Below are 262,542 nucleotides of genomic sequence, written 5' to 3'. Positions count from 1 at the left end.
ACGACAGGATAAGAGGGATGAAACCAGCCTTTGTGGAGCCATGGGTCAATCTAGGCCCGTTCCCCTCCTCCCGCTTCTCCCTGTCTCTCAACACACAGACGCCTCGTCCCAGCTCTCTGAACTGGATGGCACACTCCTATTCTGAGCAGGTGTTGAGACTGGCTACTCTCCAGGTCTTTATCACCTGAAGGAGATAGAGCCAAAAGACAATTACCCAGGACCCTGGGGGGCAGTCTGTTACACACACACACACACACACTCACACACGGAATGAAAAGCCAGTGGGAAGGGGGTGGAGGGTTAGCTAAGGTCTAGCTTGGACTGGATAATAAATTAAATACAAGTTGGGCTCCAGTGTACGAGTAGCTTGTGCCTTCCAGCGCTGAAGAAAGATAAGGCAACATCAGCAAGTGCTGTTGTCCTCATGCCAGAGGGGACCAAAGGTGCTTTCTCAATCGCTCGTTTGAGCTGACCTTTAGAGAGGCCCTATAAGCAGGTCTTGGATGCTCAGCACAGGAGACGCAGAAAAGGGCGAGGAGGAGAAGGCTAGATGAACAGTGTTCTGTGTGTTGCACTGTGGTATTACTGTAGAATAATTGTAGTATTGTAGTCCATAGGATTATTGTAGTATAATTGTAGTATTATAGTACACTAGAATTATTGTAGTATAATTGTAGCATTATAGCACACTACAATTATTGTAGTATAATTGTAGTATTATAGTACACTAGAATTATTGTAGTGTTATTGTAGTATTCTAGTACACTGTAGTATAATTGTAGTATCATGGTACACTGTAGAATTATTGTAGTGTTATTGAGGCATTGTAGTACACTATAGTAGTATTGTAGTGTTATTGAGGCATTGTAGTACACTGTAGTAGTATTCCAGTATTGTATTACACTGTAGTGTTTTTGTAGTATTGTAGTAGCATTGTAGTAGACTGTAGTATCTATTTTGCTCACCGTGCCTGCTAATGTAACAGAGATGTAACTCTGACCACTGAAATACTGTAGCACTATGCACTACTGTCCTTGATCATCTTTATGTGCTCTCTACAGTATATGCTTTTGAGTTTCTTGCTGTTTAATTGTTTGATTGTAACTTGTCGAACTACATGCTCGTATTGTGTTTCCCTTTGGGACTTATTTGGCTTCACAATGTATGCTTCATGTTTGGCCACCCGCAATGTTTGGGGCTATTTTGTTGTTAAGATCGGTGACCTATGCACTTTTGTAAAACTCTCTCTTGGACGTCGCTGTGGATAAAAGCGTCTGCTAAATGACGATGTGGGGGTATGCGAGGCATCCTGGTGTGCAGGGAGTATACCAACCTGCAAACAAGACAGCCATTCAATATGCCAGCCAGCCAGCTAGCCAACCTGCCAGCCAACCTGCCAGCCAGACAGCTAGCCAACCTGCCAGCCAGCCAGCCTGCCTGAAGTGTAGTCTGCGAGGCTGCCTGCCTGTCTCTGGGCTGGTAACCTGTCACAGCTGGTCACACCCTAAGGACGCGCCAACGAACAGCTCACAATATCTGGAGCTGTTTAGCTGAGTCCGTCACCACCGTCTCTATCTGCCATCGCATATCCCATCCTTGGGAGAGGGGCCGCTCTCAGAGAGCGTACTGCTGCCCAGCGATCTGCTCAGGTAGTCGAAACAAGGTGTCATGCTGTGAGACACAGATGGGAGACAGGAAAGAAACTGTCGTCTGAAATGAGCTCCATGTTATTAATGGCGCTTCCCATTAAAATGTCAGCGCGACTGCATCTTCAGGAGGCAAATGGGGAAACTCGGTGGGGAGGAGTCTCATCTTTGCATTACATCCTGGTAGGTCACTGATTGGTCGTCTTTCTCAACAGGAAGCTGATGAGCTGGGCACATGGGAGTCAGCGTCAGGTGGGATACGCCGACATTGCAGCATGTGAAAGTGCTTTCTCAAGCACTTACGAAGAATTATTTATTCTAGAAAACATAATTGTCACACTACATGCACTTTAAAGATATTTGTGGTCTCTAAGGCTCCATTGAAAATCACTGTTGCGACAATTTAATCGCTTGGCTTTAGGCAGATATCCCTGGATATTGAAATCAATAGTGATAAATCAGCATAATTAGCCACTCAACTCACTCTCCATCTTTGTTTCTTTCTGTCTCTCACTTCCCCCTTCTCCCTATTTTTCTCTCTCGCCCAGCTTTGACCATAAAAATCTATAATCCCTCCCGCTTTTCTCTCTCTCTCTCTCTCTCTCTCTCTCTCTCTCTCTCTCTCTCTCTTCTCTCTCTCTCTCTTTCTCTCTCTCAAGAAAGGCCAGCTTGAGCAGTGCCAAAGCAAAGGATTAATAAACGGCAAACTTTTAATAGTACCAAAAAAACACTGTTTTTCGTCTGTAATCAGTGTACAATTTTTGTTCTTAAAAGCCTGTTCAGCACCTTCAACCACAAAGTTGTCCGCCCACGCTATAATCTCCTCGCTCACAAATCCACTCCTACTCTCCTCTGCCCTGGGGAAGACGTTCACCTCTTTCCCTCGTTTGACGGGTATGTGATAAGGTAAGTCTTTGGTTTCTGCGGTTGGGGCTTTGAGAGCTGTGTGTGTGCGCACAGTACAAAGTGCACTGGGGAGGCAGACAGCTGCTGTTCCCTGCGTCAGAGAGGGTTTTTTACCGCCTGACGGATGGGTGGGTGCCAGGCCAGACCTGGGACGAGGCCACAGACACGGTGACATAAATCTGAGGCAGACGTTGATAGGCCTTAGACCTGTCCGAGTGACAGGCAGGGAGGCAAGCTGCCAGGTAGGCAAACGGGCAGGCAGGGAGGTGGCTAAGCAGGCAGACAGTTAGGGAGACAGACAGGCAGGCAAACAGACAGACAGTTAGGGAGTCAGACAGGCAGGCAAACAGACAGACAGTTAGGGAGACAGACAGGCAGGCAAACAGACAGACAGTTAGGGAGACAGGCAGGCAAACAGACAGACAGTAAGGGAGATAGACAGGCAGACAGCCAGGTGGACATGCAGGCAGTAAGGGAGACAGACAGACAGACAGGCAGGGAGACAGGCAGGAGGGGAGACCTACAGAGCTGGAACCAGACGCAAAGAGAGACAGGAGGCAGCAATTTTGCTAGACCAGGGGTTGTAATGTGTCTGTGATTAACTGTCAATCTTCCAACCGGAGAACGGTGCTCTGTCTCAATTAGACTCTCTCATCATCACTGTGACAGCTACTGTAGCCTTGCGACCTTGGCCACAGCCTGAACAGGAAGGGAGATGGGCCCACAAGCCAAAAGGGACAATGATTAATCAATTGGATGGACACCAGTACTGTCGGTACATACAGCTACCTGTAGTATGAACATAGGCCTACAGGAGGATGACCAAATAAAACCCGATGAAGAGAGATACTAGAACATCACAGACACAGCACATGCTATATGTTGGTGCAAATTACACTCGCTGTAAGGACAAGGGGACTTTAACTTTGTCTGTTTTCACAATTCTTTTTTTTCCTAGGGGAGACAAAAGCCAACCTGATCCAATTGAAGTGCTGTGTAGCCTAAAGTAGGTGTTTTTCACCACGAAGGGTGACAGGTTTCCAGCTCTCGGCAGAAACAGTGCTTTTCCGACTTTGTTTTTGTTTAACCTCCCATCGATCGCTGCTTCTGCCGGCTGTGAGAAGAGTGAATTATTTCTGGCCTTCTCGAAGGTGCCTCTCCTTGGTGTGACATCCCAGCCATGACACACGGCCTGGCTGGGAAGGAGGAACAAATACTTAAGCAGCCAGGCAGCAGGCAGGCAGGCAGGCAGGCAGGCAGGCAGGCAGGCAGGCAGGCAGGCAGGCAAACATGCTAGCAGGTAGCCAAGCTAGGCAGCCAGCCAGGTTGCCAAGCAGGCAGGCAGGTAGGTAAACAGCCAGCCAGGTAGCCAGGCAGATAAGGCAAATAGGACGACAGGCAGGTACCAAGCCAGCCAGTCAACTAATAAGGTAGGCAGGCAGTCAGCCAGCAAGCAACATAGATAAGTTGTTAGTAGTCAGGCAGTTCAGGCAGGAAGCCAGTCACCCAGACAGACAGACAGATAGGTACAGGTAGGAAGGTAGGTAGATAGGCAGGAGGGCAGACTTATCTTTGCTTCCTCACACAGCCGTGGGCACAAGGTCTACTACTAAAGTATTTACAAGAGGCAAAGAGAAGACAGACTTTCTGAACCCATTCTCCCGCCTTCTCCCTCTAAACCACAGGCGGCCCTCTGCTTCCTCGCTCTCTTTATATTTCACTCGACTTATTCCACTCTATCTCTCTCAAACACACACACACACGCGCACACTTCTGTTGTGCGACTGTGCCTCGGGGGAATTCATTAGAGGCGGTCACAAATGAGGGACCAGACCAGGTCCTGTTTTAGTGTGCCTGTGGTAGAAGCTTACCCAGGCCTGGTGCAATTGCTAATGCATGACAGAGGAAGCGAAAGCTGTTAAACCCATGCCCGATCAACAAACCTCAGTCCAATAGTGTTTTAATTCCTTTCAAATACAAGAATGAGCTTGAATTGTAGTTACTCAGTCAACTCGAGTTAATGCTCACACAGAATCGGCATTAAAACAGCTTGTTCTCCTCCTTGGAGATTGGTTGCGTCCAACTATGCAGAACCGCTACTTTTGGCGTGGCGCACCGTTAGGAATTACCACTGAGCTTAAAAGTCATATATTTGAACTTTGACCTCGGTTTCCGCTGACCTTTCCAAGCGCTGCCTATGAGCTGTATGTGACAAAGTCAAGTTTGCTTAGTTGTTTATGGACGTTATGCATACCGAGCAAGTGTCTGCGCTGCCCTCCCCGCCCCTACCTCGCAGTGAGCACATTTCTTATCGTGTGTTCCCGGCTTTACATGGTGGATAGAGTGAAAAAACACCTCCACGCGCTTAACACCATTGTCTCGTTCCCGCGTATTTCATTGCTGTCTGTGAACCAAGGGGTTGTTAACACGGCTTAGGGAACAGGAATAGGCTAAACCTGTTCAATGTCAACGGAGCTTCTTCCCGTTCTTATTGAGGTGGCACAGCGCTTTCAAGCCGGGAACACTTCAACACAATCGATAAATCCCAGCTTGCAAAATCTTTTTTGGACCACCCACTTTTTGCTTTTCGTTTTGCTTTTGTTCATTGCCCTTGGACATCCCAGAGTCTGCCTCCACTTTGCGCCGCCTTGCTGCCCCTCTTTGTCTGCCTGCGCTTTCATCTGCGCCTCGAGAAAAAGAAAGGATCAGAAACTGTCAGCTGCCAAACCCCGACGAGTATCGACAAGGCCATTAGCTCTTTGCGACCAACGCTACGCTCCCTTTTCAGAGGGTTGGAGACTGAAAAGGAGCGGTTCTACCAAGCACCACCCTCGGGGCTGTTCGCACCGGAGCCCGGAACCAGACTCCAGACCACCAAGCTGCTCTCATCAGGAAAAGCACCAGCAATAGAGACAGATGGACAGAGACGGCTTGCTCCACACAGGATTAAAAAAAAAGCCAAAAGGTAGCCTAGGCCGTTATGAAAGACCAAACTTTTTGAACAGAACTCTCTTCACAGGCTCTCGTTCTGTTCATGTATAAAAATGAGGAAATTTAGCAGGGGGATTATTTGGTTATAAGGGTGTGTTCAGGACTATGTTTGACCATTCACATTCCTAGCCTGAGGGGGAGTGCGTATGAGTTTGTGAGAAAGCTCATCTACATAAAATGACAGTGATATTAAAGCACGGTTTATTTCCGTTTAAAACAATCAGGTTTAATACGGGTTTAACAGAAGCCTACCTTAGGAGACATCAACAGTTGGCTTTCATTGTTAGCCCGTGGACCCAGTAAAGGATGCATCTCTCTAACTCCTCCACCTCCATCTCTACCTCCTCCTCTTTTTCCCACCCCTTCCACACGTCTGGCCTTCACAACATCTTTCTCGTTTCTTTGTTATATTTGTTTGTTGATTTTTTTGCTGTTGCAGTTTACCGGCCTTGGACAGGTTTGTGAGAGTAAGCCCTGCTCCACTTCTCTTCTGGTCAGTAAGCCACAGAGAGATGTCCATTCTGCCAGGAGAGCCACATTAATGGACTTGCCTTGGAGAATCACAAGGGCAGGTCGAGGATTTGCTCAGGTTCCTCTCCGGGTATCTGTCAGTGGCTGGACTGTACGAGAGCAACACACTCAACCGAGCCAGAACAGTGTTTTCATGCTGCCTAAAGCTTGTCCATGTCGCATGCAGCTGGCAAAATACACAGTAAGTGTTTTTAGCGAAAACTAACATACACCCCCCCACACACAAACACACACACACATTCTCATCTCCCTGAGAGAACACATGGAAACAAACAAGTGTGCATAATTAGCAGCTTGCTTGATGAGGACAGGATAGATTTGCCAGAATCTTCTGTGAGTTTGCTGCTCGCTACTCCGTACCCAATCAGCGCATGTTCGTTTTAGTCGTGTTGATTACTCGCTGAAAGCCCATTTGGCAGCGGTCTGAGCCTAGGCATTGTCCCCAAGCTGGCAAAACCAGAAAGGAGAGACTGGCCTTGGTAGTCCGTCGCACACCTGAACCCGTTGTCACGGTGTTTGCGGGGGAGTGACGAGGGATGGAATATAGATGCCGGGGAACCGTAGAGTGAGAGGTTCCGTTTGTCCACACACAATGCTCCAGCACATTGGAGAACGGACGTGTTGACGGGCGAGAAATGTTTGCCATGTCTGATGAAGGACTCATCGCACGGGCGAGAAAAAACCAAAGTTTGAAGCGGTTCCAGCTGCAACTCACCTTTGAGATACAGGTGCCGCATACGGCCCTTTTGTCCTGATGTCGCGTAAAAACAATGTGGCGAGAGCAAAAATGTGTTACATAATAAAGAATCTACTGTAAATCCAAATCTCTCGTGTGGGATGAGAAAGAGAAAATCATTTCCCGAGCTCTTTTGTTGAATCGGTGATCAACGCCGATTCTTCAAGCCTGTCCGTCTGACAATGTGGTTGCAAATGTAGGCCTAAATCAAACTCAAATTTGAAGGCTTTCCTAATCAGTGTTGGGATATAGTTACTCAAAAAAGTAATAGATTACACATTACTAGTTACTTTTTTTTATTTTAAGTAATGCTTTACTTTACTAGATTACTCACATGCTGACACTACTAGTTACGTTACTTTTGGATTACTCCGTAACATCACCTGAGATGCACTTGCCAAATAACAGTATATGTAGGGGAGACTGGGTATGGTTGTAACACTTTTTTCTTCAGCACCTAAAACTACCTTTCTTTTTTAGCTACACGTCTGAAACTTTTAGGCAAAGCACCCATACTTGTCTACTACAAATGGCAACAATGTAAATGTCTTCAACTATATCACCAGGACATTGGTTTGGCTATCGAAGCATGTAGCAAATAGTAGTACTTTATGCAAAAGCATAAATTGCGTGTTAAACATAAAAATCGATAGCCAAACAACTATCCTGGTCCATGTAACTCTGTCATTGAAGCATTTTGTTCTTCTGTCGTGGAATATTAGTTTTAATATTAGTTTTTTCTTAAAAGATGCTGGTCTGCAGTCGAGGCTCAGATGACACCGCGAGGCAGATGCGACTGCTGTGATTCTCCGGCAGCCTTCGAACCCTGGTGGTTCTGTGGCCCTCCGGGGCCCCCGGATCCCTGCCAAACGGAGCCGCCGGAGGCAGAGACAGGAGGATCCAGCAGCCGGCAGCTTACCACGCAAGTCTTTGAACTGGGGAGCCTGTTAAGCCCTCGCGCTTAAGTCGTCAGGAGAGATGCCTCGGAACCGCGCCCTGACTAGACTGTAAACAACACTTCCTCGTCTCCGTATCCTGTCATACTCGCGCTCGTACACACGCATCTTAATGACACACACACACTCATTCTCAAACCCACACTTTCTCTAACACGCACATCCTAAAGACACACACTCTCTGACCCTAACCCTTGCACACACACACACACAAGTCTTACAGACACACGTACACATTTCTATTCCAGACATACACACACATTGTCTAACAAACACATCTTAAGGAGATCACACTCTTAACATTCTCTTAACATGCACAGACAAACACACGCAGGCCCCTTACAGAGACACGCACACATTCTCTAACACACACACATACACACATTCCTAAATAATGGAAATGCTTTAAAGCCTTGCTTCTACTTTGAAGTGCTTTTCTGTTGCTGGCGATGGTGTGGTGGGTCTAGGCCCAGTAAAGCCCGTGGAAACAAGATTAGTCCAGCACTTGCTTTTTAATTAATTGTCGGGGTGTTTGCCTAATAAATCTTGGTTATCTTCCCCTCTCATCGTAGCGGGAGATAGCATTGCTCAGACCCCGGCACCGGAATGTTAAACAGGCCACCATTTTGGTAATCAACCTCCTCGCAATGTCTCCAATATCTGCTTCATTTCACTCATTGGTTAATTCAATTACCGAGATAGGCCACCGCGTCTCATTTCAGAAAGTCTTGAGCAGCATGACTCCGTTTACAGCTAACGGGCCCACTGTATACTGCAGCAAGTTCGGGAGGTTCAAAAACAAGAGAATCGCCCAGGCGAGACGTTTGAGATTTTCAGTAGTGTCTGGGGTGTTTGAGTGCCGGAGGATGGCAGTGGGGCTTGGGAGCTGCTTGGGTTCATCATTGTGTTGGGGAAGCGTGGTAGAGGCAGGCTGGCAGACTGCTCTGGGACCAGTGAGACCCCCTCGAGGGGCCTCCCAGTCGTGGGTACAGACGGGCGAACGATTCAGAGCAGGTCTGGAGCTCCCATGCCCCGCTCAGACAGAGCCTGTCTCTCTGCAGGGGGGGGGGGGGTCTCTGGGGTGGCTGGCTGGGTGGAGGGGAGGGGAGGGGAGGGGGGGGGGGACTGGGAGGGGGGGATGACAGAGTCTGGAACCTTCCTTCCTCTTGCTGGGAAAGTGGCAGCGAGAGAGAGAGAAAGAGAGAGAGAGAGAGAGAGAGAGAGAGAGGGAGAGGGAGAGGGAGAGGGAGAGGGAGAGGGAGAGGGAGAGGGAGAGGGAGAGGGAGAGGGAGAGGGAGAGAGAGAGAAAGAGAGAGAGAGAGAGAGAGAGAGAGAGAGAGAGAGAGAGAGAGAGAGAGAGAGAGAGAGAGGCAGCAACAGATACAATGGTGTTGAGAGGTGTGTTCCGTCTCCCACTCAGGGTCTGCAGAGACTGGGATTAGGTGCGTGTGTGTGTGAGTGAGCGTGTAGTGTGTGTGAGTGAGTGAGTGAGTACACGTGTGGTGTGTGTGTATGTGTGTGGCATGTGTGTGTACGTGTGAGTGTGTGTGTAGTATGTGTGTAGTTTGTGTGTAGTATGGGTGTAGTATGTGTGTAGTGTGTGTGTGTGTGTGTTCCTATTCCTGGACTGGGATGGTTCTGTGACTGTTCCCGGCCGGCACTAAGCAAATTACGAGTTTAGCGACGTGCAAATCCAGCAGCTGTCGGTGGGGCCGTGTGAGAGGCTGCCAGATGCACATCACAGACTGTCCCCGCCACCTCAAAGACAGGACGGCTGAAGATGAGGAGAAGCACAGGGCGGCTTCTCTGAGACACGGCCTCCTTCAGGCTCAACTCAACTACTCATCTAGTGTCATTAAAAAAAAGATATGAATCCATGGTTCTCGTCTTCCCTCTTCCCTATTTTTCTCTCTCTCTCTTTCGGCCCATCTTTCTGTGGCTCCCCTTTTCCAATCTCGCCCTCTCCCTCCCGCCCGCCCCTCTCTCTCTCCCTCCCGCCCCTCTCTCTCTCCGTGGTTAATGCCCCACACAAGAAGGATATAGAAAAGAACATTTTTCACTGTGAAGAAAGCAGTTCTAAGGGTATAAAAGGATATAGGTTTCCTCCCAGAAGTTATGATAATGGAATTTGCTACAGCTCCCTTCTGAAAGACTGGCCCCCAGCAACGAGACACAAGGCAGGGGTCTGGAGGTAAGGGGCCCTGGCTTCATTATTGGACTGTCATCATAAAACTGATGGAGGTTGTCCGACGTTCTTTTCTCCCTCTGGCATCGCTCAAACACCTATGGACTGTCACACAAGAGCAACACCGGATTCTCACCTGACATGTCCTCCTCCTGCCCAGCCTCAGACGGGCGAAGAACGTAGAGTGCACAACAGTGAGTGTGTGGGTGAGCGAGTGTTTCTGGGTGCGGGGGGCGAGTGCCATTATTCGAACGCATCAGCAGAATTCCCGTCCTCCCAGATCAACAGTGCTTACGCCTGAGCAAACGACTCGAGTCCCAGCCTCGTGGAGGATCCCCAGCAGTCATTAGTAGCAGCGGTCTGGGAGGCGTCCTCAGAGACCACGCACACCACGCAGGGGGGAGGGAAACAGGGACCCTCCCCAGAGCCTTCAACACCTTCACCCACGTTGTTTCCTCCTGCTGGGATTTGTAGTTTTTCAAAGGGGGCCGATTTGTAGTTTTACAAAAGAGGGGCAAAGGGGACCCCCGCGCTGTGTCCAGCGCTGCTACTTTGACACAGACGCAGAGCGCAAATGTTGGCATCGCCTGGTTGTGATCACCATGAACGTCACTCTAATGGGGGATACTGAGGGATGTGAGTGAACTGGGGGAGGAAGAGGGGGGGGGGAGATATGAAAATAAAGAGCAGAACAACCAGAATAATTAATTGAGAAGGCTGCACACAGCTCTGCACGCGCTCCCATGCTCTCCAGCGACCGACGCTGGTCCATAAAAGCGAATGTCTGAATCTCGTTATCTACGCTTAGCCGGGACTCCTTTCTCTCATCCTCTCTCTCTCTCTCTCCCTCTCTCTCTCTCTCTCTCTCTCTCATTCTCTCTCTCTCTCTCTCTATCTTTCTGTCTCTCGGCCTCGACATTTACAGCCACGTCGCCTCGTGTCTGCGGGCTGCATGGCTGCCTCTTCCTCATGTTGTCTCACGCCACCTCGTTATGGGACTGCGCTGGGCTCCGACAACTCTGGATGCTTCCAATGCTACGACCCCCCCCCCCCCCCCACACACACACACACACACACACCACTCTCCCTTATACCCCAGTCCAGCTTTGTTGTTAGAAGAGAGAAAAACGGACGGACGGACGGACGGTAAGGGGGGGGGGATTGGGAAGGCGTGGGTAGAGGGGGGGGTGGGCGTGGGGGGGCTTCTGAGGGATGGATTGTCAAAACGTGGCGGAGAGAGAGAAGGCACAGAGGAAGCCAATTACGTGAGGAGTGAGGAAGACTTGTGTGCTTGTTCTTAGCCGAGGAGAAGAGGAGAGCTTTCTCCTCTGCTGCAACACTCCCCTCCCTGAGTCAACATCCACCATGCGCTCTCTCTCTCTCTTTCTCTCTCGTGTTATGCCACCGCCATGCTGAGAGAGTCAGACATCTGGAAACTGGGGACCGAGGGGAAGGATATAGCTAGCTTTACTGTAGCCCAACAAGACACAGACTAGTTAAACTGTGTGTGAAGTGCTGCCCAGAACTGGAGAACGCTGCAGGTGTCGAATACTAAATTCAGGTCTCCCACTGGTGTACAGATTCCTAGCTCCTTACAGGTGAATTAGAAACCTGTAAAACTGAAGTTGAGGTAATGGTGGGAAAGCTGAACGCCTTTTAAAACGTGTTATAGCTCCATTCAAGCTTTCCATTTGCGAAGCAAAAAGTATAAAGGCGTTAAGTAGCAACAACAGAAACCTGCTGTGATGGTTCACTGGCTCACTGGATGAGTGTGCATACAAAACTATGCAAACCTTACTGCAGAGATCTAGGTTTGAATCTGCCTATGGCCCTTTACTGCATATCATATCAAAATAATAAAGGCAGAAAGGCCCCGAAAATATATATTTAAAGGCGTCGGCAGAAGCACTAAATAAGTCGACAAAAGATGGAGCAGCCATTTTGTGAAACGCCTCATTTAGCAGCCTGAAATACAATGAATTGTTCTTAAACATAAACACTGAGCGATTCATGGTCGGCGACGGCTGAGGGCAGTAAATGTCCATGCTCTGCAGTTTGTTCGCTTAATTAAAAGCAGGTGCATTATTTTTCCTCGGTTTCTTCTCTTCATCTGTCGAGGCCTGTCACCATCCTGCTAATTATCAGCTATTAAAGGTAAAATAGGAGACGGATAATCTGCTACAAACAAGAAACGCCAGGCTGGTGTCGCACGAACGAGATGTCACTGAACACATCCGCCGAGGAGAGGAAGGCGAAGGCGCAGAAAAGGAGGGAAAAAAAGATATTTCTCCACCAACGAGACGACATCCGTCGAGGTTCTGGAGTGTATACGATTCATCCGTCGGCTGAGTGGAGGTAAACAGTGACCCCGGACAAGAATTAAGACTCAAGAATCACAAATACATCAAAGGCAAGGAGACGGTCGGCTGCAAAGAGTCTCGGAGGCATGAAGGTCAGTGAATACATTTCCATGGTGAACACAGAGAAGACAGAGCGATGAGAAACAGCAACAACAGCTGGCATACAGAAAGGCCGGGTGGACAAATACAATCGTCTGTTCTTGAAAAAGAAGTCATATGTGGTTGTGACAGCTTTCTTCCTGGTCTACGCTCAGGACATGGGGAAAGGACACGGGGTAAAAGGGGGACCTACTTGCAAGAGTGATAAGGGTGAATAATCCATCCATCACTATCTTTCTTGTAGGTACTATGTTAGCTTACAGTAATCAGGGAAGACTTGATCTTGATGAGGAATCCATATATGCCAATGGTGGTTCCCACAAGAGGAGGGTAGAAGATCAGAGGAGAGTCAAAAGGAGGAGACAGGTGTGATGTAGTGCGTTTTAGCTGTGTGATCTCACCTTTCCCAGGTAGAAGTCAGCTATGGGAATCAGCCTTGTCGACCACATGATTTAATATATGGCTTATTGCGTATAATTCAAATTGCCATGCATCGCCCGTGGGCTATTGTGCTTGCATAAGCCCTTCCACATTCATTATCATATCAGTTAACGCGATTATATGCAAATGACTCCGCCCAGTCCCAGCGCCAACATATCAATTACGATGACAGTGAGTTGTGTGCGACAGGAGTTATTATGGTAATACCTCAGGAATAGATTGCACCTGAGAGCCAGTGAGAGAATGAGAAAGTGAGTGAGAGCAGGCGAGTGAAAGCAGAGAGATTCTACATTATCTTTCCTCTTCTCTTCAGCTCAAGGACACTCCAGGCAATCGGTGTCTCTCCGGCCAGATGCGGACTTAAGTGGATCTAAGCAGCAAAACAAGGTAATGCTGACAAAAACACAAGATGTTCCCTCAAATAACACCTCTTGATTTAAATGGGATTCTTGCTTCACTGCAAGAGGAAACACAAAACTAAAATACTATTATCTGGTCATCTCAAATGTGTGAGAAATATCGTTATCCTGGGATTATGAATGAGTAGTGCCGTGTGAATCATTGTGTGTGTGTGGTTGTGTGTGTGTGTATGTGTGTGTGTGTGTGTGTGTTAGAGAGAGAGAGGAGTGTGTGTACCACCATTTTGAAAGTGCAAGAGAAACATATTCAGATAGAACCAGCCCTGGAGACCTATGAAGTATGGAAGCAGTCCTCCAGTTTCTGAAGCCACAGGGGATTCAGCATTGCATTGACAAGCAGATGGTGGTGGCTTCTATCCTGGGAGAACTGCAAAATGCTTTTTATTTCCCCCCAAAGCTAGTCAGTCAACCTCACAATGAGAAGGGGAAAAAAAGGAAAATAATCCCACACTGTTACAGAAATGCCATTCTGCTGTCCAGTCAGCAAGTAAATAATGTATTCAACATTTTCACCTGCAGCAAAAACAAAAAAAAAACAAGTTCAATGTTTTAAGGCCCCGGTTTCCTGTTTGGAATCTCAATATAATGAGAGCTTCTGAGGCCCGTTCTCGCTGAAAGCTGCTGTGGGGCACGTGACTCGGCAAACTGCCAAAGTAGGACATGTACAGCAGAGAGACTTTTGCCCCCAACACAAAAGCAACTCGTTACATCCAAACAGCTTCCCCCCCTGACTGAACCTTCACATCTGGCCGGCATGCACACCACCGCTCACGCTCTGCGCTTTTTCATCAAGAGTGACACGACTCTAGAATGTTCTGCCATTGATTACATGCTCTGTTCTCATTCAACTTTACATGTTCCAAATTCCATGCTCCGGATTCCGTCTTGCGATACATCTGATGTTGTGCCATGGTGCATGCCGTCGTATAGTCATGATTCAAATCCTTGCATGTTAACATATTGTAATACTTAGCCCCATGCCCTGTATGCCCTGCGGGGGGAAACGTGAAGCTTAATCTAAGTACGCCACAGGGGGTCTCATCTTTCTTTGACTTGTTTGAGGAGAAACAAGCCGCAGGAAGTCACTGTTCTCCGCTGCACAAGCGCTCACAGCTTCTCAGAACACGGAAACCGGCAAAAAGGGGCGGTGTTTAGGAACCAAGGTGTCTTGTTTCTGCTTCATTTCTACCTTGCAGCGTGAGGTAAGAGCTCTGTGATAAGGACGTGTTGCTTCAAGGTGAAGCACCTTGTCTGTCTGGGCCAGCTTCAGCTGTGTGTTCCGCTGCATGTGTCTCAATTACGCTGTTAAACCCACAACCTCTCTGATAAAGGTCCTCTTGTTGTCCCAGTAAAGTGACACTAATTACAAAGTCACCCCCACAAGAAGAGCACCACATTCCCATATCAAGCTGGCCTGTGTGTGTTGTGTGTGTGTGTGTATTTGGATGTGTGTGTGTGTATTTGGATGTGTGTGTGTGTGTATTTGGATGTGTGCTGTATGCATCAGTGTGTATTCGGGTCCTTTCCAATTTGTATGGAAAAAAACTTGGATGATGTTCTTCACATCAACATGTGAGACAATGCGAGCTGGACTTTTTGGCGGGGCCCTCAGTAAATACTGGGCTCAGTATCCGCTTATTTGGCTGAAGATAATGAGGCTCAAGTCCCAATGGCCGCTTAAAGAACCCTCTCAAACACATAAAAGCTTTTTAATACCTTTCAAGGGGCAGGCTTTCATGACACACGACACTGCCCTTTATCTCCCTGCTTCTGTACTTTATCAGCGTGGCGTTTTAAATATTGGGATCGATCTTTTTCCTCTGCAGTTTAAGTGCTTCCAGGTAGAACCCCATGACTGACACACCCAATCCCTTATCATCCTTTCCCAGCAGAAGACGAACAGTGGGTTCTGAGAGAAGTGTTGTTCTACCAGATGGCGGAGTTCCTCTCCCAGCAGCCAAGGAGGAGTGAGGGGATGGAGGGAGAGGGGGTGGAGGGAGAGGGGGTGGAGGGAGAGGGGATGGAAGGAGAGGGGGTGGAGAGAGAGGGGGTGGAGGGAGAGGGGGTGGAGGGAGAGGGGGTGGAGGGAGAGGGGGTGGAGGGAGAGGGGATGGAGGCAGAGGGGATGGAGGGAGAGGGGATGGAGGGAGAGGGGGTGGAGGCAGAGGGGATGGAAGGAGAGGGGATGGAAGGAGAGGGGATGGAGGCAGAGGGGATGGAGGGAGAGGGGATGGAGGGAGAGGGGATGGAAGGAGAGGGGATGGAGGGAGAGGGGGTGGAGGGAGAGGGGGTGGAGGGAGAGGGGTTGGAGGGAGCGGAAGATAGATTCTCCAGCTTTACAAAAAAGTCACCGAACACCAAAATGTCTTTTTGACTTCAACCCCTATGATTCATACTCTTGCACAGCTAAACTCAATCAACTGAATCAATCCCGGTCTTATATTCAGATTTTGTTATGCCAAAGCGTTATTTCAGGTTATTTAGAGGTACATCCTGATGAGATTTTCCTGTAAAAAAAAGGAAAGTACAAATCTCAGGGGTGCTGCATAGAACGATTGGCGTTTTGGCATATAACATAGCCCCAAAATGAATATTATGAAGATCACCTGTCCCCAAATTTCAACCAGAAATCTTTCGTTTCCAATATAAAGGGTCAGGCAGAGACTGAAGAGGGATGTGTAGTTACTCTTTAAGGGACCAACAAAAAAGTTCAGCCAACTTGTCTTAAGTTCTACTCCAAAAGGTGACATTGCTTGTGTTGTTTATCTAAACTCTGAAATGTTATTTCTGTTCTGTGCCGTTCATTCCGGTCTTTTGAAAGCTGGCATGATGGCATGTCATTTCCCATTCCGACAGACATTGTGAAAGCATTGATCGGCATGCAGCATTATGCAAAGCAGAGCAGCAATTTGAGCAATTTCATGCAGACGTCGCCGCTGTCTTGTTTTCTTATGTGATGCAAATAATTTACCCCCCATAGACATTAGTGTTCTTTCTGCCGATGTTGACTTCAGATGAGGACATGAATGTAGAATGTGTCTGCTGAATGCATGTGCTGACATCTACATCGAACCGAAATGTCCGTTATTATACACAATGCATGTCCACTGAACAGCATCACCCATTAGCAACCCGGAGAAAACATCTCAACGAAAAAAACGTTTTTTGGGGCACGGCGGAACAGCCTGCCGTCCTCCAGATCTCCATCAGCCTCTGCCTCTCTCTCCTCAAGCCCAGTCATCCCTTCACAAATGCCGCGAAACAAACAAATAAACAAATCCCCCCCCCCTCCCAAATGAATTGGCAAACAAACACGATGGAAGGGGGGGGTTTGGGGCCGCCAGAGAGATCGATGCACGTGGACACGAGGAGGACGGGTAGCGGATGTCCACCCCGACAGGGTGTCTCGGGGGGCGGGGTGCGGCAGTGAGGAGACGGAGTGGAGCCCAATGTAATGGGGTATTAAACCCGGAGCCTGGCTGGGCCTGATAAGAACAGCACACACGCACACACACACCTGCAGCAGATGTACGTGTCACCTTGGCCTCTCCTGTCCCTTTCATGGAGAGAGATGAATCTGGGGACGTCGCCAATGACACGCTGGCGGGCTGCCGGGCCGGAAGAGGACCGGGGCGAGGACGGGGGAGGGGTGAGAGGTGACGGAGAGCGCCGTCGAGACGAGGTGCCTGTTCTCCGTAGCAGACGGACAAAGGCTGTGAGTAACAAGGTGACATGGGACGGAAGACGGTTGACTGTATGCATTATCCTCCTAAGGTCTGACTGGGCTCTGACCCAGAGGCAACGTACACGACTACGGGTCATTTCATTAGAGTGTTTGGACCTACGGCGCTCTCCTCTTTTCTGTTTCCAGCTCCCTCTCTCTGTCTCTCTCTCTCTCCTCTCTCTCTCTCTGCTACCCCCCTCTCTCTGTCTTTTTCTTTGTCTTTGTTTCTATTCATCGTTCTGTCTCTCTTAATTGTTCACTCTTTCTGACATCTCCAATATAAATGTGTGTTTGAATACTCTATGCTTACCTTTATTAAGTCACTATGTCGAAAACAAACAAACCAGTCGACCATTTTCTTTGTGTTTTCGATAAATAAAAGCCAACATCGCTATAAACGGCATGTTAAGACATCCGAGGTAGTCTGTCCCGTTTCCAGTCAAACAGTTGTTTGTGGAGATGCCATACCATACGGGACTAACCCCAATCGTCCTCATCTGTTTCCTGCATTTTCCCTCTCTGTGGAAAATCCACATTTCTCCTGGGAAAAGAGCAAGCGACCGCTATCTTAGCTGTGCTGGCTCATCTTCCCTGGACACCAATTTTTCAGCCCAGGAAGTTAATACCAGCCCTGTGTAAATAGCCTTATCTCGTAAACACGTTATCCTCCACCTAGGCTGCCCTGATGGTGGATAGTTCAGCCCCAGCCCAGACATACTTACAGAAGACGAAACACGCCCTGGGAGCAAGGTGAAGAACATATCTACAAGCCCGAGTCTACCTGGTACTGGCTCCACTACCTCCTCTCCTCTTTCCCCCTCTCTCTCTCTCTCTCTTTCTCTCTCTCTCTCTCTATTCTCTCTCTCTCTCGCTCTCTCGCTCTCTCGCTCTCTCGCTCTCTCGCTCTCTCGCTCTCTCTCTCTCTGAATCTCTCTCTCTGTCTATCTGAATCTCTCTTTTTTCGCCCATTCTCTTTCTCCCCCTTTCTCTTCCTACTATATTCTACTATATTCTCGTAAATCTGTCTCTCTGTCTTTCTCTCTTTTTCTCTGTCTTTCTCCCTCATTAGCAGAGCACGTTACCTCTGGATCTGGGAGATCAGTAATGCTTCTAAACCCCTCCTGCCATCCACCTGAGGCAGTGTGAGAAGGAGTCACGGCCCCGCGTTTCCACGCCCTCCCCGCCCGCCCCACCCGCTCTCCCGCCCCCTCCTTCTCCCTCGCCCCCCCCAACCCTCTCCCCCACAACTCCCCTCCTCCCCTCCTCCGACACACCACGGAGCGACTCTGCTAGGAGTCGTAACACACCACAGACGACGCAACGCGGATGACAAACAACGCGACTGGACGCAGCACAGACCATGTGTTCCACTGGCCATGAGGGTGAGGCCATGTTTCTTTTTGCCCTCCCAGGCCTGGTCCACGGTGAGGGGTGTGTCTGGAGACGCATCAGTACCAGCCACCAGTCGGGTGTCACCTGGGCTTCACCCCCATATGTGAAGGACCCGGATCTTTTCAAATGTCATCCCCGACGTGGCGGTAAGTTTTAATTAAACCCGAAGGGAAAAGTATTAATTATCGCATGCCCTGAATTAGTTGGTGGCTCAAGGCAGCTTCTGACTGGAATGCTGATTATGGCAGTGAAAGGGGGGGGGGGGAGAGGGGAGGAGAGGGGAACAGTTTGGGATGTAGAGTTCTGAATTATATTTGTATGTTGCCTGGGGATACGAGGTGATTGTAGTCATATAAATCAAAATTTCAGGTGCTATGCTATAAAAACACCTTCACTTTATCTCCCCTCAGGAAGTTTTTGACCTTCTCCAAAGGCAGTTTGGACTGATTGTAGTCCTTCCCATCAAAATGGCTGAGGTATTCCCCCTGGGCCCCTTGATTCCCTGGTTCCCCTAAATGATATGTCTAATTATCCCTCCTCTTGATTGTAGTTCATCTTATCATTCTTGTCTGTCCCTCTCCAGTTTTATCTTATCTTTCCTCCCATCTATTTTTGCATCAACCAGTCATTTGTTCTGCCATATTATCTGTCTCTTCTATTATCTAATTATGGGACCTCCAGGGGCTTTCAACTTAGTTAGTTTAAAGTCTTTTTTCCCCCCACAATCATTAAAATATCCTTAACCCATGTTTTTCTCCAATTTCTCTCGCTTTCTCTCTGTCTTTTCTTCTCTCTCAAATTTTCTCTCCCTCCTATCTCCCTCGATTCTTCGCCCTCTCTCTCTCTCTCTCTCTCTCTCCTCTCTCTCTCTCTCTCTCTCTCTCTCTCTCTCTCTCTCTCTCTCTCTCTCTCTCTCTCTCTCTCTCTCTCTCTCTGCTCTCTGCCTCTGCTCTCTCTCTCTCTCTCTCTCTCTCTCTCTCTCTCTGTCTCTCTCTCTCTCTCTCTCTCTGCCTCTCTCTCTCTCTCTCTCTCTCTCTCTCTCTCTCTCTCTCTCTCTCTCTGTCTCTCTCTCTCTCTCTCTGTCTCTCTCTCTCTCTCTCTCACATCTCTCTCAGTAAGGCCTCTCTCCACAGTACGACATCATTGATTGACTGATTGATTAACCCCGACAGAGGTCAGTGTCCTAATCACTTCTTCCCAACGGGCGGCTGCATGACGACCATCGATTGTTCTTCCGCGGCGGCTGTGCCTCGCTCTCTCCTCCTCGGCCCCCCAAAGGTGTTTGTTAACGTGGGTGAGGAGGAGCGCCTTATAAACTATGCATGCCTCCTCCCTCTTGGCTACGGCGGAACAGGAAGGAAATCATGTGCGTTTCCTCCTCAACTCTGGGTGCCTGCTTAACAAGAGAGTGTTATCCCTGGGGTTAGCATGGAACAGACACTCAACCAGGAGGATAGCAGCCTAATTACAGCTGATGAATTATGCACGCTGGACTTCTCAACGCTGATTTGTACGCAGTCGCATGCGTCGAGGCCAGCTGAATAGCGCTCATTCTGCCAGGCATCTGTGCTGTGGAAAGGGCTAGGCATTCATGCAAAGCTTCCAGAACCTTCCGCGGGCAAACAGGCTGGCTTGAGCAGCTGATCACAACCAGGGGGAATGATTGTACACGTTCCAAACGCCCGCGGAGACTCACTGCAAGGCAGATCATGTCTCTGCCCCACCTGTGACCTCAGTGGGAACTCAGTGGTCTCGAAAGTCCACTAGGTGATGCAAATCCACCGGTGCGACCACACAACACGGACCTTTCTCAACCCTTTCACCTAATCGTTTAACATATTCATTTCTTCCCCGTTAGCAGATGCTTTAATCCAAAGCGACGTACGGGCTCGGGATTTGAACCTGCGACCTCCTGGTCTGCGGTCGAGGGTTTAAACAGACATCTGGGCGTGGTGTGAGGGCGGAGACTCACCCCGCAGGAGGTCGGAGCTGGCGTGGGGAGAGTTGTGGGTGCGGAACAGCTGCCAGTCAAAGTCGTCCTCCTCGCCCTGGGTGAAGTCACACAGGCTGGGGTCGGAGTCCTCGTCGAAGGTGCAGCCCGCCGCTGAACAGAGAGAGACATCGAGAGAAGGGAGAGAGAGACATAGAGAGAGAGGAGAGAGACAGAAAGAGAGAGGAGAGAGACATAGATAGAGAGGAGAGAGACATAGAGAGAGAGGAAAGAGACATAGAGAGAGAGGAGAGAGACATAGAGAGGAGAGAGACACAGAGAGAGAGGAGAGAGAGAGAAACACAGAGAGAGGAGACAGAGAGAAAAGAGAGAAAAAGAGAGCGAGACAGAGACAAAGTGGAGAGAGATTTACAGTTGGTTAGGGATCAAACAAACCGTGTTGCATAGAACAGGATTTCGACATGCTGAAAGGGTATTAAAGTAAGTAGCAAAAAAATCCTCCTTTCTTTCCCTTACATATGCTAACAATTACTTTCCGAAAGGTGAAGGTCACTACATCAATCCAAGACTGCACGCTCCCTCCCTCTTCAGAAACTTTGGCTCTGTTGTTGTGTAGCTGTGGTTTGTTTGGGCTGCATTTCATCATCATATCCCTTCTGATCGTCTTTCCATTACAGAGATGGGACAGATGCCAGACAACCAACCGGCATTCATTTCCCACTCCACCCTTCACCCAGACACCAATTAATAATAGCCAGCCGCAATGCAATCTGCACTCCAGCCCCCTGACACTGCTTCACCAGATCACACACACACACAGACACACACACATGGCAGACACACACACATGTACGCACTCACAGACCACAAAGGCTGTCTGATGCACATGAATTCACACGGCAACAAATTTTGATTTAATAGTGCTATGAGTGACATGAACCATCACACTGTTCTAGCAGGCGTGATGATGGCTACAGCTTTGAGGGAGCAATTCCCGGCTTCCATAAAACGTGTACTAGACCCTATGCAAATACACATTTACACCAACACTAATAGGTTTGTTTGGGTTGGGGGTGCACCCAAGGGATAGTGATTATTATTGTAATACATCACAACCTGCTGGATTCGGAGCGCCAAAAAGCTAATGTTTCCAAATGATATTTAATAGCTACGACTTTTGCGCCCCTTGGGACCTCCGTAATGTCCTTCCGTCTTCACGCCCTGCATCTGCTGCCATCTCACACATTAGCTCAGTGGTGTGAAAACAACCGTGGCAGGAGCCAGCCGGAGGACTTCGCGCCATGCGGCCTGGGCTTGCGCCAGTCCCACGTTAGGGGGAGAGAGAACGGCGCGCTAACGACACAACAACACACAAACACACACATAAACACACACATGCCCAAGTTCTCAAGGTGACTCTTGTGGCCGGCAGGTTTATTACAGCTACTTCCGAGCTGCGGGGTGTTGTTCAACTAACGGGGCAAACCAAAAATTTAGACGCAGGTCGCATGGCTATTCTCCAGTTTACTACGCCGGGAAACCAGGAAGCCACAACCTCCTCCTCCAATGACAGCTCGCCCTCGCGTCTCCAGGAAGAGGGCAATCGCCCCGGTCTCTGAGAAGCGGGAGGTTCGGAGGAGACACGTTCTCCGCCGGCTGAAAGAAGCCGCAGAAGCGGGCCGCCAGACAGGCCCGTCTCCTGGCGGAGTGCACACCGAGCGGTTCCTCTCTCTCAGCGTTCATGTGGGTCCGTCCGATGTGTTCGGTGGAGCGTGAACGTGCAGGGGATCTCGATCGGCTTCCCGCTCCAAACGCCCCCTTCTCCTCTTGTTCTGCCTCTGGGGTGATATGGAGGGGGAAGGAGAGCCCTAACGCAGAGGGGAGACGGAGATGGGGAGGGGGGGGGGGGGGGGGCAGGCAGGCAGGCGGGGGGGGGGGGGGGGGGGGGGGGGATCTGGAGACGGAGGTTCTCTCCCCCTCTTGGGGTTGATTTACGGCCCCGTGCTGGTCCGTTACGGCTAGGCGCCGAGGTAAGGGTCAAGGGTTAATTGTGCTGAGCAGGGATCTATTTCTAATAGAGCAGCCAGCGATATGAGGCCTGGCACATCTGAAAGCTGCAGCTGCATTACTCCCCGCTGCTGCTTCAAGTGAAGCCTGCCAACTGCTCCCTGCGGACACTTCACAACCTGAGGGGCTGGGATGGTGAGGCCGGGGCTGGGGTGGGGTTGACAGGCTAGGGTTGGGAATGGGAGGCATGGAGGGTGAGGCTGGGGCTAAAGCTGAGGCTGGGGTTGATAGACTATGGCTGGGACTGGGGCTGAGGCTGGGGTTGCGAGGCTAGGGCTGGGGCTAAGGTTGGGGGAGGGGTTGAGAGGCTGGGGCTGGGGCTGAGGCTGGGGTTGTAAGCACAGAAAGGGAATGGAAAAGACATCTCCTCCCCTAACCAGGTCAAGAAAAGCTCCATCAATCACATCAAAGACATGAGTGCAGAGCCCTGCCTGGGCCCTGCTTCTGTTCTGCCCTGCCTCTGTTCTGCCCTGCCTCTGTTCTGCCCTGCTTGTTCTCCCAGGCCCAGGTGTCGGCGTGTCTGTAGAGTCTGGGAGCTTTGAGTAATTACATTATAATTTGGCAGAGACACAGCATGCATCTAAACATCAGGTCTGAGGGGCTGCCAAGGTTAAAAGCCTCCTGGCGCAAAAGAGGAGATGTTTGCTCAGCATGTTGATATGACAACCCCACAAAAGCATCTTTTGTGGGTATACTTGTCCGGCCAATTACACGGCTTTGTTGATAAAAATTTGCGAGAGCTGCCTCCTTAATTAATAATCTATGGGGACAACATTAATATTTAATCACAGAGAACTCTTTAAAAGCTCAAAGAAATGCATGTTTGGTTGGTTTGGTTCAGATCAAAAGGTTTCCATTTGTTGTTGCTGTCTCTGCTTCTGACCTGCTCGTGCAACACCCAAAGCGCCTGTCTCCGTTCAGGTGAAATACTCACTCAACTTCATCTTGAGAGAACAAAAACTAACCAGCATTTTCTTCATATAAAGACGTGACCTCGTCCAACGTCCTCATAACAAAAATAACTTCAGACGTTCACTGTACCGGCAAAGTAGTCTCTCCTCTAGGGGTAGATGTGATGAGAGAAAGAGCAAGACACAAACAAAACCAAAATGGCCACAAGAAGATAACAAGGACGAATTGTCACTGAACAAAGCCGTTGAAGGGGGGAAATTTGTTTAACAACCCTTCCAGGTTGCTGCGATGCTGCTGGGGGATATGCAAAAATCTGTCCTACTTTAAATTGTGCATTCAATAAGACTCTTGACAGTCTCCAAGCCTCTGTCAATTCTCTGGGACATGTGTGGCACTGCACAAATTACATTTAATATGGCCGCTTTCTCCTTTGTTTGCCCGATGCAGCTTTGCCATCTAATTGGGGTTTTAGCTGTGAGGAGATACTATTGTCAGTGTATCTCTGCTTATCCCCTTTTATTTACATGTGCCTTATTTAGGGGGGGGCATGTCTCCCCTCATTTTGGGGTGACACTACTTTGGGTGTCTTTCCACTTGGGTGTGCTTCTGTGAAGGATGTCGCAAACAACAAGCCGGGTGCTTTGAAATCAAACTCAAGCACACAGATGCACTGCAAACATACTGTACAAGATGCAAACATCCTGTAAATCCACAGTCACCCACACATATCAACACACACACACACAAAGGGAACAGGGCTGAAAGATACAGAGAGACGGTGGGGAATACAGAGAAATGGAAATATATAGAGAGCAAAATTGAAAGAGAGAGAACAATTGAGTGAGACGTAGAGAGAGGGGGAAGAGCAGAGAGAGAGAGAGAGAGAGAGAGAGAGAGAGAGAGAGAGAGAGAGAGAGAGAGAGAGAGAGAGATAGATAATGATTTGTCTAGCCTTTGGTGTGTGCATGTGGCTATATCCTGGTGGGATCTGGTGAGTAATTCCAGAGGCAGTTCCAGGAGAGGAGAGGGGAGTGCCTGATCTGCATTACAGGGAGTGGGGCCTCATGCATCAGGAACCAGACAGGTATATTTATTCTCCACTGAAACTCTCCCTTCTAGCACTCCCCTGGCTGTCTCTGAAAGCCATCCATCCCCACAGCTGAATATGCAATGAAATCATTCCTGCGACTCCCCAGGCATTAATAACTCCAGCATGAGGGGACTCAAACCTGGTCACAGAGACAGGGGGTTGGGGGTGGAGGGCTGAAGTGGGAGCACAGCGATGTAAGGTGCATGACGGAAGGTTCCAGGCTGGCCTGGGCATGAAAAACAATGTTTGACTGCAGGTTTGGATGACGGGGTTGAGGGCATGGCCACACGGCGATTAAGAGGAAGACCGGGCAGGAAGATGAGATAGAGAGCTAGGCCAGGGGATAATGAGAGACAGCAACACAGGTTATACTACTAACTCATAACCCCTACTATCTATTTTAGGATACACCTGCTTGTCTTTTAATTCGTATAGTTAAGAGTCATCGAGGATGACGGCCCGCGGTATTTGTGGAGGCGTTGCGACGGCGGGGATGAAGGTTTGGTTCAAGCTAGCGATTTGAAAGACTGTTCCACTACTTTCTGGCCAGTGGGGATGTTTCAAAAGAAAAAAAGAGGTGAAGAAAAGTTGAACTTTATCAGGTGCAGCGTAAAATGTTTTGTGTGTGTGTGTTTCTGTGTGTTTTTTTGTGTTATTACCGGGGCAATTGAAAGGAAAGAGAGACACAAACAACGCAATCAAACCAAACTTTGGAAAAAGTACCTTGAGACAGGAAAATCATTGGAATGTATCAATTATTTCTCCTCTCAGTTCCTGTGGGCGGGTGTTGGAGGTGGGGGAAGAGAGGAGATCTCAGCTGACAGTGTCGATAAGAAGCTAGTTTGAATTATCCTACTTCCTCCTCATCCCCTATTCATTCATGTCTATTTTCAGTTAATGTCTTCTTTTTTCTCCCCTCCAACGAGGGCCTGCGTTGCGATGCTGCCTCTCATCAGCACCGCATGACATCCATTTCCAGAGTGAGAGCCAGACACTTCGCATCTCTTCACATCCCGAGGAGATAAGATGAGCCATAAGTGGATCCTGACGGTGAAGCAAATCTTAAAGAGCATAAAACAAATCAGGCTAATTAGCAGGCTGAGACGGGTGTCGCCCTGCTCTCACTTCAACACCTGTTTCCTTCCGACACGAATGTGGAACGAACAAAGTTTCTTTTGATAAAACTTTGTCAAACAGACACCTGCCGAGCCTATTTCATGTAAAACAATTGCTACTTTATACACAAACGAGAGCGTGCAAATCCACACTTAATGGGCTATTATTGCAAGACCTGTGGCAGAGCCGGTGAAGGACCCCGCAGGCTGGACCACCTGATGCCTGACTAAAATGTCTGGATCAGTGGTTTCCAAACCTGTTCCTGGTAAACGAGATTTTCGCTCCGACACGAATCTAACACACCACATTCTAATAATTAACCGGCTGATGTGTTGAATCACGTTAGTTACAACTGGGGTTTCTAACAAGGAATATGGTTGGAGACCCCCAGACCACTAGAGATCCTCCAGAGAGAGAGAGAGTGAAGCACAACTGGAACGGCATGGTTCTTGGAATATTAAAAAGCTTGGGGATGGTTTTGGAATAATAAGCACAGGGATATCAGGCCAGTCTCTCAGTTCTGGCTCGGCTCCTCTGGTTGCTGGGACAGATAACAGGGTTCTATTGATGCTGCTCCAGTATTTGTCCCCTGGTCTATTAACCATGCAGACTTTGTTTTATGAAAGAGATCCCCAAATACATCAGAATTGACTACAAGCATCTCAACAGAACCATAACAGACACACTCCTGCATCGTGTCGTAGAGAATGAATAATATCCGCCCCAGCACTCTGCCATTATCTCTCTCTCTATCACTCTTTTTGTCTCGTTCTCTCTTTCTCTGTCTCTCTCTCCGTGGCTCACTCTGTTTCTTGTTGTCCCTCTCACTCTTTCTGTTTATAAGTATACACAGCATGCCCTGACCTCCTCCTGTAGCAGAGAGCACCAGGTCAACAGAGCTCACTCCTGTTGACTCTGCATGCTAATCCAACTGGCAGCAGCTTGCTCACATGCCTAAGCAACCTGCTACCTACACACACACATACACATGCACACACACACACGCATACACACAGGCACACACACACAGCCTCTCTCTCAATCTTCTAGTTAAATAGATGGTCACGTAACCCTAAACAATGTATGAAAGGTATTTGGTACTTATCTTTCTGTTTTTACACTTTCATTCAGATTCTAATTCTCAGTGCCTTGGGACCAGTTCTACAAATGCAAACAGAGTCGTGTATGGTCATGTCATTGGAAACATTGTAAAAACAAAGCAAGAACTTCTGTTCTCGGCCAAAACAAATGTTCTGTATGCTAGGGCAGACCTCAAAAACGCAACACAGTTTCAAAAACAACATGCATTTTTCATATTCTCATCCTAACGCGGTTTCTTTGCCAGCAGGAACATTTAGCATTCCTCACGCCTCACCTGAATGCATTAAAAAAAAACATTTAACAGTTAGTGGAGATGCATGCCTCAAAGCTGGTGGGGCACATTGTCCCTGCCAACCGGCCCTCGGCACAACAGTCAAATTTCCCGTTTAGCAAATGACTCATGAAGAGAGCACCTGCAGAAGAAACAGAGAGACCCCTCAGCACTGATCACAGCTCTACGTTTATTTTTGGCCCTTAAACTGGTAGCCGGTTGAGGCAGGTGAAACCGGTAGGTGACCTCATCCCGGGTCAGTGCTTTGGGGGAGCGCTCAGCTTCCTGAAGGTGAGGGAAGTCAGCCGTGAAGGGGACACCCACAGCAGCGCCCCCCGCTCCCCTAACGCGCGCCGCGCGCCGTGCGCAGGGCAGCAAGTCCTGAGGGGGGCACCAAAAAATGGCCCACTGAAAAATCATCATAGTTGTAATAATGATACTGCCGATATTATTCCTATGATACTTTTAAATTCGATTGATCAAATCGTTAAATGAGTCATAAAGGTGGAGAGCTCCTTGGCTGCATGCTTTCAGTTTGAAATGTTTAGAATTTGGAAAGCCAGGCTAAGAAACGTAAGGGTGGGGCTGAAAAATGGAGACAAAAAGACATCACCTTTACTAGACAAGGTTTTACCAATTGAAAAACGGCTATGTTTATTTTACATCAAGCTCAAAAAACTATTTTGCGCTCAAATAAAGGCAAAAAATCTGAAAGTGCATGCATTGGCAGGGCAGCTGAGGTGTCGCATACGGTGGCCGGTTCTGGTGGGCCAGTCTGGATCAAACTCCAAGGCCTATTTTTACTCCCAGTCCATCCCTGCCAAGCCCTGATCAACCACCCTAAAAACCAGCTGTTCAGGGACAAATACACAGCAGAGAACCACCAACTCTGAATAGGTGCTACATTGTGATGCTGCTGTTGCATCATTGGCATTGAGTTATGTGTGTGTGTGTGGGGGGGGGGTATCATAAAGGATTTATGCTTAGGGCACCAAAATGGCTAGCAGCGGCACTGACCCACAGGTTTTCTGCACGGTTACAGAAGTGGAGGCTGATGAGTCATCAGTGATGACTTACAGGGGGCATGGCCTCCACCTTCCTTGAAGAAACCACAGAAGAAAACAGGAGGAACTCAAAACAACTTGTTTGTTGGGTCGGCAGCCTACTGGGAGAAATGTTCTGACAGCCTCCATGAAATGTTTGAAGGCCTGCTTTTTGAATGTGTTGAAAACCCATTAGGAGCATGAAATTATGAATCGGTACATAAAAACACCTGCCAGTGATGGCTCAAACACGGTGCTATAATTGACAAAGCCTGACCTACTCAGTTTCAAAAAGCTCCATGTGAACTAAACAGAAATGCAAATGAATAGCCTTCCAACCTTTTTATTCCAGTTGTAGATTTCTTTTGTTTACTGAGTCGAGCCAACTGCCACTTAGGAGCTGTGTAATTCCGCATGACGCTGTTGTCATTTGAAAACTCCTCATACAAAAGGCATGATGAAAATAGAATGAAGCTCTATGAGGCTTCATTGGGACTGAACACGCCGTGAAGATTGAATCCAAAGTGTTTATGAAACAAAAACAAGAACAAACCATTCAATTGATGGAATGTGTTCCTCTCAGATTTGTCTCGTTGACGATCCACTCCGTCCGGTTTTCTCTCTCTCTCCCCTCAAACCTCCCACTGTGCCAATCCAAGCTGGCATCCATCCATCCAGCCTACCCCCTCTGGCTGGGCCTGTTCACCTCCTAGCATCCGGCCAGCTCTGACCAGGCCCCTGGCCCTCCCTGGCCCTCCAGCCAACCTGGCCCCCGGCCCCCCCCCCGGTCCCCCCCCCGGCCCCCACACACTGCTGCTTCCTGCTGCAGCTGCCACCTGCCCGCTCCCTCTGTGTTCAGCATCCATCACGCGGCTGCCGAGGCCCAACAGCCAGCCCCGGAAACCACAGAAGCGGTGGGAGTCGCCGTGACCTGTCTGTATGTCTCGTAGCTAGTCTGTCTGTCTCACTGTCTCTCTGTCTATCTGCCTCTATCTGTCTGTATGTCTCTCTGTCTATCTATTTCATACTCAGTATGACTTTATTTCTGTCTCTCTCTCTATCTGTCTGTCTGTCTGTTTCTCTCTTTCTCTATCTATCTATCTGTCTGTCTGTCTGTCTGTCTGTCTGTCTGTCTGTCTGTCTGTTTCTCTCTCTCTTTCTCTATCTGTCTGTCTGTCTGTCTGTCTGTCTGTCTGTTTCTCTCTCTCTCTATCTGTCTGTCTGTCTGTCTGTCTGTCTGTTTCTCTATCTGTCTGTCTGTCTGTCTGTCTGTCTGTCTGTCTGTCTGGAGGCAGTGGGGGGGGGGGGGTGTAGCGTGGTGTGGGTGTTGCTGTGTGCCCCAGTAAGTACAAGAAGTGCAGAGGGCAGAGGGCTCAATACGACAAGTGTGTTTTGTGGCTGTGGAAGTGCGAGCAGTCAGAGATGGACAGATGGAGATATGAGAACAGACTCTCAGGAATCACACATGAACGTCTGTTTACACGCTGCATCGCTCGAGAAACAGCCGCACCGACACCAAACAAGGAGCCCAGAGTCGCAAAGCTTCCAGACAAATAAATCTCTGCTCAAATCTCCCCATCCCTCACCTCCTCCATTCATGCTTGCCTTTGCTGATACTGTGGGCGATATACTGTAATTTAAGCAGATCAGAAGATCTGAGATAGAGAGGGGGGGGGGGGTAGAGAAAACGAGAACAGAAGAGAGTGTGAGGGGGAAAAAAATAGAGAAAATAAAGAAAACGAGAGCGGAGAGGAAGAGAGAGAGAAGGGAGAAATTAGAGATGGGAAGTGGTGAGGCTGACCTGAAACGTTAGCAGGCTTCAGGTAAATGTCACTGCTTGCATATGTGGCCAGCCTGCTATTGACCTGAATTAGTTCTAGTCACACACAATCTCCTGCTGAGGACACCAAGTCAGGCGGTAACTCGACACCCAGTCTCCTCAGCTGCGCTTCGTTGCAGATGGAAATGGAAAAGAATAACTCTGTCTTTAAAAACAAGCTCACTACTAGCGTCCTGTTTTGTTATTAGGACTTCAAAACGGCACCTAGAAGACAGCTGATGTTCCACAATCACCAGGCTGAGCTCCATTCTTGGAGGAGATGAGAGGAACACAAACACCAACTGGGATTGGAGTCTTGTTTATTTGGTTTAGGGTACTGCAGTTTCAAATGCAGTAAGGAAGCGAGCGAGCCTGTTCGCCGCCTGTCTCCAGGGGACCAATCAACCAGGTTCTGACGTAGTGTCAGCTGCTGTTGGTTTCGTTTGAATTAGGGTGGGCGAGGGTGTAGGGTGGATGAGGGGGAGGTGGGGGTAGAGGGGGGTGGTGGTGGGTGAGGTTGCGGCGTGGGTGACGGGAGTGGAAGGGGGGAGAGGGGGATGGAAGTGGGTTGGGGTGTGGGGTGGGTGAGGGGGATTGGGGAGTAGAGGGGGTTGGAGGTGGGTTTGGGTGCGGTTTGAGTGAGGGCGAAGTGACACGGCTGAAGTGACACTGAAAGACAGGAGAAGAGGACGAGGCCTTGTTCCAGCCGTGTGAGGCACAGCAGAGATGTTCCAGCCGTGTGAGGCTCAGCAGAGATGTTCCAGCCGTGCGAGGCACAGCAGAGATGTTCCAGCCGTGCGAGGCTCAGCAGAGATGTTCCAGCCGTGTGAGGCTCAGCAGAGATGGCAGGAAGGTCTGTTTTAGCCGCGCTCTAGTCCCAGGCAGCTCAAAGACAAACTCACTGCTGCAACCTGTAAGGAAAACACCCTCCCTTTCCCCTCATCTCACATTCCAGTCAACCCATTGTGAGGGAACGTCATCATTTTAAGTGCCTTGACTAGCTAATTGTACCCTACTGATAGCCCTATCACTATTCAATCCACACAGATCGATAGCTTTGCAAAGACGTGCTTCAGCTACATCTCATTTAAAATACAAGGAGGCTAGCAGTGGAGGGAAAGACATGCTAGTTAAGCGAGGCCATCTGCCAGCACTATCAAAGAGCTGAAGGCTGATTTTAATGTTATTTTTTGTACTGGAATTAGAGGCACCTATTAAGACAGTTACTCTATGCTGTTGTAAAAGTGTCTTGACTGAATTTGATTCAACCAAAGTTGTCTAATCACGTCGACCACATGAAGAGACGGGAAGACAAAGAGAGAAACAAAACAGAGCAAACAGGAGAGGAAGACAGATCGAGAGAGAGAGAGAGAGAGAGAGAGAGAGAGAGAGAGAGAGAGAGAGAGAGCGGCCCTGCAGACCCCAGCAGGTCAGTAGGGGGACAGTGTTTGAAGTGGGACTTCCTGGGGAGTCGGGAGGGAAGGAGATGGAGAGGGCCGCTGCCGGGGCCTGCTGTTCGGGAGTTAATTAGACGGCAGGCCTGGTGCGAGGGAGGTGAGGGCTCAGGGAACGGGCCCACGTTCACCCCGTGAAGCCCTCTCCTCTCCAAAGGGACCACACTCGCTGTTAACAATTTTTCCACTGACTCTGACAAGCAGGCCCGCAAATCCTTCCATCTCCCCCCTCCTTCCCCTGGCGCTTCCCTGCTCTTCCTCCCTCTCTCAACTCTTGTCAGAGTCACAGTGCGCTCGGGTCTCGCCCCTGTCGTCGGCTTCAGAGGGTTTGAACCTTTCCGCGACCGTCCCGTCGAGCTGCGCGGCCGAGGAGCTCCGCCGCAGGTGCCGACGGCAAACACCGATCAGATGAACGCAAGCACATCCAAGAAAGGTTGAAATCAACATGAATGAGCGATCATTAGTTGAAATGGCTTCAGCAGTGACTCAAGTACAGACACAGCTGTAATTGCAGGCGAGGTTTTAGAGCGTTGTTAAACAAACTCAGACTCCACAGCGCTGCCTGAGTGGCAGGAACCAGCTGCCTTGTTACACAACCGAGACAGCAGGCAGTTCACAAAGGTCACCAGGCACAACCCCCTGTTCCTTCCCCAGTCGTAGTCAAGACGACTACAAAACATATTTTCATACTTCAATGTGTTTTGGCATATTACTGATAAGAAAGTTCACCGCCACACTGTTGTCGTAGACTTCAAAGACTCAAACACCAATATCTGAAAAATCTCCTTGGGGTGTTGACATCTACACAACATATAAAGGAGAAATGTCAGGCTTTGAGAAGAACACGGGAATAAAGGCTGCAGAGAAAATAAAATACCTTTCCGTACCTCTGTGTATACCTCCCCCCTCTCCTTGCACCAAACGCAGAAGAGGAACAGAGAGAGAGAGAGAGAGAGAGAGACAGAGAGAGAGAGAGAGAGAGAGAGAGAGAGAGACAGAGAGAGACAGAGAGAGACAGAGAGAGAGAGAGAGAGACAGAGAGACAGAGAGAGAGAGAGAGACAGAGAGAGAGACAGAGAGAGACAGAGAGAGAGACAGAGAGAGAGACAGAGAGAGAGACAGAGAGGAAGGAGGGTTTATTTGATTCCTGGGTGTCTGAGCTGCAGGGATGCTGAGGATGCAGCAGAGGAGCAAACTTTCCATGTGCTGTGTTTCATACACACCTCTCAACTCATCTCCCATGTTGTCGAAGCCTCATCAAAACACTGGCCCCATTCCACTCCCTTTGCTCAGAGGAAAACTTTGAGTTCTTCTCCTGAAGGTGGAGCGTGAGAGATCCAGGGAGGCTCCAGGGATCTGGAGGGCCTGGATATACCCTCAATAAATCTCCAAGATGGCCACCGGCCAGCAAGATGAGGACCATAAAATCGGAGTCACCTACGCCCATACCGACCCTTCCATAAAATAGATAATGATGATGTATCAATTCTATTTAACTAATATTTGATACCGTTTTTAAGTGTCATTATTGAGATGCTTAAATTATTATTTTCATAAAATGTATTACCAAACTCCGGTGATTACAGTTTTTCTCGATTGCTTTGGCTCAATTCTTGAAACAGAAATGACATTCTCAAAGCTCCACGTGCATTTAGCAAAATAGCCTATATGGTTCAGCACAACTACATAGATCACCTTCAAAAGGTCATATCTCACCCAAAACAGTTAACTCATGCTTCAAAACCAAATCATTTTCTCATATAAATAGTCAGTGCCCTCAAAATGAAAAGTTCCTTCTCGATTGCTTTGGCTCATCGCTCGAAAAAATTGAACATTCTCAAACCTTTAAATACATTTGCCAAAATAACCCAGATGGTTCAGCAAAACACCATGGAACACCTGCAAAGGGTCATCTCTTTCCTAAAACAGACAACTTATCACTCAAAACTAAATCCTTCTCTCATACAAATAGTCAGTGCCCCCAAAAAGAAAAGTCCCTTTGGCATTGTGTAAACACTGCAGGTCAAAATGTTTAGATGTTTTGTCAGTATGGCAGTGGACCTTAGAAATATCCCTCATGTGCACTGTGCTACAGTTACTGTAGTAGATGTTTTCTTTCCAGAATACAATGTGTCTCAATCTGCATTTACAGTGTAAATTTATTCATTTAGCAGATGCTTTCATCCAAAGCGACTTCCAAGAGAGCTTTACAAGAGTGCATAGGTCACTGATCATACAGTAACAACGCGATAGCCCCAAACATTTCGGGTAGCCAAAACATGAAGCATACATTGTGAAAAACCCAAATACAGAAAGTGCCAAAGAGAAGAACCATAAGAGCATGTAGCCAAACAAGTTACAACTAAACAAAATGAACCTCAAAAGTGCAAGAGTGCACCTGTAGAAAAGCAAGCAACAATACTGTAATGTATGCTTCATGTTTTGGCTAACCACAATGTTTTTGTGGCTATCTCATTGTTTAGGACCATTGACCTATGCACTTTTGTAAAGCAGACAGCTTGGAAGTCGCTTTGGATAAAAGCGTCTGCTAAATGAATACATGTAAAATGTAAATGTGTATCAAACAGAAAAAAGATTACAGTAATTCAAGAGTAACCTACAAGGTTTCACATCACATATTGCACTTACACTGCCATGGAAATTGTTACTGTAATTGCCATACATCATGGTTACTGTTACAGGAAATGTGTACAGCACAATATACTTTCATACAATAAGCACATCAAAACTAACATTATGTATAACCTACACTAGTAGTATGAGTAACCACAGTAAGTTTCAGGCAAGTGACCCCCTCCTAGTCAGAGTTGCAGAGGGTGCATTTCATGGCAAGAAGGAAACAAATACAGTAAGAAAGTAAAGCAAAGCTGGAGTTTCACTAGTTGTCGTCCTCACTGTCTGTCTGGCCACAGATTTCATTGACATCACATCTGATGTTCTCCCTTACGATGCAACAGGGGAAGAATTGTTGTTCATGCCGCAACAATCCCCTACACTGATCTGCTGTGACATCATCACAAGCAGCATCCATTGCCTGGAGCAGGGACCTCTGGTTTTGAGCCCGATGCTCATAACCCTCCACCTTCATGCAGAAAAAACCTCCTGGATAGGTTTACTAAGGAATGGGGAGTTAGGTGATATGAGCACCATTAGCATTCTTTGATGGGCAGTGAATCCTGATGAGCGGGTGACGGTGGAAGCTTACATTGTCCCACACAATGACAAATGTAAGAAAGTGGTCTCATGTAGAGGGATAAGATCAGAGTGCAGGCAGTCCAAGGACACCAGGAGTGTCTGGGTATTGTATGGGCCAAGACTGGGAATGTGGGTGACTACATCATTCTCTGAAATGGCAGCAAAAACAGTGATGTTTCCCCCGAGCTGGCCTGGGACAAGCTCTAAATATTTGATGGAAGGATTTATACTCCTGGATAGCTCCTGTCAGCTAACTAAACTTACTGTGTGATTGGTGATCGGATGTGTCCCCTTGTTTAGTAAAGTTCTAGTTGCACCTGACAATGACTGTAAGTAGATGATCCAAGAGATCCATATTACAGTATATACCATTATGTTTTTCATGGTATTATGTGCCTGAAAGATTTTGACAGTGAAGTGAACTATTGTGCAGCTGATGATGTACACAAGGAAATTATGCCAATATGTTTTGCAGAGAACAACCACTTGACTGAGAAATAACAGTCAGTTTAGACCAGCAAGATATTTTCAATTGATAGTTGGCCTAATTGAAGGCAATTATACCTAACCATTTCAAAGATGTGCAAAATCATTTGAAATGTGTGCAAACTGTAGGCAATTGCACTTGTCATTTACAAGGATGTGCTAATACAATTGCAATTTGATTAAAGGAATGAACAATTCCAATCTGTTGTGAACAAGTGCCCAGCGGTTTGGAGGTTTGCACGTGTTGTTTTGAGAATGTCATTTCTGTTTCGTGAAATGAGCCAAACCAATTGAGAAAAACTGTAAATGTTCCTAGTAGCCTGCCGCTAATTCTCTAAAGCTCCAAGCCCCCACCCTGTCTGAGGCTGAGGCTGTGAACCCAGCCCCCACCCTGTCTGAGGCTGAGGCTGTGAACCCAGCCCCCACCCGGTCTGAGGCTGAGGCTGTGAACCCAGCACCCACCCTGTCGGAGGCTGAGGCTGTGAACCCAGCCCCCACCCTGTCTGAGGCTGAGGCTGTGAACCCAGCCCCCACCCTGTCGGAGGCTGAGGCTGTGAACCCAGCCCCCACCCTGTCTGAGGCTGAGGCTGTGAACCCAGCCCCCACCCTGTCGGAGGCTGTAAACCCAGCTGGATCCTGTGTCCGGATCCATGGAGGAGAAACAAAGAGATGACTCTGTCACATCACATCCCGACTGCCTCACAAACCTCAGGCTCTTTAAACCACTTCCCTGCTTATGGGAACGAAAAATGTATACACACACGAATGTACGTGCACCAGAGAACAGATTACAGGCAACACTGAATATTTGATGTGATTGGCTTTGTGTGATTACTTTTTCCCCCCGTCTGTAATGAAATCAGGGATGTAACTGAGCTTAAACAGGACGAAGACCTGATTACTAAGATTGAACTGTTACCCGACTGTGTGTTGGGATCAGGAAGAGCTATTCCAAATCGCATCCTGAGGGATCATTTACAATTATTGGTGCGGCCATAGGTATGATAACACATTTCACTTACAAAACTGCCCACTAAAGCATGAAAAATGTGGGATAACTCAGGATTATTGGTGCATCCATCCAGAGAGATGATAGCATCACTCAGGCAGAATATTAAGATCCTAGCCATCATTAGTATGGGCAGAGCGGGATCAGCCGTGAGGGGGGCCTTCAAAGATGGCCTCCCTGAGGCGCCCCGGTAGATCCCCGTATCGCGTACCATGTTCGCTGAGGCCTTCCTGCAGCAATCTAGGTTCGCATCCGGCCTGGGCACTTTGTCACAGCACTTAAAATAAAAAAGGTACAATAAAAGCATTAAAAGTGACGAAATATATGTTTATCTAAAATAGTTCTGATACAAAAATATTAAAAAGAAATTGACTTTAGTGGGGGTAAGGCTTTGGGCATTCAGCTTTGCTTCAGCAGCTGCCGGAACGTTCCTTCCATCATTTATTAGATACTGAAACACAGGGGAGGAACTGGAGGAGTGCTGGACACAGACAGTCTACACTCAAGATTATCAGCCAATTGTCTACTACCTATGGTGGTGTGTGTGTGTGAGGGGGAAACTCAACATACACAGTAGTAAGGAATGACAGTGATTCCTCTGGCCAAACTTGATCTAGTTGTTTGTATGCTGTTACGGACCAGGGCTAACAACAGATGGATGGACTCAGGGAAAACAATGAAAAAATTGTGTTTACCTGAACGACAAAGTCTTAGATAAGAGACAGACACACAATAGATAGGATAATGGTTTTACAAGAACAAAGACTTGCTTTTCCAGTGAGATCTAATCAACTCCATTATACTGTATATTTATGCAGACACTTGCAGTGGCATTTGAACACTGTGTACCTGTGAAATGTAATTGAGCAGGCTGAAGCATTGAACCTGTGAGGACGTTGCAAAGAAATAAAACATGCTAAAGACTATTTCGAAATCTGCTGTCGTCTATTACAGATCTCAATACTCGGTTTTTGTTTTCGCCAAGCGAAAATATGAGTTTCCCACAGTGACAGGCAATAATGCTAAAAAGGGTTTCATGTTGTGTCTTCCAGACATGTGTGAAACACAGTGTGCTTAAGGGAACACTGGGAGGCAGATGAGCTAGGGAGAGGACGTTAGCCTGCAGCTTTTCACGCAAGATTTTCAGTTGAATAATTCAGCCTCACACAGAAGAATAATTATGTATTAGTGTTATGTAGTCTACCAGAGTGTACTGAGATGTAGGTTACAAAGTTCTTGTTTTTATCAAGTAAGGTATTAATTTCATCATTACTTTGTTGATCGTCTGTATTGGTTCACAATGGTTAACATGGACGTATACACTTAGCTGTCTACAAACAATCCATTTACTCAACACGGTCCAGTTAGAAAAGTAACTGGTTTACTGTTACGAGTCAGCCTATATTTAACACTGTTTACAATTTAGCTCAAGTCTGCCTACAATATTTTCAGAATTAACAGTTGCATTAGCATTAGCCACTGAACATTAATCAAAGGATATTTTACTCTCTTTTATCCTGTTGCACAGTAGTCCTACCTTTCCACCTACTCAGGCTCCATAAACAATGAACTGACATAAACCACAACATAATGACATGGTCTCTAATGAGCTATTTTCCCCTCAGTCATCAAATTGAGTCGTTAACAGCTTCATTACACAGGTAGAGTAAGAACAGAGGAAGAAGGTAGTGAAGCTCTTGGGCAGGGCCACTGGGGGCAGGGAACCTGGGGGCAGGGCCACTGGGGGCAGGGCCACTGGGGGCAGGGCCACTGGGGGCAGGGAACCTGAAGACAGGGGACATGAGAGGCGGAGGGCTCGGGGACATCTGTTGCTGATTATGGAGGTGGAGATTTATTTCCTTTCTTTTTTTTTTCTTCTTTTTTTCGCGGAGCGAGTGCTTGTCCAGTTTTTTTTTCAGAAAATGTCACATAAAAAAGTCTGTATTAAGATTTTTTTTAGGCCATTAAATGTCTGAAAGAAAATGTCATGCAAAATCCATTCCGGTGCCAATTAGACAAGTGCCCTTATGACATTGTTTGATTGCCTATTCTAGCTCATTCGGAGCAGATCAATAAAATACTTTCTGACCTAAATCACTACATCAAGCTTTAAAAGGCTGACTATTATTGCATTGCATTGTTGACTAGCATTGCCTCATTGCAGTAGGGCAGGCTATAGGTTACTTTTGTTTTATTATTATTATTAGGCCGAAATAAGCATTGCTATGGTCATTCTGTAGTATTGTTTGCAGTTTCATATACCCTACAAGAATGAGTGGCGTGTTTGATTCAGTGTTGAATACTAAGCCACTCCTTCCTGTTGTTTGTCGGCTGTCTCTGCGTCCTACCCATCCTTCCTAATCAGATGTGCTCTAGTCTCAGAAGGAAAACAATTTGTTCTCATTAGGTTCAAGGTGGAGTATGAGAACATTGGTGGCGCTGACGGCTTGGGAGACTTCGCCTACGACCAAAAATAGAAAAGCACACATCGGTGGCCTTAAACAGACTGTAAAGACGTAGGCTACTGTAGCACACCGCCGACACAGAGATAACATCCAGTAACTTCACTTCTCTGAAGGTTAATCATGAACAGTGGAGCATTAATGTCTTGACAGCAAGGCAAGGGCACAATCTTTGTTCTCTCTAATATATATTTACTATTGGGTGTGCTTTGCCTTCGATAAGGGAACAACCTTTGATCTCTCTCATATATATGTATTATTATGCTCCCACCCCAAAGGATCCGTAAATGATTGCACTACATAGACAACGTTGCCGTCAAAATGTTTTTGAAGGGTATCTCCCATAGAGTTAATATAACGTATCTCCCTTAAGTTCCACCTTCTTGCGCGAGCTCTGACCGTAGAGAGAACTGTCATTGGTCAACCGCCTTTTCAGTGTTGCCAGATGCACGATAATTATCCTCCAAATACGATGATTGTGAGCCTTTGGTATGATACCATTTCCAATCTGGCAACAATGAGCACCTTGCCGCCTTTGTTGAATATATGAGCAGGACTGAAAAGTGTCTTAATTTTCTTATGTTAATATGTGACCATAAACAATTTATTATTTAGAATGTTGTATTTGTTATCATTATTGCTTTAATATAACAAGCATTAAACAACGACTGACAGCCACAGAAGCACTGGACTAAATGCCCCCCCCGCGACAGTGTCCTCCTTTTTCACAAACTCAAATCTGGTCACCCTAGCAGTGACTGACCTTAGTGACAGGTGGGGGGAGTTGGTGCTTATTAGTTGTACGCTATATATCTTGCTTCCAATTTTGTTGTTCACAACCCAGTCATTTGGAGCAGATAAACATCTAAAAACCTGCAGGGCTACTAGTAGACCCAGGGACCAGGATCAAAGACCAGGATGGAGATAGGCTGATATAAAGGGGGTATAAGAGAAGCTAGAAGAGGACCATTTTTACAATGGATCGCCCAATTTCTTTGTTTTGATGCAACTTTTCAACCTAGCCTGCTATAGCCTATCACCATTCCCTCTTGCAGGGGACAACCGTTTCATTCTACACTTCACTCTCAGTATTTTTATTGTAAATGAGCAGCAACAAATGTATGCTTTTAAATATTTGCAATCTTCATAAATAATAGGTATGCATTTTTATATAAAATATACAGAAATATCAGTTGTAAAATTTAAGTAAAAAACGGACCCTTCTGCAACCGACACAAGCACACCCCACAATTTCACCAGAAATGGGGCCTACCATCTCTAGTTACATTAGAATTAGATAATACACTTGTTTAATATTGGATGATTGCACCAATATGCACATCTAAAGCAGTGCAAACCATCGGCTATAAGCAATAGTTTTATCGTAAACATCGGTAACAGACAATAATTTCTCAATCGATGCATCCCTTGATTGGGGTCATGTGCACTCCATCTGAAAATTTTTCTAGTTGTTACTTCTTCAATCTAACCTAAAACCGTCTTCAACAAATGTTTACTGTCGGCACTGAACACTCCTGCCACAGCCTGAACGTTCTCCCCTCTTCTCTCTGCCGCCACCACCCTGCATCTCGGCAGCGTACCGGAGCAGTGCTTGGCTACTGCCAGGCAATTGATGGGGATGCAAGCTGATGGGACTCCTCCCCCCCCCCTCCTCCCCCCCCCCCCCTCCTCCCCCCCCCCTCCTCCCCCCCCCCCCCCCCCCCCCCCCCCCCCCCCCTCCTCCCCCCCTCCACCCCTCCGGCCTCCGCCATCTCTTTCCTCTTCTACACCCAAAAGGCATGGCATTCTCTTGCAACCTATCCCTTTATCTTCTTAGCCTAACCCCCCTCCCTCCTTCTCCAGCCCCCACACACACCACTCTGCTGGCGCCGACCCCGAATCATGTTCTGATGTGATCGGATGAACATCTTTCAGGATGGATGGGAAAAACAAGACATCATTACTGTATTAAGGCCGGAGAGAGAGAAAGAGAGAGAAAGAGAGAGAAAGAGAGAGAGAAAGAGAGAGAGAAAATTGTATATAATAAGAATGAGGGAGATGTGAACGAGGAGAGAAGGAAGGAGGGAGAGCGCACATGACAATAGAGACATCTCTGACTCTAAACTGCATCATCCTCTCACTGCCACACACTTCACGTCCCCTGGTGAACCATTAGTCAAATCAGGCAAGGCACTGTCGCTGAAGCACTGACTCCACACGACGAGAGCGACTGGAGAGTTGTCCAGTCGGAGCTGTTCCCTCTCAAATGAGCTTGTTAAGAGTCGACGAGATGTCGATGTTGACAAGCGTTTTCTACTCTCCGTCTCGCACCGAATATTTATTTCGGTCAGGGTTGTTTTGCACGTTGTGCTGGAAGTCTTAATTAATTTTTCGGTTTCCTGGTCTGTCCTTTCTGGCCGATGTTGTGTGTTTCCTTGTCACCCTAGCAGTTTGGTGTTTGTTTTTTTTTGTGACATTTTCTCACCTTGTGACTAGGCTACATTGTTGATTGTCTTACCAGCAGCGATACATTCATTAATAGTAGCGGCTATTTAAAATGTGTTTAGTGAAACATATATTTGTCTTTGTTTATGTGTGATGGCTTGAGTAAAACATGGCAGAATTGGCAAACCTATAACCGAGAAAGCCTGATTCTAATTAAACTCAACTCCCGTCACACGCCAAACCTAGACAAAAAAACGCCTTAACAAGCCAAATTTTCTGACAAATGATGAGTATTCAGTCATCCTAAAAATGTTGTTGATTGTATTGAATGACTTCTTCAACACTTTAACTTTCGTAATACGAAAAAAAATGAAAGTGGTCAAATTAATAATAATAGATTCCTACCACATTTGGAGATTGCCAACGGGAAGTTGACCTTTTTAACAGCACAGATAAATGAGGTTTTATCTTATCCTTGAAAGATCAAGACACAAATTGAAACATGTCCAACCACACATGCACACGTCACCCGTGGCCATTGGTGAGTTACCATCGGTGAATGTCATCTTATTTGCCGATAGGCCGATGGCAGTCAACAAGTTAAATATCGGCCAATACCGACGGATCCTAGTATCCCTACCACAGTCCTATCCACTAGCCTATGAAACAGAATCCCAACTGAGCGATTCATGTTAAAATTATAACGTATTTTTCCCTAGAAACCGGGGTTATGGGACGTGTCAAGGCAGGCAAGGTGTCAGCAAGGCGAAGGAGGCGAGGCAGGGGCAGAGGCAGGGAGCCTGCTGGTCAGTACGACTCAGAACTCTCCGGAACCTGATGGGCCCCTGGGTGTGTGACACAGTGGTGGAGAGACACAGGCCTAGCTTATGCAAACTCAGCCTGGTTGGGGTGCTTATATAAACAAGCTCCGGAAGGTCTGGCCAAACTAGCAGAGAAGTAACACTGTCACGTGTGGAGTTAGATTAGTTTCATAATTCAAACAAACAAACGCAACACGATTCAAACAAATTTAACACGATCCAAACAAACGTAACACGATTCATACAAACATAACACGATTCAAACAAACAAACGTAACACGATTCAAACAAACGTAACACGATTCACAAATGTATTTCGTGATTCACAATTGTAACGCGATTCACAAATAAATGACCCTATTACATTCGTTTGCAACCTGACAAACACAAGTTACAAATCCCTGCATTCGTTGGTGTGAATCCTTGCATTCGTTCGTGTGGATTTTTGGAACTTTCCTGACGCGCTTTGATCCACAAATGCATTTTTTCTAAAAGATATCCTCAGCAGCCTATCAGATCGTCTCTTCCAATTTTAGCCAATCATATTAACGTGTCTATGTGGACTTCAACAACCTGCCATAATGACGGACATCGTCTCCTTCAGATAATGAGCAATGTCGTCTGGTAGCATGTAGGTGAAATATTGCTTGTTAATCTTATTAAACCGATGATCATACCTGATTAAATATTGTTGAGAATGGCAGGATTCATGTTTAGTCATTTTCCGTGTTTCCTAGGCTAACGCAGAGCCCGTCTACCCATATTAGACATTCTCCGGTGATTGGCTAAAATTGGAAGAGACGATCTGATAGGCTGCTGAGGATATCTTTTAGAAAAAATGCATTTGTGGATCAAAGCGCGTCAGGAAAGTTCCAAAAATCCACACGAACGAATGCAAGGATTCACACCAACGAATGCAGGGATTTGTAACTTGTGTTTGTCAGGTTGCAAACGAATGTAATAGGGTCATTTATTTGTGAATCGCGTTACAATTGTGAATCACGAAATACATTTGTGAATCGTGTTACGTTTGTTTGAATCGTGTTACGTTTGTTTGTTTGAATCGTGTTATGTTTGTATGAATCGTGTTACGTTTGTTTGGATCGTGTTAAATTAGTTTGAATCGTGTTGCGTTTGTTTGTTTGAATTATGAAACTAATCTAACTCCATAGTCACGCACCCTCGTGGAGATAATACACGGTGACAAATCGCCTGACTGCAGCTTAATTGGTGACAGGAGCGCTTGCCAGGGGCGGAGATGAAACGTGTCAATAGATTTCGTCCGTTGACTGAACGATGAGACCGTCAGGGTGTCAGTGGATGCCGCCCAGACGACACAACAGGCGAGTTGCCCTTGAAGCACAACCGCGCACCTCAACGATTCATCTTGATTTCACAAACCCCTGGTGTTGGCATTGCTCTTCTTGGCATCCATTTTTCAACGAGCAATCTGGAGTGGACCAGCCAGAGTGAGCCTGTCCTCTGGCCAGAGGAGAGGCCCTCTGAGGGGGGCTGGGTGGCTCGGCCTCCCCTGGACCAGCCCAGCCTGCCAGGGCCACTCCCTGGTGCAAATCAAACGCCCCTGATCCACCTGGCCAGCTCTTCCAGGTCACTGTCCCAGGGGATGCTGGGTAAAGGGGCGGGGACTGGAGCGTGGCTCCTCAAATCTGCGAGTCCATTAATCACACTTTGCACCCCCGCGGGTCCGCCGAGCACTGTGACAGTGACAGCGCTGAGAATGATTAATACTTAATGTGGCGTTTAAGAGAATGATTTATGCCATCTGTTAGTGCATGACACGGCACAGAAGCCAGCTCCAGCACTCACACACACATGCCTTGTCGGCCAGGATTAAGGGGGCGATTCATAACTTAATCTGGGGACCAGTGGGTCACCTCCAAAATGAGGGGGGGGTTTCACTCCATAACCACGGCGTGTGGGGGAGGTAGTGAATGGAGGATGCGAGGGGAGCAATTTGGGTGCAATCTCAAGACTGCTGTGAGTGAAGGAAGTGACATAGGTCACGGTCCCCTCCATGATCTGTGCTCCATATTCTATCCCAGTGTTCTATTCAATACCGTTATTTTGTTCCATTCTATCCCAGTATTCTAAAACTGGTTGTTCCCATCCTTGATTGTGATTGGCTATATCGCGTTCCATGCCATTGTAAAATCCAGCATAACCTCACAGGTTGTCCTCATAACATTCTTTAACACTCCATATTACTGCGCATCGATTATTTCAAATGGAAAAAGACGGCAAAGATGTCCATCTGGCTGTTGCGTGGCAACGATTTATATAGGAACTATACTTTGTAGTAGCGGAAGAATGACGGTTTATTATTAAACTATTTTGTTTCTAATTGTTTTTATTGATGAAACCATATCAAATATTTGTAGTAACAGTTTTAGAAAAGCAATAAGCCCCGCGAGTCCGTGGTTTACGCTGATTTTAGAACAGGTAAGGGGGTTTTCGGCACTCCGCTTCGCGTCGTGCCTAACTACTCCCCTTACCTGTTCTAAAATCAGCGTAAACCACGGCCTCTTGGGGCTTATTGCTTATTCTATGACATGCCATTCTCCTCAGAAAATGTTCCAACCTGGAATCTAAAGTCTGGTAGTAAACAAACAATATTGTTCCATCTCTCCCTCCCTCTCCCCCTCCCTCCCTTGTGCATCTCTCCTCCCTTCCATTTCCATATTCAAACAGTGTCAAAGCCCCAAAACAAACCATTTATTATCCAGCAGAGTGTGCACAGTTAAAAATACTCGGCTTCAAATCAGCATGGAAATCTGACTGTTTTCCTTGCTGTGACGTTATCGCTGCTCTCTCCCTCTCCACAAGAAGCTGTCACAGTCCAAGGTGAACACAAGGACGCTGGCTAGGGCCGGCAATGGCAATCTCTCTGCACACCGCCGGGTCACTTCCTGTTCTGTTTGGTGTACTGGAGGACTTCACACTACTGTCATGGATATCATGGATTTCCAGGACAATATTCATCCAAACAAAGAAACATAGTAAAGTAAGTTAATTGTTACATAAATTCCCCCTGTATCAAGTTTAGTATCTATGATCTTGTTATTGCTTGTCGGTCCTGGTGCCGGTGTGTCTATGAGGGGAGTAGCAGTCCTAGTGGAGAGAGATGCGGTGAGGGGTGGGAAGGGGGTGAAGGAGGGAGGGAGGCATTGAAGGGGGAGTGAAATGTCCTAGGAACAGGTAAGGGGGTTTTCGGCACTCCGCTTCGCGTCGTGTCTAACAACTCCCCTTACCTGTTCTAAAATCATCGTAAACCACGGCCTCTTGGGGCTTATTGCTTAAATATCCTGTTCCAGGGAGTAGCATCTTCATCTGCTTTCTTACATTGTTACCAGAAAAATAAGAATCACAAAAAGCCTCAATGTCTGGGTTGTTAGGAAACAGAAATCATCGACGGTTTGAAACAAGCAATTGAATTCCTCTTGAATGCGGTACACTGGATCTAAAGCGGGACTATGACAACTAATACTATGACAACTAATACCCCAAGAATCTAGACAGCCAGAGGAACATCAAAGAACCAAGCCAGGGTACTCTTATTACTGTCAGAATCTAGACAGATGTCTATTCTTATTTGGTCCCCCAGGGATGCTTTATAAGGTACACATTTATACATCACCTTGAAAGGTGTTGTATTAGTATCATCACTATTACTGATGAGCAACTCTACACGTCGGGGAAACATTCCAGGCCAGGCCAAAAGAACAGTGAGTAAACAGATGTAGTCATCAAGATGTCTTTGTATACCCTTACGTAAGAAAGTTACATACTGTAATTCATTTATCACTCCATTTGAAGCCTCAGCAACAATTTATAACAGCCAGTGTTTTAAATAGATGCAATTATGCAAGCACTGTTTTACATCTAATGGAAGTTATCAGCAAGTGCTAAAAGCAATTACAGAAAACCTATACACTTCGGTGAGGTATTTCTGTCCATACAAATAAAACAGACTAAGAGAGAGTAAAAGTTCAACTGTTATTAGCTGTACTTTATTTCTTTCTTTCATTTTTCAAAGGGTTAGATAAATTGTGTGGATAAAATCAGGATTGACCAGGCTGGAAATGAGGCAATGTAGCATGAGGTCCCTGGAGCAGAGAGCAACCCTATCCAGTTATACAAGGCATGTTTCAACAGGTAGCTTTCTGCCTGTGAAGGCAAGCCCTATGGAGGCTGAACCACTGTGGTGGTGGTGGGGGGAAGTGTGTGTGTGGGGGGGGGGGGAAGAGTGTGTGTGTGTAGGGGGGGGGGGGGAGTGTGTGTGTGTAGGGGGGGGGGGTGGTCAGTACATAGGAGCTCCAGGAGTCTACATCAGAGCAGATGTCTTGATGTAAATAACTGTACCACAGTTTGCCCCCAGCAGTACAGAGGTGCTGTTAACACCCCACCCCACCACCTTAACTAACACATTTTTGGCAGGAAACTGCACAAGCCTTCAGCATTCTGGCTGTTAGGTCAGATAGAGAAAATGAGTGCGAGAGAGAGAGACAAAATGAGAGAGAAAGGGGAAAACAAGAAAGACAGACAAAAAGAGAGATCTAGAGAGCGAAAGAGAGAGGGATAGTGAATGAGAGGGAGAGAGAGAAAGAGAAAAAAAAGGCATTAAGAGTGTGCAAGTGAGAGAGAGAGAGAGAGAGAGAGAGAGAGAGAGAGAGAGAGAGAGAGAGAAAGAAAGAGAGAGGGAGAAGAAGAGAGAGGGAGAGAGAGAGAGAGAGAGAGAGAGAGAGAGAGAGAGAGAGAGAGAGAGAGAGAGAGAGAGAGAGAGAGAGAGAGAGACGGAAGGATCATTTCTCACAAACGTAAATTTATGTACACCCCTCTGACACTCTGTGCTCTTGGTTGGTTTGTGTCTGTCTCTCCTTCTCTCCTTATTACCGCTGTTAATTAGCTGTGTCTGGGACGCCCAGCACGACGGCACAGGGCTGGAGACATAATAAGCGAAACAGGCCTCCACAATTACCCTCCTCCTGACTCAGGCAGAACTAAACAATTCCACCTTGCACCTTTCTCCTTCCACTTAAGAGGCCTAACTGCCAGTCACCCGAGACAGCCAATCAGAAGGCGGGAGAGAAAACAACAGCCCCACTGGTTGGTTAAACCAGAAAGAGGTAACAACAGCCCTCGTAATTGGTTCAACAACAACAGATTTTTCTTTGGGAGGTTATTAGGAGTAGGGAGCAGGGAGGTGACGTCTGTGGAGGACAGAGTCTGGCAGTCCGGGCTATTTTAGGAGCGCAGATGCCTTTAAACAAATAACACCCAACCCCTGGAGGACAGGATCAGACACACGCAGGGGATGAGGGCGAGTCAGCCCCTCTATTCAGACGGTGTCGTTCCACGTTCTGACTGAGAGCGGCTCCAGTGGCCGTTCCGCAGAACGGCCAGGTGCTCCGCCTCTCGCTCCAGACGAAGGGAAGGGTCGGAACCCGCTCCTGAGAGGACGACGGGGATGCAGGGCGAGCCAGGCCTGGTCTCTCACTGGCAGGCGCCGCTCTCCTCCGAAAGGGCTTGGAGGAGGAGATGGACGAGGAAAGCGTAGCCGACACCCTCCCTCTTCCCCCCTTCCTCCTCCCCATCCCCCTCCAATCCCCCCTCCCAGCGACCGCACCGCCTTTTCCTGCCTGTTCACCACCCTCCGCCCCCGACGGCGGGCATCTCTCTCCTGTCAGTCAAGTGTCGGAGGGGCTCAGAGTGACAGGTCCCCCCCCTGTCACATCCAGTCAGCTCCCTGCTTCCAGACGGGTCAGCCTGGCCAGGAGACAGGGCTGCTCCAGGGGGGTGGGTTGGTTGTGAGAGTGACTGGGACTACAGGCCTAGCCCCTGGCACTGCAGCTGTGTCCACACCCCCCGTACACGAGCCACCCAGGACTCCCTGACAGAGTAGGAGCGTGTCGTTGTGCTGGTTGAGCGAGAGATACGGTACGTTTACGCTACTGTGTTTTCGGTCGTTTTTTTTTTTATGGACAATGCGTAACTTTTCAGTGCGATCCTTGTGTACGACTACGGTTGACGCTGTTCCTTTTCAAAATGGCCGTGGGCGGGTTTCCCCCACTTATAACGTCATGTGGACCAAAAGTGAGAGCCTAAGACCAAAGTCATCAGTATGCGGCACCAACATTCCCACCCTCTGCAGACATACCCGTAAAAAATAGGCAATGACGCAAACCAGGCGATACCCAGCGAGAGAGGCTGACTGACAGGCTGTCTGAGTGAGGTGATGTGGCGGCCATGTTGCTGTTTACACGCCACAGAGTTCATGGTGAGACGTTGAATCCCCTGCTGCCGCCTTTTTCATCCCCCTCCCGAAACATGTCACATGACGGATCCCTTTTCACCTCCGACTCGCGGCGTCACCTTCCTTGGACACGTTTAGAATCGTTCGGAAGTGTCTGTCACCTCCTGCCGCACGTTCGTATTTTAATAGCCGCCTGTCAGCAAAAAAGACTAAGACATTTTATAAAGACTAAGAGAGACTGAGAGAGGGAGAGGGAGAGACTTACCAGAGAGAGACAAAGACAGAAAAACAGAGAGAGGGACAGAATAGCTCTGGATTCAAGCCATGTTGTTGGAAGGGGATTGAAATTGATTGAGAATGATTAGCCAGTCCACTCCACCAAGACCGAAGCATGATAAAGCACCTCTAATCATTGACAGGTTATGATTCACACTGATAACAGTTCAAACCAAGCAAACCCTCAGCATGTCTGGCATGCCTCACCAGTTCACCTGCTTGTAAAACGGAGTAATTGAAAAGACAGTTGCAGTGCAGAACTTAGTTCAGGTCTGACCTTAACAGCAACAACTACAGTCATTTCCTAGTATAAGATACAGGAGTGGCAATATTCTGCTGAAACAAGAGTGATATAAGAAGGATTTGTGGGCGTACAGAAAGAAAAACTGCTGTAGAGATGAGCACTAGCCTATGAATAGCTTCATGCTAACCACGCTAGCACGGGTGCAGCTGTGTCGGTGTTCTGCTGTGCCAGTCATCCTCAGACAGAGGGACCAAGCTGGCCATGAGGTAAACTGTGGATATTAATCATTGTGACGCAGTGTATTACTGTAACTAGTGCCCCGGGTTGGAGTCCAGAGTTAGCGATATGACTTATGGGGCTTTGAGGCTGAGGTACACTTATCCTCATGAGTCAGAGTGCAGTGTTCAACATCAGATTTGTGTGTGTGTGGGTTTCAGTGTTCGATTCTGTTTCTGTGTGTGTGTTTTGGTGTGTTTCTGTTTGTGTGGTGGGTGGGTGTTGTGTACGTGTGTGTTTCCGTCTGTGTGTGTGTAGTGTGTGTGTGTTTTCTTTTTGTGTGTGTGTTTATTTTAGTGTGTGTGTGTTTCTGTGTGTTTCTGTCTGTATGTATGTCTGTGTTTGTGTGTGTGAGTATTTGTGGTGTATTTCTCTGTGTGTGTGTGTATGTGTGTGTGTGTGAGTATGTGTGTGTGTGGTGTATTTCTGTGTGTGTGTGTGTGTGTGTGTGTGTGGCTGAGTACAGTGTGATAAATGTCCAGCATGGTGATGACAGGACAGGACCTAGGGAGCTAATGTCATGTGTGGGTTGTCATCAAAGAGAAATACAAACTTTCTTCATCACCCAGTGTAGCCCAGCCCTGTTGAGGAAGTACTTGATTCATTGGTAGATTCATTTATTCATTTCATTTCACCTCGGGGGACAATGGTAAACACAGCATTGTTAAACAAAATGTGTAGGCCTTTTGAGAAATGCAATTAGTGTTTCTCATTAACTTTTGTTTAAAATATACACACACATTATGATTGTTCAGGAGAGCCTCATTTAAATTGTGCTCAGTGTATTTTGAGATCTACCAACTCTTATCCTCTGGATAATATTTCAGTGTGAATGGGCCTGATGCTGATGGGTACCCAGTACCGCTAAACAAAACATGAATTATGCAAGCTCAACAACATTCAAATCCGTTTTTCCACACATTCAATCTCACTCCCCCATTCCTCTCTCTGTTGCTTTTTCTCTCTCTCTGTCTCCTCACCCCCTATTCTGTCCCTCTGCCTCTCTTCCTCTCTCACACACACACACACACACAAGCACACACACACCGTGCACTGAGGCGTGAAACACCCCACATGTCCCCTCAATCTTTGTCTGAGTGTGGTGTGGCCTTGCTGGGGGAATGAAGTAACTCTGCCTGGGCTTGCTGCTTTGCACAGACACCCCCTCCCCGTCCCCCTACCCCAGGGGGGGCAGCACCGGATATGAACTGGGAAAGGGGGAGGGAACTGGAGGATGGGGAGAGTAATAGAGAGATGGGACTGGGTGGGTTCAGAGGGAGGAAGGGAGGGAGGGAGGTAAACAGCAAAGAGTTCTTTTTATGAGTCACGTTGACATTACCCCTATCATTGCTCCACTGCATATCCCTCCTCCAGGTCTAAGTGACTTTTCCAGAGCGCCTGGGAGGTAGGAGAGAGCTGCCAGGCAGCTGTGCTGCAAGCTGCAGCCGACCCTCTGTGATAGCTGACAGACTGATCCTCCCGGCTCCACTCCTCCACACACGGTCTGCCTCAGCTCCACACACACACACACCAACTTCACTGTCTGAGAAGCTGGGCTTAGTTTTCGAGAGACTATAATCCAGATTCATAGCAAGTACTGAGAATCTATAACACAGCAGTGCTGTTGAGTAAATATGTACACTTTAGTACATGAGTGAGTGTGTTTGAACAGGACGGTGGAGGGATGGTCGATTTGACCTCTGACCTTCTCAAACTCCCTCCATGACCTCACATCGTGGCAACCTCTCCTCTGGGCCTAATGTGTGCTATGAGAGGCCAGAGGTGAACTTTCTATGGTTCGATCTGCTGCCCATCCCAGGCCAACTCCTCCTGTGTGACCTCATTTCTGCACAGTCTCGGAAACTGGGCATCCCCTACCAGCCCCGGGGCTGCAAATGAAGCGGTCTTCCCGGTCTGGAGTTTTTTGTTGCTTGAAGGCGGTGCTCATCGTCCAGTGTGTTTGGATTCTGAGTGCAGGTGGAGCAGAGAAAGGCCTGGATCCAGTCCCTTAGAGAGGGAGGGAGAGGATCACAACCAGGAAGTTCTCCACCCCTCCGGCAGAGCCAGCTAAAACACAGGGCGGTAGGTACCACAACAGGAGTTGAGTACACAGCAACGCCTGTCTCAGGGCCACGCTGTTGATACAGCTGGTTGTGAAAAGGGGACTGGCGTTGATTCTCTTACTCTGAGGTCAGGGTCAGTGAACCGACTGGGGTCATGGAATGTTTGACAAAGCTACTCCAACACCCCTCGAAAACAATAGACACGGATGACACTGGAATAAGGACGAGAACCGAAAGTCAAATATTGCACGTCACAAAGCGGGAAAAAAGCCTTCCATGCGGTTGCTCTCGTTTCAGTTCAAAGGAAGCCACTTGGCAGCAGTCGCTGATGTATTCGAACCGTGATATGAGTTCCTGTCTACCCAGGGAGCAGAAGACAAGCGTGCAGGCCACACCCCGAGTCTTCAAACAAACGTTGCCAGGGCAACTTCATTCTCATTACCACGGTATCGTGTTGTGTCTCCTTTAAGCTGGAGATAAGAGGCGCCCCGCTCCGCCTCATTTCCTGGAGATTCTTCATCTCGGCTCCCCAGGAACGAGTCTGTCTGCTGGAGACAACGCAGCGTCTGTCAGGAGGACCGGAGTGAGCCGGCACGCTCCACGCCCTCCCTTCCTCTCCCCTCTCCTCTCAGCTGTCTGCACTCAACGCCCCTCTCACCTCGCCTTCACGGACAGGAAGGCCTGGCCGTCGGAAGGCAAATTGTGAACGTGCGTGTGTGTGTGTGTGTGATAGAGAGAGATTTTGTAGTTCTGATATAATGCTCCGTTGGCAGTCTGAGGGGAACTCAGTCTGAGGAGAAATATGTCTCGCTTTCGTATGCGGAATAAAACTATTCTGACACACTTAGACAGACACACTCACAGACACACACTCACAGACAGACACACACACAGACACACAGACACACACACAGACGCACACACACATCGTTAGCAGTCTGAGGAAGGACAGTGTTTCCTTTCACTGGCTTCCTTTCACCAGGTGAGAGCAGGCACCATTTTAAGCTCCATTATCATACATTACAGGGTAACAGACATGCTTGCTCATAAAAGTGGCTTTCACAGTGACTCCAGTCAGACCTTCAACCCTCCGAGAAGGGTTACTCTTCATGTAGCTTTACAGCAATAAACAAACCGTATTGTAATAACATTGTAGTTACATACAGCCTGAACAGCAATGTATAATCAAAGTTTACGTTGTTGTACATGACTACATGTATAAAAATGCCAAAGAGGGAGTCTAATGAGTAAGTCGATCTGGCAAAAGGGCAGATGAAGGTTGTGATACTAAAACAAGCTCAATGAGCTTGAACAACCCTCCACCCTTCTAGTTCCACTAATGTACCTACACAACAGTGTGGTTACTGTGGTGTCTCGCTGTGTGCTTAACATGGGTGGTAAACCATGTACTCTCGAGGTAAAGTGTTACCAGAACAAGTTTGCCAGTTCTGCGGTACAAGGTCTTTGAACGTGCCGTAGAACTCATGAAACTCTCTTTCTTTCTCTCTCGCTCTCTCTCTTTCTTTCTCTCTCTGGCTGGAGAGCTGCATACCATGAACATCTCTCTCCTCCTTTCTCTCTCTGAATAAAATGGATTCAAATAGGGCACCACTCTTTCCTTCTCTCTGGCTGAAGGAATCCATCAAACGCACCTCTCTCTCTCTCTCTCTCTCTCTCTCTCTCTCTCTCTCTCTCTGAATAAAAATAACCCATACAGTGCACCTCTTTCTGTCTGTCTCTCTCTCTCTCTTTGACTGAATGAGGAGGGGGGTGATTGGGGTTGGGGGCTGAGAGAAAGAGAGAGATAGGGAGAGAAAGAGAGAAAGAGAGAGAGAGAGAGACACAGGTCCAATTCCTTCCCGTTGTTTGAGGAACCCTCCTGGAGGTCAACAGAGGTGACAGGAGAAGCAGTTTAACCTCTGATTACACGACCTTTGACAGGTCTTGTCGTGGGGGTGTGTGTTTGCATAGAAGCACATTAGATGATTTGCGTTGGAGCATGCATATGTCAGCATAACTAATCTAATGCTGGGGTTGTTGAAGGCGTGCGTATTGATTGTTCATGGTGTGTATGCGTGTATGTGTGTGTGAGTGTATCATCCATGTGTTTTTTGTGTGTGTGTGTGTGTGTGGGTGGATGGGTGTGTGTGTGAGCGATACATTGCTTTGGATGAAAGCAACTGATGAACGACTCCAAAAAAAAAAACCGTTAAACCCCCAAAAATGTGTGTGCGTGTACACGTTGGTGTGTGTGTGGCTGGAATGTGACTCTGATCAATCTCAGTGTAATTACAGTTGGGAGTTTCCCGTCTTGTAACTGCTCATTACCTGGAGAGATCACAACCTCACTGATTACAGAGCGATTGACGTCCCACCTGTGTCAACTGGCCCTCTCGCTCTCTCTCTCTATTCTCTCTCTCTCTCACAGGCACACACACACGCACACACCCTGTGTTCTTGTGGCTCCAGGTGGTGTACCCCTCAGTACCAATAACACCACCCAGACACTGTCATTTACAAAGTAAATGTGCAGCCTGAGCTGACTAATAAAGTTTCCCCCGCCCGCGCATCCACAGCCCCAGGGAGAGGAGTTCTGATGGAGCTGCACGCGTGCGTGTGCATGCCTGGCCTCCCCTGGTGCCTCAGGAAACACCTACTTAATCTCGCCACTAATGACTGCCTGCTGAAGCTTAAACACACACACACACACCTCAACACAGAACGCTGCGTTCAGTTCGTACACGATCCTTCCAGGTGGTTCTGGAAGGTTGCACTTTCCCAGTTCCCAGGGCAACCCAGGCGGGGGGGGGGGGGGGTAAAGGTCACAGATGAAAATATCGTTAAAGACAAAGCCCTGTGTGGCGCTCTGTGGAGATGTGGGCGGAGTCTGAGCCGAATCTTTGTCCACGTCCACAAGCTCTCCATACCACTAAACAGCTTGCCAGCGTGGCTGTGTGCGCCAAGCGGCCCGACAAACTGCCTCGCACTCATCCACCTCTGCCAACACGTGCCCAGACAGGTGAACAGAGAGGTGTGTTCATCACCTCACTACAGAAGACAGTCGCTTTCGCTCTCTCCATCTGTTTGGCAGATCCACAAGTTTGGCAGATCCACAACTCCAGTCAGACCAAGGCTTAATTCCCATTGGCTGGCCCAGTCGGAGATTACTGGACCAGGCTAAATCCTCAGAACCATCCCTGAATGAACCCACTCCCCTGGAGAAACCATCCCGAGCTAGCCAATACAGGGTCAGCAGAGCGAGGAGTTCTGGTCTGTGGGGTAAAAACCCTGCTAATGCACCTTTTGTAATGACAATCTCAACCCAAACCCCCCCTAATCTCCACTTCCAATCCCATCTCCCTCTTTCCTCCACCCCACCCAGCTGCACACTCGATCAAAAGTCTCTCTCCGCTCTCCTCTGACATGTGAAATTAAATCCTGCTATCCCCACAGCAAATGCAGAAAGGAATTTGAAAAGCGTTAGCAGTCTTGGGAGACTCCTTGGTCCTGTTTGCAGGCCGCTCTCCGAAGCCAAGCCAGGCAGACAAACACATTCCTGGTCGTCTCGCGCTCCGGAAGCTCTACCTCCGAGGTGCCTGCGAGCCGGCCTCCTCAAATGGGATTAGACAGACTGGAGCTTTAAAACAGATCAGCTGTGGAAAAACAACTTCCACGACGCGAACCACCGACTCTTATTCTCTCGCTCTTTCTCTCCCTCTCCCTCTATTTCCTCTCCCTCTCCCCCTCCCCCTTTTGTCTCTCTCTCTTTATCTCTCCCAGGAGTCAACATTACACAACGTCGGGTTAAGTCACGTGTTACGAGGTCAAGCGATTGGCTCGTTACCGTTTGTACGTGACGGTTCTCCCTCACATGAGCCTGCACAGCGTCAGGAGAAAGTGGAAGTCCACACAGCGCTGCAGCAGAACACGGTGAATGCGTGAGATGCAGGGGCTCGTTAAAACAAGCTCTCTCCGCGTTCCTCTGCAAGCCACCGCCTCGGGCCATTCTTATTAAGATTGGTCGTGTTCCATATCAGGGTTAAAGGTCCAGGCATGGCTTTACTTAAGTAGAGGCGCTTTTAAGGCAACGGAGGATCACGTTGGACCAGTGTGTGCGGACAAGGAGAAGATGCTGGGGAAGGAAACTCGAAACGAAACCACGTGACATGTTTCGTAAAGAGGGCGTTGGTGGGTACTGTAGTTGGACATGACAGAACGGTCCTCTGTGTGTGGATATCAGACAGAACATAGATCCGTATCAGCGTATGGCGTGTGTGTACCGGGCTGACAGATGGGCGGAGACGCACGCTCCCTGGATGGAAGCCCTTGGGGATCAGCTTTTTAGCTCCGTCTTCAGCTCATTCCCTCAACTAACGAGAACATTAATTACATCCCGCCGAAAGACCCTCAAAAATAACAAGTGTGTGCCTTTCTCCGCGTGTGTCTCTGTATTGGGTGCGTATGCAGACAGAGTGGGTTTGTTTCGTTTCAAAGGTGTGTGTGTGTGTGAGGCTTACAACCACTGTTAAATACCTTAGGGAGGGGGGGTGGGTACACCCCTGTTCCCATTAGGTTCAAATCAAATTAACCCTCCAAAAATGGAAAGAGGGAAGGACTGCGAAGGAATGAGCACACGAACAAAGCAGGCCGTCGGGGGTACAGTGAATCTCACTTGGAAACTGCTCCAGATCTTGGCGTCAACAAGGGTCTATTGTCAGCTCTCTGACTGTCACATGATAGTGCAGCTAAGCAGAGTAATACCCCTATTAAGCCCCATTCTCCTCCCTAATGCCTTTTCTTCCATCTCTGTGATCCGCCTACTTCCACCCCACAATCCCTGCCTAAGCTGATTGTTAATTACCCCAGCTGACCGAAAGGAGAAAGACCAAAACGCAGTGGTTCTCTGGCATCCCTCCTAGGATGACTACCATCACTGTCAAACGTTCTGGATGCGGTCAGCCTAACATTACAGCAACATTACGGCAACCAAAGGTGTTTCCGCCTCTGTACGACACGTTTCGGTCTACAAGGGCCTGTTCTTTGAACTAGACCATGGGCTCGATTCATCATCGCAGGATGCATCTGGCATGGCTATGTCTGCAATATGCTAATTAAAGCATTAACATATTTTTCTCTGCAGACAAATAAAGCTAATTCGAACGTGTAATTTACTTGGCTGTAATTGATGTGATTTTCTCAGCACCCCGCCATGGTTTCCACCAAATTCCCATAAACACAGGTGGGAATAATTCCCCTTCCACGCGGACACAATCAAACATGCAGCGAGGGGAGGTCCCGGTGGCGCTCCTAATCCTCTGTTGTTGCTCTCTGCGGAAGACGCCCGCGCGCTCTGTGGGTGTGCTAGCGTGCTTGTGGCTCCACGCTAATATCAGAACACAGACGCAGCACAGCCTCCGTTCTGTTCCTGCCTTGTCATTGTGACTGTCACATGCGGAGATTGAGGATTGTTGTGAGGTATGGTCTCTGAGGCACCTCTGAATCCTACACGTGAAGAACCGCACCCCCCACATGCGCACACACACACACACCAACATGCACACACACACACACATCTATAAGCACACGTCTTGTAAGCCAGTCGCCTGTTCCTCCGCCCTCGATCACTCAGTGAGTCCCAGAAGCCGGGCTGAGGCAGAACAAACAAACTCTCTCAGTCTGTTTGACGAGGTGTCTCTCTGGAACGCCAGGAAGCTGAACCATCTCTCATCCCTGAAGGGCAGCTGTATCGCAGCAGAAGAAAAGAAGGAAAAAGAGAAGAAAAAAAAATAGTTTCCTGGAGGCCACAAATCTGTCTCCTCATCGCCGCAGCACCTGGGTTTAGGATGACGGGACCTTCGCGACCTCACGTCCCCGCGCGGATCCTTCAGACGGCGAGCAGCCCCGGAGCTATGGAAGTGTTGGCGCAGGAGGCTCGGATTAGCCAGCTCTGAAGGAGCGCCACGAAGCCGACAGCCTCCGTGTCTGAGCCACGCCAGGGCGCTCTCCGAGCGTCAGATGAAAGGACCCAGATGCTGCCAGTCAGGGTCTTTGACGCCTCGTTAGCGTCTCGCGTTCGAAACGAGCCTCGGCGAATCACGGCGTGTTAATGCGGCGCGGGTGTGGAGCAGCGTGCACGTACCCCGAGGCCTCAGGACAATAACACAAGCCTCGTCGGAGGATAAATACACTGCCGTCTCTAACAAATACCGGCGCGTGAAGACACGCTGGAAGTGGGTCGCTCGGAAGAATACTCCCAAGCTTTTTGGGGAGGTTGTTGGGGTTCTTTAACCTTCAACCAGAGAGCCTGAAGTTAAGCTTGATCTTCAGACCGAACCCACTCGGCTGTTGTGACAAGTTGGAGCTCTGTGAGGAGGGGATGGAATGGAAGGGGGTTGCTTTGTAAGTGTGTGTGTGCGGTGGGGGGGGGGGGGGGCCTCAGGTGAGTGACTGCTAAAATGGATAGACGTCAGGGTGAAGGGGATCGCGGGTGGAAGCAAGAGACAAGAAGCTGACTCTGACAAGCTGGAGGTTGGTGAAATCGATCCGCTCGGCTTTCCCTCCAGAAGACTTCCAACTCCAGGAGCAAAACAAAGATGTCTGGCTCTTCTTTCCTCCAACACAGCCTTGACTTATTTACCTCTAACAGGGCACAGAAGGTCTGGGACGAATTCTCAAGCTGAGAGAAGACAGCACTGTGAGGGTGGGGCAACATGCTGTAAATGTTCTGCTGCATTGAGAAAGAAGTCCTGTTGTTTCAAACCAGAACACACAATGTGACTGAGGTAAAGTGACACTCACACATAAACAGACACTGTTACATCCAGCTCAAACATACTCCTTTCTAGACGGTGTTGGCTCTACTAAAGTCTAACCTGACAAGCAATTCCCTGTGGTAATGTAATTCCCTCAACTAATATTTACCATGGAATTAAGAGAAACGTCCTACTACGAATCAATACTCATTTGCAATGTAAACATCAACCCAGCTGGAACTACAAAGGACACTGCCATTCGTTTCTCCCCTCCCACTGTGTGTGTAAACAGGCTGGAGATAGAGGTGGAGACAGAGGTGGAGACAGGTGACACTGATTTAGACCTGGCTGGCACGCAGGTGTCATTGTGGCTGGTATGACCTGAGAGCGACCCGGCTCTGCAAGCTGTCTCCCTGGGTTACACCCCGTCCTACTGCTGCCTCCCACTCCGAACGGGGATCTCCATGGGAACCCAAAATGGGATGAATATGTGGGGTTAGGGTGGGTGGGAGGGAGGGAGGGAGATTACCTTCAGGTACAGTACATGGAGATGAAAATCATAAAAAAACAGCCATTAATTGTAAAACGCCGTGGCAGTAAAAGGACAGAGTGTCCGCTAGGGAGAATCCTTCCCTCACATTCCTTCCACTGTCGCTCTTTTTTTTTAACGGAGGTCATGCTCTGTGTACACTGATGCATTTTAATAAAGTTATTAAGTTACAAAAGAGAGGGGCCTCATCTGGGTCTAAGATGTTTACCTCTGCCCAGAGGGACTGGCTGAGCCAGAAATACCACAAGCCCTGACAGGGGACCTATCATCCATCATGCCAAAACAACTTAAGCCAGCATCAATTACAAGGAAGAGAGAGAAAGAAAAGGACTGAAGAAGCTGTTTTGACTCCCCAGGGAGAGAATGGGTTTCACATTTCAGGAGAGCTGTTCTGTACAGCATTCCACGGGCAGACCCACAACATGATAGAACTAGATACCGCAATGCTGACCTGCCCGACCTGGTCTCAACTGACCCATACTCAAGGTCACACCTCAGGGAGTGGTAAACAAGCAGGTCCATTCAGTATTTGTTGATATAGACGGTGAGGAGGAATGGGGGGGGGGGGTGTGCGGGGAAGCTACCTCAGAAGTTTGAAAATCGGCCAACGGGCTAAATATAACCCATGCAGGAGAGTGTGTTTTCTCTAGGTAGGTGTGTGGAGGAGCAGTTGAAGCATCTGTCTTGCGGACCCAATTTCAGCACGGCGTAGCTTCCTCGGGGAGGGGAACAGAGAGAAGCTCTAGCATCTGAGAGTTCCTTCCTGGTTTCGATGGTAATGATGTGTGTGTGTGCGCGCACGCGCGTGTGTGTGTGTGTGTGTTTGGGCCAAGCTCCAGACATCAGTCACCTCAGGCAGTAGAAGCTCGGCCAAACTACCAAACATGAGCAACCGTTTTGATTTCCTCGTTGGTTTCCAGCTTCACAGGGACACACAAGAAAAGTATGCAGTCTAGTTTTCCTGAATAGTCTGCTTCGAACTCCTCAAACTATGACATGACACAGTATAGACCTGTGTGGAGATTGGCTGCTCATGTCTAGACATCTCAAACCTTGTTTCACTTCACGACGTACACATAGAAGCGACCGAGCTCAGTTCATATTCAGAGGGCGTGGAATCAAAAGAAGGGTTCGCAAAGCCCCTGCCGGTCTTGGCGGCCAATTCACACCCCTACATCAAGCTGGTGGGACCCATTGTGAGCGGCACTTTGATGAAATCTAAGTGGAATGGACTTGCCGGAGCCAGAGAATCAATAGCACATTAACACAACCTGGATGGTCGAGCTGAGAGCCTGCCTCCAAGGCTGTGAGAGGAGGAGGGCAGGGGGGGGGGACGGCTGTAAATCTCTGCCAGGGATGGCAGCTCTTGCGGGGGTCTGCAATGAGGCGTGGTGGCCCCGGACAGCCAGTCGCCCTGGGTCTCCAGCGCCTGTCAGCGTCAGGCCGGAATCACCCAGCACCACGGAGGCCTCCAGCGCTATCCCATCATTCCCTTGGTGTCCTCCACGTGGTTTGTCCGCATGCAGAGGCGCTCGCAGACAAAGACGCTTGATTAACACCCACGTCGAGTTGACAAAGCGTGCTGGCGCACCGCACAGTGTGCTAATAGGCTCTGGCGTGCCAGTCATGAGGTCACAAAACCAGAAAAACGGATCAATCATTTATGGAGAGGTATGCAAAAATCAATCAAAGACAGAGAAAAGAAGCGTTACCATAGGAGCAGCACAAATACTGTAGTTAAATGAATAGAAATAGAAAAGCCATCCCTCTAGAATATATTACAAACACGCCTGTGAACTACAGGATGGTGTAGATGACTGATGAAACAAGAATATCGGATGAGAGAAGTTGAATAACAAATATTTCCCCCTTGAGGCAAGACAAACACACTTATGGAAATAAAAAGTGTAGGTTACAGTGAATCTACATTCTCATGCTACACATGCTAATTCTGGGGTGCCTTTGCAGATAACATTTCACGCTCATTTAACTCTTTAGCGACGAGGAAAATTGGTTTTCTGTCTCTCTGCTTACTGGTCCCAACCTCACAGAACGGTCGTGATTCCTGACCTCATGCATGATAGGCTCACAATGGAAGACACCATGGAAGGATAATGGGTGTCACGTTTAATTATCTCCCCCATGACTCCCTGGCCCTCTCTCACAGCGGTTCATTCAGGGTCGCTTTGTAGGCTTGCGGGATCACCCACGGGGCTTTGATACGAGCAGGCACAAGCACAAAGAGAGCTTCTGAGGTGAAGGGTGGAGAGGACATTGGCAGATATGATCCCTGCTCATTCGGACTAGCTCACACAGGGAGGTGTCGGACCCGGCAGCAGCGTCTTTGTCTACCCCCGCAGCATGGAGCTTGTGTTTGACCCGTCGGAAGAAAAAGGCATCTTCCAAGAAACACAAGGTCATCGCCAAGACGAGAACCAGACACACTCTACTGCATGGCAAATATGTTTGAAGAGAGTGGGGAAATAGACATCGCCGAGTTTGTACAACGAGTACACCGTGTACTTAATCTAAATATTTGTTATTCAAATGCTAGGCTATGTTAGGCTGAATACCTGTTGCAGAAAAAGGCAAATAGGTTAAGCTTATTTCAGGCTAAAGGAGCTGGTTATATACACTGTACTCGGGCCAAGAGACGTGCTCACAGCGCTATGAAATACAAATCACGGAACTTGGCGCCTGGTAGGATTCCTCAGATACACACACTCTCACACTCCCTCCCCCCCCCCCCCACACACACACACACATGGATACATTTGATTCTCTCTGGTTTTGTTTGATGAGTAAGCCAGTTGAGGGCTGGCTCTCCTCCACAAGGCAGCACATTAGCATACATCAGGGGGGAGAGGAGACGGGCTGTAGAACGAGGCCCTCCGCTCGTAAGCACCCTGCTTAATCACACGCAGCCTCCGAGTGGAAGGAGGGGGGAGCACAGGAGCAGCTGTGACGAGACCCGGGTACCTACGGAGGCCAAGCGCGCAGTCCATCAGAGGCTAAACGTCCAGTCAATCTGTGGGGGCGAATCACCGAATCGCTCCCTCTCGTGTGTCGTTTCCACGGGGGCCTCTCCATAACGCCGGCCTGGCTCACGCGCCAGGTTTCTTCCCAGCGGGACGTTCTCCAAAAACAACATTTTGAACGCAATGGCTCATTTCTCCTCCGTGATGATTTGCGAGCGCCTCTCAAACCTTTTTCCAGCGACTGATAATTCACTCTCTGACTGCCCTCTCTCAATCACCGGGTTCAAGACTATTACAGCCCACAGGAAGAGACGTAATGGGCTCTCATACGTAATAGCCTTGCTACAAATATTGTCCACAACGTATCATAATACACTCAATCATTTTACTTCGTGGAGAGTGCATTTTTTTTGGCTTCTCTCATCTTTATAGCAGACTGCTTTAGATTAATGAACGGGATTTATGTATGAGTATTACAGTAACTCTGTATTCCTTGATCTCATAGCTTAGGTTGTCTGTCCGGGTTTCTAACTATCTGATCAGCCTGGTTGGCAGGCTACCAGGCTGGCTACGTGGTTGCTTGGCTAACTTGCTGGTTGGCGACCTGGCTAGTTGGCTAACTGGTTGGCCGGCTTGACAATGCAGTGTGGATGTTCCAGTATGCACTGCCAGACTCCACATCTGCTTCTGCCTACGGCGTTGTGGACGATGGTGAATCTGCTCAAGAAAAGTCTCACTTTTCTTCTTCTTACTTCACTGACTTCCCATCACCAGGATTCATATGTCTTCTCATCTCGACATCATTGTAAAAGATGATCTTCTGTCTTACAGTGACTTCAGATGGAACGGAGAAATGAGATATGTGACACAGGACAACGGCCCCCCGATTATGCTGGCGTAGTAGCCAACAGTGCTTGGTAGTGAGGGGACAGATGGTTAGGTGAGGAGAGGATAGGTGAGGTGAGGAAAGAAGAGAAGAGGATAGGATTGGAGAGGAGACGAGAGGTGAGGTGAGGCAAGGAGGGGAATGGCAGGCGAGAAGAGGTGAGGTGAGGGTAAGAGAGGTGAGGAGAGGAGAGGTGAGGTGAGGGTAAGAGAGGTGAGGAGAGGAGAGGTGAGGGTAAGAGAGGTGAGGAGAGGTGAGGTGAGGGTAAGAAAGGTGAGGAGAGGAGAGGTGAGGTGAGGGTAAGAGAGGCGAGGAGAGGAGAGGTGAGAAACCACTCGATCAGGCACTGCATCATTGAAATTGGGATAGAAATACATCCTGAAAACAGTGGTCTTTCATGTCCTTGACCCACTCTGCTGCAGGCGCAAATGGAATTTTTGTTTCACTCATAAACCATGATGGGGTCTGTCCAGTTTGGCAGAGCAGATATTTCATTTCCTCCCCTGGACTTAATGTCCAGGCAACCATGAGTCTAGGCAGCCAGGACTACCCGGAATAAAAAATGGATTTGAAAAAATAATAATAATGGATTTGATTGTATTATGATGGTATTGATCAAAAGCAGAGTCGTTCTGGCCCTTTGAGTGAGGGATAGTTAACCCATGCACATTCCTTAATGCCTTGACTGCTGATCATAAAGACCAAAAGCCTGCACACTGACCAGACAGCGTTGCAGAAAAGCAGATGAATGGAATTCAAGGCCACCTGTCCAACACATCTCTTGACGTCATGTTCCACTAATGATTGTTCCGGCAACCATGAACAAGCGAGAGGGGAGTCTTAAAAGGGTTCCAGTCACCCAGATGAAAACACACAGGGCAACAACACAAATGTAATTGGTTAATGGGAAGATAATGACACAGATGCTGCGGCTGCCACACCTCAGTTAACAAACTAAATAATCAACACAGTGTGATTCTCCAATGACACATTTTCTAGTCAATCTTCAATGTTCCATGTGAGTTCTTTTAATTAACTGCCTGGGATTTGATGATTGCCATGATTGACCCATTCTTCTTGATGATAGGGTTGATTCCCCTCGTGACAATAAGGTACATATCACACCGCGAGATTTGGCAACGTGGATCTGGCATGACACACAGCAACATTTGTCAGGGGCAAGAATACGGTTTGGCTTTCAATTGTACTGATAAGCTAAGTAGTAAGGTGAGAGAGAAAGAGAGAGAGAGAGAGAGAGAGAGAGAGAGAGAGAGAGAGAGAGAGAGAGAGAGAGAGAGAGAGAGAGAGAGAGAAAATCCTGCATCCTGTCTTAGTCACACAAACAGCCTTCTCTCAACTGCACTCTGAGTCCCACTCCATCAAGGCAACAGATGCAAGGACTCTTGCTAGGTACACCTTGAGAGGACTGACTCAAGGTAAGTAGAGGACACTCCTACTAAACAGGGCATGTGCAACTAAGCTCCATATTTTAAAGCCACTAGCAGGGAAGAGGTGAGATGCACTCAGGCTTGATAGAGGAGAGGGGACAATATGGTGTGCTGTGTGTGTGCGTGTGTGTGTGGGGGGGGGGCAACAGTGGGCGAGAATCAAATGGAATGAGTGGGTGAGTAGTTTGTTCACTTGGAACATCCTTATACCACACAAATGTGGTATAGTATGAATCTGGTCGCAAATAAAACCTTTTTATCAATCGACAGCTTTGAAAAATGTAGTGTGTTTATGTAATAAAATAATATGAGAAAATGACCCATGATTTATACATTAACAAAAGCATCAAAGGCATTACTATAAAGAAATGTACCCTCGTGTCTCTATCTCTCTCTTTCCCGGGCTGCCTTTCACGGAGCGTGCCCGAATGATCTCAGGTTTAACTTATTTTGATAGAAACTGCAGTGTCCTTGTTTCTGTCAGTGTTTAATTCTTCTCCGATCTGCTTATGTCTATTAGCCAGAAGGCATTCAAATGGTGCTCTAAACCGTCGCAAAAGCTAATATCCGCATTTACGCACTGCTCAGGGACTTGGCAACACTAAATTCAGAATGTATAAACCCGAATGTTCCATCTTGAATTTAAATAGGCCATTAATGTCAACGTAATACGATATTAATAACAACATATTTTCACAACAAATTAATATAAATGATTCCCTATTATTCTACTTCCAGACGATTATTTGTTCAATAATATGTTCTAACTGAACAAATATGCTTTGTTCAGTGAAATACCTAATAACATCTCCTTAAACGGATTACTCCAATAACCACAACACAAAAACAAATTGGCAACTTAAAGAAGACTAGGGTGGATTCCGTTGTTACGAGAAAAAAACGGGTTTTATTTACCACACACGAATTGTATCTACCCTACCGGTAACACCCGCTTCCATCCAATTTGGACAAAGACACAAAAAGAAACAAAACTTCAAGCAATTTAGAAGATGATCTATTTCTTCTTTATGCGAAAGATGACTCTAGGCTACCGCATAAAGTCATGAACTTGAAATACAGAAGAGAAATACGTCAGTGACAGTATTGCGACACCCAGATTGCAGCAGACTCGGGGCATCGTGGGACTCTCTCCTGGATGCAGAACTTCCCAACTCAGCCATTTAAAAGCGAAAGAAGATTATTTTTACCTGTTGGTCCCTCATTGCCATCGGCGTAGATCTGAACGGCCAGGATCAGTAGAAAAGCACAGGTGTTCATTTTTCTGTTAAAGTCCACTTTGAAAAACCCGCAGAAATCATTTCAGTGACTCCGCATAGGACCGATTTGCAAGTTGTGGACTCGAGACCATCGATTCCACGAATTCTTGCTGAAACGTAGTTGAGACTGAGCGAGACAGGGGCAGCGCGAGTTCTGGTAACTGACGTCAGGATAAACATTGAAAGGGGCAGACAAGAGTTCTTTCCCAGGCATAGGCTACTTTCCCAACCCGACATGACCGTTCAAAAACATGCGACGGACGCCTCCAAGTGGCACTGTCAAGCAACAGATTTGCGCTCAAGGGAGTTTCATCTTTCTATTTGCTGATGGGGTGTTGGCTATTTAAACTGCGTTTTTTTCCCATCCATATTCCTAACAGACATATATCTATCGTTTCTTATACGTGTCACTTTCGCGCCAACTCCTATAACATCTACAAGTAATATCAATGCCCTCACCTCGCCTTGTATTCACCGGCATGATCGTGGGGAGCTCTTCCAGAACAATGAACAAAGCCTGGAGATTAGAAGACAGAGGCATTAACGAGGCGCTCTCAGGTTGACTTGATGTAGGCTAATCTTTTGTGCACACAAGCAACTACCAGGCACCTGAATCGACGTGTAGCTCTGCCATGATAGGGCAGAGGAAATTCAAACATAATACATCCCCAACAAACAATTGTTTTTTCACTTTGTCCATGAGAACAATAATTATTTATTGATTCGCAAATGTAACACCCTTTGACCAAGAGTAAAGCCATCTACCAGACAAAGCTTCCTTACCTTTAAAGGACATGGGCTGCCTGATAGCCCAAAACGTGTTTTTACACAATCTACACAAGGGATATTGTCACTGATGAAAATCTTGCAAATCGTGTCTCTGATAATGCTGCAGATCTTAAAATGTTATATGCTTCGTAGGCTATAACATGGACTCTGGTGCTGACAGGTTTTGCTACAGAGCTGCTGTTTTACCACCTCCCTGACATGTGATTGCCCACAGCAACACCCCATAAAGACATGGCAAGATAATTGATCTGAGTCTGAACTGCGGGACACTGTTACAAATGGAAGGTGTCCTCTTATATTTACAACGACATTACATGAACCCAGTGACTCATAATTCAAATTGAGCATCTTGTAAAAGTGCTGACGATGCTGCAGGCCCCACCCCTAGAATGATACAAGGTAGCTTTGCAACAGTAAAGTCAGCTTCTGTCATCAAGGGCCCATGGCCCCAAAGAGCCCAATTGGATCAAAGCACCATTTGCAGGGGCTGTTTATCATTAATTCTGTTGTCCCGCGTGGACATTAAGGTGCAGGATTGAATTAAACGGGGGGAACAGATGCAGACCCCAACAGAGAAACGTTTCAGGCCTGTGAGGAGAGCTCGCATCCCAGCCTCTAATGGAGTTAGCGGGACGACAGACGATCTACAGGTTACATAACAAATTATTCAATTTGAGTGAAGGAGCTGAAGCATGTTTCACGTTAACGCCTGTAATCATGCCTTTGTGATGCATGGTGGACATTTGGCACCTTTAAAGTTTACCGGTAAAAATTGATTTAGCAACTTAAAACTGGAGGCTAATTTGCCTGAGGTTACATGTGCATAGTGCTGTTAAGATTCAATTCGGGGACAGGTGGTGGCAGGGATGCTAACAGCTGCATGGTGGCAGATAAAACTCTTTGTTATCATTAGCAGTGATCATGGCAGTAGCTTCAGCAGATGCTACGCTCAACCTTCAACAAACAAACACATCTGGATAGGAAAAAGAATATTAGCTGCACTGCAAAGAGCCGTCGTTATATTTAACCTACCTGGTAACGGCAGAATATTTGTATCCATCAAAGCCGTCTCAGACTGCATTTATTTTATTTGCCTTATGAAGAAACTAAGATGTAGGCCTACTTTTCATATTGACCACCCCCACCAACGTTTTTTATTCCCCCATATGCTAACACTGCTCCTGCTTTACTGATACTTGGAGGGGAAGTTTCAATGGTCTGTTGATATTGGTAAGGACATGTCCCTACCACCCGCCCCGAAGTTTATGTCTTTGATCACACCGCACCGGGAGCCTGTGGGCTCCACTGGACTCTGCTGGGCAGTGAAAGGATGTGAGGACAGCACACGCTCGCCAGGAAACCAACAGAACTTTCAGAGAAGCGGCAAACCTCAAAGAGAGGCTTTAATCTTGTTATTGAATGACATTGAAGACCCGCAACCCGTGTTGTATAGTCCTTTAAACCTCAGATCCGTGTCCCTTGACTCCATACACATGGACTGTGGGCCTATCTCCCAGAACTCAAACAGAAACATAATATACCTTGCAGTTTTTTGGAGGGTGTTTATTTAAAAAAATTACAAAACAAACGTGTGCAATCTTGCTCATTGGGCAAGCAGTGTTAAGTTACAATTAAAGGTGCTCCAAAGTTCCAGTACAGAACCTTTTTTCTCAACTGTTGTTCCTCAGTCAAAAGGATAGAAATGTCAAGTGACAAATAGAAAGAAAAGACCTGAACTGCACCATCAGTCTTGGCTTCTCTGTTTTATAAACCAGTGGTCAAAATATATTTTTCAAGAGCATCTCACATGAGACAAGTCACATCGTTGATACAGCATTTAAAATGTTGATATAATAATGAATATAACATTAGTATAAACATGGGATACATGGGGTGCATAGGTGATTGAACATCAGTTCTGTATCTCTGGTATCTTTGCAAGATATATATGCTGACCTGAGTTCCATTATGTTTGCCTTTATCAAATGAAATACAGTGATCACATGTGCAGTCCAATATTCAGCCTGCAAATCCAAGTTTTGTATTTGCGCTGTCCAACCATGAACACTGAAACATGATTTCGACATTTTGAAAAAGAACATAAATAGAAAAGGATGTTGTACAAACACATCGACAAGAATCCATTTTGCACAAACTGGCTACATAGAAAAATATCAAATACTTAACCCACACAAACTGTTACAACAACAGACGTCTTTTTTTCCTTGAATGCTCCAGCGTGGAGCTCACATTTTAAGACAGATGAGCCTTGTAATAGGACATCAGTATGTCTAGGAAAGGATGGATTGACAAGTCGCTCACTCAAAATAGACAGGGACTAGAGCTGTATCCAAAATAAAACAATTAAATATGTGACAGCATACATTTGGAAGCAACTGTTTGCTATTAAGTTCATTTAGGAATTAATGAGAACAAAACTGCAATTATATTTGTAGATGAAACATTTTGTTGACATATGCTGTACACCTTGGATGGGCCTCATGAGTAATTTCCACATAACCCAGTTCGTATCAACATCCTGTAGACATGATCTCTTCCAATTTACCTGTAATAACAGAACTCGGACTGACAAAAAGAAAATACAAAAACAGCCAGCAGGTTTCATTTCAAATCTTACATTAGATAGAACAGCTCTACTGCAATTGTGCAGGCGACACACCGTAGTGAACTGCAAAATGTCTGAATGGCTTTGATCTTCAAGGTTGTAGTAAATCAGTCTGAGAAATATTAATATTATGCAATTACACAGTAGAGAGCAGTTTCAATTTTCCTCTCTACCCTTCTCCCTCTCTACCTCCCCCCTCTCCCTCTCTCCACCCCTCTCCCTTTCTCTCTCCCCCCCTCTCCCTCTCTCCACCCCTCTCCCTCTCTCCACCCCTCTCCCACATATCTCAGTGATTCAGTCCTCTCACTTGACGTCACGTTCTTTCGTTGGCTCTTCCTCAACGAGCACAACCTCCACATCACACGACTTTTCTCTCAACATCTTGTCCTCGGCCCCTCTGTCCTCGGCCCCTCTGTCCTCGGCCCCACTGTCCTCGGCCACACTGTCCTCGGCCCCCCTCTGTTCTTCTCTCCTGAGGTGAGAGTCCTTCTTCCGCGCCACGACAGTTCCCCGGATGCTCTCAGCCTTTATCCAGGACCTGTCCTTATTCGTCCCCCTGTGCTGCTCCTTCTCCTGACTCTCCGGCTGACTGAGGACCCCCACGCCTGACTCTGTGGCTGGGCTGAACAGAGTCCCTTTGAGGCCTGCATGGAAGGTTCCCTCCCTGCCCTGCTGGCTGGCTAGGGAGATGGCGTGGTGGGTAAAGTGCTGAGAGCCAGTGGGGAGCTGGGCAAGGGTGGCTACCGGTAGGCCAGCGACGGAGACAATCTGGCCCGTCGGGGAAGTGGTGATGGGGGATAGGACGGTCTGGATCCTTGTCTGGGTGGTGGATGACGAGGTCCGGTGTAGACGTGGGCGCTTGGAGGATGCAGGCCTGAAGGAGCAACCTGCATGGGGTGGATGAAGTCCATCCTGACCCTGTCTTCTCTGGTCCTCAAACCTGTCTTCCAGCCCTGGGGGTAAGATAGAGAAGATGCAGCTGGGTCCGGGATTTTACCACCATCACATGACTTAAATGGGTTTATAGACCTAACTACAGTGCCCCAAAAATGGCCACACTATACCCCTGCACTATCACAATCAAAGTAAGAGGCTAACAAAAGTAAACACAGTAAGCCTGACAGATGTGGTAGTGAAGCCAGTGCTGAGGGAATGTCTACTTGTGTCTACGTGATTCTATGTCAGCTGACTTGGCAAATACACGTTCCTGGTTCCTGGTATGTTCTTGGATGTCTACCGTCAACCTGTTCCTGTCCTCTCACCGTATAGTGGGCTGTGAGCCAGCTGCTGATTCTCATCTGTCTGGCTACGCCTCTGATCAAGAGCTTTCCTAACTGTGTCCAGCAGACCAAACATCTCACACAGAGAGTTCAGAACCTGGCCATCTGAAAAACCAAAACAGGAAGTACAATGACTGGGTGAAAACGAAAAAAGCCAAGGAAACTACTCAACGTAACATTTAAAACACTTCTATGTACTGACTACATTCATTTGTATGCAGTCCAACATGCATGTGTTTCCCTGAAATAGATGATCTCTAATCGAGTTCTGAAGGTGTTCAATGCGGATATTTATTCAAGGATGAGATTCGAACACATCCGGTGGACGTATAACAGCTGTTTCTCATGGTTTCCCCCGTCATGGCAGTTGGGAGGGCTCACCGGCCTCCAGCAGACTGGCCTCGTCGCTGCGGACCTCCACTCCTCTGAGCGTGGACAACAGCTCTGTGCGAATGCTGGACAGAACATCCCCCATCAGGCCTATATCTGACACGCCCCTCCAGAACCCCAGGGTCTCGTCTAGAGAAGGTCAAAAGTGATATTGTGGTTAGAATCTTTTTGTTAAGATATGTTCTGGGCCTTTTTGCAGCTATATTTAGGTGTAGAACAGTTGAAATGAGACAGGAAAGCAGGAAGAGAGAGAGGGGGGAAGACATGCAGGAAATAGCCTCAGTTGGATTTGAACCCAGGCCCCTGGTTTGGCATTATTTGCCCAGTAAGCTACCGGAACTCCCCCGGAATGTCATTTAGTAGGGAGGTGACAATGAAAACCTTACATCATGATCGAGACAAACACAGAGGAGGAGAAACAAAAACGCACTCACCAGGGAATTCGACTCGCCTTCTCTTGAAATGGCCGTTGGCTTTTGTTGTGTTGTTGGGCGGGCCTCGTCCAGAGCTCCAGTTTACAATAGTACATGGCTTTTCCTCCAGGCTCTCCTCTACCTCCAAGGCCTGTCGATCTCCTGGGCCAACAGGATGCAGCAAAGTCATAACCAAACACACTCCATATCTCATCCAATCCCTCATTTCACTGATTCAATTCAGGTCATAATAATCAGGTCATAATATATTCTGGCTTATCTACAACTGTGACTCAGCATAAAACGTTCTTGGGGGACTATTTCCCATTATCGGGATTGTGTCTGATTTCCCGCTTCTATAAGAGCACTACCAAGTTCTCTTTCGGTTTTCTTATCTCTATATTTCACATATTCACTGTGCACTCATTGAACTGTGAAAAAATAGCTGCCACATCAAAATCAGCTCTGTTCAGAAAAAGGACAATCGTTCTATTACTTTAAGTTTCTAGATTTCCAAAATGTCCAAAATCCTATTTCTACCATGGATATACTATTTTATTACTAGAGGTTATCTCTGTTCTGCCATTTCTCCCGAAGCTATCCCATCAGCTTGATACAAGTAACAGCCTTAGCAAGTAGAGGATACTTAAGTAGGTCTACTTATACAAGACTTAGTTATTAAGTATCCAAGAGCAGGCCTACAGATCTGGGATCAGCTCTAAGCCACTCTTAATCTCATTCAAAATAACACAACTGGTCCCTGGCCAGCATTCCTGCTCTGCACAATAAGTAACTCTATGCTGGTATGTCACCTGACTCCTGAGAGGGGTCAAGGTCAGGGTCAGGGGGTGAGGCTCACCGGGCAGAGGCGAGGGGGTAGGGGCGATCTGCAGGGCTGACCCAGGGGGGATTCGTGTGTTGTTGACCAGCAGGTCGAACTTGGTGCTGCGACAGGTGTTGGTGCAAACGATCTCATGCTGGTAGAAATCTATCTGGCCGGAGTCCATCATTTTCCTGTGGGACACACAGTAGCAGTGGAGATGGAGAATCATAAAAGGAGTGTTGTGTGGGTAGACTCAGGTGGAGTCAGGTGGCTGAGTGGTTAGGGAATTGGGCTAGTAATCTGAAGGTTGCTAGTTCGACGTGCTAGTTCCACTCCCAGCTGTGCCAAATGACGTTGTGTCCTTGGGCAAGGCACTTCACCCTACTTGCCTCGGGGAGAATGTCCCTGTACTTACTGTAAGTCACTCTGGATAAGAGCGTCTGCTAAATGACTAAATGTAATGTAATGTAGACTGACCACAGCAGAACTGTGAGCACGGTGCAGGTAGCTCCTGTGTGCGCTGTGTGTTTGCCGTTTGAGATAAAAGCCTCTGCTAAATGAATAAATGTAAATAGATTCAAAACACAGTAGGCTGCTGCCATAATGTGCATCGCAAAAATTCCCCTTCAGTCAGAGAGCCTGTTAGATCAGCAAACTGTTTTTCGAAAGGCCACTGATATGACATAGCCTACAGACAAACAGAGAGGAACTGGCGGGTGGGAGGCAGACAAGTGGAAACTTGTAGCTCAAGGTGAGAGACGTGTCACTCGGCAGCATGACAGGGTGCGATGATATTCCACCGCCGCAAGCACGCTGACAACCCTTGAATGACTGCTTTCAAACTCCACTGGAAAGCCGTACCCCACTGACACAGTGACCGTGCAGCAGTCACAGCAATCAAAGCCCAAGGTACATACTGGTGATTTTCGAATCTATTTTTCTCCTTGCGTCAGATTTTTTTTTTTTTTTGACGTGGCCGTTAAACGTTTCTGTGTGTACATTGTCACCACTTCTTCATGTGACGTTTTGTTGGTAAAACCCAAAACCTTACAGATGGTAGAAGGGTGCCAAGGGAAGGTTCCAGAACGGGGCCTACCTGAGCATCACCCCTCCGAGACGGATGGCTCGCTTCCAGTCCTTCAGCGTGGCTTTCCCTGCCAGGTGAACAAACTGCTTGGGGCTGATCAGCTGGTCGTTGAACTGCAGAAGGGAACAAAACGAGATTGAGGATTCCCGAATTGTTTTGATGTCATCCATCTGAAAATCTTGAGGGGGTTGGACAGGCTCCGACGTGGCTACTCTGCTGCAACACAGTGAAGCTACTTGTGAACGTCCGTTGTTGATTGACTGGAATTACCTTCACACATCTGACGTTGATCCCGGGGCAAACAAACTTCTTGAACAGGAGGACGCCCCTGCTGTCTCCGCAGGTGATGGGATATCCGTACTCCACCTCCTCCCCATCGGTGCCACTCTCCTCTGATGGGGGAGAGGATGGTAAATACAGACCGCTCCTTGACTCTGACCACTGGAACACTGTTACAACTCTGCACTTCTGATCCTTGATCTTCTGCTGGACTTTCTAAGTGCACCACATGTTCTTGCTTTAGATAAAAGCATCTGCTCAATGAATACAATGTTGGCACACATAGTAAACATCATATATTACAAAACAAACACAATAGGTTTCATAAATGTAGGTCATTTGCTCAGAGGCCTGTGAAGTCTTACCATGGTGAGTCTCTATCGCCAAAACAGTAGTGCGTGTTTCAGCATTGTCTTCTTTTGCCCTGCAGGGGGCGACAATGTCATGCCCTTTACATAACATTTCTCCTGTAGAATATGCTCCAAACTAAACACTTTAAATCAAATACAACACTGTTGTAGTTTCTCCTTGCTTCATATTTTAATATCTACTTTGTTTCTTGGGTAACTGTTTCAGATACTTTTACATTATGACAGACACAAAGAGTTTTCTATCTAAAGATAACTCAAATGTTTACGTTTTAAGGTTAGAACTCCCCCCCCTCCCCCCTCCCCATACCCAGGACCCAGTCTGTGAACCTCTTACCCCTGTAGGATGGGTTGCAGGTGCAGGATGACCCTCCTCCGGTGACTGTCACTGGCCACCCCCTCCTCCTCCTCCTCTTCCTTCACCCTCACCACACCCCCCGGGGTCACCGTGACCTCAGTACCCGCCATCACTGCTCCCTGGAGGCCCGGAGGGGAAAGCGGCACGCACGTTACCATCGGCGCCCAGCTCACTCACACGGATGTGCATCACGGCTTACACAGGTCAATGTCAGCTGGCCCTCATAGTGGGTCCTAACATGCACAGGCACGGATGATAAATCCATCCTCCTTGTTGAACGTGCGTTGTTATGACCGTTAACAATGTGTTTCTCTCAATAATCCAAAAGAGCATCCAATCATACACACATTCTGAATGAGCTGAAGTGACATCATTTACACAAGCAACAGACTTGACAACCAGTCATGAATTATCAGTGGCCACACCAGTAATTCTAGGTTCAGCAACAGTAATAATTGATGGTCTTGCATAACAAGGTTTCTCCAAATTGATCAAATTGTGTTGTACGCATTGTTTTGCCCACACTGTTGCATAGAGGCTGTTGCAACAGTGATGCATTAAACACAAATCAACAGTCAGGCCTTGTAACTTCTCCAAACCTTCTCCAGAGATGCAGCCTGTAGGCCTATCTTAATATCCATATTAAGATCAAGCCTATCAGAGTAACTCCATAAGAGTTAGGGTAAGGGTTGCATTGTACAATCGGCTACTGTTTTGTACTGTATGGTACAAGAACACAAGAACTGTAAGTGCACACTGCAATCATACTCTATCAGCCATTCTTCTATTATCATTCACACATGGCTGTTTTCAGAGAGTAGCACAGGGCGTAACATAACATCGTCCATCCAGAAGTCCTATTCAAAGGTCAATCCGTCGAAAAGGATTTGTATCTAGCTGTTGTAACAGGTGAAAGGGGATGACTGAGGAGAAAGGTGGGTTACTGGGACAACTACTCCAAAGCATGCAACCAGTTATATATCTGATTAAACAGATTCAGTTACTTCGACTCTCATACAATATACATGTTCATTATCCAGAACAGAACCTAATTTAATTTAACCTATATGAATGAAGTTACAAAGTAAAATAGTCCCACGTAGCCTTTGTAAATACTTGAGATAATGAATCGTTAAGCTTGAGAATGGATGATGTGGTAGACAAACACGTCCATTTGAGCCAAGCAAGAAGCCCTACAGAGCACGAACTCCAGGCATTTGCGTGCCTCTCTCTCTCCCTCCTTTTCTCACCTATACTGACGCCTGTTGGTGCGAGCGCACGCACACCACCACCAACATAACAGCGCGACGGCGCACGCAACCCATGCCAAGGGAAGCGACAGAAAACATCAACAAATCTCCACACTTCAGCTTGACATCAACGCAAAACCACAATGCACCATTTAAACTCATTATTCGGCGTTTTACTTACGGTTTTACTGGAGAGAATAACGCATCCTTCGCTTGTGGAGAGCTTCCAGAGCATGCGCCGTACTGCTTCCTTACACTTCCTGCAATGAAGGCAGCATTTGCCTGAGAAGCATCTGTCCCGCTGTCACGAGAAGCGGTTTGTTCGCACGCGATGTGTAAATCGGTCAAACTGCTCTTATGTGAGAGCGCACGGCTTGTTTGACTGCCAGTGCAGTACATTCTACAACAGATATAGAAAAATGCTCGGCCTCAAGCACATTGCAATGGTCTAAAATCAATACACGGAGAATGGACCCCGTTCTTTTAATGGGGTGCATAACGTTGAGGGGTACTTGTGTGTTTTAGTATTTACCACAATATGCTTTTATTTGGTTTTACATACAAACATATTTGACCTGACCAGTCGTTATTAAACAGACTACAGCACCACGCATTCAACGCTTGGTTATTACTGTGTTGCACATATTTTTACCAGGAGGTGGCGGTCTTCTAAAGTTATTATAGGCCAGGGTTGCCTATTCGTGCAAAGACAAATGAGGCGCTAAGAAACGTAGGACAGTCAAGTTAAACTACTCTGAGGAATCATGTCTAGGCATTTAGCCTGAGTCCCAAAATGTAGGCAGGTATTATTTATGTTTTCTATTGTTAAGAGAATCACCAACAACAGGTCCAGTGTTCTCGGTCCTTAGTGAAACTTGAAAATCGATTACGACTGATCTTAGATCTGCGGTCAAAGATAAAAACGTAAACACAACCCGAGTACAACCGACCCTTATATGGGAAAGGAATTCTTAAAGTTCAGTTAAATGACATATGAGTGGACCAATGAGCGATAACTTCAATGGATTGTGGCCAATCACAAGTACCCAAAGCTAAGTAACACTGTAGCTTAAGCAAGTAACTCTGTAGCTTGTGTAGAGCTGAAAACCTCGGGCTTCCCAGCTCAGAAGTTGCACCTTACCTTCCTTGTGGAGCGCTACGAGATCATGTTCGCTCAGTCCCAATATATCAAGGATGCTGTGAAGTTTGTTTTAGGCAGTTTGTGGATCTGTATTAGTCTAAGAACAGTCAACGGTCAAGAGGGTAAGATTTGCATCTAACTTAATTATGTCCTTTTGTGGAATAATCGATCAAAAAACATGCCCAGTATAACGCACTGGCACCAATATGTTTTGAGTCAATTGTAAGAGCTTTGTTATCATATCAATAGCTTGATTTACATTTTATAATGTAAAAATGCGTGGAAATGTAGGTTATATATACTGTACTTAAATGAGCCTTTCATTAATATGTGCAATTTAATACACATGTACCACACTGCAAGGTGTGTGAACATATTTATATTGATTCCAGATAGTTTTGAATAACGATATACGAATAACCCGCAGTAGCCTACATTTTCAGTCAATATACATTTTTCTTAAAGATTTAAACTAACAATTCTTTTTTGAACCGGTGGTTCAACACCCAACATATTGTATCCTACAGTGTCTACATAAAGACTTAACAATGTGAAAATAACATTTCTGAACAAAGACAGACTGGGAGGAAAATTGTAATTGTATACAGTTCAAGCACTTAAAGCTTAATATTGCTTTGACATCACTAATCTCGACCATCTAACCATCCTCCAAATCTAGGGGTTAATTAACCATACTTGGTTAGGTGGACAAAAATGTCACAGATAAATGTTGCTAAAGTCTGAGGCACCGGTAGCACACAGTCCAGATTCAAACTGAGTTCAAAAGTCAAACGTGATGTCATGGTAGCTTTCCACAGAGGATACCAGTCTATCATCTGTGTTGACCTACAGATGAGAGTCGAGCCATACACCCACCCTTCCAGGAAGGAAGACCACAGCGACAGTCTGCATGCTGTTGTTGACACAACGTTTCACAATTCAGACGAGGCAAGGGGTCAATATGAATCACTGTGACCACATTCACAAACACTACCGACACAGTTTCCCACAGAACACGTTAAACTCAGGGCCTCGTTGAGTGTCTTTAAAGAGGAACATGACTAACATCCCAGTCGTGATTAGTTGAACTATTGAATGACTTGGCGATGAAGCAACGGCTGAAGACTACAATAAAAAACACATCTTCGGGTCCAAGCACAGAAGTGTTGCCTTGCTGTGATTGACACGGCGGAGTTAGGCATTGACAGGTCACACCACTGAGCATCCTGTTTGCTAGGCCAGGCCTGTAAAGACCTGCCAAGAACAGGGGGGCCTCAATACAGTTATGTTACAGTTTCTTTCCGGAAGAAGCCATGGAGAAGCCTAGGCTTAGCACCCTAGTTCTCCCTCGAAGAACCTTTACTGGCTGGAAGAAAATCCTGTTTGTTTTCAGCGGCTGGTTTCTTTTCCTCTGACATTTAAGCCTTCCAGACAGATCAGGAAGTGTAGAGTTGGGGTTTAATCTCTGGAGTGGCAGGGTGTCTTCATCATGGAACAAAGCTCACACAGGGCCCCCGCTAAGGGGCCAGGCTCAGAGAGAGTCCCCGTACAAGAGGACAGGGCCGCTGGCTGGCTGTCACACAGACCAGGTCAGTGCCTGTGGGGTGATGGTGGGGTTGGTGATTCCAGGCCTGGCCAGGCTAGACCAGGAGGAACACTGCCAACCTCCAAACCACCCCCACAATGCCAGGAATGCTGCTCTTGTGCCCTCCGACCGGATGGTGACACAGATCCACGCTCTGTTGCCCACGGCTACGGCGTGTCGCTCTGGCATTTCCAGGGAATCCTGGGGGACAAGAGGGTGAGGGGCAGGGGGGGGGGGGGGGGGCAGAGGGGGGCAGGCCGGCAATGGTGGGGTCGGGGCTGGGAGGGGGTCAGAGAGAGAGGCCCGGAGGAGGCGATTGGAGCAGGACAGGAGACGCTTGCTAATGAAATGTCGAAGCGGACGGGAACGTCGCCCGGTGATTTGTCACTCACCTTATATGGAAACATATAAGTTCCACAGTTGTAGGAACCCTTTTCTAACCGGAATGGTAAGGGTCATCGACTTCGGGGCATGCTGTCGACCCAACACCCCCACAGCATCCTGAATCATTATAAACAACAACGGCCATCCACCGACTTTCAAATATTCGTTTTTCCATTCCACTTTGAGTGTTACTCATGATGACAACCGCAGGCAGACAGATGATGCATTTAGTCATGCTACGCAACATGTTACTTGAAACAGTCACCCAATTAAAACAGCTAAATAGTTTAGAAGTCTGTTGAGCTTCTGTACAATGGTGTCAACTTTGAGTCATGTCTCAGCCTTTGAGAGACCCTTTCAAACGTCTGTTTACCCTATTATTCAGTAAGAAGTGCACTTCAGTCAGGTATCGTAGTCCTGTACATAGATGGTAAGGCTTAGCTCTCAGGAGTACCTTGGGTTAGTTGTACCGAAGCTCAGTTGTTTTGGGTCAGCTCGCGGTTGTGATCTCAGGACTGTAAACACCTCTTGCTCCACTGAGCACGCTCTTCTCAGATGACTCAGCCCTGTTATTAACGTCCGCGTAAATACTCTCCTCCTTGTCTAATGAACATGATCAGTAGTGCGCCCACTCTGACGTGCGCTGGCCAACTTAGCTGCTGACACGCTCCTGGGAATCCATGACCAGTCATGGAGTCATTCTCTTCTCACGCCTACACACCAGACACAGCTTACCCTGCTCCAGTATTTGTTGACAACAGACTGTCTGTATGTGTGTGTGTGTGTGTGTGTGTTTGTGTGTGAGTGAGTTACTGCGTGTTTGAGTGTATGTAAAGTTGACGTCATTAAGCCTTTGTATTCTATCAAAGCAAAACATTCACTGCACAACTTCTTCAAGGTTCCAATCATACCAAAACTACTTTGTTGCATATTTCAGTGACACTGAGGTACCATTTAGACACCATATACAACATGTGATTGCACATAACTCTATATACAATATCTGGTGTGAGTTTATAACTCAACTCAAATGTGATAACTCTGCGTGCTATTTGTACGTCGCTTTAGACAAAATTAGCAGCCAAAGGAATAAAACGTAAACAACCAAATCTTCCCATTGCTGTTAATGACCCAAATCTCTGTGTTCATTCACCCTATCTGTCTCCCCCGGTGCAGGTAATGGTTGTGGGCACACGGTTCTTGGCACAGAGAGTGGCACCCTGGCCTCCCAGCACTACCCAGGCACCTACCCTGTGGACACCTGCTGCAGATGGAGGATCCGGGCTCCACAGGGGCACACCTTGCGCTTCCTGTTTGGGGACTTTGACGTGGAGCAGAGCCCCGGCTGCAGGAACGGCTCTCTCACCATCACTGCCGTCGACGGGACGCACAGCATAGGTAAGGGGAGGGGGGGTGGGACCTGGCTGACTAAGCTGCTTCTACTTTTGAAAGGGATTTGTATCTGTGACTACATTGGATGCATCATAAGTTGTCGCAATGGTTGGATGGTAGAGGTTATCTGTAGAGTAAAGGTATTCATTAATCCAAAGGCATAGCCAGAATTTAATTTGGGGGGTCCCATCTTAAAACGAGAGGGATACCAAGAATGTATAATTATAATAATTGTATACAATTCCTTAATTTTTTATTATAAGAAATCTGAAATCTGGGGGGGCCGGACATGTGCATGAGGGGGGCATGGCCCCCCCAGGTCCCCCTTGTGCCCTCACCAGGTCCCCCTTGTGGCCCCTCAGGTCTCGCTTGTGGCTATGCTACTGTGATAATCACTGCATTCAAACCAAATTCAACCACCGAACAGTTGCTGCACACTTTCCCCTGACTCGAGGCGCACCACTTAAACTCGTCTCTCGCTTGCTAGCTACTTTGCCATTAGCGAAAAGCTAACATCGGTCGTTCCTCTGCAGGAGTTGCACAAATCCGCACGTGAACTTACATCGCATGCATCTCTGCCAGGCCAGCGTATCCAGTCACACCTTACGGGCACGGGGGTGTGACGGCTCTCTGAGGTATTGGATGACGGTTGTCGAGGCAGGGACGATTCCGTTACCCCGCTTATTATGCCGTTTTATGATCGGATTCCACACATCCTACCTCATGATGCAGTGGAGTTCTGTGTCCGTACAAGCAAGCGCCTGCAGTCTGCCTCCTGCATTCCTCGGGGCTCTACCTGGGCTGTCGTGTGGTTTCTTTCTTAACCAGAGCGCCACCAGAAACATGACATGAAACTACATTAGACGAGCATGTTATAAACAACCCCCATAAGGCCTGTGAGCTGTTTTTAAGGAGGAAGGGTATGGAAGCAAATCGTGACCAAAATTCAAATGAAAATGCATTTCCAGAAATGCATTTTCATTTTAAGAATGTGGCTGCATTATTTGACTCATAAATCAAATTAGTATTCAATCATCCTATTTGCATTTTCATTTTCTTCTTTAAGACTGCTCATTCTTTCCCTTAATTAAAATGAAAACGAAAAAGACATTTGAAATTTAATTTTCAAAATATGCCCCAGCAAATAGATACCAAAAGTCAATTTGAAATGTAAAATTTGAAAATGAAAATGCATTTCCAGAAATGCATTTTCATTTTAAGAACGTGGCTGCAAAATCGTGACCACAATTCAAATTCAAATGCATTTCCAGAATTGCATTTTCATTTTCAAGAACGTGGCTGCAAAATCGTGACCACAATTCAAATTCAAATGCATTTCCAGAAATGCATTTTCAATTTAAGAACGTGGCTGCAAAATCGTGACCACAATTCAAATTCAAATGTATTTCCAGAAATGCATTTTCATTTTAAGAATGTGGCTGCATTATTTGACTCATAAATCAAATTAGTACTGATTAGTACTGAGCGGACATTGCATTTTCATTTTCATGTTCTGCCCGCAAAGAACTGCCCAGTGGCTGCAAAATCGTGACCACAATTCAAATTCAAATGCATTTCCAGAAATGCATTTTCAATTTAAGAACGTGGCTGCAAAATCGTGACCACAATTCAAATTCAAATGTATTTCCAGAAATGCATTTTCATTTTAAGAATGTGGCTGCATTATTTGACTCATAAATCAAATTAGTACTGATTAGTACTGAGCGGACATTGCATTTTCATTTTCATGTTCTGCCCGCAAAGAACTGCCCATAATTCGAAAACGAAAATGCATTCTGAGCGGCGCAGTAGAGTGACGTCAGTAGCCGCTCTTCTTCAGCTCCCTGCTGACCGAGCTACCCATCTTGTTCGGTAGGGGGCGGTGTGCACATACGCATTGCATTACATGACAAATGTGCCGGGAAATTGATTGAATTGCCGGGTCTTTAGAGGACGCATCACAGATCATGGCGCTCCCTCAAATTGTGCAGACACTGATAGAATTAGCTGAGCTGGTAGAAACTAATAATATATCTGAGTCTGATGCCCGTGACCGAGTAGAACAAGTCACAGAGAGCTTGGCTGCATACTCTGCCGTCACAGACGTACACATTAATGAGGTTGCCATAGTAAACCTCTCTTCAGTCCTGGAACGGCTGGATGCTGTGGAGCCTCAAATGGGACGGGGACGACCAACCATCCACATCCCGTTCGAGTCCATCGAAAACTATTTATTAAATGGTTTAAAAATAAAGGATATAGCGGAGCTGTTGTCGGCCACCAGACCATCCGTCGGAGGATGCAAAGCAACGGATTTACGGAGCTAGAAAGCTGACAAAAGTATCTGAATTTGAATATGAAAGATCTGAAATATTTGTGTCTCGAATTTCATAAAACTGAAATATATTGCTGTTGAATATATAATATCTGAATTATTTGTATGCCAAATTTAATACAACTGAATTATTTTGATCCAAAAATAAAACATTCTAAAATTCAGATTGCAGGAATTCAGATTCTTGAAATTCAGATTGCGGAAATTCAAATTCAGATTGCGGAAATTCAGATTTTGTCTGAACCAGGCCAAGGGTGAAACAGCTTGCTTTCAGAGGAAAAAGTAGACCATTTAATAAATAGTTTTCGATGGACTCGAACGGGATGTGGATGGTTGGTCGTCCCCGTCCCATTTGAGGCTCCACAGCATCCAGCCGTTCCAGGACTGAAGAGAGGTTTACTATGGCAACCTCATTAATGTGTACGTCTGTGACGGCAGAGTATGCAGCCAAGCTCTCTGTGACTTGTTCTACTCGGTCACGGGCATCAGACTCAGATATATTATTAGTTTCTACCAGCTCAGCTAATTCTATCAGTGTCTGCACAATTTGAGGGAGCGCCATGATCTGTGATGCGTCCTCTAAAGACCCGGCAATTCAATCAATTTCCCGGCACATTTGTCATGTAATGCAATGCGTATGTGCACACCGCCCCCTACCGAACAAGATGGGTAGCTCGGTCAGCAGGGAGCTGAAGAAGAGCGGCTACTGACGTCACTCTACTGCGCCGCTCAGAATGCATTTTCGTTTTCGAATTATGGGCAGTTCTTTTCGGGCAGAACATGAAAATGAAAATGCAATGTCCGCTCAGTACTAATCAGTACTAATTTGATTTATGAGTCAAATAATGCAGCCACATTCTTAAAATGAAAATGCATTTCTGGAAATACATTTGAATTTGAATTGTGGTCACGATTTTGCAGCCACGTTCTTAAATTGAAAATGCATTTCTGGAAATGCATTTGAATTTGAATTGTGGTCACGATTTTGCAGGCACGTTCTTGAAAATGAAAATGCAATTCTGGAAATGCATTTGAATTTGAATTGTGGTCACGATTTTGCAGCCACGTTCTTAAAATGAAAATGCATTTCTGGAAATGCATTTTCATTTTCAAATTTTACATTTCAAATTGAATTTTGGTATCTATTTGCTGGGGCATATTTTGAAAATTAAATTTCAAATGTCTTTTTCGTTTTCATTTTAATTAAGGGAAAGAATGAGCAGTCTTAAAGAAGAAAATGAAAATGCAAATAGGATGATTGAATACTAATTTGATTTATGAGTCAAATAATGCAGCCACATTCTTAAAATGAAAATGCATTTCTGGAAATGCATTTTCATTTGAATTTTGGTCACGATTTGCTTCCATAGAAGGGGGGAGGGATGTGGTTTGTGTTTTACGTGTTTGGCAAGATTCTCTCTCTAAATCTGTCACTTGATTCTGTCCTGCAGAGACAAGTTTTGGTGTTTGTGTGCGCAGAACAAGCCTGTTTAGGCTTATGAGTGTGTGTGTGAGAATATGTGCATGTTTTTGTGTGCGTGTGTAGAGTATGTGCATGCGTGTCTATTTTTGTGTGTGTGTACTTATATCTGTATATATTTACATATGTGTGAATGTGTTCGGTCACTTAAAGTACCAGTCAAAGGTTTGGAATGGGATAATATGTCTAAACTTTTGACTGATACTGTATGTGTGTGTGTGTGTGTGTGTGTGTGAACGTCATTGCCAGGGCCCCTATGTGGGAAGCTGGGAGGCACCGAGAAGAACGTGAGCGTGACCAGTAATGAGGTGACGATCGTCTTCAACTCTGGTCCCCATCGTTCGGGCAGGGGCTTCCTGCTGTCCTACAGCACCGATCAGCACCCAGGTACCCTCCTGCTCACCAACAACACTTCAGCAACAATCAATCAACATCGGCTCCAAATGTGTCCTTCTGCTGAGTCAGGGATTACACGATTGATTCACTTCCTAATCTCTCAAATAGTCTCTTTAAGAAGTCTCTCAAGAAGTCTCTCGAGATGAATGATGATACCTGTTGTTTATATACAGTAATTCAATATATAACATTTATACCCTTATATATTACATTATATATTACATTTAAAAAGTGTGCAAATGATCTTACTGGTCTCGTTCTGTCGTGGCATTGAGTGCCAGTGGCTCTCATAACTCCTGGTTGTAAACAGTGTTTTACGATGAACACTCTATGGGGTGCAAATGACTGTTTGTAGGCTCATTGACATGTTAGTGGCATTACAGTGTAATCCTTAGAGTTCTGCTCAGCAAATACAGTCATAAACAAGCATTGTGGAGGTGTCACAGTGACAGTAAACATGGTGTTATTTCACAGTCTGCTGCATTAAGTTCAGAGGTGGAATCTATCATGCTGCCTCCAGTGTTGTGCTTAGTACTGTTATCCCTCCACATGTTTACACACATGTTACTTCAGTTTGGTTTCCATGTGTTGCAGTGTTCTTGTGGTTGTACACTCAAGTGTTTGTGGGTATGTTAGTGTGTGTTTGTGGGTGTCTTTGTGTGTGGGCGTGCGCATGTGTGAATTCACGCTCCCGTGTGTGCTCACACTGTGTGCGTTCACGTGTGTGCGTGTTCACATGTGTGTGTGTGTGTCCGTGCTGATTGGAATGCAGCTCCCATCCCTATCTCCCCTCCTGAGTGTTTGCTCAGCAGCCAGGAGAGCAGACTCCGTCGCCCAGGCTGAATGCAAGGAGGCCTGGGGCCCCTCACTGCATCTCTGAGTGGGTGGAGAGCTATGCACTCCCTCTGTCTCCCTTCACTTCAGCTAAGGCTCCAGAGGCACGGCAGCATGAAACCGACAGCCCACTCTCTCAAACCTTCAGTACATATCTGGGGGTGTCTCATGACGCAGAGTAAATCCACACATCCACAGGGGCTTAGCGCTGTATCGTAGCATTGCACGGTGCACTGTGTACGGTTTTTGGTAAGGGATCTAAGCAAACATTGGCGTTACCGTTTGGAGATGCTGACAAAGCTTGGCCGTTTTTCCCCCGCCTTTAGTTGCATGGGGCTCGCTTATTTTCAAGTTTGATATAACCCCCCCGGGTTATGGTGTGAGGGTTTGTTTTTATTTTCAAACGGCTGCACACACATAAATGAGCTCTGTGGCTTCCAAACAGTGGGGGTCAGCTGAAGTGTGGAACACTTTTAGAACATTTCAGACCGTTCCTGTATGTATTACAGTTTCCTGTTGTTTACTGGGTTGTTTATGAAGCCCTGCTGCAATACGTCCGAGCCAGGGACGAGTTCACAGTCGGACGCACAAACTGCTCTCTGTTCCATGTGATCACACAAGGGCCCTCCTCTCTACTCTGCGGACAGGGAAAGACACAACAACCAAAGCCTTAGTCACATCTACGCAGTGGGCCACCCTTTCGCCGACCAGAGGACTGTGTGTCTGCGCTTGTGTGCGTTTGTGTGTGTATGTGTTTTACTCTCAAACCCTCGCGCTGTCTGATTTCAATCCCAGATCTAATTTCGTGTGTGAAGCGAGGATCGCATTTCGCCTCTCCGCGGTTCAGGTAAGTGAACTGCTTTGGGTGCTTCAGTCCCGTCCTTTCTTTGTGAAGCGCTCGCAACCTCTGACGTGACGTCTCCTGTTTCAGCGTGTACTGCCCCGCTGGGTGTGGAGACGTGACGGGAGACATCCATGGCCACTCTCGACAGGGCTACAGAGACGTGAGTATACAGGATGGCTTCAGCCCAGGTTGTTTAGGACCCTGTGCTGACTTGATGAACAGACCGGCCTGCAAAGGCTTCTGGGAATAATTCCACTGGGAGATGTTTGGGAGCGCATACGGGTTCCATCTGATTCCGAACACTCCCCCCACCACACACACACGCACACGCACACACAACTTCTGCCCCTCAATCTATACTAGAAATATTGACAATTGTAACGTCATAGTGATATAGGTTGAACTGTGTGTGAGTGGGGAACGGAGGGTGGGAGAGGAGGGAGGGGGGCTTGGAGAGGGGGGATTCTGGATGGATCGGGAGGGGAGGAGAGAGGGGTTAAGAGGGCTACAGAAGGGAAAGAGAGAGATGGGTCGGACAGACTTGGGGTTACACTGTGTGTGTTCTCTCTCCCTCACGCTCTCCCCTGCGGACCCAGACCTCGGTGCTGTGCAAGGCCGCGGTCCACGCCGGCGTCGTGTCCGACAGCCTCGGAGGCCGGGTGTCTGTGAGCCGCGAGCGGAGCCTCACTCTGTACGACTCCAGCTTTGCCAATGGAATCCTTTCCAAGATGTGCGTTGATCTGGTACCATTGAGAAGGACCTGGTAGATGTAGGAATATCATTGTTTGTACTGTAGAAACACAGGGCACCTAGAAGACTGGGGGCATTGTCTAAGTATCTGTGTCGGGATCTGTCTGCCTTGTGGAGTCAGGGAGACTGCTTACAGACTGCTTACAGACTGCTTACACACTGTGGAGTCTGCTTACAGACTGCTTACACACTGTGGAGATGTTTGACCACAAACCCGGTTGTTTCCACAGGGGGTCATTGTCTGAGAAGAAACTGCTCTTCAGCCAAGGTAAACACTGAATGATTACTTTGATGTGTTATTAAGAATCATTTTTACTCGCAGAAATCGATCTCATCTAAAACAATCTTTAATTTCAATGGTTTACTTTGTTGCACATACCTTAACAAGTGACCCATGCTTCCTTTTTATTCCAACAGTGTGTAACAGTGATCTGACTGTGTCTGATTTCAATGCGTCTTCGTTCTGGGAGACAGTGGATGGTTTGGGTCAACGAGTTATCTGGTCCCCAAGAAACATGGATTCTGCAGGTCGGTTCCTACCCTGGGCAGCAGACAGCAATGACCCAGAGCCCTGGCTGGAGCTGGAGCTGGCTGAGAGAAGCACTGTCAGAGGTCAGTCAGCAGTATCTGATAACCTTTTCTGTTTTGGACGGTAAAAGAGACAGCTATTTTTCACACTTACCAAACGGCATGAGAAAGTGTTTTAGAATGTTGACAGTATCCTTTCTCCTCAGGAATAATAACCGGCGGTACGCCAGACTCCTACATAGAATCCTACACTCTCCTTTTCAGCAAAGACAGAAAGACCTGGAAGGTCTTTCTGCAGAGCAGAGAGAAAAAGGTGCGCGTTTTGCACGTCGCAGCCTATTTACTAGACCAAGCCTGTAGGTGGCAGTAGAACAGGGATGTGAATTTCAGTCAACCTAGAGCAGTGGTTCCCAACCCTGGTCCTCAGGGCACCCTGTCCTGCCTGTTTCCCTGCTCCAACACACCTGATTCAAATGATAGGTCGTTAACAGGCTTCCGCAGAGCTGGATAACGACCCATTCATTTGAAACAGGTGTGTTGGAGCAGGGAAACATCTAAAACATGCCGGACAGGGGTACCCTGAGGACCAGGGTTGGGAACCACTGCCCTAGAGATTCCCCCGTCTGTATGCTGTTACGATTAGCGTGGCCTCGTTGCTCGACAGGTGTTCGAGGCCCACACGGACGGTCATCTAAGCGTGCTCAACAGCCTGTTTCCTCCAGTGGTGGCCCGGTATCTCCGGCTGCAACCCAGCGGCTGGCACAGGCGTGCCTCGACCCACGTCCAGGTCCTGGGCTGCCCTGTCTCCCGCCAGTCTCCCAAGCATCGCTCCGCTGGGGGTGAGCCTCAGGCCCAGTGAGCCTCAGCCTATGACCTGGTGTAGCATGGCTAGTCCGTTAGCCTGGCAAGAGCTTGGCGTCTGAAGGACTAGCAAGAAGCACAAACCTTAGCGTGAAATGTTGTTGAGCCTTTAGCTCCCTGTGTTTGTGTGTCGGAGGGCCATAGGGATGATATTGAGAGGTGTCCTCTGCTCCCTCTCCAGCCTCCCCGACCTTGAAAGGGGCTGTAGGGACCACGTCGCCCCCCCAACCAGCTCCGACTGACGGGCCGGTCATCGTGAAGGGTAAAAGTATGTGTGTCTGTACTCTGATGGACAGCTTATACTTTCGTTATACAGAGCTCATGTGCTAAAGAGCACTTGGTCTCAGGATGACTGAACAGTATCTCTAAAGAAAGGTTCGATATTCACTGCATGGTAAAATACCTTTTACTGTGCTGCATTGTGTTATGTCCCACTTTTAGAATGTCAGAAGAAGCCCTTTTAATACTTATCTAGCAATGCTGTAGCATAAAGCTATTGTTGTAGCTTAGTTTTTTGTTAATACACCAGATAGAATTACATATTTATAACTGTTGTTTGGTGTTTTGGCACCAACACCATGCCTAGCATTCTGATTGGCCCTCGTGCCCCTGCAGGTTCCAGTCAGCCAGTGATCGTGGCTGTGGGCGTGGTCCTGGGGTTGATCCTGTGTGTGAGCTGTCTGTTGGCAGGAGTCTGGTGGAAGAGAAGGTACAGTCCAGCTATAGTGCCTCTCTGCAATACTGCCCTCTTCATCAACCTGCTCTGGTCCACACACGTACTGTAAATACAGTCTGACCTGGAGCTGATGATATGCTATAGTTATAGACAGTAGTTATTCTAATGTCACTTGGACAGAATAGATCTGTATATATATGTTTGTTTATTTTCTATTTTCAGAAGAAAAGCAGCACATATGAAGAAGTACTCTCTAGCCAAAGGTCATTTGGGGGGTATTTTTAAAGCTTTCCTTTGCTGTTTCCTCTCCTTTTGCTGTTTTGTCAGTCACTTAACTGTGTGTGTGTGTGTGTGTACTGTAGGCTGCCCGAGTTTCCAGGGAAAGAGTCTGCCCAGCCCGGAGTCAGAGCTTATCTCTTACCCTCTGGAGCGAAACGTCCATGACGCTCTCCCGAACCCCCCTCTCAACGGTAGGACCACACACAAACACCACCTTCTCCAACGAGCTGCCCAGACCTTCTCACAGACAGACCCCACGCAACCCCAGCTTTTCATCGACGTGTCTTCATGAGTTTCCTTTTAGCTGTTTGCCAGACAGGATTATTAGCAGTCCCCGGGCCGTGGAGAGACCGCGGCTACTTCTCCACGCTCCAAAACTCGCCCGTGTTCCTCCATCCCTCTCTCCCTCACATCCTCCGGCTTGGCCGGACAGTTTGAGGAGCCCCGACCACGGTTGACAGGCAAACAGCTCTCTCTCCGGGTCGTCCATTCTTCCCCCGGGCTTAGCCCGTCGCCCAGTTGCAGTATAAACATTCCTTTCTTTGGTCCGCAGAACCGCTCTGAAAGAGACCCTTTAATTGGAGCCTGATAAAGGGCACTCAGCCCCCCCCTCCTCCTCATTGCCGAACCCCCTCCCCACCCCCCCCCCCCCCCCAGATGAGGAGGCCCTCCACTGAGAAGTTCAGTGATAACCAGGACAGAGGGTCAGTGGCTAAGACAATCCCAGCTCTCTCTAAAGCCGGCCTAATTAAAATAGCTCCCGCTCCGAAGGCTCTCCGCGGGTTAAGGGGTAGGCATTGAGGCCCAGCTGTATTGGGTGCGGGCTGGAGGCTGAGGCCTCGCTCTGCTCCCCCTCCAAACCAGTCACCAGAGAGGGCTTTGTTGGTGTCCAGTCAGTTCAGCAGTGCCCTGATAGGGGGCCCTGCTGGGTGGAAGGGAGGACTGTTCCAAGATTCATCCCCAAAAAGATTCAAAGGAACACTTGAATTTGAATGGCTTTTTTTTCCCCCACCCCACACATTGGTGAAGGGGTTTCTCACAGAATGTACTGTGGGTCTCCTCCCTATTTTTTTGTGCTATATGATTTTCACATCATTAGAATCATGGACTGTGGAGTAGTTTGAATTGTGTGATTCAAGCGTGGTGGTATTTTCACTTTAAAAAAAAGACACTTATAGGGTGCCTTGTGGCAGCACATGTTATAAGTGGGGGTACCATGAAGGCTAAGTTCTTACCGCAGCGGCAAAGGTTTCAATCCGACCAGGGTCCTTTGCTGCATGTCATCCCCTATCTTTCTCCCCAACATCTCCTGCCAAAAAATCCCCCCCCCCATCTGTTTCTATATATAGAAAAATACCCTAATGTATCCTTGTTGTTGTGTGTGTGTGTGTGCACTCCTCAGACTATGCCGAGCCTGATTTGACGGCTGGGGGACAGATGCTCGGCTCCACGTTTCGGCCCAGCATCGAGGAGGGCTACACCACGCCCTTCACCTTCAACCACTACGATACCCCTGGCAAGCTGCCCGAGTACACCGAACCCCTGCCCCCAGAGCCAGAGTACGCCACTCCGTTCGGTGATCAGCCCCCAGAGCCAAACCTGGCAACCTCACAGGGGGTCGTACACAACACCCCTCACGGGTTTCATGTGAGGGCTCCCTCTAGTGGTTTGTCTCGAGCAAGCCAAGCTGTGTATGACTGTCCCTCTCACAGACAGCTGCCCAACGGTTACTGCACCCCGTCCCTCCACGCCGGCGGGCCCTGTCAGGACAGTGAGCTGTACGCTGAGCCCCAGCTCTCTGACCCCTCGCTGCAGCACACCTACGAGGAGCCGTTTTGACCACAGCAGCCTGGTAGAAAACAGACTCACACAAGACTGCCTTCTGATTGGCTGCGTACCAGACGGGGGACTCTTATAGGTCAGCCGTCAGCAGGCCCCGGCCAACCAGGTTCCAGAATCCTTCTGAGTTCTTTGCACTGGTGCTGTGAAAGAGGATGATCATTGGGCCACCATGCCGTAGGATTATTATAGTCTAGGAGCCAACATGGCTATAAACATAAACTTTCAGGTGCTTTTTCCAGGTGCTATAGCACAACATATTGAATGAAAAGGCAGGGACAACTTCTTGTTGTCTCACTGACAAAAGTTTATTATTAAATCACAAAATGTGTGTCAGAGAATGTTTTAGGTATGTACTGAAATGTTGGATGGACCGAAGAGAAACAATATAAAAATGAAATAAATAAATACTTTTTATGTATCTTCAGTTTCAATTACAGGTCTTTTTTAAACTTAAGAATTGTGCTTGATGCAAACAATAAAAATGTAATCGCTGTGATAACATTTGCCCACTAGATGGCACATAAAGTCTATAGAAAAACAAGGTTTCTTAAAGGTCTCATGGCATGCTGTTTTTGGATGCTTTTATATAGGCCTTAGTGGTCCCCTAATACTGTATCTGAAGTCTCTTTTCCAAAAATTCAGCCTCGGTGCAGAATTACAGCCACTACGAGCAGTCCCACAATGAGCTTTCCTTAGGACGTGCCATTTCTGTGTCTGTAGCTTTAAATGCTATGAGGAGGAGAGAGGCAGTTTGCAAGCCATGTCTCTCGAGGAAAAACCAATATCGCGCTAGTACGGTCATAGCTCATTTTCTCATTGGCGAGCCAAATTCTCTGGGTGGGGCAGAGAAAGGGGAAGTATCTTTTCCTCTTATGACGACATAAGAGGAACATTTTGAAATCGGAGCGCTTGAGCTTTCATTTTCTCAAAGGCGGAGAAAAATACCCAGGGCTTGTTTTACACCTATCAAAATGTCTAGCCACTGGGGGACCAAAGGCAGGCTACGGGAACTCATTAATGTTAAATGACCTCTTAAAGTGAAGTTTTCATGTCATGGGACCTTTAACATAAACCGGAATTGCTTCTCTTTGTTCTGCACTACAGCAATATGTGGTACAGTATAGATACAGAAACAGTAGAAGACAGGCCTTTACATTACATGAATACTGTTCCCCCAAGAAATAAAGGCACAACAAGCTGTAATAACATGACGGTACTTCATAATAAATCTACTAAACAGCTTTCCACTGAAAGTAAGCCTGTGAGCATCCAATCAGGATTTGAAAAAGCAGTTTATTGTCCAGAAACAGTTTTTACAATGCTCTCCTCCCTCCACCTTTCATACCCTCACTCCCTCCGAGCGTCTCCCTCATGCTCCCTCGTGCCCCCTCCACCCCCTCCTCCACCCCCTCCTCCACCCCCTCCTCCACCCCCTCCTCCCCCTCCTCCCTCCTCGGTCGAGTAATGCTCCTGACTCTGGTGGCGGTTCCTGGATGGGGCGTCGGCGAAGCGAAGGCCGCAGTCCTCACAGGCGTACATCAACGCCCTCCCGGTCGCCTCCTTCCCACTGTACGGCTCCGCCCTCCTGGACAGGCTCCTCACGTAGGCTGAGTGGGGCGGAGGTTTGGAAGCGGAGCTGGAGGAAAGCCCAGACCCAGGAGGATCCAGCCTTGTGGCGTGGAGACCTCGGGGGTTTGTGTCCGTACTGGAGCCCGTGCACGTGTTCAGCCCAAAAGTGACGGCCAGGCTGGCGCTCGGACGCCCGGAGACCGCCGGCAAAGTGCCCAGTCTGGGGGAGCCGCCGTTGGGACTCCCAGGTCCCCTCCCGGCCCCCGGCTCCGGGACCAGGCCGTGGACGGTGCGGTGGTGGAAGCGGATCCCAGAGCGGTTGGAGAAGCCCTTCCCACAGAGGCTGCAGACAAACGGCCGCTCCCCTGTGTGGATCCTGGTGTGGATCTTCAGAGCCCCAGACTGGGTGAAGCACTTCCCACACTGGGTGCAGCGGTACGGCTTCTCCCCTGTGTGGGTCCTCTGGTGGGCACGGACCCCTGCCAGGTGGGGGAACCCCCTGCCACAGTAGGCGCAGGTGTAAGGCCTCTCCCCGGTGTGGATCCGTCTGTGGATCTTCAGAGCCCCTGATTGGCTGAAGCTTTTGCCGCAGTCGGGGCAGGAGTAGGGCCGGGCGCCGGTGTGCACGTTGAGGTGGATGCGGAGGTTGCTGTGAGAGTTGAAGGCCCTGCCGCACTCGGTGCAGAGGAAGCCAGCCGGCTTGTGGGCGTGCTGGGAGCGCTGGTGTTGCAGGAGCTGAGAGGGCCTGGGGAAGGAGGCGGCGCAATGCATGCAGGGATGCAGCGACGAGCCGGAGGAGGCCCCGCCCTCGTCTTCCTGCTGCTGCTGCGTGTGGCAGTGCTGGTGACGGAGCAGCTGGGCACAGGTGGGGAAGGAGCGCTGGCAGGACAGGCAGGGGAAGGGGGCCGGAGCCTGGTCAGAGGGGGAGTGTGGGCGGGCCAGGGAGGGGCAAGGCAGGCAGGAGGTGAAGGGGCAGTGGTGGTGGTGGAAATGGTGATGGGCGTGGGTTTGTGAGAAGGCAGAGTCCGCCCCCTGCTGGTGTTGGAGCAGCTGGGCGCAGGTCTGGAAGCCACGGTGACAGCAGAGACAGGGGTAGGTGGGCAGGCGGCACTCGGGGCCCGTCGAGCCCTTGGCTGCGGGGGTGTCGGGGCCGTCGCTGTCGCTCTGAGCTCCGACCTCCTGCCTCTGGAGATGGTTGGGATCGGCCCGGGAGGAGGTGGTGCTGCTGGGCTCACCGGCATCCTCCTCCCCTGACTCACGCTGGGCCCGCCTCACCGGAGGACAGCTGAGGTCCTTGGGGAGGCACGTTGAGTCAGAGTGTGGCCGGGTGGACAGGGTGTCTCTGGGTTTCGGGGGATGGGCGGAGGGAAGGCAGGAAGGGGGAGAGGGGTAGGGGCAGCCAGGGCAGGTGCAGGCATGATGTTGGACTGCGAGATGGAGAACAACAGGAATTAGAGATTGTTGTAAAGCTCCGGCATCAAACCTGAGATTCTCTGATTACATAATGACTCACCCCGTGTTCCTATACTGTCTCTGGCCTCTCCAGCTGTTTCTCCAGACTCGGGCTGGAGCTGGCGACTGAAGCTAGCTGGTTTATCCTGGACTTTCCTGGGTTGTGGTAGATGTGCACCTGCTGGAGGGGTGTCTCTCAGCCTCGGGGCCTCGCTCCCTGTCGTCTCCCAGGCAACACGAAGAAACTCCTGCTGGCTCAAGTCCTTCATTGATTGGCTGGATCCGCTACCTGACAAAATCAGGTCGCCAATGAACTGTTGCATCTCCAACCAGGAGGTGCAGGGAGCTGGCTAGAAGAAGGTGACATAGCAATTATTATATTACAGAATATAAGGTATCTGACAGATGTGTGTAACGGTGTTTACTATGCAAGTACCCCTTACGCACAAGCTGTCTGCACTTCTCCCGGTTACAACCTCTAATAATACACTTTCCCTGCTTTTTTTCTTATATGCACTTTATGTTTTGAAAAATATAACAATATTTGAAATCAATGTATACGGTTTCGATTAATGTTAAATGGGAATATGGGTATACCTACGTTTACAGCGAACTTGTCTTTGTCCATAGTAGGCTTCATAAGAATGTGGTATGTAGCCAACAGTAAAGCGATCTCACGAACGTTTCTAAATATAAATGGAGCATTCAGATTATATAGTCTTTTTCAGAGAAACATGTGTATAAGACGTCAAAATACATGCATTACGATTATGTTTACCATTGTCCCGCACCCACTTTAGCTTATATTATAAAACGACAACGTCAAAGGCTGGGCTTGCGAATCATTTCCGGGCCTCCTTAACCATGTGACAGCATTCGTAGTTTTTTATTCGCCCGATGTGGAAGAATGTACATTTACATTTACGATATGTACAAATTGTAAACGGAGTTTAGATACTGTGTCTGGTATAACAATTTGTAACTGTCAACTACTACTAGTTTGGTAAGTATGAAGTCCCCACCACTGGTATTGACCTTAGCTTTGTGGAACGGTAAAAATAAATAAATGAACCAGCTGTTTTCAACTATATTTTATTAAAGTTACAGTACATTCATCACTGACTCGCCTTCATCGTAACATGTCATCTTTATCATCAAGTCAGAATACATACATACACATACAGTGCAAAAAATACTCAACCTCAATGGACATTCATAATGAGCAACATTTTTAAGAAAACTAACAGTCTTGAATAACACCTACACTTACAGCATACACTGAATCCTCCAAACCGTAACACTTTCTAAACAAAAAGAGATCAAATGTCCTGTACAGCAGTTGACTGGATGGAATTAAACAGAATATTATTTTTTTCACAGAGGATTGGCTAAACAAGAAACATTCATTAAAAACAAAGTTATCTGATCACACAAGACAATGTAAACAGTAGGCCAAGCACACTGTATGGAACGTGTTGTTCCATGTGCTGGTCGTTATTGCTGTCATGTAGGATCCCAGCTACAGTGTGATAGTCAAGTTGCATTGAAATACTAATGTTTTGGAATGCAGGGTTGCGACATTGAGTGCAGGACACTGTTGACAGCACATGCGTCCCATATTAGCTTCAGCATCTCCTCCACAATTCCTCTTGCGACAACCATAGTTAGATGGTGTCAACTCCCATAGCGAGGCACACTGATTGTTATTGAGTCTATATTTACAGTGTTCAAAGTCAGAATATTATGCAAGACAAAAGGAGGTACACTAATGGAGTTTTCAATAATACGAATAATAATAATAGTAAGAAAAAGATCAGTATAAACCCTTGGGTCAAAGTTTTTACTTGCATAAGTTGTGTCAACTACAATAGCGCTATACGCAGTATATAGTGTTTTCTTTCGCAGGAGTGTCTAGGGTGATTTGTGTCCCTCAGCAGCTAAAAGCAGTCTTATACAAATGTGAGGAGATTTATTCAGATTTCTCTTGACTTTCCTCTAACTTGATTCTTTTTGTCGGCGGCGAGGGAGTAGAGCGTAATGCGAAGGGGACGTGCTCTGCTGTGCGGCCGAGTGAGAGGAGAGGGGAGGGGGAGACTGTGGGCCGTGTCGTGGGCGAAGGTCCTCCCACTGGCTGCAAGTTGCTCTGTAGCGCCAGCTCGAAAGGCCGGGGTTCACCCTTACACAGAGTTGATTCACCCACCCCTCCCTCTTCACCTGTCGGATGCCCGTCTTCTTCGAACTTTGGGTCCGCCGTTTTCACCGCGGCCAGACGACGGACGGGGCTCCTACCGTTCCGTGCTTCCGTATCACATGTCCCCTTCTCCGACTGCTCCTCCGTCCCCGCGTTCGAGGCCCTCGTGTCGGGGTTCTGCTCTCCACTGCTGGGCCTCGGACACTGAGGCTCCTTCTTCACCAGCACCAGGTCCAGAGCAGAACCAGTGGGCTCCACTGAAGACCCCGGGTCTCTGCTTTCACTCTTAATGGGTGGGAGGAGGGTGAAAGGAGGAGGCCCGGGGAGTGTGGCCTTGGGTGAGGAGGACATGGACAGATCGAGAGGTTGAATATCACTGGGCTCCTGTTTGTTCCCCCCGGGCTTTTTGACCAAATCGAGAGGGACGTCCGGGTGCTGATATGCACCGGGTGATGGACTCGGCACAGGGTCGAAGGTGTGCTCCACCCCCAGCCCAGTTCTAGGAGCAGGTGGGAGCACCATAACAGGAGGCTTGGGCAGACAGACCGAAGAGGCTGGGGTCTCGGGACCGGTGGATGAGCCAGACAGCCCGGAAGCCAGACGGCTGTTGGTGGGGACAAACACCACTAACTTCACCCCAGGAGGAGGATTCTTATCCAGGGAGAGCTTCCACAACCCATCCCCTTTCTGCCCCGGGGTAGGGACACTGTTTAAGACTCCAGCTGGGATGGTGATTGGGGTTCCCACAACGGTTGGCATTGCTTTGATTGGCTTGTAAACGTGAACTGGGGCCGGTGACGCAGGAACGTTCTGCACAGGCTTATGAACTGCAGTTGGGGCACGTTTGTACACAGGGATGGGAACCTGCGGGCCAGGTTTGTGGACAGGGATGGCGATCTTTAGGGCATGCTGGGGAGGGGACACAGTAGCAGCAGCTTGGGTAGTCGTCTGAGGTTTCTTTGGAGCCATCTACAAACGGGGAGAAAATAAATACTCAGAACAACTGCCCCCCCCCTCCCTCCCCCAACTGTGCCTCTCCACAAGAATAAGCATTGAACAGCTGCCCTCCATACACAAATACACTGTGTAAATTCCCCGTAACGAGGAAAACGCTTAGCAACAGAAGACCTGACCTGTACTTATGACACGTATTTGAAAAAAACATCCCTATTGAAAAACTCACCATTGGAAGGACTATGCTTCCGCAGTTCTTGAGGTGGCAGTCGTAGTCTTGTTGGTGGGGAAATCCCACGCCACACTTCTGGCACAGGTATGGCCTCTGGCTCGCGTGACCGCCCATGTGCGACATCAAAAGCAGAGACGATCGGAAGCCCTTGCCACAAACGAAGCAGGTCAGGACCCTCTGATGAGCCCCCGCATGATTCTTCAGCTCCTCCATGCTGGCGAAGCTCTCGCCGCACTCCATACAGCGGATCTCGCTCCCCTTAGAGCCCTGGTGGCCCCAGCAGCCAGTGTCCTTCTTGTGCCTTTCGAAGTCGTTCTGGCTGGTGAAGACTCCCAGACAGGCCACGCACTGGATGCGGTCGGGCTCGCACTTGTGCTGGTTGTAGTGCCGCGCCAGGCGGAAGTGCCGGCGACACTGGACGCAGGTGTACGGCAGCAGGCCCAGGTGGGTGAAGCTGTGCTTCAGGAGAGCATTCTTGCTCTTGAACACCAAGGGGCAGTCGCAGCAGACGTAGCTCCATTTGCGACACTTCCTCTGCATGTGCCGCTTGAGCGAGCGGCCGAGGTGGAAGTGGCGTCCGCAGGTCGGACACACGTGGCTGCCCATCACCGCCTTGTGCCATTTGATGTGGTCCTCACAACCGGACCTGTTGGTGAAGATGCGCTTGCACACGTCGCACTCGTAGAACTCGGGTTCGAAATGGGAGTTGCTCAGGTGCTGCTTGAGGGCCTTTACCGATTCGAAGGTCTTGCGGCAGATGCGGCAACAGTCGGCGGCCAGGGCTTTGGGCTGGGCATGTGTTCGCAGGTGAGAGCGGTAGTTTACCAGTTGGCAGAAGCGCTTGCCACATTCGGCACAGCAGTACGGGCGTTCTCCTGTGTGCAGGTTCATGTGTTCCCGGAGCTGGAAGTCCGAGGACAGGACCTGGTCACAGACTCCACAGTGGTGTTCAGAAGAACCACCTGACTCTGTCACTGCAATGAACATGGGGAGTGTTCAAATGGCTAATAAATAAATGGGCCCAATGGGTAGCTGGTGTCTAAGCATCAAATGTACACGTTTAAATTTGAGCGAGGACATGCAAGAGAAAATGTATATGCCGTAAGCCTACCTGAGGGAGGCCCATCATCCTCATCATCATCTTCGTCCTCCTCTTCCCTTTCGGAGACCCCACTGTCATCAGTGTCCTCCGTTTCCACACCACTTTCCTCTTCTTGTCCATTTACAGCATTAAATGTACCTGTCTCTATATGTTGAGCTTCTCTGACAATTCCCTGTCCGTCATCTCCCTCTCCCCCATCGTCTTTCTCTGCTTCTTCTTCGCTGATCGTTTGACTCGGCTCAGGTGTTCGAGGAGGAGATGGACTGGGTGTTGGAAGGTTTTCTACTGGAGGCTCCGGTGAGGTAGAGGCATTAATCGACGATGTAGCATCGTGTGTTTCTTTGACAGGTGTCTCTTCCGCTTCAAATATGTCAGGAAACCCTAGCTCTGTCAGTTGGATGTCGATGGTGTACTCTAAAGACATTGTGGCTGCGGCAAAACAGTGCTTGCGTTAGCTGACTAGGGAGGGGTCCATAAAAACCAGCGTGGCATAAAAATGTCTGTAGGTTAGTCTGTGGGCTTAAATCAATGCTTAGCTAGCTGTTCAACGAACCGTGTTAACTAGATACAATCAGCCATTTCTCACCTCTCATGCAAAAAACACGGTACTGTTCCAAACGCCCAGCTAATATATAGCCACCAAGCTTGCATTTGGTGGGCACACATGGAAAATCAGAAGTGCATGCGTCCGATAAACGATGATGGTTAGCCTACATTGTATATTATTACGATATTTACACTGTCGATTCACAGACAATTCAACATATGTTTCTCGTTTGATGGTTATCTGAATAAAACTTTGTGTTCGAACCAGGCAACAATAAAAAATCAAGCGCTTGTTTGGTAACACTATCGTTGCTCTCCACTGCCACTGGATACCTCTGGATCGAACTTCCGCGGTAAAAAGGCAACAAAAGCCATCGTTGCAGCAGCAGTGCAAACGCTAGAGCACATAGCGATCTGGAGTAGTACTGCACATTAGAGCTGTTGAAATCATCAAAATTCTCGCGACTTCAAATTTGGTTGAGCTTGCCGTATTGCGAACACAGGTTTTGAGGCTGCTACACACTAGCCTCAATGTATTTATTAATTGATCAGCAAGTAATATCGACTGCACATTGCAGTCATTGAGTGCAAAACATTTGTTAAATACAGATTAAACAGGATAAAACTGTCAACCAAATAACATTTCAGTTTCAGAAATGGCAGGTGGTTTACTTTAAGGCTGATATGGCCCCTAATAGTTTCACATCCTCTTTCAAATCAACTCAGTCTCACTTATGGACTGAACACTACATGGAGACAATTAATAGGCTTTAGCTAAAGTTCTCTCAACACGTGTCGATACTACTTATATGATTGACCATCACAATGTATTATACATCATATTTAAAATAGACAGCCAACGACTCCTGAGGCAGTAATTATTAAGGAAAAACTACAGGTCCCACTCCCCCATGAGTTGTGCGGGGCCTACGTCATCATGTCTGTAGCCAGCCTCCTAGGTGGCTTTGTGCAAGCAGACAGAGTGGAAGCGACGTAAATATATGTAGATGGACTGACGAATCCCACAGAGGTAATGTTGTTAAACTTGCTCGTTTATAACTTAAGTTAAACGCATGATAATTCAAGTGGCTAAACGGCCGGCCATAAAGTATTAGCATTTCAACTGGCCCTTCGGGTGTTGTGCAATCTACGCATTATAATCATCAATTGTTGACTGTTTCGCGAGAGCTAGTAAAGCACTATTACCATTGGATTCATTCATTCATTCTGGATTCATTCAATTCCTGGTTCATTATAGCATGGAAAAAGCATTCTGATAGTGATACATTATTGTTTTTTTTATGATCGGCGAGTAATTGTATCGTCCACTTCGTCTTTTGTTACACAAAAGCCATTCACTGGCGACAGCTGGGTACAGATTTAACATCGGCGCCTGCAAGGCTTTGAAAGGTCCTGTTGTGCTTACTGCTGTCTTCTTGAGCCGACCGTGTGATCGCAAGGCATTGCATTGATCACATGAGGATGAAGCTCACTACCGAGCCTAATGCATACATTTGATTAAACCCTCACAGTATTTTAAAATTCGATTCTGTTTTATTTGGTAGCCTACAGTGTTTCACTTTCTGTGTTTCCATGCAGGGTTGCCACACCCAGGTCAAGTAACGGAATCAGGGAGAATGAACTGGACCATGGAGAGGCTAGAACAACCAGCTAAGAGTGAGACAGCGACACAGCCAATGGAGAGCGAGACAGAAGCCCAATCTATAGACCCTCAACCAGTAGACAGTGAGACAGGGGCCCCATCTATAGACCCTCAACCAGTAGACAGTGAGACAGGGGCCCGATCTATAGACCCTCAACCAGTAGACAGTGAGACAGGGACCAGATCTATAGACCCTCAACCAGTAGACAGTGAGACAGGGACCAGATCTATAAACCCTCAACCAATGCTGGAGCTTTTATCTACCACTAGGGAGGTAGATTTGGAGAGCGCACCAGAGTTGACTTGTCCCACTAAGATGGTTTCTGATCTGTCCGATGTCTCTATAGAGTCTAATGATCGTGAAGAGGGGGCTCTAGATTCTTCTATGGATGTAGAGGAGGTGAAAGTGTGTAACATAATGCCTCGCAAACTATTCATCCCTCCCAAGAAGGACAGACTGGAGCCTCTGAAGATGGACATGTCTAAGTCCGTGGTGATGCCTCTAACATGTAAGGATTGTTTTTCTGATTCCTCTGATTCCTGTGAAAGCCCTGAACTTGTACCTTAGTAACAAACTTGACAGTGTCACACAGAGTTGCGATGCCTTGATGTGACGTCCTTGTAACTCATCCACCTGTTCCTCATTCAGCTTCCCAGCTCTCCTTGGAGTGCCTGGAGTGCCACATCATCTTCAGCGATCACAAGAGCAGGGAGCGCCACCTCAAGCTGAGTCACCCAGCGCAGTACGAGCAATGCATCCTGGGGGATGCCATGTTCGCCTGCTACGTCTGTGACCGTCACTTCACCAACTCCACTGACCTTATGACCCACCAGCGGGCCCACACCGAGAAGCAGCCGTTCAAGTGTCCCATCTGTGGCGACGCCTTCTCCAGATCCTCAGAGCTCACCCTCCATAAGAAAATCCACATAGGTCAGCATGGCTACACCTGCTCAGTCTGCGGAAAGCCCTGCAAGACTCTGACCCTGCTGAAATATCACAGCCGCACACACACAGGGGAGAGGCCGTATGTGTGCAAGGACTGTGGCAAGCGTTTTAGCATGACCAAGGCTCTCCAGAAACACCAGCAGACACACTCGGTGGAAGGGTCGGAAGGAAACGAGGAAATCCAGACTTCCTCTGCAAAGGCACTTCAGAAGAAAAATGGTGAGGAGTGTTGATAATATAATAATAACAATAATATTACTTTATTTATATAGCACATTTCATACAAGAATTGCAGCTCAAAATGCTTTACATAAAATCAATAAAAACAATATTATAAGTAAATAAAAGTAATAAAAACCGTTCTGAACACAGGCCGCAGTCTTTGCGGTAATCCAGAACAATCTCAGACATTTTGCAGAGCAGTCCAGAACCTATGTTGCTCAAGCCTTTTGATTACAAGCCGCAGTCTTTGCGGTATCTCGAGCCACAGTCTTTGCGGTATCTCGAGCCACAGTCTTTGTGGGTATCTCGAGCCACAGTCTTCTTATGACTGCTTCTGATGGTCATAAACAAACTATCTTGATTCAACTCAGCTTCAGTTAGCTCTAGCTATCTTGCTGAAAAATAGATCTGGACAAACATGCATCTTGAATTGTAGATTTACATAAAAACACACAGTATTTATTTGAATGAAACACAGTCAGGAACATGAAATAACGTTAGCCCCATTGCCACTAAACTAAATCATCACACATTCTACCGATGCTAGATACAGGCAGGATACGTTAGCATTGCTAATAACTGTTAGCGACAACATCATACTACAGCTTGCGGCTGTGATGAACATAAGGTCGGAACAGCACCTCTTTTCAGCAACAGCTTCATAGAAAATTCTGCTTTACATTGTCATAGGTTTTCAAAACTGTCCTCGGTGAAATAGTTCAAGCAAATGTAATGTAATTGAGGGTCGAACTGCACAGGAATCTTCAGATCATTAACTAGAAATATTTTGTTATTTAGTGATCTAACATTTAGAAGCGCCAGTTTCATCCGTGGTGTTTTAACAGATAAAACAGGGAGAGATAGATTTGATGGAACTGTTAACTTGATGACGCTTTGCCATGTTATCTAATCACAACAATGTAATCCCTTAGTCATTGTTTGTAAATGCCTTTCCTTGAATAGTTGAAAATCAGTCTTATCATTTAAAAGGTTGCAATGTGTTTTGAATGGCCATGCCTTATGTTGTACTATAATAATTGACTTCTTCTATTTTTTCACCTTAGGTTTGTCTGCAGTGAAATACCCCTGCTCAATATGCAAGGCCACCTTTAAGACCGACAAAACACGAATGCACCACATGAAACGCAAGCATCCGACTGAGCCATTGGCTGGACAACAGGTGAAACTGGGAATGCCTATTATAACCCCGGCCCCCATGTTCTTCCCACACTTGGAACCCCTTGGACCCCTTCAACAAGTAGACAACATAGACACTGAACAAATCCGCAAACTCATCGAGTCTTTGGGAAACGTACAGAGAGTCAACCAGGTGGTTGTACTGGGGCAGGTACCACCTCATGCCCAGCCTCTGGACCTGCAGCGGTTCCAGTGCATTGGAGAACCATTGCAACTACATCTTACTCCTCCACAGTTGGAGCTAGTGGAGTTGAAAGAGACTGGGTCATTAGAACTGGGATTGACGGTCATGCCTTGTGAGGGGACAGCGATAACGAATACAATACAGCCAGTCGTACTAGACGAACAAATGGAGCACCCGTCACTTTCACTCACACGGGCAGATGAATGCGCTTTCCCGGTGGAAAAAGCAGGGCCAACAATAGTTGAGGCTGAGGAGGTGCTGACACACAGAGGGGAGATGAGGCCTGAGCAGCTTCTTGAACCGGCAGAGACCGGACAGAGAGCAGAAGGTCATTCTGCGGATCCAAACGTCTCTCAGAGTGAGGGGGTTGAACTGGAACAAGTCCAAGAGCAAACAGTCGTATTGGAACTCACGCCATTGGTACCGACTCTGGATATGGAACTGCCTCCAACCGTACAGGAAGGGCTAATGTCTGAATCCTCTCTGGTGCCAATCACTGAACTGGAGCAGACCTCTGGCCAATCTCTAATAGGTCAGTGTGAATTGATGCCTGTCCCAACTCTTACCCCAACGGTTGAGTTAGAGTTGACAACTTCCTCTTTGGTACAGACAGTGACATTTACTCAAACTTCAGAACATGAAAGTAATCAGGGACAAGGGGAAACCGCACATACAGAAACGAGTAGTGGAGTTGAAGTAATTTCCAATCTGGAAATTGACTCGGCTAAGCAGAAGGTGGACGAAGTTGTACAGGACTCCACTGAGAAACATCCATTGGAAGATGGAGAGAGGGAGAAGGGCCTTGGCATGCCCGATAATGCAGAGGAACAGGGGTTTCATTCTAAAGTAAACAGCATAAAACATAATGTGTCACAGACATCTCTTCCTCCACCAGAGACTAAACAGCTTAAAACGGTTTCACAACTACCAATAAATATGTCAGTTCAAGAATTTGTAAAAGTACGGAAAAGAAAACAGGCTACGTTGCAGCATAGTTTGGAGGCAATGCAGAATGTTGAAAAACCTGTCAAACGGCGAAAAACAAAAAAAGCTCGATTAGTTGTCAAATTTGGCCCCAAAGAGAAAAAAGAGAAAAAGAGAAAGTCCAAGAAGCCAAAACCTTCCAGGCCTGTCAAGCTGCTTCAGAGAGAAGTGCAAACACAACACCAAAATGAAATGTTTGTCTCAACGCCAACAAATGAAGACAAAAAAGTGCCTTCAAAACAAAAGTTGGTGAAAGAAAAAAATGACAAACAAAGGAAGATGATATCCAAATCTGAAATCAAATCCACCAATACGGTCAATAATTTGCAAGTGCAACAAATGCAAGTAACATCTAAGAAAAAGAAAATGAAAAGGAATAAAGATGCAATTCACGAGGGTTCAGAGCAGTCAACTGAGCACGACACCATCATCTCGCCAAAGCCACCAAACAAAAACACACAGACACATCTACAGGAAGGCCAGCCTAAGAAAACAAAGGATGGCAAACAGCCCAGGAAGGAGAAAAAGAGAAAGCTAGAAGAGGCTAATCTGGAAAAGATGAGCCTTCTCTCATTAGAGATACCAGACCCCAAATTAGCACAACAGTCCTTACTTTTACTTAAAGGCCATAAACAACCCCAGTTAAAAGTTTACAAATTAGATGCCTCGCAGGCCTCAGATGAACCTCCGGAGCCTCAGTCCCAATCCTCTCCGAGTAAAGGCAACACACTCCGACAGAGGAGGAACGGCCCAGGTGGTAAATCCCTTAACATGCTAAGTGTTGGAATGCAGAAAAAAGTGGGGAGGCCCAAGAAAAACCAGAAAGGACTTTCACTGTTGACGTCTCTCTTCACCACCTTGCCCTCTGACTCACAACCCACCAAGCCAAAGAAAGCTCCCAGAAAGCGCAGTGGCACCTCCAAGGTGGAGACCGAGGGAGTCATCTCCTCGTCTCATTCCGGCCGAGCCCTTGAGTGTAACGACTGTGGGGCAAATTTCAATGAGGTCTCCTCCCTCCAGGGACACAAGGCAGCCATGCATGCTGTTGAAAGCCCCGAGCTGACTTACACCAACGGCAACATCTTTGAGGGCGTTACGGGTTCCAACCTAGGCAAGGCTCCAAACGTGAGTACAAAATCGATTGAAATTCCAGTGAATCCAAACCCATTTGGCATGCACGTCGCTTCAGACTGGGACGTGGAAGCAGAGGTGGGAGAAACAGCCTCAAGTGACAAAGAGGGGCAAGGGCTTTCTTTCCCAGCCCTGAACCCCTCCCCCTCACTGGCTCTTGCTGAAGGTGATGGATGTGAAGACAGAAACCTTCAGGGCCATGGTGATCCTCCAGAGCACTCAACTCCATCTCACTCTCCTCCACCGATTGTCTCCCCGGGTCCTCTCATATCTGACCAGGCAAAACCCCTCGTGTCGGGCCAGTCCCCTCCTCACCTCACGTCCATAGAAACCCTCGACACCTCTCTCCACGCCGAGGCTGGCGGGCATGTGGCTGGGGAGGGTGTCCCAGAGAGTCAGAGCCATGTGCAGGAGAGCCGTAAGATTTCCCTAACTCCAGATTATACTTCTGAACACCAAGCTCCAGTAGAGGATGATATTAAGGAGGAGTTACTTTTGGAGGTGGATTTAGTCACTGTAGGGGAACAAAATGAAAGAGAAGGCCAGAGCTTGTGTCAAAAGAGTACCACAGGTCAGACTGTAAAAGGATTGAGTCAAAGCGAAGTAGAGAACACCCATGAACCCCTTACACATGAGGATCTGAATGAAAATGTTGAGATAGCTGAAACGAGGCCAAGCACACAGTCGTCCTCCAGCTCCACAGAGCATCCAGAGATCAAGCAAGAGGAGGAGGAGATACTCGTCCAAAGAAAAGAAGAGGAGAAGAAGGGAGTTGCTCCAAAGAATGTGGCTAGGCGCAGAAGGAGAGGATCCGGGCGTGGAAGGAGAACACCAAGGGGACGTTTAGACGGAGACAGCCAGAGACGGGTACGTTCAGACAAAGATACAGATGAATGTCAGGTTGTCTGTGAGCAGCCCTCGCTCCCTGTCGATTCAGAGATGAAAGATGACGTACAAATTGGTGCTCCGCAACCTTGTCGTGTGGCAGCTTCAAGTGTTGAGCCAGAGATCGATTCTAGACCGGAGCCCCACAGAGACATTGTTCCTGCTGCATCTGCACCAAACGTGCCGTCTTCCCTTGAGGAGTCACCGGAGGAGCAGGTCGTTTTTGAGCTGGAGTCGGTCACCACCAGTGTGGAGGAAGTGCTGAAGTCAGAGGAAGGTTTGGGAATTGGAGTGGGGGAGCAGGACAGAAACACTGTCCAGTCTCCAGGCATCATACTGGAGAGGTTCCTTACCTCGAGACGCAGAGAGGGGGAAGACGAGGAGCAGCGCTCTGATTCACCTTCTATATTGCACAGCTTTCAGACCAAACCACATTCAGAGCCACAGCTCCAACAGGGTATTAAGTCTGTTCTGGTGAAGCAGGAGATGACCGTTTCACAGAATGATCCTCCGGACGCAGTGGGGCAGAAGCAGATCAGATGGAGTGTGGAGCAGGTGGACATTCATAGCGGCCCAGGTTTACGTAAGTACAGGAGGAACGTTTTGAAACAGAAAGGCCCAATCTCTTACTGAAGTACTCAGTACTGATGTCTTGTGTGTACTGTGTGCTGTGGTTTTACAGAGCCAGACATGGGTGAGCGGATCCAAGCCTCTTCTGTTGACTCCAGTGTCAGGCAGTGCATCTTCTACCCAGTGAAGCAGGAGGAGAGAGAAGTTCTTCTGGAGCCTTCTCAGAGTCACCCTGGGGTCTCCTCCTCAGGGGAGCAGGAAGATCAGTTTGTAAAACACCAGGCCATGCCAACCTTTGGTAGACTGCGTAAGCATTGTTTCCCTATCCGTGATAAACATTCTAAGTGCTAGCGTCAAGAGCCTAACTGAAAACTATTTTTTAAACTTTTGCCTGACAGATGACAGAAGCTCAGGAGAAGAGCGTGAAGGGATTGACACAGCAGAGGGTACGTTCTGATGTTTTACAGTGACCCACATATCTGATGAGAATGATTTGCGGGATGTTTTCAACATTCACTTGAGTAAAACCACATGGGCAACATAACTTTGTTATGTCCGCTGTACTTGTCCTCAGACATTCTCTTTTTTCCAGGTGAACTCGACTTTGAACAGCAGGACACTTCTGAGCTTCTAGAATTTCTCCTGAATAGTTCTGATGATGAAGATTCTGTTGATATGGAATTATGTAATCCACAACCTGACTCAGAAGCCCTGCTTATGGCGGGTTTTCAAAATCAACATGGACAACATCATCCAAATGAAACAACAACAATCAAGTAATGGATTTTTATTTCATAGACATTTGTTATACAATGCATAGTCTTTATGAAAATAATGTATACATTGATGGTTATGTTTTGGTCCAATTTTCCTCTGCACTTGTGCTGCACATCACATCGTAATATATTTAAGTCAGGCTTTCAAGTAACTTCTATTATACTTTGATCATCTTCCTGCCTTGTGTCATATAGTCCATGTCTGGTTTTCTTTTAGAATGTCGACCTGTGAGCCTCAGGCTCATTCCAGATCCACAACTGGATCATCCTGCGCACAAAGAGATGGAGAAAGAAATAGCTGTGGAAAGCCCATCGATTACTTCCTCAGGTATCTCGGCTGGGATACCTGGGCAGATATTGCCAACTGTACAAATAAAATGTCCAAACTGACAAACCCAGTCACAGCCAAAGAAGTCTGTCAGTTTGTTGGTATCCACATTGCAATGGGCACTTTAAAGGTTAGTGCCCACTGAGTCACATCATGCATGTTATCAATCACTAAAATGAACAAGACCAATGGGAGGAAATGAAATAATTGTTTATTTTGTACACTAAACTACCTAATAAACTTGTTTCTTTCAGTTTCCCAGTTTACAACTCTACTGGCAGGACTTCACCAAGGTTCCACTGATTGCTGAGGCCATGTCGGCCTCCCGGTTTTCACAGATTTCCTGCAAGCTAAAGCTAGCATCTCCACCCATTGACAACGTTAGGGACATAAGATATGACGAAGGTGCAAGCCGAGCTGGTAACAATAGTAACACTGACATGCCTAGGGACACGGGAAGAGATGAGGACAGAGCCCAAGACACTCCAACTCATCTCATCGCTGGCCCAGTTACAACTGGGTCAGACAGGAGTGGCCAAAGTCATACAAGTCAAATGCATGACCAAAGTGCTAAGTTTACGACATGTAGAAACTCAATCCCTTCTAGAAATGTACAAAGGTGTGCAGATCAACAAAACTGCTGTGCGACGAAAATGGATCCCCTTTGGAGGGTCCGACCCATACTGAACCGCATCCAGGCAGGATGTGAGATGCTTAGGCGAGAGGGGGACCATGGAATTGACCAATATACCATTCCTTTGACAGCTAGGGCAGTCAACCACAATGACAACCAGCCCTCCCTGAACAGCACTGTCTTACTAGGATCCTCTGGTATGATCCTACATTTGGATCTAAGTTTGGATCTGTCTGACAAAGAGGGCACGGTTGAGAAAATGGTTCCCAGAGATGGGATGGTGTATCTCTGTAAGCAAGAGCTCTCAACCCCAGCCATGCTAGAGCGCCTCCTTGAGTCGGGTGTTCATAGTGCAGGCAAAGTGGGTGGAGCTCGGGGGCAGATTGGGGATGAGTTTGTCAGTTCAGATGGGAAATTGATGCTCCGCAGATCCCATCATGGCTTCATCCTGTCCACCGTAGGTAAGAAGCAGCCATATGTAGCATCTTTGGTCGACAATTTTGAAATAGCAGAAAAGGCTGCCCATCTTAACAAAGACTTGAGAGAACTTTACCGCACCCCGTGGTCAGCATCGGCCGCATCCCGCTGGCCCCAAGTAGTCCTTTGGTACCTTACAGATGTGGCTCTGGTCAACTCATGGCTGCATTACCGGCAGGACCGCCATCCTGGGCCGAAGCCGGAGGCTTTGAACCTCATGGCATTCCGGTTGGAGGTTTCCAAGGCCCTCATCCTATCCAGTGGCTCCGACACCCAGGACTCGATTCCTCCACAACCACCAGCTCAGACAGTGCATACCCAAGGTGTGCTTCCGAATCCTGGTCTGATGCAGGTAGGGCCTCTGCCAGATGCAGCCACCCGGTACGACGGTTCGGGCCACTGGCCTGAGCAGGTTGGGGAGGGAGAAGAGAGCAGGTGTCGCTTCGGAGGATGTGAGCGAACATCTCGGGTGCGGTGCCTCAAGTGTTGTGTGTTTCTCTGTATCTCTCGCAACCACAACTGCTTCTTGAATTTCCACAGTCATGGGTTTTTCTGATTGTTAACCAGTATTGTTTATCTCTATTGTTTATCTCTATGAACCAGATTGAATCATGTGTTATTTAAATGGTTTTAATTATTTCTCCTCTGTCAAACAGTATTTCTCTTTGCACGCTTTCACCATCTTGCCTTTTCGGTGTCAGTTTCTGTCATTTTATTGCCGCTGTACAATATTTGTTTTGGTTGTTATGGTTCCCAATAAGAGTTTCCTTCTCCTGTGGTATTTATTAGAAGATGCTTTTCAGCTAGTTCTTCTCCCTTTTATCAGAGGTCAGCAGGTTTTTGAGTGTAGCCTATCATTGTCTTGTGTATGTTTGAGAGAAATTTTAGATTTGCATTGATGATGTAAATACCTTGAACAGTAGTAATTATCAGGAGACTATTCACTCCTGAAAGGTTTCCAAAATAGTGCAAGAAACATTTAGATGATTGTGTGTGTGCGTGGCCTCTTGACTTCTATGAACCTTATTTCATACACGAAATACTGTGTAATTTAATTGACCATAACTTCAAAAGATTAAAAACAATATGCCTGAAACTTAACAAGTTAAGGTTGTTCTTGCTTATTGGTTAAAAGCCACTTCGTTCACATATTTAAATATGCTACGGCCGGAGGTGGTATTTTTGTGATATAGGCTCAGCCATAATTGAAATATGGAGGCGTTTACTTTTTACATAAAACGCGAATTTAAGCGTTTGTCTAAAATGCCTCTTGCATGGCTTCCGACCTAAAAAGTCCGCCAGCCTCTTTTTTGTCTGTGCTGACGTCACGCTACTTGGCAAAACTGACACAAAACGATTGAGGTTGGTGGTGGCTAACTGGTTAGCTAACTTTATTTCAACAATTTAAATGTTAGCAAACTACGCTCGAGAACACGCTATCCTTAAGTGTGGGTATCTATTGCTATTTTGCTATTTAATTAAGTTTGTTAGTGTTAACTAATTATATTTTGTTAAATGCAAATGAAAGTCTGAAAGAACTGTAGCTAGCCCTAGTTAGCCGTCTTCAGCACATACAAAACGTTTGCCACACAAAGTAGCTACAAACTTATTGCTAACAAACTTGCTGTAGCGTTAGCTAGCTTACTGCTTGATAGTGATGCTAATTGGGAATGGCTACTCCCACTGCCCTGTCTTATTATTTTTGTAAAGTCTGTAACTGTTAATGTTCAAACTTGATAGATAGCCAAATAAGTTAGCCAGATAGCGCTACATAACAGGGCCTTATTCCGTGTCGGTCCTGACTGTACCAGTAGGATCTAGCCTAGCCGCATCTGGCGGAAACTCTTGTCTGTTGCTACAGTAGCAACGAGTGTAATTAGTTACCCCTAACTGTCGATACAAAAGTAAGCTATGCGATAGCTAGCTGGCTAGCTAGCTTGATTGTTTTTAGTGGCTGCTTAAATCCAGTGGGCTTATCACATAAAATAAATGTGGCACAAGTGAGCTTAGCCTAGCTTGTCACAATCAGTGTGCAGCTTTACAGTCAGCATGCTTCCAGACATGTTCATCTTCCTGTGAAGCTAGCTAGCTAGTTAGCTATTCAAGTTAAACTAGCTAGCAAATCATTGCTTGATTGCTACTTGTCATTTATGTCATCAGCAGAGGGTGTTTGTATCATCTCAAGATGGATTCGGGCATTTTGAACGTAGAGGAAATAGTAATGGGACGGGGAGCTCCGGACCCCCCTGCGAAGGACCCTCCATCTAAACCTGAGAAACCGTACCCGGCCATCACCACCAAGCCTCCACTTCCAACTGTCATTCAACCTTGTGAGTTATTAAGTGGATATTTTGATCAACTAAATGTGCAAACTTAGTTTGAAGGGTATTGGGTCAGTCTTTAATTCAAGTTATTTAGGACTACTTCAATTACTTACCCAGGCTTGTAACAAAAATCATGTTCTTACAGCTGTATTACATTTATTCATTTAGCAGACGCTTTATCCAAAGCGACTTACAAGGAAGAGCTTTACAAAAAGTGCATAGGTCAATGATCATAAACAACGAGATAGTCCCCAAAACATTGTGGGTAGCCAACACATAAAGCATACATTGTGAAAAGCAAATAAGTCCCAATAGGTAGAACCAGAAGAGCATGTAGTTCAACAAATTACAACTAAACAACATGATCCTCGTATTACCCACTCCTTGCAAAGCAGTGCTGTTAAAATGCTTACTAGCATTTCCCTCATTTACACAGTAGAGAGACAACACATTTTCAATGTCCACAGTGAATTGTCATAACTTAATAGCATACTCCGTTTCCAGACCAACATGAGAACCTGCAGTGTTTCCAGTGCTTCATCACCTTCTGCAACTCCAAAGCCAAGGAGAGGCACATGAAGAAGAGCCATCGGGAGGAGTATAAGCAGCAGCTTCAGCAGGTATCCTATACTTATGTGTTTATATATACTTATATAAAGTTGTATAGATAGTGTGTATGTATGTGTGTATATATGTGTGTGTGTTACTACATACTATTACTACATAGTAGAGGTGGGCATAGATACATTTTTTAAATCTAGATTAATCTCACTGTAATCTTGGAATTAATCTAGATTAAAATGGCTCATTTGAATTCCGGCAAAGGCATTCAGAATATGTTTGCTACCGAAAAATTATGACTAAAAGTAAGTCTTTGAGAACGGGTTTTTCGAGCCAGGTGAGCGAGGAGATTAGTTAGCTTGGCTGATAGAGCTGTGCTGACGGGCTTGCCTCAGTTGCACTCAAACAGTAGTTTGACGACGATTTCCCCATGCGCAACATCAGGGCTTGGCCCAACATCTTCCACATTAGCTAAGGGATGCTTTGCGTTTAGGTGGTATTTGAGACTGGAAGAACTCGTACAGTAAACTAATTCTGCATCGCGGGTGCAAAAAACCTTAGTCTTGTTGAGGTTTCCATTGGGAAGCTTCTTAAAAATACATTTTCCCTGAAGGAAACCCGGCGGCTTCATAGCTGCATCTATGTTAGCACGTCACGTTTGATCTGGTAATTTCATACACACAGGTTCGAAGACTCGTTCTCGCCTACACTGCAATTCGGCTAGGTCTACATCTGCGCTAAAATATCAAGGTGAAAGTCATCATAGCTTGCGTAGTATAGACCCAGCTACCAACCAAACTTTGAAAATAGATTAACTGCGATATTTTTTTTATCGCCCGATAAGAGTCTCACGTTAACGCCGATAACGGCCCACCACTACTACATACATATATTTTACATAAACCTGTCTTTGGCTGTACAACTAACTAATACAAGAAATGTGAGTACATGTTTAGGCAATGTTTTGTTTGTGTTTTTCTGTGACGCACCACATGCCATGTCTGTTTGTGCCCCACAGGGAGATACGCTGTTCACCTGCTACGTGTGCGACCGCACCTTTTCATCCTCTGAAGAGCTGACAGAGCACCAGCCCACCCACAGCAAGGAAGACAAGCCCTTCAAGTGCCCTTACTGTCACGAGTGCTTTCGTACCTTTTCCGAGGTTGGTGCAAAATGAGGATGTGGACGCCGATGGCCTTGTGTTGAAATGGAAAAGATGTGACGTTTAGCTTGTTTAAACTTTGGTCACGTCCCTTTGTTCCCCATTCTATTCTCTTTTTTTGTGCTTTTCAGTTAACAGCCCACAGGAGACAGATATGTCCGGAGCGTCAGTTTGTGTGTAAGGACTGCAACGAGACCTTCCGGAACCCTGCACAGCTGCGTGCCCACCGCCTGGCCCAGCACCCTCGTCCCGAAGCGGAGGAAGGAACGGACGCCGATGACAGCACCAAGACCCATCGCTGCGGGAAGTGTGCCCGGGGCTTCGAGAATGAAGCGGAGCTCGTGCTGCACCAGGAAAACCACGCGGGAGACCAGCAATGCAACGGCAGCGACGCCTCCAAGAAGCGCGCGCGGGCCCTGAAACCAGAAGACGCCGCGGGCGTTGAGAAGAAGGGGAAGTGGAAGAAGAAGAAGGAAGACGAGGAGGTGAAGGAAGAGGTGGAAAGTAGCAACCACATGGAAGACGCTGGAGCTGCTGTAGCTGAGCCGAAAGCCAAACCAGGTCGAGGGCGTCCACCCAAAGCAGCTGCAGGCAAGGAGGCCGCTGCTGCGGGTGACGGCAAAACCTCAGCGCAGGAGAAGAAACCCAAAGCAGCTCCATCCCGCCAGCAACGCTGCCCAGAGTGCGACCTCACCTTCCCAGGCTTGGTCCAGCTCCGTGCCCACAAGAAAGAGAAGCACGCAGCAAGTAAAGAGACGGGACAGCAGCCCGCTACTGCAGGCGACGGCCAAGGCCCTGCAGAGGAGGAGGAGGAGGAAGAGGAGAAGAAGAAGAAGCCCAAGGCTGATGCATCCCGCCTCCACCGCTGCCCTGAGTGTGAGCTCACCTTCCCTGCCTTGGCCGAGCTCCGTGCCCACAAGAAGGAGAAGCACACCCCCAGGAAGGCCCACCCCTGCGGGGAGTGTGAGGAGAGCTTTGCTCGCCCTGAGCAGCTGGAGGCCCATAAGGCCCGGGTGCACACCACTGGCCGCTACTCCTGCCCAACCTGCGGCAAAAGCTTTGGTCGGGAGAGCAACATGAAGGCCCACCAGAAGAGCCACCCGGAGGAGGAGGAGGAGAAGAAGAAGCCAGCCGGACGTAGCAAGAGATAATTCATGGAGGGAGGGAGAGGGAGTGTTTTTTCAAAATCATCAATCAATTCATGTAAGGGGGGGGGGGGGTGTTTAGTGGAAAGGGGTTTGAGTTTTGTTTTTACCGTGGGAGTTTTAACTGATCAGGAGTTGACAGGAAGACCTAGAGTTTGGAGTGGTTTTTGGTAAATGTGAGGTTTACAAGGCATGTTGTCGATCCACTATCCACTCAGTTAGACTAACCAAAATATGTTAATTTTGTCGTAAACCTGTCTTACTGGGCATCATGTTGATTTCAGCATTTTATAATTGATTTATTTTAAACCATAATTGTGTTGTGTTTTATGTTTCTTTTAGAAGTGCTTGTGTGAACTGTGTGTTGAGTGACGAGGCCCCTCTCTAAAATTATTTTTTGTCATGCTTTCTTTCATCTTTTCGTCTTGGTTGAAAATGAAATCTTAACATTTTTAATAACTATTTAAAAAAGGGCCCAATAAAATGTCTAATTCACAATGTTGTGAATGTCTGAATGGCCAATTGTTTTTAAAGGAATAATGTATTTATTAACTTTGGGAGTCATTTGAAGTGATGAATTATCAAACAAAGTACTGCAATTATTGATTAAGATCTCAATTATATTACTGAATGATTATAGAATTATGTAGAGATTTAATTGTAACTTCTTTTTTTTTTAGGCCTGTTGGTAAAATGTTTTAATTTCATTTATCTGCAAAAGCAGACAAATTAATCCTGCCACACTCATAATTTGATCACTGTGTTTTTATATTGAAGTGTTAAAACGAACCTGACAGGGTTTAAAGACAAGCAGGCAGGAGTGACAGCGGTGGCCTGAATTCAATGGTTTCTACGGATTTTCTTTCACTCCACAATAATCCATCATGACTGGACACTGCCAATAAGTAATAAAGAGAGCTGCCTTGAGGGCTGCAACAAATCTGTCAATTATGTATCTAATGGATATAAATGTATTTTATATGGGATTTAGACTATTATTAGTCTATAATCTGTTTCAGCATTATGATCATAAACCATTAAGACGTTCTAAACACGGCGTTACCGCGAAATTACACGAAGCTTTCAAATGCCTATGTCGAATTGCAAAATAACGCCTAGCAACTACAAATACAAACTATTTAAATTAAAATGTTGACAAAGGAATATTCTTTATACTACTGCCCGCTCGTCAACTTAATTTGAGGCCACGCTTTCTCATATCAACTCATTAAATCGCTCACTTGCAGGTACAGTAGTCAAATTTGGTAATATTTGGACACAACTAGATCTTTACTGTGTCGTATTAGAGCTACGTCAATCTTTTTTGCTGCTATTGCTTGCAGAGCAAAGGCGAATACTTACATGCGACGGTATGCATTATTAATATACACACTAACAGTACAGTATGAGTCAAATTAGTATCCTACACCACTCATGTTTTGGAATTGATTTGGCTAGAGCTAGTGTTTTCGGTTAAATACAGTTGTCAAGTACCAAACCATTTCCGTCAGATCTAGATCATTGTACTGAATGATATAGCTCTAGGGTTCTATGCAAACACAAAAGCAAAAACATAATGTGAGGTTTTGAGAAATGCATTTTGTGTGATTTGCATTTTACATTTTTATTTCGCATAGCTTCAACTATAATCTTACCTAAATACTGGATACTTGGGCTACATCAAGGAATGTCGGTTCCAAGTAGACCACCAAAAAGCCTAGAACATTGTATGTATTGAACATAAAACATATCCCATCACCACTCAAGTTTGTAAAGCAGCTATCCCTTCTCAATCTCCAAAACAGGGTAGCCTAATTTCAGGGCTGTAAATTATGACTGAATACATCTAATACAAATATTTCTTAACGTTTTTGGTCAACAGGATATGCTGCTTCCTCCTGCTCAACAATACATTCTGTGTCTTTAGCCCTAGATCCTATGATCTTTTGCCAGTACTGTGGCTGGATGGCAAGAAAGAGCCCAACCAGATGTGCCCATTGCCCTGCGACTACGGATTCTGTCTCAAAACAGCAAAATCTCCAGATTTCCCTCAAAATGGAACCAGTGAGCCATGCAACGTCTGAGTCTTTCCAGGAAATGTTGACGGTTTCCCCTTCTTCTGACAATCCAGATCCTAACTCACGCCCAGCCTCACTAGAAAATGACCCCACTGGCTCCAAGTTGCTACCGCAGAGCCCAAATTCTCCTGTATCCTCCAACTCTGTCTCTCTTCAGCAAGCAGACAGATGCCCGGCAGCTTTCCCCTATTTAACATTGGAGAAAACTCCCCACTCCAAGACGTCATCTCTACCCTCACAGCGACATGGGTCTGACCAGGAAATTCAGATCCTACATCCATGTCGCTTCTGTAAACTCACATTTACAGCATCTTACCTACTGCATCATCACATTAAAGCTAGACACAAACACCGCTGCAACATGTGCCCCCGGACATTCCATGGAGGACTTAAGCTTGCCCAGCACCAGGCTTATGCCCACTTAGTATCTCGTCCTTGCAACCTAATCGGTGCTACCTCTTCCAACCCTGGTCCTCCTCCGACAACCAATAGTAATAGTATTTGCAAAACAAGGAAACCATACATCAGCAACAAACAATCTCTCGTGTGCCAGGCTTGCTCTCGTAATTTCCATTCGCCTGGCACGCTCCAGAAACACAGGTAAAACCCGTTTGTTAACATAGATTATGGATTTTTCTGTTGTAGGCCATGTGTTTATTGTAGTTTGACTACTGTGGAGATTTGTCCAGAGATTGTTTAGTGTATTTGTTTCTACTCCATTTAGGTGCAACCCTCAACACGTGCAATGTACTTCTTGTGGGAAATACTTTGGCAGCAAAATCTTACTCCGCCAACACAGTAACCAGAACAACTGCAACAGTGCCTGGAGGAAAAGCGAGGAGACAGAGACTAAAGATGTCTTGCCCCTGGTCAACTTGGTCAGCCCACAGAGACACAATCCGGTCTCAGACTCCCAGAACTCGGACTCCAGCAACCTACTCCCTCAGAAAGATTCTTCACACCACTCCAGCGGTGACACAAAAACTCAAATCTGCACTGCCAATTCAAAAGGAGTTTAATTACTTTATTATATAAACAATGGAAAGTCGGCTATAAGAATGGTGTGGTTTTCATTTGTAAGCATGCAAAAATCTTTCAAAAAATATTCAATGCAAATCATATAAAACAACCTGAGAATATTACTGTATATATAACCAATGACACACTGCAATAAGAGCTTCAAATGAATTTCCTTTTATTTCACAATGACAAAAAAACACAATAAAAAGAAAGCAGAAAGAAAGAAGGCTAACAGCAGTAAAATATTTAGGATTAGGGATCAAAGTTAAGTAACAGATATGCTGTAGATTAACATTATGCTGATAGAAAAATTAAATGTGTCTCTCAAAGCACACTACACAAAATGATATAGGAAACCAAAACTGTATCTAGAATATGACTCAATCTTTTATTGAAATACATAACTAAAATGAATACTAAAAAACGTAACTTTTCACAGCATTCCACTACCTGAATATATATGACAGTTCAACCTAGAATTAATTGGCATTGCTACAATAATAAAATAAAAAAACAACTATGAATTGAACCTATTCTCATATTGGCACAGTGTGGCAGAAGAATATCTGCGCTCCAAACTGCTTCTCACACAACAGTTAATAAACCGGCACTTCTCCCCTGGCGTGCCTCATATAGTGCTGGTGTAATTCATCTTCCAGATCAAACGCCATGCTGCATTCAAAACACTCCCAGTCCTTCTGTTCGCGATCGATGTTTGACTTCTCCAACACCATTGTTGTCGCTTCCTCTTTAGAACAATTAGACCCGTTTTCAGAAGATTTTGCAGACTTCAACCCAGATTCGTCAGAGCTGTATTCTGGTAACCATGACTGTACAGAGGCATCATTTTCGCTCCCATCCTCCTCCTCTACAACATTCTTTGGTGATTTAGACACCCCACTGAAAATCAGCTTCGTCAATTTAGATACTTTTTTCTTTTTGTTCATACTGTTGCTCCCCAGGGGCATTTTGTTGGATCCAACGTAAAAGTGCCTCTTCCGATGTGTGATAAGGTTGCCAAGTTGGGAGAACCTCTTCTTGCATAACGCACATTTGTAAGGTTTCGCACCCGTGTGTGTGTTATAGTGGGAACGCAACTCTGCGGGCACACGGAAGCTTTTGAAGCATATGTCACACCTGTGACGCTTCAGGTCATGGCCTTGCAGGTGTTTGTTCAGTAAGCGCTCATCCCTAAAGCCTTTCGAACAGGAGAGGCACCAGTATGGCTTCTTCTTGTGGAGTTCAAGATGGACCAGCCATGTCTGCTCGGAGCTAAATTCTTTCTTACACAGGCCACAATTGGGTATGGGGTCATCATCTTGTTTGGGTGGCTTGTGCACTTTCAGATGGGCCAGCAGGAGTGATGGACGAACAAAAGATTTTCCACAATATGGACATTTATGATCGTGGTTTCTTGAGGATTGCTGTTCATGCATGGTCTGGTGGTTTCTAAATGACTCCAGGTAGGAGTACACCTTTCCACAGATGGAACAAGCGTAAACCTTGCGGGAGCTGGTGAATACTGATGGGTTATCCTCTCCTTCCATGGTAAACACGGGATGGACCTTCCCTGATGGTCTCACTTTCCAGGGACTTTCCAAACGGTCCTCTTCATTTTCAACACCATCGACGTCTACGTCACTGCACTCTGAGGGTTGCTCGGCATCACCTTCCAGGGAAGAAGCTTCCTGTTCCTTCTTCGGAACAGGCTCTTCCACGTCACTCTGAGATTTGGCTTTCCCTGGTCTTTTAGTGACCGGCCGTCTGCTCTTCTCCTCCTCCAGGACATGCATGCGCAGGTGAGTCTTGAAGGTCTCCCAGCGGGTAAACTGCTCACCGCAGTCATGACATCTCATGCTGCTCAGGTTCACTGAAGAAGAGAAAATACAGAACATTACACATTACTCCAGTTCCAAACATAAAACAACAGTACTTTTCCACCCCCATTCCTGTGTTGTGCAAGGCACTCATTTTGGATCTTGGTCACCTAAATGGTTTACTGTATAAGGTGTAAATTTTAATCATGCAACATTAGCATCTTACAGAACGCACTTCAGCACCCTCTACTGATACAAGACTAATGTTGCAACAGAAAACCCAAACTTACAGAGCTGTGGTTGTTCTCTTCACTGATGGGACCAACACGCCCAGCTTCAAACACTGTCCCCTCAAAATCCCTACACTTGATTTAAGTCATTTCTGAAGACACTAACATTCAATGTTATATGCTTGATTAGGGATATGGTTACCACTCTAATCACATGTATTTCATCTACAGTTACATTCAATATGGCGTTCCAGTTCTCTTTCCCTTCCATCCCCCAATTGTAATATTTTCTCAGCATAGACCTCTGCATCTTAACCAACATAACATATTGGCCATAGAAGTACACTAAATTGCAAACTGAAAGCATATTGAGACTTATTTCACGCAACCCTAACCTACTTTCAACCAATAAATGACTTAACACAATAAAAACACAGAGGCACAAATAACTACAGTTAAGTTATTTACTTAAGGATGTTTTTCATTCCGTATGTATGTATGTATGACAGTATGTATAGAAAAGGATTAGACCAATATCATGTGATTATTAATCAAAATATGTTCATATTGAAGACGGGGAAATAAAACAACATTAAAATTTACTGATTTAATCTGAACAAACAGTACAGGTAGCAACCTACAGTAACACAAATATATAAACTAATGCTATATTAATACTGGATGGGATGCCCATCGAACGCTTTTAGCGAAATAACATTGAAAGTAAGACTGGGTAGTGACATCATGAAAACGTTACATCTTATCAACATAAGTACAATTTTAGTTTCAATACTACACAAAAGAAAAAGGAAGGCAAAGAAGTAGTAATAACAAAACTATAACCAACTATATAATTACATAGGCTATATGGGTTAAAGCCAGACCTTGAATTATTTACAAAAAAGTCAAGTACTATTGAAACTGGGAATCTTTGAACTTTCCCCTATTGCATACTCAGTCAAGCTAAATCTGCTAATTTTGTTTCTCTCAAAAACAAACAACTTTACTTTAAGAGGTAATAGAATCTCAGCATGAAGAAAAATAAAGCACCATTTAAAAAACTAAGTAGGTGTTAGTATGCTTAATGATCCTTCATCATAATCTATGTATTTGCACACTAAGAGGACACCTATCAAGTCAGAATTTATATTACATATTCATAAGTCCAGTGTTTGAGAGTACGTGATGGGGCTTTAGGTCTGAGCTAAGTGTAATATTTGTAGCAATAAACCCAGAACTTAATAACCTGTATGGAATATCCAAATCCACCAGAATATTAGTTTTGTCCCAAAATGTCTCATGTGCTGGAAGTCTGCCTTTTCTAATAGGTCCCGTTAGCATGCTCAATATAATGATGATGCAACTCAATTTCTTGACTGAAAGAAATTCCACATTCAAGACAAGTAAGGCCATCTGTGTCTCTTAAAGAGACAGCAGCATGGGCATCCATCTGCCCTTTGTCATCACCCATACATTCCTGGTGATGGTCTATGAGATCCCGGATCTCACTGAAGGTCCGGGGACATAGGGAGCAATGGTAGGAGTCATTGCTATTGTGCTGAGCTTCATGGTTGTGCAGTGCAGCGGGTGAGAGGAAAGCTTTGCCACAGTGCTGGCACTTATGGCTATTCTGTGACCGGGGGACAGGTGTCTGCATAGGAGATTGTTTGAGGGAAGGCTTCTTATCATTGAGCGGGCTGCTTAGCTGGGAGGAGCCTGATGTCAGAGTGGTACTAAGTCGGTATCGAAGCTCAGTTGGGAGGCGTCGGCGAACCTCGTCGTGCCAGGCAAGATGCTGTTGTAGCTGGGTCTCTGTCCAATAGCCACGACAGCAGAGGGCACAACAGAACGGTCGGCTCTTGGCCAGGTCCTTATGAGCACCTAGTCGCTCTTCAGTTGGGAACGCTTTGCCACACTTGTGACACTTAAAGAGGCATTTGACAGTAGGCTCGGGCAAGCGAGTCAGTGGTGACGGGTCCTCAGTCACAGTCTTCACTGGTTTTATATCCTGCTTCAGCACTAGACATGTCTTCCTGTGATTATAGAGTGCCCCAGTCGAGCTGTAACGCTTTCCACAATCCAGGCATGGGATTGATTTTAGAGGTGGGAGACTGGCCCTACCCCTCCTTCTTCTTTTGCCTCCAACTTTTCTTTTCTTGGCAGAAACTTGTTTGGGCGTTACAACTGTGTTGCCACTTGTGACCACCTCCATGTCAGTATTCTTGGCATGTACATTTTTTCTTTTAGAAACAGTTTGTGTGGACTCCAAAGGACGCTTCCTGTTCCTCAAGCGCTTGGAGTGGGCTTGCCATTTGTGGGCACGCAAGCCTCGTATCTTCATGAAGCTTTGGTCGCAATGAGGACATTGGTGAGCTTTCGCTTTGAGTATTTGGGATGGAGTATCCTCAGATTTGATGGGTTTCTCAGCTGGTTGCTTTGGGACCTGCTTTTTTGACCTGCCTTGAGACTGGTGTCCTTGAAGATCTGCATGGTCAGAGGATATACTATGCTCACTTTCATAGTGAGCAGCTAAAAGTGAGCCTCGCACAAATGTTTTGTTACATTCTGGGCATGCAAATTCGGAAAAGGAGGTCTTACTGTTGCCTTCTACACTCACGTCAGCTTGTGGCTCTGGTTTTGCTTTGGTTTGACATGGGGGGTAGTATATCTGGTGACGACGAAGCACACACAGGTAGAAGAATCCCTTTCCACACTTGTTGCAATGAAATGGGCCATCATCAAGTGATTTGTGTGAATTTGTCGTTTCATCTTTAACCAGTGACCCGGCAAACTTCTTATCCGTGTGCCATCTTTTGTGAGTGCCAAGGGCTGCATTGGAAACAAAGCGTCTACCACATTCTGAACAGACAAACTGTCCTTTTGATTGCTCCCCTTGGTTAAGTTTCTTATGGACGGCGTACGATTGCAACTTTATCTTTGATTTAGACTTGTGACCCTTGAGATGAATTCTCTTGTGGAAATTCAACGCTCCTACAACTGCAAAGCTTCTTTCACAGTCTTTACATTTGTATTTCAAATCAGATATGTTGGATGAGGCAGATTTATCCAAATGTTGGGGCTTGATTTTTTCCTTAACGTCCACGAGTTCATCATTTCCATCATGAGGCTCGTTTTGGAGCCCTTGCTGCTTTTCATCCATACCCTCATCACTTGCCTTCTTGTACTGCCTGCTGCATTGTTTACGGTGATATTGCAATGAGAGAATACTTTTGAAAGAAGACAAACAGGTGGGGCATTTCAGGGTCTTGTCCTTGGAAGTATTTTTAGGCGAGGATGAAGGAAGAATAGTATCACTAGCCCGGCTCTGATTAAGTTCCTTCTTCCGGCACAGCTTCTGGTGAGATTGCAGTAAGGACTTTTTGCTGAAATGGGCATGGCATGTTGAGCATTGTAGCTCTCCTATCTCGAGAGCCGACTTGGGTGATGAGGGGGAGTAACTCGTCTCATAACCATGACTTTTCATATGGAACTGAAGTGCCTTAGCACGAGAGAAGAGTTTTCCACAGTCTGGGCAGCTGTATGTGTTCTTCTTCACTTGTTCTACTTGATGTTGAAAGGACTTGATGGGAGGAGGAAGGAGTTTGTCATAATGCACAACCTGATGCCTGAGAAGGCTGGAGAAGACACGGAAAGACCTGCCACAAAGCTCGCATTTGTGATTTCCGTTTTCGTGTTTCCGCATGTGAGATTTCATTATTCCTCGATGACGAAACTTCCTTCCACACACAGGACAGGCAACTTGAACACGTGGACGACCATTGACAGGATGCAGGGATGGAGTTGACGGAACCCTCCTCTCCTTCAAATCAGCACACTGAGTTTGTTGCTGCTTGTGGTGGGAATAGGCACCTAAAGACCAGAACCCCTTTCCACACTGTTCACAATGATAAACCTTCGGGCCTAAGAGAGTCTTCTTTGGGTTGAACACTTCCTTTTTTGTTTCAGAAGAGTAATCTTGGGTTTTCCGTTTAGCCTGACAGCTTTTACGGTGGGTGTACAATCCACTTGAATGTGTATAAGACATTTTACAATCGGGGCACTGGTGAGGTTTGGTTTTCGGATGGTGTTGTTGATGAGAGTTTAGGGCAGACAAACGAGAGAAACATTTCCCACACTCTTCACATTTGAAGGTGTTTTTCTCCAGTCCTGCAAGCTGGTACAATACATTCTTATAGGGTTTTCGATCTTCATGTTTTCTCACATGATTGTAGTGTGTTGCCTGATGTTTTGTTTCATGCCCACATATGTCACAAATGAACATTTTAACAGCCATAGGCAGGATGGGATTCTTCTCTTTATCATTTTCCACATTAAATGATATTTGATCCTCCTGCTCATCTTGGTCCTCTACTCTGTGGTCCTGAAATGATTCAAAGTCAATCTGGACAATTTTAAGATCAATGCCCTCTTTGGACTGATGTGCCATTGTTGACATATCTGTCTGGCAAATGCCAGTCTCCATCTCTTCTTTCCCTTCCTGGTCTGATTCACACAGTAATTCAAGATCAGGATTCAGGTCTTCAAGGGTCTCATCTTCATCCTCGACTGAACCATCAGATGCACTTATACTGATCACTTCTACATTGAAATCCCCAGTATCGTAATATTCCATGTCCTCATCAGTTTCATTGACATACATATCATCTCTCTCAGTTACAGGGCTGTGAATGGTGTCCTGTGAAATGACCATGTGATCGGTTTCTTCCTTGTTGCGTAATAAAAGCTCACGTTGAGGTAGTGGGGAGGTTGGCTTTGTGGATAACGTTTCAGTCTCCCTGAAGACGTCATTGTGACAAAGTTGATGAGACTGGAGAGCAGAGGCCCTGGAAAACCTAAGCCCACAATCCTGACACTCAAACGCCTTCTTCTGAAGCTGGCAAACCTGATGGAGGAATGACTTTGCTGGGGTCTCTTCTTCACTATGAGCCAAACGCTGGTGCTTGTAGTAAAATGTCAGAGTCATGAACACTTTTCCACACTCCTCACACGGGAATTTTTTGCCTGCGTTGCGTGAACGGTTGCTGTGCCAACGCTGATGGCTAACTAGGGCGACGCGGCTACTGTAGGTCTTTTCACATTCACTGCAGTGGAACTGCCTCTTTGGTTCTTTTTTTTTATTTGGGGGGGTACATTTATCATTATGGCTGAACCGCTGATGAGTCCTCAGACCAGACGGGGCAATAAAGGTTTTGCCACATGGGCATTCATAAAGATTGTGTGTATTGTCTGACTGACCTGGTTCGTCTTTGTCTTCACTTTCTACCACGGTCCCACTGGTGGGCGTTCTCTTCTCTCCACTTCTGTTGCGAGACTTGATCAGTTTCACCTCGTGGCAACGGCGGTGAGCATCGAGAGCCGACGCACGGGAATAACTGCGACCACAGGTGGGACATTGAAAGGACTTCTTTTTCAGGTGTGCCAGCAGATGGACTACAGATTTAGAGGCTTGCTTGTGTGAGCGCTGATGGTTAAGGAAATGGCCAATTGCAGCATAGGATTTACCACAGTCCTGACATTTATAGATGTTTTGCTTAGTCACCGGCGAGCTTTGCTCTGGAGTGACAGAGTCGCCCTTGGAACGTTGAGTACGATGCTTCATCATGTGAGAGTAGAAACCCCTTGAATCTAAAAATACGCGACCACACAAGGAACAACATAATGTCTGTTGGCCGTCATCCTTTGAGACAAGCAAGCCATCTAAATGGGAACCAGTGTCCGGACAGACTACAGGGCTGTCATGGGGATGCAAATGTTGATGCTCCAGGTAGCCTGCTTCCTCCTCAAAGACTTCTCCACAATGAAGACAGCGGAATAGCCCATCCCCTAGAAATAGAAAGGGGAAAATAGGAGGTCAGGTCGACTCCTGTTGCCCAAAAAAAAAAAAAAAACACATCATATTTATTTAAATGGTCGTTTCAGTACAGAGGATAAAAGTGATCAGAACAATTGTTGTGTTTGACTGTTTGACACAGATGACTGATTTTGTTTACCCATAGGCTATCTATTTTTTATGACATTTCATAATTACTAACTTTAAAAGAGACATCACCATAATCTTTCTGCACTCCATTCCATATGTATTAAAAAATCCTCTCCAATATCTCATGGACAAATTATCATCAACCAATATCAACATTGTATTCTACTCCCATTCAAACCTAGTGAAAATTAGTAGACGTAGAAATGTATTGTAAATTATATTTGGTTAACTTGTCAGTGTAATTGTGATAAACAATGTTGTTACTTGCAGTGCAATGTTTCAAGATAAACATACCTTCATCTAGGCTACATGTTGCAAAACGCAGCCCTGTGCATGGATGGTGTGGTATTTTCGGTTGAGTGCACTGACCCCACAGATGCACAGCTAAAACCAAATTCCCTGTTGTTCAATTGGCATTTTAATGAGCGTTGTGATGCAACCATATGTATATAAGGATTAAAGCTTAAGTCATGTATAGGCCTACCTCTTCTGCGAGGCAGACCACTGCACATTCGGTGAGAAGGTTTGAACGTATACCCTTCCAGGGTATTGGATATTAATCCAAAAGTTGTCCTCACATGACAGCTTCATTCTAGGCTCTTATTTACCTCCCACTTGAGACTAGTGCATTCAGGCTACTAGAGCAAGCTGTCGTTCGGCAATTAAACGCATATTTGAGAAGCCGATAGTAGCTGTCACAGCATTTGTTGTTTGTCACAGCGCTTAACTGCAAGCTAGGTTGAATATCACAGTGAACACAAACTTGTGTGCATTAACGTGTGACGATCCACCACCACTGTAGTTTAACGTTATTGTATATTAACTTGATTATAGCAACTGTCAATGTACAGTAGGTGCTAGGCCTCAATACAACCCGATAATAGCTTGAAATGCATTAGCTTGATTGTTAGCTAGCTAGGCTAGCCGCTAAACACTCCAGTCAGTTAACCCACCACGTTAGAGGTAACGCGCTAGCAACGAGGTGAATACATGTAGCTAGCGCTACTGCTAGTCTAGCTAACACAGCTAAATTAGGTTTCTATAACAGACACATTTCCAGTCGTAATTATACTTACAGTCAGTACTATCTTCATTGGAACCCGCAACTCCGCAGTCTTCAGCCATTTTCTTGGAATGTTCTTCCCTGCTCGAATTATCACCCGCAATTCCGTCTTCTTTAATCTCGATGGCTGTGACATCGTCCATCCCTGCAGCCTCAGCGTGGCACTCCTCGTCTTAACTAAACCAGTTCAGTGGTGGTCTTGTTTAGGCCACAACGCTTGAATCGGCGTTGGCAATTTATTCAGTTTAGCTAGTTACTTATTTTAATTTCCACATGTATATGGTAAAACCACATAATAACGTCTGCGTATTACTTCCAAATGGCTCTCACCTACCTAAACAATGTATGTTCTTGTAAACAAGCTAGATACATATCTGGTTTGCTATTTAGCCTCTCTAGCCTAGCTAACAACATGGCTAGCAACGACTGATGAGAAAGTCTGTATTGTCGCGTGCATACTAGACGCAGAACAGGGTGCGTCTCATATCAGAATGTTCCTTCCTTTAACGAGTAGGGTAGTAACTCAATTCTAACCCCTACATCATCATTGTGATTGTATGGGTAAAATGTGGCAGCAGTTCCTTGATTAGAGTATGCTTATTTTTAGATATGTGGAGTAGGTTACAGTGGGCGAGGATACACAGTAATTATTTCAGAATTAGAACGTATCCCCAAACTTTCTCCTTAAGTGAGATAAAATAGGAATCAGAACTACACAAGACAGGATATTTTAGCTTGGCTTTCCTTAAACTAAAAGTTTGGCTAACATAGTTCAATTACTTTAATGAGTTCTGACTGAATTTCAGATTTTAAAAAACACAGGTAAAAATAAAATGCACACAGAAGATGTATATATATATTTTTTTATTAAAGACACCATGACTGAGGATAACAACCTCTAGCTTTCTCCTGTCACAGATGTGGATAATATTAGTAAAAAGGACCAACACTTTCAGGCCTGTTTTTTAAATCAATTTGAACCTAGATATAACCTGACCAAAGCAAGTTTGGATAAAATGTTTTATATGGTACAGTCAACAGTAATCATAGCCATTCAACACAAATAGTATTCATTTTCAACCTGTAAGTAAGTATGAAAAATAAATGCTCTCTTAACAACTTGTGAATTACAAGACACTGGACATTATCAAGGACCAGAAACATGCAGACTTGAGTACAACACACAAATGCACCAGGGTTCCCAAGTACCCAACACTCAAACTTGTCTAGTATGAATAATGGTAGGGAATGCAAAATCCAATAAAACCAAAATACTTAGAAAGTAACACAAATACATGAAGTTAAAAAAATAAAAAATTACACCTATCATTTTCCAATAAAACCAAATAAACCTTTGAACCAAAGTGAAACCAGGGTAAATTACGTCTAGGCTAAAACAGCATACACAATGTTACATGAAAACTTTTCATATTTTTTCCTCCAAAACACTAGTCTGTACAGTAGCAACTATTCAGTCCTTGCTGTCATATCTCTCCCTGTGCATGCTGCAGGTAGTGCATTTGCAAATCGAGCTCCCGAGGAAGAGAATAGCCACAGATCATGCATTGGAGAAGCCTGTCTGGAGCAAAAGGCACACAACCCCCAATTTTATGAGGTTCTGTCTGTGGGGCTAGCTGAGGTAGCTGCAGTGCCTGTGGAATATGCGGTCTCTCACTCATGATCGCCTGTGGCGTAAAAAAAATGTTTGGGTGCGGAGGTCTGGATAGGGAACCGACTGCTACAGAGTGAAGGGGGTGAGGGGTGGGTAAAGCGAAAGGTGGAAACCGAGCAAGTGGAGGAGACAGAAAAGGGGAGGTCTGATTTATGATGATGCCTGTGCCTGTGATCATTGGCTGCTGCTGTCCATCCCTTGGCTTGACTGTTCCTGCATGCAGGATCTGAGGGCCAACTGGAGTGTTTTGGAAACCCCATACTGGTCCTACCCCGTGCGGAAAACGGTGCAGGTCATACTGAAGTGGGAGAGGAACCTTGTGTGAGGACGTTGGTACATTGGTCCAGCCGAAGGGAAGTTGCTTTTGCTGTGACTGCAGCCCTTGACTAGTGCTTGTCTTTTCAGGGGAGCTTAAAGTCTTTGAAATTCCCAGTGAATTCAAGATGTTTCCCATCCCTGGAGATGATGGCGTTGAATTTGACAAAATTGTGTTTTGGCCCATTTGAGCTGAGGTGGCTAAACCTGAAGACCAATGACTCTGGCGCTCCAGTACATTCCAAGGAATCTCTGACTGCTTAACTGTCTGTGGCAAAGCCTGAGGGGCACCAAGATTCCATACTCTCGTGTCAGCTTTTATAGGAGGCATGCATAACTCACTCCCACTATTTTGTGGCGACACCAGGACACCCGGCCATCCTGACTGTTGAGCTTCCTCACAAAGCTTTCTTGGTGAGCTCTGAGAAGTGGATACAACCGGAGAGGGCCTCACACTCCAAAGTGCTGCGACTTCCGGTAAACCGGTGTTGACCGAAAAGCTATGCTGAGATGAGGGGGCTAACTGTACAGCTGTGGGTGTGCTACCCCAACCCACGGCCTGGGGATGTCTCTGACGCTCCGCCTCACTCAGGTCTGAAAAGTTGGGGTACTTTGGCAAAGTTGCCGTGAGGGGTTTGGTCCCAAACTCTGTGGTTCCACCATCTCGTAGGTGACGAGGCTCAAGAGCTGAACTTGGGCCAGGCTGTGACGAGGTGGTGACCGCCCATCCGGGACTCCTCTGCTGTGGGGCTGGCTGAGACGGGCTACCTGACGGCCTTTGTTGGGGCTGCTGTTGGGGTGATCTAAGTAGCTGAGGCATTGATACAGGCTTCAACTGCCCGCCTTCCACCTGCCACTGCACAGGCGGTGGCTCCTCTTGAGGCATCCACTGCTCTTGCAGCTGCTGGCCTGGTATATCCACCTGGGTGGACATCTTGGCTACCTGTGGCTGGGCTGACTTTCTCTCCCACTCAGCACCTCTAGACATTGGAACTTGATAGGGAGAATAGTTTGGGGGAACAACCATAGTCGACCCGCCCGCCATTTTGGGCCAGAATTTTGGTCCCCTCCGCCCTCTGCTTCTAATTCTAATACCTAATGGGAAAGAGTGAGGATAGCTTTGGCTCTGGTGCTTACGTGTATGGATTTTCTGATGCACCAGAAGGCTACTAAGCCAAGGAAATGACTTGTGACAGTCCTGGCAGCGATGGGGTCTTTCACCTGTGTGGGTGTTCATGTGGTCACGCAATAGGTACGCTATCCCGAAGCTCTTGTCACAAAGTTGGCACTTGTGGGGTTTGTCACCGTTGTGTGACAGCATGTGGCGCTGCAGCTGGCTCTCGTCACTGTAGCCTTTACGGCACTGAGTGCACCGAAATGGTTTCTGCTGATGCAGCTTTAGGTGAGTCCTCATGTTTTGGAGAAAGGCAAAGTCTTTTCCACAATCGGGACACTTGTATGGCTTCTCACCTGTGTGGATAATGAGGTGCTGCTGCAGGTAATTATTAAATCTGAAGGACTTGTGACACACATTACACTGGTAAGGCTTATCCTTGGAATGAATACGCATGTGCAGTTCTAACACTGAGCGGTGACGGAATGCCTTGCCACAGTCTGGACACTTTAATGGCTTACTACTCATGTCCTCCCCCTTCCGTTTCTCTGACGCAACACCACTCTGAAGTGGAATACCTCTCATGATCTCGAGCTCCCTCCGCACAGTCCTGACGCCGTATGGAGGAGGCCCGTGGGTCGACAGGTGGGTGCACAAACTCGACTGGTCAGGGAAAGTGAGAGGACAGTGGGGGCAAGTGTACGCATTCTCCCAGTTCTTGTTGACTCCGTTCTCTAGTTTCTCATACTCAGCCTCATGGATGAGCATGTGACCACGAAGGTCTGCAGGCTTGACATACGTCTGCGGGCAGAGGGGACAGTTAAATATGCGTTTTGGCTCCGCGTCTTGGTTGTTATTCTCCTTGTCTGGCCCTCTGACTTTACTGTGACTGGTCACATGAGTTTGTAAACTTTCCTGGTCCGGGAAAGAGAGGGGACAGATTGGGCAGGCATAAGGGCAGCGCTTATGCTGGCGGCAGTGAGCCTTCAAGTTCTGGGCGAATGCAAACGTTTTCCCACAGTCTTGGCAACGGAAAGGCTTCTGGCCTGTGTGTAAATATTGATGCTGGTGCAAGAGGCTGCCATACTTGAAAGTCTTGCTGCAGATGTGGCACTGGTGGGGCCGGGTGGGCTGTTTGTGCTTTCGCCGGTGGTCTTCCATGACGGAGTAGTGTCTAAATACCATGCCACAGTCCGGACACTCGTAGGGCTTGAGGGCAGAGTGGCAGCGCTGGTGGCACCGCAGTGCAATGCCATTCGAGAAGCCCTTGTTACATTCCTGGCAGTGGAAGACGACATCCAGTGAATGGGACTGTATGTGCTTCGTCATGGAGCACTTAAAGAAAAACTCTTTGCGGCACAAAGGGCAGCGGTAAGGCTTCTCTGGAACACTGTTGCAGACACGCTGGTTCAACTTGGCCGGTGCAGAGAAGGTCATTTTACAGCGCTCACGCGGATAAGTCATGAGTTGAATCCCCCTTGGTTTTTGGTTTGTGGCCTGCTCCTTTTCTTTATGTTCGCTCCGGTGTTTTATGAGGGTGCTGCGATGCTGAAAGCTAAGGCCACACTCCTTGCAGGTGAGAGAGGCCAGCTCACCCTCATGGGTGTGGAAGTGGCGGTGCAGGTTAAAAGTCTCCCGACGTGTGAATATCTTTCCACACTCTTTGCATACAAGCCTTTTCTTTCTTGTCTGAACCGTTTTCTCTTCTCCCGATCCTGTCCTTCCATGTTCCATCTTCTCCTCTCTTCTGTCATTTACTTCATCACACAATACCTCCACTGGACTTATGTCTTCATCAGAATCTAATGTGTCTTTACCGCGGTCCTTTGCTTTTGAAACATCCTCACTTTCAAGTGCTTTTTCCATGTTATCCTTACGTACTGTGAATGCAAAACAAAACAAAAATATAAGTCTATAAAGTGTTACGTATATAATAAGTAAAATGGTCAACAAAAATACAACTACTGCAGTAGTAGTAAAGTGGAAGAAACTGCAATGATATAAGCACTGAGAAACACCGCTAACACACGCAATCTTTAAGTAGCAACCCATAATAGATAATATGATTTGTAGCTAAATTCCATTTTATATAGCTGGCTAGCAAGCTAGCTGTGAATAATTGATTTCCCAGCCCACTTACTGTCTATTCCATTCTCTTTCGAGTACTCCCGTGCATCCCCCGCATCATCCTCCGTTTCAGACCAATCCAAACGCAGTTTTTTCGAGGATAAGTCTATGTTGTTAACCTTTTCATAATCACATGTTAGATCGACCACTGAACTATCTTTTCTCACAACATCAGCCCCAGCTGTAGCATTGCTAAGAGGTTCATTCTGTCCTGCAAACCCATCGCCACTTGTACCGCATTCTCGGTTATTAAACGAATTCTCGAAAGTTACGCTTTCACTTTTGTTAGCCCATTCACATGTACTTTCAGGTTCACACTGGTCTGTCATCACCCCAGGTTCTTCCAGTTTCTCGCTACAAATACCCTGCTTAACCTGTGATTCGAGTGAGTGCACAGCGGCCATGTTTTAACACTCATGCACCCCGGCTCTCTTCCTCGTCAACAAAGCAGCAGTAAAAGCGAATGTGCTGTGACGTAGCGGGCCCCGTTTCAACACTAGAAATCCAGCCTTCGTTTCTCCTTTTCTCAAATTTGTGCTTTTATCAAAAAACAATTATAGCATATGTCAGTTTAAAATTAAAATAGGTAATTTCAAGAATTGAAATAAACATTTTCTCGCGCAGTCTAATGTGTATGTTGGTATAATCTCATTACATACTATTATAGAGCTCTGGTGAGAAATACAGTTTTTTACACATTGGGAAAAGTGAAATAATGTACCCTAATAACATATTGAACATATTAAATATTTGTTTAAAGTTGACTTTATTAATCATTAGGGTATACATTTTGGGTGAACAGATTTAATCTATTTACTGTACAAAGTTAAAAAATAAAATGGTACATAAATGTTTTTTGCAGTTTCCTTTTGAATTGTACTATCTACACATTAAGCTGCATGCAATATAAGAGTGCACTGCACAGTACCCAATAGAACAATCAATACATTTAATCCATGAAAATGTATCTTAGTTTCATTGAACCCTGTTAAAAATGGGAAATATTGGTAGTGACATGTTGTTATTATATCCGAATGTCAAACTACAGTGCAATGCTGTCTACTGTCAAACATTTGGATTAATCTTTTCTCACAAATCATGCAAAATTATGATTGATAATTGAAGATTTATCCTAGACTGCAAAGCATTTAAAAACATATATGTAAGTGCTTTATGTCAATATACGATTGTCTATATACAATTTAGACAGTGTCGGGTTAAGTGGTTAATATGATTTATTCACTACATTGTTTTCTTCATCTGGACAATGAAAAGCACCTTATTACATGAAGTAATCATGAATTCAATAAAGTGCATGACTTTCCTGGAGTCACTAAAGAACACACAGTTAACTCCCTGACGGCCTCTACACATTAACTAGTGTTAAACGAGTTGAATTGTTTTCCATTAATTGATGTACAGTACTTAAAATGTGTAGGAAATTAGACTTGCTTTTTTTGTAATGTACTAACTCAACAAGTGCATTAACATAAATTCTGTACATGCCGTACATAAGCCCAGCACGATCACTGCAATAAAATCCTTCTTTAAAAAAAGACATATGCTTTTGCCCAAAGCACAAATTAATTCGAAGGCTTAGTGTCATAGCCCAGTTTAGCAGATATATTTGTACTTCAGCATCTAAACATTAACATCCAATTGAATTGATGATTAGCTACTGTACCACTGACTGTAGAACCGGACACACTGCAATTCAGCCAATATTTATTTTGTGGACAGACAAACATCCAAATCCATAGCTTTGTTTTTAATACATTTCGCTATCTGTGAAGAACCCTGCAGTTGTGAACAAATGGGATATTATTTGTAAAATATACACACACACATCTCTAGCGCCGCCGTCTTCTCCTATGATCTACAGTCCTCCCCCGCCGAGGCCGTTGGACAGTTCCTTTCACCCCGACGGGTGGGTCAGGATGGAAGGTACCATCCAGTATATCTGGGGGAGGTGGTAACATTGGGATTGCTGAAGCTGGCTGACTACTATGAGGTTGAGAGGTTTGCTGTTGAAAGTGCTGCTCATGCTCCTGTGGCTGCTGCTGTACTGGTTGCTGCTGCGCTGCCTGTTGTAGCGGTGGGTGTTGCTGTGACGGTTGTATCAGCTGTTGTTGCAACTGTTGCACGTGTTGTTGTTGGGACTGTTGTATTTGTTGTTGTGACAGTTGTATGTGTTGTTGTGACTGTTGTTGTGACTGTTGTCCATGTTGTTGTTGCGCCTGAGTCTGCTGTGGAATCTGCTGCTGAGTTGGCTGCGTCTGCTGAACCCTTGGTTGTTGTTGCTGCTGCTGTGTTTGAGGCTGCTGCTGTGCCTCCAGGACTCCCAGAAGCCTTTGCAGCAGGACATTGTTTTGTTGTAGACTGTGCGCCAGCGTTTCTTGTGAGGCAACTAGTGTTCTCATGTCGCGCCGAAAACCTTCTCCGAATTCCCTCAGACTCTGCTCCACTCGGTCGCCTAGCTGCAGAGCCGCGTCCCCCAGCCCTCGAAGCTCATCTTCCAGCCAGGAGCCACGAGGAGGGGCCTCTAGGGGACCCTGCTGGGCACCAAGGGAGGGCTGAGGACTAGGCTGAGGGCTCCCGTTAAGGAAAGGGGCACTGTAGAGAGGAGAGGGAGGCAGCCAGCGCTCTGAGGCCGGGGGTGGGCCTATGCCTAGTCCAAGACCTAAGCTCAGTTTATCCTCCATGCTGCTCTCTGCACCCTCATCAGCCTCTCCTGTCTCCCCTTCCCGCTCACCAACATCCTCTTCTTTGTCCAAGCCATCTCTCTCAGACCCTTCACCCCCTCCTGCTGGAATAGATTAGAAAATAATTATGTATATTTCGATTCTGTAAAGTTATTTGTTTATATTCAACATTAAGTATTCGTGGTCACTGAGAATTTGAGAAAACGTATTATGATGGCAAAAAAAAGGTCCATTTGGACTTGGCAAGGCCCAATTTGGAATGACCTAACTTATTGATCAATAGTTTTTCTTGGACTTAATTAATTCCGTTCAAATATCAAACCAATTACCTGAATAACAAATAACATACATTTACCTGGGTCAGAATCTGTGAAGCATTGGAAAGTGGTCTTCCCTCTGGTGCTTTGCCTTTGCCTGTTCTGATGGAGCCTGGGACTGGTCTGCGACCGGCCCAGCATCGAAGCCCCTCTGCTGGAGGGCAGGTAGCAGCTGCGGTGCCGGGCGTCAGCCAGCCTGCCCCCGTTGCGTCTCTTCAAATCATCCCAGCGCTTCTTGACCTCCCGGAGGGTGCGCGGGACTCTGGACACGGCGTTGACTCTCTCCAGGATGTCGGCCCAAATGCGCTCTCTCTCCCGACGTCGGAGCCTACCGGCTGGGCCGAAGAGCTCTCCCTCGCATCGTGTGACTTCCGACACCAGCACCTCCAGCTCGGCTCCGCTGAACCGGCTCTTCCGTTTACCCACACCACCTGCTGCTAGCGCAGAAGAGACACCTCTGTCTACCAAGGGAGAGACGAAGACACAGAAAGACATGCATACAAATAATAATTTCATCAAGTCTCTTAAATTTGGTTTTTACAGTGGCTTAAACCACTTTATATCCATTTCTACTGTTTCACTGTGATATACTTGTTTATGAAACACAGCCTACTTTGTTCCATGGATAGGAGGTCATCTGAGGACATGCCAGGAGCTATGATGTTGGGATGCACCACAACAACATTGAAGGGAAGTCCCCCAGGCAGCCCACTGCTGTGGTCACAGCTCCCATCGGAGTCCTCATCCTCCCTGGGGAAGCCGTCCTCTGAGACTGCCCCTCCTAAGGGTCCTTCTGGAGACTCCACTTTGATGTGCATGGGAGGTGATTGCTCATACAGCAGTCCACCTTCCTCGTAGTACTCTGTCATGAGTCAGGCCTAGGTCACAGACAGACTGCCTGGCAGGTTAACTGGTCCATTCACACAGGGTCTGAGGGTTTAGCTCAGTGGTTAGAGCACTTCACTGCAGATCAAGAGATCACTGGTTCAAATCCCTTCCTGTAGTGTGTTTTGCTTTTAATTAAAGTGTCTGCTAAATACATACATGGCCTGCAGGTACTGCAGTAGTGTATCTGCATGCAGGTAATAACTGACTGGCTCAATGCTGTCACAGGGCACGGCACATGTTCATAGGAATCTGCTGTACAAATGTAAGCCCAGTGATGTTGATATACTTAAAAGGTATTTTCACCATACACACAAAATTACTTTAAATGTAATAATTGCACAATTTCAGGAAAAAGCTATTGGAGGGCATCCACTTTGTTGGTCACCCCACCACTGCATGAGCCTACACTTAAAGCAGATTGTCTTGTGATCATCTCATGACAAGATCAGGAACTGAGATTAGTGAAATATAAACTAATTAAACATTAAGATGATTTGAGCAGAAAGAGTCAATGGGGTGGACATTCACCCTGCAATATGAGAATATATTCGCTGAAAGCTAATAAGTAGTCCAGCAATTCATTTTTATAAAAAAATAAATAAACAAAAGATTAATCAGCAGAGATATATAAGAAGTAGAAATGTTTGTAGGACCATCAAAAAGTCGAATATGCTGCATCCCAGCGGCAATCTTCATGCCACAATCGTCAGTCAAGGAACATCGACAAGGAAGGGAATATAAAGTCTGTAACAGAAAAATACACAATAGTGCACGTCTTAGCTATATCATCTTTTTAGAGATAGCTCATAGTATTCAACCGGTAAATCAGACTTAATACACCTATTATGTTCTGTCGCATCGATGCGCTTTTTTTCTGCACCACATCCGCAATGGTTGCGCATTCCGCATACATTAGCCAGAGAGCTGATGTAGCAACGAACTGGCAAGGGTATCCTACCAGTAAGTTATAACTAGGAAAAACTTTGATTCGACTGTCTGATGAGAAATGTTAAGTTTTACTCACATTTCGATAAGTACAAGACGGAGACAAAACAAAACAAAAACACGTTTGATGCATGCAGCTGGTCCTATCAAGCTTGATATTGTACACAAACCGTTGAGCGTCGCTGGATAATGACGTCACCAATGCCCTGTTAAAGGGTTTTCTCAGAAGACGGAGAAACCTGTCTGTAACCTCTACTAGCGTATGTGTTGGCCTCCTTGAAATTTAGTCAAAATAGGATATGAAAAGGAGTTACGTGTTACACGGAGACATATATTATATATTGGATGTTCAATTTATTTGAACACTTACTACACAGTTACAATACATAACAACAGCAGGTGGTTATTTGGAGTGTACGTTTTGTTTATAACAATACTATTAGAAGTAGTGTTACGTTTTCATTTTCAAATCTAGTTACTGTATTGAAACCTACATGCTTGAGAGGTGAAAAGAGCAGGATACATATTTGTATGCTACTGTACTTCTAGTATTTGGGGTAAATAATGTCCCTATTAGGTCAATGGTGGGGAGGGCAGTTGGTACAATCATTACAAACCTTGTGATTACATGCAGACATCTAACAGTGGATGTGGAACACAGGTGTTCCTTGTCATTATGTTCTACATTCTAGGCCTTTCTAGCCACTTAGCATTAAGATCATATTTAAAGCTGAAATGTCTCACTAGAAAATGGCAGGAGAGTCAGACAGATTGGATTCGGCAACACCTTTTATTTCTCACGCATTTCAACTATTTCTGACGATGAGAAGTAAGGGATGATTTGTTCCACTATATAAAATGAATGGCCGATGCGCAAGCTTACTGAGATGTAATTGTCTCGAGTTATACAGTTGTAAATTCCCAGGCTAGTTTATGTTAGGCAGAAGCTTTGAAAATCCAGAGAATAAGCAATAGTAATCAGAAGGTTGCCGGATCGATTCCCCACCGTGCCAAATGACGTTGTGTCCTTGGGCAAGGCACTTCACCCTACTTGCCTTGGGGGGAATGTCCCTGTACTTACTGTAAGTCGCTCTGGATAAGAGCGTCTGCTAAATGACTAAATGTAAATGTAAGCAAATTGTGTTTAGTCAGTGTTGTTATAAAATCACTCCATCTCACAAACCAATAATGTACGTGCCAACCAAACAACACAACCGTGTTGGTGAATGCATTCACCTAACTCTCAGCTATTTAGTTGCCCAATATCTCTAAATGCACAGCATGTTAGAGCAAGTGTCGTTGCAAAATAGTGACCTTCTGCCAAACACTGCTATACACAGTTTTTATAGCCTACGTCTACAGCAGTGTTTAGAGACCAAGCAGTCACAATACGTTTTTGGCGGATTGTCACTTTTGGGCACAACACCGGCGCATCCCTGACTAAAAAACGATACTCTTTGGAATGTCGACTATTGATGATGACATTTAACAACGCGACGCTTGTTCTTTCTGCGGCAACTAAAATCGTAAAAAGTAGGAGAGGATCAGGCGGCAAATAATATGCACGTTACAATTAATCAACTGTTCTTAATTCGTGCGTTTTGAGTAAAGCTTCATTACTAAAGGTTTACCTCATGTTTATCATGTTTATCATGTTCATCATTATGTTTGCAGACTAGCTAGAGAGCTACGTTAGAAAACGTGAGCTGCCATTTCGATGAGGTTCTTAAGCTAATGCTAACAAAATATGACCACGTAATTGCTAATAGGTGAGTATGAATTGTACTAACCTACACATATCTATTATGTATAATTAACAAACATTTGTATTTATTTAATTGGTCAAGTGTTCAATGACCATTATTTTTACACAGACTCAAACAGTTTCCAGTGACCCTTTAAGGTCTAAATCCAATTTAATAAAAAACGTGGACACTACACACTGAAAGTAGTACTTTTAGTGAATAATTACTAATCACATGTCATTAATAATTAAGTTGACAAGATATTTATTGTAGTGCAGTTCCTTCTAGAATGATAGTAAGGGTAATTCTCAACCTGTGTTGGCTGTGTGTGTTTTTATTTATTCATTACTAATCGGTGACTACATTGTGTCATTTTTATTTATAGACATCTGAAGAAAGGATCTGCATCAAGGGGGATGATGGCCTCCATGTTTTAAAGGAAGATACTGGTGGAGTTAACGATAAGCACAAGAAAAATCACAACATAAGGAGTCACACAAAGACCTAGACAAAACTTGACAAGGCTGGAAATGCACTTGTGGTCGAGCTTCTCTCATTAGAAATGCCACATTGTTGATCCTATGAACATAATGAATTCTATCTCTGAAATGCATGTGGATAGGCCTGTAGAGGGGCAGGTACGTAGGAAACGTGGCCGCCCTCCCAAGAAATCTAAAATTCCTTTACAAACCGAACCATGCCCTCCTAGTTTACAAGGAGCAAAGGATACAGATGCATTATCTGCAACAACAAATGTTGCTCCTTTGAACACAAAGTGTGCACAAGTTGTCAATGGTAACTCATGCAACACACTTGATGTGGAACCTTCTCTAAACCATGAACATATTACCTCTGAAAGTCCTATCTGTGACTCCTCCACTCACGATCTTAAACCTCCAGATTCTATCCCAGTGCCAGAGAAAAGGAAGAGGGGTCGACCAAGAAAAACTGTTAACCCAGCTATAGGGGGAGCAACGGCAGCTTCTGGTACTCCTGGCGTGGGGGCGCCTGCGAAGGAATCCACTAAGTCCCCTCCTCACTCAGGTGGGCACGATGTGACACAAGTCCACCCTGGAGGGAGACCGAGGAGGACGAGAGGGATACTGCACAATCTCACCCCAGAAGGAAGGGGACTTCCAGAAGTTGAGGTATCTATATCCAGTGGTATTTCAGAGAGACCAGAGTCGACAGTCATGAGGCAGGTGGCACTAGCAGTGACAGGATTACGTTCAAATGAGGCAGCTGTGACTCCCCAGGATAGAAAGCAGTGTGGTCCCGCAACTGCTGTCAACACCAACCCTGAAGAGTCACTCAATTCCGGGATTGATACAAGGCCAAAGTTGCCCAGGGATGTTTATTCTCAACAAGCTGTCATGTCTCCAGATGCAGTAGGCTCTCATGGAATAAAGTCAGCAAGGACTGGTGAAGTCTTCTCTAAAGTGAAGATGGAGGAAATTGAGTTGGAGCTAGACAATGATCATCCAATGTCAGATTCTTTACAATCCCACACAGACACCACTGTGAAGTCGGAATTCCCTGTTAGTACCTTTGATCAAACGGTATTTGAAAAGCTATCCAAAGTTGACAAATGCAGAGGGAATGTCAAAATCCTGCGGGAGATGCAAGAACACCAGAAAATACTTCAGAGCACTCACTTTGGTAAAAAGTCTCGTAAGAAAAAAAGGTCTTGGTGGGATGACAGAGGGGATCTCCAAAGTAAGATCTCAGCGACAGAATCTCAACCTGACGGAGCAAAAGCTGAACCCTGTAACTCCAAGTCTGAATCAGAAATCCCGCCTGGTGAAAATACAGCTTGTCACCCAATCAGGAACGAAAGAAGACTGGAGGATGAAGCTGTAAACAGACTCAAAAATTGTTATCGGAAGACTCGGCGGCGACGGGGCGACCCTTCAAATCATGTGGAATGTGAGGTCTGTGGTCGCACTTTTAAATTCCAATCCCTGTATATTATTCACAAACGTACTCACACAGGGGAAAAGCCTTATAAGTGCTCTGATTGTGGCAAAGACTTTGCTCAGCTCTCTAACTTTAACACGCATAAGAGGAGCTGCCACCAGGGTCCACATGGTGAAATCAATATATCAAGTGCAAAAGAGTTGCATATTCACGGCAAGATTCACGAGGCCCAGAAGTCTAAGACTAGGAACAGGAAGCATATTCAAAGGGATGTCACTCAAAGGGTCAGAGATTCTTCAAATAACAAAGCTTACCCTTGTACATACTGTGGGAAAGTATTTCGCTTCATTTCTGCACTTAAGGTTCATTTACGTGTACACACTGGTGAAAAGCCATTCATCTGTCAAGTCTGTGGGAAAGGCTTTACTCGGCGCCATATCCTACACACTCATATGGGGAAACACATGGCTGTGAAGCCTTATTCCTGTAATCGATGTGGAAAACAGTTCTTAATACTTAACGTTGCAGAAAAGCATGTATGCAGCAGATACAATGTCAAGCATGAAGAACCTTCATTATCTTACGCATGCCATGTCTGTAAAAAGACGTTTTCCAAAAACGGTCAGTACAAAGACCATTTGCAAACCCATTCTGGTGCAAAGCTTTTCTGCTGTGCATTCTGTGATCAGCTCTTTGGTAATTTGTCCGAGTGTAATGCACATAGCCAAGCATGCTCTGAGAAAAAGACAGCTTTAAAGTCCCTTCCAAGTGTCAAGGATCAGTCAGCAGCCACACAGTCAGCCTCATTACAGAGAAGTGAACCCTTGCGGCCACTGAAACCCAAAGGCCCCCAGACCTCACAGACCCGCCCCAAAAAGATTGTGTCCTCTATCCTACCCTTCCAAACAAGCATCATACCCTCCCATCATTTCTCCCACTTTGTATCCAAGTTAAACAGACTAGATCAGAGATCGGACCCCAGGAAGTACTTATGCCCACGCTGTGGGCGTTTGTTCAGACACATGGGGCGGCTCAGGGCCCACATGCTTACTCATGCCCGTGACCAGACGTACACCTGTGGCCGCTGCGGCAAGACCCTGGAGAACTGGAGAAAGCTCTGGCAACATCAAAGCGTCCACCGGCAGAAGACGGGCCGGTTCTCCTGTCCTCAGTGTGGCCGCAGGTTCCGCTTCGTGGGGTCCTATAAGAAGCACATGAAGGAACACCCTGAGTACCGGTGGATTCAGCAGAGGCCCAATAGAGCCTTCCCCAGCCTCGCACGGCAGCCTCTGCTTCTGCCTTATCAGTGTGAGGAGTGTGACGCAAGCTTCGAGGCTCTAGATTTGCTGTTCAGTCACCAGCTTGGCCATTCCCCCTCACAGTACTCAGAAAATGGCTGTGACACTGAGTATCCTTCAGACACTGAAGACCACGACGCACAACCAGGCATCACTTTAACCCTTAGCCCTCACACGGTCAGCTGTGGAACAAACTCGCCCCCTGGACCGCACCATCCCTACCAAAACCCCTCCCTGCCTGGGAGTTCTGACCAACCCTGTTTCCTGTCAAATCAAGCAGACCCACTTCATGCCCTGTCACCACAGACGACTGTGGCCTCCTTACTCCAAAGTCCCAATGTCCCACAAGGCCTCAGACCTTTTCAAACCGACTTAACTCCCAGCAGCTCCACTCCGGGCCCACAGGCACAGACAATGGCCAGACTACACAAACAAGAAAGTATTATATTTGGGAAGCCAGTTCGAAAGTATGAAAAAACAACTAATGTGAACAATAACGCTTGTTCTTTCATCAGGACAAGGGAAACCACAGGTGTTGGTGTTAAGTGTGTGGAGTGTGGTGAGATGTATTCTGTCATATCAGACCTGTATGATCATTACTTGCAGCATGCCAGGGGAGAGTTGTGATGTAGAACTTATGGTAGAAGTACCCTCCCCCTCAATGTCCCAGGTCAATCATGTGTGCCTCTTTGTGATCAGGAACGCTTTATGGTCAAATGCACAGAACGTTTTTTTTTGTTTTTGTTTGTTTTTGTATTATGTCAGGAGTGTATGGAGAGCTTATTTAATGCTAGATTTCAGTTTTAGATTTCAGTTTTTGTATGCTCGATTTCTATCATGGGTTGCAGGTTATGCTACACTAATGACAATGATCACTAAAGAAAACAAGATTGCGTTAATTATGATTTGAACATTATCTACTGAAAATATTGTGAATTGAAACGGTCTTTTTTACTTCTCAATGGCTGAATCTTGGGAGAGCTTCAGCTATTGTGTAAAACATGCTATGTTATTATCGTTCAGTATTATTTGCTAGTTATACAAGACACATTTACAGGAAGACTTAATTGGAGTTTACTTTCTTTTTCTTTCTAGTTTCTAACATCCATCTAGCTATCTATCAGTTTGTTATCCGACAGAATGTGAAGGACAACAAAGTTTTTTACATAATAGAACTGGCAGTTGGTTTCATTGAAACACTATGGTTTGCCTGGATTGATAATCTTCTAACAGAAACCCTTAACAGGTACTTGAAGCGTGATTTATCCATCCACTACTTGACAAGTATTTTTTAAACAGTGTTACATTCTGACGTTGCGACGGTGGCATACAGGGTGCTATGCCTGCATCAAATAGGCTATTTTATTCGTAATTTCGTAAAAACTTAACATGTGCATGAGGTGGAACCGTCTTTGCAGTCAGATGCTGAAAGAATAGCTGGAGGGAACAAGGTGGTGGACAATTTAATCAATGATACCTCGGGGTGTTGACCTGAGTTCTGTATTTTTGTATATTTGTGAATAAAACGTCTGATGAAAATAGGGTCTATATTGTGTGTGATGATGGCAGCGTTGTTAATATACCACTGGTACTGAATCTCTTTAAAGGAGTATGGGGCAGCATTAAGATGGTCATTGTTAAACAAGAAGATGAAAACAATAAAGAGGAGATGGTATTTGTTACCTTCAAACACATTGATAACCAGGACACAACCACGTAGGCCTACTGCATGGTCTGATTTGATCAACAATGTTAATAATCTAAAGAAATTCTGATCATCTTTATCAGTTTAATATTAACTTTATCTTCCCCCCCCTTCTACTGCTGTGATTTCCCACCATTATATTGCTGCTCATTTGACATTTAAACATGGAGATTGCTTCGCAGTTGCATTACATCCTTTTCATATGTCATACAGTAGATTAATCTTGTTATTCTACCCCTCTTTCAAAAAGAAATGTCGTTATTATTCAACATGCCATTAGGATTTATACATCAAAATATTTTTTTTGTTGAGTCTGATCACGTAGAGGATTTCTGGGGTAACATATGCAGTGAAATCCTAGGGTAACATATACAGTGAAATCCTAGGGTAACATATACAGTGAAATCCTATTTCACATTGGATAAAAGCTTCTGCTCCTTCCTGGAAATGGGAATTCTGTGTTCCAGTTTCAGTCGAGCTTCTGGTTTGTCCCTGAGGCCTCTGAACCGAAAGGAGGGTGGCAGTGAGAAGAGATCATCAGGGAAAGGTGTGTTCTTTCCCATCTTTCATGACCAGAAACGGAACGTATATCCAACTGCTTGATGTGTATGTGGAAACTACTTGAATGGACTACTTGGATGCTATATAGATTTTTGGGGGTGGCAAAACATTTAATTAAATCATATTCCATATAGAGTTGTTGAGGGTTTAACATCTATCAGGGCTTTGTTAAATTAGCATTTAATTGAGAAATCCGATCACATACACATTGGTGAAGCCATGGACATTATATAAGACCCTGGGCACTCGGCAGCCATGTTGGTTACGTCAGAGGGCAATTATTTTGGGTTAACAAGCCATGACTGCACTTTCAATGGTCAGTGATCGGATGTATACAGTCACCAGTCAAATCAGAAAAAAAATATATTGAAAAGTTTGACTTTTACCCAGTACTTCACCTATAGTGCAACCACCCGATGGGCAGTTATAAAGCAGACAATTGGCTCCTTTGGGGAGGAGGCTTTGGCTTGATGGAGTCTGTTCTGGATTCTTCGAGTGCTCCGTGTCTTGTCCCTGTTGTAACGACTCTGAGAGACGTTCTAGTTTATTTATTCCACTGTTAGACAGCATACTAACCAAGCCTTACAGACACCAAAGAGGACACACATTTCTCATATTTAGATTTTCGTGTTTATTTACTTAGGTGTAAGGTCTCACGCCACATGGCAGGCCTACATCACTGCCTTTTTTACAAATCAAATGAGGAACTTCTCTTCTGGTGTTGTTGGCCTTTTGGTAGTTGTTGGCCTTTTGGTAGTTGTTGGCCTTTTGGTAGTTGTTGGCCTTTTGGTAGTTGTTGGCCTTTTGGTAGTTGTTGGCCTTTTGGTAGTTGTTGGCCTTTTGGTAGTTGTCGTCCCTCCCTCTGTTTCATTATTGTTTCCTTTATGACCTTCTGGAAATCTAATTCTTGATTTTCATTTTGCGCCCAGTGTAGGCTAGCCTGGTCCTAACCAGACTCTCGTACGTTTCATTTGTACATAGAGTCTGGGATCGCTCCATTAACAAGTGTTAACTTCCTTGAAGGCGTAAAGGAATAAAAAGAATGTTTACCTCTGCCTGGATTCGAACGCACCACCCTTCACACATCAGCACAAATATTTACTTAGTTCAACGATATACTGTACATTTTTAAAGGCCCAGCACAAGTTTGGTTTTCTTTTCACGTATCCTGTTTTTCACACACACCATTGGACAGAGCTATGTCTGTAGTATACAGTAGTCTACATATCAAGGCAGGTGGTGTGCAAAAAAGGGAATTTCTGCAAAAAATTGAAGTAGCAGTAAAGACATTTAAAGTGGTCAAAAGAACTGGAATGTTTTGTTTGTTGCAATGAACACAAGCCAAAAAGAGGTAATCATTGAGGTTAACAAAGTTTTATTTAGTCATAACAGATGTTAATGTATATATATATCCTATCATGGAGCAGATGCTTCCTACAGTCCAGATTATTTAGTTGTAATACATGGTGCTCTGGATCCAGGAGACATAGTTGCAGACCTTTGCGTAGACACCGGGCTTGTTCCTCTGGGCACAGCCGTGTCCCCAGGACACCACACCTTGTAGACGACCGCCGCACACCACGGGGCCACCGGAGTCACCCTGAGAGAGGGAGAGAGACACAAAGAGCAGAGCTGGAAGGATGAGTGGAGAGATTTCCCCTCAGACTAACATAAGAGATGATGTTTAACGTACTATAACTTGGTTTTACATCAGTACTTAGCTCTTACCTGGCAAGAGTCCTTGCCACCCTCCAGGTAGCCAGCACAGAACATGTTGGAGGTGATCTGTCCAGGGTAGGCGTTCCTGCAGCTGCTGTCGCTCAGGATAGGGGCATCCAGACACCTCAGACGGTCGGGGTAGTTGGCTTTGATGGAAAAAAGAAAACATTTTAGCAGCCAGATACTCACATGGCCAGTCTACTACACAGTCACAATGCGTTTGAATAGACACTTTGGAGTATTGTCAACATATATTAAAACGTTTGTTGATATAAGTCAACAAAAACGGAGTGTTCTGCACTCCTGTTAATACTCACTGCCGCTGCTGAGGGTGTTGCCCCAGCCAGAGATCAGACAGCTGCTGCCGGCACCAGCACAGCTGGAGGGCAGGGAAACGGTGCGCACATAGTTGTTGATGGTGGCTGGCTTGCTCAGCTTGATCAGCATGATGTCGTTGTCCAGGTTGCGGTCGCTGTACATGGGGTGCTTGATGACCTTGGCAGAGTCGATAAACTGCTCGGTGTTCTCGTTAACAGCGATGTTGTGCTCACCCAGACGCACCTGGATGCTGCTGGGGAGGCGGAGATGACCCAAGGGTTAGTTTCTAAAGCTTGATGATCAGTTAGGGGTTTAGGTCAGTTGTTTTATGCACTGTTTCAAGCTAAATAATTAAATCTATGGCATGCGTTTCCCTCACATGTGAATACACTTACGACTTGTAGCAGGTAGCAGCGGACACCACACAGTAGCTAGAGATCAGAGAACCTCCACAGAAGTGGTTGCCAGAGTTCAGGGACACCTGGTAACGTACAGAGTTCTTCCCGCATTCATACCCTCCAACGATCTTGTCATCCTCAATTGGAGCGGCGACTGACGGAGAATGGTATAACAAACTTTTTATTGAGATGGTTCTTCAAGGAAAAACAGTTTGAACTTAGTTTATATTAGTTTTCTCTCAGTGCTTTTAAACAATTTAAAAGGACAGATACTCCATACTTACATGCCACAGAGAACAGAGCCAAAAGAATGAATCCCTTCATGATTTTCTGCAGTTACCTCAGTACTTAATCTACTGTCAAGCACCCTTTACATATCCACGATGTCCAATTCCTATCGGTTAGACCAAGGACATACTTTTCCATTCGTTCAGCAACTCTCTCAATTAGTAACTTGTGTGTGAAAAGACATATGGCATACGAGATGGAAAGCCTTCGCCAGTTCAGACTCTTACTCCGTATTCATATTCCGTATCCGTATACAGGGAGTCAGGTGGCTGAGCGGTTAGGGAGTCGGGATAGTAATCTGAAGGTTGCTAGTTTGCTTCCTGGCCGTGTAAAAAAGAATTACGATGTGTCCTTGGGCAAGGCACTTCACCCTACTTGCCTCGGGGGAATGTCCCTGTACTTACTGTAAGTCGCTCTGGATAAGAGCGTCTGCTAAATGACTAACTGTAAATGTAATTCTGCATAATATTTTAAGTCTGTAAACCTATGTGTTAGGTTCTGACTTTAAACAGCAAAAGTTTAAAACATGAACATTTACTCTGCATTGCTTTGGTATTTTTTACAACTTCTTATTTTTTTGTTGAGAAACTTTAAAATAAAAAATATTTCTTTCCTTTAAACTCATGTGGTTGTTCTTCTATTTGTATGCCCCAATAGCAGATTTCCTTGGAAATACACGCAACACGTAAATGTGGGGATCACAAGTAGGCTAGCTTCATTTAGCTTGACAGTAGAATACGTTAAGACACTGGTGATGATTTGAAAACAGTGTTTCAGAATGTTTCTTAGTATACTTTATTAAAACCGAGATACCTTTATGATATTAGTCATTTCAATACTCTGAGGGAAGTGTCACCATGAGTCTTGTGTCCTTGCAACACAACATGCAAAATAGATTTAGATTATGTAAATAGGTTACAATCGCTTAAAAAAATGAAATATTTACTTAGGTCAACGATATACTGTACATTTTTTAAGGCCCAGCACAAGTTTGGTTTTCTTTTCACGTATCCTTTTTTTTCACACACACCATTGGACAGAGGTAGCCTATGTCTGTAGTAGCCTATACAGTAGTCTACATATCAAGGCAGGTGGTGTGCAAAAAAGGGAATTTCTGCAAAAAATTTAAGTAGCAGTAAAGACATTTAAAGTGGTCAAAAGAACTGGAATGTTTTGTTTGTCGCAATGAACACAAGCCAAAAAGAGGCAATCATTGAGGTTAACAACGTTTTATTTAGTCATAACAGATGTTAATGTATATATATATCCTATTCTAGAGCAGATGCTTCCTACAGTCCAGATTATTTAGTTGGAAGACATAGTGCTCTGGATCCAGGAGACGTAGTTGCAGACCTTGGCGTAGACACCGGGCTTGTTCCTCTGGGCACAGCCGTATCCCCAGGACACCACACCTTGTAGACGACCGCCGCACACCACGGGGCCACCGGAGTCACCCTGAGAGAGGGAGAGAGACACAAAGAGCAGAGCTGGAAGGATGAGTGGAGAGATTTCCCCTCAGACTAACATAAGAGATGATGTTTAACGTACTATTTAAGCAATAAGCCCCAAAAGGCCGTGGTTTACGCTGATTTTAGAACAGGTAAGGGGAATTGTTAGGAACGACGCCAAGCGGAGTGCCGAAACCCCCTTATCTGTTCTAAAATCAGCGTAAACCACGGACTCGCGGGGCTTATTGCTTTTCTAAAACTGTTACTACAAATATTTGATATGGTTACATCAATAAAAACAATTAGAAACAAAATAGTTTAATAATAAACCGTCATTCTTCCGCTACTACAAAGTATAGTTCCTACATAAATCGTTGCCAGGCAACAGCCAGATGGACATCTTTGCCGGTCTTTTTCAATTTGAAATATTCGATGCGCAGTAATATGGAATGTTAAAGAATGTTATGAGGACAACCTGTGAGGTTATGCTGGATTTTACAACGGCATGGAACGCAATATAGCCAATCACAATCAAGGATGGGAACAACCAGTTTAAGAAAACTTGGTTTTACATCAGTACTTAGCTCTTACCTGGCAAGAGTCCTTGCCTCCCTCCAGGTAGCCAGCACAGAACATGTTGGAGGTGATCTGTCCAGGGTAGGCGTTCCTGCAGCTGCTGTCGCTCAGGATAGGGGCATCCAGACACCTCAGACGGTCGGGGTAGTTGGCTTTGATGGAAAAAATAAAACATTTTAGCAGCCAGATACTCACATGGCCAGTCTACTACACAGTCACAATGCGTTTGAATAGACACTTTGGAGTATTGTCAACATATATTAAAACGTTTGTTGATATAAGTCAACAAAAACGGAGTGTTCTGCACTCCTGTTAATACTCACTGCCGCTGCTGAGGGTGTTGCCCCAGCCAGAGATCAGACAGCTGCTGCCGGCACCAGCACAGCTGGAGGGCAGGGAAACGGTGCGCACATAGTTGTTGATGGTGGCTGGCTTGCTCAGCTTGATCAGCATGATGTCGTTGTCCAGGTTGCGGTCGCTGTACCTGGGGTGCTTGATGACCTGGGCAGAGTTGATGAACTGCTCGGTGTTCTCGTTAACAGCGATGTTGTGCTCACCCAGACGCACCTGGATGCGGCTGGAGAGGCGGAGATGACCCAAGGGTTAGTTTGTAAAGCTTGATGATCAGTTAGGGGTTTAGGTCAGTTGTTTTTGCACTGTTTCAAGCTAAAGAGTTAAATCTACGGCATGCGTTTCCCTCACATGTGAATACACTTACGACTTGTAGCAGTGAGCAGCGGACACCACCCAGTAGCTAGAGATCAGAGAACCTCCACAGAAGTGGTAGCCCGAGCTCAGGGACACCTGGTAAGGCAGAGCGTTCTTCTTGCACTCATACCCTCCAACGATCTTGTCATCCTCAATTGGAGCGGCGACTGACGGAGAATGATATAACAACCTTTTTATTGAGATGGTTCTTCATGGTAAAATACAGTTTACACTTGGTTTATATTAGTTTTTCTCTCAGTGCTTTTAAACAACTTAAACGGACAGATATTCCATACTTACATGCCACAGCGAACAGAGCCAAAAGAATGAATCCCTTCATGATTTTCTGCAGTTACCTCAGTACTTAACCTACTGTCAAGCACCCTTTATATACCCACAATGTCCAATTCCTATCTGTTAGACCAAGGACATACTTTTCCATTCGTTCAGCAACTTTCTAAATTAGTAACTTGTGTGTGAAAAGACATATGGCATATGAGATGGAAAGCCTTTGTCAGTTCAGACTCTTACTCCGTATTCTGCATGATATTTTAAGTCTGTAAACCTTTGTGTTAGGTTCTGACTTTCAACAGCAAAGTTTAAAACATGAACATTTACTCTGCATTGCTTTGGTATTTTTACAACTTCTTATTTTTTTGTAGAGAAAATTGAAAAGAAAGATTACTTCTTTCCTTTAGGCTTCTGGTTGTTCTTCAAATTCTCTTATAGCAGATTTTACACACAACACGTGGGGATCACAAGTATGCAAGCTTTATTTTGGCTGTGAGTAGAATAAGTTATGACACTGGTGATGATTTGAAAACAGTGTATCAGTTGATTTCATTTCTTTAAAACCAAGAAACCTTTATGATTTAAGTAATGTTAGACTCCGTTGGAAGTGTCACCATGAGCCACTTGTCCTTGCAACACAACAAAATGCTAACTAGATTTCCATTATATACAGGTGGATATAAATACTGGAACGAAATAAGAGCCCATCGCACCTTTGGCTCGTGACGCGGATCCCCTGCAATACCGCCAAGGACCCCCAGTTGAAAACCCCTGGCTTACATAATAAATGACTATTAAAAATGCCTAATGTCAAAAGGATGAGACTGGCCGAGGTAAACTGGCAATCAGGACAGTTTAATTTAAAATATTATTTAAACGTAATTATAATGCTCATACAATGAGTATTAAACAAGCATTTACACAGTAGACAGCAGGCTATGGAATGAATGCAACTACAAAGCTATACCTCTATTTACATGTCAAATGAGCAGCAATGTCATGGTGGGAAATCACAGCTGTAGAATGGGAGGAAGATAAACTTTATCAGTTTGATATGAACTTTTTCTGAATTTCTTAAAATCAGGCATGCAAACAAGTCAGGGGTGAAAAAGGTGAGAAGGGGGCGAACATCCGCCCCTCTAGGGGGCCCCCCCTGCTACCCTGGAATTCTTTTTATTACATTTTAAAGTTACACATATGAATCTGGTGCACTTTGAGAGCAAATTAAGAGATCTATGTAGAATCTGTGTTCTTGTAAACAATGTCATGTTCTTTAAACCATAAAGATATTTTTTTGTATAGCATAAATCATAAAAAACAATTCAACAAACCGGATTACCTGTGTTGAACTACTTTAAAAAGCTAAAGTAAAAAGCATCACTTACTGTAAAGCTAAAACACATCCAATAGACATCATTTTTAATAATGTATTGAAATTGTTTTTCTACTGACTAGATGATGTAAGATGGGTCTGTAAACTTCTCCCCACTCTGCCTCTGATTGGCAGTGAGGTTTAGGCATTAGGAGTGACGATTGGTTCCAGAGCCAGTTGTAAAGTTGGTAAGCACGGGTAAAATACTGTGTTGGCTACGGCCACGACCCGCCACAACCTTTTTTCTCATCAGATCTGCACGAATCATGTAGGTTACCCATTTTGATTTCAAAAAGGTGAGTGTCACCTAAAGGCGAGGAGTTTGCATGCCTGTAAGATTATTGGTTAAAGCAGTGTTTATCCCTAAGGCCTATATTTATGATGAGGTGCCTAAAATTCAATCAGACCATGCAGTACGGCTACCTGGTTGTGTGTCCTTGTTATCAATGTGCTTGAAAGTAACAAATACCATCTCCTCTTTATCGTTTTCATATTCTTGTTTAACAATTACCATCTTAATGCCGCCCCATACTCCTTGAAAGAGACTCAGTGCCAGTTGTATATTAACAACGCTGCCATCATCACACACAATATAGACCCTATTTTCATTAGACGTTTTATTCACAAATATACCTAAATACAGAGCTCAGGTCACCACCCCGAGGTATCATGGATTAAATGATTCAATCATCCATCACGTTCCCTTCCAGCTGGTCTTTCAGCATCTGACTGCAAAGACGGTTCCACCTCATGCACATGTTCAGTTGTCACATGTTACAATCTACATACAAAATATACCACGTGTGTTATGTTGCTCAGAATACTACAAAGATCAAGAGGAAAAAAGTCATTAAGTAAAAAATAAATAGTAATGTTAGCGTTGACAAGCGTTTTGACGTAGGCATAGAACCCTGTACGACACTGTCGCAACAACTGAATGTAACACTGTCAAAACTTTACAAAATACCGTTGTGAAGGACTGGATGGATATGTTGTAATGGTGCTCCAACTGTCTGTTAAGGTTTTCCGTTAGAAGGGATAAATCAATCCACACAACCCACAGTATTTCCATGAAACCAACTTTCCAGTTCTGTTCTTTGAAATAAGTCAACTTTATTGTTGTCCTTCACATTCTGTGGGATGACAAACTGATACATAGCCAGACGAAGTAGGCCTGCTGATTTTCAACACATTTCAATGTTAGAAACTAGAAAGAAAAGAAACTAGAAAACTGCAGTTAGTCTTCTCTGTAAATGTGTATTTTATAACTAGCAAATAATACTGAACACAATACCAGAACATGTTTTACACAATGGCTGAAGCGCTCTGAAATCTTCTTTGACAAAAAGTTAAAAGTAAAAATGACAGTGTCACTTAACAATATTATCCGTAGAGAATGATCAATTCATAATTAACTCAATCTTGTTTCCTTTAGTGATCATTGTCATAAGTGTAGTATAACCTGCACCCCATAATAGAAATTGAGCATAAACAAATCAAACCTAGCATTAAGTAAGGGTCTCTATACATTCCTGACATCAAAATAGAACCAAACCTTCTGTGCATTTGACCATAAAGCGTTCCTGATCACAAAGAGGCACACATGATTGACCTGGGACATTGAGGGGGAGGGTACTTCTACCATAAGTTCTACATCACAACTCTCCCCTGGCATGCTGCAAGTAATGATCATACAGGTCTGATATGACAGAATACATCTCACCACACTCCACACACTTAACACCAACACCTGTGGTTTCCCTTGTCCTGATGAAAGAACAAGCGTTATTGTTTACATTAGTTGTTTTTTCATACTTTCGAACTGGCTTCCCAAATATAATACTTTCTTGTTTGTGTAGTCTGGCCATTGTCTGTGCCTGTGGGCCCGGAGTGGAGCTGCTGGGAGTTAAGTCGGTTTGAAAAGGTCTGAGGCCTTGTGGGACATTGGGACTTTGGAGTAAGGAGGCCACACTCGTCTGTGGTGACAGGGCATGAAGTGGGTCTGCTTGATTTGACAGGAAACAGGGTTGGTCAGAACTCCCAGGCAGGGAGGGGTTTTGGTAGGGATGGTGCGGTCCAGGGGGCGAGTTTGTTCCACAGCTGACCGTGTGAGGGCTAAGGGTTAAAGTGATGCCTGGTTGTGCGTCGTGGTCTTCAGTGTCTGAAGGATACTCAGTGTCACAGCCATTATCTGAGTACTGTGAGGGGGAATGGCCAAGCTGGTGACTGAACAGCAAATCTAGAGCCTCGAAGCTTGCGTCACACTCCTCACACTGATAAGGCAGAAGCAGAGGCTGCCGTGCGAGGCTGGGGAAGGCTCTATTGGGCCTCTGCTGAATCCACCGGTACTCAGGGTGTTCCTTCATGTGCTTCTTATAGGACCCCACGAAGCGGAACCTGCGGCCACACTGAGGACAGGAGAACCGGCCCGTCTTCTGCCGGTGGACGCTTTGATGTTGCCAGAGCTTTCTCCAGTTCTCCAGGGTCTTGCCGCAGCGGCCACAGGTGTACGTCTGGTCACGGGCATGAGTAAGCATGTGGGCCCTGAGCCGCCCCATGTGTCTGAACAAACGCCCACAGCGTGGGCATAAGTACTTCCTGGGGTCCGATCTCTGATCTAGTCTGTTTAACTTGGATACAAAGTGGGAGAAATGATGGGAGGGTATGATGCTTGTTTGGAAGGGTAGGATAGAGGACACAATCTTTTTGGGGCGGGTCTGTGAGCCTTTGGGTTTCAGTGGCCGCAAGGGTTCACTTCTCTGTAATGAGGCTGATGTTGTTGAGAGTGATGTGGGACACGGTGCTGACTGACTGAGGAAAGGTGAAGGAGCATCTGACTGTGTGGCTGCTGACTGATCCTTGACACTTGGAAGGGATGAATTAGTATTTTCCTCAGAGCATGCTTGGCTATGTGCATTATACTCGGACAAATCACCAAAGAGCTGATCACAGAACGAACAGCAGAAAAGCTTGGCACCAGAATGGGTTTGCAAATGGTTATTGTAGTGACTCTTCTTGGAAAACGTCTTTTTACAGACATGGCACGTGTAAGATAACGAAGGTTCTTCATGCTTTACAGTGTATCTGCAGCATGCATGCCTTTCTGCAATGTTAATTTTTAAGAACTGTTTTCCACATCGATTACAAGAATACGGCTTCACAGCCCAGTGTGTCCCCATATGAGTGCGCAGGACATGGCCCTGAGTAAAGCTTTTCCCGCATACTTGACAAGTGAATGGCTTTTCCCCAGTGTGTACACGTAAATGAATCCTAAGCGCAGACGTAAAGCGAAATACTTTCCCACAGTATGTACAAGGGTACGTTTTGTTATTTGAAGAATCTCTGTCTTCTGGAGTGACATCGCTTTGAATTTGCTTTCTGTCCCTCGTCTTCGATTTCTGGGCCTTGTGCATCTTGCAGTGAATACGTAACTCTTTTGCACTTGATATCTTGATTTTACAATATGGACACTGGAAGGTGTACTTATGTCTCTTCTTATGCGTGTTAAAGTTAGAAACCTGTGCAAATTCCCTGCCACAATCAGAACACTTGTAAGGTTTTTCCCCTGTATGAGTACGTTTGTGAATAATATACAGACATTGGTATTTAAAAGTGTGACCACAGACCTCACATTCCACGCGCTTTGATGGGTCGCCCTGTCGCCGCAGAGTCCTGCGTTTACTACTTTTGAGTCTGTTTACAGCTTCATCCTCCAGTCTTCTTTCGTTCCTGATTGGGTGACTAGCTGTATTTTCACCAGGCGGGATTTCTGATTCAGACTTGGAGTTACAGGGTTCAGCTTTTGCTCCGTCAGGTTGAGATTCTGTCGCTGAGATCTTACTTTGGAGATCCCCTCTGTCATCCCACCAAGACCTTTTTTTCTTACGAGACTTTTTACCAAAGTGAGTGCTCTGAAGTATTTTCTGGTGTTCTGCAGTTCTAAGATCTTGCATCTCCCTCATTATTTTGAAATTCCCTCTGCGTTTGTCAATTTTGAATGGCTTTTCAAATTCAGTTTTATCACAGTTACTAACAGGGTTAGCTTTCACAGTGGTGTCTGTGTAGCGCTGTAAAGAATCTGACATTGGATGATCATTGTCTAGCTCCAACTCAATTTCCTCCATCTTCACTTTAGAGAAGACTTCACCAGTCCTTGCTGACTTTATTCCATGAAAGCCTACTGCATCTGGAGACATGACAGCTTGTTGAGAATAAACATCCCTGGGCAACTTTGGCCTTGTATCAATCCCGGAATTGAGTGACTCTTCAGGGTTGGTGTTGACAGACGTTGTAGGACCACACAGCTTTCTATCCTGGGGAGTCACAGCTGCCTCATTTGATTGTAATCCTCTCAGTGCAAGCGCCACCTGCCTCATGACTGTTGACTTCTTCCGAGGTCGTCCTCTGCGTTTTAGGCCCACCACAGGTTGAGGATCAGTAATTATACTCTTCAACACTCCATCCTCCTCCATTTGTTTCCTTCTTCCAGGCACCCTGGTGTCATCAACGCTGGCAGAGTTGCTCAACACCTTACTATCTTTCTGGGTACTTTGATGTCTGCTTACTTTTTCCATCTCTGGTCTCTCTGAAATACCACTGGATATAGATACCTCAACTTCTGGAGGTCCCCTTCCTTCTGGGGTGAGATTGTGCAGTATCCCTCTCGTCCTCCTCGGTCTCCCTCCAGGGTGGACTTGTGTCACATCGTGCCCACCTGAGTGAGGAGGGGACTTAGTGGATTCCTTCGCAGGCGCCCCCACGCCAGGAGTACCAGAAGCTGCCGTTGCTCCCCCTATAGCTGGGTTAAGAGTTTTTCTTGGTCGACCCCTCTTCCTTTTCTCTGGCACTGGGATAGAATCTGGAGGTTTAAGATCGTGAGTGGAGGAGTCACAGATAGGACTTTCAGAGGTAATATGTTCATGGTTTAGAGAAGGTTCCACATCAAGTGTGTTGCATGAGTTACCATTGACAACTTGTGCACACTTTGTGTTCAAAGGAGCAACATTTGTTGTTGCAGATAATGCATCTGTATCCTTTGCTCCTTGTAAACTAGGAGGGCATGGTTCAGTTTGTAAAGGAATTTTAGATTTCTTGGGAGGGCGGCCACGTTTCCTACGTACCTGCCCCTCTACAGGCCTATCCACATGCATTTCAGAGATAGAATTCATTATGTTCATAGGATCAACAATGTGGCATTTCTAATGAGAGAAGCTCGACCACAAGTGCATTTCCAGCCTTGTCAAGTTTTGTCTGGGTCTTTGTGTGACTCCTTATGTTGTGATTTTTCTTGTGCTTATCGTTAACTCCACCAGTATCTTCCTTCTAAAACATGGAGGCCATCATCCCCCTTGATGCAGATCCTTTCTTCAGATGTCTATAAATAAAAATGACACAATGTAATCACCGATTAGTTATAAATAAATAAAAACACAGCAAACACAGATTGAGAATGAACTACCATATTAGAAATATCTAGAATAAATAGCTTGTCAACTTTCAAGATTTGTGACATTTGACTTACAACTACATACGTTCTACTTTATTCTGGTATTTTCAAACGTGCTTTTCATTACATTGACTAATAGGCTTGATATGGTCAATAGAAACTATAGAAAATGCTGAGACGGTTTTTCTCTTCAGTGTTTCAATTATTGAAAGACATCTTACTTCCCATTTCAGGCTTTAGCTAAGACAAATAAATAAGATATTTACAGTTTAAAAAGTCAAGTGAGGACTAGACATTGTATTTTATTGTTTGGCCCCTTAGGCCATATGGTATGATTGGTTTTACTTTGTCAGTCATCGCCAAAACGTCCAATAATTTTATTACGAAAGAAGCAACGGCAGATGCTTTTAATTGTACAAAATAATGTTGCTTGAATGTACTAAAATGCCAAAAACGTAGGGTAGGGGGAATCATTATCTACGAATGTATCTTTAACGTCTGTCATAGCTCGAGTATTTAATAAAATTGTTTATAGGCTACATAAACAAGAAATACTATAATAATCTATAATAATCATGTCAGCAAATAAATAATATACAGTAGAGCAGTGCACTAGGCTACTAACCAGCTATTCTTTCTTGACATACAAGGATTATTTTATTCAAAACATGGTAATTTCACACTTAACAAATTAAACAATTAAATGGTTTAAGTATAGTAACACGCGTGTGATTATTATTCAGATATTAAGTAGTGCAATTCATACTCACCGAATCGCAGTTATGTCTTTTGTTTGCATTGGCTTCTTTGAGAACCTCAACTGGCAGCTTACGACTTGTACCTTGCTAGCTAGTCAGCTACCATAACGATTCACATGAGAACGATTCACAAATACCTTCAGCCATGACGACGTTATGGCTTCAATCAACATGCACGGATTAACGAGCGTACAGTACTAGTTGATTAATTGCAACGTGCATATTAATTGTAGGCTTATCCCGTACTCACGTTTGTAAATTTTTCCATCATTTTTTTTCGTACAGTATTTAGAACAAGCGTCGCGTTGTCTATGTCATCATCAACAGTGGCCATGCTAAAGTAACTTCGTTTGGTTGTTTGGGGTGCGCCGGCAATGATATATTTTTCTGACTGCTAAAATCGGCAACTGACTGTGTCGATTGTACAGGATCTTGAAAGTTTGAAGCTTGTAAGAGCATCTTATTGAGTACAGGCCAGCAACACATTCCCTTTTCATCTGCATTTCATCATTTCACAGGAGAATAGAAAACAACACACAAAGGAACCTTTACAAACCTATGTATTAGGACACAACCAGCAGAGGGAAATATTATCTTTAATTTAGGCAATGAAATAACAAAATAACTGCAAAAACCATATATTTACAAACAGCAAGGCAGCATGTGAACAATGTTCAAACTGTCAATTTTGCAGTTACTATGCAAAAAATAATTAAATCATCATCATAAATCCATTCAGTGACGTATTTATCTTAATCATGCAGACCTCATTGATAGGTTTGCAGTATGTCCTATTAAAGGAATGTGTAACAAATTCAGGGCACGACACTTAAAAAAACGACACGTAACCTAACCTTGCTGTGTGGCAGCACAAGACTGTCTTCTATGACCATTAATCATTAATGTAAATGTTGTATCTGCAAATTAGGAATTGTTTATTGTTTATCTCTTACTGGGAAAGGGTTGAGGCGTACGTCATTTTTAACAACTGTGTTGGTTTGGAAGAAGAGCTTTCTATAACATAACAGTCATCGTCTGAATCACATTCAGTTTTTATTGTAACAGCAGGCACCTTTAACGCTGAGTCGGGCCCAACTGCCTTATTGTGGTACTTCTGAATACCTCTGGAAGCTTGGATATTGACTTGAAGCTCTCTGTCAGCAGTGTTTTGAGGCAGAGTGTAGGGGCTTGGAGAAAGCTTTACTCTCCTGCGATTGTTTGGCATCAACGCCAGCCGTTCAACGTAACCTGAAGCTTTTTCACACTCGTGTCTCTGAAGCAACTGAGCAGTATGACATGGTAATTGACACAATCCACATCTGAAGCACTTCTTCCCAGGCGTCTCAAGTGTTGTGTTCTCACACACTCGGTGCTTTGAAAGGGTATATTTCTGTGCTCCCTCATGTATACCAATAGGATGCTCCTCGCCTACATCCATCTTAAACACCTCGTCATTCAGTGCAGTTGTGATACTGAGGGCAGTAGAAGCTGTCATTTTTCTGACCACCGGGGCAGTTGTGCTTCTGGCCTTTGGGGCAGCTGTAATCCTGGCCATGAGGGCTGTGGAGGATGAGTGACATATATGGGGTACTGGCACTGATTTACTGATGGGCAGAAGCTCACCACAAAGCACACAGGCTAAAACTCGCCTTTTATTGTGAACAGTGTGGTGCCTGATCAGATTGTTCTTCGATGTAAAGCCCTTCTCGCAGTCGGCACACTGGAAGGGTTTGTCCTTATCAAAACACCGCAGAGTCTTCAACAGCACCACTGGCTGATATAGAGGCCAGAGGTCAACCGTTGACACACTTGGAGAACTCAGGGGCTTAGAAGGAGAATTGATATGCACTGGTTTAAACCATCTAACCTGCCTTTCTTTCTCTTTCATCATTTCCATCCTGCGTTTCTTTATGGTGGAATGATCTAGCATGGAATGACCTGGTTCATGGTTAGAGCTGTGTTTCAACATGTCCATGTACAAAGAAAACTCGGTTCCACAGGTGCAGATGTACTTTACAGCTGGACACCAGTGTGCCTCTAACCACATCCTGTCTGGAAACCACTCCTCACAGCTAAAGCAGAAGGGGAAGTCATCCTCAAGCTCACAGTCTGATCCAACACTGTCAAAAGGTGCGGAAAGGTTGTCGTTTTCCATTTGCGTCTTTTGCATCATGAAGAGTTCTTGGTGTGTAGAACGAGTTTCCGCAGTTCAGGAGCCTGTCTGGAAGCAGGGACAGAAAGAAATCCGTTACTTACTCCCCACCCAAGAAAGCTTATGCTTATAAGGAAACTTGAGACAAGGCACGTGAACCACATACAAGTGGACTATCAGTAGTCACAAAGGACCTGTGTGCATGTTTCAAACAAAAATGAACAACGAATGAAAAATGCCCGAAGCTTTGAGTAGGTACAACAAAGTATACAAACGTTTGGTTATCCGGCTAAACAATTCATTGATTTGCCATATTTCACCAATGCATACATAAACGTTTCAAAAGAGTGTATTATCATTAACTATTATTAATGCGCCTTACCGAACTCATCGTTTACATTCAATTTACAGTAGTTATAACTAGCTACAGCTTGACAGACATGTTTCTTACCATAGCGTTAAACTAGTTAGCTAACGTTAGCTAGCTAGCTAGCTACTGTCCAGTCAGCAACCATTCCGTGTGTGTCAATAAGATCAGCAGGAATATGATGTCATGCTTAAAGTATTGCTATTTACATGAACGTTCTTCAATAACGTAGTATACGATTCAATAATTAGAAAGAAAAATTTACAGGTTTGACAAACACACACTCCACCCAGCGGCCCCGGTAGGCGGTCTTGAAGGTCTTCTTCATACGATTTATAAAGAAATTAGGCGCCACGTCCTCCGACAAAAATGCATACTGCCACCTATATCCCTGGAGTACTATACATCTGTCAGTGATGGGCTAGTTCTCTCAAACCGTCTCCAACCAACTCACAACCCTTACTACTTTTTTGCCTTCCAAAGAATCTGCAAATATAATCAATTTAATAACATATTGGTAACAATATTTATTAACACACTGTCCTTTGGGAAAAATTGCACTTTGAATATCATCATTGTTTGTGCAGTATCAGATGCAGAACCTTGTATGATTATAAATAACTAATTACACTATTGTAGATTTTGAATGACACTTTTATTTACATTTGAACAAGGGTCACACACAAGCTACATCATATACTGTGTACAGACAAGACACTTACATCCACTTACTGTATACAACTCCAGAAGTTTGCATGAACACAAATGTAAAAATTGACTATTTTGAAGTTGAAAGCCGACAAAAACTCACATGCTCAAAACACATTTCACAACGGTTACAGGTTTTATAGAAACACTGTACATCGAGTCTACTTTTAAGTAAAATGAAGTGTTATACACTTCATTTTTTATGCACTATGCAGGGTTCCCGAGTTTTAAAATCAAAACCTACTCTGTAGTTAAGTCCTATACAGATTTTCACCCAGATCAAATTGTCACTTGAGTTACTGGCACTATGTCTCCTGCCCTGATTTGATGGACCTTTCTACTGTGGTCCTTCAACGATTTAAGGCTAGAATAGACACGCTGGCAGACTAGGCAGGAAAATGAATCTGACTGATTGTGAGTGAGCAAGTGTTTCTGCAACCCCTCTACTGTTCCAAACCAGCGTACACAAACAGGGCAGCGCATGGGTTTGAAGGCTGTCTTGCACCCACCACTTCTCTGGTGAAACTTCAGACTGAGAACATTGGGGAAGTCCACATTACAGCGGGAACAGTGATTTGTCTTTACAGCAACAGAACCTTGGATACCTTTGCACCGATTCAATGACAGGTGCTTGATCAGCGAACTGCGAGTGCTGAAGGTATTGTTGCATCGAATACATACACAACGTTGCTTACTATTAGACAGAGACGGTTGATTTCCAGGAAGTTGCATTGATTGGCACTGCTCTGAAAAAGGTTGTTTCTTCAGGGCAGGTTGCTTTGCAGGCAGCTGGTGTGGGTGTTGCTGGAACCGTAAGAGCAGAGGCTGAGAGCGCTGCATTTGCACACCATGATATAGCTGGTTGTGTGGCTGCATGTGTACTTGTAAGTGGACCTCATAGTCTGCCCAGGAACCGAGAGTCTCACCACATGTGGGACAGGTGTAAGACTCCTGTGCATGTTTCTGCAGATGCTCCAGGAGAAGCTGAGGAGAGGTGAAACTGGCCCCACACTCGCACGTCACTCTCCTTGGGAGCACAGAGGGCAATGACATGATACCCCAGTTTGAACCGTTATCTCCCTGGTTTGGGTCTGACGCCTCACTCTTGGCACCAAGAAGTAACAAAGACTTGCTAGCTGAGAAGTTATGCTGCCTGTTATCCATCCCTCCCACTGTTCGCCTTAACTGACATTTCCTCCTGTGGGCCATCATGTTATCTCTACGGTTAAAGCTCTTGCCACAGACAAAGCAATCATGCATAGGCTTTCCTTTGACATTTTGATGTACTGATCCAAATGCACCTTGCAGGACGTATGACCTCAGAGAACCACATATTTTTTGATGCTTTCTTAATGTAGTGCCCCGACTATAGGTCTTCAGACAATTGTTACAGGGGTAACGTTTTACACCATCTTTAATGAAAAACGGCATTTGATTCTTAGGAGACACGGACATAGATTCCTGTTGCTCTACATCACTGATTGCAGCATCTTCTGCATCAATCAGCACTTCGGTCTCGTCATCCAGAGGAATTGTCCACTGCCCATCGTCTTCTTGGCGAGAACAACCTGCTTTTTCCGCATCGTCTGATCCCTCCTTCTGGTCAGTCTTGAACTGGTCAGCTATCCAGTCGTCCACAGAAGCTCCCATTACTACGGACGCAACGTTTTTTGTTGGATGTTTGGGGGAAAAAGGTGAGAAGCTCCTGGGACAGCCAGTCCAGGCCAGGCTAGGAAGCTGAGCTCCAGATTCAACGTCCATAGTAAGAACCTCCCCCTTTATATGTTGAAAAGTATCAGTACCCACACCAACGCTATTGGGACTTTGAGACCTTTCCTTAATATGTCTCGTTTCACTGTTTGTCCCTAGTGCAGTATCTTTAGCCAGGGGTGGGACTGAAGCACGATGGGAGAGTTGTGGCCCTAGACACTTGTGAGTTTTGAGGCTATATCTACGGGTGTAACTATGCTTGCATAACTGACAATAGAAAGGTTTCCTTGTGTTTGAGTGTAGAAAAGCTCTCTGGTGCTTGAAGTGGTAAGTCTTTTGATGATGGAATGATGAGGTCCTTTTGATAAAGGGCAGCTTACTCTTTGCTGAGTGAAAAAGGGCCTTGTCTGATAACATGGGGCAGGTATGGTTGACTGGGAGAGACGACTTTCCGATGATCAGTTGTTTGCAGAGACGACAACATTTCACTTTCTCTTTCCTGTGTGTGGCATGATGCAGAGTCAAACTATCACAGTCCTTAAAAACTCTTCTGCAACGGCCACATTGATAGCTCCCCTGTGCACTCATATCGCTAAAATCAATAAGCTTTTGCCGGGTCTCAAGAACAACAACTGGGCAGTATGACTTAGTCGGAACTACAATATTTTCACTACTGGAATTTCTAAACACACTGGCTTTTGTTTTGGTACTAGATTTTAACAACAGCTGTCTAAGCTGATCAATAGATGAACCTGGGGTAGCTGACAGCTTTGATTTTGATGTGGATGTTATCTCTACTGGTATTGTCTCCGTTTTAGGGATCACATGTCTTTTGCAATGTTTGGAAGAAGGTTGAGGAGTTTGGAAACGTTTCATGTAAGCTGTTGCCAGCATCTTCATTATGGACTTATTTTTAGGTATGCAGTCATTTTTTCTGGTAACAGAATGATTGATTTCCACTGGAGACTGGATGGCTTGTGAAGAGGGCTCCACAAATGACAAACTCTGGCCATGCTCCGTTGGATTTGGTGGGGATGTGTCTTCTGGAGGTATAGTTAGGAGGATAAGCCGATCAGAGTCAACTTCTGTGGAAGGAAATCCACTGACAATCGTTGGGAAATTGGAACTACACATTACGGATGAAGGAGGGATGGTGGGACTGTGGAAAGCTGATTGGTTCAGGGTCGGCTGGAGCAAAGGAGGCTCACAGCAGTCTCCGTCTGCACAGACAGCAGCAGTGGCTTCGCCAGGTTGCATTCCAGTTTTTGACACATGAGTCTTTTTATGTTCCATCATAAGATTGAAGTCTTTAAACTCACATCCGCAGTCACAGATAAAATGAGTGGAAGCAGGAGACTCCGGTGTGGGAGTTGTGCAGTGCTTCTGGTTCGATTCGTCCATGGAACAAATCTGAGCACTAGAAGATGGCTTTGAAGAACCCAAAAGCTTGTCTTGATGAAAGTCATTTACATGGGAAGCCTGATGGACAAGCAGTGATCTCAGTCCGGTAAAAGTAGCAGAACATGCCATACAGCTGTACACTTTCGAAGTGGTGGTGCTTCCCTGAAGCCCAAGCATTTTGATCAGAGTGAATCAAGAGGGGGGGACTTAATCCGAGATGTTACTATCCTGAAGAGAGAGAAAAATAGAAAATATAAGACAGGATTGTAAAACATAATACGTCATGACAGTAGTAAATTCGCTATGGTCCCATTAGGGACCATAGGGGATAATCAAGTGAGAAGTCAATTGAAAAAATATGTAGTAGCCAACTAGACTCCTTAAGTTTTGAACATTAACAAGGTTGCCAAATCAAAGCCTGCATTAACCTATTAGTTAACTAATAAGTTAACCAGCTAGCTATCAAGGTCCATATTTATTTTACAAGCTCATAGCTCGTGATAATCGGTTGAGAAACTAACTAGCATGCTAGCATTGCTAGTTAGCTATCTGTGACGTGACAAGACAGCATTACATACCATATTGATAAGCTGATTACTAACCAGCTAAAACGAGCTTAAAACTTTCAGATTCGCTAACATAATGTAGGTAGTTAGGAGTAAGATTAATGTAGTATTCCCCAAAGACGTCAACGACCGACTAGCTTTCAAGAACGTTCTGCTAACACCAATGCAGCCACGGTAATGTAACGAAGACAGGAAACTAGCCTGTGTTAGCTAGCTATGCTACTACTTACTCCAAAGCCTAACGCGTTAACAAAATTGCTAACAATACAGATTGTGTCAAATGTCAACAATTCGTATAATCGATTATCCAATAACGTACTTGACAAGAGAGCCATACTTCGGAATGGAATCTTCATGCTTCCTTTACGTCGCTCCCTTCAGTTTCGTGTGGAAAAATGCGGGTGTGTACACTGGCGCGAGCACTGAGGCTAGTCAAGGAGAGGTAGGGGGTGGAAAGACCGTAGGGCAGAGGGCTTGATATATAATTTGCTCTTCCTCTTCTTCTTTCACAGTCTAACCTTAATTCCAAAAAAAAAAAAACATGTATTCTTCTCTGAATTTAGAAGTGGTCTTGAAACGTCATACGCTTTGGTTTGCGCCACATCGCCGACACAGTCTTCTTCTATAATTTGCTTGGGTCCACTATTACCCGTTGAATCAGTATAAATGATATGGTCAAAGTGGATCCATCCCATTTGTGTAACCGTTGTAAATAGTATTTACAAAATACTGGCTGTAATGTATCCGCAATGTAGACTACAGTAGCCTAAATCAAGGTGCACAAAGATTCCACTACCATGAGCCTTTGCGCATTTTCTAGGAGAGCGAATGCGTCTGTCGTCATATTGTAGTCCAAAATCTCCCGCGAAAGTGGCATTTTTAGATTTCCGGTTCCTGGAAAAGGAAAACCCCCATTAATTTCACCCATAGGAATTTAGTAAAGTGGACAAATTAAGCTTTGTCTTAACACAGGCTTACTATGTGTATTATATTTTGCATGTAGAGGGGAATCTTATCAGTAGATAAATCCATTGCTTAGATTATCCTGTGTACACCTACTGACAGCAAGCATAAACCTAACAAATACAACAGGACAATGCATTGCTGCGTTTTACTGAACTGGAGTGCGAAAGGTGCTTTTCTGTAAACATGAGTCTTTATCAGTTACAGATTCATTGGGTAATTGAGTCCATCAACATGTTTGTTTCTAGAGACCCACTCAACATTGATCATTGGTGTCGAACAAGCCACTCGCCAAAACTTATACTGCAGTGGAGTCTGTCAAATCAGCCCATCTTGTCCTATAATAAACATGTAAATTCCCCAATGTCTGTCAGGGTTGAAAACATTTTTATTTAGAAATGTTTTCAATGTGATGCATGGATTGGGTTGTATAATGCATGATGATACTAAAAGGGTTATTACATTCTGGGACCAGGAAGTTCTATAGGAGGTTTCTCATCATAACAAAAATATTTTTCAAATGTTTTTATTGGGTGTGCACAGTGCCCGTGATGCAGCCGGAGATGATGCCAATAAACCACACAAATACAGATTACTTGAATTATTAGTGCACAGCCCCATCACCCTTTGTCTATCCAGTCAACACGGTTGCGTCCTTCCGCTTCCTGGGAACTATCCGCTCCCAGGACCTCAGCTCCCTCACTAAGAAAGCACAACAGAGGATGTACTTCCTGTGGCAGCTGAAGAAGTTCAACCTGACAAAGACAACAATGGTGCACTTTTACTCAGCCATAATTGAGTCCATCCCCACCTCCATTACCATCTGGTACACTGCTGCCACTGTCAAGGACAAGAGCAGACTGCAGCGCATCCTCCGCGCTGCTGAGAAGGTGATCGGCTGCAATCTGCTGGCTTCCCTTGAGGACGTGTACACCTCTAGGACCCTGAGGCACAGTAAATTCCTTTTTTGTGAACACTTGGTGAATAAACACAAATCCGATTCAGTGCCCATGGTGAATTCGGTGGCGAACACACACACAGATTCCTGGAATTATAATTAGGGCACAGTGATGCAGCTGGTGATGACAGGTCTTCTCAGTGGCTTTGGTACCTATGTTTCTGAGATCACAATTGAAATTCTCTGTCATCTCTTAAGTACGTCAAACGCCACAATTTATTTTAGTCACCTATGCACAACATAAAATACATTTGTCATTATTCTAAACAAATTGCCAATGCCCTGGCACATTCATGCAAATTAATATGTAGCATAAGGGGTGTTTCTATGTTTATTAGGGCTGCAACAACTAATCGATAAAATGTGATTTTTAAAAGAGTGGGAACAAATGTCATTATCAACTCGTAGTGTCGTGCAACTACTACGCCACTCAATAAGTCGCAGAGATGTTTGAGTAAAAAAAAAGAAAGAAAAAAAAAGTGTTGAGAGCAGAGCAGAGCGGAGGTAGACGTTTTGAAACACATGGCGAGAGAAGTCAGTGCGACCTAAGTCAGCCAAGGTGTGGGAGCATTTCACACTAAACTAGAAGTGTTTCTGGGGAAATTGTGTTTCTGGGGAAATTGTGGGGTGTGCTCCTGTATTTTTGTACGTCCTTCAACTGTTAGCTGCTGCGATTCCCACACAACAGAAGTGTAGTAGTTAGCTAGCTCTACAATTTACCAGGGCTAGGTCTGAATCAGCGGCGTAACAAGGACTTGGCGGGCCCGAGTGCAGATCTCACCAACGGGCCCCTTACCGACCTATCATCAGGCGAAATTATTGAGTTTTCAGTTTAGCGATGCGCAATAAAAATTTAGGCTACTCATGATGTACAATTAAGGGTAACGACTGCTCCTTCTATGTGAAGATAGATGACGGTTTTCAAAAGTGAACGGCTCTGACTCGTGAGTCTCTGGCTCTAGATTATGCTTGCTACAACACGGAATGAGCATAATGGAACAGTCAGTCATGAGCCGACGTATCTGCGACGTTTGAAATAGAGCACAGAGATGAGAAGAAAATCTGATCATTTACCGAGGCTTATCCGACGTTATGAATGACGTTTCATCTGTCATGTGTGCTATCTGGGTACTAGTAAAAAAAAAAACAGTCACTTCGATGGTGAATATTTGATTTTATGTTCGTTACATATGCTAGTTTGCATTTAGTCTATCTAGCTTTAGCTATTTTCCGACTACATCCTGCACATAGTTACTATATCTAACCTGGCCGCTGCCTGGTAGCCTAGGCCTATATGTGCATTTTTATGACGTTTAATAGCGGTGTCAACTGCATACACCAGACAGTAAACGTTATGTAATTATTAGCCTACCCTGGTGGCTGAGTTTCACACTCATTGCTGTTGCCGGGCTGGGGTCAGACGTAGCGTCCTCTTCAACACGCTTCGCCACAATCCAAATGAGGATAGTTTTGACAGCTTTGCCACCCTTACATCTTGCTCTTTTCGTTCCTGCCGCTTTCTGGAGCCACTTTTATGTTAAAGGGCATGGCATGGGGTAGCCTAATTTGCTTCAAAACGCTAATGCAACACAACTGTAGTATCCCAACAACAACTGGATGGGAACAATCGTGTGTGGGTGGGCGGGAATCTTTGACAACAATATTACCCAGACATCCTTGCTATTTTTCGAGGGCAATATTACTTAATAAAAACGACATTTGTTTCATTCAGCAAAAGGCAAATGACGAAAAAATAATTATTTGCTGTTGTTAACACTGACTGTTTTTAAATGTTTATTGGACAGATGATAGCTCGTAATTCTGAATAACTGACACCATAATTCAGAAATATTTGCGAATTGATAAGAGTGGATCATATGTGATCTACAATGTGCAGTATTACAGCTGTGCAAGGGGCCCGGTCAGATTGCCTTAAGGGGCACGGTCAGGTTGTCTAACTTTTACGGTGAGATCGAGGACGGGCCCCCTTTCGCCACGGGCCCTAGTGCAGCTGCACTCCTTGCACTCCCTACAGTTACGCCACTGGTCTGAATCTAGGAGCCCAGCTGCTTGCTGTAGGTATATGCAGGTAGCAACGCTAGTGCTATATAAGTATTTAGCTGGTCGGCTCCATGACGCCGAACTGTCCTAGACTTTAAGTTACGGTACTAATGCTGAGGGCTCGCTGATATAGATGTGTGTCTTACTAGAACGGCGTATCTATGCGTTGTTGCTAACGTGTGCTGACATTGTGACGTTAGGCTAGCACTGAGGTAGCCTGACGTTGTCATACCAGAGCCTGTTTAAGGAGAGCCTGCCCACTCCCTATTAAGCCCCATTGTACCGAATTTTGTAGCAGTTCCACCAGAGTTCCACTGGGAGTGATCGCGGTCGAGTGCAAAATGAATGGGAGTCTATGGAGCTAAACGGCTAAATTTGTCTCTTTCGCCTGATTGTTGTTGATAAATCTCAGATTTGATTGTAGTTTTTGCATGTTCAACATAGATTACAGGTCAAAAGTTGAATGAACGAGTACTTATGTCCTTTCGATTTCTTACATGGTAAGTCGTTGTGGCCCATAACACACTAGCATTCTGCTAACGAATGCTGATTGGTTAGTGAAGGACTGACTACGACCAGAGATCCCGCTTGATGGCATCCGAAGCAGAACCAGAATGTCAGAGCATTAGCAACATTAGCAACAACATTAGCAATCCAAAACTCTTTCTAGCTTGTGTATTGACAGGGAGAGCCTAACCTGTCAGCTGTGTTGTCGATGCCTCGAGAGTAAAGTGGAAGTAACCAGAGCTTGCCGTCAAGCAGTAGCTCTGGTCGTACGATGTGTATGACGTCAATGCCATTTTCAAAGGCTTTTTAGAACAGAAAGGCGACTTTAAAAAAAATCTAACACACAGTGGTGTGTTTTTTTTGCCTCCCCTTTCGATTTCAGAATTCAAATTACTAGACCAAAAATTATATCCTGAGAAAAGTGGATTTTGAGGGGTATAGCTCCATAGACCTCCATTCATTCTGCACTCGACCGTTAGCGCCCTCATATGGAACTTGAGTGGAACTGCAACCAGTTCAGAACCCGGAAGTTTCCCGAGAGTGGGAGTTCTCTCTTTATTAGACATTCTCTGGTCATACTCATAATTCTAGTCAGAATATGAGTCTGAGAACTCTATGTTGGGCTATGACTACGGGGCGTGTTTCAAACGAGCCTGGAAAACAAATGCCTCTTCGCTCAATTGGACAGATCTACAACCAATCAGAGCAACAGAGTATGTGACGTATGTTAAGCGCCGCATAGTTGTTGTCAATAGAACTAAACTGCAAGCAGACTTGAAGTATGCTTGAAGAATGAATACAAACGATTATTGCCGGTGTTGTAAAATTAATTTAAGGGTAGGGGGCAGGGACGTGCACAGGAATTTTGAAGGGCAGTTGCTCTGGCCTGAAAAGCCTATAATGATAATAATTAATGTCATGCATTACTTCCATCATTTATTCTTCTTGTTAAAACAAAATGTTATGAACTAACCATCAGCAGACATGTAGCTTAGTTTTCCTACAAAAAAATTAGCATGTGATAACGGGCTGGTTGTATGGTAGGCAAGCTAGCCGTCTGATTATTTAGGGCTGAACGTGGCTAACTGAGCCTGGATTTACATTTATTCATTTTTGAAGATTTATGAAGATTTTAATTGTTTTCATAAAACTTGATGATGATTGTTCGTTTGTTATACATTTCTACAACTTAAAACTCACCTTTTCTGACAACGTCAAAGCAGTTTTTTATCGACACAGAATAAAACAACTGTGACCGTCTCTTAAGAGCAAGAAAATGCAGGCTCAGGTGGCGGTCGCGTGCAGTACCGCAGAGTAAACAGAGTAGGGGGCATACCCCCTCCCCCTTGTGACTTCCACTCTCGTTGCCCATAGGCTTATCGATTGGAAGTGAATAAGGCTACTTTATGAAATGATTCGGGTGGCGATTTTTAAAATCTAGGTCTACATTAAATTCTGCAGCTGTTTAAATTCACTATTATTTATTTATTTTCCTCGGAGGGGCACTTTGACTCGAGGAGGGCAAACGGGCAGTTGCCCGGGCAACTTTAGCCATAGCGTGTGCACGTCCCTGGTAGGGGGAGTACTTGTTCACACGGTCAACCTTTTTGAGCGAAACAATAAAGGGCAATGCATATACGAACAAGTTCTCCGTGTAGGATTACAACTCCACAAAAGAAAAGGAGATGGCCACTGGGTTTTCATTGTGTCCCATCTTCTTCGCGACCATCGAGGCCAGCTGATAAATTTAACTTTTACCGAATCCCGTAGGAAGGACGGCAAAAACATATTTTCCATCGACAAATGCCTTGATTGCGTCTCTCTGTTCCTCTTTCAAAATTAATGCGCTGTCGATGTCTTCTAAAACAGACTCGATGGCATAATCATAACATCCCAGATCTCCAGCGGTAGCCATGTTTGTTCAAAACGAATTCAACTTAAGCGCTCTTTTGTGACGTGGGTGATTACGTTACTGTTGATCATCTGTCCATCATCGTATAAAGCCCGCCCTGGCAATTTCATTGGTTAGCCCAGATTCTGGTTCTGTAGTTGGTCCCCAATACGAGTAGCCTGGTCCTAACCAGACCCTCGTACATTTCATTTGTACAGAGGGTCTGGGATCTCTCGATTGACGAACGTTGACTTCCTTGAAGGCGGGTCCTCTGTTGAAGTTTAAAACTATTGGATCCGCCCAGAGCCACTCTGATTTGCCATAACCAATCGCAAGTGTTTGCCTTAGCCAACTCCTTCACCACTACTGTAACGGAGCTAGCTGCCTAGCTGGAAAATCAAACTTCCCGAACCCCATGGGGAGGAGGGCCACAACATCATGGCCACCAACAAAACTCAGCAAGGAATGTTCTTGCTCCGGCTTTAACCTATATTCGGCAGCGTTGACACAACCGCAGAATAGTTTCGCTCGCATCTTTCTCCGCCGCCACTACTGAACTACTCAAACAAGTGTACAACATTAACGTCATCGTTCTCAGCCACTCCCTCTATTCGCTGATTGGACCTACAAACAATTTGTTTCTGGAAACCAACTTCAGAGCCTAGCTCCCAGACCTAGTACAGAAGCAAAATCCAAATTGAGCGGAAGTACGTAGGAGGGCAGAGCCAGGCTACAATACGAGACCCTCCAGACCCAACTTCCCGACCAAATATTTTTTGGGGAGGGGATAAGTTGGGCTGGCAGCCAGGCTAGCACTGAGGTCCATTCTGCCCCAAATTCTTAATTTACTACTAACCCTAACCCTATGTCATGCTCTATTGGCTAGGGATTCACCGAGTCCAGGATTCGGATTCGGTCAAATATTGGGCTTTTGGACAGGATTCGGTTTCGGCCAAACCTTAAATTTTTTCCCACCGAACCCGAACCCTACGCTTGCACTACGCTGGTTACGCTGATCGAAATAATGACGCCGCCGTTGAATACGGGAATGTGTTTACGTAGCTAGGTGGTCGTTCAAGGTAGTATGCTGAGAGAAAGTGAAAATGGAACTCGGAAGCAGAAAAAGTGTTGTGTGCAGTGGCGATTTGTTTAAGACTGCAAGGGAAGCTCAGCTTCCCCTTAAATATAAACAAACTGAATTACATTTGGTGCTTAACCTAATAGCCTACCTAGTCAAGGTTTTGATGTGAGGTGAAATCGGAACTTCACATTAAGTTCGGAAATTTTTACATAAATTTCAGTGCAAAATAGTTTTTTTTAGCTTTATGTAGCCTAGCCTAATATGAACATTAGGTTGGAGTCATATTCTTAACTATATTTTCCGGAAAATACAACCCAAATGTTTACCTGAAAGATTCAGGTCTTTTGAGAAAACATATTGTTCCCACCCTTACAGGAACCTAGATTTATGAAGTGACAGATCTTTCTTTTTTTACCTGGCTTTTTCAGTTCCTCCTGGCCTCTTTTTCCCTTTCATTTTATTCTTCTCTGGACGCTCAGCGTCTCTGGGAGTGAATGGAGGAGTGGGCTGGCCTGGACGCTGGGCTTCTGCTTGATGATTGGAGGGTGTATTGAAAGACTGCATCTCCTTTCGATTGACAACGATTTTGTACTATAAATAGTCGCCGAAGCTATTCGAGTTTAGTCCCATCGCGGATTTTGGCCACACTCTCTGCTTTCCTTGACCGGACATTTTCGCACATTATTTTTGTTTTCACTCTGAATTTTTCTAATGTTATGCGCAGTGCCGTTGACTCATTCGACATCGGGCAACCTGAGGCCCCCCTGGTGGGGAGGCCCGGGGCTGCAGCCCCTAAAGCCCATTGTCTTAATCCGGCCCTGGCAATGTGCAGATAGTTTTGACATCAGTAAACACATTTTACTGGAGAAATTCATTGATTTACTATCTACTTGATATTGTCATTCTGTTAGTTAGCCAGCATTTCATCCATAAAGGGAACCCTTTGAAAGCATTATAAAAAGGACACCAGCAAAATATAAATTTAGCAGAGTACCCGGTTCTCAAGACAATCGTGGGAAACTCTCTGCCCTAAAAGCCCATCTATTATGCAGATACACACAAAGATTTCTGGATTTATTAGAGAGATGAAGCTCTTTAATTATTCATAAAAGTAACACCAAAGTCGATGAAATGGGACAAGATAAGGCATGTGATAATCCACAGTAAATATCTGGGTCAACAAATTTAGAATACAATTTACATTATTTACACAAACAACTTTGATGGAAGGAAGAGTAGCCTACCATGTCTGCTGTCCACAATGGATAGTCTCATGGTATCTCAAAGTATACTCTCAAAGTAGGCATGTTCATTACCATATATTTTTTTACCAAACATTCAGAAATCACAAAAGACAATGAAAACTGCACTCATGGATTGTGTCTTACACAATAACTATGTAAATAAGGATCTTAACAGGGATTACAGGGTTAGATACACAACATATCATACCAGAACAAAAGCAAATCCATTAAGATGGAAACAAATAATCAAAACATTCTTGAACCATGTCATTCTTAAATGCAATCAACTTGGCTCATAGGATGTCATATAAAACAATCAGTATGATTAGTTAAGCAATTAAAACAGCGGAAAGATTTTGCGGGAGGGCTGAAAACATCTACATATTGGGTAGAGTGTGAGTCTTTTGGTGTTGATCCAAGAGATTTGGGAAAGCAAATGCTTTGTCACATTCGGTGCATTCATAAACGACCTGGCCAATGTGACTTTCCTGGTGGTCCCTCAGCAGAGACAAGTGACCGAATGATTTATAACACATATCACAACGATGGGGTCCAATTTTCTGTTCAGCATGCATTTTCATATGCACTTGCAAGTCCTGCGTTGAACGTAGAACTTTGGGACAAACAGAGCACATCAATTGACTTCCCTTACTCTGCATGTTTTCCATCTTCTTCTGATGCCTGCGCTGGTGTTTGGTCAGATACTTCTTAAGATTAAAGGTTTTCTCACAAAGTTCACACTTGAACAAAACTGGATGATGTTTTCTTTGATGCTCCAGCAGAGTAGGTTTGGAAGAAAATCTACCGGGGCAGTCTACGCAGTTAAAGAAGTCCTCACCAACATCCACCTCCTCTTCTTCAACTGCTTGTTTTAAAGTGACTGAGGACTTACTGGTAGAGGTATGAGGAAGTTCACTGTCTGTATCTGCGCGCTGACGACGAGAACATTGATGCTGGCGAAATGCATCACTTCCCAAAAAAGTCTGGGCACATTCAGTGCATTCATATTCTGTAGCTGCAGTCAGATGGCATCGCTCATGATCGGCAAGTTTGCTTTTGGAAGAAAACGGCAATTTGCAAATTCTGCATTTGTGAACCGTCTTTGAATGTATTGAGAGATGACTGGAGAGTGCCACTGCGTGGTCAAAACTGAGGGGACAAATTGGGCATTTGAAAATCTTTTCTGCAACCGTTTTCAATGTATTGTCTGTTGCATGTTTCTTTAAATGGTTGAGGTAATGTTTATGGTATGCAAAGCTCATGTGGCACTGATCACATAAATACATATATGACTGTGATTGATGCACGCTGAGTTGATGTTTCTTTAGGTGAGATCCATGCAGGAAATGCTTATTGCATTGTAGGCATGAATATGATCTCTCTGTTGCAGCCATGCATCCATGCTCCGAGAGCTGTTCTGGGTCTTTAAAACGGTCACTGCACACTCCACAGCGATACTTCATGTCTTCAACTTCTGAAAAGGACATACGAAGAGTAGAGGGTATTGTTGTTTGTTCTGGTGGAATTACAAAAGATGCACCACTCTCAGGCTCTGTGTGAACTTTCCTGTGTTCAGCTCGGCTAGTTCTACAGGAAAAGGTTTCGTCACATATGTCACATGGAAAGTTGTCATCGCGATGGGTGGCCATGTGTTCTGCAAGTTGTAAATGACCTGTGAAGCTGAGTAGACATTTTGGGCATCGGTGTGGGCGTCTCCTTCCATGTGTATGTTTGTGTTTCCGCAAAGCAAAGAGTGAGACGAAGCCTCTGCCACATGTCTGACACTGAAATTCAGATTTGTGGCTCCGCTGGTGCTGCTGCAATTGTGCTGCTTGGAAAAAACATTTGCCACATTCAGCACATTCATGGGGCTTCTCACCGAGGTGACACCTTTGATGATCCTCAAGACTTTCTGAGGTGAGGAATGTCTTGCCACAGACATGGCATGGAAAGTAAGGTGCCGAGTCAGAATCATTATCCCCACTACCTTCCGTTTCATTGTTTGTATCATCTTCATGACTTGCATCCTTTTTTTCCTTTACACTGACAGGACCAGAAACATCTGTAGTCAGTTTGATTTTATGTCTCATTCTACAATGTCTAACAAGTGAACTTTTGGCTGTAAAACTACTCTGACAAAATTGGCAAGTGTGTATCTCTGAATGCTCTTCAAGTTCATGCCTGTCTAAAGACTGTGTGGTCCAAAATCGTTGGTTACATTGTTTGCAGGCAAATGGTCTATTTGGGTCATGATAGCTTCTATGAATATCAAGTTCAGAAGTATAGAGAAATATCATTGGGCATTCTGGACAAGAATATTCTTTTTCATCTTCATGTACCTTCATGTGTCTCTCTAAGTTTTTGGAACTGGTACATTTCTTTCCACACTTCTGGCAGATAGCAAGTTTTTGCTCATGCTCCTGTCGGCCATGGTCCTCAAGATGACTAATGAGAAGTAACCCATCTGTGAAACTTAGATCACATTCCGAGCACTGGTACTGGACAACTTTTGTCTTGTCCATTAAGCTTTCCTTCCTTGGATTTCTTGAGAGTCCTTGAGTTTTTTCCTTTAAGTCATCTTTGCATGAGAAATTGGTCTGCAAAACCCCTGTGCCTGTTGTTTTGGAACCTTGATTGAAGACAAGGACATTTTCAGTTGAACCCATCTCTGAAGTGACCTCAGTGTTACATTGTATGCTACACTCTTCTTTGATTATGCTCCCGGGATGTCTACATTTTGCGACATGCCTGCGATACTGGCTCTTGCTCCAAAAACCTTTCATGCATCTCTTACAGTTAAAAGGGTAATTACCTAAATGTGCACTCATGTGCATGCTCAAACCACCTTTCCGTACAAAGCGCATCTGACACAGGGTGCATGAAAAAGGTTTATCCACTTCATTATCCGAATCTGCATTTTCATTTAATGCAAGATTATCATTTGTACTTGGGTTAGAATTGCTATATCCATCATCCAAAAGCTCCTCCTTTATGTTCATCACGTTGGATAACTGCTGATGTAGAGGCAGAGCCTGCTTTGGTGAGCTTATATTTGCCTCCTCTCTGTGTGTGTTTAGAAAGTGAAGCTGGAGCTGTGAGAACAACAGAAAGCGGGCGTTGCAATTAGCACATGGAAAACCCCTGCTTGGTGGACTCTTCGTTATGGTCTCACAGGAGTTGAGTCTGTTTTCTGAAGGTCTGATGGTACAGGCCTTTAGATGATTCTCAATTGTGTCTGTTGAAAACACAACGCCACACCTTTCACAAAGCGTATCGAGATGCTCACCTATCAGGTTGCATTTGACCAAATGGCGTTTTAAGTAATCCCTTCTAATAAATCTCTCTCCACAATTGGCACAGCCAAATGGCTTGTCTCCAGTGTGCAAGCGTGTGTGTACCTTCAATTGCTCACTAGATTTTAAAGTGCGGGGACAGTATTTACAAGCATATTTTCTCTTGTTCTTCAGAGGCTGTTGGAAACTCTCTAGAGCTTGATTTAACTCATTATTTGGGATACTCTCTGTGACCAAATTCTGCTGTAAAAATTCAGCTTGAGTTGATTTCGAGCAACATCTGTTCCTATGCTTTTTAAGACTTTTCTCTAAAGTGTAGAAATTGCCACAGCGGTTGCAGCGGAACGGCTTCACTGAAACATGTGACATGGACACATGTCGACGTAAATTTGACTGGCTTGAGAAGTATTTTAAGCATGAGCTACAATGGAATACGTCCTGCTCTACTTTTTTTAACACATCCAGCTTATTTTGCCAACCTCGTCCAACATCCTCAAGACTGACTTTGGCAATGCACAATTCTAATCGTTGACTTTTGCCTTTGCAGTGCATCTGATGCCGTTTAAGATGATCATGTCTGGAGAAACAGCAATCACAGGCTTTACAACGATAAGGCTTGACTTCCGTGTGTGTCAGAATGTGCCTTCTTAAGTTTCGTGATTTCATAAAGGCTTTTGTGCAAAACTTGCACTTGTATTGACCCTCAATATCTGCTTGGGACTGATGTTTTGCCTCACTGGAATCTGATTTTGAAAGTACTGCATTTGTGTTCAAATGAATAAACCTAGACTGTATTTGTTTGGCACCATTACAGAAAGCTTCATGCTGTAGATACCTAGACTGGTTGGTATATGTTTGACCACAGTGCATGCATGCATATTGGCGTCTAGTATGTGACGGAAGATGTCTCAAAAGATAACATCTGTACCTAAACCTTCTTGGACATTGGGGGCATTTAAGCAGTAATTTCTCTCTTCCCGTTCCGCTCCTATTTAGTTGGGTACAAGTCTTTTCATGGAAAACCCTGTTGCAGTTTCGGGCAAAAGCTTTTCCACAGCGCTTGCAAGCATTTGAAATAGGTTGGCAAACATGTGTATTGAATTTGTTTCTCCCGAAGAACTGGTTGCATTTTGTGCAGGGGACTAACATGTTCAACTTGTGGCTTTTGTGATGTGCTGTGAGGCGCCCAAATCTGTTAAATACTCTGGGGCAGTACAAACACTTCATTTTCTTCGTTTGCCGGTGCACTTTAAGTTCTTTGCCCTCATTAACTACCGCTTTGGGAGGTGTAACTTTGCTCACAATGACTGCAGATTTGCCTACAACATCCTTGCTCTCAATATCTGCAGACTTTACTGCATGACCCAAGCACTTCTCTTGATGAGTCATTGCATACTCTTTGCGGTAAAATCGTTTCTTGCAAATCTGACAAGGAAATGGTTTCTCCAGTATATGCATTGTCATGTGGCGACGCATTGACTGCCGTTGTGTGAAGTGACGTTTGCAAAATGGACACTGATGTGATTTTGACCCAGCGGAATGTTTTAAACAGTGAAGGAGCAGTGTGTGGGCATCTTGAAATACCTTATCACATAAGGGGCATTTTATTTGGTGGCGGTTTTTAAACTCTTGCTTTAGTTGGAAGTTCTTTTCCTTCTCCGTACTCCTGTGCACATGCAAATGCTTGTTTAGAGAGAACAAGGTCATGAAGGTCTTTTCACATATGTGGCAGGAAATGGGCAGACCTCTTTCTTTCTTCAAAAGCGGAGTATCTTCAGTAGCAGTATCTTTTGAAAGATTGGAATTCCGATAATTGATAACTTTCCCAGAATTTTTATAGAGCTCGTGTTTCTTTTTGTGCCTGAAAAGTCCGGAGTAATGTGCATATGTAGCAGGACATAGATTGCAATGAAACACCTTCTTTTGATAGGATGTCATCAATGGCACACTTTTCTCTTCTTTCTGCTGGACGTTCTTGATGTGCTCAGATTTTGTCTGTAAATGCTTGCTATTATATTCCTTCAGACATTTCATCTTTAAGTGTTTGGTTCTGTTTGATGAATGAAGAAAAGTTGCATGGCACAATGGGCATTGAAATGTCTTGCCAACCCTCCCCTTGCTTTGTAATGTGAACTGTCGAATACACTGCTCGCGCAAATGCCTGGCCCTGTTGTAGGAATATTTGAACATTCGTGGACAGATGGGGCATTTAAATGTTGCACATGGGTCAGTTCCTTTCGGAACCTTCTCTTGTGTGCTGGATTTTACAATATGCGTCAATGATGTTGCCAACTTTTTACGGTGAACATTCAATTTGTGTTTCTTGAGCTTAATTCTGGATGTGAAGCTTTTCAAACACATATTGCAGAAGTTTGTCTTGTAAACATCCACAAGCTTCACAAAACAATCCGTAAGATTACCAAAAGTCTCTTCTGTTGGAATATCTGTTGGAGGTTCTGCAAATTTCGTATTTTCAACTGTATTTCTTTTTGCCAATTTCATAACAGGTATTTCTGAACATGAAGACTGACACTTAACAAACTGTTTATGTTTGTTCAAACCACATTTCTGAGAGAAGCAATGGCCACATCTGTCACATTTGAATGGTGTTTGGTGCCGATGGGTCTGCTCATGTTGATTTAGTTCTTTCAGATAGGGAAACATTTTGAAGCAGTATCTACATTTGTAAACACCAGGCAGGGTCAACGCTCGCCTCTGTAGAGAAGATTCTGAGGAAATGGGTTGGGTTTCATCAGCAATAACACACAAATGTTCTTTTGCAAGGTCAGTATTTGTCAAGTAGGTATTACAGGACGCACAAAACTGCAACTTGTGTTGGGAGTGGTTACAATAGTGGTGTTCAATTATATGATCCACCTTTAGTTCAGCATGTTTGCACTTGGCACAGAGAAATTCATCCACATCACAGTTTTTACTTGGTTTCAAAGACTTTAGCAGGACAACAGGTTGCAAATATTTTGAGATGCCCTGTAAGGTTTTTATTTGAGGTGCTGGGTCCTCAACATCCTTTGTGTACTCTCCTTCCGTCTTGTTTACAACTGTATGATCCCCTCCAACCTGATGGTTAGATTCAGAAAATGCTTCACATTTGCTCTCAATTTCTCTGATAGAATCATGTCTTGACAACGGTTCACCATAGCATACATTCAAAAAAGGAGGTTCTTGGTCATGATCTTTTTCTAGAAAAGCATTTTCTATACCATCTCTGAAAAGATGAGGTGGCTGCATGTGGGGATCTTGTGATGTCTGGTCTTCTTTAAAAACTGCGACAGTAGCCGTTTCGTTAATAGGGCTGATCCAGTCATCGACTGGATTGGATTGGGGTTCTGAGTTGCACAGGGCTACACAGTGCGATAGAAAATCTATGTTACAGTCATTTAGTTTTTTATCTGAATCTTGGTAATCTGAGATGTTGCCATCTTGCAAATCAGGGCCTTGGGTTGATGATGGCATAACTTCCTTTTCCAAAACCTCTTTACTGTGGTCACTGTAGCTGACAGTTGCAGATTGATCCCCTTGCTTTCTCCATGCCTCTTTTTCATTCACCAACATATTTCCATTAGAATGGTCTTCAGCCTCATTTTCAAATGTGGCCAAGCTCTCTGGGGCACTCCTAGATATGTCCTGGCATGTATCTTCTTGTCTTGTTGATAATTGCTCCTCAGTCTGTACCCATTCCTCTTTATCATCCACAACATCCACTTCTCTCCTACAGAAGACAGACTGGCTTACAGAGGTTTTAGAAATTGTATCATAAACTTGTTCTGCTGTCATGTTCTTTTCCATTTTAATCTCTTGCTGCTGCCCCCTTTCTTGGGTACCCTCATCCAGTTTTTCAGTGGCACCAGGTGGGAAGTTGCCATGTAGCACACTGTCTTTGCATTCCCGTTCAGAGTCCTGTGAAGTGTTAGACTCATCATCTTTTCTATCACACTCTAAGACCCTTGGGGATGCTGATGCAGCTGCTGAGAAGTCTGAAAGTTCATCAGTCAAACACAACTCCTCTCTTTCCTCAAAACAACCCTCTTCCCGTTTCTTTTCATTCATAGAGTCTTTTGTTTGGCACTCCAATTTGTACGCACTTGGTGAAACAGCAGGGGGCTTATCAGCATCTTTCACTTCCATCCTTTTCTGTGCATCCTTCCATTTTACTTTTTGCTCACTCTCTGGGGTAGTATGTTTTTCTGCCCATCCTGATCGACTCTCTGAGCTTTCATCTGGACAGAAACCCTCACTGGAGGGGACATTCGTAATGCTGTCATGTCCTTGGGTTACAGATTGTAGATTTGAATCCTCATACAACTCTTTACAGTTAGGCTTCATGTTGCCAACAATTGATTCTGTGCAAGTACCAACCACTGAGTAGCCCTCAATAAGAGATGGATTTAACATATCACAATCATGGATAACATCATGCAGATCTGCTTCTAATGATGATGGTAAACCTTTTGAGTGGGCTACTGTACCAGTGACAGTATTTGAAAAAGCGCCGTCTCCACACCTCAACCGTTTTTCCTGACCTGGTTGTTGCCCTTCATCACGCAATTGACAGCCATTGAAGTTTGAGTTTAAGTCCGACTCTGAAGACGACGCCTCTTTCGATTCCACTAGATTGGTTAGGTCTTGATTTTCAATGAAGGTCTCCAAGTGTGCCAAATGTTCCTCTGAATCCAAAGGCACCCTCAAGGTCCTTGAGTGTGATGATTGAGACTGAAGAAAATAATTCCATCCATGAGCCATACTCGACCTCCAAATGCTTATGTCACCTCCATCTTCATTGACCCATTCCTGAAAGATATTTAGGCAGAGAGCATTGCATAAATAAATGTATTATACAAAAGGTAGTATCATTGATAACAAATCAAATGACCTACTTGACGATACTGCAAATGCAAATATGGCATATTTTACTGTAAGGATAGTACTTACGAATGCTGTAGCATGTGAGCACTGGTTCCAAGCTGTTGGTTGAGTTACATCAAGCCCCCAAAAAGCTGGCACAAATAGATATGGTAAGGTTACAAAATTCTGATGGTTGTGTTTTAAGATGCAAGCATTTCAATTTCCATACTCACCACTTTATCTGTGGTATGCGTACAGGATCCAAGTTGCGTTCCAAGTTATCTACACATGAACCTGAAAATGTCAGAACAAATCTTTCAGATCACGTATAAATAGAAAACTATGATTAAGCTATGAATACAGTTGCACTCATGCCATTACAACAAAGACCCAACTCGAATCCCATCAGTTGCACTTAGAGGTCAGCAATGACAAGGATGGATGTAAATGACTGGAACCGTGTATCAACACCTATTACCCGATTCTATATAATTTCGATTCACAAGCTACTGATTTGATTCCGATTCAATTTCTGTATTTATTTATTTGGATATGTAAGGCTGGTTGTCATCTTGCCCCCACCACTCATATGATAAAATCTGGAGTTGCTGTACGGAGTCTCTACTTGATGGTACTCACACCTCATTGCGTAGCTTACTGTAGCATTGTTAGTCATATATTGATAAGGGTCAACATATGGTGTGATTGGTTTGTTCTTGGGTATAAATGAAATTGTGAAGCATTGTTCTGTGGATTCTTGATCTCCTGAGACCTTCTCAGTTCTAGCTTGTCCTACTCCTTCTCCTTCCTCACCTCTTGCTTTCTATCTCTGATTTACAATAATCATGGTAGAGTCGGTAAGAGTTAACCTTTCCTATTTCATTTAACCTTACTTTGACCATTCTTCCTCTGATTTAATCCATAGAGTCAAATAACTGTAAAACCATTAGCATTATTTGGTTCATGTTAATACACTGTTCAGTTTCCCATCTTCCTTCAAACAAGGGGAATTAGTTTCGGTTGTTTGGCCAATATTAAACCCCCAACAAATATGACTAATACATGTATTTTCAAGAGGATGTTTTTTATGTTCAAATGATTTGTCAGAGTAATGAAAAGTAACCGGGTAAAGTCTCAACAAATAGTTAGATAGATATTTCTTGTGTTAACATAATATTTAACTAACAGGTTACAAAACGTACAAATGTTGCATGATAAACCGGTGCTGTGACCTTACCGGGATATACATTTTTTAAGCAGCGGCATATGTATTTTGGGTGAAAAAAGAAGCAAACAAAGGAGCAATAAAAGTGGGTCTGTGTCTTTAAGACAAGCAGGCCTACATGTGACATCACACCCGTGCTCTGCTACATGTTGCTGGTGTGTGGCCTAGGGGCAAATGAGAGGCGTCAATCTGCATTGATCATTCATTAGTTTAACTTTAAGTTACACTATGATATATAAGAGCACTATAAATAATGTTTCAGGAGGATTGTCAGTTACTAAGCAAGCATGCAGTGTGACAGAACACCAAATGGGACAATACAACAGACTAGATCCAGCTGTGACGAGGTCTTTTTTGTTGTTTTTGCAATTTAGGATTTTTTTTCTGTATATCAATAGGAGCACCAGGGGAACCACATTTAGTCACAATCAAGGCTTCAAGTGAGAAATGCTAATCAGTAAAGCCCAATAGAATGTGATTTTTCTTCCCAATACCAATATCCTGAATTTTATATTCCATCCAGATATAAAATATTCCAAACAATAATAGTTTTTAGGGCTGGGCGGTATGACGGTATATACCGTGCGATGGTAGAAATGTGTCTACTGGGAGAGATTTGGCTATACCGTTTCATTCTTATTTACATTTGTGCATTTAGCAGACGCTTTTATCGAAAGCGACTTCCAAGAGAAAGCTTTACAAAAGAGCATAGGTCACTGATCATAACAACGAGGTAGTCCCAAACAATGCGAGCAGCCAAAACATGAAGCATACATTGTGAAAAACTAAACAAGTGCCAAAGGGAAGACCCATAAGAGCATGCAGTTATACAAGTTACAAATTAAAACAACATGAACCCCAAAAAGTGCAAGACTGTACCTGTAGAAGAACAATCAACAGTAAAATATTTCGCAGCGAGTACAAGAGTTCAAGAGTTAACTTTGTTATAACTAACCCACAAGAGTTAACTTTGTTATAACTAACCCACAAGAGCAACAAGTCTCTCAAAAAGAGTCATTGTGATCCTGGAGGAAACTAACATCAACATTTCAACTGTGGTATACTTTCATTTTTTTCCTATGGTTGTTGTATTGTATACAAGCCATCATATAAATCGAATTTTTGCAATATTTAGAATTGTAGTTTGACATTTACTTTATTTGCTATTTTCGTTTGACCTTGAAGCACATTTGCGTTGGTCTGATGGAATTTCTGATGTGGAGTGTATTTTGTCTAAGCGGACCACATTCATGCCGATGCTGTCACTCATTTTGAAATTTTCGTCGGAGGGCATTACCTGTGTTTCCCACACATGGACTAATTTGTGGCGGTGCGCCACAGAATCAACACCGGCCGCCACATTTTGCGTTAAATAAAAAACTCTTTTTTTAACAATATTTAGGCTAAAACACACAGCGTATTCGTTCCGCTGCATTTCCTTTTCCTGCTCCCCCTCCCCCTCTCTCACATACACACACAGTCACAATGTCAGCTATATCAGCGAGCCTTCAGCATTAGTACCTTAACCAAAGGTCTAGGAAAGTTGAGGCTACTTTTCGCTAGGTACCTACGGACATGTATTAATCTGCAAGACAAGTGGGTTCCCCTTCATACTTTTGGTGAGCAGTCTAAGGAGCCCTTCTTACCCGGCGTCAGGGAGCCGACGGAGGTTGCTACCTGCATATGCAGAAATTGTTTGTTTGTTGTTGTTGATTTTGTGAAGGTGTGAATCATTTTGGTTTAATATTTAATACAATAAAGTTCTGTGTAACGATTTATTAACAAAGGAATGATTTTGAACTCCCGCCCCCCGCCACAAATTGCTTTCTAATCTGTGGGAAACACTGATTACGAATCCGTATTGAGGTGCGAGTAGGTCACCAAGCGGATGGCATTACTGCCCATCAGCCAATTGGAACGCTCGTACTGTTGTTGCCTTTAAATAATAGCCAGTCTATTTTTTATAAAAAATATGTAAAACAACGTCTTGTTTTACATATTTACAGAACAATTACTATACCGTGATATATATCGTAACCATGGTATAAAATGACTCATACCATGATAGACTGGTCACTGTATCAGCTCACTGCACCACTTACTATTTTCTGTGCTCTTTTCAACAACAAGGAAGTATGCATATGTGCAGGGCAACCTACCCACTATGATCCACTAACGCATCGTTTTTTCACTGAATTTCGCCTACTTCGCTCCTCGCTTGTTGCTTTATGCCTAAAGTGGGTATGGAGATGGGATTATGCTTCCTTGTTGTTCTAGCTGTGTTGCTCTAGATAGTTTAGTTTGACTAGCCCATACTGATGTTTCTCATGAAAGAATATATTGTGCTTATTAAATGTATGCATTGTGCTTATTAAATGTATGCATTATGCTTATTAAAGTTCTGTCTTATGAACTTAGAAGTGTGCTCAGGTTGAAACGTTGTGTCTAACACTGGGCGGTGGGAGTCGGGGTGGGGGCGGAGAAAGACGAACAATCCAGACAAGTTTCAACCACAGAGTCTGGGAAAAAAAGCTGTATTTTGTGTCCATCTCTTCATTTTCAGAAACAACCTTGAAACCGGGTGGAGACGGCACCCGAGAAGGTGGGAGTAGGACGCGTAGGCAAGAACAACTCCCTGCTGCACAGGAGAACAAGCTCAACCCTCTTCTTGTGTTTTTTGTTTTACTGCACTGTCACTGTATAATATACAGTGCCCTCCAAAAGTATTGGAACAGTGAGGCGAATTCCTTTATTTTTGCTGTAGACTAAAAACATTTGGGCTTGACATCAAATAATGAACGTGAGACCAGAGATCAACGTTTCAGCTTTTATTTCCAGGTATTTACATCAGGATCTGATGCACAACTAAGAAAATATCACATTTTGTTTGAATCCACCCATTTGTCATGTGAGCAAAAGTATTGGAACAGATACAGTGCCCTCCAAAAGTATTGGAACAGTGAGGCCAATTCCTTTATTTTTGCTGTAGACTGAAAACATTTGGGCTTGACATCAAACGATGAATGTGAAACCAGAGATCAACGTTTCAGCTTTTATTTCCAGGTATTTACATCAGGATCTGATGCACAAATTAGAAAATATCACCTTTTTGTTCGAACCCACCCATTTGTCACGTGAGCAAAAGTATTGGAACATATGACTGACAGGTGTGTTTTGTTGCCCAGGTGTGTCCTATTACATACATTATTCAATCAATAAATACCACTGAATGTCTACACTCAGGTTCAGATTGGGTAAGATAGGTTTTGTCTATGCAGACTGTATTCAGAGGTGAAAACAACATGAAAACCGGAGCGCTGTCTTTGGGTGAAAAACAAGCAATTGTGAGTCTTAGAGAAGATGGAAAATCAATCAGAGCCATTGCAGAAACATTGGCCATAGCCAGTACAACCATTTGGAATGTCCTGAAGAAGAAGAAAACTACTGGTGTACTAAGTAACAGACGTCGAACAGGTAGACCAAGGAAAACATCAGCAGTTGATGACAGAAACATTGTGAGAGCTGTAAAGAAAGACCCTAAAACAACTGTTAGTGAGATCAGCCACAACCTCCAGATGGCAGGAGTGAAGGTATCACTATCTACTGTTCGCAGAAGACTTCATGAACAAAAGTACAAGGGCTACACCAGAAGATGCAAACCACTCATTAGCAAGAAGAATAGGAAGGCCAGGCTGGAATTTGCCAAAAAGTACAGAGATGAACCTCAAAAATTCTGGGACAAAGTTTTATGGACTGATGAGACAAAGATTAACTTTTACCAAAGTGATGGAAAGGCTAAAGTTTGGAGAAAGAAAGGAACTGCTCATGATCCCAAACACACAAGCTCATCTGTGAAACACGGTGGAGGTAATGTCATGGCTTGGGCTTGCATGGCTTCTTCTAGGACGGGCTCATTAATCTTCATTGAGGATGTAACACATGATGGCAGCAGCAAAATGAACTCGGAAGTCTACAGAAACATTTTGTCTGCCAATTTAAGGAAAGATGCAACCAAACTGATTGGCAGAGCCTTCATCATGCAGCAAGATAACGACCCAAAACACACTGCCAAAACAACAAAGGAGTTCATCAGGGGCAAGAAATGGAAGGTATTAGACTGGCCAAGTCAATCTCCAGACTTAAACCCTATAGAGCATGCATTTTACCTGCTTAAGAGGAGACTGAAGGGAGGAACCCCACAAAACAAACAACAACTGAAAGAGGCTGCAGTGAAAGCCTGGGAAAGCATCAAAAAGGAAGAATGCAAAAGTTTGGTGACGTCAATGGGTCACAGACTTGCTGCAGTTATTGAAAGCAAAGGATTTGCAACTAAATATTAAGTCTTATTCACTTAAATATGTTTTAAGTATATCTGTTCCAATACTTTTGATCACATGACAAATGGGTGGATTCAAACAAAATGTGATATTTTCTTAGTTGTGCATCAGATCCTGATGTAAATACCTGGAAATAAAAGCTGAAACGTTGATCTCTGGTCTCACGTTCATTATTTGATGTCAAGCCCAAATGTTTTCAGTCTACAGCAAAAATAAAGGAATTCGCCTCACTGTTCCAATACTTTTGGAGGGCACTGTATACTTAAAACATATTTAAGTGAATAAGACTTAATATTTAGTTGCAAATCCTTTGCTTTCAATAACTGCAGCAAGTCTGTGACCCATTGACGTCACCAAACTTTTGCATTCTTACTTTTTGATGCTTTCCCAGGCTTTCACTGCAGCCTCTTTCAGTTGTTGTTTGTTTTGTGGGGTTCCTCCCTTCAGTCTCCTCTTAAGCAGGTAAAATGCATGCTCTATAGGGTTTAAGTCTGGAGATTGACTTGGCCAGTCTAATACCTTCCATTTCTTGCCCCTGATGAACTCCTTTGTTGTTTTGGCAGTGTGTTTTGGGTCGTTATCTTGCTGCATGATGAAGGCTCTGCCAATCAGTTTGGTTGCATCTTTCCTTAAATTGGCAGACAAAATGTTTCTGTAGACTTCCGAGTTCATTTTGCTGCTGCCATCATGTGTTACATCCTCAATGAAGATTAATGAGCCCGTCCTAGAAGAAGCCATGCAAGCCCAAGCCATGACATTACCTCCACCGTGTTTCACAGATGAGCTTGTGTGTTTGGGATCATGAGCAGTTCCTTTCTTTCTCCAAACTTTAGCCTTTCCATCACTTTGGTAAAAGTTAATCTTTGTCTCATCAGTCCATAAAACTTTGTCCCAGAATTTTTGAGGTTCATCTCTGTACTTTTTGGCAAATTCCAGCCTGGCCTTCCTATTCTTCTTGCTAATGAGTGGTTTGCATCTTCTGGTGTAGCCCTTGTACTTTTGTTCATGAAGTCTTCTGCGAACAGTAGATAGTGATACCTTCACTCCTGCCATCTGGAGGTTGTTGCTGATCTCACTAACAGTTGTTTTAGGGTCTTTCTTTACAGCTCTCACAATGTTTCTGTCATCAACTGCTGATGTTTTCCTTGGTCTACCTGTTCGACGTCTGTTACTTAGTACACCAGTAGTTTTCTTCTTCTTCAGGACATTCCAAATGGTTGTACTGGCTATGGCCAATGTTTCTGCAATGGCTCTGATTGATTTTCCATCTTCTCTAAGACTCACAATTGCTTGTTTTTCACCCAAAGACAGCGCTCCGGTTTTCATGTTGTTTTCACCTCTGAATACAGTCTGCATAGACAAAACCTATCTTACCCAATCTGAACCTGAGTGTAGACATTCAGTGGTATTTATTGATTGAATAATGTATGTAATAGGACACACCTGGGCAACAAAACACACCTGTCAGTCATATGTTCCAATACTTTTGCTCACGTGACAAATGGGTGGGTTCGAACAAAAAGGTGATATTTTCTAATTTGTGCATCAGATCCTGATGTAAATACCTGGAAATAAAAGCTGAAACGTTGATCTCTGGTTTCACATTCATCGTTTGATGTCAAGCCCAAATGTTTTCAGTCTACAGCAAAAATAAAGGAATTGGCTTCACTGTTCCAATACTTTTGGAGGGCACTGTATGCTGGGGCAGGGACAGATAGTTAGTTGGACTTTGTTAACCAACCCAAACAATGTTGCAGGTAGGGGAACGGAGACAACCCCAGAGCTCTGTCCTTGTTTCCAACTGCTGCATTAAAAGCTGATATTATTGGACCTCTGCGACTCCAGCCCACTCTTTCTTGAACACAGATTTGTGTCATTGAATACTATCATTACATATTGGAATAGACAAAATGATTTGTAGTCCATCATCCACTATGCCATATTAAACAGAGCGAAAAATGTGTGCTGTGTGTGTATAGTTTTTAATTGTAATGCTACAATTATACAAGCGTAGCCATGGTTATGTAAGATAGCTATGTACCTAAGAACGGATGACAACAAAGAAGGATTGGAGGTATATGAACATACTTTTACCTCCCGAATAAAAGTAACTCCCCGGAATAAAAGTAACCCCCGGACAAATTCTCAAAATCTAATAAAAGTACCCCCCCGGAAAATTGCCAAATCAGCATGCAAACCGTGTCCATATGCTATCAAAATGTGTTCCTACCAGTGTAAGTGTGCATCTTTTACTGTCATTTACAATCAGGAATAGAAATGGACAGCAAATATACCATTGCTAAGAAAAAACTTCAACACTTGTAGCTTGGAAATAAATAATCATTGTTAGAACATTTCAAGAAAGAGGCTGTCTGGTTACAAATATATGGTAGTACTTTTCCTCAAAAACTTGATGACTGCAACATAACATGAAAACCACTGGAAATACATAGTTATTACAAAGTTAAAAAAAGAGGCTGTCTAGTTACAAACATACATGTACTAGTACTAGTATCACTTTTCCTAAAACAGCGTATAGTCAACATGACAACCACTACCAAATAAAGCATTGCTAGGAAAATACTTCAATGCCTGTAGCTAGGTAATACATAGTTCCAAATCTGTCAAATAACAAACATACCATGACTACTGGTATACCTCAACAAACTTATAGTAGAAACGACTGCAGCGCAGCACAATTGCAGGTGCTGTGATATGTCTAATGACATCATCTCACAGCACCTCATATTCCGCGTCTTGTGCGGAATACAATCCTAAACTTGCGACAGTACTAGTTACACCTTCAAAGTATCTAACAGCAAGCCCAGCCCCTTCCCCCCGTACAACTACGGCTGGCATTTTGAGAGTGCCATATCTCACTAGCACACGGCCATCAACATTGACAATGAGAGGTTCGTTGTCTATAGGTTGTGACTGTCATGCTGGTGTGCTGAATGGGAACCGTTATGTGAGTGTACAGTAGCTAGAGCTAACATCAAAGCCATAATAAGGCTCTGGCTAACATTTACTAGCCTGCACTGACAACCTTCAGTTGGTAGCTAACGTTGTTAGCTAATGTAAGCTACTTGCCAGTAGCTAGCTAGCTAAGGTAGCTAACGTTTTCACATCAAAGAGTTCAAATTTATCTTCCCTTCCGAAAAAAATGCATGGAATTATCTATAATGTCTCGATTTCCCCCCCCAAAAAAACGTACCAGCCAAAATAAGAACGTAATGGGTGGATTTTTCGGGTAAAAAAAACGTTTGCATTTTTGCATTTTGTTTGAAACTTCCAGGAGGTACTGTTCAAGTATGAAAATTGTGATGTGAAAATATAAATAAATCTGCCATATTTGAAATAATTTCAATAGTTTTCATGAGTAAGGCCGAATCCCAATACTTCCCCTTACTCCTTCCCCTTTCCCTTAATTTACCCCTAGCCCTTGGCCCTCGAAAGTAAGGTAAGTAAGGTAAGAAAGTAAGGTGTAAGGGCTACATAGCCCTAGGAAATGGGACGCCACTTGGTTACAGGTACGTCATCTAGCACGTATCGATATCTCCAAAGCAAGTAGTGTTATGCACTGATATTAAACGAAATTCGCTGCTAATTGAGTTTTACTTAGAACTGTAGACATGCTAGTCAAAGAAATGCGGGACTGTTGTGCAATTCAGAACTGTAACATTAGCGTACCAAACTAGAATTTTTTTTAAACGTTTCAATTAGGAAAATGGTTGCAAGTATATATGTTCATGACTGTATATAACACAAAACAAGACTGTCATAATTTTTTTATCAATGAATTAAGGCGAAAATATTACATTTATCGGACTCTCTGGATGATCTGGTCGCCATTGTTGCCGGTCGTGCAGTTTTCACATAGCCCTAGGTTTCAAGTAAGCTCCCGATCTTACTTGGTTTTAAGGGGTGTATACCCCTTAGTCTTAGCTCTTCCCCTAGCTCCAAAAGAGTATTGGGACACCACTAGCTCTCACAGGAACGCGCAAAGGGGAAGGGGTAAGGGGGAGTATTGGGATTCGGCCTAAATGTCTATTTCTAAAATGATACAAATCAAGTTTTTACTGTCCCGTATCTACAGCAAGTACCCCATCATAATAACAGATTAATTCTAGTACAGAAGAGACTTTTCAATAATTAAAAAGCAGAGGTGTATATATCGGTATCGGCATCGGCAATCGGCCAAAATGAGCTTGTAAATATCGGCATATCGAATATCGGCTCAAATTCAATATCGTGCATCCCTAGTTAGCATGTTAGATGTATTTCCACTCACATACCCCACAACTGCTGAACAACACCGACACACAGTGCTTGTCTTATTCCCCACTCTCTCGCCTGTACTACTGTAACTGAATGGGAAACTGAAGTTTTCCCAAACTTGCGATGTTAAAGAGGCAGGCGGGTCCATCTTTCGTGGGTTGCCACACTCATCCTTAGTGCTGCAAGATATCGCTGACTCACAGCGGCTCCAATCAGAGCTTCAGAGCTAAAGCGGGGCAACAGATTAGGTGTCCCTAAAGACCGCAAGTATTTAACAGTAGTTCCGCATTACATTAAGTAATGAAATATACATAATTGTGGGCAGTGTAGAACAGCACCCAGGTTTTAAATATATTATTTGGTTAGACAGATATGACCCTTCTAGTGATTAGTGGATAAACCGGGATTCTTCATAACTAAAAAGGTTTGACTTTCTTTGACAATCCAATGGTCGAAAAAAGTTATAGATATTTAGCTTAAAGGATAGCCTACATAGTGTAGCTAGCTAATGTTTATTTAGCAAGTTTCACAGAAATCTACAAACAACAAGGCATACAGGCTACTACGGTCAGTAGCTGCCTGTCACAAACGCAGAAGCCAGATCGTGTTAATTTGTCCTGAAAAACTTGTGTTACTCCAACAAATGCTTCGTAACAAAAAGTTTAGATTTTTAATGAACAAAATTGACATGTAAAAAAAAAAGTGTCTTAACTCAAAATATTGCCTCAGTTTTCAATTTGAAGCAGTACATCTAACTAGGGCTGGGCGATAAATCGATAAAAATAACTGTCGAAGTAATGACTTCCCTCAACAAAGATATTTTAACATTAATTCATTTTCAATAATATTGATAATGTCGATAGAGATTAATTAGGAACAGCAGTCCATTTAATTTCTGTGATGCAGCAGGAAGTTGGAGCAGACGCCATGTTGTCAGAGCAATCAGCTGCACTTGCACTGGTGACGTCACTACATCTCCAAGGCAACATATCAACAACTCTGGAGTTACTCAAATACTTTATTTCATGAACAGAACAACTCTCAGGTTGGTTAAAAACGTTTATTGACCTCTGCGAACATTCGGGAGGTCAATAAACGGATTTATTAACTTTTGAGAACATCTTCTGGACCAATAGGAACAGCTTATTGGTCCAATTATTACACTAGTATATAAGAAACCTTTTTTACCACCAAAATCACTCGTTGGAACATGCAGAAAGTGTGAGTTTGCGCCAAGGTATTGATGGGTAGGCTATTGATAAAAAGCAAGGTTTTAAAAAGCTTAAGTTACTTGACCCCAGGTACGTGCTCCCTGGCAGCAAACATTTCTCTCACACCGCTCTGCCTAAACTTAATGCCGAGTGTGGGGAAAAAGTTGAGGAGGAAACTTATTTAGCTACTACAACAGATCTGTGGTCTATCGTTGAATTATCGTTATCGAATGTAAATATCTATATTGATAATTTTTTACCCATATCGCCCAGCCCTACATCTAACATTGTAGGACATCTCCCATGCCATGGTATCCTCTCTGACTCTGCTTAGGCAAAAGATGGATAACGATACATTTATTAATTCACGCCCATTAACCCCTTAGCCAATTAGATGTGCTTTTAGCTTATGTTGTCACAGCTATCTGGCAGTTTAATATTTCTGTGCAGAAATAAAATAAGTGATTGGACGGCAAAGATATTAAGGCAGGAGCCATGGGAATTTAAGTTCCCATATTTGGACTGGTCGGCTGGAAAGAACGTGTTGCCTGCAAAGATGGCGGGGATCCCAAATATGCAACAAGGCGTGACATATCGTTAACCTAGCCTGTTTAAGGAGAGCCTTGCCACTCCCTATTAAGCCCCATTGTACCTAATTTGGCTGCAGTTCCACCAGAGTTCCACTAGGGGTGATCGCGAGCGAGTGCATGTAGAATGGGAGTCTATGGAGCTAAACGGCTAAATTTGTCTCTTTTGCGTGATTGTCGTTGAGAAATCTCCGATTTGATTGTAGTTTTTGCATGTTCAACATGGATTGTAGGTTGAAAGTTGAATGAACGAGAACTTATGTCCTTTTGATTTCTTACAGGGTGAGTTGTTGTTACCCATAACACGCTAGCATTCTGCTAATGAATGCTGATTGGTTAGTGAAAGACTGATACGACCAGAGCTCCCGCTTGATGGCATCCGAAGCGGAATGAGAATGTCAGAGCATTAGCAACATTAGCAAAAACATTAGCAAGCCAAAACTCTTTCTAGCATGTGTATTGACAGAGAGAGCCTAACCTGTCAGCTGTGTTGTCGATGCCCTGAGAGAAAAAAGTAAGTGACCAGTGCTTGCCGTGTATGACGACAATGACATTTTCAAAGGCTTTTTAGAACAGAAAGGCGACTTTAAAACAATCTAACAGCCTGCAGTGTGTATTTTTTTTGCTTCCCCTTTCGAATTCAGAATTCAACTTACTAGACAAAAAATTATATCCTGAGAAAAGTGGATTTTGAGGGGTACCCCTCCATAGACCTCCATTCATTCTGCACTCGCTCGTTAGCACCCTCACATGGAACTTCAACCAGTTCAGAACCCGGAAGTTTCCCCGAGAGTGGCAGTTCTCTCTATATTAGACATTGGCTGTTTATCAATCCACGTTTTTTTCCGTTCTTGTGTTTTTGCAAACTCGTTTGACGTCATCTTTCATTGCCCAAGTACGGTTCCAATCCAAAGAACACAAGTCACCAAGAACGCCAAAAATACCCGGATATGTTCTTGATCCGCCCCTTTTATCGAGGATGCATCGGATGGTGACTTGACCAGCAAGAACGCTTCTGATTTCCCAAAAGTCATTGCAAGATGTCAAGCGAGGCGGACAAACCACACAACTGTAAGTTTTTACTTTTCATATTTCAGCTAAACGGTACGTGTAAATCAGCATCTGAATTAAAATGTGACGAGAAATAGGCAGTGTAGTCGCTGAAAATGTTCTTATTTTATTGATGAAACGGCTAATTTGTAAATTTGCTCCGACTTTTCGATAACCTAGCTAGCATCTCAGTGCAGTGCAGACACAAGTTAACATTAGGTACTGTAAGTTAGCAAGGGCTACAGAAAACGTAAAATTACAGGTAGACGGACCATTTTTTAGCTTTGTCATCTAGTTTTTGTGGCTAATCAGTGTTATCATAATGCTGTGAGTCCAGGAAAACCCTAACCATCTCAATTCATTCTCCGTCCTTGCGTCCTTGCAAGACCATTCTCGCAAGGACGCTTGCAAGAACGTTCTTCAAAAGAATGTACTTGCGTTCTTAGCATTCTTCGGATTGATAAACAGCCATTCTCTGCCTAAAGTGACCGCAGGGCCGCAAATCGAGGTGCCGCCCCTCAACCGCAGCACAGATATGGGACTTGGCGCCTTCTGCTGGTGGGGCGGGACGGTTAATTAATGGATGAACTTCGGAATTCGCCGCCCCCCTCTGGATGCCGCCCTAGGCGGCTGCCTATGTTGCCAATGCCTAGTACCGGGGCCCTGATTTGGGGGGAGTGTTTTCATATGGGGGGATGCACTCATATTAGTGGGTGTGTTTTGCACTTCAAGGCCACCGTAAATTAGGCTAACTATCTCCCAAAAGTTAACGAGTTGCAAAACTATTGTTCTACTATGGGTAATCCAGCGTGAGTTTGTTACTTTGTGACGTTTGTGACTGTGGCTAGTTAGTCAGCCACTGTTAGCTGCACTTTACTCCACAAAAACTAAAATGATGCCTCAACCATCAATCAGAACGTTTGAGCAATTACAAGCGATACAATCGGGACCAAGACAAACATTCTGACAACGACATTGTCAATATAATGCAATAATTCACGTTTTTTTTAAGAGTGGGAATCATTATTTTTTTTAGAAAATAATAATATATGAGAATATAGGTTGTGCCTTGTCTAAGTCAAGCACACCCAACAAGCCTCACTGTAAAACCATCTGCATGAGTCTTCAGTACAAATAACTGGAAGATCCACAAGTCACTGTAGGACACAGCTGAATGTTACAATGGCATGTTGTTGACAGGTTAAGCCTCACTTGCTGCGTTCCACTTTTACAGATACAATTCATAAATCGGTTTCTGCACTGAAATAGGAACACATATCTTTAGCCCTGTCTGCATCATTGCAGATGTCCGGTCTTATTAACCTAACATTTGTATAATTACATTAACTAGCTAACCTTAGCGACAGTTAGAAGTACCACTGCTTTAGTTGAAACTGTAGACTACAAGGACTCAGCTCTGCAGTGTGCAGGAGAACCCGTGTTGTTGCTTATACCTAGCTAACGTACAACAGTTACTGAGCGACATTATGGACTGTCTGATTAGAAAGACACAGTAACCATGGTTGATTCCTAGTTACTGCAGGTTAGCTAACTACTAGCTCTTGTCAGTTAGCCAGGCTACATAGCAGCTAGTCTTCTACCACAATGGCTTCTCGGCAACAACTCACTTCAGGCAGAACCTCACCACTGTGATGCTGCGCCGTCGACTGTTGTTCCCCTCGATCTGGTTCCACGATGTTTTGGGAAGTAGTCAATATCCTCGTGACACACAATATACTCTAATTTTTTAATTAAACCGTCTTATTACAAAATGTTGCGTTCGTTTTTCTTTTACGTATCTCAAACAATGTGCCTAGACCCAGAGCACAAGGAAATCCTCAAGAACCAATAGGACGGTAGAAGAACCTTTTTAGAATCCGCCCTCTATGTTCTTTGGCTGCGCAATACAGTTTTTGCGCTCAATCCACCTTGTAAATTCCTTTCTACCTCTAGGGGCGCGGGTTTAGTGGACCAAGTGCTGCTGCAGCAGCATTTTCTGCCTGTGAAATGGCGCCACGGCAACTCGAGCCACACCAGGCGGTTGCGTTGGCAAGCAGTGATCCCCTGGACAGTGCTGCTAGGCACAACATTCCATGCAAAGTATTCACACGAAACTCATATTGTATAGGATGATCCATCTTTCTGAGTGGGTATTGAATACCATGGTAACCACTAACACTGACTGAGAGCAGTCTTCTGCTGTCCACCATTTTAGAAACTAAAAGCACAAAGGCCCATTCGGTATCATACTGGTAAAAAGGCTCTCCGCCTAGTCTTTTTTTACTCAAATGTAGAATGATGAGTTACCGTTAACCATGAGGTTTTTGATATGATACATTTTTTGTTTACAGGTTTATTAAGAAATTGTCAAAGGAAATGGTGATCACTCCACATTTTGATGATGGTATAATTTGTATACAGTTCAACATTACTCCCTACAGGTCTGCCAACTTTTCAAAGAATCTTGGAGTGAGATTTGGTGTGTACAAAGAACCCCTCTCCCCCCCAGGCGACATTTCACGTAGCAGGACTACTTGGTTGGCGTTGCCTTCTCAGCGTGAGAAATACAAGGTGTGACGTGAGATGGTTCAAATGCGTGTCTCACGGCCAATGTGTGCGAGTTGGCAGCCCTGTCCCTATTGTTTGGGACCAAGTCCTAGACAGTCCATACACGTCTTCCCCATCTCTGTTATGTTTAATCTTGTCTGTTCAACTCCTGCATGTATAACTGGGTGAGGATAACCTACAGACATGAGGTTGCTTCACCCCAAGTGGTACTTATCTGTCACATGATGAAGGTCCAGTTAAGAGTTGGTGTGGAATGTGGGAGTATTACACAATTTGTTATTGCTTAATAGAGGCCTACAGGCATGTCAGCCAGACTGACATTTTGTGTTCGGGTGAGTTACATTTCTTAGAAGAGGGTCAACACTACGGCTCTAGCACGAATTGGTTTTCAGTATTCTTTGGGAAACCTTTTCAGCGCTCCCTCAACTTAAGGCCAATTTATACTTCTGCGTTTTTATGGACACACACACAGGGAACACCCTCTCCGTCAAGAAACGCCCTCTGCGTGTCCTCTCCGAGCCCCTCGGACAGCTATGCGTGCACCTCCTGATTTTCCTGACTATCCGTCTGTCCGTCCGTCATTTTACCGATACCCCTTGGCTGTGATTGGTCTGTATTAACAACTGCTTGAGTCAGGGGCGGGGTTGCCGTGACCAACAAAAGAACAGAATCCTTTGATCGCCATTGTTGTAAGTTTTTACAATTCATATTTCAGCTAAACAGTACATGTAAATCGGCATCTGAATTAAAATGTGACGAGAAATGGGCAGTGTAGTTGCTGAAAATGTGCTTATTTTATTGATGAAACGGCTAATTTGTAAATTTGCTCCGACTTTTCGATAACCTAGCTAGCATCGCAGTGCAGCGCTATCTACTGTTCTGGCAGTGAATTGCTTTCAGCACGCAGAGCCGTCGGAGTAGTATAAATTCAAACAATCCGACTCAGTGCGTGCGTCTGTCCGTAACGGAGTCCGAGAAGTATAAATCGGCCTTTAATACTTTGAATTGAAGTGAGAAGGCTGAAGCAGTCGCGTCACCCAAAGAACAGAGCCAAGACATTTGGCCACAGACACGCCTTTGAGTTGTTCAAAAGGATGGTCTCAGGATGAATACAGAGTCTGCTTGATGACAACTGTGCTGAAGCCATGATGGTCCCAAAAAGCATACAATGATAACTCCAACATAAAGTTTCTTCCATTCTGTTCCTTTAGGGCCATTCTTAACATGACTGGATCTTGGGTACTGGGACTCCATATACAGAAAAGGATGGCAAGTTACACTCTTTGTAAGATTACCCACATGCTTTGTCCATGGTCACTCAATAAGTAGTCCAAGATAGAAAACTGACCAGTTTAGTGACTTGAGTAATGACACCTGGTGGACATCAAATGTATCTAGCTGTCAATGTTAAGATTTTTTAAATTAAAATGATAATTTGTCAACAGTAATTTCTTACGAAAAAATACAAAAATAATTATAATTTAGTGTTTGTTGCTTCCTTTAAACACTGTATTGTTCTATGTTTAACAACATGATTTGAAGAACAGAAGAGGAAAAGTTTGCCAGAGAAACACAAATGACAAAAGGTCACCTTCCTGTCAGTGACTGGCTTGGGATTACATACAAATTATCCACACAATAAAAGTAGGCACATTATCCTTTCAAGTGATCCTTTAAAAAAGGAAAAGAAAGCTTTAATAATTTCTCTATTCATACATTGGGGTAACATACCTAGACTTGGGATCGTATTTGATTCAGGGTGACTACATGAAATTACAGTTGTCACTCATTTTCTGTCACAGTTCAGTCAATAACGCTGTCATACAATTAGGACTGCAACACAATCTGACCATTGGGAAGTGCCAGCTAAAACTGACTTTAATAAGAAAAAACTTAAATATCTGATACACCGCTTAACTACTTAATGTTATCTGACCCATGAGAAGTCTGGTGCTGTAGAAACCTTTGCAAACAAGAAAATGTCTCTGTGCACTCTGTGCATTCATAAAGAACTGAAGACGCTAGATCACCCCCGACGTCCTCAATAGTTTCGTCATCCTCCAAAGCCGCCGTATCGTCTTGTTTTAGGTCAGGGTCCTGACTGAAACCCGTTCGAGACCTCTGTTCATCTGTGAATACTTCCAAATGAATTGGGTGATTGTCAAGATGCCGCTTTAGAGCAGTCGCTTGCTTGAAGAAACTAGGGCATTGAGGGCACTTAAACATTGTACTTGTTGGTTGCCTTTTATGATATCGCAAGTGCCTTTGGTAAACGCATTGCAGACCAAACTTTTTCCCACATTCTTGACACTTGTAGGTGACCCTTGGCTTAGAAGCTTTAGACTGTTGCTTTGTCCTTCGCTCATCATCGCCAACTAGTTCTGCAACGTCAGAATACCTTTTAAATTTGTGTTCAGTTGACTTTATCAAAGTTTCAGCATCAGCTTCTGGCTTGGTGTGCAATGCAAGGTATTTCAACCCAGGCTTCTTCTCAAGTTCCTTTTTGTGATACATGGCTATGTGCCTCCTGACATCACATCGTTGGGGAAAATGTCTCCCACAGAACACACAAGTGTGAAGAGTTCCTTTGTGGTATCTCATGTGCCGAGAAAGACTACTGGAGTGATTGAACACCCGGTGGCAATATTTGCAAGGATGCGATTTCGAACCAGGGGGTCTTTTGATATGTGCGGGCCTACCTCTACCCTTTGAAGGTGATGCGACAGTGGGCTTTTTCCCCTTTGGCAGAGTTTGATCAATATCACGTTTTGATTGATGGGAGTAATGATGCAGTTTTAAATTGGCCAACTGTTGGAAACGGTCGCCACACAAACCACATCTGTAAGGTCTAAAACACGATTGAGTCTCTGATGCCATGTCGCCTTCGGTCTTAAGATTGATAGATATATTGTTGTTCAGACTGTTGTGAGATGTCTTGTTTAACAGAGGCTGCACTTTGTCACCTGGTGTAGGGGGCTTGGAAAATTCTTTTCTAGTGAATTCTTTGCAGTGGCTGAGTGAATGGCTCTGCAAGTCCGAGAGCCAGAAAAAGTGCAAATTGCATTTCTTGCAAGAGTAAGTCTTCTCGGCACTGTTTCCTTGATTTCTGTCTGACTTGTTCACTGACTTAGACCCTGGTGATTTATGCTGCTCTTTCTGATGGACATAGAAACCCTCCAGTTTCAGGAACCGTTTCCCACAGTGACCACAGCAGTAAAATCGCTCATGGGCATGCTCCACTAAGTGTCCCTTCAGCTTTTCTCTATCAGAAAATACTTTGCAACACAAGGTACACTTGTGACCCTCCTCTGTCTTTCGATATTGCTGATGTTGTTGTAGACTACGCAGACTGCTGAATGATTCACTGCATGTTTCGCAGCCATACGTTTTAGGGGTTGAGTTGTCAATAGGAGGCTTTGAAGTGACCCTCTCTTTGATCTTTGATTTAAAGGAGTAAACTGGTTCAGACGGGATGGGATTTTCAAGAATCGGAGATACCGGTTTACAGTTAGAAGAGCCGTTGGTTTGCCCAGATCTGTCAACCACTGTAAGTGTGCCATTGTCATGGAGCATATATTCACGGGCAACATCAAACCCATTGAAGGACCCATCTAAGGAAAATGAATCCAAGGGCCCATGAATAGTCAAATGGCTTAACAAAGCAGAGTAGACCCTGAACCCATCTCCACATTCTGTGCAGATGTAGGTATTTGCTCCTCCATCTGTCTGATGAAGGTAATCCATTGGGGTAGTAGGGTATTCAAAGATCAAATGCTAGAGACCATCTTCCTGAGGCCGATGAAATCAATCCTGAAAGGAAAAGGAACAAAAAGGCGAGATCATTACTTTACATTTCCAGGATCATAGGCACTTTCAAAAAGTATTATATCGGAACGTTTACTTATAGATTTAGGATGTTCAGACAACAGGACCATATTTGCTCCACCCACACACCTAGCCTCATTTGTTCTACATTGGAACATGGTTGCCCATTTTGTAACACAACGTCTTGCAATCATCAGTCAGGGAGTCAGGTGGCTAAGCGGGTAGAGCATCGAGCTAGTAATCTGAAGGTTGTCAGTTCGATTCCCGGCCGCTGCACATTATGTTGTGTCTTTGGGCAAGGCACTTCACCCTACTTGCCTCGGGGAGAATGTCCCTGTACTCACTGTAAGTCGCTCTGGATAAGAGCGTCTGCTAAATGACTAAATGTAAATGTAAATCATGCTGAAAAGTCAATCGAACATTTTAAAAAATATTTATAATTATAATTGCCTGTAAAAAGATTCTACGACAACCCGCTGTATGTTCCTTATGGCTAAACCAGTTGAATAGTGAAAGTAACAGACGTAAAATGTGCGCCGTGTTTACGTTCGAAGCCGCATGCAAGTTAGACGAAGAAGCAGCCTAGACAGAAAACTGCACGTGAATTTCGCAACCGTGTTATTCAGCAACAACCAACCCGGCATCTATGTTCATATATCCCGTATGTGTCGTCCATTCCTAGCTATCAAAGTCACATCTAGCTAGATAACTATTGCTATGATTATGCAGCAGCATCACATTCCTGGTTCACAAACAGCAATTCACACACAGCACGCGTTTGTCATCTTTTTATAAGGGCATTTGTGGACAAGCAACATCAGTATGGCCAGTAAAACTTAACTAGCAAGCATAACACAGCTAGCACTACAATGAAGTACATGCTAATCCCAATCACACCCACTATTCGCACAAAGCTGCTAGCAAACCATGCAAAGCCAAAAAGAAACACCCTAGTGCATCGGCACCTTAAAGGCACTTCAATTGCTGGCCGAGTCAATGCATACATTTGAATGCACTGTCTGGGGCTGCTCGATTATGGGAAAAATTATAAATCACGATTATTTTGGTCAATATTGAAATCACGATTATTCAAATGATTATTTTATATCCTTATGGGTCTACATATTAGACTAATAACACGTCTGTTCCACACTGTAGGTCTACTACAACTTTTATTAGCTTGTAGATAAATTATATTTTAACAACAAACTCGCTCGGTATTCGTTCGTGCAATTGGCTGTCAACGGTCGATGCTGCTGATTGGCGGCTCACTGGTATGACCCGCCTCCTGCCAATGGCATATACTTCCTGATGCCACATGCAGGTTAAAGATTTATCTCCTTCTCGCCGCGTTGAATGCTTTTGAGGAAGGACTGAATTGCGCATGCACGTCTCTTTCAGAAACTCTCTAGGCCTACTGTAAAACGAAAAATGCCAAATTAATCGTTTCAACTCAATTATCTGAGTTTGGAGATCGTTTGACCCAGAAATCGCGATCAAAATTCGATTAATTGCACAGCCCTATCACTGTCCATTAATATTACAGGTGAAAGAGTGGTGGAATGCAATTGAAAACAATAGCATGTTCACAGAGGTGCATCCCACAGGCGCAAAGCGCACTTGGCAGCAACTTAAAATGAAATATAAAACATACTAGGGATGCACCGAATATTCGGCCACCGAAAATATTTGGCCGAAAATGTCCAAAAACATAATTTTCGGTTTCGGCCGAAGGAGTAAAAACGCCGAAAAAATTACACCGAACCTTTCTAGTTTTTATTTTTTTAAAGCAACCAGTGTGGAATGAGCCTGGTGCGCTTCTAAAAAAGACGGATTAAAAAAGAGCCGCAGGTATGTTTGTTAACAACTAACTGACAATAAAGGGAGATGAAAAAGGGTCCGCATGCACTTGTAAACAACTAAATGACAATAAACAGAGATGAAAAAAGAGCCAAGCGCACCTGTTAACAACAAAATACCAAGTAGAGAGAAAAAAATCTGCGCACACTTCATGCAGCAAACATGTCAGCAGTGTGGAAGCATTTTAAAGTGTCGGAAAACGGAGAAAATAAGGCCGTTTGCAGACAGTGTTCTGCTGAACTTTCTAGAGGGGGAACATCTGCGAACACGTTCACCACATCAGGCTTGATTCATCACCTTAAATCCAAACACCCCAGACAACATGAGGAGTACGAGAGAGACACCACCGCGGCAGCAACTAAAAGGAAAGTAGGCCTACCCAGCTCACACACTCCATCTGTGGCTGACGTTTTTGAAAAGGCAAAAAAGTTTGGCAGTGACAGTGCTAAAGCTAAGGGCATTACAACTAAAGTAATGGAATTCATTGCCTTGGATGACCAACCCTTCTCAGTTGTAGAGGACGTAGGGTTCCGTAGGCTAATGGGACATATTGAGCCCCGTTACACTGTCCCAAGTAGACGGCATTTCTCGGATGTATGCTTACCCGAAATGTATTACGTTGTGTCAACCCACGTCCACGAGCTCTTGGCTACAGATATTGCAGCCTTTAGCTTCACTACAGATATATGGAGCTCGGATGTCAGTCCCACCAGCATGCTGAGTTTAACGGCACAGTGGATAGACACTGAGTTCAACCTACAAAAGGTTGTTCTTCACTCGCAAGAGTTCAGAGGCTCCCATACAGCCGCAGCCATCTCAGATGCATTTGCCAAAATGTTTGACACTTGGCGTATCGACCCATCCAAAGTGCATGCGATAGTGAGTGACAATGCAAGAAATATGACCAAAGCCATGGAAGACAGCAACCTTAAAAGCATAAGGTGCATGGCCCACACGCTTCAACTGGCCGTCAACGAGGGAGTGTTGAGTCAGCGCAGTATAGCGGATGTAATTGCGACCGGCAGGAAAATTGTGGGCCATTTCAAGCATTCTCCGCTTGCCTATGGGCGCTACAAGCAATCCAAGAGCAATTGGGAATGCCACCGAAAGGTCTCCAACAAGAAAACGTTCAGTATTAAATAAATCGTTTGTATCAAATATGTAATTGATTTTGTTTTATTGAAAAGCAAGACAAAAAAGTTTATAAAGGACATTTAATTGTTTTATTCATGCAATGGTGAAAGATTAAAGCAAAATGAATGAAAAACAGCAAAGGCCACATTCGGTATTCGGTTTCGGCCTTCGGCCAACTGTTTCAGTATATTCGGTTTTGGTTTCGGCCAATAATTTTCATTTCGGTGCATCCCTAAAACATACTACGAACAGGTAAGGCATATTTAGCATAGGCCTATAGGTGATTGTAACCTACCTATTTCCATGATACAAAGTTAGTGGCTATTTCAACTTGAAGTAGCAGTAACCCCGAACAGAATGATTCTCATCACAGGATGATGATGAAGATACGTTGACATGTATGGTAACAACTGGTAGTTCTCCCCATGTACATTTATTTTCAGTCTTGTGTAAAATTGTCAGTTTGAAATGTACACTGAAATGATTAGAATAATGAATAAAAAAACAATTTGCACATTCTGATCCTGTTGAACAGAGCATGGAAGGGCATTGCCAGGAAAGGGGGTCTCATCAGCCTGCATTAGGGGTGTGCCATACTGCAAAATTTGGTCAAACACAGGACAAAGTGTTGACTGTAGTATAGGGTGCTGCTGGGTCATGTTACAGCACGTGCACGCCGGCAACAACTCCCAGCATAGCAGGGGAGGTGGGGAAAAATGAGCGGGAGTGATGTAAAAGGAATTGTGTACTGAATGTAGAGAAGAGATATTTAAGTATCGATCTCATCACACGAGCAGTGTTGGGTAACGTTACCTTTTAAAGTAACTAATTACATTCCTTGTAAACTAACTAGTTACATTACTTAATTGCTGTAGAGAGTAAGGCTTTAAATTACTTTTGCGTTACATTAAGAAAAGTATTTGATTTCTAAGACAATTCACCTTGATCACTCTTATGCCCAGAAGGCACATTTAATGGGTTGACCTCAGCAATAGCACATCTTGTACTGAATATTCAGTGTCACCTATAACATGATCAATCCTCATTATATACCAAGACGGATCAAGGTAATAATCTACCATAATGAAAAGCGATATTTGCATAAGTTCTTGAATCAAGAAACTCTTTAATCAATAACTAATGTTGTAAAATGCCAGGCAAAAGTCTAGTAGTTAGCTAGCTCTACAATTTACCAGTGCTAGGTTTGAATCTAGGAGCAAAACAAAGCTAAGCTATAGCTAGGTATATGGTAGCAAAATGGTGTTCACTTATGTAGTACTGAACCAGACTATTTTACTTACTGCAATATAATCCTAAACCTAAACCACTGAACGATACAGCAACACATCACACAAGCTTGAGTTCAATACATTATTTAGTGTGACATTACGTAGGCCTGTACATGCAAGTCTTAAATAACTATTTAGCTGGTCGGCTCCATGACGCCGGGTAAATTGGGTTTGTGAGACTGCTCACCCGAAGAACAAAGGGGAACCCACCTGTCTAGCAGATTAAGACATTTTCGTAGCTACCTAGCGAAAAGTATCCTCAACTTACCTAGACTTTTAGCTACATGCTGGGTGCTCGCGACCAAAAGACTAAATCAAGTAACGCGTTACTTGTTTGAACAAGGAACCAGTAACGGATTTATTCAATTAAATAAGTAACGCGTTGAGTTACTCGTTACCTAACAAAAGTAGTCTGACTACTGTAACGCATTACATTGTAACCCTACACTGCACGCGAGTATCGATCAATACTGATACCAACGTTGGTATCGATATCGATACTTTAGATCAATCCGCCCACCCCTCGCCTGCATATCTGCACACTAGGGGTGGATGGTATGTAAATATACCAGGCACAGCATGACTTTACTGTACAGTACTTTAACGCAATATTGCAATCAATCTATGCAAACATAGCAAGCAATCTTCTGCATCCTCATAACGAGTATTGCACAGATGGAGTAGAATATATATTTTTCAGGCTTTATTGTTCGGTTTTATATGACACAACTTAAAAAATGCTGCATGGAATAGTGTAGCCATGCAAGAAAAGATGCCAGATTGGTTAGAATTATGAAATGTTTATTGTAGGCCAACATAATCGAGTATTAAGCCATATAATAATTTGTTTTAGCTAGCTGACTACACAATATTGAACTGAGTTTTCTTAAGATCCCATAAACGTGCTGTTGAATGCTACATATGAGCTTTTCTTCTGTGGCAAAGCAACCCCATCCAAATCCGACCATTCTGCATGTAGAACTGTGGAATTAAATGTAATCTAATGTATTCCCAGTTACCAGTAAAGGAGTTGTACAAACTGCATCTCATGAAGCAAATGCAAAAAACTGACCATGAGATGGTGTACTTAGTAGTGTTGTCAAATTTGGACTTCGATACTGATACCAAGTGTAGTATTGCAGTACTCGATACTCAACATAGTACTATTACTGAATTGATAAAATATTTTGCAGGCTGTGACAGTGAAAGCTTGTGTCATTGTTGCAACATGCAGATTGCAAATCCCCTGCAATATTCAAAATTAGTTTTGAGTTGCTTGGTGGATTGAATGATTATATTGACTTATCGCACGGTATATGCAAATGAGCGCAATCACTTTTGGTGGCGCGATATATTGCAACTGATCATTTATATAATTAAAAATAATGATTATATTAATTTTTACATAAGAACAAATGTCACCAACATTTTAGTCGATCCCACTGCCTCAGTCATCTTGTCTGCTTTCTGTGTCGAAAGCGTAGGCGGGACTAGAGTCTCCACACACAGAGCGGACACCGACAGATGAAGATAAGGCGTGAACTCACTGTTATAAAGTGTTCTGTTTTATGACATCTACAGCTAGTTAGGAAGAACAAGTAAAAAGGGACTTGGTTTCAAAGCCGCAATCTTCAGCTCCGGTGTAGGAACATTTAGTCTTTAAGCCGAATGACATGAGAGCCAATTAACGTGAACAAGCCGGTATGTCAACTTTGTTTAAAAACAGTGGAAACGAAAAGAGGCAACTAACCTAACGTCTCACCTAGCAATACATAACTATCCCACCCAGTTTTTCAACCTGTGAACAAGTGCAACTGGAATGGGTTGTTCCATACAGTTCTATTACAGATACCTTTTCCCGACAGTGCAAATATAAACGTGACAGCGCGAAATGGCGTAACTCGCTATATAGCCAAAGAGATTCAGCCATTAAACACGGTCGAAAAACCAGCATTTACAAATATGCTGCCAACTTTTCACAAACACAGGGCTGCCAACTCTCACGCATTGGCCGTGAGACACACATTTCAACCATTTCACACGCTCTCATGCCACACCTTGTATATCTCAAGCTGAAAAGGCAATGCCAACCAAGTAGCCCTGTTAACGTTGTAAACAATAAGGGATGATGGAGTGAAGCGACATAGACGCGCGAACAGCCGTGAAAACTTGCCTTTTGGGGGGGGGGGGGGGGGGGGGGGGGGGGGGGGGGGTCATTATGTAATCAGTGGCATACAATTGTGACTGAAAATTACAATTGACATGTGTGCAATAATATCGTTTATCGCAATTAATTTTGGTGCGATATATCGCACAAGAAAAAGTAGTTATCATGACGGCCCTACTTGGCACCTCCTCATGGGATCAGCTTGGGCGTGCTGTACATGCCAGTGAGACCAACGCAAACATGTTGGCTGACTTGCAACAAATCCTGGTTGAGGAATGGGATGCCATCCCACAGCAGTGTGTGACCTGGCTGGTGACCAGCATGAGGAGGAGGTGCCAGTGTAAAATGAATAAAGTGTAAAAATGGCCAATGTGTGTTGTTTTTTCCTTATTAATGTGGGAGAGTGCAATCATCCAATCCACCTAGCAACTCAAAACGAGAGTGAATACCAACAGAAGAATATTGCAGGGGATTTTGGCACATTTGTTTGGGCCTCTACCCACACGGTTAGCTGTGTTGCCCATTTCACGAATGCAAGATACTTACAGGTTGTACCTTGTTGTAAAGGTGACTAATCAGTCTATCCAACAATATAAAATACAATACCAATTGGTATTATTGAAGGGGAGGAATAATCGACCGAAATAACATTTCCAAACTGTTTTTGAGGAGTTAAAAATATTGCAATGCTGGAAAGGGAACGCCATCATACCTCCTGTTGACAACATGCCTAGAATGTATTGAACCGATGGGGGAACAGGTTCTCGCAGAGATAATCAAATAAAAATGGCAAACTACTTTTCGATCAGTGTTGATTTCACTCCTGACGTTACACACAACGACCAGCTCACATTCATCATGCGATAAGTGGCACCTGATGGCTGCATTACATAGCGTTTTATCAAGTTTCTGCCGATCAAAAGTCATACAGTAGAGTCACTTTGCTAGTCTGTGCTTGGTGTTTTACAGGACATGTGCATTGATATCAGTAACTGCAGAGGCCAATGTTACGACAATGCAGCCAACATGTCTGGTGTTTACAGTGGCCTACAAGTGCGTATTAAACAGGTGAACCCATTAATCGAGTGGGTACCATGCGCTGCACACACACTCAATTTAGTGGGTGTTAATAGTGTTAACTGCTGCCTTGAGACAGAGGATTTTTTAAATTTGGTGCAGACACACCCATTTTTCTTCCAAATCCACATCCCGTTGGCAGACAATTACAGCAGGTTTACAGCCAAATGACAACCAGAGGATCGAGACTTTGAAAAGCCTCTCAGACACTAGATGGTCAGCTCACGCACAAGCGACAAAAGCACTGCAATAGAATTATGCCAGAATCCAGGAGTCGCTGCAAAATATCAGTAATGACACAAACCGATGTCTTGCTACACGGGATGAAGGCAGGACACTATGTGAAGATGGACAAACTAGAGAATACCATTTTGTGTAATATGTGGAACAACATACTGCAGCGTTTCCACAAGACCTGGATTTATGTAATGCTGTTAGTTTGGTCAATTCGTTGAGGGATTATGTAGCCAGTCTACGAGAAGATTTTGACAAGTTTGAGAATGATGCAAAAAACATGTCTCCATCTTTGTCAGGTCTACAAGTCTACAAAGTGGACGCGCAGACACAGGGAAAGGAAAAAACAAGCGGATGAATCCAGTGACCTGGACTATGAGTGGTCAGACCACGACAAAATCAAAACAACTATTTTTATCACCGTCATGGATCGTCTCCCTAACGAGCTGGATTGGAGGTATCACTTCTACAAAGAAATTCAGCAGACATTTGGGTTTTTGATTGAGATCCCATCCCTCCCCCTACAAGATCTATGCATTGGAGCAGCTCATCTGCAGAAAAGAATATGCAGGTGATCTAGAGGAGGACTTTGTGGACTAAATAGGACAATTCATCAAATAAAATGAGGACACCTCAGGAAGGTCACTACTGCAAGGTAACTACAATCAGTGTCGCCAAATGTTGATATAGCACGGCTATTTATGACTTTGCCTGTATACAAAGCTAGCGAGGAGCCCTCATTTTCATAACTGTGACTAATTAAAGATAGAATCAGATCCACGATGGGCCAAAACCGACTCAGTCACCCGTCTCTGATGTCCGTTGAAAATTAAGTTCTGCGCAAATGGGATTTTACAGGCCTCATTAAGGACTTCTCTGCGAGAAAATCAAGAAATAAACAATTCTAAAAGGTAACTATCCTGGGATTATAAGACTTTTACAGTGTGGTATTATTACCTGTACGTACTTTCTGAATACTTCTTCCACATTTACATTTAAATGTAGTCATTTAGCAGAAGCTCTTATCCAGAGCGACTTACAGTAAGTACAGGGACATTCCCCCGAGGCAAGTAGGGTGAAGTGCCTTGCCCAATGACACATGACCAGAAATCGAACTGGCAACCTTCAGATTACTAGCCCGACTCCCTAACCGCTCAGCCAACTGACTACCATCACTGATGTGGTGATTTTGCCTCAGTAAAACATGGTGTTCTGCACTGATGCAGATGCTGTAGCTTACCTGTTGGTTAATTAAGCTAAAAGTGATTACCAGATTGCAGTTGAACTGTGACTGCAGGGTATTCTGTTGCTTTGCTGTTTATAGTTACATTTCCATTGTAACTGTTTTGGGGCTGTGAAGGCAAAGGGTTATATTTGGTATTCTTTCCACTTAAATCTCTGTTGATGTTAGTTTTGGTTGTATTGCAAGTGTTTCTTGATCATAATTAAAGAGCTAATTCTAGCATTGGGCCTTATGCTTGTTAGTGCGCGCGGCATCACGTGCGCGCGGCATCACGTGCGCGCGGCATCACGTGCGCGCGGCATCACGTGCGCGCGGCATCACGTGCGCGCGGCATCACGTGCGCGCGGCATCACGTGCGCGCGGCATCACGTGCGCGCGGCATCACGTGCGCGCGGCATCACGTGCGCGCGGCATGGGGTCTATAACTTGATGATTTTGGCCTGCTCCTCAGTCGGTTGTTGGTGTTGAAATGAGCTGCAATTGTTATTGAGCTGCAAAGGGCGTTGCTAGACATAGAGCTCTACCGGGCCAAAGGCCCCTCATTACTCTTTTTCTTCATTAAGGTTTGCTGTGTGCAGGGGCGTGTCCAGACATTTTTGATAGGGGTGGCACAAGGGGTGGCCCGCTACTGACTGGGCATATTGCCAATCATATTTTAGGATATTGGGGTGGCCAATCAGATTTCAGGGGTGGCCCGTGCCACCCTAGGCCACTCCCTGAACACGCCACTGGCTGTGTGCAAGAAGTGTACAACACAATGCACTATACAAACTTCCTTTGCTTGACCCAGTATTCCTATACTTCCAAGGGCGTAAGTTTGATATCAGCTTTAATGATCCTTAAAATTACGATCACTTGAAGTCTGGTACAATGCTCTCTGGCAACGTTGAGCCTCGGGGTGTTGCCTCCAGCAGTAGAATATACTCAGGGGAGGGTACTTATGACAATACCCCTACACAGTGATCAGCGAAGCCTACCTCGAATAGGCACTCATTTTTCACTACCTTAATTGTTCCAGTGTTGAACACACTGGACACAATTTAACATGTATTTTATTATCTGGCGGTAAATCCAACACATTTGCAAAGATTCCTCGTAATCAATGTCTCTACCAGGCTTGCTGAGTGGCCGTGAATGGGTAGTAAATAGGTCATGTTGTTTGGTTGCACTTTAAAATAAATCCAGTATTTTTTGCAGTAATATCTAAAGGACCAAAGGAGGGGAAATGTATAATTATGCAGGATATTGTAGCTTGGGTACCTTGGCTAGTATATTACACTAGCCAATACAAATCATATCGTAATCGTTCATTTGGCCTGTCTCTAGAAGAACCGAACTGAATCTGACAGCTAGGGCTAGTAAATTGGCTAGCTTACATGATCGAACATCTGGATGTTAAACAGAACATGTCTTCCAGTTGTTGGCATGACTGTAGAGCTAGCTAGTGTAGCTACTGCACAGTAGACATGTTGGTGCTAGCAAGCTAGTACGGTTTAACAACACGTTCGATTACAAAGTGGCGTTCAGACGTTGTTGTGTTGGCAGGAGTAAAAGGGTTAGATCAAACTCAAAGTGAAAACGAATTATTAGTATGTGTTTGCTCAGACACCGTTTTCTAGCTGACGCTGCACCAAAAACATTATATGCACTACATGCTTAACACTTGCTAGACACTGAAGCTATCAAGAAGCTATGAAGCTAAAGCTAGCACTAACTAAAATAAAGACAGGAAGCTAGTGCGTGTGACGACTACAGCTAGCTAGCCATTGTGGATTTCTAACATTGATGTTCTAGCACGATATCGGTGTCCAATTCGCTTACCAGTATGATCGTGGCCTATCCTTGATGTGTATTTCGTAGCATGTAATTTTCAATATAAATATGAGTCGCTCAAGAGAGTTTTATGATGTATTGATATCCAGCTAGAGCACTCAAAGCTAGCGCACACTTTTCCTTCTTCCGGCTGATTTACGGCCGGGTAACAGACGCAAAACCGGCGTATTGCTGCCCTCTTTTGGTCGTACAGAGTAGAGAACTTGCCAGAGCAATATAAAAACAGAGTTACAACACTCCCTGATCTCGTCGACACGTGATCGGGTGATCACGTGGTTCAAGTAGCTCGCTGTAGTTCCAAAAAAACACTGCTGTCAACCTGTTCAAATGGTTTTCGACGGGACAGACAGCAGCACGATCTCGATTTACTGACATTTTCGGTATATTAACACATACTATCAATTAGTTACTGGTGTGTTGTAGCCGAGGTGAGGCTATGCTTTAAGAAGATCAACCGTCGCAAGGCACCTGGCCCAGACAGCATATCAGGTAGGACAGCATATCAGGTAAGGCCCTCAGGGGCTGCGCTGACCAGCTGGCAGGGGTCTTCAGTGACATCTTCAGCCTCTCCCTTAACCTGTCTGTACTCCCCACCTGCTTCAAGAGGACCACCATCATCTCTGTGCCCAAGAACAGCAAGGTCACATGTCTGAACGACTATCGCCCAATAGCACTGACCTCTGTCATCCTGAAGTGCTTCGAGCGGCTAGTCAAATCATTCATCTGCTCCTCGCTGCCCCCCACACTGGACCCTATGCAGTTTGCATACCGGTCCAACAGGTCTACAGACGATGCCATCGCTCTGACTATGCACACCGCTCTCTCCCACCTGGACAAGGGGAATACATATGTGAGGATGCTGTTCATTGACTACAGCTCTGCATTCAACACCATCATCCCCTCCAGACTGGTCTCCAAGCTTGTGGACCTGGGACTAAGCACCTCCCTCTGCAAGTGGATCTTCCACTTCCTGATGGGGAGGCCACAGGTGGTGAGAATCGGTGACCGCACCTCATCTGTACTGATCACCAACACAGGCAACCCCCAGGGCTGTGTGCTCAGCCCTCTCCTGTTCTCCTTGTTCACCCACGACTGGGCGGCAACGCACAGCTCCAACCTCCTCGTTAAGTTTGCTGACGACACAATAATCGTGGGCCTCATCTCTGACAGTGACGAGTCAGCCTACAGAGAGGAGGTTGACACCCTGACATCATGGTGTCAGGACAACAACCTCTCTCTTAACATCAGCAAGACCAAGGAGATGATTGTGGACTATAGGAGGCGGCAGGAGGAGGAGCATGCACCCCTATTCATCAATGGATCGGAAGTAGAGAAGGTCAGCTGCTTCAAGTTCCTCGGGGTGAACATCAGCAATGACCTCACCTGGTCTGTTCACACGGACAAGGTGGTCAAAGCGGCCCGCAAGCGCCTCTTTTTCCTGAGGAGACTGAAGAAGTTATAGAGAGCACTATAGAGAGCATTCTGACTGGTTGTATCACAGTGTGGTATGGGAGCTGCACAGACCGGGACCGCAAGGCCCTACGAAGTGTGGTCCGTTCTGCTGAGTTCATCATCGGCAGGAAGCTCCCAGCCCTACAGGACACCTACCACACACGTTGCCTAAGGAAAGCCGGCAGGATTCTAAGAGACTGTTCCCACCCATCCTTCAGTCTCTTTACCCCGTTGCCTTCTGGCAGGCGTTACCGCAGCATCCGGTCGCGCACACGCAGACTGGACAACAGTTTCTACCCAAGGGTCATCAGGCTTCTCAATGGACACTGATATGGACATTTTTACTGCACACTAGTCACTTATACACTGTCACTTTCAGCTACTGGTTGCTCTTCAGTAACATTGCACTACTGTACCTCGCCACCAGGCTCCTGTTTTGTCATTGACATAGTCACTGATCTGCAAATTTGCACTATTGCACTGTACTCCACTTAGGTTAGATAGGTTATAGGGCTGAAACAGGTTTTTTTTGTGCATTAGGGTTAGTATAGCGTACTATTTATTGTTATCTGTAATTTTTGAAGTTTTTGTGTTAGGGTTAGTATAGTCGTTTATTTATTGCTATCTGTATATTCAGGAAGTTCACTTATCTAAGCTCAGCATAGATGTAAATTTGTTCCGTGTACTTATATGTTATGTTATGTCAGGTGCTTGCGTTGTCTTGTCTTAAGAATTTCAGTGCCCAGTCTAACCTTGTGTTGTTCTGTGCATCTGACAAATAAAAGACTTGAACTTGAACTGTTGTATCATGTAAATGTCTGATACTTTATTAACATTTATATATTACATTAAGTTATAACACTAGGCAGTAGGGCTGGGCGGTATGACCGTACACCGTGCAACGGTAGAAATTTGTCTACCGGGAGAGATTTGGCTATACCGTAACCGTTTCAACCACGGTATACTTTCTTTTTTTCTGGTTGTTGTATTGTATATACGCCATCATATAAATCGCATTCTTGCGATATTTAGAATTGTAGTTTAACTTTTAATTTATTTGCTATTTTTGTTTGACCTTGAGGCACATTTGCGTTGGTAGGACGACATTTTCGATGTGGAGTGTATTTTGTCTAAGCGGACCACATTAATGCCGATGCTAATTAATTATATATTTGATGACCCATTCTGCAGGTAACCAATTCGATTTGTTGTTCAAGTTTTATGTTTCGTGCTGTAAAATTATTGTTGTAAATTACACTGGTGGTGTTGCTAGCATTCTTGATCTAGGATGACTAGTGAAGGCTAACTAGGCTACTTACTAACTGAGAGTGAGGTCATGCCGGGAAATATCAAACTGAGGCTCTAACGTTTCGACCGAGCATTAACAAGGTTGATACGCCGAAACCGAAGTTAGATATGGATAGTAAAACTCAGACTGATCGCTTTCGCTCATTTTGACATTTTCGTCGGAGGGCATTACGGATCCGTATTGAGCTGTGAGTAGGTCACCACGCGGATGGCATGACTGTGCATCGTAGGCCTACTCGTTGCCTTCAAATAATAACGTCTTGTTTTACATATTTACAGAACAATTACTATACCGTGATACAGGGTCGGACTGGGACTGAAAAACAGCCCGGGACTTTGAAACACAGACCAGTCCTCCACTTTCTCCCTCACTTTCTTTTTCCATACTTGTCTGTTTCTGCATCTGCTATTTGATGTTGCAAAAGAACAATAATCAGTTGACTATATTCAATAATGACAATCAATTCAATAAACTAATTTCCATATAATACCCCTGTTAACAGACTGACTCTTGTGTACAGTTTTAGTGCTGCACCAGTCATAGTCTCTCCACTGGACCCTGTCACCACAGCAGCCTCCATCTCTTTCCCTGTGTCACCTGTGCCTGCTTTAATTGACAGAACAATTAATGGCTGGGTTTCCCAGATTCATTAAGAAGCTCTTAACGCTAAGAGCTTCTTAAGAACGTTCTAAGAGCGTTCTAGAGCTCTTTTCGAACGTTCTTAAGAATCTCTGCTTCTTAGCATTAAGAGCTTCTTAACAAATCTGGGAAACCCGGCCATTAAGGGTAGCTCCTTTAAACACCGGCTATATAGGTGGCTTTTACTACGCTGTGTTTACCTTAAAAAGCGGCCGGCCGGAAGTAGTTACATCTGTTTTGTAGAACCCGGAAGAATGTTGCGCATAACCCCTATTACAGCAGCTTACAGCGACTTGCACCTGGCATGTCTGGTAGGGATGGGCGAACGATGCCTTGTGAAGCTTTGGTGGTTTCTTCCGGATTGTGCCGGCCCAAAGAGCCGAACTATCGGCGCATTGAAAATGAACAGCGTCATCTAGCAGCCGCTTAAACTGGCTGAATGAGGCGTAGTGGTTGTCTCCGACGGTAGACTACCCTACGTTATTCAATATTTAATTAAGGCTACATGTGTTCATTTTGATCTGATATTAGTTCTCACACATTAAAATGTTGTGATACATCCGTAGGCCTTTAGAATTATGTCATTTTCTCACAGTAAAAGTTAAAGAACATCGTATGAGGGTCCCTGCATTGTGGCGCGTACTCAGGATTCCAGCATCGATGCGTCAGTGCCATACGTCCCATCCCTAATGTCTGGTACAGCCGCATCTTCGGGCTGCAAACTTTCCGTCTTTTGACGGGGTAAACATGTATTCTATACTTCTACATTGTGCAGCATTTGCTTGCTGTGCCCGTTGTTTTTCTCCTTTTCTTTTCCTTTCCATTTCTTTGCTAAAGAAACAACGATGTTAGCTAAAATAGCTTCAACGAATTGGCTGTACCCGGAAAACGATAGATTTTTGACCAATCGTGATCTGTAAAATGGACGGACAAGTGCACCGTTCAAGTTTACACAGGGGAAATGCCCACCCCCACCCTTTGGATTTTGGATCGCTCCAGTTAAACAGTTGAATGGTATTAAGGCCGTCCTCAAAGTGAGCGTTAACTATTAGGATTTTTTTTCTTAAATAGTGCCGTGGCCGTAGCGGCCGTTGGCGGCCAGTCCCTAACCGCAACCTCCTAGCAACGTAATTTTCTGACGTTGCCAGTCCGTAACCGCGACGTCGTCGCAACGTTATTTTCCGACGTTGCCAGTCGGTAACCGCGACCTCCTAGCAACGTTGTTTTGGGACTGACATGGACCTTTTTTTCACTTTTACAGGTCATGCAGAGGCCTGCTCAACAGAGTGCAACAGAGCATAATGAGAGCAACAAGCGAGGATGCTGAGTGTAACAGAGGATGCAATAGAGAATGCTGAGGGCAACACAGACCCCTTGCTAGACTACCCCTCTCTACCTGGACAGCTTCACTTCAGCGTGCCCCCAAGACAGCTTCATCCAGCTGGCCTGCCCTGCCTGCCTGCCCCTGCCTTGATATCTCAGAAGATCACAGAATTACAGCTGTTTAAACTTCAGCCAAATCTTATTAAGCTTGCCACAGAACAAATAGCTTGCTTTTCTATACAGTAACTGACCACAATGGTTCTCAACACTGAGAATAGCTCAGTAGGCTAAGACAGTGTACTGCAAGGAGCAAGGTCACAGGTTCAAATCCAGCCGCAGTCTTTTGGCCAGTCATAATTTTGATTATCTGATATACCATGTTAAATTTAACCTTGAAATGTAAACCGTTTCTTAACCTTTGTCTCAAAGCTGACCAAAGCTAATACTCAAATCACAGTTGGAGCACAGCTCGATAAACAGCGTCAGCGCCCCTTGGGTACCCATGCATGCAGTGCAGTATGTCAAATAGGCAAAGACTTGTGTTGTTTTTGGACTACCCCTAAACGTCATGTGGCCACCGCAGCATTACTCCTTTGGCATGACCTGTGCTGGTAGAGAGGGAAACAGCATGGATGGAAGTTGTGTGTGGGCAGATGTGTCTTTGTATAGGGTGAAATGGAATATGAAATGCAATACAAAATGGCTGAAAGGGTTGTATTTAAGTAAATGTCCTCATTACCTAAATATCTTTGTGTCAATAAATACAATATCATTTTGACTGATGGTTTTCAAACCTTATTGGGTTTGAGATGACATCACTCTGAAGTACCATCAACAATTTCACCTTGGTATGTCAAAATATGATTGAATTTGAGTAGTTTAAACTTTGGCTGAATCTAACAACCCTTACCACAGAAGAAACAGCTTACTTTTTTATACAGTAACTGAACATGGCAATATTCAACACTGAGAATAGCTCAACAGACTGGGACAGTGACCTGCAAAGTATAAGGTTGTAGATTTGAATCCAGCTGCAGTCTTTTAGCCTGTCTTAAATTTGAATATCTGTTTAGTTAACAGGATGACATCATTATGAAATACCATGCGCAATTTCACGCAATTCCACTTAAAAATGTCAACCGTTTCTTAACCTTTGTCCCAAAGCTGACCAAAGCTAATATTGTCCCCTTTCTACTCATACATTCTCAACAGTTGGTGTGTAGCAGAGAGGATAGAGAGGCTGCCTTGTAACATAATGCTAATGAGTTCAAATCCCCATTCAGCCTATTGTAGTTGGCCCAACATGAAGTAGTTTAGCTCTCTTGTTGTCCAACTCTTGACCTTCTACAATGTAGACCTAAATTCTTATAATATTTTGCCATTTTGCGGAGGAACCCTCATCGCTGCTTGCAGCTATATTTTAAGGTCATTATTATCACGCTGATGTCTGTTAAAATGCTGAATTTCTGATTAGTTTGTTTTTAATTAGTTACCTGACAATAGAAAAACGGGTGAGTGTGTGTTTGCAATCGTGTCGGTCGAGTGTCGATGGGGTTTGCCTTTCAGGTGCCGCCGGGTTAAGTCTGGGCATGCTTCTGAACTTCATTCATTGAATCTAGCCAAGTTGAAGACAACAGGTGAGTGCGTGAAAACTATTTTTTTAGTAAATTAATTAATTAGAAAGCACTTAACCTAAAGGAAATATTTCGAAAGAGGAAATTCTGAATTTAAAGCCGAAATGTTCTTCTTTTTAAAAAGTTGTATTTTATAATGGTCGAAGCACAGTAGTATTATTTATCTATGCTGCGCTACCCTAAACTACTTGTCTGCACTTACACTTCCGTAGGCTACATATGCTAGGATATCAGAGCTCTAGTGCGAGAAGGCTATTTTACTCTTAATTGCCCCTGAAAATTGATAGTGCAAACTGGAAAAATAGTTTACGAGCACAGTGTCTGATTCAAGATTACAACCTACCGTTATCTATTTTCTTACACATTCCCACATAATGTGCGCGCCATCACCATAGTTTAGCCTACTATAAAGACATATCAAGTCAGAGAGAGAAAGGTGAACAACACCGGAAAAAAAGTTTCGGTAGGCATTTCTATAGGCTATTTATCTCTATGGCTGGGTTCAACTAATGAAGCCTCTTTACAAGGATTTTACTTGAGGCACCTAAGGGAATGATGAGAGCTACGTTAGTGAAGCTACAACGTCCACTGTAGCCGGTGGAGGGATAACATAAGGTGTGTTCGACTTCATACAGTGCCACAGCCGATGTCGAATGCACCTAGATTCAATGCAAAATTGCAAATCCATTTAACCCTAACTCTTACCAACAGGTAAGGGGGTTTTCGGCACTCTGCTTCGTGTCGTGCCTATCAACTCCCCTTACCTGTTCTAAAATCAGCGTAAACCACGGTCTCTTGGGGCTTATTGCTTTTCTAAAACTGTTACTATAAATATTTGATATGGTTTCATCAATAAAAACAATTAGAAACAAAATAGTTTAATAATAAACAGTCATTCTTCCGCTACTACAAAGTATAGTCAGAGAATGTCTAATATGGAGAGAACTCCCACTCTCGGGAAACTTCCGGGTTCTGAACTGGTTGCAGTTCCACTCAAGTTCCATATGAGGGCGCTAACGGTCGAGTGCAGAATGAATGGTGGTCTATGGAGCTATACCCCTCAAAATCCACTTTTCTCAGGATATAATTTTTTGTCTAGTAATTTGAATTCTGAAATCGAAAGGGGAGGCAAAAATAACACACACAACTGGGTGTTAGATTTTTTTTAAAGTCGCCTTTCTGTTCTAAAAAGCCTTTGAAAATGGCATTGACGTCATACACATCGTACGACCAGAGCTACTGCTTGACGGCAAGCTCTGGTTACTTCCACTTTACTCTCGAGGCATCGACAACACAGCTGACAGGTTAGGCTCTCCCTGTTAATACACATGCTAGAAAGAGTTTTGGATTGCTAATGTTGTTGCTAATGTTGCTAATGCTCTGACATTCTGGTTCTGCTTCGGATGCCATCAAGCGGGATCTCTGGTCGTAGTCAGTCCTTCACTAACAAATCAACATTCTTTAGCAGAATGCTAGTGTGTTATGGGCAACAACGACTTACCCCGTAAGAAATCGAAAGGACATAAGTACTCGTTCATTCAACTTTTGACCTGTAATCCATGTTGAACATGCAAAAACTATAATCAAATCTGAGATTTATCAACGACAATCAGGCGAAAGAGACAAATTTAGCCGTTTAGCTCCATAGACTCCCATTCATTTTGCACTCGACCGCGATCACTCCCGGTGGAACTCTGGTGGAACTGCAACAAAATTCGGTACAATGGGGCTTAATAGGGAGTGGGCAGGCTCTCCTTAAACAGGCTCTGCTCCCACTCTCGGGAAACTTCCGGGTTCTGAACTGGTTGCAGTTGCCCTCAAGTTCCATATGAGGGCGCTAACGATCGAGTGCAGAATGAATGGAGGTCTATGGAGCTATACCCCTCAAAATCCACTTTTCTCAGGATACATTTTTTTGTCTAGTAATTTGAATTCTGAAATCGAAAGGGGAGGCAAAAAAAATACACACTGCGGGGTGTTGGATTTTTTTAAAGTCGCCTTTCTGTTCTAAAAAAGCCTTTGAAAATGGCATTGACGTCATACACAATGTACAACCAGAGCTACTGCTTGACGGCAAACTCTGGTTACTTCCACATTATTTCTTTTTTTTTTTTATTTTTTTTTTATTATTATGCAAGAAAAAATACAACAAATAATTAGCCACTTACATAACAAAGAAGATATAAAAATAAATGCCAGATAATGCATAATTAAGTCAAAGTAAGTTATATTTCTTCAGGATAGCACATGTTTTCCCTGCCTTTGTATTTAAAATGTTGCATAAAGACATAGTGTACATGTTAAAGTCATTAATAAAGTGTGTGAAATTTGGCTTTGACAATCACCTCTTACATTTATGAATATGAAATTTACCCATCAAAATCAGTAGTTGGATAAAATAAATACAATCCGAATCAACATCTGGATTCATAAAATAAAAAATAATATCAAAGCTATTAATTGTTATTACATGACCTGTTATGTTATGAATATGACGAACCAAAGCAGACCAAAAGGATGTAGTATAAATACAATTGCAAAACAAATGAATGATAGTTTCATCCTCAGTAGCACAAAAAAACACATTTAGGATCAATATTCAGTTTAAATCTCTTATTCAAAAGGTTGTCACTGGATATATCTTGTGTACAATTTTAAAGGACACTTCTTTAACTTTGTTGTTAATGCAAAATTTGTTAGAAATCTTCCAAACTTTCGACCAGTCTATATCTTCAAAAACAGAAGCCCAATAAAATCTTGAATTCGAAAGGGATGATGCACACACTAAATTCCGAATATATTTATCACAACACCTTTCTTTCATAATATTAAACTTACCTAAAAATATGTCAGATGTGGCATACGTGGAGTATTGTGTAGGTGAAACATTTCTGAGAAGCGCTAAAACACCAAGTGGTATCGCATCAAACACAATAGCATATTCTTTAGGAGTTACAGGTAATTTGAATTTGTCCAGAAAATCTTTATAAGAAAGTAATATGTTATTGGCATCTAACAGTTGAAAAACATAAATGATATTGTTATCAAACCAGTTGGGTAAAAATAAGGATTTTTTTTTTGTATTTAATATCCTTATTATTCCAAATCATATATTTGTGTGGTGAGAAGTTATGTTTGTAGGCCAGAGACCAAGCCAACAGTGCTTGTTTATGAAAGTTGGATAGTTTAATGGGGATTTTAGTAGTATCAAAGTTACATTTCAAAAGGAATTTCAGACCACCAATTGTTTTAAATATACATTTTGGGAAGATGTGCCATATGCTGTTTTGATTCTTAAGTTATCTAATGATCCAATTTATTTTAAAAGTATTATTTAGCGTATTCATATCTAAGACAGCTAAGCCACCTTTTTCAATAGTGTTTCTTATAACTGCTTTACTGAGGTAATGTGTTTTATTTCTCCATACAAAGTTATACAGTAACTTGTCAATTTCCTTAATGATTGTTTGAGGCATATCTAGAGAAAGTGAAACGTAGACAGATCTTGAGATACCTTCAGCTTTTGACAATAACACTCTACCATACAATGACAAGTCTCTTAACAACCATAGATTAAATCTTTTCTTAATTTTTTCTATCTTACAATCAAAATTTAAATGGCATCTTTGTTTCTCATCCTTACATATGTTAACCCCCAAATATGTGACCTCTGTTTTGACAGGAATGTTTGCTATCTGTAAATGATTGCATTCTTTAATTGGGAATAGTGCCGATTTATTAACATTCATAACCAGACCAGATGCAGCAGAGAATTCCTCAACACATTCAATAGCCTTAGTAATCTCTTCCTCACAACTATGAATAACGCAGTGTCATCTGCCAATTGACACAGTTTCAGTTCCTTATCGCTAAATTTTATACCGACACTTCCACATTATTTCTCTCGAGGCATCGACAACACAGCTGACAGGTTAGGCTCTCCCTGTCAATACACATGCTAGAAATAGTTTTGGCTTGCTAATGTTGTTGCTAATGTTGCTAATGCTCTGACATTCTGGTTTTCCTTCGGATGCCATCAAACGGGATCTTTGGTCGTAGTCAGTCCTTCACTAACCAATCAGCATTCGTTAGCAGAATGCTACGGTGTTATGGGCCACAACGACTTACCATGTAAGAAATCGAAAGGACATAAGTACTCGTTCATTCAACTTTTGACCTGTAATCTATGTTGAACATGCAAAAACTACAATCAAATCTGAGATTTATCAACAACAATCAGGCGAAAGAGACAAATTTAGCCGTTTAGCTCCATAGACTCCAATTCATTTTGCACTCGACCGCGATCACTCCCAGTGGAACTCTGGTGGAACTGCAGCCAAATTAGGTACAATGGGGCTTAATAGGGAGTGGGCAGGCTCTCCTTAAACAGGCTCTGGGATAGTTCCTACATAAATCGTTGCCACGCAACAGCCAGATGGACACCTTTGCCGTCTTTTTCAATTAGAAATATTCGATGCGCAGTAATTTGGAATGTTAAAGAATGTTATGAGGACAACCTGTGAGGTTATGCTGTATTTTACAACGGCATGGAATGCAATATAGCCAATCACAATCAACGATGGGAACAACCAGTTTTAAAATCAAAATGTTGCCATGGCTAGAGTTCAATAATAACGTGATGTTCTGCATATTGTTTCATTTTAGTGGTGTGCTGTTTACAGATGTGTCCCACACGCACACACTAACACACAAAGTGTAGCCTACATATGTAGGCCTATGGAATAAATTGTTTGTTAATAAAAAAAATTCAGGTGTTCCAAAATGTATTTGTGCTCCTAAATTTTTTCATTTAAGAATGCATGTAGCCTACTCCATGGGGGGGGAACGTTTCCATAGAGCCCTGGTAGCCTACTGCAACTCTTATCTTCGATTGTTTTAATAGGCCTAGATATCTTAACTATGGCACGCACAATACCTGTGGAGGAAGAGGAGATCAGAAGTCAGGGCGGGTAAGTACATTTGTCAACTTGACATTTCCCGGAAGCTGTATTAATCATTGTGTATTAATCATCATATTATGTTTTGTCTGTCTTATAGCTGTACACAGGAGTCATCTAAATACAGTCATGCGACTGCCAGCACCAGGGATGATAGCTCTGTAGTTTATGAAAATAATAGTTATAAGATGGCAGAGCAAGGGGGAGTAAAGAATGCGGAAATTTGTGGAAATATAGTGGAAATAATTACTTTAAGGGGTCTGGAAGTTGAGGTTAGGAGTGAAAATGATGGAGAGGGAAGAGGCACAGGGGATAAGGAGGAGAATGGGATATCAGAAAGGAAAGAGGAGACAGCAAAGGGCATAGTCACTCAACTTAAAATTGGAGGGAGAAGAAAGATGGTGGATGGTGGTGCTGAGGTGGCAGGGTCTACAAAGGAGGAAGAGGACAGCGGTAAGAGTGTTGATGACAAAAGAAAGGATGAAGAGGAAAAGGAGGAAGGGGTTGTTCCGGTAAGAAAGGTTGCAGAAATTGAGATGGTAGTTGAGGGACAGAATGAGGATGTTACTCAGGAGAAACTACCCCCAAAGAAAGCTTCACCCAAGAGAAAGCGTCGAAGGAGACCCAGACGGCAAGCTAAGCCCCAGCATGGAGCAATGATGAACTCAGGAGTCTTTCCACTATGTTAGTTTGGATTCCATGGTAGTTATTATAAAGCGTCATAGCTACATGACATTTTGATTTCCCTTTGATGTATTTTGTTTCTGCAGTGTTGTTGTTCACTTCCATCTGCATGCCGGTCATTCAGTGCAAGCCAATAATGGAAAGACATGGTCAGTATCCCTTTTTTTGTGGCCAGATTCAACCTGCAAATTATTGAATATATATGTTTTCTCCTTTCGTTCTTTGTATTTCAAAGTATAGATGTGTTCTGTATTTATGCAACTCTGATTTCTGTAAAGTGTCTGTTACCTTCCGTTGTAAATAATTCCAGTACTGGATCATAGTCATTTTCAAAATTATTTAAATTCATGTGTCTGTAGCAGCAACTGGCCAACTGAATCTCAGCTGCGCAATCTTCAATAACACCGACTGCATTGCCCTGAGTGCCATGTATTGCGATAACATTCAAATCTGGACTAAGAAGGTGCAGATGCAAAACTGCAGTTTGAATCACCTGGAGCATGGCCTGCCATGCCAGGATGGTGGTCGGGTCATCGTTCGTCTTGATGAGGGGTGCCAAAAGGTCGACATGGAAGGATGTGGGGATCGTATTGACTATGATGAGACAGGTACTGTTTGGACTTTGAAATAGATTCTCAATGCAGCAGAATATGGCATTACTTCATGATGTGTTCATGAGGAAATATTTCTTATTTAGTGTGCCCAAGATTCGAGGAGGCTCAGGACAAAGTTCAGAATGGTAAGTTATAGTTGTGTAATCATTCATTAATACCTATAAATTGCACCAATTTATAGCACCTAAACATATGTGTATTAAAATACATTTGGATTTAAATGACCTGCTATCTATCACGACAAAGATGATCAACACCTCCTTAATACTACATTCATTCAACCATCTGATGAGAAGACCATCATGATTTCTGGGGTGGTTTGTGGTAAGTAGGATTCACTTTTGCCCTTAATCTCAGCTGTTTGCATTATACAGTTCTGTTATAAAATAAAATTGCAGGCACTTTTGGTTCTGAAAAGTCCTGACTCTGCATCTATGCTCTTCTTCAACAGAGCTTTCGTTATTAGCTGTGTTTCCTATAATGCTGGCTTGCTTATGTTCTTTTGCTTCTAGTTCTAGCTTTTTATCAAGCCTCTTATTTACAGTTTTCCAACATGTGTAATTTGGTCCCCACAGGCATCCTTGGTGTCCTTGGTCTAATTGGTGGGGCATCTGTGACCTACTGGTTGGTGATGAGGTATGTTTTTTTCAATTCTTTGTTTTCCAACATGCATGAGTATGTTTGCGTGTTTATTTAAGACTTACAACGAAACTCTCTGTTGTTGCAGACGAAACTCAAAAGGGAAAGTGAGAACATTATTGATCAAGTCACATTATACTTTTTTCATTGGTGGATATACAGCATGTTATGTATTCTGATCCCATGTGGTGTTGCTGCAGAGAGACTGAAGGGATTGAGTTCACAGACATTGGCAACGGACATTTGAACAGCGGGACAATTGAGAGGTTGGTGAAAAAACAAAATGAGAAATTATATTCACAAACGTTTAATTATTATTCAGATTTTGAAACATCCATTGTGGTCCATTCAGTGGCGAGACAGATGTAAAGGATGGGGATGATGGGACGGCCTGCAGCAATCTTCTCCTACAGGACAGGCTAGGACAGTGAATGTCTAAGTCACCTCATCTTTGTACTCATCCATGTAAAGCGAAGAGGTCTGTCCATAAACCACAGATCACTTAACAATAATTAAAGATAATGATAACTTTATAACTTTTATACTGTTTGGAATGCGCTGAATATAATAAACAATGTTTGATGTATATCCTGCTATATTAAGCTCTTGAGAACCTACCCCATGGTCATGTCCAGGCGAGAAATATGCCTATATATGAATTATGTTGCTTGTATCATTGATAAACGGACATTTTGCTGTTTGCTTATGCCTGCATAGCCATAAGTCAGTTCTTTGTAAGGTGCGTCTAGGAAATTCCTGTGACACTACTGTAGTGTGGGTCAGAGTTCACAATATTACCAAAGTGTACTATTGAAACATCTAAGGCTCAAAACGAAAGTTTTTCATGACTTATCTGCAGTATGTTGCATTCCCGAAGTGAAAGGCATATTTTAGTTATATTTGGAAAAGGGGTAACAGAACTTTTGTTTGTTGCCTTTTTTATCTCTTCATTAACACAAACACCTACTGTTATTTCTTTCAATAAATAATGTTATATTTGTGAGAGAATTTTCATTTTGAAAATGTATTTTTATTTTGTCCGTTTTATGTTTAGTCACTTTCACGGCTGCTGAAGTGTGTGGGTATTTCTCCAAGTATAACCATTAGCTAAGTGGGCAATGTGTGGTAAGTGCTGTATTTGTACCATACAACTCACCAAAAAATCACAAATGAAGCAAATAAAGCAAACTTGTCTATTAGCCTTCTGTGTGTTGCTAGTTGAAGACGAGGGGGGGGGGGGGGGGGGGGGGGGGGGGGGGGGGGGGGGGGGGCAGGGCATTCTCATTGAGTCTCCCTTTTCTGGAACAGACTTCATGTTCCAATCTAGGGGGCTGGAGCCGTCTTAGTGTTTAGGGTGACCATCAAAACCCCTTTTTTCGTAGTCATTCTTAAGACTGAACTGCTGCACTAGTTCACACTTAACCGGTGGGGACCTGACACTATTAACATAACTATAATTTGTCCCTTTGCACTTTCTAATCCTGCTCTCATCTCTCTCTCTCTCTTTTAGTATGCAATTCATTCATCAGAAAGGAACCTCAAGTTCATCCCATTGTAAGGGCACCTATATTGCACCACATCACATTTTATCCACAGGCGGTGTGCCATGTTTTCTCACCGGTAGGAGTACCCTATAGCACTCCATCACATTTTCTGTACTGGAAAGGGCACCCTTTGTGACACTGTCATCAAGGGGTAGCATAAAGGGCAGTTCATAACAGCAGCCTTTTCCACTGGAAGGGCACCCAGAGGGGACTTCATCACGTTTTCTTGCACACTGGGCCACCGTAGAGGGCCCTTTGTCATGCCCCAAGAGTCTATTACTGCACACACACACTCAAACACATAGCATCCTGAAATTATAGTTTAGATTCCGTACTGTCAAGTCAACTGATGTAAGTGATAATGAGGTAAGGCTTTCATTATAGAATTGAGATTATTTTAATGATGTTCTACATCTACCTTTTCTCCTTGTAAAGGTACAAGGTTTGTAAGTGTCACGAAATTGCCAGTTAAACATGTCAATGAATAGAAATGTATGTTATTCAACATGAAAAAAACACAGAAAATATTTAAAACAGACAAAGTAAAAAACACTAACAAATTTTGTATGTAAAAATGGTTAATACAGACTATTAGAATCTCAACGTTGTACAATAGAAACTATTGAAAGTGGACATATAAACAGGACACTGACAAGATTAATATATTCTTATACCTCCTGCTTTAACATTCACATTCACTTATTAAAGAATCATGACATTTAACGGATTTCTACAAGTCAATTTTGTTGATATCAACTCCAGATGTTGATCTTGCTCAGTGCTTAATGAACCTCTATACTTCAGCTTCGGAGAAAGACTTCTGGCTGCGACTGGTGATTCCTGAATTTGTAACAGTGTTTGAGCGAGACACTTACTCATTAAAGGCTCTATCCAGCACCTTCGGGATGGACTTGCAAACCTTGTCTTTGAAATCCTGACCCATGAACACATACAGCAGAGGATTCAAACAGCTGTTGAGAAAAACCAAGTCGATGGCTATTGGGATCCCGATGGTGGTCACATGGTCTAAAGTGTCAGTGGGAACGTGCCCCACACCAGTATGCCTGGTCTGCCCTCAGGGAGACGTCGGCTAATGCAGCCATGGTGCCTAGCAAATTGGCAAGGCACCTGGAGACCAAGCACCCGGCACACCAGAACAAAGACATTGAATATTTTAAAAGACTTAAAACACAGAATACCACACAGAGCGAACGTATGCTTTCTACCGTGCGCGTTGAGAAGGCACAAAAGGCTTGTTTTTTTTAGTTGACGAGTTGTTTGCTAAATTTTAAAAACCACACTTTAGCAGAGTCGCTCATATTACCAGCCTGCCAAAACATGGATGAGGTAATGCTAGGGCCAGATGCTGCAAAAGAAAAAATCCCCCTCTCTGATAACACGATCAAACGTCGCATTGATGATATGTCGGAGGACATGGAATCTGTATACTGAATGAGAAACTACGGCTAAGGTGGAAATTGGTGCTTCAAATAGACGAGTCCCCTGATGCTAGTGGCCTTTGCCAGCTGATCGTTAACGTGAGATACGTGGATGAGGACAATGGACACATTTCCAGATAACTTTTTAGTTGGCAAAGAACTGGACAACAATGCTACCATTACATTACATTATATTTATGCATTCAGACGTGTTTATCCAAAGCGACTTCCAAAATAGAGTTTTACAAAAGTGCATAGGTCACTGATCATAACAACGAGATAGTCCCAAGCATTGCGGGTAGCCAAAACATGAAGCATACATTGTGAAAACGAAATAAGTCCCAAAGGGAAGAACCATAGGAGCATGTAGTTGAACAAGTTACATGTTGCATTGAACAAGTTACCGGAGATGAGATATTCAGGGTGACAGTGATATAGTTGTGACAGGGACAGACGTTGTCTGTTCATATTCTGTTCACTATTTATTCAAAAGTTCTATTAAATGAGTTGAATTAAAGAGAGTGGTTCATTTGAATATAACAAAAATGAGATAAACCCCACTTTCTCAATGTGATGCCTATAATTCTGTAAAAGCAATTATAGCCTATTCAACATATCACAAGGTTAAATCAAATGGCATAAAGTACAAATATGACACAAAGGAGGTTGAGAGTAAAAAGTAAAAAACAGGGGTGCCGTGGATGGAGAGAGATATGTTTAGGGGTGCCGTGAACCAGAAAAGTTAGGGAACCACTGCTAGTACAACCACATAGCAATCCATTTTAGTTTATACATCAGTATATATTTTAAACCTTGTGTAATATCAGACAAGGTAACATGATAAAGATACACACAATCGTAGCCTTTATGTCTTTCCTCTAATGACTTTATGACTGAATGCAAGTGATTCAACAGTAGGGTATTTAAATTAAATAATCTGACAATGCAGAAAATACTCCAAAAACGAACCCTGTTATTTTCTACATTTAAAAAGCATACCTTGGTCAGGGTGTATTCCAGTCAGAGCAGGAGAGCGAAGAAGATGTGTCAATGGTGCAAAACCTAGATTGAGACAGAAGTCGGACCGCAGACTTTCTAGTACCTCCTCGAAGTAGATGATGTCATAGACTCTCAAGAAAAGAAAAAAACACCAAGTAGCTTGAAGAAGGCCACAGGTAGCCTAATTTACCGCTTTGGACTTCATGCTATTAGGCTACTTAAGATTGCATGATGAAAAAACAGATTAGCATCAGCAATTACTTTTTTTTTGTGACCATCATGGTTCGAGAAGTAAAGGGTAAAGATAGTTTTCCAAAGCAGCCAAATATCAAATGATTGCCTCTTGCTCCATTAGACCAATGTTTTCTCATACAGAACATGATCCTACACGTGCACATTGAAAACACCGGTGATCTTGTTCTACTTTTGATATTGTGAAATGAAATTCTCATGAACGTTTGTCACATTAGAATCTGCCAGGGAACGTACACAAGTGAAATAAGGTGAGCACTACAGGAAAAATCTTGGGCCACCAACCCTGCCACCCCGCCTCAATAGAATGGCCTGAGAGTAATTACGCCAACCCAGTCTCATCCCAACTGGGGGATGGCTTTCCTTACTACAAGAGTGAGCTCATGTTTGTTTGAGGTCAAGTGTAATTGGCCTCTGTTGTCTGTTTGAATCAACATCTGGCAATTTTTTTCATGACTGTGTACCGCACAACATGAAATAAAAGTTAGAGCATATGTCAATAATTTTGTGTCGTCAGTTTGAAATGGCAAGGTTATTCCGATCACTTCTAGCCTGACGTTGTCATACTCATAATTCTAGTCAGAATATGAGTCTGATAACTCTCCGTTGGGCTGTGACTATGGGGCATGTTTCAACCAAATTCGTAAAACATATGCCTCTTCGCTCAATTGGATAGACCTACAACCAATCAGAGCAACGTAATTATGGAACGCCGAGTTGGTCACAAATAAATAAATAAATAAATAGGTAAATGAATAGATAAACACATACATACATAAATATGGTTGTGAAATAAACTCTGAAATAAAAAAAAGATGGCAATAAATATATAAATATAGCATTATATAATTATATAGCTGAATCCATTTACCGACATCAATAAATAAATACATTAATTTATTTCAAAATGACGTTTTTGTAAAGACAACATTTATTTATTTCATGGGACTTTTATTTCATAATGCCACATTTATTTATTTTTTGAGACTTTTACGCACCTCATTTATTTCCACGTGTATTTCCACACCACATTTATTTCTGTGCTGTATTTATTTCCGATCTCACATGCAAACGAGAGGGGCGTGGTTATCTTCAGAACAAGTGTTTAATCTCCACTCTGCCAGCACAGCGACCATCTCCTCCCTCCAACCCCACATAAGAACCTGGAGAGGCAGGAGACAGTCAGGTCCTGTCCAGAAACAACCCCTGACCTTTAACGTAAAGGTAAAGTTGTCACAACATGGCTGTGGGTCACAATGACCCGAAGACAGCATGAGGGTTACAAAACGAGTCAGTGCAGGTGGTTACCGAAAACGTTGCTTGTATTGGAAAGAAACAAGGTAATGATCATGCAGAGTAGTATGCATTTTTAGCTACTACATGCTAACTAGAAAAGCTAGCTTACATGACATTATTAGCTAGCGAGAATTAGAATCACATAACCTAGTAGAATCACATGACCCAAAGACAAACAAATCCAGCCATAAATCAAGCATGTACTGTACAATCATGTACTGTAACTATAATTTTTACATGCCTTGCGTGTAAGTTTCTACTAAGTTACTCAAATGTATGTGAATCTTTATAATTATCCATTGTCAATCAACAAAGAATACAAATAGGACACAGAAGTTGACTTTTTCATGAAAATATAGACAGGTCCCGAAGAAAGCCCCCCCGATATGTCCCCCACCACTTTTGGACCAGTGGTGCCACCTCTGCCACAACATGACCACCAGCATCAGGACAGGAACCATCTCTCTCTCAGACTGGGTCTCCGCTGGGCTGTAGAAGACTTCTGACTGGGGAGTGGCCTGAGGGCAGAAACCGCAGCTTCTGTAATTGATATCTCTTTTATTTCCTGTGTGACGCCTTACCACAACTCTTCCAGCTAATCGGCCATCATTGATGTGGTTCTGATAAGCAAGCTGTCACTAAAGTCCCCTTTCTCTGGAACAATCTACCAACCCATGTTGGAGAATCAGACAGTATTACAGTAATATTGAAGTCTAAAGATGTATATGTGAAGTTTGTACCGCAGGCGACAACCTGTTTAGGCCTGTTGTTTCCATGTGTGCGTCTTTGAAAGTGTGTGTTTGAGAAGTCTGAGTTGAGTGTGTGTGTGTGAGAGGGAGAGACTGTGTATTAGAGAGTGTCAGAGAGTGTGTTATGGAGAGTGTGTCTTAGTGAGAGTTTATGGGTTCTTAAGTGTGTGAGTGAGAGTGTGTTATGAGTGTGATAGTATGTTTCACTGACAGTGTGTGTGTGTGTGTGTGTGTGTGTGTGTGTGCGTGTAAGAAAGAGTAAAGGGAGAGTATCTTCCTTTCTCCTTTCTCCTCTCTCTCTCTCTCTCTCTCTCTCTCTCTCTCTCTCTCTCTCTCGCTCTCTCTCTCTCTCTCTCTCTCTCTTTTTCTCTCTCCCTCTGTCAGTCTCTCTCCCTTTCTTGCACTCTCTCAGTCTCTCCCTCTTTCTCTCCTTCTTTCTCTCTCTCTGTCTCCCTTTGTCCCTCACATATGTGTGGTGGAGGTGTCAGTGATATCCAGTGGTGGGGCAGTGCCTGTAATGCATATCATTTGTGTTAAGAATGTATTTTATGTTCTGTTGTGGAAAAAACATCACACCGTTGTAATTATGAGGATGGGTAATGATTATGGATTTATATGATTGAAAACGAACCTTTTAATCATCTTTTTAGCATATGCTATATTACTGAAAACCAGATGCAAAGCTGTTGACTATTATTGCCACTAAACGTAGAAGATATAAAGCCCAAAATGTAAAGATCTGGATTAAGGACTGAGTGCGAGAGAAGACTGGTGTATATGCTTCTTTCATAGAAAACTACAAGGCCCAGCTATCAGGAGGCATAGTTATGGCCCTATGCCCAGAACCTAGCAGCTGGTCTTCAAGCCAGAGAAGGCCTAAAAAAGTGCGAGAGTTTTCTATGTAAAAAAGGCACCTACAATCATAATGTATTCTGTGACCAGCACGTATTGTACCAATGGTAGAACCTCATAAAATAATTGGGAAAATATATACGGACGAAGGTCTGGAGAAACATTCTAGTCTGACCCCGGGATCTTGCTCACGTTTGTTGGAATCTCTGTCACTCTGACTTCCAATAAAACACTTTGCCTCACACTTTTCTGAGTTTCAGTGCTGTTTCTAACTTGAAAATTGATAAAAAACGTAGTACATATTATTCCACTTCAGTTCATTGGTCCCTGCCTTGCTGCTTCAAACTGTGTTCTGCCGATTCCAATTCGCAGAAGTAGGCCATAGGCTAATCGTGAAGGTGGGGCTCTGGTGGGGCTACTTCTCAGCTAATGCTACTGTGTTCTCAGCTAATGCTACTGTGTTCTCAGCTAATGCTACTGTGTTCTCAGCTAATGCTACTGTGTTCTCGGCTAATGCTACTGTGTTCTCGGCTAATACTGTTGTGTTCTCGGCTGTTGTTGGTGGTGTGAACCAATGCTGTTGTGTTGTCACTTAATGTTGTGCTTTTGTAAGTAGTTGATTGTTTTTTGAAATGCAACGTTTTTATAAATGTTTTGTTTTTGTTAATGTTGTTGTGTTTTCAACTTTTGTTTGCTTCGCTAATGTTGTTGTGTTGTGCTACGGTGGGCCACCGTACAATAGCGCCAGACGGTATCAGTTGAAAAAGACAATCCCACCCGTGCAAGAAACCCTTCTCAACCCTCCCTCCCCCCACCTACATTATCGCTTTCAGCTCTGTTGTACGTTTTAATGAAGTGCATTGAGGCAATCATAGTAAGCAAGTTGAGGTCATGTGGGCTACCTTTGCATTTTACATAGACACACAACTGACAGAGGCACTGTTGTGGATACTTTTAAGTTCTGATAATATTCTATGTCCAAATTCAACTTCTCCAAAGTCCTAAAAGCAGCAACGAGAGGGTTCCCAGGAAAATCTGATTTCCTTTGTCTGTATTACACCTTTTATACCCATTTACATTTAGTCATTTAGCAGACGCTCTCATCCAGAGCGACTTACAGTAAGTACAGGGACATTCCCCCGAGGCAAGGAGGGTGAAGTGCCTTGCCCAAGGACACAACGTCATTTGGTACGGCCAGGAAATCGAACCAGCAACCTTCTGATTACCAGCCCGATTTCCTAACCACTCAGCCACCTGACTCCCATATCCAACAAATTACACCCCTGAACTTTTAAAACAGATCTATTGGCCTACTACAATTGTAAATATCCTATGACTTCTGCTCCAATTGGGCCTTGATGTAATGCCATCTATTATTTTCTGCTGATTTTGCAACATTTTGGGGGACTAACCAGGGACCAAAGCAGTTCCTCTATTCTGCCCTACTACATGTGTTTTACAATCAACCCTGGTTTATAGCCCTTCACCATTGCATGGTGCCATTCATTCTTCACAGGTCACACCCATCAAGTCAAAGTGAATGCCTCCTGTCCAATTAAAGTAGACCTACTTGGTTGGAACCAACTGTTGTGTACACATTTATATGCAAATTATAAACAAACAACAAGAAAAATTGTATGTAGACAGAGCCGCCCCTCTAATTCAATTCACTTTCATTCCCATAGCTATGGTGATCTCAAGCTAGTATGCTAACTTTAAGCACAGAAGTGTAGGCTAATATACGAATAGTCACAAGCAGAACAGTAATTTTCTTTCAAAGGACATTTTTAAATGGTGTGTAACAGGGTATGAATGCATTGATGTAGGCTAAAATGTTTGTACATTGATGGATGTAAGGACAACAATTGTATCGTCACTACAATGGCCTTTTGCAAAATTGAATAGATTTAAATGTAATGTTTTGGGTCAAGTTAACGCTACATTTAATCCAAACTGAATCAAAGTTACATGAGAAAATAATATTATGTTTTTTAATAAATAAAAAGGGAAGGTTTGCTCAATGATTGCCTCAATGCACTTCATTAAAGTTCAGGGGTGTAAATTGTTGGATATAAAAGGTGTAACAATGGCAAAAGGCCATTGTAGTGACAATACAATTGTTGTCCTTACATCCATCAATGTACAATACGTTTTAGTTTACATCAATGCATTCTTACCCTGTTAGACACAATCTAAAAATGCCCTTTGAAATAAAATAACTGTTCTGCTTGTGACGATTTGTATATTTGCCTTCATTTCTGTGCTTGAAGATAGTATACTAGCTTGAGACCACCGTAGCTATGGAAATAAGAGTGAATGCAGTTAGAGGGGCGGCTCTGTCTACATACAATTTTTCTTGTTGTTTGTTTATAATTTGCATATAAATGTGTACACAACAGTTGGTTCCAACCAAGTAGGTCTACTTTAATTGGACAGGAGGCATTCACTTTGACTTGATGGGTGTGACCTGTGAAGAATGAATGGCACCATGCAATGGTGAAGGGCGGGCCTGCTCAACCCATCGCAGCACACAAAGTAATGTTCACACCACGCTCGGCAGGGACTTCAACAATGGTGCACTGGCCAATTACATTTCTGCCCTGGTGCCTCCTCTTCACCAGGTTGAATCCAACCTCATCAATGAATATGTATTCATATAGATCATTAGCTTTGTCATGCTCCTGGATCTGCTGGAACAGACAGCATGATAATGCAAGTTATAGTATGGACACAGATGGGTCAACACAGTAGGGTACAGTGAGACACTGTAGAAAATGAACAATATTGTATTACAGGTGCAATACATGCATGTGTCAGTGCTGAAGCACAAACTCTTGCCGTAACTCCTTGATGTGGTCTGTGTTCCGGTTGAATAGGACCCTGTACACTTGTTTCATCCGCATGGCATTCCTGCGGAGAACACGGTCCAGTGTACTCCAGAGGCTGATGGTCTGGATGTTTCTGAATGTGGCATGGTCAGCCAGGATCCTGGTTTGTATCTGTCGGAGTGTGAAAGTGTTGTTTTCACAACAACCATTTTCACAATGTCAGTCTCCTGTTCGGCTGTGAAAGTGCATGTTCTTCTTCCACGTCGTGGTTCTCTTTCAGTCCTGCAAAATACAAATACAGTGAGCACACTGTATTCTATTGATATGCAATATTTCAGTACACAAGGCAAATATAATTCATACCTGTTCTCCATTCTAAAGGTTCTAATGATGGCAGCAACTGTGAAGCGGCTGAGATTTGGTTGGACCCTCTGGCCAGCCTCCCTCATGCTCAAACCATGGTTGAGCACATGGTCAACCACGGTGGCCCGAATCTCATTAGAGATCACCGTTCTCCTTCTTCTTTCTCCTCCACCTCCTTCTTCTTCTCCTCTTCCTCCCCCTCCTCCACCTCCTTCTTCTTGTCGTCCTCTTCTTCCTCCTCCTCCTCCTCCTTGTCCTCCTCTTCCTTGTCCTCTTCCTTGTCCTCTTGCTCTTCCTTGTCCTCTTCCTTGTCCTCCTCTTCCTCCTCTCACTCTTAGCCCTCTCCTTCTCTGGTTGTTGATATGTTCTATAAGTTCTCCATTGTTCACCAAACAAAACAGAGGCTCAAGGCCCTTTTTATGCTGCAGTCCTGATCGCAAATTGTTCACCAGACCTGAGTGTTTAGAGATTTGAATGGTTGTGTTTTGTAGGTTGATGCTTTGAGACTTTACTTGAGAAGTGTGTGCAACAACTGAACATTGTGTGTAGTGTTTTGACAACAAGGTGATGTGTAATTGACATCAGTGTGTAAACAAGGAAAGTCAGAGTCTAATGCAGATAAGGGAGTGTGAAGTAGTGCCAAATTGGGTCAAGCAATTGGTACATGACGTTAAGGTTGTGAAAATTGTGCCAAAGTTTTGCCTTTTGCGTGTTAACAATTGTGAAAAACTGTAACGTAACTATTATTTGTCCCTTTGCACTCTCTAATCCTGCTCTCATCTCTCTCTCTCTTTTAGTATGCAATTCATTCATCAGAAAGGAACCTCAAGTTCATCCCATTGTAAGGGCACCTATATTGCATATACCTACATCACATTTTATCCACAGGCGGCGTACCATGTTTTCTCACCGGTAGGAGTACCTTATAGCACTCCATCACATGTTCTCTACTGGAAAGGGCACCCTTTGTGACACTGTCATCAAGGGGTAGCATAAAGGGCAGTTCATAACAGCAGCCTTTTCCACTGAAAGGGCACCCAGAGGGCAGTTCATCACGTTGTCTTGCACACTGGGCCACCGTAGAGGGTCCTTTGTCATGCCCCAAGAGTCTATTACTGCACACACACACACAAACACACAGATTCCTGGAATTATAGTTTAGATACCTTCTTTATTCCATATTCTGTCAAGTCAACTGATATAAGTGATAATGAGGTAATGCTTTTATTATAGAATTGAGATCCTAGAATTGTTCTACATCTACCTTTTCTCCTGGTAAAGGTGCAAGGTTTGTGGTATTGTAAGTGTAAAGAAATTGCCAGTCAAACATGTCAACGAATAGAGATGTATGTTAATCAATATACAAAAACACAGAAAATATGTAAAACAGACAAAGTAAAAAACACAAATTTCTATAACATTTTGTATGTGAAAATGGTTAATACAGACTATTAGAATATCAACGTTGGACAATAGAAACTATTGAATGTAGACATAAACATGACACTGACAAGATTAATATATTCTTATCCCTCCTGCTTTAACATTCACATTCACTAAGTAAAGGATCATGACATTTATCAGAATTATATTGTCGCAAAACTCTGCGAGTCAATTTTGTTGATATCAACTCAAGATGTTGATCTTGCTCAGTGTTTCCATTCCAGATGACATGGGTTTTAACCTGAAACCTAACCTCCGAACCAGCTGTATGTAAATGTACAATTGTTCGTAAAGAATTGCCTCAACTTCCCATGAACCTCTATACCTCAGCATCGGAGAAAGACTTCTCCTTGCTGCGACTGGTGATTCCTGAATTTGTAACAGTGTTTGAGCGAGACACTTCCTCAGTAAAGGCACTCTCCAGCACCTTCAGGATGGACTTGCGAACCTTGTCTTTGAAATCCTGACCCATGAACACATACAGCATAGGATTCAAACAGCTGTTGAGAAAAGCCAAACTGGTGGCTATTGGGATCCCGATGGTGGTCACATGGTCTAAAGTGTCACTGAAATCAGCAGACATATGATTCACCATCTCTATGAGAGAGAAGATGTGGTAAGGGGCCCAGCACAGGAAAAAGGCAGTGACGACTGCTGCAATAATCTTGAAGGTGCGGCCGGAGTGGCTGGCCAGGGTACGGTTTCTCTTCAGACGGTGGATGATGATGGCGTAGCAGGAGACAATGATGGAGAAGGGGACCACAAATCCCAGCAGGAACCGTGTGATGGTCATTGCTCGGTGACGGAATGCTCGCAGCTCCACCACCGCGGTTGTCTCGTAGTCATCGGAGAAGACAAAGTTGTTGAAGCAGTTGACGATGTCTTCGTTGTGGTAGGAAGCACCCACGTCCCTGAACACGAAGTAAGGTGCACTGAGGACCAGGGCCAGCAGCCAGATACCTAGGCTCACACAGGATGCCTTGCGCACACTCCGGTGGTTCTGAGCCCAGACTGGCCACACCACAGACACGCACCTGTCCGCACTGATCACAACCAGTATATAGACACTAGCAAACATGTTAAGGAAGCTGACGGTGCTGTTGAGCTTGCACATAAACTTGCCAAAGGGCCAGTGGAAGCCCATAGCAGTGTAAGTCACACTCAGGGGAAGGAAGGCAGTGAAGAGGAAGTCAGCCACAGCCAGATTGAGGAACCATACCGTGTTGACTGTCTTCTTCATCTTAAATCCTGTTACCCAGATGACCACTCCGTTTCCAAGCACGCCCAGCACAAAGGCCAAGCAGTAAACGATGAGGGACATGATGTTGAGAGAGTGCCTGAGGTCCGCAAGCTCGTCTTCATATTCCTCATATGTTTGGTTGTCGGGAGATGAAATGTTTTCAAGAGTGTTCATCCAGGTGTTGTCGTAAAGTGGGGTGCTGGTCACAACGATTTCCATCATTGTTTTCTGTCCAAAAAAGACAGAGAAATATAAGACAACTGTATGGCTTGGAACAGTGATAACTACTGTCTGCTGCTGTTTATGTGTAATTAAATAATACAACCTTTAGCATTTATTGGAAGACAAGGGAAAAGTGTATCTCCTAAACGACATATCTTATATAACTTAATCAATAGGCTACATACTTTTTTATTGCTTGCTACTCATTCCTATCTACTGTTCATTTGCATGTTCAAGTGCTTTTGCGCAACAAAACCTGTTTCTCTTTTTATGGCCGCTAGAGGTCACGCACGCTCTTTGATTGTTTATTAATTCTTGGACGACTGTCACAGGGAGAACCTCACCTAAGCGTTTTGGTTACAGAAGGAAAGAATTTCGATGGACATTTGACTCAATCCTACATCCTCAACAGTAAAGAATGCCGTTCAGGTCAGGTGCTCTGAGTAACGTTAAAGTTTGAAATGGCTGAAACATGTTTCTCGGTACAGACTGGGCAGAATGTTTAAAAGGAAAAAAAGCATAAACACGGAACGAATTTATGAGAATTGCAAGATTTCTTTTGGAAAGTGATTTACATAAATTGACACTTTTACATATTTTGGGGTTTATCAACATTGCTACCGTGGACTTTAAATTGCTTAAGTATTCTTATGTTGTAACGGTTGTCACAATTTGTGTTTTTATAGCTTCAAATCGGAGAAAACGTGTCCTATAGAATCCAACCTCAATTCATTTTTGTTAACATGTCAGTAGGCATATATATTTTAAACCTTGTGCAAAATTAGACAATGTAACATGATGAAGATACACACAATCGTAGCCTAGATGTCTTTCTTTTAATGATTTTAGCCTATAACTGAACGCAAGTGATTCAACAGTAGGGTATTCAATTAGATAAGGCAGAAATTACTCCAAAAAAGTACCTGTTATTTTCTCAATCTAAAAAGCATACCTTGGTCAGGGTGTATTCCAGTCAGAGCAGGAGAGCGAAGAAGATGTGTCAATGGTGCGAAACCCAGATTGAGACAGAAGTCGGAGCGCAGACTTTCTAGTACCTCCTTGAAGTATGTGACGTCATAGATTCTCAATAAAGGTTTGAAGTAAAAAAATAAACAAGTACCTTGAAGAACACCACAGATAGCTCAACTGGCCGCTTTGGACTTCACGCAATTGCTTAAGATTGCGTGATGGAAATAAATTAGTATCAGCAATTACTTTTTTTGGTGACCATCAGTTTGAGAAGTAAAAGGTTTACCAAAGCAGCCAAATGTTGAATTAATGTTTTTCCATACAGAACATGATGCCTACACGTGCACATTGAAAACACCGGTGATCTTGTTCTACTTTTGATATTGTGTAGTGAAATTCTCATGAACGTCTGACACATTAGAATCTGTCAGGGAACGCACACAAGTGAAATAAGGTGAGCAATGGAAAAATGTTGGGTTGTGTGAAGCCACCAACCACGCCACCCTGCCTCAATCGAATGTCCTGACAGTAATGTGTTTTCCATTCTACAAGAGTGAGCTCATGTTTGTTTGTGGTCAAGTGTAATTGGCCTCTGTTGACTGTTTGGATCAACATCTTAATCAACATTTTGTTTCATGTCTCTGTGTACCGCACAACATGAAATAAAAGTCAGAGCATAGCCTATGTCAATACTTTTGTGTCGTCAGTTTGAAATGGCAAGTTATTCCCATCACTGCCACTGCGATCCTTAATTGGACTGACATGGTCATGATATCTGCACGCACAACTTGGCACAGAGTAAAAGTACAGTGTAAAAGTAGTATTGCCAAACTTTATCGTCAGACACAATATGGGGAATCATTAAGTTACCTATATTTCTACTGTATTTATTGTATGTTGTGTGCAAGGATCATATTCATGCAATGTAAAATGGGCGTTGTTGGCTCTACTGGGGCAATTCCCCTCATTGTATCGTTTGCACTATCTTTATTTTTAGGTTAGATTGTAAATTATGGCTACTTATATTTTATATATACAGTATATATATATTTTTTATTCCCCTTAGTATTAGCTAGACCCCCCTTAGTATTAGCTAGACTTTGCTCCTTTTGTATAGTTAGTCCACATATTTAAGTTCCAATATTCCTATATGTTTAATGTATGTACCTCCCTGCCAAAGTAAATTCCTTGTTTGGGCAAACATTCATGGCGAATAAAATCCCTTCTGCTTCTTTTGCTTCTGCTTCTGCTTTATTAGTCATATAATTTGTTTTTCTTCTTCCAAGCTTGCTGCGTACAAGAAGAGTGCAACACAAAGCTATAGAAACTTTCCCTTTCTTAACCCCACTATAACCTACAGTTCAGCTGCGCAAGTTTGATAGAGTGCAAATATGTTTTTGATCACTCATGTTGTTATTACCTATGTTTAAGTCTAAATAAGATGATCGGTTAGGACTATTACTTGAAAACTATATATTTTTTTTGGTTGTATTTTTTTGCATACCTCAATTAATTCTGACTTGCTTGTCGATACCTGGGCTTCTGTGCCGCTGCAGTTAAATTCTGTGGGCACGAATCAGTTTGTGATTTCGGTTAAACTGTTGATTTCACAAGCGTTGATTGGGATACAGTTTCTGTACTATCAATCTAAATGAATACACTGATTATAAAAGTAAATTGTTAAAACTCAAATTTGAGATTTTACTTGGGCACAGCAGATTTATACTGGGGCAAGTCCCCCGGGAAAAAGGATCCAAAGCACTGCCACTGTAGTCGTGCACATGCGCTCAAATCTATCGCCTTCAAAAGTCGAATGTCTTCATGTATCGCAACAGATCTAATTCTTCACAACATCAAATTTGATTTTCATTACAGTTATTTTGGTGTTCTAAATTACATAAACGCCATAAGGTCTGCAAGAAAGTAGTATTGCCAGGCAATACTGGATTGAGAAGTAGTTTTGTCATGGCAATACTGGCAATAGCCTACTGACGGCGGCGGCCATGGTTTAAAGAGAATACTGGTTTCTAGCTAAGCAGCCTTAAAGTAAACTGCTCTGATTCAGAAATAGAATGTCAAATGTGCTAAACTAGTCGTATGGTGATTCTTATAGCAATAGACATACAACGTGTACTGACTGGTATATTATATACTATTATATATACTGAATGGCTGCTACATTCCCAGTGTTAGCAAACGCTATAGCTGTTAACATGAATTAGCTGCAGCCTTCAAGCACAGACGTGACATTTTAAATCCTACCTTTTGCCTTTCACCATCCTAACCCTAACCCTTTCACCATCCACGTATTTAATTGCTGTTGCATCCCTCGACATGTCACCTCCCTTTCCCTCTTTCTTCTTCTATGTTTCGCCCCCAACAGCTTTTTTGCTTTATCCATCTTCGCTCAGCGCTCACGGCGCCCCCTTTCCCTCTTCTATTTCAAAATTCTATGACGGAGTCTTATGAGATAGCAGGGCGCCTACTCTAGCCTGTTAGTCCTCTAAAATGTTATATAACATAGAGGAAATGCAGAAACGCACAACAGAAGCTAAATATTGAAAATACACAATTTCTTTTTTTACATTTATTATTTTTCACGATCGCTTCTGGCGCCCCCATGGTGCTGCGCCCCTATGCGCCGCATATAGCTCATACCCACTTATTGCGCCCCTGCCTAAATGGATGAATTCCATCTGTCTGTGAAAGGTATAGGTGCGCCTTGTCCATTACAACGCTAGCAGAACTACTTAGTTGGCGTTGCCTTCTCAGCGTGAGAAATACAATGTGTGGCGTAAGAGCGTGTAAACTGGTTGAAATGTGCGTGTCTCACGGCAAATGCCAATGAGTTGGCAGCCCTGAGCACAGTTTGCATACTTAGGGTTAGGGTTAGGGTTAGGGTCTAACAATATGGCATGCCAAACCCTGTGATGTATCTCTGTTAAACTGACCCATGTCACCCACTGTGCTTTGGTAAAGTTACACATTATTTCTGACAAGTAAAACATTCAACAGACTGGGTCCACTTTCATCTGTTCCTTTTAGCCCATGGTCACAACCACAGTTTGGAAGTGGTTTTCCCCAATAATAAACAAATGTCCCTGACCACTAGAAAACTAACTATACATTTCAGTGAATTAATCAATTCTAGAAAAAAAAATTCAGACACATTTTACGTCTCAGAATAGTTATCACACCTAACCCGGAAAGAGTCACAGCTTTACTATCTTTTAGTATTTCAACCCAAACGGCAAAAATACTTTTGCAATTTGACAAGAGGATGTCCTGTGTGCCTGTTGGATGTTTCCTGCTGTTGACATTTTGGAGGTTTATTACACAACTAACTCAGTTACTTGGGGTTATTAATTGATGGGGAACTACGCATGCATTGCGTTTTTACTAAACATGGTGAAATAGGATATTTCCCATATGCAGCACATTGCATTCACTGCTCCTGTGTCATGTTAATGTTTAAGCAATATCAATAAACCAGTCTACAAGACAGACATGTTTTGTATGATTGTATATGACATGTGATGACGATGTCCTCTTCAATGCTTTTAATAGGATTTGTGATATTTAAATGAGGTCAACTGTACTTTAATTTCAGTCCATGAGCACTCTGATGCTGGAGTTTGAAGCTCTTACAGTGATCATGCTGGGACTAAATGTGGGATCTATGATTTATAGTTGCACACCCACACAGTGACAGCCTCTGTGGATTGGGCCTGTGGTGTATTGTTCTAGTGTTCATGTATCCACCTCCATCTACCAAACCCCGAACATAATCGTTTGGGCAAGTAACAAGGGAAGTACCTAATCAGTGCAAGCTGTCGATATGAGAGGTGGGTGAAGGTTTGTTGCTGAGATCGTAGAAATCTGCCCTCTGAGCACACAGCCCTTCCCCAGCGCACACTCTCACGGTTCAGAGGGGCGGAAGCAGAGAGAACCTAGAATCAACATCCAAATGGTTCTGTTTCCTCCCACGTGTTGTCCACCGCCGTTCCTCCGTCCACCCACACCTCACAGGCATGCTGTGCATCTAGGAGAGGCAGACGTGGGAGGGTCTGGACGATGCCTTGTGGGGTTATTTCTCGGCTGAATTCTGTCCAGGGTGTTTTTTAGCTGGGTTGGCAGATGGAACTTGTTTAGCGTGGTCAGGATGTGCACAAGCAGAACGTTTAAATGAATCAAGTTTCTGTGACTCCTAAACCAGGCAGGACAGGAAATGTTTTCTTTCACTCTGTTTTTATTACTGAACTTTGGTTACGTTTCTATGTGCTGGCATTCTTGTAAAAATAATTAAGTAATATTGATGTCTTTTAAACATGAATTATTGACTTAGTGCACAAACCGTGGAGCTACATTGACTCTTCATGTCTACCCATGACAGCATACTGCGAGTAATAACAAGTTGTAGGAGTGTTATCTTTGTCAACTATCCAACTCACTCTAGACCTATCTGTCAGACCTAAAAGCTACAGAACATCACACCTATCTTTTCACAAAATGAGCACTTACGTTTGGTCCAGCCCTCGGTCCTTGTGGAATTCGTATCATGCAAGAACTCCACTGTCCTGCCAATGCACCAGATGTGAGGGGGAAGAGAATTAAAGCCTCAAGTGTGTGTGTGTGTGTGTGCACATCACTGAGTGAGATATACTGCAGTGCAGTCCCGCTTTGGGACCAACTTCATTACCGTTTGGATGTGGGGAGAGTCATATGTCTGTTAACATTTCCTTTCTCTCTTACGCATAAATATTCATAATCTGAACCTTCACACTCTGATTTCACACACAGAGACCCAAAAGCACATCTCTCCATCTGGAGGGACAGTTAAAATAACGGAAATCGAAGGTTGATTCTTCCCACCATAGGAATGCTATGTTAAAACTGTACAAAGTTTTTTTTTTAATGATAAACATTGTAGCAGTGAAGGATGTGTCTTACTCCATTGATGTCTAGACTGCATAAATAGTGTCGTTGCTATTTTCTTTTCCCCTTCAGTTTAGCGATTCTTTTCATGTTAAGTATTATTCAAACTGATTGTACTCCTGCCATTCTGAGTAGCTTTTAAGCAAGGCAGTTCAAAATGCTGGTGTGTAGAGTGTATATTAATAGCTAACCCTAAGCTATAGTTTGAGGTAAGCTCTCACAGACCAAGTTTTGCCATACTTCTTGATTTGCCAACCAAACTTGTAATTAGGCTGTGCTGCACAAATACCAATTTGGGTGTGTAAAACAACCAATGGGAGTTTGAGAGGAATAGTGTTTTTTGGAGAGAGAATGAGGGGTGAGGTAGGGTGTTGGGGAGTGACCCCTGAGTTGGGGGTGTATTCTTCTCTGCAGCTGGAGGAAGGGTGTGGCATAGACCAGTAGAGATCAGGCTGAATGTACTGTGAGTCTAGCTCTAGGGCAGTGAAATACTAATGACATAGCTCACTCTGATCCACCCAGTGCTTTTGGAGCTGTTGAGGAACAAACATTGTAGGCTTGTTGCCTTTCGACAACTCCAGCCAAAGTAAAAACAGAGTTGCAGAATGCTTGGAGCTTCCAGAATCTTTCATAGAGCTTGTCATGAAGACAGAGCACAAACACACAGTGGGAATCTTCTACCCGCATGGTTTGTTGATACAGTTGCGGTGCTGCCTGGAAATCGTACCGTTGTGTCATGGGTGCGGGAGTTCAGGAATTTTGGCTTTTTGAAGTCAGATGGGTACCAACTATACCTCCGCCTTCCCACCAAAATGCAGCTCTGCTGAATTTACCCTCAGTCACCCCACACATGAAGAAAAAGCTGAGGCCCTCTAACCTAAACCACTTCCTTATATTTGTCCCCTTTTCCAACCACAGTGCCGGGGCCCTGTGCAGACCTAAAGGATATGAGTGATCCTGCTTGGCTCAGCCTGCCAGTAAACAAGGCCTGTGTTGCACATGCCATGCAGATCCATGGCACAGGGCCGTGTGTGCGACAGACCCCGCCTGCAGAGTGTGTATATTTAGAATTTGGGGGATGGGACAGTGACTGAATGTGTTGGAGCAGGGTCCCAGCTGAGGCCATGGATGGGGATGAGAAGCAGGGTTGTTGTCCCCCCCCCCTCAACAGAAGGATAGTAAGGGGCCGGTCGGGAGAAAGTGGACGTGTCTGTATTTATTGGGGGGAAATTCTAGCAGTGGCTCTGGCCTGCTGTCAAGGTCAATAACCTCTCTGTCTGAATAAAAGACGTCTGTGCCACATTTAACTACCTCACGACGCTGTCCGTGGACCAGATTCACTGTGCACTGTTTTGATCGGTCCCTAGAACAGGCATCTGGTTGGCACATGGTCCAGTGTAACGTGTGCATCCGCATGCTCCTCGCTCCCATGACAGTTTCATAAATAAGGCTTTGGCACACATGTACACCTCAGAAAAAGTACCTTTAGACAGGAAAATACACTTTGTAATACACTTTTATGTTACAAAACTCTTCTGTTTTGGCAACCTTGTGGTTGTCGCTGTTTGTGATGCTGTTTGTGTGTTTGTGGTCGAGTGGACCTTGCCAGAAACTAACCAAAACACATCGGTTTTATTTTACTTAAAGAGACATGCTGTTGTCTCCTTATTGTTGGGTTATTTACGGTAATACTTCCTTCACTAGACAGGAGGATAAGGTTCAGACACACAATGTGAGTGAAGTATAGGTGGGGTTTGAACCCGTACCACTAAGTAATATGTGGTCAGCAGAAAGTACAAGCACAACACAACAACAGCTGACTGCACGCAGTTACTGTCAACTGCACACTGTAACTGTCATGCATGTTTAAGGAAGTTGTTGTTCTGAATTCTTACAGGATTGCTAAATCACATTTGTAAGTTCCGAATTATAAACCACAACTCAATTCAACTGAAGAGGGAGGCTACGGCCTGTTTCTTAATAGTTTTAGAAATAAATGAATGGAGCATTCTTCTCCCCAGATCCTTAAGATATGCAGCGTGGAGTACATTAAGTCTGCAGAACTTGTCTGTGCTAGATGGGAACGCATTATATTTAAGTCTTAAGTGCATATAATCACAGGGTTGGGGTCTGTGCACCCTCACATTTAAAAGTTTTCCTGCCTGGTGCTGATAAACACCTAGGCCCAAACATGGCCCACTCTGCAACTCTGTGTTTCTACAACATTTGACTTAGCAAAGATGTATGGTTGATATGGTCTGGAGAAAATAAGAAAAGCATCTTAACCTTTTCTCAGAAAAGTAGTTTGGGGAAATAATTATATTTTAGTAGCTTTAAATCAGTTTATCTAACAATATCACTATAACAAGTAGCTAAGCCAACAATAGCTAAGGTGACAAAGCTACGGTTTCCCTAAACTACTTTTCTTTGCCAGGCTCAAAATAGATCATCTGTCGGTTGAGACATTTTTAAGAATTTCCACCGCTATTACAGAATTGGACGGCCGATGAAGGTCAAGATATTTGTCAGATATTTGTCGGAATTCTGGTTTTACAACTAAGTCAAAACTAAGTTTCCTTTATTCTGGATCACAGGGCACATATGAAAGTAAGAAGTAACGAAACCCCTTCAAAGCAATCCTCTTCATTCTTACTCTTTTTCAGGAAAGTAGAATACAATCATGAAACCAAAGGCATTTTTTTTTACAATCACATTACCAACACAAACTCTTTAATACTCTCAGGGCCTCATGTACGTACATTCGCAAATGTAGCGTTATTATCGCCATGGGCAAGATTGCGCACGCTGTGATACTTCAGTTTACGTCGTATTTACGAAACCTGCAGGTCATCGGGTACCAGCGCCTTTCTCCGCCCACTATACCGTACATTGCGTGCATTTAAACGCGTAATTGAATGGGCCTCTTTCTCTCTTTCTATCATGGATCAACCACCAAAGTCAAAACAGCTATGATTATTTGAAATGATCCTGATGCCAATATTTGTAATGTAGTGAGGAGTTTAACAACTTCTGGAATGGAATGTGAACGCTGAGTTGGAGATTCGATGTAATCTTTGATTTCTTCCCGATGATTTCGTGTTCACTCAACTCCAAAAGTGTGATCCTTGTGGCAAAAATTATTTGGCCCATTGTCTTCGTCTTGCTCGGGTTACGGCTGCCATTTCACCAGGAGGGATATGCGCATCCTTGTTTACGCCTGCTTTTAAAAGGTGGTTAATTTTCACCGCAAAATGGAAGCACGCTTTCACGGGCGGTTTCTGTGCGTACCGCGGAATACATAATTAGGCCCACTTTACGCATCTCCTCCCATCTCTTTATGGGAGGGAACTCCCACTTTCCCCTTGACCCTCCCGTGAATGCATGACTCGGAAAAGCGCAATTTGCCATTTTCAGTTCCCGCGACAGGCAGACTGCGCTTAACCCTAAGTGCGGCATGTTTATACACAGGGCCGTTGTTTGCTATAGGCAGACTAGCCAGCCGCCTAGGGCGCCATGAAGAGAAGGGCGCCAAATACCGAAGTGCGTCCATTAATTTACCGTCACACACCACCAGCAGAGGGCGCCGAGGCTGGGTGGGGCGGCGTCTCTCCGATTTTGGGGGGGGGGGGGGGGGGGGGGGGGGGGGGGGGGGTGCTGTTTTTTTTTGTTGCCTAGGGAGGCGAAGGTACTTGCGCCGGCCCTGTTTGTACATACCTCCATGCTTCTACGCGCAAATTGCGAAACAAACACACTTGAAGTGGCCACAAAAGCGTTGTTACATGAGGCCCTCAGTCTCTTACAAGCACAGAACATTTGATGGCGGATGTTGATTGAGTTACTAGACTTTTACGCAGGTAGCCTACTAACACTAAAAATATTTCATAAATATATTTTTTGTCCTCTACTGAAATAGAGAGCAGATTGAGAAGGACCTCTCAGATGTTGTCATTCATCATCAGTCACTTCTGCTCGTGGTATATTTTGAGGGATTACTCAACTTAATATGCCATTACGCATCTCAATGTGCAACCTCAAATACTAAGTTGCCATTACAGGCCCACAGCTGTCTTCTTCTACACATTCACATGTTCAGTCATGTGGACCTGATATCAGCAACTCCCACAGAAAGTGTTACAAATCTGAAGATATTAATTTGCAACTGTTTTATTTTTCATGTGTATTTCAAACTCATTTCTGAACTTATCCAGTGTGCCCCCTTGTAGATTTTCCATTTCATTCATGACTCTGTCAATGTGTGTATGGTCATATTTTATTAAAAGAAAATAGTGTTAGATCTGTACTTCTGATTCTTGATTTTCTGCTGCACTTTCTATTTATACTGTTAGCATGTCACTTTGGGCAAAAGCATCTGCTACATAAATAAAATGATCAACAATAATTTAATCTGTGGTTTTCAGGACATTCAAGGGTTAATACAACATGTGTTTTTGGATCTGGGACTGTGGAGGACCTTGAGAAAGGTGAGATAAAATAACTAATATAAGTCAGTGAAAGGAAAGCAGAAACATAGTCCGATCCTGCAGGCTACAACAGAAGCCACAGTTGCAGCGCTGCATCCTGATACACAGAGGAAGAAAAGCATGAATATTCTACTTCTTCTAGTTATCTCTACAGGGGCAGGTACAGTAGAAAATTGTTCTAGTTACAACAAAAAAAAAAGAATGAAAAAAAATCTAATTGTAACATTTCTAATCGTAAAAGCTGATGCATTAAAGACACAACAAATAGTTATATACTACTGCTTTATTACATGGGACAAAAACAAAAATAAGAACAAACATTGTGAAAGCTGCGTCGTATCACCTTCCTTGATTAGATTCTCCTATTTACTTTCCATTTCTTTCCTCAGTTTACTCCACTCCCCTAGATGACAGGATCGTAGGAGGGTACGAGTGCGAGAAGCACTCGGTACCCTACCAGGTGTCCTTGTTCTCAGGGTCCAATTTCTGCGGGGGGACTCTCCTCTCCAGTGAATGGGTACTCTCCGCTGCACACTGCTACCAAAAGTAAGAAACCCAACAGATAAAGACAGGCTTGATGAAGATCAAGCCAGGCTAAAAGACAGATAAAGACAGGCTTGTTAGCTTTAGAACAAGATGTACCGACAATCACTTGAGAAACATGATCATCTTTCACTATTGTATTTTAGAATTTTACTCTTCCGGTAATTGATTTAATGATAATAAAAGTCAAGATTTAAATAAAGTAATAAATAAATGATAAAAAAATTGATGATATCTGGAAAAAGATTTGCCATGGTCTTTTCTTGAAAGATGTGACTGAGAAATGAGTAGTCTGTTTAAAGGAAATTGAGGTAAGCCAGGCCAACATGTTGCAGGCTGTCAAGCCAGTGATAACGCAGAGACATCTTTCCCTTCCCATGTTCTCCATCCTCCATCTTCCTCTACCCTACACCTTCACCCCCCCCCCCCCCCCCAGATCTCCCGTAGAGGTCCGCCTGGGGGAGCACAACATCTGGGAGGCTGAAGGCACAGAGCAGCACATCATGTCCGGCAGCTTCATCCGTCACCCAGACTACAGCTCCCGTACCCAGGACAATGACATCATGCTGATCAAACTGAGCCGCCCCGCCACCCTCAACAGCTACGTTCAGTCTGCCAGCCTCCCCACTCAGTGTGCTGCTGATGGGTCAACCTGCCAGATCTCTGGCTGGGGGAGCCTCCGCCCCAGCAATGAGGGCTGTGAGTGGGACCAGCGAGTTTTTTTGGTGTTTTTTTGCTGTTGTTGTTATCTTTCTAACATCTACTTAGATGTTTAATGTCCTTTGAAAGACAATTTCGGGTAAAGAACAGAATACGTGGACTGTAGACTTCCATTAAAAGGACATCAAACAAACAAATAAACAACCATACATGGTCTGTATCTATAGCTGACAACATATACCTATGTTGTCTGCCTCTTCATACACAGACAACGCATCGAGCAGCTATTATGTCTATTATCCTTTATCGAAATTACCCATCTGTAACGGCCTGATTAGTCGACAGTGTCTCTAAACTGCTTTTCTTGAGAACTCGGACCAACATCTCTCAATCAAACAAAATATCAGTACCATGCTCTATTTTTTATGAAGACAATACTCTCTCAATAATCTCTTTCTGCATCTTGTAACAATGTATTTCATGTTTCTTGTGTAAGCGAGGTACCCCCACACCCTACAGTGTCTGGAAGCCCCCCTGCTGAGTGATGACACCTGCTTCAACGCTTATCCTTTCCAGATCACGGAGAACATGATCTGTGCGGGCTTCCTGGAGGGAGGCAAGGACTCCTGTCAGGTAACATACACCATCATCACCCAGAAACTGAATGAGTTTGTAATTCTTACGCTCAGCTGTATTTATCAAGCCGTCACTCAAATTAGACATTTGAAATGACTTCCCCCCCACCAACCAGTTCTCTCTCCCTTTGTGTCTGTGCTTCATCTCCTTCTCATCCCTGTCTCCCTACCCTCCCAGGGCGACTCTGGTGGTCCCATGGTGTGTGATGGGCAGCTGCAGGGGGTTGTGTCCTGGGGGCATGGCTGTGCTCTGAAGAAGAAGCCTGGAGTCTACACCAAAGTGTGTAACTACGTCTCCTGGATCAAGAACACAATGGCATCAAGCTAGACAGCCCTCATTGGTCCAGATTTGAGGAGACCTATGGGTGATCTCACAATAAAGCTCAATGATGCAGAATGTTGTCGTCTCACGTGTATCTCTGACTCCCTCTGCTGGTTACAAAACTATCTACAGAAATACAGAAAACATAGGGTTCAAATAGGGTTTATGCACCATGCAAAGACTCCAGAAACAGTTGAAAAAGCCTTGAAGATAAGGCCCAACTCAAACTTAATCTAAGACCTTTCTGACGGAAAAGAAGACTGCAGAATTCCCAACTTGTCCAAGCAGGGCAGCCAAGCCACCATCTTAAATACATCAACTACCACACCCTTCACAATGACATCATGTAGACCAGCCCAAGGCTCTGTTGAACCTGCGGGTTGGTGACTGCTATTTGGGTCACCAGGACCCGGGGATCGTTCAAAACTGTGGCTAGGGGTGTGGACCCGAACCAGTGGACAGTCAAAGGACAGAAAGGCTATCAGGGGCAACTGAAACTGTGTAATGATTTTTGCTGCATCCCAGTGATGCTTGAACCAGGTAGCATTATACAAGGTTTTCTTATGTAAAACAAGGACACCTCTCTACGGTTTCTAATTCAATGCAATATATGTTTCTGGAATGAATCGGACATGATGCAGTATGCTTCAATATGTTGTATATGTTTCTTCTTTTTTTCACCAATTCTTTCACTAATTCTAACTTGTATACACACCATGCACTGATACAGATACAATAGGAATGCTACTGTAATCTTCTGCATTTGGCCACAGGTTCTTATCCAGATCACATCTTACTGTATGTCATCTAGGACAATACACCTAGGAAAGAATCTTCTGGCATGCCTGATCCATCCCTGGCATCCAGGCATCCAGCATTCATCAGTCCAGGAGGGATTGCATTGGAATCACAATATATCGGCACGAGAACTTATCACTTTATAACTGCTACCTCAAATCACTTTACATATTGTCTCGTCACTGTAGGCTACATACTGTATACGTTTAATATGGCACCTTACTGCCATATGTTGTTTTATATGGCATCATGGTTCTGGGGAAATAGGTTTAGTCCTATTGGTTTAGTATACTCATACAGTATGAGTCATACTTGTGTTACCCATATAGATGGTGTCACTAAAGGGTCAATGACTGGAGCGTTGCATCATTACGGTAGAGGACTCATTGCGTAATTTGTTATGGGAAATTACCCTTAGTGAGCGGGTGCTGTGAAGATAAATGAAAGTTGACAAAGTATCACAAATATTTTATTAGTAGCCTAGTGGTCACTCTTTGTTTCACGGCAGCACTCAGCTGAAGCGCATCTTTCTGTCAGCACCTTTTTCCTTCTCACGACCTGTTCCCTGTTGTGCGCTGATTACACCCCTTAAAAAATACCCTCTGTTTTCCCTCCTTCTTTGCTGAAGAGTTTTGTGATGTTTAAAACCAGTTCCATATCCTACGATACATTCTTTTGTTCCAGCCAAGTTAAGCTGCTTCCCTATCTTTCCCTGGACACACTGGACTGCCTTCCCGATCTCAGACCCTGCCTTTCTCGACTACGTTTTACGGATCACCCCTTTTTGAGTTCCTGTTACGGCTTGCTTTCTGTTTTGTTTCTAGAGCCTTGCTTGTGAGATTTCAGTTGTCCTTTAATAAACTTTCCGTTCCGCACTCCGAGTTTGGGTCCCCCTTGCAGCCAGCCATGACACTAACACTGCATTGCGAGAGCCAGTTTCTGCTCTTTCGTGTTTTTCTGCTGACATTGAGAACTTAGGTTGGACATCTCTTAGAACAGTTTGTGACAATAGCTACCATATCAAGCCATTCGCCTACCACACTGGGGCGTCTTAATACTTTCCCACTAAGCCTTCCATAGTTTGCCTTGCCATAAGCACACGGCACTACTTTAAGGCTAATTTTTAGTTCAAATACAGTTACGAGAAGAGATTGCAATTTGGGCCCCTCCTTCCCTATTTTGGGTATGTATTTTTTCATGCAACACATTTCAATTACAATATTTTCAATGGCCTTCCCCCCATTGTGGCCCTGGGTAGTCAGTCCCACCCTTCCCCCCACTTCAATGCCCCGACACACGTATACGAAGACTTTCTCAAAACAGGGCTTGTGCTGGGTCCCTAATCAGGGGGCTGTACGAACACTTGCTCTGTGAAAAGTTGATGCCTCTCACTTTACCAAGTCTTAATTTATCAACTTCTAAATCAATTTATAAACTGGCTAACTCCTTACACTCCTGCTTCTTCCCTACCCTATTATCACCTCTGTCTTCCCTCTCCTCATGTTCCCTTTTCTTAAACTTTTTCCTCTTTATCACTCATGTGAGTAGAAAATAGGTCCGATGATAAAGAACTTGCATATTCAACCAGGAAACGAACCAGACTCCCGTTTCCTCCTTGACCAGCAACCAGGCTGAGAAAAGCCATGACAATCCCTTCTCTTAAACCTTTGCCTCTTTATCACTCACATGAGTCAACATTTGGTGCAATAATCAGTGCAGTGATCAGTGCGCTCTGATGATTTGCATGTTAACAAACAATGGAACAACTGGAATGTCCCGCAGCTACATTGAGTCATATCAGGAACATTTTTGTAGACTTATGTTTGTCTTGTTGTCAATCTCCCTTCTTACATATGTATTTCTTTCAGATTATCTCTGCAAAAAGCAAAATGCACGAAAATGGTTTGATGAAAAACATTGAGACTTTTATAGAAGAAAATTCGAAGAGTCGATTTTCAGAAGTGTTCAGTCGAGTCTTAGTCAACCAAAGAAAATCTTAGTCGGGGACAGCTCTACAAATCAATATATAAACACTATGGAGCAATCATTAGACACAACTAAATCCCGACCGATATATCGGCGGGCCAATATTATTGGCCGATATTAGGCATTTTCCAAACTATCGATATCGCCATTTATAGATGTTTTTACAAAAACAACTTCTTTAATTTTCTACTTGTATGTGATAAGTTCCATCACAAGTATATCGTCTATAATTGACATCCATTGTGTGTAACTTGTAGTGTCAGACTTAAGCCAGTTCTTCTTCCCAGCCAACAAAAGAACCCTGATCAAATATTGGTCACCTACATGTACCGTGCCCTCCAACCGCCCGAGGTACAGAACAAGACAGGATTTAGGAATCACATATCCCAAAAAAATCACAGAGACCTGAGTGAACATTTCTCCAGAAGGGTTGTATTTTTGTGTATTTCCAAAAAATGTGTGTGTTGTCTGAGTCCATGTGGTTGCATAATCTCCAACGTGGCTGTTGATGATTTATCTGTAAGTCGGTGTCGGCTCCTTAATAAATTTCCAGGGGCGCAATTTTTCTGATAATGGTTCAAGTGACCTATTCAATGGATACATTAAGCAAGAAAATATTAATTTGTTGCTAGATGATTAACTCTTGTGTCCACTAGATAGCAACACACAACAGTAAGAATTCCCCTCTAGCTACATAATTTACAGATGGAAAGTTATATAATAAATTTGCATACAGGAGCCTTCATAATCAAAAATTACATGGGTCCACAATGAATTACTCCACTTATTCATTATTTATATTAATCCAATATAGTGTGATATAAAATAGCTAAACAGGACACATTTTTTATATATATATATTGTTGGACATATATAAATATCTGTCTAGCAGCCATATAAAGACGGGAAGCATATAAGTCAATAACAGAAGCATTTATTGATTGAAGTATTGGCTTACAAAAGCTAAATAAGTTATGGTATTTTTTTCAGATTGCAGGATCAGCAAGAGCTTTTACCACCTTAACAGTCGGCGAACAAGTTTAAGAAAGCTTTATTGCTTGCGGCCACAAGGAGACAAAGCATCACACGCCATTGTGCTACAAAGTTTGTCCGCTAGCATGTTGTGTCCCATGGCTCTTCTTTCATTGGCTACCTTGCATAGATCTTATGCGCGTGTGTGCGTGCGTGTTTACGTCATCAACCCTAGCTGAATCTCTGGTTCTGGTGTCATAAAAGCTCAACCCCACAAACATCCTCTCAGCCTTAGTCTGTAACAAATGCTCACACTTCCCCCAAGTCAAGATAAGGGCCCAGTATGTTTACATAAGCCTAGAGTTACTTCAGGGGTAGCCTCTCCTTGCACACGAGGAATGCTGAACCCAGAATCATTCTTATACAGGATAACAGGTACCTTTTTAACATTTTTAACAAGTGTGTGTGGGTTAAAGAGACAGAGAGAGAGAGACAGAGAGAGGATACATTACTCGTACTGAAACTTTGCTCTTCGGTCTTTCAATACAGCAAAGCGGTCAATGACTTTCTCATTGAGACCAGGCATGTTAAGGACTAGTTCCCTCTCCATGGAAAGCATGGCCAGTGCATTCAGACGTTCCTGACATATGGGGCAGCTGTGGCTCAGGGGGAAGAGAGGGTCATCTGTTAATCGCAAGGTTGGTAGTTTGATCCCCGCTCCTCCCAGGCCATGTGCCAAAGTATCCTTGAGCAAGACTCTGAACCCCAAGTTCAGTTAAGACAATCACGTATGACATATGGACATGTAGATTTGACTTTGGCGGGGTGGATGATCTAAGGGAAGCACTCCCTTCTTCCTCGATGTAACACATACATATATGACTTATGAGGCAGGGAGCAATAGAGATATAATCCCCCCGATGGATAGAACATACAGACAGCATGTGGGAGAAGGGGATGGTGGAGGGCGGCAGCAGCACTGATCATACAACAAATGGTCTGAGTGTGCGTGTGTGCGCGTATCTGCATAGCCTTTTAATGCTGTCTTATCGAACGTGGCCCAATGGGCTTGTACTGGCTAGCACAGGTGTGGTAGTGAGCGGATGACGCGGGCTGCCCGATTGCCCTGCCTGAACTAGCTGCGCTTATTTGCTCCCAATGGGTAGGCCGGTGCCTTGCATGGCAGCTCGCTACCGTCGGTATGTGTCAGGGCTGGCCCAAGCCTTTATGCGGCCTTTAGCAGATTTGATTTGGGGGTTCCTCGGCGTCGCTTTTTTATAATAAAAAATTACATTAAACTGTTACATTTGATCTTGGGGGCCCTCTGATGGCCACAGGAGCCTTAAGCAGCCGCTTAAAATTCGCTTATGCCTTGGGCCGGCCCTGGTATGTGTGAGTATGAATGGGCGAATGAGAGGCAAAAATTGTAAAGCGCTTTGATTGACGCTCAGGTAGAAAAGCGCTATATAAATGCAGTCCATTCCTTCAGTAGCTTGTTTTGAGCTGTCTTTGATGTGCCCTTGTGCATTTTTAAGATGCTCATCAAACACCTCATCTAACCGTGCCACAAGGTTGACCAGCCCAAGAAAAATACCAGGGTCCCATCTAGGGTTGCACAATTAATCGAATTTTAATCACGATTTTGGCTTCACACAATCAAATTCAGAGTTAATGTAATGTGTTTTTGAGTTAATGTAATGTCGTTTTCCATTTGGGGGAGCGCGTTTTTGTATTGGGGGGAGGTGAACAAATCATCCGATTTGGGGGGAGTTGATTCGTATTGGGGGGGAGCGCGTTTTTGTATTGGGGGGAGGTGAACAAGTCATCCGATTTGGGGGGAGTTGACTCTATTGGGGGGGAGCAGGTTTTTGTATTGGGGGGAGGTGAACAAGTCATCCGTTTTGGGGGGAGTTGACTCGTATTGGGGGGGAGTATTTTGATTTGGGGGATGTACTCATATTAGGGGGTGTGGTTTGCACTTCAGGGCCACCGTATTCGACAGCGGCTGCGGCTGCATGAAACTACCAGCGAGAGTTGCCGCTTGCAGTCGGGGAGGAGTTATAAACGGCTCCGTAAAGTTGGAAAATTTGTCATTTTATGTTTTGGGCAATGGTAAACTCTTTCTCCAATGTACAGAATGAAGCCGGCTGTGGTGCTGCATGGAGTCGAATACACCTACTGTCTGATCACATGCCTCAATGAGCCAATCAGAGTTGTTTGCTGCACCACGCAGCTTAGTTTCTAGATGTAGACGGTTTCAGAGGTCAGAGTAACGTGAGGAAAATTCCACAACAAATAGCAGTCGTCATAAGGCTACAATCTTAACAAAAAAAATTCTAACGTAGCAGAGGGCGAGGCAGAGGGCCTTGTCCCGAAAATCGGATCTTCATCCATTGTGTGGAAGACATCTGGTCATATGCAAAGAGTGCCGTAAAGTTGTGTTGGCGCCACAAAGCAACACAACTAACCTTTTTAACCACTTAAAAAAACACCATGAAATTCAATACGATGAATGTATGAGGGCCAAGAAAATAGTTGCAAAAACTAAACAAAACACAACATCAACTGAGAAAATGTTGACAGGCTAGTGTTTCTTTCCAAAAACCTGTAAACTAGTCTTTTCTGCATAGTTCTGAAATGTTCTCATTTGGTTACATTCTGATTCATATTGATTGTATGTTTTGAGTTTTATTCACATCCATTATGCAGGTACAATGCATTGTGACAATATAATTTGATTTGGTTAAAATCAACTAATAATCGTGATAATTAATTGTGATCTCAATATTGTTCAAAATAATCGTGATTTTCATTTTGGCCATAATTGTGCAGCCATAGTTCCAGCCGTCAGTTTCGTCTTTGCCTTGCAAAGCTAACTCAAACATTACATTTACATTTAACACTCAAAACTTCACACACTTGATTAGCCGGTTGAGGATGTGGCAGTTCTTGCTAACCTCATTGTTGTGGCAACGGACATCTAGCCTGTATCCCTTATCCAGTTGAGTGGCAATGTTAACTCTTCCAAAAGCAGACAATCTCAAATAGCTATCCATGTGGGTCTTTGACAGCTCATGCTTCTCTGAGAAACGGTCTGTTACACCAGTTGCTGTCCAAGCAGTGCTGTCTGCCGTGTCGCCTTTAGGGTGAAAGAGTAGGCAGGGGTAGCAGAAGACTGCATTGGCTACAATGCAGCCTGCTAGCCAGGTTTTTCTTTTGTAGACCTACCAATTTTTTTTTAATCCTCGGGGACATGAAATCTGTTGGATTTTTCGATTTGGCTGTTTGTCCTAATTTGTCTTAATTGTTTCGTTGCCAATTTATCATGATTTGTTCACGGACTAAAAGGAACTTCAGTCAAAGATACAATTGAGCTGTACTGAACGCTAGCCATCCTGACAGTTAGTATATGATTACCCGCTCTTTCCTTACTTTCGTATGACGAAAGCGCGGAAGTGCAAGCTCTTTAGGAATCATAGAGTTAGTAGGTGGTTTCGACGATAGGTGCGTTTGACATGACCCGACTTCATGCGGCGCTGCAGCCGGCTGCAGGCGGCTGACTTGAAACAGTGAATTCTGGTTAGACTTTTTGTCCGACTTGAGACGGCGCAGAGGACACGTCACTGTGACGTCGCCATCAAAGTATCGTGAGATCGATTCGAGAACTGCCGGCTGTGTAGCCGAGCGCATTTTCTCAAGAGCAGCTGCACGGGTTCAAGTGACGACACAGCTATTTCATGATTGGCCAGACTCACACACGACAACTTTGACGCGTGTTTTGTAATATTCGGACACCTTCAGTTTCGCCAATGCTCAAATCCGGACCAAACAGTTGAATTGAATAAAAAATGTATGGAAGAAAGGGTTTTACTCCGCCTCTTCACTAACGGAAAGATTACGTTTCATTATAAATAGAGTAAAGTAAGCAAACAGCGCTTAATCGGCCGTGACTGACGTAAACGCAGCAAACCACGAGAGTTGAAATGTCTGACTTCACAGAGTCGTTTTCAACTCCTCCCCGAATGCAAGCGGCCACTCTCGCCAGTCGTTTCATGCAGCCGCAGTCCATGTCGAACGCACCTATTGACTGCGGTTGCATGAAACAACCGGCGAGAGTAGCCGTTTGCAGTCGGGGAGGAGTTAAAAACGGCTCTGTGAAGTCGGACATTTCACCTTCTCTTGGTTTGCTGTGTTGACATTAATCACGGCCGCTTAAGCGCTGTTTGCTTATGTTACTTTATTTATAATTAAAGGTATTCTTTCTATTAATGAAGAGGCGGAGTAAAACCCTTTCTTCAACAATTTGTTTATTAAATTAAGCAGTTTGGCCCGGATTTGAGCACATGCGTCAAAGTTGTCGTGTGTGAGTCTGGCCAATCATGAAATAGTTGGACCGCGCCATCTTTTCACTTCCGACTCTTCCGGTCTAGCGTTAAACAGTGGCTCGCTTTTTTCGTCGCTCCGAGACTCGTGCACGCTTGCAACTAGCTGTACACGTCATACTTTGCGACAACCAGTCGCGAGCATAGACTTATAGGTCGCCAGCGTGTAAGCTAAGGCAGTGCAGTGGCAGAATGGGGTACAAGTCCGATAAGAACATGATGCAAACTTTATGGAAATGTATGCTGTCACTGTATAGTATTCCTTTCACTTCGTTTTTAGAAATAGGCTCTAGAGCTAAATATAGGGCTATTCTAAATGGAAATCATCAAATATGTTGCTTTTTTCCTTTGTGATATGAGTATGATTTCAAATGCATTATATCAGATTAGATAACATTTTAACATGAACACTTAGAGTACACTTAAAGTGTATGTGTGTCCAAAAGCCTAAAATTCCCCCCGAGCCAAGGAGGCTGAAGTGCCTTGCCCAAGGTTACAACATCATTTAGTATGGCGAACCGACAACCTTCTGATTAATAGCTTGATTCCCTAACTGCTCAGCCATCTGACCCCTTATAAAACCATGCGTACGCACACCTGTAAGCAACAAAATCACAGATTACCCACAAGTGGGACCTTTTTATCCCTGTTTTGCGCGTATGCCACTTTATAAATGAGACCCCTGGTCTCTGAGAAAAATCATCTAGCCAGTGATAAGAAGAAGGCTAACAAAACGCAGATGATAGTGGAGAAAGCAAAAATGATGATGGAAGTGACAGGACGAGTCAACAATGGAGCACAAGCGGCCGATGGAGCGGCCACCACAAGCAAAACCACAGCCTCAATGTCCACAGCCTCAATGTCCACAGCCTCAATATCCACAGCCTCAATATCCACAGCCTCAATGTCCACAGCCTCAATATTCACACCCGCAAGTTCCACAGAACTATCCCCCAGCTGGAACCTATAGGCCCTACCAACATATTTATAAACACATATACTATATATTAATGTTAAATATATTGCAGTACATTGCAATCATTTGTATATTCTGCAATGTATTGCAATATAATACATGAATATATATTATAGTGTATAATATATTATTAATATATTTATCATCAATATATTATCCCATGCAGAGGTGTCAAAAGTATTCACATTCATTACTCAAGTAGAAGTATAGATACTAGGGCTTAAAAATACTTTTGTACAAGTTGAAGAATCAACTCTTTTTAATCAACGCTTTTTACTCAAGCAAAAGTATAAAAGTACTGATTTCAAAACTACTAAAAGTATAAGAGTAAAAGTAGGAATGTAAGGGGAAAAAAATGCCATAAAGGATTAAAGCTTAGGCTGCACCACAGGGGCCTATAATGCATGACCCCACCTCCCCCCCAATTTTTTTTTCTATAATGACTGTAATGTTATATTGAAATGTTAATGTTGACAAATTTGGGCTGCACCTGTTTATGCCAATTGAAAATGAACGCATTTTAGTACAATGCAAATACATTAAAGAACCATAAATGTGTATTACTAACGGTGCGTTCACACAGCAGCGACGCAAATCGCTTGCCATCGCTCGCCTTCCCACAGTTCACCACGCTGGGGGGCGTTTCAAACAGATTATGTAGAATGTAGTTCTCTAAAGTCACTGTTGTAGTTGTCATGGCCAAGTGTGCAGACTTGGGTTTACGTACTCGCAAGATTGATCAAAATACAACTTATATACAAAACTGTATAATAAACATACACGTTGACATGTGTAAAAACGTTTTATAATTTTAAGTCTCTGCTAATCTGTCGATACGACCAGGGAGTTCCAGCCGGGCTACTACTGTAACTAGCTAGAGCAAAGTTACGTAATGTGACGAGAGACTGAATTTGAAAGTACAAAAAACCCACCAGGAGCACCGACAACGTCGGCAAACCTGCGCAAGGCCTCATTCTTTTTATTAATGTCTTTGTACAAATACAGGGACGTATCGTACAGGACTGGATATGCAGCCACACAGGCCATTAGCTTCTCCTCCATCTTAAAAACTGAAAGCTAGAAATGTTTACCATGGTTGCTACGTTACGAGAAACAAGAAAACACTGTGATTGGCCATCGCTAGCGAAAATCGCTCCTCATTTGCATGAAGTTGAGAAAATCTCAACTCGATCGCGTCGCATCGCTACCCACAATGCACCACGCAAGCGATTCGCCTGGCTCCATAGAAAATAAATGGAAAAAATGTTGTCACTCGCATCGCGTTGCTGCAGTGTGAACGCAACGTTAGCATTAACATGTGTTTCATGGAGCGGAAGATATGATGACTAGTTGCCTATAAATGTTGTAATGGTGCAAAAAGTCAAACTTCAGAGGCATGTCATCAATAGCCTTGATTCATATTAAACGTCGAGGTTTTTGAAAGCCATTAGCTCGTGGTAGCCTACTTGGGTGCGCAGAGCTTGCAGCGCATTCGAAAGTTGTTTTACATCCAAACATTTTGAAAAATTCTACCAAGTCTACCAACCTCCTCGCTGGTGCTTGGTTGGGACATTTTGCTCAAGTTCTCTTGAGTCTCTGCCACGGACATTTTAAGCTACATACGTCTGCTATTTCCTTGCTGGAGTGTGACATGATTTGCGTCATGTGCCGGTGCGACTGATCACGTACAAACCAATAGGGTGTCGGAATGGTATATGTTTATACTAGTGCTGTCAAACGATTAAAATATTTAATCGCATTAATGTCATAGTTAACTCGCGATTAATCACAATTAATCGCACATTTCTATTTCTATCTATTCTAAATGTCCCTTGATTTCTTTTTGTCCCATTCTTTTTTCAAATTTTAATGCTCTTATCAACATGGAAAAGTGGTTCGGATTGCTTCGTGCAAATATTTTTTGTTATTGAAAACAACATTGCAATCGCCTGGCTTTGACGAGGGGGCGGAGAATTTGCATCATCTGTGTGCTTGGCCATCAAGTGGTATTTCAGACTGGACGTGCTGCAATGATAGCTCATTTTACAACGACAAAACACACAGATCACTTTGGTCTTGTCAATGGAACCATTTGGCAACTTTTTAAAAGTAAACTTTCCATTCAGAATCTTATTGGCATCCATTTCGGCGTCTCGCGCTCGCCATCCACTCAAAACGTGAAGTTAACCTACTACCAGAGAATGTCTCATATCCGTAAACGGGCTCTGCTACTATGCTTTAGCCGGATCGCAAGCCAAACAAGTGTGTGGCGTGCCTGTTGTTTTGTGTCCGGTCTAGCTAGATCCGGTGTGGTGTTGTAGTTTTTCTAACTTCGGTAGTTGTTGCAACAGCATGTGAAAAAAAACTACAAAGTTTGCTAGGCCAAAAAGAGCGTTAATCGCGCGATAAAAAAATTGACGCCGTTAATTTGGGTTTGCGTTAACGCCGTTAATAACGCGTTAAACTGACAGCACTAGTTTATACTTCTCATACAACCACAATCAAATTCACTCTCTTCGGATGCCACAATTTATCTGGGTCCTTCCATGAAGCCCGCTCAAAAAAGCTAGACTTAAAGTCCTAAACCAGACTTGAATAAGTTTAATTAGTCAAGCGGGGCTAAAGCGGTTCCATAAAGGCCAATTTCAGCTCATGCAGTCCTACTAATTCAAGTCAGATTTAAGAAGTCAAGCTAATTGCGCGTGCAGCCTATTCTTAAGCAGCCCGAGAGGTAAAACATGAATCATACAATCCACCACTGCAAAAGCAATGCACACCGCCACGTGACTTCTCCCAGAAAGGACATTCCCTTTAATTGTGTACAATGACAGCTCTCTCATCCACCGCTTCAAACTAAATGAAATGACACGCCATGATTGACGTTGTGAACGATAAGCTACGTAGGTCGAGGACCTTTTTAGTGAACAGGCTCTAAAACTGGTAACAGGTTTTTACAGTCGCTAGGACACATTTCTTAATACTAAAATAACTTTTTCAAAACTCTTCACACAATGAAGATGATGACAATTACAGGCCTCTCTCATCTTTTTAAGTGGGAGAACTTACTCAAAACTTTTTTGCCACACTGTATGTGTACATGAAAACGGTTTGACATTTAAGAAACATTCTGAATGTTCCATGCCTCAAGGGAATGTTATGTACACTATGTGCCTATAGGTCTTATATATAACCTGTAGGGTGTGAAGACGTATTAGATAATACCCAACTGCTCTGTTGTGCCAAGTCAATGAAAGGGATAATTAGGCTTACTGTACGTTACAGACACTCATGAAAAACTGATGCTAATTATCTGGGAAACATTTTCTAACAGCAGTCAAGTTGTCATTGATTGTGTCAAACAAGTTGTGAATTTGTTGCAACATTAAAACAGGAGATCATGACTTACTCTGTGCAGTGCGGTGAGGTTTGTGGCTGGGGAGGCACTGACTCTTTCAAAGTCAGATTCACAAATATATGAATTCAACAGAGCAGCATCAATTCATCATTCAACTGGCTGCTTGCATTTTGACTAATGGTTATGTTTCATATCCCTAATCAGCATTCTTTACACACACATAGGTAAGGTACATATTTGGCCAAAGAAAAGGGTTACATTTATAGTGGCTCAGGGAGAGCGCGCCTTCCGTGTTCTTAATTTGCATTCTCATTCATACTCATTCTCATTCAATACAAATGAAAGTATATACAGTCCATAACAAAAAGACAAATTATGTTTTATTCTTTAAAATAAAATAAAAAATCTTAACTGGTTTTATACATTTCTTTCCCGTTGTTTGAAGCAAATCTTTTAGCTCCGGCATCGGTGTTTCATGATTTATCACTTCCAGTTTTGATTGAAAGTCCAGTTTTGAGAAATGTTTTAGCATATATATATAATATTCCTTTTTGCAATCAGGGCAAAAAAAAAGAAGACCTTTTCTATTTGACCTTTTTTGCTAGCAACAACTACCGACAATGCCATTTGTCTGTAATACATGTAGAACAGGGGTGGGGAACGTCCGGTGTTACGTCCCAACTGGTACCCAATTTAACTGGTTCCCCAGCTGTGCGTGCACCTATCAGTCCGCCTTTTATCACCAGATTCGTCACAAATTCACAAACATATTACTGACGATTTTCAAGTCCAATCTCATATTTGTTGCGGCAAATATGAAAGTAGGCCTATGGGCTACGTGCGCACTACATTAGACTACCATTTGCGACAAAATAAATGGGAGACAAAATAAAACATTTGCAGGCTCGTATGAAGTGGGATTCGATTGCACTAGAGCAAAAATACACGCCCACGAAAGTCCGTTGATTTACACCATAAACTATACCAGCTCTGAAATGTTAGCTAAATGGTTACGTATTTGTTAACTACGTTGGCCTTCAGGTAACATTTTGATTTGGCTTCTTCTGAATCAACTGGTTCCCATAGACACTACCCGAATGTAGGCTACTCATCACGTATTTGGGGTTGTTTGGAGGCTATGGCCGTAGGCTTATTTACCACGACATCAAAGCTCTTTCTGACACCACATATTAAAAATTCATACTAAGAACGTCGCTGCTAACCCAGACACTACGATCAAAATACAGGTAACACAACATGGAAACATTCGTTTCCTATGCAATTTGTGTAGCCTATGGCTGAGTGTTTCTTCCCTATATCTTTTGAAATCAATTCATTTCATAATTGTATATTCTGAACAAATGTAGTGAGCACTACGTTACAGTCGTTCACACCATAATAAATGGAAGCTAAGAAAATAAAAGATTTGAGTGCGATTCGATCCCACGAGCAAAAACACATGCATAGTTGTTGTCCATTGCATTACACCGCGAGCTACTGAGGCACATCAATGCATCAGTCACAAATGTTTTAACTATGTTGGCTTTCAGGCAACATGTTGTTTTGGTTCTTCTGAATCAACTAGTTACCGTAGACACTACCCGAATGTAGGCTACTCATCACGTATTTGGAGT

The 262,542-nt window shown here is 44.3% G+C and overlaps 21 protein-coding genes across 39 annotated transcripts; 7 read left to right on the top strand and 14 right to left on the bottom strand.

Moving 5' to 3' along the window:
- Window positions 1-19,491: 19,491 nt before the first annotated feature.
- On the bottom strand, window positions 19,492-64,896 carry zgc:136683 (receptor-type tyrosine-protein phosphatase U). Its single transcript, XM_047041174.1, has 2 exons — window positions 64,602-64,896; window positions 19,492-20,490 (listed from the first exon to the last, which is right to left on the bottom strand). Exons 1-2 carry the CDS (start codon window positions 64,669-64,671, stop codon window positions 20,318-20,320), a joined length of 243 nt encoding a protein of 80 aa, XP_046897130.1. The 5' UTR covers window positions 64,672-64,896; the 3' UTR covers window positions 19,492-20,317.
- Window positions 64,897-68,334: 3,438 nt separating this feature from the next.
- On the bottom strand, window positions 68,335-74,785 carry LOC124482761 (glucocorticoid modulatory element-binding protein 1-like). 3 transcript variants are annotated; one of them, XM_047043263.1, is made up of 10 exons: window positions 74,515-74,784; window positions 73,063-73,202; window positions 72,723-72,781; window positions 72,349-72,470; window positions 72,088-72,191; window positions 71,028-71,182; window positions 70,190-70,330; window positions 69,747-69,884; window positions 69,348-69,470; window positions 68,335-69,038 (listed from the first exon to the last, which is right to left on the bottom strand). In XM_047043263.1, exons 1-10 carry the CDS (start codon window positions 74,566-74,568, stop codon window positions 68,389-68,391), a joined length of 1,686 nt encoding a protein of 561 aa, XP_046899219.1. In that variant the 5' UTR covers window positions 74,569-74,784; the 3' UTR covers window positions 68,335-68,388. The 3 variants fall into 3 exon arrangements, with proteins under 3 accessions (XP_046899219.1, XP_046899234.1, XP_046899226.1); XM_047043270.1 differs by lacking the exon at window positions 74,515-74,784 and adding an exon at window positions 74,334-74,495 and having other exon boundaries at window positions 68,336-69,038; XM_047043278.1 differs by lacking the exon at window positions 69,348-69,470 and having other exon boundaries at window positions 74,515-74,785.
- Window positions 74,786-75,428: 643 nt separating this feature from the next.
- si:dkey-34d22.1 (discoidin, CUB and LCCL domain-containing protein 1) lies at window positions 75,429-90,317 on the top strand. Of its 2 annotated transcripts, none has more exons than XM_047040706.1 (15): window positions 75,429-75,596; window positions 78,620-78,841; window positions 82,900-83,037; window positions 84,676-84,727; window positions 84,812-84,884; window positions 85,321-85,454; window positions 85,705-85,742; window positions 85,892-86,086; window positions 86,209-86,315; window positions 86,667-86,841; window positions 87,045-87,125; window positions 87,479-87,572; window positions 87,762-87,802; window positions 87,902-88,009; window positions 89,221-90,317. In XM_047040706.1, the coding sequence occupies exons 1-15, from the start codon at window positions 75,500-75,502 to the stop codon at window positions 89,655-89,657; spliced, it is 1,992 nt and encodes a 663-aa protein (XP_046896662.1). In that variant the 5' UTR covers window positions 75,429-75,499; the 3' UTR covers window positions 89,658-90,317. The 2 variants fall into 2 exon arrangements, with proteins under 2 accessions (XP_046896662.1, XP_046896654.1); XM_047040698.1 differs by having other exon boundaries at window positions 87,045-87,131; window positions 89,221-90,316.
- Window positions 90,318-91,109: 792 nt separating this feature from the next.
- On the bottom strand, window positions 91,110-93,547 carry si:ch211-79k12.2 (uncharacterized protein LOC568844 homolog; the record flags this gene model as incomplete). Its single annotated transcript, XM_047032556.1, has 4 exons — window positions 93,460-93,547; window positions 93,283-93,367; window positions 92,743-93,031; window positions 91,110-92,656 (listed from the first exon to the last, which is right to left on the bottom strand). Coding segments are annotated over exons 2-4 (1,875 nt in total), but the record flags the coding sequence as incomplete, so codon positions are not given.
- A 222-nt stretch (window positions 93,548-93,769) lies between these two features.
- Window positions 93,770-98,044, bottom strand: wu:fe05a04 (zinc finger protein 628). The gene is made up of 3 exons (XM_047034430.1): window positions 97,170-98,044; window positions 96,056-97,032; window positions 93,770-95,841 (listed from the first exon to the last, which is right to left on the bottom strand). The coding sequence occupies exons 1-3, from the start codon at window positions 97,582-97,584 to the stop codon at window positions 94,651-94,653; spliced, it is 2,583 nt and encodes an 860-aa protein (XP_046890386.1). The 5' UTR covers window positions 97,585-98,044; the 3' UTR covers window positions 93,770-94,650.
- Window positions 98,045-98,661: 617 nt separating this feature from the next.
- LOC124476920 lies at window positions 98,662-108,794 on the top strand. 3 transcript variants are annotated; one of them, XM_047034386.1, is made up of 10 exons: window positions 98,662-98,736; window positions 99,306-99,383; window positions 99,717-99,878; window positions 100,019-100,534; window positions 101,602-105,501; window positions 105,601-105,795; window positions 105,887-105,934; window positions 106,063-106,264; window positions 106,482-106,722; window positions 106,847-108,794. In XM_047034386.1, the coding sequence occupies exons 2-10, from the start codon at window positions 99,344-99,346 to the stop codon at window positions 108,257-108,259; spliced, it is 6,717 nt and encodes a 2,238-aa protein (XP_046890342.1). In that variant the 5' UTR covers window positions 98,662-98,736; window positions 99,306-99,343; the 3' UTR covers window positions 108,260-108,794. The 3 variants fall into 3 exon arrangements, with proteins under 3 accessions (XP_046890342.1, XP_046890334.1, XP_046890328.1); XM_047034378.1 differs by having other exon boundaries at window positions 99,306-99,878; window positions 106,081-106,264; XM_047034372.1 differs by having other exon boundaries at window positions 99,306-99,878.
- A 186-nt stretch (window positions 108,795-108,980) lies between these two features.
- Window positions 108,981-113,850, top strand: LOC124476968 (zinc finger protein 420-like). 4 transcript variants are annotated; one of them, XM_047034450.1, is made up of 5 exons: window positions 108,981-109,065; window positions 109,864-110,033; window positions 110,532-110,647; window positions 111,607-111,750; window positions 111,882-113,850. In XM_047034450.1, exons 2-5 carry the CDS (start codon window positions 109,889-109,891, stop codon window positions 112,899-112,901), a joined length of 1,425 nt encoding a protein of 474 aa, XP_046890406.1. In that variant the 5' UTR covers window positions 108,981-109,065; window positions 109,864-109,888; the 3' UTR covers window positions 112,902-113,850. The 4 variants fall into 4 exon arrangements, with proteins under 4 accessions (XP_046890406.1, XP_046890424.1, XP_046890416.1 ...); XM_047034468.1 differs by having other exon boundaries at window positions 108,988-109,065; window positions 109,867-110,033; XM_047034460.1 differs by having other exon boundaries at window positions 109,026-109,151; window positions 109,867-110,033.
- A 264-nt stretch (window positions 113,851-114,114) lies between these two features.
- On the top strand, window positions 114,115-116,032 carry LOC124476989 (zinc finger protein 350-like). The gene is made up of 2 exons (XM_047034482.1): window positions 114,115-115,573; window positions 115,698-116,032. The coding sequence occupies exons 1-2, from the start codon at window positions 114,834-114,836 to the stop codon at window positions 115,990-115,992; spliced, it is 1,035 nt and encodes a 344-aa protein (XP_046890438.1). The 5' UTR covers window positions 114,115-114,833; the 3' UTR covers window positions 115,993-116,032.
- Window positions 116,033-116,113: 81 nt separating this feature from the next.
- Window positions 116,114-125,575, bottom strand: si:ch211-261d7.6 (zinc finger protein 260). Of its 2 annotated transcripts, XM_047034405.1 has the most exons (3): window positions 125,118-125,575; window positions 123,297-123,884; window positions 116,114-117,863 (listed from the first exon to the last, which is right to left on the bottom strand). In XM_047034405.1, the coding sequence occupies exons 1-3, from the start codon at window positions 125,245-125,247 to the stop codon at window positions 116,590-116,592; spliced, it is 1,992 nt and encodes a 663-aa protein (XP_046890361.1). In that variant the 5' UTR covers window positions 125,248-125,575; the 3' UTR covers window positions 116,114-116,589. The 2 variants fall into 2 exon arrangements, with proteins under 2 accessions (XP_046890361.1, XP_046890354.1); XM_047034398.1 differs by lacking the exon at window positions 116,114-117,863 and having other exon boundaries at window positions 118,633-123,884.
- Window positions 125,576-125,976: 401 nt separating this feature from the next.
- On the bottom strand, window positions 125,977-130,776 carry zgc:66448 (uncharacterized protein LOC327401 homolog). Its single transcript, XM_047034417.1, has 2 exons — window positions 130,346-130,776; window positions 125,977-130,085 (listed from the first exon to the last, which is right to left on the bottom strand). Exons 1-2 carry the CDS (start codon window positions 130,734-130,736, stop codon window positions 126,589-126,591), a joined length of 3,888 nt encoding a protein of 1,295 aa, XP_046890373.1. The 5' UTR covers window positions 130,737-130,776; the 3' UTR covers window positions 125,977-126,588.
- Window positions 130,777-131,087: 311 nt separating this feature from the next.
- si:ch211-261d7.3 (involucrin) lies at window positions 131,088-135,372 on the bottom strand. 4 transcript variants are annotated; one of them, XM_047031266.1, is made up of 4 exons: window positions 135,264-135,372; window positions 133,965-134,983; window positions 133,390-133,812; window positions 131,088-133,138 (listed from the first exon to the last, which is right to left on the bottom strand). In XM_047031266.1, exons 2-4 carry the CDS (start codon window positions 134,218-134,220, stop codon window positions 132,183-132,185), a joined length of 1,635 nt encoding a protein of 544 aa, XP_046887222.1. In that variant the 5' UTR covers window positions 134,221-134,983; window positions 135,264-135,372; the 3' UTR covers window positions 131,088-132,182. The 4 variants fall into 4 exon arrangements, with proteins under 4 accessions (XP_046887222.1, XP_046887231.1, XP_046887238.1 ...); XM_047031275.1 differs by having other exon boundaries at window positions 131,088-133,135; XM_047031282.1 differs by having other exon boundaries at window positions 133,390-133,788.
- A 1,317-nt stretch (window positions 135,373-136,689) lies between these two features.
- LOC124481877 (zinc finger protein 62-like) lies at window positions 136,690-141,850 on the top strand. Of its 2 annotated transcripts, XM_047042166.1 has the most exons (3): window positions 136,690-136,953; window positions 137,315-139,100; window positions 140,410-141,850. In XM_047042166.1, the coding sequence occupies exons 2-3, from the start codon at window positions 137,511-137,513 to the stop codon at window positions 140,518-140,520; spliced, it is 1,701 nt and encodes a 566-aa protein (XP_046898122.1). In that variant the 5' UTR covers window positions 136,690-136,953; window positions 137,315-137,510; the 3' UTR covers window positions 140,521-141,850. The 2 variants fall into 2 exon arrangements, with proteins under 2 accessions (XP_046898122.1, XP_046898115.1); XM_047042159.1 differs by having other exon boundaries at window positions 137,315-141,846.
- A 1,995-nt stretch (window positions 141,851-143,845) lies between these two features.
- On the bottom strand, window positions 143,846-148,246 carry LOC124475738 (cationic trypsin-3-like). Its single transcript, XM_047032546.1, has 10 exons — window positions 148,166-148,246; window positions 147,876-148,032; window positions 147,481-147,734; window positions 147,173-147,309; window positions 146,451-146,588; window positions 145,130-145,175; window positions 144,843-144,999; window positions 144,447-144,700; window positions 144,139-144,275; window positions 143,846-144,010 (listed from the first exon to the last, which is right to left on the bottom strand). Exons 1-10 carry the CDS (start codon window positions 148,203-148,205, stop codon window positions 143,861-143,863), a joined length of 1,470 nt encoding a protein of 489 aa, XP_046888502.1. The 5' UTR covers window positions 148,206-148,246; the 3' UTR covers window positions 143,846-143,860.
- A 1,936-nt stretch (window positions 148,247-150,182) lies between these two features.
- Window positions 150,183-156,043, bottom strand: LOC124479404 (zinc finger protein 721-like). Its single transcript, XM_047038150.1, has 2 exons — window positions 155,745-156,043; window positions 150,183-154,902 (listed from the first exon to the last, which is right to left on the bottom strand). The coding sequence occupies exon 2, from the start codon at window positions 154,703-154,705 to the stop codon at window positions 151,184-151,186; it is 3,522 nt and encodes a 1,173-aa protein (XP_046894106.1). The 5' UTR covers window positions 154,706-154,902; window positions 155,745-156,043; the 3' UTR covers window positions 150,183-151,183.
- Window positions 156,044-156,275: 232 nt separating this feature from the next.
- On the bottom strand, window positions 156,276-158,571 carry LOC124479594 (zinc finger protein Xfin-like). The gene is made up of 2 exons (XM_047038398.1): window positions 158,336-158,571; window positions 156,276-157,953 (listed from the first exon to the last, which is right to left on the bottom strand). Exon 2 carries the CDS (start codon window positions 157,903-157,905, stop codon window positions 156,682-156,684), a length of 1,224 nt encoding a protein of 407 aa, XP_046894354.1. The 5' UTR covers window positions 157,906-157,953; window positions 158,336-158,571; the 3' UTR covers window positions 156,276-156,681.
- Window positions 158,572-158,887: 316 nt separating this feature from the next.
- im:7147486 (zinc finger protein Xfin) lies at window positions 158,888-163,466 on the bottom strand. Of its 3 annotated transcripts, none has more exons than XM_047038170.1 (2): window positions 162,974-163,466; window positions 158,888-162,298 (listed from the first exon to the last, which is right to left on the bottom strand). In XM_047038170.1, exon 2 carries the CDS (start codon window positions 162,245-162,247, stop codon window positions 159,239-159,241), a length of 3,009 nt encoding a protein of 1,002 aa, XP_046894126.1. In that variant the 5' UTR covers window positions 162,248-162,298; window positions 162,974-163,466; the 3' UTR covers window positions 158,888-159,238. The 3 variants fall into 3 exon arrangements, with proteins under 3 accessions (XP_046894126.1, XP_046894118.1, XP_046894133.1); XM_047038162.1 differs by having other exon boundaries at window positions 162,956-163,465; XM_047038177.1 differs by lacking the exon at window positions 162,974-163,466 and adding an exon at window positions 162,649-162,855.
- Window positions 163,467-171,180: 7,714 nt separating this feature from the next.
- Window positions 171,181-194,177, bottom strand: znf1035 (zinc finger protein 1035). 3 transcript variants are annotated; one of them, XM_047038139.1, is made up of 5 exons: window positions 193,814-194,177; window positions 179,731-179,791; window positions 179,585-179,649; window positions 178,414-179,443; window positions 175,937-178,298 (listed from the first exon to the last, which is right to left on the bottom strand). In XM_047038139.1, exons 4-5 carry the CDS (start codon window positions 179,393-179,395, stop codon window positions 178,198-178,200), a joined length of 1,083 nt encoding a protein of 360 aa, XP_046894095.1. In that variant the 5' UTR covers window positions 179,396-179,443; window positions 179,585-179,649; window positions 179,731-179,791; window positions 193,814-194,177; the 3' UTR covers window positions 175,937-178,197. The 3 variants fall into 3 exon arrangements, with proteins under 3 accessions (XP_046894078.1, XP_046894088.1, XP_046894095.1); XM_047038122.1 differs by having other exon boundaries at window positions 171,181-179,443; window positions 193,814-194,174; XM_047038132.1 differs by having other exon boundaries at window positions 171,181-179,443; window positions 193,831-194,086.
- A 1,515-nt stretch (window positions 194,178-195,692) lies between these two features.
- si:dkeyp-84f3.5 (uncharacterized protein LOC334144 homolog) lies at window positions 195,693-209,578 on the bottom strand. Of its 2 annotated transcripts, none has more exons than XM_047038225.1 (2): window positions 209,404-209,578; window positions 195,693-198,563 (listed from the first exon to the last, which is right to left on the bottom strand). In XM_047038225.1, exon 2 carries the CDS (start codon window positions 198,495-198,497, stop codon window positions 196,671-196,673), a length of 1,827 nt encoding a protein of 608 aa, XP_046894181.1. In that variant the 5' UTR covers window positions 198,498-198,563; window positions 209,404-209,578; the 3' UTR covers window positions 195,693-196,670. The 2 variants fall into 2 exon arrangements, with proteins under 2 accessions (XP_046894181.1, XP_046894188.1); XM_047038232.1 differs by lacking the exon at window positions 209,404-209,578 and adding an exon at window positions 207,580-207,858.
- A 5,960-nt stretch (window positions 209,579-215,538) lies between these two features.
- LOC124479565 lies at window positions 215,539-223,866 on the top strand. The gene is made up of 11 exons (XM_047038353.1): window positions 215,539-215,563; window positions 215,705-215,775; window positions 220,676-220,742; window positions 220,831-221,414; window positions 221,501-221,563; window positions 221,774-222,022; window positions 222,112-222,153; window positions 222,275-222,352; window positions 222,604-222,664; window positions 222,868-222,933; window positions 223,020-223,866. Exons 3-11 carry the CDS (start codon window positions 220,693-220,695, stop codon window positions 223,096-223,098), a joined length of 1,272 nt encoding a protein of 423 aa, XP_046894309.1. The 5' UTR covers window positions 215,539-215,563; window positions 215,705-215,775; window positions 220,676-220,692; the 3' UTR covers window positions 223,099-223,866.
- Window positions 223,867-234,140: 10,274 nt separating this feature from the next.
- Window positions 234,141-236,943, bottom strand: fpr1 (formyl peptide receptor 1). Its single transcript, XM_047038425.1, has 2 exons — window positions 236,847-236,943; window positions 234,141-235,900 (listed from the first exon to the last, which is right to left on the bottom strand). Exon 2 carries the CDS (start codon window positions 235,892-235,894, stop codon window positions 234,752-234,754), a length of 1,143 nt encoding a protein of 380 aa, XP_046894381.1. The 5' UTR covers window positions 235,895-235,900; window positions 236,847-236,943; the 3' UTR covers window positions 234,141-234,751.
- A 9,388-nt stretch (window positions 236,944-246,331) lies between these two features.
- Window positions 246,332-248,465, top strand: LOC124479686 (trypsin-like). Its single transcript, XM_047038548.1, has 5 exons — window positions 246,332-246,439; window positions 246,669-246,825; window positions 247,259-247,521; window positions 247,979-248,115; window positions 248,296-248,465. The coding sequence occupies exons 1-5, from the start codon at window positions 246,400-246,402 to the stop codon at window positions 248,443-248,445; spliced, it is 747 nt and encodes a 248-aa protein (XP_046894504.1). The 5' UTR covers window positions 246,332-246,399; the 3' UTR covers window positions 248,446-248,465.
- The last annotated feature ends 14,077 nt before the right edge of the window (window positions 248,466-262,542 follow it).

Source organism: Hypomesus transpacificus, chromosome 2 (genome assembly GCF_021917145.1).
Source record: "Hypomesus transpacificus isolate Combined female chromosome 2, fHypTra1, whole genome shotgun sequence".
Classification (NCBI taxonomy): domain Eukaryota; kingdom Metazoa; phylum Chordata; class Actinopteri; order Osmeriformes; family Osmeridae; genus Hypomesus; species Hypomesus transpacificus.
The sequence above is the reverse complement of the archived record's forward strand: the minus strand, read 5'-3'. Positions and strand labels throughout refer to the sequence as shown.

Bases quoted from the DNA above. Each gene is read 5' to 3' on its own strand.
- zgc:136683 (XM_047041174.1), bottom strand. From the start codon at position 64,671: ATGAACACCTGTGCTTTTCTACTGATCCTGGCCGTTCAGATCTACGCC. The intron at 20,491-64,601 runs GTAAAAATAATC...CTCTCTGTTCAG, and splicing joins TGGCAATGAGGGACCAACAG to CGGCGGGCTGCACCTTCGAC.
- LOC124482761 (XM_047043263.1), bottom strand. From the start codon at position 74,568: ATGCTCTGGAAGCTCTCCACAAGCGAAGGATGCGTTATTCTCTCCAGT. The intron at 73,203-74,514 runs GTAAGTAAAACG...CCGGGCCTCCAG, and splicing joins TTATTCTCTCCAGTAAAACC to GGAGCAGTGATGGCGGGTAC. The intron at 72,192-72,348 runs GTAATTCCAGTC...TCCCTTCTGCAG, and splicing joins TCAACGTCAGATGTGTGAAG to TTCAACGACCAGCTGATCAG.
- si:dkey-34d22.1 (XM_047040698.1), top strand. From the start codon at position 75,500: ATGTTCGCTCAGTCCCAATATATCAAGGATGCTGTGAAGTTTGTTTTA. The intron at 84,728-84,811 runs GTAAGTGAACTG...CTCCTGTTTCAG, and splicing joins TTCGCCTCTCCGCGGTTCAG to CGTGTACTGCCCCGCTGGGT. The intron at 87,573-87,761 runs GTACAGTCCAGC...TTCTATTTTCAG, and splicing joins GGAGTCTGGTGGAAGAGAAG to AAGAAAAGCAGCACATATGA.
- wu:fe05a04 (XM_047034430.1), bottom strand. From the start codon at position 97,584: ATGTCTTTAGAGTACACCATCGACATCCAACTGACAGAGCTAGGGTTT. The intron at 97,033-97,169 runs GTAGGCTTACGG...TGTTCATTGCAG, and splicing joins GGATGATGGGCCTCCCTCAG to TGACAGAGTCAGGTGGTTCT. The intron at 95,842-96,055 runs GTGAGTTTTTCA...CCCCGTTTGTAG, and splicing joins GAAGCATAGTCCTTCCAATG to ATGGCTCCAAAGAAACCTCA.
- LOC124476920 (XM_047034372.1), top strand. From the start codon at position 99,344: ATGAACTGGACCATGGAGAGGCTAGAACAACCAGCTAAGAGTGAGACA. The intron at 99,879-100,018 runs GTAAGGATTGTT...TTCCTCATTCAG, and splicing joins CGTGGTGATGCCTCTAACAT to CTTCCCAGCTCTCCTTGGAG. The intron at 100,535-101,601 runs GTGAGGAGTGTT...TTTTCACCTTAG, and splicing joins GGCACTTCAGAAGAAAAATG to GTTTGTCTGCAGTGAAATAC.
- LOC124476968 (XM_047034450.1), top strand. From the start codon at position 109,889: ATGGATTCGGGCATTTTGAACGTAGAGGAAATAGTAATGGGACGGGGA. The intron at 110,034-110,531 runs GTGAGTTATTAA...CTCCGTTTCCAG, and splicing joins TCCAACTGTCATTCAACCTT to ACCAACATGAGAACCTGCAG. The intron at 111,751-111,881 runs GTTGGTGCAAAA...TGTGCTTTTCAG, and splicing joins GCTTTCGTACCTTTTCCGAG to TTAACAGCCCACAGGAGACA.
- LOC124476989 (XM_047034482.1), top strand. From the start codon at position 114,834: ATGATCTTTTGCCAGTACTGTGGCTGGATGGCAAGAAAGAGCCCAACC. The intron at 115,574-115,697 runs GTAAAACCCGTT...TACTCCATTTAG, and splicing joins GGCACGCTCCAGAAACACAG to GTGCAACCCTCAACACGTGC.
- si:ch211-261d7.6 (XM_047034398.1), bottom strand. From the start codon at position 125,247: ATGGACGATGTCACAGCCATCGAGATTAAAGAAGACGGAATTGCGGGT. The intron at 123,885-125,117 runs GTAAGTATAATT...TTCTATTTCTAG, and splicing joins CAATGAAGATAGTACTGACT to GGGATGGGCTATTCCGCTGT.
- zgc:66448 (XM_047034417.1), bottom strand. From the start codon at position 130,736: ATGGCCGCTGTGCACTCACTCGAATCACAGGTTAAGCAGGGTATTTGT. The intron at 130,086-130,345 runs GTAAGTGGGCTG...TTGCATTCACAG, and splicing joins GAAAGAGAATGGAATAGACA to TACGTAAGGATAACATGGAA.
- si:ch211-261d7.3 (XM_047031266.1), bottom strand. From the start codon at position 134,220: ATGACAGAGTACTACGAGGAAGGTGGACTGCTGTATGAGCAATCACCT. The intron at 133,813-133,964 runs GTAGGCTGTGTT...CTCCCTTGGTAG, and splicing joins CCTCCTATCCATGGAACAAA to ACAGAGGTGTCTCTTCTGCG. The intron at 133,139-133,389 runs GTAAATGTATGT...AATCTATTCCAG, and splicing joins CTTCACAGATTCTGACCCAG to CAGGAGGGGGTGAAGGGTCT.
- LOC124481877 (XM_047042159.1), top strand. From the start codon at position 137,511: ATGAACATAATGAATTCTATCTCTGAAATGCATGTGGATAGGCCTGTA.
- LOC124475738 (XM_047032546.1), bottom strand. From the start codon at position 148,205: ATGAAGGGATTCATTCTTTTGGCTCTGTTCGCTGTGGCAT. The intron at 147,735-147,875 runs GTAAGTGTATTC...CCGCCTCTCCAG, and splicing joins GCTGCTCACTGCTACAAGTC to CCGCATCCAGGTGCGTCTGG. The intron at 144,276-144,446 runs GTGAGTATTAAC...TTTCCATCAAAG, and splicing joins CAACACCCTCAGCAGCGGCA to CCAACTACCCCGACCGTCTG.
- LOC124479404 (XM_047038150.1), bottom strand. From the start codon at position 154,705: ATGAACATAATGAATTCTATCTCTGAAATGCATGTGGATAGGCCTGTA.
- LOC124479594 (XM_047038398.1), bottom strand. From the start codon at position 157,905: ATGATGCAAAAGACGCAAATGGAAAACGACAACCTTTCCGCACCTTTT.
- im:7147486 (XM_047038170.1), bottom strand. From the start codon at position 162,247: ATGCTTGGGCTTCAGGGAAGCACCACCACTTCGAAAGTGTACAGCTGT.
- znf1035 (XM_047038122.1), bottom strand. From the start codon at position 179,395: ATGGCTCATGGATGGAATTATTTTCTTCAGTCTCAATCATCACACTCA.
- si:dkeyp-84f3.5 (XM_047038225.1), bottom strand. From the start codon at position 198,497: ATGGATTACCTTCATCAGACAGATGGAGGAGCAAATACCTACATCTGC.
- LOC124479565 (XM_047038353.1), top strand. From the start codon at position 220,693: ATGGCACGCACAATACCTGTGGAGGAAGAGGAGATCAGAAGTCAGGGC. The intron at 220,743-220,830 runs GTAAGTACATTT...TCTGTCTTATAG, and splicing joins GAGATCAGAAGTCAGGGCGG to CTGTACACAGGAGTCATCTA. The intron at 222,154-222,274 runs GTAAGTTATAGT...ATCACGACAAAG, and splicing joins TCAGGACAAAGTTCAGAATG to ATGATCAACACCTCCTTAAT.
- fpr1 (XM_047038425.1), bottom strand. From the start codon at position 235,894: ATGATGGAAATCGTTGTGACCAGCACCCCACTTTACGACAACACCTGG.
- LOC124479686 (XM_047038548.1), top strand. From the start codon at position 246,400: ATGAATATTCTACTTCTTCTAGTTATCTCTACAGGGGCAG. The intron at 246,826-247,258 runs GTAAGAAACCCA...CCCCCCCCCCAG, and splicing joins GCTGCACACTGCTACCAAAA to ATCTCCCGTAGAGGTCCGCC. The intron at 247,522-247,978 runs GTGAGTGGGACC...TTCTTGTGTAAG, and splicing joins CCGCCCCAGCAATGAGGGCT to CGAGGTACCCCCACACCCTA.